The sequence below is a fragment of the Papio anubis genome, chromosome 16 (assembly GCF_008728515.1).
Source record: "Papio anubis isolate 15944 chromosome 16, Panubis1.0, whole genome shotgun sequence".
Classification (NCBI taxonomy): domain Eukaryota; kingdom Metazoa; phylum Chordata; class Mammalia; order Primates; family Cercopithecidae; genus Papio; species Papio anubis.
Genome location: NC_044991.1, coordinates 19390546 through 19634338, shown reverse-complemented (window position 1 = coordinate 19634338; position 243793 = coordinate 19390546). Strand labels below are relative to the sequence as shown.

The 243793-nt window shown below is 48.6% G+C and overlaps 7 protein-coding genes, 1 long non-coding RNA gene, 1 other non-coding gene and 1 pseudogene across 34 annotated transcripts; 5 read left to right on the top strand and 5 right to left on the bottom strand.

The window, feature by feature from the left end:
• Positions 1 to 465: 465 nt before the first annotated feature.
• Positions 466 to 23716, top strand: SMTN (smoothelin). Of its 11 annotated transcripts, none has more exons than XM_003905441.5 (21): positions 467 to 622; positions 2322 to 2452; positions 7102 to 7250; positions 7650 to 7743; positions 7836 to 7914; positions 8009 to 8106; positions 8838 to 9158; positions 9247 to 9319; positions 9946 to 10017; positions 10099 to 10617; positions 10809 to 10981; positions 14453 to 14605; positions 14684 to 14759; positions 15887 to 16051; positions 16148 to 16210; positions 16419 to 16488; positions 17790 to 17963; positions 18161 to 18278; positions 18847 to 18998; positions 19983 to 20147; positions 23411 to 23716. In XM_003905441.5, exons 2-20 carry the CDS (start codon positions 2402 to 2404, stop codon positions 20125 to 20127), a joined length of 2745 nt encoding a protein of 914 aa, XP_003905490.1. In that variant the 5' UTR covers positions 467 to 622; positions 2322 to 2401; the 3' UTR covers positions 20128 to 20147; positions 23411 to 23716. The 11 variants fall into 11 exon arrangements, with proteins under 11 accessions (XP_003905491.1, XP_009215373.1, XP_003905490.1 ...); XM_009217116.4 differs by lacking the exons at positions 467 to 622; positions 19983 to 20147 and adding exons at positions 1124 to 2144; positions 12907 to 12999 and having other exon boundaries at positions 2321 to 2452; XM_003905442.5 differs by lacking the exon at positions 19983 to 20147 and having other exon boundaries at positions 466 to 622.
• A 181-nt stretch (positions 23717 to 23897) lies between these two features.
• On the bottom strand, positions 23898 to 26668 carry SELENOM (selenoprotein M). The gene is made up of 5 exons (XM_003905444.3): positions 26458 to 26668; positions 25000 to 25035; positions 24749 to 24783; positions 24328 to 24406; positions 23898 to 24248 (listed from the first exon to the last, which is right to left on the bottom strand). The coding sequence occupies exons 1-5, from the start codon at positions 26584 to 26586 to the stop codon at positions 24090 to 24092; spliced, it is 438 nt and encodes a 145-aa protein (XP_003905493.2). The 5' UTR covers positions 26587 to 26668; the 3' UTR covers positions 23898 to 24089.
• A 448-nt stretch (positions 26669 to 27116) lies between these two features.
• Positions 27117 to 54175, top strand: INPP5J (inositol polyphosphate-5-phosphatase J). Of its 3 annotated transcripts, XM_009217120.4 has the most exons (18): positions 27117 to 27224; positions 29377 to 29515; positions 31343 to 31498; positions 39066 to 39232; positions 42224 to 42421; positions 44142 to 44203; positions 45115 to 45292; positions 45661 to 45774; positions 45898 to 46006; positions 46205 to 46321; positions 46625 to 46800; positions 47220 to 47331; positions 47572 to 47681; positions 47826 to 48009; positions 52578 to 52715; positions 52886 to 52963; positions 53088 to 53192; positions 53391 to 54175. In XM_009217120.4, the coding sequence occupies exons 7-18, from the start codon at positions 45123 to 45125 to the stop codon at positions 53895 to 53897; spliced, it is 1920 nt and encodes a 639-aa protein (XP_009215384.1). In that variant the 5' UTR covers positions 27117 to 27224; positions 29377 to 29515; positions 31343 to 31498; positions 39066 to 39232; positions 42224 to 42421; positions 44142 to 44203; positions 45115 to 45122; the 3' UTR covers positions 53898 to 54175. The 3 variants fall into 3 exon arrangements, with proteins under 3 accessions (XP_009215384.1, XP_021777160.1, XP_021777161.1); XM_021921468.2 differs by having other exon boundaries at positions 44142 to 45292; XM_021921469.2 differs by lacking the exon at positions 52886 to 52963 and having other exon boundaries at positions 44142 to 45292.
• PLA2G3 (phospholipase A2 group III) lies at positions 52709 to 62628 on the bottom strand. Of its 3 annotated transcripts, none has more exons than XM_031656370.1 (8): positions 59282 to 62628; positions 58119 to 58251; positions 57729 to 57863; positions 57162 to 57445; positions 56365 to 56497; positions 56140 to 56256; positions 55153 to 55387; positions 52709 to 52830 (listed from the first exon to the last, which is right to left on the bottom strand). In XM_031656370.1, the coding sequence occupies exons 1-7, from the start codon at positions 59793 to 59795 to the stop codon at positions 55174 to 55176; spliced, it is 1530 nt and encodes a 509-aa protein (XP_031512230.1). In that variant the 5' UTR covers positions 59796 to 62628; the 3' UTR covers positions 52709 to 52830; positions 55153 to 55173. The 3 variants fall into 3 exon arrangements, with proteins under 3 accessions (XP_031512230.1, XP_009215381.1, XP_017800757.1); XM_009217117.3 differs by having other exon boundaries at positions 52709 to 52827; XM_017945268.3 differs by lacking the exon at positions 52709 to 52830 and having other exon boundaries at positions 54286 to 55387.
• A 10358-nt stretch (positions 62629 to 72986) lies between these two features.
• LOC101015393 lies at positions 72987 to 80007 on the bottom strand (annotated as a pseudogene).
• Positions 79573 to 125736, top strand: RNF185 (ring finger protein 185). Of its 4 annotated transcripts, XM_031656368.1 has the most exons (8): positions 79590 to 79735; positions 80869 to 81010; positions 106489 to 106712; positions 112239 to 112257; positions 114297 to 114409; positions 115747 to 115801; positions 120601 to 120718; positions 123235 to 125736. In XM_031656368.1, exons 3-8 carry the CDS (start codon positions 106537 to 106539, stop codon positions 123330 to 123332), a joined length of 579 nt encoding a protein of 192 aa, XP_031512228.1. In that variant the 5' UTR covers positions 79590 to 79735; positions 80869 to 81010; positions 106489 to 106536; the 3' UTR covers positions 123333 to 125736. The 4 variants fall into 4 exon arrangements, 3 of the variants coding, with proteins under 3 accessions (XP_003905499.1, XP_031512228.1, XP_031512229.1); XM_003905450.5 differs by lacking the exon at positions 80869 to 81010 and having other exon boundaries at positions 79573 to 79735; XM_031656369.1 differs by lacking the exons at positions 79590 to 79735; positions 80869 to 81010 and adding an exon at positions 98403 to 99702.
• A 5473-nt stretch (positions 125737 to 131209) lies between these two features.
• Positions 131210 to 199705, top strand: LIMK2 (LIM domain kinase 2). Of its 7 annotated transcripts, none has more exons than XM_003905448.3 (16): positions 131210 to 131436; positions 145027 to 145126; positions 177902 to 178037; positions 178783 to 178892; positions 179549 to 179737; positions 181770 to 181875; positions 182231 to 182427; positions 185425 to 185611; positions 186458 to 186544; positions 187266 to 187397; positions 187610 to 187666; positions 190583 to 190648; positions 192223 to 192397; positions 193146 to 193201; positions 194859 to 195016; positions 197913 to 199705. In XM_003905448.3, the coding sequence occupies exons 1-16, from the start codon at positions 131421 to 131423 to the stop codon at positions 198055 to 198057; spliced, it is 1917 nt and encodes a 638-aa protein (XP_003905497.1). In that variant the 5' UTR covers positions 131210 to 131420; the 3' UTR covers positions 198058 to 199705. The 7 variants fall into 7 exon arrangements, with proteins under 7 accessions (XP_003905497.1, XP_021777163.1, XP_031512225.1 ...); XM_021921470.2 differs by lacking the exon at positions 131210 to 131436 and adding an exon at positions 165882 to 165996 and having other exon boundaries at positions 145021 to 145126; XM_021921471.2 differs by lacking the exon at positions 179549 to 179737.
• On the bottom strand, positions 142039 to 142147 carry LOC116270952. Its single transcript, XR_004179247.1, has one exon. It is a non-coding gene; the product is annotated as a U6 spliceosomal RNA (small nuclear RNA).
• LOC110740564 lies at positions 152652 to 155605 on the top strand. Its single transcript, XR_002515363.2, has 2 exons — positions 152652 to 154059; positions 154392 to 155605. It is a non-coding gene; the product is annotated as an uncharacterized LOC110740564 (long non-coding RNA).
• Positions 199706 to 201228: 1523 nt separating the features above from the next.
• PIK3IP1 (phosphoinositide-3-kinase interacting protein 1) lies at positions 201229 to 215002 on the bottom strand. Of its 3 annotated transcripts, XR_652772.4 has the most exons (7): positions 214587 to 215002; positions 213459 to 213575; positions 213244 to 213363; positions 211714 to 211914; positions 211534 to 211612; positions 210829 to 211441; positions 202823 to 202938 (listed from the first exon to the last, which is right to left on the bottom strand). XR_652772.4 is itself a non-coding variant. In XM_003905449.4 (6 exons), the coding sequence occupies exons 1-6, from the start codon at positions 214654 to 214656 to the stop codon at positions 202734 to 202736; spliced, it is 792 nt and encodes a 263-aa protein (XP_003905498.1). In that variant the 5' UTR covers positions 214657 to 215002; the 3' UTR covers positions 201229 to 202733. The 3 variants fall into 3 exon arrangements, 2 of the variants coding, with proteins under 2 accessions (XP_003905498.1, XP_009215400.1); XM_003905449.4 differs by lacking the exon at positions 210829 to 211441 and having other exon boundaries at positions 201229 to 202938; XM_009217136.3 differs by lacking the exons at positions 210829 to 211441; positions 211534 to 211612 and having other exon boundaries at positions 201229 to 202938.
• Between the last annotated feature and the right edge of the window lie 28791 nt (positions 215003 to 243793).

Genomic DNA, 243793 nt, shown 5'->3' with positions numbered 1-243793 from the left:
CTCCAACTCCAAAGGGTCAAGGTGCTGCCAGTCACTCAGTCCCTGCTCTAAGGTGGCTCAAACCAGGTGTCCCGAAAGCAGCCTAGGGACGGCGGCCAAGCTTAAACACTGACGCGAGAAAGGGGTGGAGTCGAGGGAGGGGACGTGGTCTCAGGAACAAAGAGGAGGGCGGAGAGGGGCTGCCCTGAAGGCTCTGAGACTCCTACGACCCCAGGAAACTTACCTCGGCTCGGGGCGCCCTCCCCGACTTGGCGCAGAGCCTGCGTCCCCCTGCCGATGCCCACCCGACTCGCTAAAGCCACCGAGGCAGACGACCCCAAGACTACAATCTCCAACCTCCCTGGCCTGCGAGGGGCGTGGCCGTCAAATTGAATTTTCCCAATGGCGCACGAGAGTGGGAGGTACCCGATCGAGAATTGGCTGGCGCGTCGGGGCGGGGCGGGGCCAGCCGGGAGGCTGGCGCGGCTGGACGGGCAGCTCTCCACAGAATCCAGGGGACGGTTGCTGAGCGGGACTGGGACACCGGGTCGCGGCGCCTCCTGCCTGCGCGTGTCTAATCCATCTGTCTGGTCCCGAAAGAGCTAAGCCGAGCCTGCGCCGGACGGGTGGGCTGGACTGAGAGGTGGGTGTGCGGACCGCGGGGGGGATCCTGATGCTGCCCCAACGTGTTCGGGGGTGGAACCCGGATGTCTAGCCAGGAGTTCTGGAACGTCCAGACCTAGGAGCCCCCACCCATACGAGAGCTCTAAGCCATGAGATAAAGTTCTGAGACTGTTGGGGGAAGACGCCCGCGGATTCCTAAGGGACCCCACGCCCCACAGGGGCGCTAGTCTGTGGCGGCAGAAACCCTGGGGAAGCTGCCACAGAACCCTGAGGCCCCTCACAATGTCCGGCGACCCCAGACTGTGTGACAGGGAGCCATGGGATTGGAGAAGGGCAACGGCAGGGATCTTCTTATAGTCCCGTGGGTGTCTAAATTAGGCATTAGGGGGACACCTGCCCCTTAGAAGAAAAGACATGGGGGGAATCAGAATGTCCGCAGAACCTAAGGCTGGTGACCACTGTACAGTCTTGAAAAGGTTTAACGCAGACAGAGTAACTAGGTAAGAGGCAAGAATCCTAACAGGCAGAGATTGGGAGGTTGACACCTCTGAGCCTACCAGGATGGGAGGAGGAGCAAGCAGTGACTTAAACAGGCAGGGACCCACATACCCCAACTGTGTGGAGCTGTAACCCTCACCCCCTACCCGTGCACTGGATGGGGTGACTTCCCAAGTGACTGTTCTGAAGAGAGGGAAGGGATGATTGAAAGATGAATCAACAGGAGACGAGGGGGCAGTCCTGGGGCCATACATTAGTCAGTCACCATACATTAACTAAGCATCCAGTGTGCCAGACCAGGGCCCCTCAAAGTCCAGACATTAGTTGGGGCTACAGGAGGAAGGAGAGATATAGGCTGGGAGGCTGGGCCAGGATTTAGGAGTCCATTTTGATAGGCAGCACTGGGGCGAAATGGGGCTCTTGCCTCTGTCACTGAGAGTGTTCCAGGCCCTTAAGGGCACTTTGGAAGGGAGCTTCGGAAGCCGGAGATGACGAAGATTTTGATTACATCCTTCTCTGCCCTCTAAGTCTTTGGCTTCCTCCTTGCTTAGTGACAAATCCTTGGCCCTCTTCAATCCTCTCAGTTTCCCTGTGCCGAAAGCCCTTCCAGGTGGGGAATTGAATTCTGTGTGAACTGGCAGGAGGTGCTGGGTGCCTGGACACCTGGCTTCAGGAGGTCTGGACAGCAGAGCTGGCTCCAAGAATTGGAAGACAAAGTGTACCTTCCTATACCTGGGGGAATGACAGTGGTGTTGGCAGTGAGAACTATGGGTTCAGCCCACAGCCAGAGGCTGAGCCTGGAGAGTGGGTGGGGGCTGGGTAGGCCCTGGGGATGGGTGGGTGGGGCAGGAAACTGGAGACTGGAGTGCACCCCCTGGTGGTGAGCACAGCTTGGGTGGGCCTTGCCCGGCTCTGGCTTCTCAATCCAGGTCCCTGCCCTGCCTGTTTGAGGTTTAGACAGGATGAGAGTCCATCCCAGGCCACACAGCAGACTGGTGGCCAAGCTGGCAGGGCTGGAACCAAAGACCCCCTACCCTGGGTTTGCTGAGTCTTCCAGCAAACCACCCTAGGGCAGAGGGCAACTTCCAGCCAGGAGCCACATTACAGGATGGGACAGTAATGGACGCTCCTAGGTTAGAGAGGGAAAGTAAGGAACAGAGCCTAAGGGTCTGTGGTTTCTAGAAGCCCCAGCATGCCTGATTCATGTCTGTCCCCTGCAGAATCCTCTGAGCTGGTGACAGGTGCCACAGGCACTGGGGATCTCACCAGAAAGGAACCAACGGAGCTAGGGGCCAGTGAGATGGCAGACGAGGCCTTAGCTGGGCTGGATGAGGGAGCCCTTCGGAAGCTGGTAAGTGGCCCCATCACCCACTGTGGGGACAGGAAAGCCAAGCCAGAGAGGCAGGGTCAATCCAGGATACTTCTCAGCTAACAGGAAGAAGTGATGGGGGAAAGGTCAGGAGGAGGGGGACACGGGAACAGAGGTGGGCCAGTTCCATGTGGCTGATGCAGAGGCCCTTGTGGCATGTGCCTGTCCATGCCAGGTGCTGAAGCCTAGTCCCTCCCAGCCCTCCATGGCCACCACCTGTTTAAACAGTAACTGCTGTGGACTCGCCCATGTGCAGCCACAGGTGTGGTGAGGCTGGATATGCCTCTCCAGAGCAATAGCTGGGGCAGTGCCCACCCCTGGAAGCTGGCCCAGTGATATTGGTAGCAGCAATGATTAACAATGCCAAGGCCTGGCAGGGGGCAGGCTGGGTACTGGGTATATATACCATGTCACAGAATAATTACAGCAGCTCTGAAAGCCTGGGCATTGCAACTCAAGAGAGTTGAAATCACCTGCTCAAGGACACCCATCTAAGAAGGAGCTGTGCCAAAATCCCAACCCCATAGTGGGCCACGGGGGACCAGAGTCCTGGGAAAGTCAAGGCTGGACGAGGCCATAAGAGAGAAACAGGCTTTGTGGGCCCTTATGGATTCTGTGGCTTCTCATCTCATTTTTCTACTCCTGAGTCTCAGTTCCTCTACCTGTAAAATGGAGGGAGGGAAGGAGATGTGTGTGCACACAAGCTCTAGGTCCTAGAGTTGGCATGGGTACAGAATGAGGCATGGACCCAGATCTCAGGTAGAAGAAAGATGAGCCCACTCCATCCCCTTTCTTGTTCCTCTTCCTGAGAGCCCTGTCTATCCCCATGCACAGAGAGGCTGTAGGGCAACCCGGTGGGGCAGGGCTCCTCCCCCAACCCCCAAGACCAGGCAGCCTGACCTGGAGGAGGGGCCAGAGGAGCTCCATCTCCCCAGTCCCTGAACCTTGTCCATGGGGGTAAATTAAAGATTTACCTTACCTAGAAGACAAGTGACCCACCCCCGTCTCATGCCTTCCCCTGCAGGCAGAGGCTGGAACCAGCTAGCGTAGCCCAGCCACTGGGCAGTGCCCAGCTGCTGCCATAACCTCCCCAAGGCACTCCTGCCTGTATGTTCTCAGACCAGTGCATTAGACTCTCTGGGTGTCTGCCTCTCCACTATCACCGCAGGATGTGTGCAGCCTGGAGGGGATGGGGTTGGGTTTCCAAAGGTGCCCACTAGTCAGCTCGACCTCCCCTCAGGAAGTCCAAGTCCCAGTGGGAGTGACAGAGTCTGCGCAGCCCAAAAAGAGGGACTGCTAGGCCAGGTTCCCGCGCATCCTCATCTCAAGGTGTCCACAGTCAGGCTCAGAGTTCTTCAGCCGCCACCTCCGTCTCTCATGCGAGGCTCAGGCGGCGCTGAGAAAAGTTTCGGAGAAGAAGCTGGAGCAGTGGTTGAAGTCAGTCCACTCACGCCCCAATTTCTGGGAAAGAACAGATGAGAACCTGCCCCGGTCTCAGGCTTGGTGCCGCTGGAAGTCTTTCCGACCCCGGGAGCGGCTCCTCCAGCACCCGGCGCCCGCCATTACCGCGCCCCGCGCGCCGGCCCGGCCCCCGCTGGCCTCGTGGCAAGAACGGGGGCGTTCTGAACCGGGCTCCTCCCCGCGGGGCCGGGCCTTATAAGGAAAAGCTGGGCCCGCTCCGCCCGCCCTGCGCCCGGCGTCTGGCCGATCTGGGGATGCGGGCAGTCGCTTCCGGCCCCGGCTCCCGCACATTCTTGAGGATTGGGCGGGGAATGGGCGGAATGGGGGCGCCTGGGGACTTGCACGCCGCGTGCCCCTCCACACCAGCCGGGACGCCCTCCCCTCGGTCCCGAGTTCCAGTTCGACCTCCGTCACTCAGCTGGGTATCCTGGGGACCTTGGTTTCTTCCCTTTAGGTCGGGACACCGAAGCAGGAGGTAGCGGGGGTTTTCATATCTGGCTCCCCCTTCGGCGCCTAGCGCGAGGCGGGGTGGGCCAGGCGAGGGCGGCACCCTGCGAGGGAATGCGGTCGCAGAGCCTGCGGGCTTTCAGCGCCCCCTGGCGAGGCCTCGCTCCACCGCCGGCGGGACCCCCATGGGCAAGTGGGGGAGCTGGGATTGGGAGAAACCCTGGAGAGTCCCCTCCGTTGTGCTGTTGGGGAGACTGAGGCCCAGCGAGACCTCAGAGCCTGCCAGGCTTCCCAGCAGCGAGGGCAGAGAGCACACGGAGAGCCGGCCCCCCAGGGGGAGGAAGCACCCTCTTTCCTCCCGGGAGAATTTCACTGGGCAGTTTCGGAAACCGCCCCATCTCCTTCCCCTTCCCCCTCAGTAGACAATGGCGCTTTGTACTTCCTTCCCTCCCTCCCACAGCTCCCTCCTTACACAGCGGTGGGGCCTGGGAGGGTGGAACAGAGGAGACACTGTGGTCCAACCTTTGCCTCCAGGCCCAAAGGTAAGGGTCGTGCCAGAGGGTGACCAGTGGAATGAGGTTGTCAGTCCCCAGCCTTGCCCACCCACTATGGGGGATCAGAGGGAGGCTCCCATTTTCCAGATGGGGACACTGAAGCTCCAGGGGTTGTGTTGTAGAGGTGGCCAAGTTCCTACATCAGACTTTTGTCAGGGACAAGGACCCCATCTCAGAGCGCAGAGCACTGAGAATGGGGACCTAGGAGACAAAAGGCTAGCCCTTGCCCCTCTGGGCCTCTTTACCCTCTGTACAGAAGGGGCTGGACTCTCTGTCCCCTCCAGCCCCCAGTCTCCAAATGTACCACAGGAGGCTCTAGGCCTGAGACACAGCCAGGACCGGGGGCTGGGGAGTGAGCCTCATTCCCCCTGCCTCTGCTATAAGGTCTCCTTAGGCCTCAGAGCATCTCTAGTCCAGGCTAGAGGGGTCTCCAACACAGTGCCAGGATCCCTGAGGTCCCCACCATGACAAACAGACCCCAATAGCAGAGCTATCCTCAGTCTAGTGCAGGCCCTGGAGTCAGAGAGACCTGGGTTCAAATCCTGGCTCAGGTCGTTTGACCATGAGCAAATCACATCTCCCTGGACCTCAATCTCCTCATCTGTCAAATGGGAATAACACAGTATCTAGGGTTTTTGTGGGTTTAGGACAAGTAGGGGGCTCAGCACAGGGTTCAACTCACAGGCTCTCCATAAATGTTACTGATGCCTCGGGATATGCTGCCCTTCCTTTTTGCCCTCTCGTCTCTCTCCCTTCCCCTGACTGGCTAGAACCAAGTATGGGGGTGATGCTTATTGCAACTCCAGCTATGTACAGGAGAACCCAAGTCACTGTTCCCAACCCCACCCACTGGCAAATGAGAAAACCAAGACGCAGAGAGTTTAAGGTTTATGCTCCTAATCACCCACCCAAGCTGGAACCAACTGGGGGCTCTGGCCTGAGTTTCGGGGGGCCTTCTCATAATTCCTCAGGAACGTGGACCCTGGAGGGCTCTTCCCCCAAGACTCTCCCTGCTCTCTTCAGACTAGGACAAGCTGGCTCATGGCTGAGTTGGGCCAGCCCACACTCCCTGCTGAAAACTATCTCCATTCCATCCCCACCCTTGCCACCTGGCCTTCCCACTAAGCAGAAAGGAATGATGGGAGGGTGCTAAAAAGGGAGATGATAGAGGGTTCTTTGGCCCTACCCCTGAATGATTTGGGGGGTGGGGACAGAGGAAATCACCCTGTCTTTACTGGCTCCCATCTGGTTATCAGACCCACACTGGAGGCTTATCTCTGCCACTATCTTCCAGGGGAACCCTGGGCCAGTCCTCTTGAGGACTGAGGATCTGTAGGGGGTGGCTCTACATGGTGGAGGTGTGGGGGAGGCAACAGGATTGGCTGACTCACTCCAGAGAAGGTGTTCTTTCCTGAACCTGGTTAGACCAGTCACCCCCAATTTCCTGGGAACTGAGGGGCTGAGAACCTGGTAGGAGCACCTGTCACCCAGGGATGCCCTCTCTAAGGCCCTGGGGTGGCCCCTAGTGCCAGCTACCTTATATGTCTGGGGAATTGGTCCTTCCACTCTGCGCCCTGGCTCCTTCGATGGTGGCTAGGGCCAGGCCAGTGCAGTGGGGACAATAGCCCTCAGCCAGGCAGGACTCCTGAGCACCTGCCCTCACTTTCCCCATCTGTGGATGAAGCAGTCAACCCCCAGGTGGGCTGTGGTGTTTGGTCACTAGACCATGGGAGCCTCCCTTGCTCAGAGGGTAGACTTCAGCTCTCACCTTTCCCTTTAGGGACCCTGTTAGTGGCTCATAGGGTGGCCTTCCTCCTCCTCCTCCTGCAGTAGCTCCCTGGCTTTTGGGGATCTGGGCTCTGAGGGGCAGGAATCGAGTTGTAGAAAGGAGTGCCTGGCTTGGCATTTGGCACAGGTGGGCAGTTTCTGACTGTCCACTCAGTCGTGTGCTCTGTGAACCACAATGCAAAGTGGGCTCCCCAAGAGTCCTGAAACAGTGGGCTGGGTCTACCCCCGAGACCCTGTGTGGGCAGGCAGGCACGTGAAGAGCTTGGGACAGAGGGAGTGGACACAGGCCACATATTGTGCCCCAGGCAGAGCCCGTGGGCAGCTAGTGCCAGCCCTCCGCCCCTGGCAGCCAAAATGACTTGCCCCTCGCCCCCGCTGCAGCTGGAGGTCACAGCAGATCTGGCAGAGCGGCGGCGCATCCGCTCAGCCATCCGGGAACTGCAGCGGCAGGAGCTGGAGCGCGAGGAGGAGGCCCTGGCATCCAAGCGTTTCCGTGCCGAGCGGCAGGACAACAAGGAGAACTGGCTGCAGTGAGTAGCGGGGGGTGGAACATGCGGGTGAGAGGGTGAGTGTGCGCCCCAGCTCAACTCATGTGTGCAGGCAGGCGTGAGCACAAGTGTATCTGTGGACTGCATGTGCCAATGGCAGTACGTCCACACACGCTTCTGGAAAAACAGGGATGTTTGTGGGCATGGGGCATGTACTGATTGTGGCGTCGCGGCCGTGCTGGTGTAGACGGCACGTCTGAGTGCGTGGTATTAGTGCCCATGTCCATGGGCATATGTGTATCAGTGTGCAGTCAGAGGGTGTGCACAGCCACATGCCCTTCTGCCAAGGTTCTGGGTACTCTGTTCTGACTCCTACCCTTAGCCCACATCCTCCACAACCTGGCCATGGCAGTGGTGGTTACAGTCATGATGTCTCTGCAGCTCTCAGCAGCGGGAAGCTGAGCAGCGGGCTGCCCTGGCACGGCTGGCAGGGCAGCTGGAGTCCATGAACGATGTAGAGGAATTGACTGCACTGGTGAGGCCCAGGCTGGGGCAGGGGATGGGGGCAGGGCAGGTGAAGACCTGGATTCCACAGCCCAACACCCGCAGCCTGCCTGTCACCCACAGTTGCGAAGCGCTGGTGAGTATGAGGAGCGCAAGCTGATCCGAGCTGCCATCCGCCGCGTACGGGCTCAGGAGATTGAGGGTATGTGGCCTGTCCCGGCCCCACCCCTGCCCTGCTGTCTGCTGTCCACAGCACCTCCCCACTACTCACCTAACACTTGCTCCTTCCCTTCCAGCTGCCACCTTGGCTGGGAGGTTGTGCAGCGCGCGTCCCAACAGTGGCTTAAGAGAGGACAGCAAGGGGCGAGTGGCACACAGGCTGGAACAGTGTGAGGTAAGGAGGGTGGGAGGGTGGCCCAGTGTCCTGTGCCCATGGATGCCAGTAGCATAGAGCACCTGTGTGTCTTTGCTAGGCTGGTATTTGACTGTAAGGGGCCCACCCCTGCCTTCCAGCCTCTATTCAGCGGCCAGAGGGATCTCCCAGAAATGCAAATCTGGCCCTGGCACCTCCCCTGCTTCAACCCATCCCAGGGCTGCCCCTCACCCTCAACACAGCCCACATCTTTACCTTGGCTTATGGGGCCTGCATGTCAGACCCCAGCTGTCTCACAGTTCACTCTCTGTTCTCCAGAGTGTGGGTGAGAGGTCGGGCCATGCAGGTTCCCTAAGTGGCCAGCAGAGGCCACTGGGTCCACAGTCCTGGCAGGACCCCACTCCCACTCCAGATGAACCAGGCTGAGGCCAGGGGTCAGGAACCTCCACTCCAGGGATCTATTAAGGCTCTCGTCCCCAATAGGTCTCCTGCCATACCCACCCTCTGACATCAGGACCGGGTTCTCTCTGAACCCCTTTGGCTAGGTAGTGCCAAGAGATTGGGAAATGGGGATCAGAGACTGCTCTTAGCATATCATTGCCAGTGCTTGCGCAGGTGTGCCTACAGGAAGCCATGCCCCACCACTCTGCTTTGCATGCCCTGCCCTGGGCACTTGCCAGCCTGGCCCTCAGTGGTGGGGTTGGCACTCGAGGCCTAGGGAGCCTTGGTTATATCCTATGGGTCCCTTACAGGTGCCAGAGCGAGAGGAACAGGAACAGCAGACAGAGGTCTCAAAGCCAACTCCCACCCCTGAAGGCACCAGCCAGGATGTGACCACAGTGACACTCCTGCTGCGAGCCCCACCTGGGAGCACATCCAGCTCACCTGCCTCACCCAGCAGTTCACCCACCGCTGCCTCTCCTGAGCCTCCATTGGAGCCTGCCGAGGCCCAGTGCCTTGCAGCCGAGGTTCCAGGCGCCCCAGAGCCACCCCCCAGCCCACCCAAGACCACCAGCCCTGAGCCTCAGGAGTCTCCAACGCTCACCAGCACTGAGGGCCAGGTGGTCAACAAGGTGAGTCTGGGTGAGGGGCAGGGATGCCAGGCAAGTGAGCAGGTCTGGGAGTCAGGCCTTGCTCATGCTGTGTTCTTCTCCCTTGCAGCTTCTGTCTGGCCCCAAAGAGACCCCTGCTGCCCAGAGCCCTACCAGAGGCCCTTCTGACACCAAGAGAGCAGGTGAGGGTCCCAGCAGGGGTAGTCACAGGCATCTGCCTTCTCCTCCCCCAGCCTCCCTTTCCCTGCCTAGAGAATGGGCTCTTATGCCAGGCAGCTCCAACTTCCTCAGGTCGAGGCAGTCCCTGATACTGCACCCCACCCCTGAAGTGTCCCCGCCCCCAGCTAGGCCCACCTCCCCCTCCACCCCCATGGTTAGAGGCCTCCCCTGCAGCCTTGAAAGGCAACAGGCCTCAGGCACATTCTTCTCCCCAATAAGGGAGTCCACCCATCTCCCAGCTGGAGCTGTGGGCAGCACTGGCCAGGGGGGCTGTCCCCCCTCCCCATCTGCAGGAAGGATCTGGGCATCCTTCCTCCAGCCTAAGCCTCGCCCGGCCCCCAGGAGTGTCCCAAGTCATCCTAGGGTCAGTGTGGGAGGGGAAGAGGTGCCTGTAGGAGAGACGCCGCCGAGTGGGGATGCCGGAGTGTGGGAGATCCAGGAGGGGATGGAGAGGTGGAGTGGGGGTTGAGTATAGGAAAGGTGGGAGGCTAGGGAGGTGTAGAGGAGAGGATTATGAGAGTTGGACCGCCACTATCCCCTGTCTTTTCTCTTTCCCCACATGGCCATCACCCCCTCCCCAACCTGCCAGACGTGGCTGGACCCCGACCCTGCCAACGCTCCCTGTCGGTGCTCAGCCCCCACCAGCCAGCCCAGAACCGAGGTACTACTTATTCTCACACTGCCTAGGACCTGGGCAGACCCTGTCCCACCCAGTCGCTGACAGCCCTCCTGTACCTTCTAGAGTCCACCCCCCTTGCCAGCAGACCTTCCTCGTTCCAGCGGGCTGGCTCTGTGCGGGACCGTGTCCACAAGTTCATATCGGATTCTCCTATGGCTGCTAGGCTCCAGGATGGCACACCCCGGGCTGCCCTAAGTCCCCTGACCCCCGCAAGGCTCGTGGGCCCCTCCCTCACCAGTACCACCCCTGCCTCCTCCAGCGGCTCCTCCTCTCGGGGCCGCAGTGATACCTCCTCCCGGTTCAGCAAGGAGCAACAAGGAGTAGCCCAGCCCCTGGCCCAGCTTCGAAGCTGCTCCCAGGAGGAGGGCCCCAGGGGGCGGGGCTTGGCTCCCAGGCCCCTTGAAAACGGAGCAGGGGGGCCTGTGGCACGTTCAGAGGAGCCTGGTGCCCCATTGCCCGTGGCCGTCAGCACTGCCGAGCCAGGGGGCAGTATGAAGACTACATTCACCATCGAGATCAAGGACGGCCGTGGCCAGGCCTCCACAGGCCGGGTGCTGCTGCCCACAGGCAACCAGAGGGCAGGTAGGCCCCCCAACTGCCTCCCCAATGGGGATGAGTGCCTGCAACCGCACTTCTGCATACAGGACAGGTGCTGCGGCCAGAGCTCAGGGTGTCTCCAAAGGGTGTGCTGGGAGCGAGGGCACTATCAACCTTGTCTGGCACTGCCCTCACTCCACCTAATCCTCCTGACAGCTGCCTTTCTCCCCACTCAGAACTGACACTGGGGCTGCGGGCGCCCCCGACCCTACTCAGCACCAGTAGTGGGGGCAAGAGCACCATCACTCGTGTCAACAGCCCTGGGACCCTGGCTCGGCTGGGCAGTGTCACTCATGTCACCAGCTTCAGCCATGCCCCCCCCAGTAGCCGAGGAGGCTGCAGCGTCAAGGTGAGCCCCTCCTCACCCCACCAGTCTCACCATCCGTCAGCCTCACATACACTGCTTCAGGGTGTGGGGTTAGTAGGGTTCCTCTGCTCCTCCCCTACTGAACACACAGAGAAACCGAGGCCCAGAGAGGGAAGGTGGCTGCTCACAGACCACAGCCAGTTGGTGGCAGAGCTAAGGCCAGACCCTAGTGTATCAGCCCCTAAGTGTGTCGGAAGCTTACTCTGTACTGGCGTTAAACTTCTTGGATGCTGATCTCTGATCCTTAGTCCGAAATTGGTTGGTTCATTCCTGGTGAATAGATGGGGAAACTGAGGCTCAGAGGGTGGTGAGGGCTTGCTCCCCTCTTCCTGTGGCAGCCCCAGTGCCCCTGCGCCCACCCACACTGGACGTCAGCCCTGAGGTATAGAGCAGCTCATCTGCTCATCCAAGATCAGCCTGGCCCATTAGGAGATTGGAGATTAGTGATTAACATCTGCGTCAACCCCCCTGTGGGGGTTGGGCAGAAGCTGGGACAGACAGGCAGGGGGGCGCCAATCAGGTGAGGCAGCAGCCTAGCAGGTGCCTTGGGAACTGAATACGCAGCACGCTTCCATTATTAATTCCCAAGCCCAGGATCCACTAGGTGGGAGCTCAGTCGGGGAAGGGATCCCCAAGCGGGCCACCCGGCTGCCCAGGTAATGTCCTCTGTGCTGAACCAGGGACTGAACAGGACTTTGGCTGAGGTGAGATGGCTAGGGCCAGCTTTGGGCCTTCTCATGGGAGACAGGGAGAGAGTGAGGGAAATAAAGCACCCTTCCTTTCCAAAAAAGCAGGATCCAGCTGCCTTCTGACAAGGGATTGTGTAGGGTGGAGTGGGGGGACCAGCTGAGGCCCTTGAGGTGGATGGGAGGTGCTCCAGTGAGACCTGGGTCTGACACTACCAACTTGCCTCAGTTTACTCATCTGGAACCAAAGAGGACAGGTGATGTGCTATAACGTGCTTGCTCAAAGCCTGTGGTTAGATGTGAGCACCATAGGCAGGCCAGAGGGCTTTTATGTCAGACCAAGACACTTTTTGTAGCAGATCACTCAAAGTCCTGCCTCCCTGTGCCTCCATTCCCCCATCTGTTCCAGCTGTCTAAAACAGCTGGAGTTAGGGTAAAGGGTAAAGGAGTGCAGGCTCTGGAATCCAGCAGACTGATTCTCACAGCTAATGTACATGGTGGCTCAGGTCCATTACCTGTTCCCTGCCTCAGTTTCCCCACCTGTGAGGCATGGGGCCCTGATCTCAGTGATCTTCAGAACCCAGGCAGTCTTACTGTGCTGCAGGCCTGTGATTTCTGCAGGGCTAGAGCCAGGCCTGGCGATCTGCCTGCTTGGGCATGCCCCCCTCCCCCACTGCCCCTTCCACGGAGGAGCCCAGAATAGGTTTCTATTTGGGCTGCAGCTCCAGCTGGCTGGTGGCGGGCTGGGAGGCAGGGGCGGGGCAGGCCCGCGCTGCCCTTGCCTTTGCCCTCGGACCAGCTGCAAAGACTCAGACACTGTCAGCCAGAAGCAGCAGCCCCTGCCACTGCCCCACCATTACCCCCCATAGCGTCCCCACCAGCACCATGCCGGGGGTACCAGGGCCTGGGCCTGAACTGGCCTCAGCCCTTGAGGAGCAGTTGGGCCGGGCACTGGAGGAGCTGCGGGCGGTGGCTGAGGCAGGCCGGGCGGCAGTGACCCAGGCAGCCGAGGTAGCTGTAGCCACCGTGGAGCCGGTGGCCCGGGCAGCTGAAGAACTGCGGGCAGAGAGAGCAGCACTGAGCCGGCGGCTGGATGCACTGAGCAGGCAGGTGGAGGTGCTGAGCCTACGGCTAGGGGTCCCACTTGTGTCCAGCCTCGAGCCTGAGCTGGAGCCCAGCGAGCTGCTCCTGGCTGCCGCCGACCCCGAGGCCCTCTTCCAGGCTGCCGAGGATGCTGGGACCCCTGTGGCCCACCCACCTGCCTTCAGCACCCGCCGCCGCTCCTCCACCTGCACCACCCGCAGCACTAGTCTTGTAAGTCCCTCTGGGTTGGTGGGAGGGGGAGGGTTTGAGCCAGGCTCTGCCTCCGCTGTGACTTTAGATATGTCACCACCTTCTCTGAGCCTCAGTTTACCTATCTTGACAGGGGACTGGGGCACTAGTGCTCTAAGACTAGGGCAAGAGGGTGCCAGGCTCCAGCCCTGAGGCACGCATGGCAGCTGCCGTGGCAGCCCCTGGCATGACCCAGGCCCCAGCCCCCAGCTCCCTGCCGCCCTGCACCCTGGCTAGACCAAGCCTCCCTGAAACAGCTGCCACCTCAGCTCTCCTTACCCTTATAGCAGACAGAGAGGCCCTGCCAGGAGAGGAAGGGCCATAATAGTTGGCCTGGGGCCTTGTCTTCAAGGGGCTAGGGAGATGCCCTGGGAGGGCTACAGGGCTGGAGACTCCTTAGAGGATGGTTTCCAGCAGGGGTGAGGCATGGGGAGGTGGTACAGAGGAGAGCTTCATAGAGGTCTTGGCTCAGGGCAGCCCCAGTCAGACACCTGGTCAGGAGCCTACGGGCCCCGGGCCAACCCCCTTGGCAAGGTGGCAGGCAGATGGGGGGCAACATGTGCTGCCTGGGCACTGGCCCAGGAGGACCCAGGCCTCGGGAACTGGCAGCACAGAGCAGAGCCTGCCTGGGAGGGGGCTGGGAACAAAGCAGCAAAATGAACTGAGGTTCAGGAGTTAGGCTACCTTCAGCTCAGATCCCAGGCTGTGTCACACTTAGAGAGAGACTGTGGGCAAGTCAGTTAGCTGCCCTGAGCCTCAGTTTTCCCTTCTGTGTGTGTGTGTGTGTGTGTGTGTGTGTGTGTGTGTTTTGTTTTGTTTTTTCTGGTCTTGTTTTGTTTGCGACAAGGTCTTACTCTGTTGCCCAGGCTGGAGTGCAGCTACGTGATCATAGCTCTCTGCAGCCTCTAACTCCTGGGCTCAAGTGATCCTCCTACCTCAGCTTTCTGAGTAGCTGGGACTATAGGTGCACACCACCATGCGTAGCTAATTTTTTATTTTTGTTTTTGTAGAGATGTGGTCTCGCTATGTTACCCAGGTTGATCTCAAACTGCTGGCAACAAGTGGTCCCTCCCTCCTCGACCTCCCAAACTGTTGAGATTACAGGCATGAGTCACTGCGCCCAGCCTTCCCTTCTGTTAAATAGGGACAGTAAAATCCCTAGTGCTTATACAACGTTACTATGGACTGGAAATCATCATTATTATTACTATCCATTGTATTAATACAATTCTGGGTACATGGGAAGCCCTACAACAAGGCTGTCAGTGTCTCTTCCCTGACTGACACTGACATGGCCATCTTTGGGCAAGCAGGCTGGCAGGCTAGCGGTTATTTCCAAGGCATGCCAGCAACCCTAGGATCTGCTCTCCTATCCATTGGGGGCATGGATGCCCCTGCCCCTGCTTAAAGTCCATGCCCTCTCCCCACCCTGCAGATGGAACCAGAGCCAGCAGAGCCTCCCTCTGCAGCAGTGGAAGCAGCCAATGGGGCCGAGCAGACCCGAGTGAACAAAGCACCAGAGGGGCGGAGCCCTCTGAGCGCTGAGGAGCTGATGACTATTGAGGACGAAGGAGTCTTGGACAAAATGGTATGGCCAGATCTGGTGGGCTGGGGGTTGGCAGAGGCCAGCAGGCACCAGGTAGCCAATGACGGGCTCTATATGCAGCTGGATCAGAGCACGGACTTTGAAGAGCGGAAGCTCATCCGGGCTGCACTTCGTGAGCTCCGACAAAGGAAGAGAGGTAGAGAGCCAGTTGCCCTACCCTAGATCCAGCTGCCCCATTCCCCAGCTGCTCCCCTCATACTCTGGGGTCCATTTGTGGATACCCCAGCTTAATAACTGCCCTACCCAGCTTCTCCTTCTCTAGATCCAGCAGTTCCCTTGGCTATTCCCCGCTGGATCCAGCTGTTCCCTTCCCTAGCTCCTTCTCTCCTGCTGGCGACCCCAGTTATTCTTCCCAACCAGCTTCTCTTCTCCTTCCTAGACCCAGACACTCCCTCCCGCAGCTACTCTCTCCTTGGATCCAGTTGCCTCTCAAAGTACTGTCAACGACTCCTTCCCTGAATCCAGATATTCCTTCTCCCTGCTGCTCCTCTCTCCCTGAAGTCCATTGATGGCCATCTTAGCCTCTGCCCCATCCAGCTTCCCTTTTCCTGGACACAGCTACTTCCTCCCCCAGATAGTTCTTCCCTGGACACATCTGTTCATTCCCTTAGATTCTGGGTTCAATTGCTTCTCCTCTCAAATACTCGCAATTACTCTTTCTCTGAATCTAGCTGCTTCTGCCAGGGCCCACTGATGGCCACCCCAGTCTCTATCTCTACCCACCTACTTCTGTTTTAAGCCCAGTTAACCCCCTTCACTAGCTTCTCTCCCAACTACTCTTCCCCTGGATCAGATTGCTTCTCAGCTCCCATCAATTGCTCCCTTCCTGGATCTAAATATTCCTGCCTCTCCAGCTGCTCTTCTCCAACCAAAGACCCACTGATGGCCCACTCAGCTACTTCCTCATTCAGCTTCTCCTTTCTTAGACTCAGCTACCCCCTCACTAGATCTAGATACCTCTCCTGACTTAGCTACGCATTTCTATAGAAACTCCCTTCTTGGATCCATACCCCTTTGAATTTAGCTATTCCGTATTCTCTAGTTTCTGCCTGAGTCCATCAGCCCCTTCCCACACTCAATTCCCTGTCAAGTTATGGCTGTCCCCTCGCCCCAGCTGTTCCTAGAGAGGCCTTGTTACCTGTGTCATTCATGTTTCTAACAAGCCACCCTCCACCCCATCTTGTGTGCCCCATGCACCTGTGCATCTGTGCTGTGTGGGCGTTGGTGGCCCTTTTGTGCATGCACGGGGCATCCCCTGCCCAGACCAGCGGGACAAGGAGCGGGAACGGCGGCTGCAGGAGGCACGGGGCCGGCCAGGGGAGGGCCGCGGCAACACGGCCACTGAGACCACCACGAGGCACAGCCAGCGGGCAGCTGATGGCTCTGCTGTCAGCACTGTTACCAAGACTGAGCGGCTCGTCCACTCCAGTAAGGGGCCAAATGGGGCCCAGGGCTCAGGGTGGGAACACATCCTCCCCCGGCTCCCTATGCCTTTCACATCCTTCTCATCCCCTGCCCCTGCAGATGATGGCACACGGACGGCCCGCACCACCACAGTGGAGTCAAGTTTCATGAGGCGCTCGGAGAGTAAGACCACCTGGCGTCGCCCTGTGCCTGCCTGCCTGTCCGCCTACCTCCTCCGGCTCTTCCTTGAGCTCTCTCTCCGTGTCTTCAACTGTGCCGTCCCTTTCTTTTCTCTGCCTGCGGCTATCACCATCCCTCCATACAGCCTCTCATCCCATCTCCTGATGTCCAGCCCCAGCCCTCACCCGGTGCCCCTTCCCCTTTTCTGCAGATGGCAGTGGCAGCACCATGATGCAAACCAAGACCTTCTCCTCTTCCTCCTCATCCAAGAAGATGGGCAGGTGAGCACCAGCACCCAATCCCTGACCATAGAGGAGTCAGTGCCACAGGGGACCTAACTGCAAACCCATTTTACAAAGGGGTCGGCCGGGCACAGTGGCTCTTGCCTATAATCCCAGCACTTTGGGAGGCCGAGGCAGGTGGATCACTTGAGGTCAGGAGTTCGAGACCAGCCTGGCCAACATGGTGAAACCCCATCTCTACTAAAAATACAAAAATTAGCCAGGCGTGGTGGCAGGCACCTGTAATCCCAACTACTGGGGAGGCTGAGGCACAAGAATCACTTGAATCCGGGAGGCGGAGGTTGCAGTGAGCTGAGACCACTCCACTGCACTCCAGACTGGGCAACAGAGCGAGACTCAGTCTCAAAAATAAATAAATAGACAAACAAACAAATAAATAAATTAGAGGGGTAGACTGGGATGCTTGGAGGTAACAGGTCTGTAGCCAGGGAGGGACAAAGTGAGAGTTAAGGATCCTGCTCGTTTTGGGATCTCATTTTATTCTCAACCACACCACAGGAGAGGTGGATGTTCAGGGAGGCCAGTGAGTTGCTTAGGGGTTCACATCTCTGAGTGGCCACAATAGCATTGAAGCCTTAGAGAGGCCTACCTACCACACTGAGCTGCCTGGTGGCACTGCCACTTGCCAGTATCTGCAAACCATGTCCCAGGTCACAGAGCACCTTTATACCTTAGCCCCATGAGGAAGGAGGGCACCCGCATGTAACAGAGGCTGTTGGGGCTGGCAGAAAGCAGGAACAGGATCAGAATCCAGGATGGAAATCAAAGGGGTCCAGGGACTCTGAGTCAGAGAGACTTTGTTCAAGTTCTGGTTCTGGCCATCACGTCCTCTGAAACCATAGGCAAGTTACTGCCGGGGGTCTCAGTTTCCTCACCTTTAGTGGAATTGGTAAGGCCCCTCCCTGCTCTTGTGAAGTTTAAAATGGCACACAGGAAAGGATCAACAGAGATGAATTATTATTATGTTAGTCGTCATTTTTATTAGCGGATAGTGCCCAGAAGCTGAACTCACCTGTAACTTGAGGGTACAATGAGCCTTCTCAGAGAACTGCTCATGGGTGGGGGAGGGGGAGGCGGAAACCCATTGAAAACCTTGCTGTCATTTGAGCCTCAGTGAACTCTAAAATGGGTGTGATGAGGACGCCTCCCTCCCTGGCAGGCGTTTGTGGCAGTGGAGATACTAGTGTGCCACAAGACACCCCCTCCTCCTCGCGAGTGGTGGCCCAGGCTGGGGAGCAGCCCTCCTCTCCCTGCCTAACATGCGTCTCCCCAACCCCTAGCATCTTCGACCGCGAGGACCAGACTAGCCCACGGGCCGGCAGCCTGGCAGCGCTCGAGAAACGCCAGGCCGAGAAGAAGAAAGAGCTGATGAAGGCGCAGAGTCTGCCCAAGACCTCAGCCTCCCAGGCGCGCAAGGCCATGATTGAGAAGTTGGAGAAGGAGGGCGCGGCCAGGTGAGCTGCAGAAGTGGGCTGGGCAGTGGGGGGCGGGGCTTCATAGTTGGCCCGGCAGAGGCGGGAAGAACGCGCGGCTAGATCTGTGTTGCAAAGGCCCGAAGGTCACGGAAGGCGGGGCCTGGGATCCACTGGGTGGGCCCACTGAGGCACGCCCCTTATAGTCGTGTGACCTGGTCCTGACACCGCCCCTACAGCAGCCCTGGCGGACCCCGCGCAGCCGTGCAGCGATCCACCAGCTTCGGGGTCCCCAACGCCAACAGCATCAAGCAGATGCTGCTGGACTGGTGCCGAGCCAAGACTCGCGGCTACGAGGTGAGCCCTGGGAGGCCAGGGGGCCTGGAGGCCTCCCCAGACCCCAGCTTAGCAGCCCCCTCTTAGGAGAGCTCCTTTTATTCCCCAGTACACTTCCCGCCACTGTGTGGCCTCACAAGGAACATGGAAAGGCTCTTGGGGTGAGGAAACTGAGGCTCAAAGAGGACACAAGACAAGCCCTAGATTCCAGCATCAGTGATGAAGTAACAGGGCCTCTTGGGTGGTGGGCAGGGTTCAAGGCCGGATCCCACTCTTGGAGTCCCCTCCTTGTTGCTCTGTAGGAAGCCCTGAGTCAATTTCTCTAAACCAGGGAAGGAGTGATGAGGCATGACCATGGCCTTAGCTGCGTGGCGCTGGGCCTCTCAGTAGCTCTGTCCCTTGAAATCGCAAATATGGGAGTTGACAGACTCACTTGGAGGAGGCTCGTGTTCCAACTATTCACTCATTGTGCAAGCTACAGGGCCTCTCTGTGCCCAGTGCCCTAGGTCTGGAATACCAGAATGCTGAGGGGTAGACAGCAGCGGGGAGTTGCCCCCAGGGTCCTGACCCGTCCTCTTACGGCTTATAGCATGTCGACATCCAGAACTTCTCCTCCAGCTGGAGTGATGGGATGGCCTTCTGTGCCCTGGTGCACAACTTCTTCCCTGAGGCCTTCGACTATGGGCAGCTTAGCCCTCAGAACCGACGCCAGAACTTCGAGGTGGCCTTCTCATCTGCGGAGTAAGTGTGGGCCCTGGCCCTGCTAATGTTGCTGCACATCTGGGGCTGGACATCGGGACCAGGCCCAGTTGCCCTGAGAACCCCTGGAGCGGGCCGGCCACTTGGTCAGTCAGCGGCTGAGACCCCCTTCCCCAGAGAGTCCCCGTCCTTCTCCATCCCCGCCCACCCGCTGCTGAGCGTGCCAGGTGCCCGCCGGAACGAAGGAGCCACAGGCCGGCCTACCAGCCCGGGCCAAGGCCCACCAGGTGGCCCTGTCCATATCCCCTCGATCCTCCCTCTGCCCCCTTCTCCCTCTCTCTCCCTTTCTCTGTCCTGCTCTCCTCCCACTATCACCAGAGCTTCCTGCTCCCACGGGATCCCGGCTGGAGATTCCAAAAGGAGGCTCCTGGCCCGGGCACCGTGCCCGCCCAGCCTATATAGTGCTGCCAGAGGCTTATATAGGACCTCAGCAAGCCCTCCACTTTGGAATCGTTGCCCCATCTGCTCACCTCACCCTCAGCACCCTTCTCCATCTGTCTTCCCTTCTCTCCCCTTTTCTTTCTGGTTTCTCTCAAATTTCTTCCTCTTCCTCCTTCTCCTCCTCCTCCTCCCCCCACCTCCTCTCACGCCTCCCTCACCCCCTCTCCCCGGGGCACAGCCCTCCTCTCCAACCTTGGTGCCAACGCCGTTTACCCCACCCCGCGTTCCCGCTTGCCCCTAGAGTTCTCTGCACCTGTGACTGGTTTGGCCCCCACCCCTGTTTGCATTGCACACCATTAGTGATGGGTAGTGAGCGGCACGTCCACAGTGGGGAGGCGGCATGCGGGGGGCTGGCAGACTGCAGCACTGGAATCGTAATTGAACTCATGTCTCTGTGTGTGTGTGTATGTGTGTGTCTCTGTTTCCTCCCCTCTCTCTTCTCTGCCTCTTCCCTCTCTTCCCCACCTGGGGCCCTGGCCTCCTGCCCCCGTCCCCCACCCCTTCCCGGCCCCCTACCCTCCCCAGGACCCATGCGGACTGCCCGCAGCTCCTGGATACAGAGGACATGGTGCGGCTTCGAGAGCCTGACTGGAAGTGCGTGTACACGTACATCCAGGAGTTCTACCGCTGTCTGGTCCAGAAGGGGCTGGTAAAAACCAAAAAGTCCTAACCCCTGCTCGGGGCCCCACGGTGAGAAACGCCGCCTCTCCCATCTGCCCCATTTCACCAGAATCTGCTCAGCAAGGCACAGAGAGGGTCCAGGGAGGCGGGTGGGAGAAGTAAGGGGGGCATTTAGTCAAGCCAGAGGAGCCAGACATAGCCCTGTCTTCTGGCAGTTCAGGGCCCAAGGCGAGACCATTCTGAATGGGCAGTGATGACCCAGGTGAGCAGCACTGTGATGGGGGAAGCCCAGGGGAGGTGCCTGACCCAGGTCTGGGCCCTCCCTCTGAAAAAAGTGCAAACTAAGCTGGGATCTGAACAAGTTCAGGCTAAAGGAGGGAGAGGGAGTTCCAGGCAGAGGGATCAGCCTAGGCTTAGCAGGGCAAGAGAGCTGAAGAGCGCAGCACACCAGGAAGGGAAGAAACTTGAGTCTGGATATGAGGGAGGAGGAGGGGGCCACAGTTAGAAGTTTGACCTTCAGGCCGAGCACGGTGGCTCATGCCTGTAATCCCAGCACTTTGGGAGGCCGAGGCGGGCAGATCACAAGGTCAGGAGTTCGAGAGCAGCCTGGCCAACATGATGAAACCCCATCTCTAGTAAAAATACAAAAATTAGCCAGGCGTAGTGGCACACGCCTGTAATCCCAGCTAATCAGGAAGCTGAGGCAGGAGAATCACTTGAACCCAGAAGGCAGAGGTTGCAATGAGCCGAAATCGTGCCACTGTACTCCAGCCTGGGTAACACGGCGAGACTCTGTCTCAAAAAAAAAAAAAAAAAAAAAATTTGACCTTCCTCCTGAGGACAACAGGAGTCATAAAAGGTTTCCAAACAGAGGAGGGATGGATGTAGTATTCTAGGACCTTCCTTGGATGAGGCTTGGACGAGAGATGGGATGGACTAGATGGCTGGAATAGCTTAAGAGCGAGAGAGACAGGCTTCCCAATAGATCTGGTTTGGAGAGGGAGAGGGAAGGTCAAGAAGTCTGCCAGGCTCCTATGTGGGCACTGGAGAGTTGGTGGTGCCATACTCCAAAGTGGGGAGCTCAGGGGCAGGACCAGTTCAACAGGAAGATGTTTCTGGCTGGGGGTTCTGGATCCTAAGCCAGCTGTGGCATTTCCTTTCTGGTCACCTCACCTCAGTACCAAAGTAGAGAATTCAGATCCTGAACTAACTACCCCATTACAGACAAGGAGCTCAGAGAGAGAGAGGGGCTAAGACTGTCCTGGGGGTGGGAGGGAGAGGGAAGATGGTTAGTTCAGAGGTGGGGCCAGAAACTGAGACTCCCCACTTAGTGGCTGTTTTCCTTGCCCCATCACTGCGTTCCCGCCCATTTTGTAGAGAGGATTGAAAATAGAGGCCCAGAAGGAGCAAGGGGATTGGCTGAAGGAATGTGAGTCAGTGACAGGTAGGGGCACACTCAGATGCCCCTCGGGGCCTATAGCCATTATGGGGGGCAGTCCACACGTGCACACACACACTCAGAGAAGGAGCGCAGATGAGGGGAGGATGGGCTTGGTGCTATCTCCAGATCATATATGGACTTAGGAGCTGCTGCCCAACAAGCCAGCTTGGAGGGAGAGGGGCCCAGCCCAGCCCTGATCCAGTTGGAAAGTGTGACTCAGCCGTGCTGTTGCTCAAGTTGCCTGGTGTTTGGCCTGTCACTGGGGCAGCCTGAGCCCTGAGCCCTGAGCCGTGAGCCCCAGTGTAAACAATGGCTTTATAAGGTCTCCAGGGAAGGGAGTAGGGGCGGGAGGGAGCACCAGGTTGGAGAGGGAGGTCAGGATCCCTGGGATGATAGCCACAGCTGGAAGAAGCTTCAGAGAGAGGCTGCCTCTGCATCATGGTATAGCTCGGGAAACAAGCCCAGTATGGGATAGGGATGACCCCAGGGGCACGTAGCACATCAGCAGCAGACCGAGAACCCTCTCACTCATCCTAAATTCTTGTAAGGTCTCAAATGAGATAGGGAATAACTGTCCTGTTCTAAAGAGGGGGAAACTGAGTCACAGAAAAGGGCCTTATCTAGCACCCACAACTGGTTAGGGATAGAGTCTGGACTAAAACAGAGGTGTTCTGCCTCCCAGGTTTCTTCTTTGAAGGAGTCCAGGTGAGTTGGGAGTAGGCCCAGCCCTACCACAGTTCTGAGTTTGTCCATAAGGGCACAAGATGGGAGGTGGTCTTGGGTTCTCAGGTGTCTTGAGAATAAGGAGGAATTCTTGCCATTATGCCTTCCCTGCCATAGGAAACTCATTCTGCAACATTGAATGCTATGTGCCAGGTGTGGCAGATAGGAGAGAGCAAACAGGGATCAAGACAGAAGAGGTCTTGCTCTGGGGGTTGAGGGACAGGGGAAAGGGAGCCAGAGAGCAGACTCCAGCTTCAGAGCTCTGGGGGCTGTCAGTTGCTTAATAGGCACAACCCACTCACTCCAGAGTGGGGAAAAGGCTTTGCCAACACCCAGAACTGGGGGCCTGGGTCCCATGCGGCCTAACCTGCACTTACTAAACCGTGGGGCTTGAAACAAGTCGCTCCTCTGCTCTGTCACTCAGTTTCCTTATCTGTGAAGGGCAACTAGCATTCTGAAGGATGGCCAGAAGGGTGGTCCCACCCCTGAGCATGGTGTAGATGGTCCATTGGTATTGGCTGGGATCCTCATCTGCCTCCCCTGCTCTACCCAAGGCAGATGATAAGGGTTAGAGAACCCCTCTGCTGCCCACACATTCCCTGGCCTCCATCTCCAGCAGCAGGGTTATCCCTACCCCCTGTCAAAGAACAGGGGTCTGGGCCTCTCAACAGGAAGTACCGGGTCAGGGAGCTAGCAGACAATCATCAGGGGACCACAGGCTAACTAGAGTGAGAAATGTCCATAGAGAAAGATTGGCCAGTGATGAAGCCCATTTGGGTGCAAAGGCCCAGCTGAGAGGCTTCTACCAACTGAAGTGTGCCAGTGAGGGTGAGCAGAAGGCGGTCTCCAGGGAGAGCACGGGCAGGGTTTGGAGCCAGCTCCTCCCCAGAGTTGGAGGAAACAGACCCAGGACCTGCCTGACTGGGATGGGGCTCTCTTCTGCCATCTCCGCCTCCACCTGCCTAGCTCTGCTCCCCCGCCCCGAGGGATACCTCTAGGCTTGGGTAGATGAAGCCAGGGGCTTCCTGCCTTCCTAGAAGGCTTTTCCCTGCCTGGAGTTTATTAAAGACCAGCAGGCAATGCGGCAATAAACAAGACCTTGGGGTAGAGGGGCGCCACGAGAGGCGGGGCCGGTGCTGACATCCACCCCCGTACTCCCTCCCTGCAGGATGCTAGTGGACTGTGTGCCCCTGGTGGAGGTGGAGGACATGATGATCATGGGCAAGAAGCCTGACCCCAAGTGTGTCTTCACCTATGTGCAGTCGCTGTACAACCACCTGCGGCGCCATGAACTGCGCCTGCGCGGCAAGAATGTCTAGCCTCCCTGCTCGCATGGCCAGCCAGTGGCAAGCTGCCGCCCCCACCCTCCGGGCACCGTCCCCTCCCTGTGCGCCCGCCCACCGCTGCCCTGTCTGTCGCGACACCCTCCCCCCACATACACGCAGCGTTTTGATAAATTATTGGTTTTCAACGATTCTGACTCCTCCCTGCGTCTCCTGGGGGTGGGGAGGGGGTTTGAACCGAAGGCGGCTCTGCAAGGTCTCCAACTCCAGCAGCCAGGCACTTGGGAATGCGAGGTCCCGCTGGGGTCCTCAGAGGTTCTTCTTTCGACCTCCCACCCCATCCCCCCGCAGCAAGCAATGAAGGAGTCGAGCCTCAGTTAAGGCAGGAGGGAATTTAGTGGAGCTGGGGAGGGAAGAAAGTGGGGTTGGGAGAACCTTTCATCCCTGCTGGCCCGGGGACGGGGCATTGGCCCTCAGCAAGAGAGGTATTCCCGGGATGCTGAGCGCTTCATTCTGTCTCCAGGACTCAGGCAGGGTGGTCCCAGCTCCGCCGCGCCCCCGGACCTACAGGTCGGCGTGGTCCGAAGTTTCCTCCGGGGGCCTAGCGGGCGCCCACACGTACTCGGGGGGCACCTGCGCGTCGGGCGCCGCCTTGCGGTAGAAGCCGAGCTCCTGCACCAGCGCGTTGATCTCTTCGCGGGTCATTTCACTGAGCGGTATGCGCTGAGGCGGAGGAGGAGCGGGGTCAGCAGACTGGGTCTCACCTCTGGCCTTGCCCCCAGCCCGCCTCCCACGGCCTCACCTCCAGTTCCTCGTAGCGGCGGCCCAGCAGCACGAGCTCAGGGTCGGCCCCAGGGAGGTGTTTCATCACCAGGTTGTGACTGGAGGTGGTGTTAAGGAGGGTGGTGGTGGGCAGAGGGAGGTAGTGGTTCCCGCAGCCTTACTGATGGGAACAGCATTGCCTCCATTGCTGAGCGCTTACTCTGTGCCTGGGTGGGGCCAAGGTCTCCGCTTATACGTGAGAAAATTAGGGTTCATTCTGTGGCAGTCATCACTAGTCAATCTCTCTTGCCCACCCAACATGGAGACCACCTCAGAATCCTCTGGGCGGCCACTACCAATCAATTCCACTTGTCAGTTGAAAACCATCTGCCACCCCTTTCTTAAGTGGAGATTCTCCCAGGTGCCCAACCCATTTCCCCTCCCCCAGAACAGAAGGATACTAGAATGGAATGTCCTGGGTGACGAAAGCCTTCACCTGGGGAGGAACCAGAGCATCAGAGACCATGACCCCAGTCTCCTCGAGGTACAGACGGGGCACTGAAGCCCAGTGAAGTCATAAAGCAAGTCAGGTGCAGGCTCCTGACTCTTAGCCTAGGGATCCTCCCCCCAGCCCCAGTCATTAGGACCATGTTGCCCACTCCCCAAGAGGCTCAGGGGGAACAGAGCTAGGGACCTCTTCCTTCAAACTCACCTCCTTTAGGCGGTTCAGCTGTCATCCCCCACAGGTCTGGAGGGGGATAAAATGGGATAGGTCAGAAGTCCTTCACATTTATACCAGCCACATCCCCAAAGCCATACATCCTTATCCCTGAGTTGGGTCGGTCTGTGAGTTATCCCTGGATCAGCAGTTCCCAAGGTGTGAAGGAAATGCTGGCCCCTTGTGGACAGAAGGGGAAACTGTGTATACAGCTGGGGAGACTCAGGCCTACAGACACCAGGGAAAAAGAGCAAGGCCAGAGACCCGCAGTGTGCCTGCCAGCCTTGGGGCCTGTACATCCTACTGGCTGTTGACTGACTCCCAATGCCCAGGGGAAATGATCACCCTGCTCCTCTTAAGCAGCAGAGACCTGGGCTTGGCCTTTGATCCCTGAAATCTCACAGTGGAGGCAGACCAGAAGGAAACACCTCAGAATGGCCCTGGGGGCCCCCATTAGAGACACCTACCATCTGGTCCCTACTCTACACAGGCAGACCTCACCCTGCCTGCCACCTGCGGCCCAGCCCCACAGACCATCTGCTTGCTTCCCTGACATGGGAGGGTGGGAGGACTCCTCCCTGCCTTCCCTGAGGAGACACCACCATCCAGCAGGAGTGCAGACCCCAGGACCACCCACTCCAGCCCTCCTCCATCCTACCCTCAGCCCTTTCCTTAGAGACAGGGTCTCACTATGTCCGCCAAGCTGGTCTTGAACTCCTGGGCTCAAGCAATCCTCCTGTCTTGGCCTCCCAAAGTGCTGGGATTACAGGGGTGCACTACCAGCACCCAGCCATTCTACACCTTTTTGTCAGAGCTGACAAAAAGCTCAGAGGAGGGCTGTGATGGTCAAAGTCACATAGCAAGACAGGGACTCCGAAAGGGAATTTCCTGGTAGGGGGAGCATGGGAGGCTGCTGCAGAGTAAATGTTGACAAACAAGTTCCCAACTTGGTTCCCCCTCCGAGTTGGCCCCCTTCCCTGGCTCCTGCATATGGAAGGAGGCACCCAGAAACTCTTCTCTCCCCCTAGAAAAAGGAAAAGAGACTTTCTGGAACCTCAAGCCCTGGAACTGGGTGGGGGAGGAATTCCAGGAACATGAAGTGATGGGGGATGGGAAGTTGGGACAGGATTGGGAGTCATAGGCCACGAGAAGAGTTAGGAGACTGCTCTGTCAGTGTGTCTGGGTGTCCGCTGGCGGGCCGGGTAGGGGGAGCTGGGGAAGGGTTCGGAGTTCCAGGCCCCAAAGTCGGTGTCTCAGACTTCCACGGTGGATGCTGGGGTCATCTGGGGCTAGGGAACAAGAGGGACGGTCCCGGCGCAAGGGGGAAAGCAGGGACTCGAGGTTCGAGGTGGTCCTGGGGCCAGGGCAGACGGTGCTCCCATGGGGCCGCAGGGTTGGGGGACGGTAGGGTTGGGGGACGGTAGTGTCGGGGCTGGAGGCCGGCGTACTCACCTCTACCCGGGCGCGGGTCAGGCCGCTCAGACGATTCCAGTCCGGCCGGTAGGCAGTGGCGGCTGTGGCTGGGGCCACAAGCGCCGCGAGAAGCAGCAGCAGCGCCAGCGGAGGCAACAGGAGGCTCATCGGGACCCGGCCGCAGGTGATGCGCAAGCTGGAGGCGAACCCCCGAGTCCCTGCGCCACGTCTGGGCCTGTAGGCTGGCCCCGCCCCCGCCCCCGCCCCCGCCCCCGCCCCCGCCCCCGCTAGAGGCCCAGCCCCGCTGGAGACCACGCCCCCAGCGATCGGTCTCCGCCCCACGGCTCCCCGCCGTTACCTCCCGCTTGCTCAGGGTGAGGTCCCGGCTCCTCCCTGGCCTTTGGGCCTTCACTTTCCCAGGTCCAAGAGTGTCCACGCTCCTTTTGTAGAGCGAGGATGTGGACGCTCCCACAGGATGCGGCCAGGCAGCGCCACCTCACGCCGGCAGAGGGTGCCGGCGAGACGCAGAGGGTGCCGGCGAGACGCTGAGGGACACGGGAGTTTCTGAGCCAAACCAGCCACTTTAAGATAGGGAAACTGATAGGACACCCAAGAAAAAAAAAGGAAGAAAGAAAGAAGAAAAAATAAGATAGGGAAACTGGACTTTCTGAGGACTCCTCGCTTTGGAGCGTGGGAGATGGAGAGTGAGGTTCCGTAGAGAGGGTGCGGCTTCTGGGAGCCACTGAGACCTACCAGCGTGCATTCTACCATCCACAGCTACTGCTGAGCAGACTCTCTGTCCTGGGGTGAGGAAAGGAATTTGTTACTCAAAGGTGGGAAAATGCAAAGAGGGTTACAGCTGTTAGGCCACAACAGGGTCTTAAATCAGCTGGGTTATATTTACGGAATCAGGATTTACTTTTTTTTTTTTTTTTTTTATGTGGCTATCTAATTCAATTAAAAATCTTGTCTTTTTCAGTGCTACTCTGCAGTGTTACCTCTGTTATATATAAATAGGCAACCATGGCCGGGCGTGGTGGCTCACACTTGTAATCTCAGCACTTTGGGAGGCCGAGGCAGGTAGGTCATTTGAGGTCAGGAGTTCAAGGCCAGCCTGGCCAACATGAAACCCCATCTCTACTAAAAATACAAAAATTAGCCAGGCGTGGTGTGGGCGCCTGTAATCCCAGCTACTTGGGAGGCTGAGGCAGGAGAATCACTTCAACCTGGGAGGCAGAGGTTGAAGTGAGCCAACATCCTACCACTGCACTCCAGCCTAGGCAACAGACACTCTGTCTCAAAAATAAATAAATAAATAAGCAACCATATAAATATCTGGGAGTCTACTTATGAATATTGTACCCTATTCTACTCCTCCAGTGCATTTGTCTAACTATGCTGTCTTATTAAGTATAGCTTTATAGTCAGACTTGACATCTGGTTGTCTGTTGGTCCTCTAGCTTTGTTCTTTCTGCTTTTTTTTTTTTTTTTGAGATGGAGTCTCATTCTGTCGCCCAGGCTGGAGTGCAGAGGCCCGATCTCGGCTCACTGCAACCTCCGCCTCCCAGGTTCAAGCGATTGTCCTGGGCGCCACCATGCCCAGCTAATGTTTTTTGTATTTTTAATAGAGATGGTGTTTCACCGTGTTAGCCAGGATGGTCTCGATCTCCTGATCTCATGATCCACCTGCCTCAGCCTCCCAAAGTGCTGGGATAACAGGTGTGAGCCACTGCACCTGGCCCGTTTTTTTTTTTTTTTTTTTTTTTTGAGATGGAGTTTCCCTCTCATTGTCCAGACTGGAGTACAGTGATATGATCTGGACTCACTGCAACCTCTGCCTCCCGGGTTCAAGTGATTCTTTTGCCTCAGCCTCCCAAGTAGCTGGGATTACGGTGCCCGCCATCATGCCCAGCTAATTTTTGTGTTTTTTTTTTTTTTTTTTTGAGACTGCGTCCTGCTCTGTCCCCCCGGGTGGGCAGCGGCCGGATCTCAGCTCACTGCAACCTCCGCCTCCCGGGTTTACGCCATTCTCCAGCCTCAGCCTCCGGAGTAGCTGGGACCACAGGCGCCCGCCACCTTGCCCGGCTAGTTTTTTGTATTTTTTAGTAGAGACGGGGTTTGACCGTGTTAGCCAGGATGGTCTCGATCTCCTGACCGTGTGATCCGCTCGTCTCAGCCTCCCAAAGTGCTGGGATTACAGGCTTGAGCCACCGCGCCCAGCCTAATTTTTGTATTTTTAGTAGACATGGGGTTTCACCATCTGGGCCAGGCTGGTCTCGAACTCCTGACCTCAAGTCATCCACCCGCCTTGGCCTCCCAAAGTCCTGGGATTACAGGTGTGAGCTACTGTGCTGGCTTTTTTTTTTTTTTCTTTTTGGGACAGAGTCTTGCTCTGTCACCCAGGCTGGAGTGCAGTGGCTCAATCACAGCCTGAACCTCCCAGGCTCAAGCAATCCTCCCACCTCAGCCTCCTGAGTAGCTGGGACTACATGCATGCACCACCATGCCCAGCTGATTTTCTTTATTTTTTATTTATTTTTTTTTTTTTTTGAGACGGAGTTTCCCTCTCATTGTCCAGGCTGGAGTACAATGGCATGATCTGGACTCACTGCAACCTCTGCCTCCCGGGTTCAAGCGATTCTTTTGCCTCAGCTTCCCAAGTGGCTGGGATTACAGGTGTCGGCCACCACACCTGGCTAATTTTTTGTCTTTTTAGTAGAGACGGGATTTCACCATGTTGATCAAGCTGGTCGCAAACTCCTGGGCTCAAGTGATCCTCCTGCCTTGGCCTCCCAAAGTACTGGGATTACAAGCATGAGCCATCATGCCTGGCCTATGGCCTACATTTTCCTGTGGTGAGGGCCATGTGTAAGCCCACAGCCTCAGTGAGCCACCGCAGGCAGTCTAGCTTTGTTCTTGAAGGCTGTCTTGACTATACTCGGCCTTTCGCACTTCCAGGTACAATGTAAGGCCAGCTCGTCAACCTCCACAGAAAAACCTTCCACGTTTCTATCAGGATTTCAAATTCCCATTGGGGAAATCAATGTGGGGAGACTCTACAGCTTTACATTATTGTGTTTTTTCTACCACGAACATGGTAAGTCCCTCCATTTCTATAGGTCTTCTTTAATTTCAGTAACATTTTGTGATTTTTAGAATAAATATCTTGCATATCTTTCATTAGATTTATTCCTAGATATTTAATTTTTTATAGCATTACAAACTCTATTGTTTTTACATATTCATTTTCAAGTTGCTTGGCAGTAGCATATAGGAAGACAATTGATTTTTGCATATTAACCTTGCAGCCAGTGGCCTCACTGAATTGCTTACTCTAATAGTTTAACTGGAGATTTTTAAAAATTTTCTACATATGCATATTATATCACCTGGAAATAAAAGTGGTTTTCTTCCTTTCTGATCCTTATACCTTGGTTTTGTTTCATTGCACTGTCTTAATTGTACTGTCTGGGACCTCTGGTACAATGTTGACTAGAACTGGTCATCGTCTTTTTCCAGAGATCATCTTTTTTTTTTTGAGATGGAGTCTCACTCTGTCGCCCAGGCTGGAGTGCAGTGGCGCAATCTCGGCTCACTGCAAGCTCTGCCTCCCGGGTTCACGCCATTCTCCTGCCTCAGCCCCCGAGTAGCTGGGACTACAGGCGCCCGCCACCATGCCCGGCTAATTTTTTAGTAGAGACGGGGTTTCACCGTGTTAGCCAGGATGGTCTCAATCTCCTGACCTTGTGATCCGCCCTCCTTGGCCTCCCAAAGTGCTGGGATTACAGGCGTGAGTCACTACGCCCAGCCCCAGATGTCATCTTTAAACGATCATGTTTGCTGTAGGTTTGTTACTGATGTGTTTTTTCTATTTTTCTTAGAGCTTTTATCTTGAATGAATGTTGAACTTTGTCAAATGTTTTCCTGCATCTATTGAGATGATCATGTGGTTTTTCTCCTTTATTTTATTAAATGTGGTAAAATACATGAACTGATTTTCATATGTTAAACCTTGCATTCCTATAATAAACCAATTTGGTTGCAGAAAAAAAGAGATAGGAAAACTGAACCCTAGGGAATCCTTGTTTGCATTATTTGTTTATTCAGCAGATTACAGGGTCTTGTTGCTGACTAGGCTGGTCTCGAATTCCTGGCGTCAAGTGATCCTCCTGCCTCAGCCTCCCAAAGTGCTACAATTACAGGTGTGAGCCACTGCACCTGGACTTTTTATTTCTTTGGACAAAAATTCCAATCAAGATTTTTATTTCCCAGAGCACACATTGTGGTGATGGAATATTGTGTACCCTGTGGGGGTTGGCAGGATAAAGGGATTAATACATATAAAGCTTATTAGAACAGTACCTAGTACAGGACGGGCGCAGTGGCTCATACCTGTAATCCCAGCACTTTGGGAGGCCAAGGAGGGCGGATCACCTGAGGTCGGGAGTTTGAGACCAGCCTGACCAACGTGGTAAAATCCCCTTGCTACTAAAAACACAAAAATTAGCCGGGCATGGTGTGCATGCCTGTAATCCCAGCTACTCAGTAGGCTGAAGCAGGAGAATCACTTGAACCTGGAGGCGGAGGTTGTGGTGAACCGAGGTGGTGCCACTGCACTCCAGCCTGGGAAACGAGCAAAACTCCGTCTCAAAAACAACAACAAATATATATATATATTAGCTGGGCATAGTGGCAGGCGCCTGTAGTCCCAGTTACTTCAGAGGCTGAGGCAGGAGAATCCCTTGAACCTGGGAGGTGGAGGTTGCAGTGAGCCGAGATCGCGTCACTGCACTCCAGCCAGGCGATGGAGTGAGACTCTGTCTCAAAAAAAAAAAAAAAAAAAAAAAAGTACCTAGTACAGTGTTCGCTTTCATTATCAGTTCCTTCCTTACCTCATAAAGACCCCGTGAACTCCATTTTGCAGGTTAGAAAACAGGCTCACAAAGGTGAAATGAGTGAACTGTGCATTTGGGACTTGAACCCAACATGTCTCTGCACTCATCTGGAGAGTCGGGAGTTTCTTCCTTAGAGTGGGTTCATGGTCTCACTGACTTCAAGAATGAAGCCACGGACTTTCGCGGTGAGTGATACAGCTCTTTTCTCTTTTTCTCTTTTCTTTCTTTTTTTTTTTTTTTTTTTTTTTTTTTTGTTTGGGGGTTTCCCTTTCTGGCGCGCAGTGGTCGGATCTCAGCTCACTGCAAGCTCCGCCTCCCAGGTTAACGCCATTCTCTTGCCTCAGCCTCCCGAGTAGCTGGGACTACAGGCGCCCGCCACCATGCCTGGCTAATTTTTTATATTTTTTAGTAGAGATGCGGTTTCACCATGTTAGCCACGTTGGTCTGGATCTCCTGACCTCACAATCCACCTGTCTTGGCCTTTCAAAGTGCTGGGATTACAGGCTGTTTCAGCTCATAAAGGTGGTGCGGACCCAAAGAGCAAGACTTACTCTGAAGTGCGAAAGGACAAAGCTTCCACAGCATGGAAGGGCACCCAAGCAGGTTGCAGCTGCTGGCTGGGGGTGGGCGTGGGGGGGTGGTGGCCAGTTTTTATTCCCTTATTTGTCCCCGCCCACATCCTGCTGATTGGTCCATTTTACAGCGTGCTGATTGGTGCATTTACAATCCTTTAGCCAGACACATCGCACTGATTGGTGCATTTACAATCTTCTAACTAGACAGAAAAGTTCTCCAAGTCCCCACTCAACCCAGGAAGTCCAGCTGGCTTCACCTCTCAATCTAGGCATAAGCAGATCACTCTTTCTGCCATCTTTATGTGCTGCCATAATGGTGTGCATGAATGTCCTGGCTGATGCTCTCAAGAGCACCAACAATGCCAAAAGAGAGGCAAACACCAGGTACCTATAAGGTCGTGCTCCAGTGTCATCATCTGGTTTCTAACTGTGGTGATGAAGCATGGTTACATTGGCGAAGTTGAAATCATTGATGATCACAGAGCTAGGAAAACTGCTGTGAACCTCACAGGCAGGTTAAACAAGTGTGAAGTAATCAGCCCCAGATGTGATATGCAACTCAAAGATCTAGAAAAATGGCAGAATAATCTGCTCCCATCCTGACAGTTTAGTTTCATTGTACTCACAACCTCAGCTGGCATCATGGACCACAAAGAAGCAAGACAAAAACACACAGGAAGGAAAATCCTGGGATTCTTTTTCTAAGGATGTAATATGCATTTGCAGATAAAATGCCTACAATTAAAAAAAAAAAAAAAAAAAGAACAGATCACCAGATTCAGATGCCAGTTCTCTTCTTCATGCTTTCTTCAGCAAACACAGCAAGTCCGTCACTGTCCTCTTTTCCCTTTGAATCTAGGGACTCCTTCTCAATACTGAGCCAAGGCTGCATTATGACTTTCATGGATGCTAGGGTTTTCTTTTTTCTTTTTTTAATTTTTATTTTTATTTTGAGATGAAGTCTTGCTCTGTCACCCAGGCTGGAGTGCAGTGGCGCAGTCTTGGCTCACTGCAACCTCCACCTCCTAGGTTCAACCGATTCTCGTGTCTCAGCCTCCTGTGTAGCTGGGATTACAGGAGCATGCCACCATGCCCAGATAATATTATTTTTAGTAGAGACAGGATTTCACCATGTTAGTCAGGCTGATCTCAACCTCAAGTGATGCGCCCACCTCGGCCTCCCAAACTGCTGGGGTTACAGGCATGGGCCACGGTGCCCGGCCTCTTTTTTCTTTTTCTTAGAGCCAGGGTCTTGCTGTGTTGCCCCAGCTAGTGTTGAACTCCTGGCCTCAAACAATGCTCCTGCCTTAGCCTCCTGAGTAGCTGGGATATGGACACATGCCTCCATTAAATATACATAATATACATAAATATTATATATACATTTGACTTTCAATTGCTTTGGTAAAAAGATAACTATAATCTAGGCTGGATTCATTATTATTAGTATACGTTTCCTTTTTTTTTTAATAACGTTAACTTCCCAGTGTATCCTTCTCATTTTAAAGGATATTAAAAACATTTACGGCCAGGCGCGGTGGATCATGCCTGTAATCCCAGCACTTTGGGAGACTGAGTCGGGCGGATCACGAGGTCAGGAGATCGAGACCATCCTGGCTAACAAGGTGAAACCCCATCTCAACTAAAAAATACAAAAAATAACTAGCCGGGCGAGGTGGCGGGCGCCTGTAGTCCCAGCTACTCGGGAGGCTGAGGCAGGAGAATGGCGTAAACCCGGGAGGCAGAGCTTGCAGTGAGCTGAGATCCGGCCATTGCATCCCAGCCTGGGTGACAGAGCGAGACTCCCTCTCAAAAAAAAAAAAAACAAAAACAACAACAACAAAAAAAACAAACATTTTCGGCCAGGCGCGGTGGATCATGCCTGTAATCCCAGCACTTTGGGAGACTGAGTCGGGCGGATCATGAGGTCAGGAGATTGGGACATCCTGGCTAACATAGTGAAACCCCTTCTGTACTAAAAATACAAAAAATTAGCCAGGCGTGGTGGCAGGTTTCTGTAGTCCCAGCTACTTGGGAGGCTGAGGCAGGAGAATGGCGTGAACCTGGGAGGCGGAGCTTGCAGTGAGCTGAGTTCACGCCACTGCACTCCATCCAGCCTGGGTGACAGAGTGAGACGCCATCTCAAAAAAAAAAAAAAAAATTTCATGGACCCCCTAAAAGTATGGTGGGCCCTAGACAATGAGCCTACTGTGCCTTCTAGAGAAGTCAAGTCTACACTGAGTCTTTTGTTTGCACCCTGCTAACTTCCCCTTCACTAACTTGATTGTAAAGATATAAAAATAATAGGCTTGGCTGGGCATGGTGGCTCATATCAATAATCCTAGCACTTTGGGAGGCCCAGGCAGGGAGATCACTTGATGTCAGCAATTCGAAGCCACCCTGGCCAACATGGTGAAACCCCTCTCTACTAAAAATACAAAAATTAGCCGGGCATGGTGGTGTGTGCCTATAATCCCAGCTACTCAGGAGGCCGAAGCTGGAGAATCACTTGAACCTGGGAGGCAGAGGCTGCAGTGAGCCAAGATTGTGCCACTGCACTCTAGCCTGGGTGATAGAGCAAGACTTTGTCTCAAAGAAAAAAAAAAGCTTAGAGCTGTTATTTAATGTCTGTTTTCTATAAATATATGAGTATATTGTCAATATGATTGGTCCTGTCCAAACTGTTCACATAGTAAGCTATCTCTAATACTCTGTTTACTGCTGTGGGAATATGAATTCACCCTGGCTTTCTGAAGGGCAAAATCAAAACCCTAAAAACATTTTTTGACCCAGTAATTCCATTTTTCGGAATTAGCCCCAAAGTAATCATCAGAGAAAGGACTGTTAGGTCAAGCTTGTTTATTAGAATACCATTTATTGTGGTGAAGATTTGGGGATACAACCTAAGCATGTCACAGCAGGGGATGAGTTAAATAAATGAGAGTACCTCCATAGGATGGAAAACCATGCAATTGTTAAAAATGATGCAGCAGCCTGGGCATGGTGGCTCACACCTGTAATCCCGGCACTTTGGGAGGCTGAGGTGGGTGGATCACCTGAGGTCAGGAGTTTGAGACCAGCCTGGCCAATATGGTGAAGCCCCGTCTCTACTAAAAATACAAAAATTAGCTGGGCATGGTGGTGGCTGCCTGTAATCCCAGGTACTTGGGAGGCTAAGGCAAGAGAATTTCTTGAACCCAGGAGGCAGAGGTTGCAGTGAGCCGAGATCACACCCCTGCACTCCAGCCTGGGCGAGTGAGATTCTATCTCAAAAAAAAAAAAAAAAAGATGCAGCATAGATTGACAGACATGGAGAATGTTCGTGGTTATGGTATTCAATAGCAAGAAAAAAGCAACAAAAGCAGTAATATAGTAATATCAATTGGGAGTTGTGATGCTGTGGGCTGCAAGTCACAGAAACCCCAATTTAAACTGGCTTAAACAATAAAGGGAGCTGGTTGTGGTGGCTTGTGTCTGTAAACCCAGCTACTCAAGAGGCTGAGGCAGGAGGATAACTTGAGGCCAAGAGTTCCAAACTACCCTGGACAATATAGTGAGAACCCATCTCTAAAAAAACATATTTAAAATCTAGCCAGGTATGGCAGTGCCTGTAGTCCCAGCTACCCCAGAGGCTGAGGTGGGAGGATTGCTTGAGCCCAGGAGTTCGAGACTACAGTGAGCTATGATGATGCCACTGCACTCCAACCTGGGAGACAGAGTGAGACCCCATCTCCTATAAAAAATAAAAAATAATGCAGTGAGCCTAGATCGCATGACTGCACTCTAGCCTGGGCAATGTAAGACCCTGTGTCAAAAAATAATAAAAATAAAGGGGCAGGGCCCGGTGGCTCATGCCTGTAATCTCAGCATTTTGGGAGGCCGAGACAGGTGGATCATTTGAGGTCAGGAGTTGGAGACCAGCCTGGCCATCATGGTGAAACCCCCTCTCTACTAAAAATACAAAAACTAGCTGGGCATGATGGTGCACACCTATAATCCCAACTACTCAGGAGGCTGAGGAAGAGATTGCTTGAGCCCGGGAGGTGGAAGTTTCATTGAGCCAATATTGCGCCATTGCACTCCAGCCTGGGTGCCAGAGCGAGACTCAGTCTCTAAATAAATAAATAAATAAATGGAATCTGTTGGCTCAAATAATTTTAAAAGTCCAGGCCAGGTGCGGTGACTCATGCCTGTAATCCCCGCACTTTGGGAGGCTGAGGCGGGCAGATCACCTAAGGTCAGGAGGTCCAAACCAGCCTGGCCAACATGGCGAAGCCCCGTCTCTACTAAAAATACAAAAATTAGCCAGGCGCAGTGGTGGGTGCCTGTAATCCCAGCTACTCAGGAGGCTGAGGCAGGAGAATTGCTTGAATCCGGGTGGCAGAGGTTGCAGTGAGCCGAGATTGCGCCATTGCACTCCAGCCTGGGCGACAGAGTGCGACTCCGTCTCAAAAAAAAAAAAGAAAAAAAAAAGTCCAATGGCAGGTAGGGCTTCAGGTGAGGTTTGATCCAGTTAATGATCCACTGAAACCTGGTGTCTCTCCATTCTGCTTTCCATAATGTCAGTTTATCAGTAGGCCAATTTTCTCCATGGTGTCAAGATGGCTGCCAGCAGTAACTAGAGCCACTGAGCTCTTCATTTACATCTAATGGAAGGGAGATCATCTTTTTTGGCAACCTCCTCAGGAGAGAAAATAAGCTTCCTTTCCCAAAAGCCCTGAGCAAAAATTTCCTTATATCTCACTAGTCCATTCATGATCTAATCATGTGCCTGGGGAAATGGGAATTGCTCACTGGCTTAACCAACTGGGACCCATTCTTGAAGCTGTGGGTGGGGTCCACCATATTCCAGTTCCTGTTAAGAAGGAGATGGGCTGCAACCTTAACAGGATCCTAACCCTAACCCTAACCCTACTGTGTTGCTGGACATTGTAGTGGCAACACAGTAACCAACCAATTTTATAAAGCATGTATAGGCCCAGTCTTGGTGGCTCACGCCTGTAATCCCAGCACTTGGGAGGCTAAGGCAGGTGGATCACTTGAGGCCAGGAATTCAAGACCAATCTGGCCAACATGGCAAAACGCTGTCTCTGCTAAAAATACAAAAATTAGCTGGGCATGGCGGTGCACGTCTGTAATCCCAGCTATTCGGGAGGCTGAGGCAGGAGAATTGCTTGGACACGGGAGGTGGAGGTTTCAGTGAGCCGAGATCATGCCACTGCACTCCAGCCTGGACGACAGAGTGAAACTCTGTCTCAAAAAATAAATAAGTATATATATAAAATATATAACATGTATATGTAAATATACATATATATAAATATATATGCATATTATATACAACATGTATATATAAATATATATGCCTAGACACCCCCACCAAAAAATGTCTATAAGGAAACAGCCCAAAAATTCAGAACGATTATTTCCTGGTGGATGAAATTATAGGTAAATGTTTTCCTTCTGTGTTTTATATAATAGGCATGAATTACCTAAACACAAACAGTAAACTTTGTTTACAAAAATAATGGAACATATCCCCCTGTTTCCTTCTACTCCAACCCCTACCCCAGTAAGAGCCTCAGAGTAACTGAAGCCAGACGCCCCATGGAGTTGTCGTTTTTTCTGCTGACAGAGCCAAACCCCAGTACCCCATGGGCCCTGGTTGTTTGCTGGACAGATGCCACCAAACCACTCTCACTGCATTAGCCCGGATGCTGTGGCCCCTAAAGGCCACAGCTTGGGCTGCTTAGGATTGACCAACCAGCCAGTGGAACCAGTGATGGAGACTGTGACCATAATAGTACCAGGAACATTGTGGCATCAGCAGCATGGGAAGCCCAAGATCTCCCAAGACAGATCTCTGCCCGTAATCCATGCCTCTTATGTGGCAGCATGTAATTTAGGCCAGTAGTCTTCCTCGGGTGGGCTGAGGTTGGGGATTAGTCTGTGACAGGGTCAGGCTCAGACAGGGTCTAGGTCAGCCCTTAGTTGACTAATCTGTAGCCTAGGGCTAGATTCAGGGCTCAGTCCATGATTGGGCTTAGTCTTCAGTCTGTGACCAGGAGCCAGGCTCAGTCTGTGACCAGGGTCATGGCTCAGTCAATGACTAAGTTCAGGGCTCAGTCTATGACCAGATTCAGGGCACAGTCTTCCGTTAGGGCTCAGTGTGTGACCAGAATTGCATGATCCAAGGTCAGAATTCAGTCTATGGTCAGAGTTCAGTCAATGATTAGACTCAGGACTCAGTCTTTGACCAAGATTAGGCCTCAGTCTTCTACCAGAGTCAGGTTTAAAAGGTTAGTCTGACTCTTCTTCCACAGTCAGTCTAAAAGGTTAGTCTGGGCTGAGGCTATAATTCAGTCTGTGACTAAGACTCAGTCTTAGAGTAGGATAAGGGCTTGATCTGGGCCCAGAACCAAGGTCTTAAGTTGGGATCAACCTAATTCAGGCTTAGATCAGTGGGTGATTAGAGTCGGGGTTCATTCTAAGGTGATGTCAGAGCTCAGTCAAGAGCTGGACTAGTGGCTCAGTCAACAGCAGGAGCAGGGTTCAAGAGGGAGGATCAGGACCATGACCAGGGCTTTATTTGGCTCTATGCTGTGTTCTGAGCTCCAATAAAGAAGTTTTTGGAGGCATGGGAGCCCAGAGCAGGTCAGTCTGCAAGAAATGAGAGCCCCGAGGCAAGCTTAGCAGGGTCTGGTGGCTACAGGAACCTTCCCCTGGCCTGCTGAGGCCGGGTGTCCTAGAGCCTCTAACCTACATGGCTCTGCTGCTTGAGATCCCCTCGCACCAGAATAAAAATAGCCACTCACTTCAGAGCAGCTGACAGCGGGTGCTGGGCTGCCTGGGAGGAGGGGGAGCCAAAGAGAAGGAGGAGGGAGGCCTGAGCTCAGCCCCAGCTGTGTGACCTTGGGAAAGTCACTCCTCCTCCTCTAGCCCATTTCCTGAGTGGCAGAATGGGGAGTGAGGATGACATCTGCCTCAGAGGGTGAGAATGAAGTGCTGGGGACATAACATGTGACACTTGTTACCAACAAGAAACCCTGGAGTGAAGTCTTGGGAGAAAAAAATGCTCTTTTGTGCCCTGTATACTTCCTTCTCAGGGAAGCTCTCCCTGATAACCCCCTCTTTCACCTTCCCACAATATCCTGTATTACCCTCTACACCTTCGCAGATGGTAGCCACAGCACGACCTCCCTCCTGGTGGGCCTGGGTCAGGGTGACCAGGGAGAGAAAGGAAGGAGGACAGACCCTCAGTACCATTGCCATCCTTGGGTGCCCCTGGAAAGTGAACTGAGGAAGAGGAGGAGGAAAAAGACTTCTCTCCCTTCCCTGCTCATGGTATGTTTACTCCAAGCCAAAGGGCCGGAGGGCACATGTCCAAATTTCTCATCCTTTCACAGCCAGAACCTTCCTTCCCCATCCATGCTTTGTACCTGCTGTTCTCTCTTCTTTCCAGCCAGGGCGTTTCTCTTCTTCAATTTGGCAACACGGACTCTCCTTCAAAGAAGGGGTTCAACAGTCAGCTCCTCTGTTGGGGAGAGTTATCCACTGCCTCTCTAGGAGCTCCATGCTCTGTCCTCTCTCTACTCGCTGTGTAATGCCTGGGCCTCGGTTTCTTCCTCTGTCCAATGGGGACCTCACTACCAACCTCACAGGGTTACTATGGAGAGTAACTGGAATACTCTGTCTATCGCTAGCATCCTCCCTTCCTATCCCTGACCCACGCAGCCTGAAGGACAGCACTGAGTTTCCAGGAGTGGGCTGGATGAGCCCTGGCCCCTGCCTCAGTACACCCACCCTCCTCCCCCACCAAGAGTGAGGGCAAGGAGGGAGCCAGAAAGGGCTTCCCGAGACAGCCGTCTCCAGGGGGGCGGTTCTCCCTGACAGCGGCCCCCAGCCTGCTGCCCTGAGCCCCAGAGCCTGTTATCAACCTCCTTAGTCATCACACCAGGAGCTCAAATATAGCTCCAACTCACTCCCTTTTCAGCTGAGGTCCGCCCCCCACCCCCTTCTCCTGACAAGGCCAGGCTTAGGTCTCAGAGCCCCTTCCTTGTCCTCCCAGGAGAGTAACGACTCTCAGCCTCAGTTTCAGCATCCACCACACTGGCAGGCTGAAGTCGATGGTGGTGATGATGATGATGATGATAAATACAGAGCAGCCACCTTTATGGACAGCTTGCTGTGCCAGGCTCTATGCTAAACATTTCATATATATTATCCTGTTGAATCTTCACCAGCACTCCTAGGAGGTGTCTGCTGTTTTAGTCTCCCTTACACAAATTGGGAATCAGAGTGACCTCCTCAAGTAAGTCAGTGGTGGGGCCAGAAACAAAGTGCCCTGCAAGGTCTGAGCTCAGGGAGCGGGTGGTGGGAAACCCTGGGTTGCCCTCCTGAGGCAGAGGAGCCCTCTGCAGACACATTTGCATGACATTTGCCTGGCTTCCAAAGGGCACCGATGCCCCTGTCCCAGCCCTAGATGGCTAAGCCCTAGCACTGGTCCCAGAGGCCTGGATCTGCCCATCATTCCCTCCAGGATTACATCAGAAGCTGGGTAGTCTTGGGGGCTCCCATTTTCTTTTTCTTTTTTCTTTCTTTCTTTTTTTTTTTTTTTTTTTTTTTTTTTTTTTTTTTTGAGACAGGCCTCGCTCTGTCGCCCAGGCTGGAATGCAGTGGTACGATCTCAGCTCATTGCAACCTCCACCTCCCAGGTTCAAATAATTCTCCTGTCTCAGCCTCCCAAGTAGCTGGAACTACAGGCATACACCACCACACCCAGCTCATTTTTGTATTTTTAGTGGAGATGGGGTTTCGCCATGTTGACCAGGCTGGTCTCGAACTCCTGACCTCAGGTAGTCTGCCCACTTCAGCCTCCGAAAGTGCTGGGATTACCGGCATGAGCCACCGGGCCCGGCTCAGGGGCTCCCATTTTCTTATTTGTAAAATAGGAGTCAGAGGATGAGACAGGATGAGTTCAAATCTTCCTTTTTCTGGTAACCTTAGCATCATCACCAGGTCTACTCTCACATCCTCCCTGACTGCCACCTCCAACTCCAACACTATGTCTTTCATTAACACAACACCATTATCAGTATTGGTACCATCATCACCTCTACCTTTGCCATCACCATCACCTCCACCACCTTCACCACCACCACTGCCAGCCCTCTACTTCCATCATCATAATTACATACATCATCACATCCACCACGACAATCGCCTTCCCCGTCACCACTGTCACTATCTCCACTGTCACTGTCCAAAGACCTTTCTTCCCCAACACCCTAATATGGCCTGAGTCTCTGCCCCTGCAAATTCCAGCAGAGATGCTGGCCTGAAAATACAGACTAGACCTACACACAGTCAAGCAGAGGTAGGAAGTGCCTTCAGGAGAGGAAAGAGAGGCATCTGCCTTCGTGTAGGAGACTGCACAGGCCCATGCAGATGCTCCATGTTGGTTAACAAACACTCCCGTGGGCCTGTTGGGGACTATGCCTTGGGCTGGGTCCTGGCTGTAGCAGTTCTCAGGCCTGTTTTTAACTCTCTTGCCAGTCTCTTACCCCACTGCGGGGCCCTTCTCCACCCAAGTTCCCTTCCCCCAGATACCCCAAAGGGCTGGTGCTAGTCTTAGGGTCACTAAGTTTTCTCACTGAAACACAGGAGACCTTCTCAGTTCACAAGTGACCTTGAGCAAGTTCCCCTCCCAAACCACACCCAGTGAATACTGGAGAGAGGAAAACTGACAGAACCCGAGCTGGGTCAGGCCTGGCTGTGGGGACATCTGAGGGCAGCTAGGTGTCTGCAGAAGAGGAGGAGCTGGTGCTGAGGCCTGAGGTGGGAAAGGGCTGCAGTGGCTGGAGCCTGAGTGTCTGGTTCTGGGTTGGGAAGGCTAGAGCCTGGGACTGACAGTAGGAGTGGTGGGGGGTGGTGGCACCAAGACCTGAAAATGGGGCAAGGGTGGGGGCCGGGGCAAGCTCTGAGCTGGCAGGGATTCAGGAAAGTCACAGGATCAGGGCAAGAACTCAATTGTCTCTGAGGCCCTGGAGAGGATGCTGACCTCTGAACCACCTGTCCTACCTTAACGCAGGTGTGTTAATGCCCCTCCCTGGAGCAAAGGGCTGGTGAGGCCTACAGCAGAAAGGTGGGGGTAGACAGACAGCCTCCTTCATGCTACCAGTTGGGACCTGGGCCAGGCAGATGGGTACACTCTCCCCTCCCCACCCCATGGCTGTTCCAGCCTCAGCAACCAGTTTGAAGGATTTCCAGGGGGTAGCCACCTTGCTCTGGCCTCTTCCAGGCTGGAAGTGGGAGCCTGTGCCTTTAAATTCTCAGCAGGTTGAAATGGCTGATGACATCACTGGTTCCCGGGAGCGGTAGAGCTGGAGCCGGAGCCCGAGGGAGCCCAGGCTGCTGGGGGCTGCAGACATGGAGGGCCAGAGCAGCAGGGGCAGCAGGAGGCCAGGGACCCGGGCAGGCCTGGGTCCCCTGCCCATGCCCCAGGGTGTTGCCCAAACTGGGGCACCCTCCAAGGTAAGACCCCTGAGACCCAGTCCCCCCCACTTTCCTGATCCCTGGTTCCACACCCCCCCCAACATACACTGCAGGCACCCTGGTGCTGACTGAGGGGCTGATACTTTCCTGTGCTCGGTGAGCAGGGGCTAGGTAAAGAGAGCACCCTGGGGGCTGAGGGGCAGTGACAGGATGCCCAGAGACAGATGAAGTTAGCCATCACCAGAAGCCCTTGGGAGAGTCCTGGACTGGGTATCAGAGGACCCAGCTGAGCTCCAGCTTTGCTGTGTGACCTTGGGCAAGTTGCTTTTCCTCTCTGAGCCGATGCAAAATGAGGGGGCTTGTCACTGAAGACTGAAACTGTGACATCTGGGATGGCTAAGTTGTTAGTGCTGGAGGCGGTGTGATAGTTGGGGGGAAGCCGGCACACAGTGTGACACTTGGAGCCAAGGAGGGTGCCTAAAATGCAGCCTCAAAGAGCTGAGTTTGAGAAGGGAGGCGGAGATGGAGTTTTAGGTACTCTGAACTGAGGAGGATACGGGACAGAGACAGAACTGCGTCTCCAGAGGCAAGGCTTCCCTGGGCCCTGTTACCCTACCCAGGGCCACCCTGGGGCAAGTATAGACCTTCTTCTGCCCTCCTTGGCAAAGGACACTTTATCCTGTCTTCTGGAGACAGGGGACATAGAGAGAATAGATGGAGAAGGAGGAGAGGTCGCTATGGGACTCCGTGACTCCCCGCCCCTCCCACCTGACGGACATAAAAAGGATACCTGCTTGCCTGTCCTTTCAGGTCAGGGAGAAAGTGGAGGATGTAAGAGGGCACAACCTGGGCACAGAGAGATGTGACACCAGGATCAACTTAGAATCCTGGACTTGCTCTGAATGCTAGATTCACACTTGGTGAAGATGGACTCTTCCACGGGGCTGGATGGAATTCTAGCAAATGTTGGGTTCATAAATGCAGACAATGTGAGACGAAAATTCCCCAGAATATAATGTGACCAGGGTCCCTAAACCCCATCCCTTCATTTTACAACAGAGAAACTGAGGCCCTGGGCAGAGAGGTACTTGCGTAAGGTCACCCAGAGCTGGGCTTTGAATCTACACAGCCAGTCTCAGCTCCCAGCTCTTGCTCCTGAGTGGAGCTCTGGGAATGAGTAAGAGAACAGAGAGGGCTGTAACCAAGGGATTTGGATGTTTAGGGGCTGGTGGAGAACTGAGGGTTTCTGGGCATCATGAAGGAAGGGGGGGTGTATTTAACAGGCTGCACCCATAGGTCTATATCTTGGCAATAGAAAAAGAAAAGAAACAGGCTGCCCCCAGTGTGCCCAGACCTGGAATGTCAGGTCAGTAGCCGTGGCTGGGGGAGCTTCAGGGACTGCAGTGGGAGGGTTGCCCAGGAAAGCTGCCCAGAATGGGCAGGATGTGGGTACCAGCCAGGAAGGCAAGGCAAGTCATCAGGTTCAGGTTCACACTCTGCTTCATTTGAGTCAGGGTCTTAGTTTCCCCGTCTGTGAAAGAGGTTTCAGACTTAAAGGAGGGGTTAGAGTTTTGTGTCCTATCTCCTCCAAGACAGAAGTTGACCTGCAGCAGAATAGATTGAGGTGAGATAGTAGGAAGAACTTCCTTGGAAAGATGTGCCTTTCTTAGTTAGATGAAATCTGCCAGGGTGTATATGGAAGTTGGGGCCCAATGCCCTTGTTAGGGTCACTCTGAATCTTTGACTTGTCCTCCACAAGGTGGACTCAAGTTTTCAGCTCCCAGCAAAGAAGAACGCAGCCCTAGGACCCTCGGAACCAAGGTTGGCTCTGGCACCTGTAGGGCCACGGGCAGCTATGTCAGCTTCCTCAGAAGGACCGGGGCTGGCTCTGGCATCTCCCCGACCAATCCTGGCTCCACTGTGTACCCCTGGAGGGCAGAAAACAGCTCCTGCCCACCCAACATCTGTGGGCCAGCTGGTGATGTCTGCCTCAGCTGGACCAAAGCCTCCCCCAGCGACCACAGGCTCAGTTCTGGCTCCGACGTCCCTGGGGCAGCTGGTGATGTCTCCCTCAGCGGGGCCAAGATCTCCCCCAGCCACCCTGGGGCCCAGTCTGGCCCCAACCTCCAGAGACCAGAAGCAGGAGCCACCTGCCTCCGTGGGACCCAAGCCAACACTGGCAGCCTCTGGCCTGAGCCTGGCCCTGGCTTCTGAGGAGCAGCCCCCAGAACTCCCCTCCACCCCTTCCCCAGTGCCCAGTCCAGTTCTGTCTCCATCTCAGGAACAGGCCCTGGCTCCAGCATCCACGGCATCAGGCCCAGCCTCTGTGGGACAGACACCAGCTAGAAAGAGGGATGCCCCAGCCCCTAGACCTCTCCCTGCTTCTGAGGGGCATCTCCAGCCTCCACCTCAGACATCTGGTCCTACAGGCTCCCCACCCTCCATCCAAACCTCCCCAGACCCTCGGCTCTCCCCCTCCTTCCGAGCCCGGCCTGAGGCCCTCCACAGCAGCCCTGAGGATCCTGTTTTGCCACGGCCACCCCAGACCTTGCCCTTGGATGCGGGCCAGGGTCCTCCAGAGCCTGGCAACCGCTCCCCTGGACTTCTGTCCCCCACCTTCCGGCCTGGGGCCCCCTCAGGCCAGACTGTGCCCCCACCTCTGCCCAAGCCACCCCGATCACCCAGCCGTTCCCCAAGCCGCTCCCCCAACCGCTCTCCCTGTGTTCCCCCAGCCCCTGACATGGCCCTCCCAAGGCTTGGCACCCAGAGTACAGGGCCTGGCAGGTGCCTGAGCCCCAACCTTCAGGCCCAAGAAGCCCCAGTCCCAGTCACCACCTCCTCTTCTACGTCCGCCCTGTCATCCTCCCCTTGGTCAGCTCAGCCCACCTGCAGGAGCGACCCCGGCTTCCGGTGAGAGAGCCCTCTCCCAAGAAAGGTGGCTGGGCTTAGCTCTGAGGTTAGCCATTCTTCCAGGGGGGATGGCCTGCTCTACTTCAGCTTCCCTCTCTGAGGAAGAGTCTTTGGGGAGGGGCTTGCTGGGCTCCCTGTCTCTGAAACTCTCAGAAGACAGCATCCCCTCCTAAGGAACTTGCCACCTCTCAGTTGACCTCCCCAGGGAGAATGTGGCAGGGGGACAAGATGCGGGGTCTCCTGTGGGTTCTTCTTAGGGCTTTGGCCCACACCTGCCTCCATTTAGTTCCCCAGGGAGTCCTGTGAAAGGAAGCTTGAGGGTGAGGGAGTGGTGCCAGGACTATACCCTCATATGCCCCTGCCTGCAGGATCACTGTGGTCACATGGAACGTGGGCACCGCCATGCCCCCAGACGATGTCACATCCCTCCTCCACCTGGGCGGTGGCGACGACAGCGGTGGCGCAGACATGATCGCCATAGGGTGAGGTGGCAGGGCATGCGGACCCCCTCCTGAGCCCCTCGGGCCTTCCAGGCTCTCCACCCATGGCAGGGGCTTCCAGGGCGCCTCTCTAATCCCATGGCCACCTCGCCCCCATCCCTCCAGGTTGCAGGAAGTGAACTCCATGCTCAACAAGCGACTCAAGGACGCCCTCTTCACGGACCAGTGGAGTGAGCTGTTCATGGATGCGCTGGCGCCCTTCAACTTTGTGCTGGTAACGCACCCCTCACCCCCTGGACGGCAGAGACCCTGCTGAATTCCTGGCTCCAGCTGTACCCTGGCTCACTGTGGGGCCCGCTGGGCCTCTGTGGCCGGGTCCGTGACATGGGTGGGTGGAGGAGCAGACCTGAAGGTGGGCGTGAGGGCGGGGGAGTCGTGTTCTGTCCCCCAGCCGCGTGGCCTCCCACTGCAGGTGAGTTCGGTGAGGATGCAGGGTGTCATCCTGCTGCTGTTCGCCAAGTACTACCACCTGCCTTTCCTGCGAGACGTGCAGACCGACTGCACGCGCACTGGCCTGGGCGGCTACTGGGTGAGCCTTCGAGCTGTCCCAGAAGGGGATGGGACATGATGGGGGCCTTAGATTAGTCCCCTGGCCCCATACACCAGAAAGGTCCCCTTCCCATCCTCCACCCTTTACCCTGTGGCCCACCCCTCCCCATGAACCGCCCAATACCTCATCCTATTCCTCTAGTATCCCAGTGTTGTCCCTCATTTCCCTAGGACCCACCCACCTTCCACCCACATCTCCTCTCTTACACCCCCCCCAACCCCCACCCCGCCTCACCTCCTGGCCTAAGCCCCGCCCATGAGCCACCCGACCCTGCCTCCCTAGGGTAACAAGGGTGGCGTGAGCGTGCGCCTGGCAGCCTTCGGGCACATGCTCTGCTTCCTGAACTGCCACTTGCCCGCACATATGGACAAGGCGGAGCAGCGCAAGGACAACTTCCAGACCATCCTCAGCCTCCAGCAGTTCCAAGGGCCGGGCGCACAGGGCATCCTGGATCATGAGTATGGGCTGGGGTGGGGTCAAATGGAGCTTGGGTGGGGCTAGCGATGGGGGTTTTTGTACCAGCTTAGGTGGGGCTTATGGAGAGAGGCGGGGCCTATAGGGGTGAGTGCCCACCCAGACTACTTGTAGGAACATGAAAGCAGAGAACAGTTGGCTGGGGAGGGGCGGAGCCTATGGGGTGGAGCTTTGCTGAGGGGCAGGGCCTTGCTGAAGGTCAGAACCTAATTTCCTGTAGACAGGTTCCCCTGATCTTCCTCTGCTCTTTGGCAGGCTGGAGGCTCTGGCACTAATCACCCACTCACTACATCCCCTCGGGTTGGATGGGGCCTGGAAAGATCTGGGCTGAGCCCTTATCCCCCATGGACCCGTTGACACCCCCCACTGCCCCCCACTTCTCCCCATCCCCCACCCCAAACAGCCTTGTATTCTGGTTCGGGGACCTGAACTTCCGCATTGAGAGCTACGACCTGCACTTTGTCAAGTTTGCCATCGACAGTGACCAGCTCCATCAGCTCTGGGAGAAGGACCAGGTGGGGTCCTTGTCCCCAGAAGCACACAGAGCTAAGCCCCGCCCATGAGCCACCCGACCCTGCCTCCCTAGGGTAACAAGGGTGGCGTGAGCGTGCGCCTGGCAGCCTTCGGGTTGCCAGAGCATGTCCCAGGACATGCCTGTACCTTAGGCTATGGTCCCTGTCCTCACCTACCCCACCCCTCCTCGGCACAGCAGAGCCCAAGCTGTTGTCCAATCTGCTCTCCTGGACCCCCCACAGCTCAACATGGCCAAGAACACCTGGCCCATTCTGAAGGGCTTTCAGGAGGGGCCCCTCAACTTCGCTCCCACCTTCAAGTTTGATGTGGGTACCAACAAATACGACACCAGGTGAGCTCAGTCCGAGGAGGGATGGGGAAGTGAGCTGAGGTCTTTTCAAAAAGGGAGACTTTGGGAAGAGGGGCAGGAGGCAAGGTGGAGGGTTGTGCCTTGATCCCCAGCCCCTGAAACTTGGGGTACCCCTGCTCACTGCAGTGCCAAGAAACGGAAGCCAGCTTGGACAGACCGTATCCTGTGGAAGGTCAAGGCTCCAGGTGGGGGTCCCAGCCCCTCAGGACGGAAGAGCCACCGACTCCAGGTGACGCAGCACAGCTACCGCAGCCACATGGAATACACAGTCAGCGACCATAAGCCTGTAGCTGCCCAGTTCCTCCTGCAGGTGAGTTCTGGCCTCATCTTCCCTGCATAATATCCCCAGACCCAACTTGGCACACCACTGCCCCTCACCATTACCCTTTGTATAACCCCTTGTACCTGCCCTCAGCAGCATCCATTTGTTGTAACAGAGTGGGAATGGGGTTGCGATCTCCATTTTCAGATGAGGAAGCTGAGGCTCAGACACATGGCATCACTTGCCCAGCGTCACACAGCTAGTAAGAGAAACAGTTAGGATTTGAATCCAAGTGAGTTTGGTTTCAGAGTCCACGCCTTTTCTTTTCTTTCTTTCTTTATTTTTTTGAGACAGAGTCTCGCTCTGTCACCCAGGCTGGAGTACAGTGGCACAATCTTGGCTCACTGCAAGCTCCACCTCCCGGGTTCAAGTGATTCTCCTGCCTCAGCCTCCCAAGTAGCTGGGATTACATCACCCGCCACCACGCCCAGCCAATTTTTGTATTTTTAGTAGAGACAGGGTTTCACCATGTTGGCCAGGCTGGTCTTGAACTCCTGATCTCGTGATCCACCCACCTCGGCCTCCCAAAGTGCTGGGATTACAGGCGTGAGCTACCGTGCCCAGCCAACTTTTTTTTTTTTTGAGATGGAGTCTTGCTCAGCCACCCCAGGTTGGAGTGCAGTGGCACAATCTCAGCACACTGCAACCACCATCTCCTGGGTCTAAGCGATTCTCCCGTCTCAGCCTCCCAAGTAGCTGGGATTACAGGCACCTGCCGTCATGCCCAGCTGATGTTTATATTGTAGTAGAGACAAGGGTTCACCAAATTGGCCAGGCTGGTCTTGAACTCCTGACCTCAGGTGATCCACTTCAGCCTCCCAAAGTGTTATAATTACAGACATGAGCCACTGCGCCCGGTGCCCTATTTTTTTTTTTTAAATGGAGTCTCACTCTGTCGCCCAGGCTGGAGTACAGTGGTGTGGTCTTGGCTCACTGCAACCTCTACCTCCTGGGTTCAAGTGATTCTCCTGCCTCAGCCTCCTGAGTAACTGGGATTACAGGTGCCTGCCACCATGCCTGGCTAATTTTTGTATTTAGTAAAGATGGGTTTTTGCCATGTTGGCCAGGCTGGTCTCGAACTCCTGACCTCAGGTGATCCGCCCACCTTGGCTCCCAAAGAGCTGAGATTACAAGGTGTGAGCCACCACACCCAGCCTTAGAGCCCATGCCTTTTCTACTAATCTCTAACTCCTGTCTTCTGAGAAAGGTTTAGAGCAATTTATCTTAAAATTCACTTATAGGCTGGCACAGTGGCTCACACCTGTAATCTCAACACTTTGGGAGGCTGAGGTAGAAGGATCGCTTGAGCTCAGGAGTTCAAGACTGGCCTGGGCAAGACAGTGAGACATCTCTAAAAAAAAAATCAAAAAAAGGCCGGGCATGGTGGCTCACGCCTGTAATCCCAGCACTTTGGAAGGCTGATGTGAGCTGATCACATGAGGCCAGGAGTTTGCGAACAGCCTGGCCAACATGGTGAAACCCATCTCTACTAAAAATACAAAAATTAGCCGGGCGTGGTGGTGCATGCCTGTAATCCCGGTTGCTTGGGAGGCTGAGGCACAAGAATCACCTGAACCTGGGAGGCAGAGGTTGCAGTGAGCCAGTATCGTGCCAGTGCAATCCAACCTGGGTGACATGAGCAAGACTGTGTCTCAGGGAAAAAATAAAAATAAAAATAAAATTTAGCTAGGTGGTGCACACCTGTATTCCCAGCTATTTATGAGGCTGAGGTGGGAAGATCACTGGAGCTTGGAATATCTAGGCTGCTGTGAGCTGTGATCATACCACTACACTTCAACCTAGGCAAAATTAGCCAGGCGCGGTGGCAGGCACCTGTTGTCCCAGCTACTCAGGAGGCTGAGACAGGAGAATGGCGTGAACCCGGGAGGCGGAGCTTGCAGTGAGCTGAGATCTGGCCACTGCACTCCAGCCTGGGCGACAGAGCGAGACTCCGTCTCAAAAGGAAAAAAAGAAAAGAAAAAAAAATCACATATACATCATAGTTTTCACTACTAGTGTCTTAAAAATAACAAATAAGATATTAAAATTCGCATATATAATAAGACCAGCAAAATCAAACTCCATGTAACATTCATTCATATTCATTCATTCATTATTTACTGAGTACTTACTGTCTTACCATATGCCAAGCATTATGAGAGTGTGTAGTGATGGGGAGGGAGAGCAAAGATATAAAAAATACAAAGCTAAACTCTAAGTAGTTACTATAATTTAGTATTGTATTTAGGATTGAGGTTCCTGGTTGCTGACATCAAAAGGGGAAATTCTAGAATCTCAGAACCAGACCTGTGAGACCATGTAGCCCAACTCTCTTTTTTTCTCTGGTGGGATCTGAGGCTCCTCGTGGGGTAGGCACATGCCCCAAACCATATACAGGCTCTGCAGTGGCAGGGCAGGGTAGATCCCATCTTTTCAGCCCTGAAACCCAACTCTAGGCTCTTCGAGTCTCTTGATCTGATAAGAGGGAGCCCGGTAGGCCAGAAAATGTTTTTCCTGGTAACTTTGTCACATGGCCAGTCAGTGGGACATTGGCCGATATCTTTAGCTGGGAATGGAAATATCCCCACGCTTGGCCTGCCATGACCTCTGGCAGAAGGGTCGGGCATGAAGATTTAACCCACAATCAGGGACCTCGCCTGGAAAATCACTTCTTTTGAACCCCACCGTGTCCTTCCCGCCTCCTCCAGGACTGTGTCCCTTTAAAAACATTTCCCAGCCAGGTGCAGTGGCTCACGCCTGTAATCCCAGCACTTTGGGAGGCTAAGGCAGATGGATCACTAGGTCAGGAGTTCCAGACCAGCCTGGCCAACATAGTGAAACCCTGTCTCTACTAAAAATACAAAAAAATTAGCTGGGCATGGTGGCGGACACCTATAGTCCCAGTTACTTGGGAGGCTGAGGCAGGAAAATGGTGAGAACCCGGGAGGCAGAGGTTGCAGTGAGCTGAGACCGTGCCACTGCACTCCAGCCTGGGTGACAAAGCAAGACTCCATCTCAAAAAAAAAAAAAAAAAAAAAAATTACCATTGAGTGAGTACCTACTACATGCCAGGCCCATGTCGTGTACTTTACATATGTCATCCCTTTGAATGCCTCAGTAGGCCCTGAGATGTCCCAGTTCTCCTCTCTGTTTTACTGATGAGGGAAACTGAGGCTCAGAGAACTTAAATCTGTTACCCAAGGCAATGCAGTCAGAATAGGGCTCAGTAGGGGTTTTGACGCTGCAAGTCCTTGGAGGGCTTTTTCAAAGGTCTACCCTTGCCTGCCCCTGCTGTTAGGAACACAGGAACAGGGAAAGAATGTGCCAGTTACTTCTGGAACAGCTTGGCTCGGAAGCTGAGGGAGGGAAACCTGAAACTAGGTAAACAGGGGATCAGGCAAAGATCTGGAATTGGCACCAACTGAGCCCTTCCCTGAGGGACAGAGGTGGGGCCAATATCCTGGCAGCCTGCCACCTCAGCAGCTCCACCCATTCAGGTGGTACCCCTGGTGGGTCTGGGTTGACCTTGGGGAAAGGATATTCATGGTTATAACTTTCCTTCATGGACTGGCGACAAGGTAATAGTAGCCACTTAGTACTTAGACTCAGTTGGAGAAACTGAACCTTGGGATGGTTAGAGCCTGCCCTGAGGTCACATAGCGAGTTAGTGGTAGAGCCTGGAAGTGGACTGAGGTCTCCGTCCTCCCACTCAGAGCTCTTCTTGCCTGCTCAGGAATATTCAGCTTACCCCAAATACCTAGTGCATCATATGATTTTACTGGTCTTCCTTGCTAGCATAGAGATAAATCATTTATTGAACACTTTCTGGTATACTGGGAAATTTATGGGATGCTTTGCAAATGGTATCTCACTGAATCTGCTGAACACTCCAAGAGTAAAATAAGAGTCTCGGAGTTTGGCCGGGCACGGTGGCTCATGCCTATAATCCCAGCACTTTGGGAGGCTGAGGTGGGTGGATCATTTGAGGTCAGGAGTTCAAGAACAGCCTGGCCAACACAGTGAAACCCCACCTCTACTAAAAATACGAAAATTAACCAGGCATGGTGGCGGCGCCTGTAGTCCCAGCTACTAGGGAGGCTGAGACAGGAGAATCACTTGAACCCGGGAGGCGGAGGTTGCAGTGAGCCGAGATCACACCACTGCACTCCAGCCTGGGTGACAGAGCCAGACTCCGTCTCAGAAAAAGAAAAAAAAAAAAAGAGTCTCTGAGTTTACAGATGAGGGCCCTAGCATTTAGAGAGGCTGAGGAACTCACCCAGCCTGTCAACGGCAGAGCCAGAGCCAAATCCAGGATCTACTAGCTTCAAAGCTGTGTTCTCACTCACTCCCTAAGGAGGCTGTGGGCAGAAGGAGCCCTGGGCTGGGAGGCAGCACAGGGCTTGGTATTTATACTAGACCTGTTCTGCCTCAGTTTCCCAGTCTGTAAAGTGGCCCTTTGTCTCAGGCAATTTGTGCTAAGACCCAACAGCCCTAAGTGTGTGGGATACTAGAGGGTCTCCCCTGATGTGGCCCCTGCCCCTGCCTTGCCTGGACAGTTTGCCTTCAGGGACGACATGCCACTGGTGCGGCTGGAGGTGGCAGATGAGTGGGTGCGGCCCGAGCAGGCGGTGGTGAGGTACCGCATGGAAACAGTGTTCGCCCGCAGCTCCTGGGACTGGATCGGCTTGTACCGGGTGAGAGGGGCAGTGGCGATCAGCGACTCAGGGAAGCAAGGGGCCTGGAGGAGCGGCTGAACAGCATGGTGGGGTCACTGGCTTGTCCAAATCTTGATGCCACACTGGGAGACTGCTGGGATCAGACATTATAGGGTCACAACACTGATTCCACAACACTGATCCCCCAGGTGGGTTTCCGCCATTGCAAGGACTATGTGGCTTATGTCTGGGCCAAACATGAAGATGTGGACGGGAATACCTACCAGGTACTTAAAAGGAGCAAGAGTCAGGGGAAGTCCCTGTTGCCTTTGGGACCTCAGGACTCGCCTTGGGATCTCTCAGGTGGCCTCCCTGACCCCCAACTTAGGCTTATACCCCTGGGCCCACCAGGTAACATTCAGTGAGGAATCACTGCCCAAGGGCCACGGAGACTTCATCCTGGGCTACTACAGCCACAACCACAGCATCCTCATCGGCGTCACTGAACCCTTCCAGGTAAGTAGGCCAGACTGCTGGGCTGGGGGTGCCTAAAGACTTTCGTCAAATGCCACAGCCCTTACCTTCTGCTCCTTGAGCTCAGACAAATAAACTGACCTCCCAAGATCTGCCAACGAGAGAGGTAGATCTCGGGAGGTCAGGCCTCAGTGGCTGGGTTGGGGAGCAGGGTGCCCCAGTGACCAGCATTTCCCCCAGATCTCGCTGCCTTCCTCGGAGTTGGCCAGCAGCAGCACAGACAGCTCAAGCACCAGCTCAGAGGGAGAGGATGACAGCACGCTGGAGCTCCTTGCACCCAAATCCCGCAGCCCCAGTCCTGGCAAGTCCAAGCGACACCGCAGCCGCAGCCCGGGACTGACCAGGTTCCCTGGTCTTGCCCTACGGCCCTCATCCCGTGAACGCCGTGGTGCCAGCCGTAGCCCCTCACCCCAGAGCCGCCGCCTGTCCCGGGTGGCTCCTGACAGGAGCAGTCATGGCAGCAGCCGGGGCAGTAGTGAAGAGGGGCCCTCTGGGTTGCCTGGCCCCTGGGCCTTCCCACCAGCTGTGCCTCGAAGCCTGGGCCTGCTGCCCGCTTTGCGCCTAGAGACTGTAGACCCTGGTGGTGGTGGCTCCTGGGGACCTGATCGGGAGGTCCTGGCCCCCAACAGCCTGTCTCCCAGTCCTCAGGGCCATCTGGGGCTGGAGGAAGGGGGCCTGGGGCCCTGAGGGTGGGGCAGGCAGATGGGCCAAGGTGACCACCGTTCTGCCTCAATCTTTTGCAAGCCCACCTGCCTCTCTCCTGCTGCTCCTCTAGCTGTATCTGCACCTGCCTCTCTATCCTGGCCAGGGGTGGACAACTGGGGTCCCCCAAAGCTCAGTCCTGGCACCTCAACTGTGACAATCAGCAAAGCCCCGCCCAGGCCCCCATCTGGGATAATGGGGGAGCTCTGGCAGATTTCCCAATCCTGGAGGTCATCCGTTAGGAATTAAATTCTCCAGCCTCACTCTCGGCTCTTTCCTACTTGTTAGTAGTCTTGGGATGGGGGTAGACAGAGGCAGGGACTAAAGAGGTGAGGGAATGACAGAACCGGTATTTACCAGGCACCAGTTGTATATATTACACATGCCATCTCCTTTAGTTTGCACTGCAACCCTGTGCGATCAGTGCTGTTCTTAGACCTATTTCACAGGTAAGCAAACTGAGGCTTTTAAGAGGTTATATCAACCTCTCAAGATCAGACAACAAACCATAGTTCAGCCAGGTGTCGCGGGGAGGGAATACTTACTAAGTGCTAAGCACTGTATATGTATTGGTTCACTTAGTCCTCAACAACCCTATGAGGTAGATCCTGTTTAGACACCCCCTTTTTTCAGGGGAGGAAACTAAGGCTTAGAGTGCAAGAGGGAGGTCCTTTGCTCAAGGGCATGGAGGAGATTTGAATTTAGGTTTAGGGCTGCGCCAGGAAGGGCGCAGCAGCTGTTAAAAGAAGGGGCCCCCCTGGAAGGAGGGAGCTGAAAGCCCTCTCCAACACCCACCCCGATTCTGGATTCAGACACAGACATTTCTGTGACATCCTAACTTCCCATCTGCTACCCCAGGCCACAGCACCCAGGCACTGGGGCTCCCCTAGGCAGGTTTTTGAGGCATGTATTATTTTTGCAACATGGACATACATGTACCTCCTCCTGGTAGTGCCTGGGTCTGCTGCAATAAGTTACCCTTTCCCCATTCCCATCTGTATGGGAACTTCACATTGCAGCAGTCACCAAAGCCTAGGGCATCAGAATGAGCTTCCTGAACACCACATCCAGGCAGAGAAGAGTTGTGTCATAATGTGCTCCAGCATTTGGGCCTTGAGATCCCCTCGTTCAGCCTCTTGATTGTCCACAACAGCCTCTGCCATGCTTCAGTCTAACCTACGGAGGGAAGGCTGAGATTCCTAGCGCCTGGCAAAGCTACGGGCAAGGTCCAGGCTGGTACCCAGGAAAGCTGAAACTGAGGTCACTGGCTCCAGGATTTCTGCTGCCCGTTGGGTCTCCTGGCTGCCTGGGTTAGCTGCAGGCACTGGTTGTAGAATGACATGGGGCCTCTCAGGGGCTCTGAAGGCCATGCCTGCCTCTCGTCTGTGCCTTTATGCTGGAGCTGGCGTAGCCTCTGCTGAAGCCTCCGCAAGTGCCGGGCTGACACCTTGATGGCCCTAGGGTCTCTGGAACAGCTGTAAGGAGAGAAAAGTGGGGCAGATGATCAGGGCTGACAAGGATCCCACCCTACTCTGCAGACAGGGGGGCTGAGGCCCAGAGAGAGAGAGGGCTGGAGCCAGAGTCACCAGCAAGGCAGAGAGGGGTGGGTTTCATGGAGAAAGGGTATAATAAACCACGCTGGTACCTGGAGGCCTGGGATCTGCCACTAGCTGGCTGTGGAAACCTGAGCCAGAAGCCTCAGTTTCCTCATCTATGAAATAGGAAAGTTAAGAAGGAACTGGCTTTGAGAATCAGAATCCAAATGAAAGCAGGGCACCGTGGCTCACGCCTGTAATCCCAGCACTTCAGGAGGCTGAGGTGGGAGGATCGCTTGAGTCCAGGAGTTCAAGACCAAATGAGATTGTGGATTAGGAGTGAGTTAAGTACACATTTTGCTGTGTGCCAGGCAGGGATTGACCTACGTGCATCCTGCCATTTCTTTAGTTCCTACGACCATTTTACAGACAAAGACGTGAAAACTTGGAAAGGTGAACTAATTGCCAAGGTCACGTGGGAATCAAATGACATAGCCAAGATGCAACCCACAGAGGCCAGCTGCAGCGCTGGACCTGGGGCAGCAGGGGGTAGAGGGATGAGGCTATGGATGGGAGCTCAGAGGTCTCCCGATCCCTTCCCTTACCCCCTTGGCCCAAACACCCAAAGCGGGTACAGGCAACCTATCCCTTGAGAAAAGCCCCCCATCCCTCCTGGCTCTGACATCACTTACTCTTTGCCTTCCACACAGTCCAGTGGAGGGGCCAGCTTGAAGCAGGTTGTGCCCAGCAGCTCCCAAAGCATGTTGGTAACCTCAGATGGGCTGTGGAGCCTCAGGAAGCGTGTCAGACTGAGAACAGAGGCAGGCTCAGGCCGGGGTAGGGCCTTGCCAGCCAGGGGCCCCTTCCCATGCCTGGCAGCAGGCAGCCCACCCCACAGGGGTTCAAAGGGGCCTCACCGGCGCGTGCAGTTGCAGTGGAAGAGGGGCTCTTGGGCGCTGTTGAGCAGCTGGAACTTGATTTCCTGGGGTCCAATCTGGTGCTTACACTGGTCCAGGTGGCGGCGGAAGCTGCGGCAGACCCAGCGGGCACCTGAGGGGTGGGTGTGGTGTTGATGGGAGCCCAGTCCACCAGGGAGGCCCCACCAATGCCTGCGCCATCCAGGAGAAACGCCAGCACATGTGCTCAGTCACACACACAGCCTCCTTCCATTTCATGCCTTCTGAGAGTCTCTGTGCCCTCAGTGTGCTGCCCTTGTGGGAGTGCCTCCCTAACGCCAAGTCCCCAAACAGTAGTACTGCCATGGGGGACGCCCAGAATACTGATGTTAGTCAAGAAAGGCTTCCAGGAGGCAGAGGCTGCTAAACTGAGGCTGGGAGAGAAGAGGAGGAGAGGAGGAACAGCATGTGCAAAGGCCTCGTGGTAGGAGAGCCTGGTGCTTTTGAGGAACCAAGTGAAGTTCGTGAAACTAGAGTTTTGACTGGGGGTAGGGTCTGCGGGGCCAAGGCTTGAGGGCCTCCGGGTGTCGGGATATCATTGGCCGAGATGAGGAGTGGTGGTGGGTGCACAGTGAGGCATGATGTGGTCACATTTGTGGATTATGAAAATCCAGTGCTGCAGTGCGATTTGATGGGAGAGGTTGGGAGATCCCAGGAGGAAACTGGGGCAGGAAAAGAGGCAACACATGGCTACCCCCAAACAGAGGCAGGGATACCCCCTCAAGTCAGGAACCCCCAAGCTTAGGTTCTGAGCTCACCCTGAGGTTTTAGGCCACCCTGTGGGCCCTGGAGGCCTGTAGGGGCCACATCAAGCCTGGGAGAGACCATAGGGTCCTGGAGGACTGTGGTGTTGGCTTTGCTGGGGTGCTTGGACCCTTTCTGCTGTGGTGGCCACTTCCGAAGGTGCTGCTTCTGTCGAGGCTTGGGAGGGGCTAGGCTCTGGAAGCTGGGAGTTGGGGAGGTGGCCCAGGAGCTCCAGGAGGCATTGTAGAAGGTCCTGGGCTGAAGGCGAGCGAGGGACACTGTGCCATATGTCCTACACCTGGGGGGTGGCAGTTGGTGGCAATTGGTGACTAGAAATCCCCCCTCCCAGAAGCCCCCAGGGTCATCTCCACGGAGACCAATCCCCTGCCGGTCCCATCCCCCATCCCACTGGGTTGTGGGGGACACCCAAGAAAGGTCTGCATCCCGGGCCCTCAGGAGAGGACATACAGAATGGGACATCATTCCCTGGAAGACAGACAGACAGATAGGTCTCCCTCACCAGGTTTGGAGCCTGGGATCCCTCTCTGTCTGGAAAGAGACTCAAGGGGGTGGCCACATACCCGCCCCACCAGTACCACGCCACACACGCCTCCTGCTCCTCCAGCACAAAGCAGGGGATCTCCAGCACGTTGAAGAAGGCCACGCCCACGATGTCGGAGATGGAGTCGCGCTGGTTCTGCAGGCATTGCTGGAACCTGCCCAGAGCAGATACTCAGGACCGTGGGGCATGGAGGGCTGTCTGACTCCTCCCCCAGCCCACCCTGCCACTACCAGCTGGGTGGTTTGGGGTCCAAGTGTCCCTTCTCTCTGGCCTCAGCTTTCCTACCTGCACTGTGGGGTCCAAGCTGGCTGACCTTTAAGATCCTCTGCAATCCCAATGTCTAGTTACCCAGGGACTGGGTAACTCTGCCCTGTCCCTGAGCTCTGGGCCCTCGCTGCCTGCCACCAACCTGGTGTCACAGTCACAGTGGGAGATGGTGTGGAATCGGTAGTTTCGGATGCCGTAGTTGTGCTGCAAGGGTGAGATGTTCTGTGGGCAGCGGTCATGTTCCCGGCAACAGAGATCAGGTCCCTGGAAGACCCCTGCAGGGAGGGGAGGGGGCACCAGCTCAGCAGGGTCCTAAGCATCACGCACCAGCTATGCTCCCCTGGTAGCAAGAGGGTAGAGACCTGGTTCTCATCCCAGCCCTGACACAAATGCCATGGGGGTCCTCAGACCAGTCACTCTCCCTTCTGTGGGACTCTCAGAGTTTCAAAGTTGGAAAAGAGAACCCAAGCTGCAGCCCCTGTTGGGCAACTCTAAATGCCAGGCAGGCCACCCATAAATACATGGAAAGGTCTTCCTCAGGGGAACTGGAGTCTGCCTCCAGAGTTCCCAAGCCCGCGCCCCAAATAAAATCCAAAATTATGAATGTGTGTATGACGAAATGGCAAACAGGCAGGGTGCAACCTTTCTCATTGGCACAAGGAGGTGTTGCCAGGATGCCAACCTGCTCTGACTCAGGTGCCACGTCCTCCCCCAACCCTGCACACAAATGCACAGACATCTGTACTGAAAGTGTAAGAAATTCGTCTATGTTTATTACCATCTAAGCAATAGCACTCTTTACTAAGCATTTTCCACATGCCTGGCACTTCCCATATCCAGGCTCACAGCCAGCCCTGAAAGGGAGGTATCACCTTTACAGGTGAGGAAACAGGCTCAGAGAGGGGAAGTGACTTGCTCAGCTTGTATGTGCTGAGTTGGGATTTGAAGCCAGGCCTTTGGTCTCAGCATCCATTCCACTGGGAACCCCGTGCCCACGAAGCCTCCTCCAGGGTAATGGCTTTTTGGCTCAGTTGAGCCTGGATGCTCCCCCAGTCTGCCCAGTCCCTTGGATGGTATTTAATGAGGACTCCCAGGTTTGAATAAGACCTTCCCCAACCATGACCTCATTTAAGCACCCCATGAGGAGATTTGTGATTACCCTCACTTTATAGATAAGGAAATTGGGGTTCACCATGGTCAAGTCACTCTCCCACGGACACACAGTCTAGGAGAGTAAGGGCTGGGGCTAAAGAAACCTTGCTTCCCTGATCAGAACCCCCAGCCCACACACCCCTTATGGCTCACCCAGCTCTGAGGAGTTCCCAGCAGAGTCTCCAACTCCACACCACAGTGTGCCAGGCATGGTCCATCCTCTCTTCTCTCGCTGGTGCCCTCCACCAGGGACTCCACTCTGCCCTGCTGCTCGCTTCTTCCTAGCCCCTGCTGGACTCTCCTCAGGCCCTCGGCATGCCTCCCACTGACTCGGAAGAGTGGCCAGTGCTCTCTGCAGCTCAGGTCCAGGGGCGTGGATGAAGGAGCTCCGGGCAGTGTCATGAGAACAGAGGGCACCGTAGGCTGCAGTGAGCTCCGGCTCATCTTCCCAGCTACATGCCTGCAGCCTCCTATGCGCATCCCAGCGGGCATGGATCAGGGTCAGTCCCTGAGCATCCTTGGCCAGGAAGCTCAGGGACCCCAGTGGGTTGCCAGGGACGGGCTTGGTCAAGTGGCAGGAGGTCCTGTACCAGTGGAGGGCAGGGGAGCCCCCCAGGGCCACCCCCAGGAAGCCCAGCATCCCGAACAGCCCTTCCAGAACCCCCATTCTGCACTGGCCCAGTCCAGTCAGACAAAGCCCCTGGGATGCCTGCCCTTGGTGGCCCCACGAGGCGGCAGCTGAGCAGTGGAACGGAAGCGGAACCCAGCAGGCCCGGTGCTGCGGGACCAATGAATGGAGCTGCTGGAGGAGGAGGAAAGAGGCTGGAGTATGGGGTGATCTTGGGCTTGTAACCGAATCTACCGGCCGGGCAGGATGCTGATTGGCTGAGGAGTGCACTTGCCAGGGCCCACGCCCCCATTCTGCCTGCCCTTCCCAGCGCTATCCAGTCACCTGCTGCCAGCCCTGCCTGGATGGGGACTGTGGGAGCCAAAGCCTTAAGCTGTGGGATGGGGACCAGGTGGGGGCTTTCGCATCTCCTTGAAGGGAAGGAAAAGGGTTCAGGAGCTTGGGGGAGTCCCCTAGAACCCACCCTTGTCACCCTTACCACTGTCGTGGCTGCCACACCCACCTCCATCAGGTTGGCAGGGGGCCATGGGCCTCTGCCAGAGCTGGGTGAAGGAGGTGAGGGCAGGGCTGGGGCTCTGAAGCTACCACTCTGGGAGCTCCCAAGGCTTCTGGGAAAGGGAATGCCACCTGAGGTGCTCCCCTGCCAAGTCCTGGTTCTTAGAAAGGCATACTCAGGGGACAGGGCCCCAGGGCTCCCCACTTCTTAGGACTCCAAGCATGGGCCTAGCCTTGCAGCAACCCTCCTGGTCTGATAACTGGGGGAGACACAGCGGGAACAGGCCTTGAGAGCCGCATAGAGCAGGGCTGATGCTCTGGATTTGAAGGAACTATGGTCCCCAGAGTGGCAGAGAGTGGCCCACGATATATGTCTGTGGCCACCTCCATTGCTGGCCACCTGGGGGACACAGCAGGCATCATGTGTGCCTCATGAGACAGGAGTCTCTCCATCAGGAAGGGGCTATACCCAGGGCTTGTTCCTGGGTCCCAAAGCCCAGCTTCCAACCGTCTAGTAAGGCCAGGGTGTTTACACCCATAGTGCAGATGAAGAAACCGAGTCGCAGTGAGGGTGGGAAAACCTCAGGGGACAGGCTTCAGCTGAGGAGGGCTTAGAGGATGGGAGTGTAGTTCTTGGGGGTCTGGCTGGGAGTCAGGGCTGACCAGGACAGTGACTTGTCTGTCACCTATCTGCCCATTAGCCTGCTGCTTCTCCAACCTCCCCCTGCCCCAGGTTCCATCTGAGTCTCTTCCAGGGGATGAGCCCCAGTGAGGTAAAGCCAGGGACAGAGCTGGGGAAGGGGAGCTCACTGTGTGGCAGAGGTGGAAGGGGGCTGCAGGATTGGCAGGTCCATCTCTGTAGTTTCAGAACCAGCCTGGGCCTGTGGCTCAAAGGGTCTAGTTAGGAACAATGAAGAGAAGGGAAAGAGGGTAGGGGTAGTCCAGGGGCCAAGCCCCTTCTCCCCAGAGGCTGAGAAAGGGGGTGTGGAGCACAGCGACTGGTGGCAGAGAAGGTAGACTTGGGATCCCCAAGGGCAAGGATGTAGCTGAACAAAGGTGAGTCCCTCTGCAAAGAGTTCTGATGTTTGAAAACCCATCATGCTGAGACTTCCTCCCATCATAGGAACTGCCACCCACCTCTGCCTCCTTTTCCACATTGCTGAGCGCTTCCCTGCCCATCACCTGGGGAAGCTGGGAGGTGTGACACCAGGAGCCCAGCTTTCGAGGTCATACAGATCCAGCTTGGGTTTCCGCACTGACCCTAGACTTGGAAATCTTAATTTCTCTGAGTCTTAGTTTCCTCATCTGTATCATGGGCATAATCACAGTAGTCACTTCACAGGATGTTGGGTTAGATTCCCAGCACAGTTCCTGGCACCCAAAACACCATCACTAAAGCCTCAGGATACCCCTGGCCAGGAAGCCATTTACTCAGGAGAAAGCAAGTCCCAAGATTTTGGAGCCACAGCATCTGTGATATCTGACAGCTCGGGCTAGATGGCAACTGTGGGAAGAGTGGCCAGGACTCTACCTGCCTGGGCCACTCCAGGCTTGTCCCTGTCCCTTTCTGGGACTCAGTTTCCCCCTCTGTACAGTGAGAAGTACAGTGGAGTTGACCTTTGAGGTCTTTTCCAGTCTGGGTCCCAAAGAGCAGCAGGCTGGAGCTTGCCCAGGCCTTGAGGGAAGGTGTCACTGAGCTTTCTGTCCAGATTCCACCCAGAGACATGTCAGTCAGCCACAAGACAGGCTCAGAATCCTGCCTGCCACTTGGGTGTCCCTCAGAGGCCCCGGAGCAGAGGGCCCAAACCAGCAAGACAGGAAGGCCTGGGTCCTGCAGATGGAAGGGGGTCTGAGGCTTTTCTCTGGCTCTCCACCTGTCTGGGTAGGGCAGGGTGCAGTAGGAGCCAATGGGGAGTAGGAGTGGGGGTTCATGAGAGAAGGAGGGGTCCTGCCTTCCAGGAAGCCTCCCGGCTTCCTCCCTGTGTGATCGTCTATCCCTGTCTCTCGCCATCCGTCCCCAGCACGCATTGTCTTTTTTTTGGCTTCTCTCCCATCCCTCTGTCTCTTGGTCTCTTTCTCTCTCTGGCTTTGATTCTCATTTTTTTCTACCTCCTCCAAGTCTGTTCTCTCCATGTTTCTGTCTCCCTCTCTAACTCTCCATCTGATTTTCTCTCCATTTTTTTCTGTCTCTCTCTCCTCTGTCTCTCTTTACAGTTTTTCATTGTCCCATTCTGCTTCATTCTCCCTCGCCTCTCTCTCTCTCTGTGCCTTCTTACCTCCCTATTTCTCTTTCTCATGTTTCTGCCCTTCCATCTCTATGAGTATCTCTCTGTGCTTCTCTCTTTTACCTCTTTTTCCCATTGCTTTTTTTTTTTTTCTTCTGAGACACAGTCATGCTCTGTCACCCAGGCTGGGGTGTAAGGGCTCAATCTTGGCTCACTGCAACCTCTGCCTCCTGGGTTCAAGCGATTCTCCTGCCTCAGCCTCCCAAGTAGCTGGGATTACAGGCGCCCACCACCACATCTGGATAATTTTTGTATTTTTAGTAGAGATGGAGTTTCACCATGTTGGCAAGGCTGGTCTTGAACTCCTGACTTTGTGATCCGCCCACCTCGGCCTCCCAAAGTGCTGGGATTACAGGCATGAGCCACCGCACCCAGTCTTTCACATTGCTTTCTTAATTTCTCTCTTTCCCTCCCTCATTTCCTCCCCCGTCTCTCAGTTTTCCTCTTTCTGTTTCATTGTCTTTTGGTTTCTCTCCTTTTTTCCCCTCACCGCCTCCTCTAGCTCTCATTTCCTTCCTCTCTGTCTCTCATTTTTTCTTCTGTCTTTTGTTTCCCTCTCTGTGTGTCCGTGTGTCTGTGTCTGGGTCTCTCTCCCTCTCTCCTTCTGTGTTTCCACCTCTCCCTCTCTCCTAATTCTTCTCTCTTCTTCCTTTCTCTGCTCTGTCCCCTCCACACCATGACCCCAGGCCCAGGAATACAGAGGGCAAACCCCCTAACCCCATGTGCCCTGCCCTTTCCCATTCATGTTTTCCCAGACATGACTTCACCTGAAGCTCACTACCCCTGCCCCTCCCTGGGGAGACAGGCAGGGTGGGGCTTCTCATCCCATAGTTGAGAGGTGTGGAGTAAGGCCCAAGAAGAGGAGTGGCTCACCCAGCAGATCCAGAGAGAAGCCAGCTTCAACTTCCCCTGGCGTGTGGGGAGGGCCTCTCTGGGGCCTGGGAGACTCTTGGCTCTCCCACAGCCTCCCAGCTTCAGGCCTTCCTTCCCCAGTGGCCTGAAGGGTGCCTTCCCTCTGCCCCATAGAGCTGGCACTCCCAGCCTTACCCAGGGGCCTCTCTGTGGCTCTCTATGCCAGGAGAATGGGGCGGGCTGTGCCTAGCTCCAGAGTATTCTGTGTTCATTCAAAAACAAGTAGTTACTGAGTCTACTATGTACCAGGCACAGGTTGAGACTCTGGACACAGCCTGTGAAAGAGAGAGGAAGGGAGAGGGAATAGAGCAGTCAGAAGGGGTGGAGAGGGAATTCATGTCCCCGGGGAACTGGGATCTGGCAGCCACAGAGAGGGGCCAGGGCCTGGGTGTCAGCTGGGTCCTCTAGGAAACTGCTGCCAAGCTAGAGTTAGAGGTGCAAGAGATTTATCAGAGGAAATGTCTATGAAAGATAAAGGGGGAAGAAGCAGGACTGGGCAGGGAAAGCCTTCCGACCATGTTTCAGATCTGACATCTATGGGAAGAGAGGGGAAGGAGGGTTGGTTGAGAAGAGCCTCATGCTGCAGTGCCATTCTGAAAAAGTCTCAGCCAGCCAACAGGGAGCTCTGGTGCAAAGACTGCCTGTAGAAGAGTCACAGTTGGGCAGAAATGGCCAAGCCCTAGTGTCCCAGCTGTGACCAGACTTTGGCTGGGGGGCTTCCCAGGAAGACAGTGGCTTCTGCTCTGCAGATCCTGATGGTGCTGCGACTGGAGGTTGTTAGAAGACTGCTGCCACATCTGGGAAAGTACCCACCCATTTGCTGGGGCAGTCCCCACTGCAGACCAAGAGAGGAAACCCAGTAAGACAGACAGAGTCAGGCCTCTGGGGAGGAAGCCCAGAAGGCAGTCTTCTTCCAGGAGATCCTAGGGTTATGGAGTACAAATCTATGGCTATAGGACCATGCCTGTAAGATTTCCAGGTAGTTCAGCCTCTAGCATACCTGCCATCAACGAAGCCCAGCCCTAAGTTGAGGGAACAAAGAATGAGACGCAACTTGTGTCTAAAACTAAACATCTCAGTAGATGGGAAGAAACACATTATTCAATTCAATAGCACATTAAACTAGAATAAAAGAGAGACAGAGAGAGATGGGGAGTCAGGGACAATACAGAAATCATTCTAGGTCACAGAGCAACATTAGAAGCCGTGGTGGTTTAAAAAGATGTGCAGAAATTCTTTGATACTCCTCCTTTCAAACGGTGGAGCCTAATTCCCCTACCTTGAGTATGAGCTATATTTAGTGACTTGCTTCTAACAAATAAAATGTGGTGGAAGTGAGGTAACTTCTGAGACTAAGTCATAACAGGCATTGTGCCTGACTTCTTGCTCTTCTTCCTGGATGACTCTGTGGAAGCCAGCTGACATGTCACAAAGACATTCAAGCAGGACCAGGTGTGGTGGCTTACACCTGTAATCCCGACACTTTGGGAGGCTGAGGCAGGAGGGTTGCTTGAGACCAGGAGTTTGAAACCAGCCTGACTAACATGGCAAGACCCCGTCTCAAAAAAACAAACAACAACAACAAAAAAAAAAAACAAAAAAACAACGAAAGAAAACAATTAGCTGGGCATAGTGGCACACACCTGTGGTCCAGCTATTTGGGAGGCTGAGATGGGAGGATAGCTTGTGCCCTGGAGGTTAAAGCTCCAGGGAACCATGATTGTACCACTGCACTCCAACTGCAACAGAGTTGCAGGATCTCACTGCCTCAAAAGCAAGGCAAAAGAAAAACAAAACAAAAAACAAAAAGGACATTCAAGCAGCCCTATGAAGATGCCCATGTGGTGAGGGAGGAATTGAAGCTGTTAACATCCTTGTGAGTGAGCTACTTGGAAGCAGACCCTTAAGCCCCAGTCAAGCCTTCAGATAAGTACAGCCCCATCTGACTTTTTTTTGGTAACAGAACTTTTGAGACGCAATTCACATACCATACAATGCATCCATTTAAAGTATACAGTTCAATGTTTTTTAGTATATCCATAGTTGTGCAACCATCACCACTATCTAATTTCAGAACATTTTCATCATCCCAAAAGGAAATCCTGTAAGTCACTCTGCCTTCCTCTCTCCCCCCATCCCCTATAAACCACTAATCTACTTTATGTCTCTATAGAGTTGCATATTCTATACATTTCATATCTAAAGAAGTGTACAATGTGTGGTCTTTTGTGATTGCCACTTTTCATTTAGCATGTTTCCAAGGTTCATCTGTGGTTGTAGCATCTATTTGTACTTCATTCCTTTTTATGACTGGATAATTTTCCATTGTATGGATATACCACATTTTGTTTATCCATTCATCAGCTGGTGGACATTTGGGTTGTTTCCACTCTTTGGCTATTATGAATAATGCTACTATGAACATTCATGTACAAGTTTTTGGACATATGATTTTAATTTTTTTGTTGTTTTTTTGAGATGGAGTCTTGCTCTGTCACCCAGGCTGGAGTGCAGTGGCATGATCTCAGCTCACTGCAACCTCCACCTCCCAAGTTCAAGCAATTCTCCTGTTCAGCCTCCCGAGTAGCTGGGATTACAGGCGTGTGCCACCATACCCGACTAATTTTTGTATTTTTAGTGGAGATGGAGTTTGCTTTGTTGCCTAGGCTGGAGTGCAGTGGCACAATCTCAGCTCACTGCAACCTCCACCTCCTGGGTTTAAGCGATTCTCTTGCCTCAGCCTCCCAAGTAGCTTGGATTACAGGCTCCCGCCACCACGCCCACCTAATTTTTGTATTTTTAGTAGAGATGGGGTTTCACCATGTTGGCCAGGCTGGTCTTGAACTCCTGACCTCAAGTGATCTGCCTGCCTCGGCCTCCCAAAGTGCTGGGATTACAGGCATGAGCCACCGCGCCTAGCTGCAATTATTTTTTTAGTTACCTGAAATTCTAATTTAACTGCACATCCTGTGTTTTTGTTTACTATACCCGGTAACCCTGCCCAGCAGGAGTGAAGTGAAAACACCCAGGAACTCTTCACCTCATTTCACAATGGAGGCCCCAGGAGGAGATCACATTTGCCCAAAGCTCTTGCGACACATCCACTCTTTTGTTCTACGCAAGGCCCCTTGGCTGAGGTTTAAACATGGGCTGTTTGTGTTGGCTCTAACTCAGAGAACTTAGCTTATATCCCTTCCTTCCCTCTTGGGGCTGGCCTGGGCCTTGGGGCCCTGGAGAGTCTCTGGGAGTCTAACTCACAAGATAGAATGAAGAGGGTGGGTGGACAAGGAGCATTAAAGGAGGATCAAGAGGCTCAGCAGGAGATCTAACTATAGAATGTGGATCCTGGTAGACTAATAATGCCACTTCCATTTCTACAGCCAAAGACTCAAGTTCTCAAGCAATTTTTTATCTGTGAATTTGCCCAATGTCAATGGCAGAGGGGAAATGGAGCTAGGGCTAGTCTCTGAGCCTCCTGACACCCAGGGCTCTCCTTGCTGCTCTGGGGTCTGGAGAAGAGGGTTAGGAGAGAGGCCCTCTGATGCCCAGACCAGGGAAATGGAAAGAGGAAGGCTTGTGGAAAAGCAGGGTGGGTACTGCCGGAAGCCCCTGGAGTTTGGACCAGCCTCTGCTGTCACCTAGTGGACACCCTGTGCCCGTGCCTCCTTGAGACTCCTGAACAAGGCTGCCTTTGCCCCTTTCCTGGTCCATTGTGCCTGCCCGCCAAGTCCTTCTTGGCCAGGCCCTACCCCCTCTGATTCGCTCTATGACCCTGAACAAACCCTTTTCTTCTCTGGTTCTCCATTTTATATCTTGGAACAGGGGTTCTCCAAACGGTAGCAGGTCCAATCTTTCTAAAACACAAACATAGCCAGGTCTCTCCACTGTCTATATCTGTCTTCTGACCTCTCTGGCCCTCATGTTGAAGCCTGGTGGGCGCTGCAGGATCTGAGCCCAGCTGACCTCACCTACTCCCCACATCTCTGTTCTAACCACACAGAACTACATTAATATCCTCAATTAACACGCTCTCTAAGAGGCTTTGCACATGCTGTTCCCTTTGCCTAAAACACTTTTCCCCCTCCTTTACCTGGCTTGATCTTACTCATCCTTGAGATGTTGGCTTAGCCATCCTGAAACCACCTTTGCAAAAACTGTAAATGAGGAAATCATGACAGTGAAAGAAATCAGACCTAACTGACTCCATCTTGCTTCTAACCTTTAAGCTGTCCTTGTTCATTCCTGGACACAAGCCAAACTAATTTTGGGAAGGAATTCAGTTAATTGTTTGACTCTGAAACCAAATTGGTAATAGCACTTTTTCAAAAAGACCCCTTTCTTGCCTGGTGGGGACCAGTCTGTTTTTGCAAGACTAACAGATGAACTACAAGATTAGAAATTACAGTTTAGAGTCATGCAGCCTCTGGCTCCAAGAGTCTGAACCTCCCCAAATTGCTCCTGGGGATAACATCACTATTGTAAAACCTAAGAGCAGTGCTTAAGGTATTTTGCAGACCCTGAAGTGGATGGATCAGCTGACACCACCCAGACCAGTAATGTGGCTCACCCAGTTCTGCCATCCCACCCAGGAACAGAAGACAGCAAGAAAAACTCCCTTCGGCCCCCTGTGATTCCATCTCCAACCTGACCAGTCAGCATTCCCCACTTCCCAAGCCTCTACAAATTATCTTCAAAAACTCTGATCCCCAAATGCTCTGGGAGACTGATTTGACTGACAATAAAACTCGGATCTCCCCCACAGCCGGCTCTGTGTGAATCACTCTTTCCCTGTTCCAATTCCCCTGTCTTGATAAATTGGCTCTGTCTAGGCAGCAGGCAAGGTGAATTTGTTGGGGGGTTACAATCTCATCCAGGAAGCCCCCGCCCCCACCCCCACCCCCACCCCTAAGTCCCCACACTAGGATGGGTGAGCATACCTTAGGTCTCCACTGAGGGCTGGTTGTGGTTTCAAGACGGTATATGATTCTGGAAGAGGTCAAATGTCAGCCCAGGGGACTGACGGGGAGCCATGGGCTCAGGGTTCAAAATAACCTGATTTCCCATGCCACTCTGCCACGGTATGACTATTAGCCAATGATTCCACCTCTCCAAGCCTATTTTACAGATGAACAAATCAGACCATGTCTACACCCACACTGGTCAACAGAATTCCAATGCTAGCCACAAATGTAATCTGAAATTTTCTAGCCATCAAGAACATAAAAGAAACAGGTGAAAGTAATTTTAATAAGACATTTTATGAGCTGGGCCTGGTGGCACGCCCCTGGTGGCTGAGGTGGGAGGATCAGTATGAGCCCAGGAGTTCAGGCTGAGGTGAGCTTTGATCCATCCCGCCACTGCACTCCAGTCTGGATGACAGAGTGAGACTTGGTCTCAAAAAAAAGATTAATAATACACTTTATGTGATCCAATGTGTAAAATATTTCAATATGTAATCACTATTTTTAAAAATTATTAACAAGCCATTTTACACCCTTTTTTGGTACCAAGTTTTTGATATCCTGTGTGTATTTTATTTACACTTACTGTGCATTTCAATTTGGATTTCACTTCAAGCACTCAGCCACATGAGGCTAAAGACCACTGTTTTGGATAGCACAGCTCTACATGTAGTACTGGGGAAACAAGAATGATTCCCAGGTTTTTGGCCTGAACATGGATGGACAAAGGATAGGGCAATTTCTTGGTATGGGGGAGGGTGAATAAATGTGGTACAGGGTTGGGGAGAGTCTGAGGGCCATTGTCCCTTTAAGTCTTCATTGCCCTAGGCCCTGGGAAAGTTTCTAGACACCTGTCTGGGAGCTATGTAGACCTTGGTTTGTGTAGACCCTGGTGACCTGGTGCTAGTGCCTGGGCCTCCTCCTCAAGGCCTGAGAAGGGGTCGCGATGTCGCTCTCACGTCTCTCCCAGACCCCACAGTCCTAGGCTCTGCCCTTTTATGCTGTCAAGGTGTAGGCATTCCCTCTACCAAAGATTTAGCAAAAAAGAAAAGTCATCAAGGTAATTCTGAATTTTAGATAAACAACATATAATTTTTTTTTTTTTTTTTTTTTTGAGACAAGATCTTGCTTTGTTGCCCAGACTGGAGCGCAGTGGCACAATCATGGCTCACTGCAGCCTTGAATTCCTGGGCTCAAGTGATCCTCCCACTTCAGCCTCCTGAGTAACTGGGACGATAGGCATGCACCACCATGCCTGGCTAATTTTTAAAACTTTTAGTAGAGATGGGGTCTCACTATGTGGCCCAAGCTAGTTTCAAACTCCTGGCTTCAAGCGATCCTCCTGCCTTGGCTTCCCAAAGTGTTGGGATTACAGGCATGAGCCACCACACCCAGCGTAATAATTTTTAAATGGAAGTATGTCCCGGGTGATATTTGGGACATATTTATATTTTTAAAAATTTGATGTTTATGTGAACTTCAAATTTAATTGGGCAATCCTGTATTTTATCTGGCAACTCTACTTCTAGTTCATCCTTCTGGACTTAGAGGCACTGAATTTGGCTCTGTTTCCTTGTTGTGCGACCTTGGTCACATTTCCTCACCTCTCTGAACTTCAGCTTCCTCCTCTGTAAAGTGGCCACAAATAATTATTTCCTCAATGAACTGTTAAAAAGGACTCACTGAGAAAAGTATGAGAAAAGGACCTCTAGGAGTTTGAGACCAGCCTGACCGACATGGTGAAACCCTGTGTCTACTAAAAATACAAAAGAATTAGCTGGGCGTGGTGTGGCGCGCCTGTAATCCCAGCTGCTCAGTAGGCTGAGACAGGAGAATCACTTGAACTCGGGAGGCAGAGGTTGTAGTGAGCGGAGATTGTACCACTGCACTCCAGCCTGGGCAACAGAGTGAGATTTCATCTCAAAAACAAAGAAAACAAGAAAAGGACCTCCCGGCCAGGCACAGTGGCTCACAGCTATAACCTCAGCACTCTGGGAGGCCAAGGCAGGCAGGTTGCTTGAGCCCAGAAGTTCAAGACCAGCCTGGACAACATGGCAAGATGCTGTCTTTACAAAAAATATAAAAATTAGCTGGGCATGGTGGCACATGCCTGTAGTTCCAACTACCCAGGAGGCTGAGGTTGGAGGAGCACCTGAGCCTAGGGAGGTTGAGACTGCAGTGAGCCGAAATCGCACCACTGCCCTCCTCCAGCCTGGGTGACAGAGTGAGACCCTGTCAAAAAAAAAAAAAAAAAAGGAAGGACCTGCCCATAATACCCGGCACATACTAGGCCCAGAGCAAACATCTGCCCTTCCTTCAGTCTCCCAGATGTGTAAGGCAGCTCCACTGTCCAATGAGTACCCCACCTCCCTCCCTCTCCACACTACCCAGGATCCCATAATTCCATAATTTCTCAGTGCCTTTTCATATTCTCCTTCTCTTCACTAGTATTTCTTTTCCTGGTTTCCAGAGTTTTTGGTGGTGGTGGTGGTTTTATTTTATTTTATTTTCAGAGAAAAGGTCTGACTCTGTCACACAGGCTGAAATGTAACGGCATGATCACAGCTCATTGCAGCCTGAAGCTCGTGGGCTCAAGTCATCTTCCCACCTCAGCCTTCTCAGTAGCTGGGACTACAGGTGAATGCCACCATGCCCAGCTAAAGTTTTATTTGTAGAGACAGGGTCTTGCTACATTGCCTGGCCTGGTTTGAACTCTTAGCCTTAAGTAATTGTCCCTTGTCGGTCTCCCAAAATGTTTATATTACAGATGTGAACTGCTGTTCCTGGCCAGCTTCCCGAACTTTTGGCCATGCCTCGTCTTTGCTAGGAATATCCTAGAATCCTCTGGAAAGAGCCTAATTCCCAAGAATAGAGTCCTGCTGACCTAGGTCTCAGAAGATCCCAGAATACGGCTCAGATACTAGCTGGTGGCCATGTATCTAAACAAAAAATACTATCACTATCAGACCTGAATCTGAAAGGTCAAGCTGGTTCACTCTGCTCCTGAACATCAGGTCCACCGTGAGGGCAGAGCCCTGGGCCAAGCCCCAGTAGGAGACAGAATAAATGGACCCTGAGCTGTCCTGGGGCAGGGAGCTTGACGGCAGGGGTGCAGTGGGCTTCAACGTGACCCTAGCACCCATACACAGAGAATGAGAGGAGCCTGAGGCCCAGGGGTGGGTGGCCTGTCTGAGGGCACACAGCAAAGATCTGCCTATTTGCTCCAGATCTGGGGACTAATGAGGCCATGCTCCTAACCTGGCCACTCCTCTGTGGAAGCACCGGGATTTAGGAGAATCAGGGAGTACTTTCTCTGGCTTATTCTCACTTCTGTCTGCAGACATGGTCTTCCTCTCTCAGCCTCCTGTACCTATGAGGAGAGACTAATGTGGGGTAGGGGCAGTGAACTGGCCAGGTCCAGGGAACCTTCTCCCCCATGTCAGGCGAGGAGACTCGAGGAGAAAATGATGCTACCTCCTCACCACCCACCAGAGCTGGTGCTCCCTGGGATGCTGGAATCCTCTCTCTCTCCTTGCATTGAACAGATGATAAAATTGGTCCCCGAGAAGGGCAGGGACCTGTGAGTCCTAAAAGATCAAATAGGGCTGGCTCATGCCTATAATTCTAGTACTTTGGGAGGCCGAGGCAGGCAGATTGCCTGAGCTCAGGAGTTCGAGACCACCTGGGCAACGTGGTGAAAACCCATCTCTACTAAAAATACAAAAAATTAGCTGGGTGTAGTGGTGAGTGTCTGCCTAATTCCAGCTACTCGGGAGGCCGAGGCACGAGAATCACTTGAACCCAGGAGGCAGAGGTTGCAATGAGCCAAGATCGTGCCACTGTACTCCAGCCTGGGTGACAGAGGCAGACTTTGTTAAAAAAAAAAAAAAAAAAAAAAAAAGATCGCATGGGCCAGAAGGTCTCCCAGACTTCTTGCCTCTCTTCACTTGGCAAGTAAACACCTGTGGCGCTGTCCTTAATCATGCCCTTCTCCCACCTTATAATTTACCCACTCTTTGGTTGTTTTTTTTTTTTTTTTTTGAGACAGAGTCTCACTCTGTCGCCCAGGCTGGAGTGCAGTGGTGCAATCTCCGCTCACTGCAAGCTCCACCTCCCGGGTTCATGCCATTCTCCTGCCTCAGCCTCCCCAGTAGCTGGGACTACAGGCGCCCGCCACCACACCTGGCTAATTTTTTGTATTTTTAGTAGAGACAGGGTTTCACCGTGTTAGCCAGGATGGTCTCGATCTCCTGACCTTGTGATCCGCCCATCTCAGCCTCCCAAAGTGCTGGGATTACAGGCGTGAGCCACCACACCCGGCCCTGGTTGTTTTTGTTTTGTTTTGTTTTGTTTTGTTTTGTTTTGTTTTTTTTCTGAGACAGAGTTTCACTCTTGTCGCCCAGGCTGGAGTGCAATGGCGTGATCTCGGCTCACTGCAACCTCTACCTCCCCAGCTCAAGCGATTGTCTTACCTCAGCCTCCCAAGTAGCTGGGATTACAGGCACCCGCCACCATGCCTGGCTAATTTTTGTACTTTTAGTAGAGACAGGGTTTCACTATGTTAGCCAGGCTGGTCTCGAATTCCTGACCTCAGGTGATTGGCCTGCCTCAGCCTCCCAAAGTGCTAGGATTACAGGCATGAGCCACTGCGCCTGGCCTAATTTACCTACTCTTCAACCTTCCTGGTCCCCCAAACTTGTGGCTCCCCCTGAGGTTCTACAGGGGCCTTCTATTTGGGTTGTGTTCCTAATCTCCACCCCTTCCCTCTGCCCTCTGGAGAGGGTCTAAATGTCTCTGAATGGTCTTCCACTCCCACCAGGCCCACCCACTATCCCAAGCCCTTCCTTCCCTGCCAGCGTATCCCTCCCTCCATCCCTTCACAGACCCTACTCTTTGTGCCAGGGTGGTGAAGCAATATTTCAACAGGAGCAGGTTTTGAGAGCAGATTCCAATTTGGGGCCTGATTCTTACCAGTTGTGTGGCCTTGGGCATGTTGCTTAACTTCTCTGGTCCTCTAGCGTCTCATCTGTAATAAGACTTCCTTCACAATCCTGGGGTGAGGGTTAAATTGCATAAAGCCCTTGGCACAGTATGCAGCACATTATAAACATTCAATAAATATTAGCTACTGTTATTATTAGAGGAGTAAAGGCAAAGAAGGGGAGGAGGCACGGGGACTCATGAGCAAGCAGAGGAAGAAATCAGAAAATGTATATTTTTAAAATCATTCCCCACCAGAATGAATATTTTTTTATTCAGCACAATGTGTTGTGGGTGTCAAATAATATTAAATCTATGCTGGGTTCTGGCAGGATAAATGCCAACATCACCAACAGGGCTTCCAGGGACTATAAGTGCCTTAGTGTGCTAAAGCAGAGAAGATACTACTTGATATATTTTTGAAGCTGAAGTGCTTCCAAGTTTTGTAGTTTCAATTCTGTTACTTCTTGGGAACGTTTTAAATAACAAGAACATGAAGAAATAAACAGTGTTGGTTCCCTAATGTTAAAGTTTCAGGAATGTGGTTATTGCTTTCCAGAAAAGACCATGAGAATGACCTCATTCTGACTAAGGAAAAGTTGAACTCTTTTCCATTTTTTCCACCTTATGAACCCAACAAAAAGAGCAAAGAGGAATATAATCAATGAATTTATCTTAATGAAAGCTGATGGCTTCAATATCTTTTTTCCCACAGTTTAATTGCTTTAGGCATTTATTATTAGCTATGATTAATGCAGAAAAAAGGGACAAAAAGCTCACAAACAGGACACAGTTTCACAAGATGCATTGTAGGGGGAAAAGTGACTGAGATGGACCAGCAGTATCCTAGGGTCTTGGTGGATGCGTTCCTGGTGGAGGGGGTCTCATTCCTGGAGGGGGCATGCCTATTGGCATCCCTCCAGCAAGGGGAGGCCCAATTGGTAGGCCCATGGGTGGTTTCATACCAGGTAGAGGAAACATAATGCCTGGAGGTGGGGCTGCTCTGCCAACAGGTGGGGGTGGAGTCCCCAGTCCTGGTGGGTACTGTGTTGGGGCTCCAGTAATGCTCTTCTCTGTGGAGTCATTACCTGCTGGGATGGTTCCTCAACTTCTGGGACAGGGCCTGCTAATCTAGCAGGAGCCTGGGAAATTGATACACCAGCTGATACTCCTCTACCAGCTGCCCTAACAACGCCAGGGCCTCCTGCAGCTCCAGCAAGTGGTACCCGAGCAATGCCAGTATCTTGGTGGGGTAGCCCGTCCACAGTCACGGACACCAAGTTCTCCCCATGCAGCAACGCCAGACCCCAAAAGTGCTTTTCTTTGAGCTCTGGTTGCTTCACATTCTTTGGCTTGATCTTTCTCAACTCATCACAATCGCAAAGGATCAAATTCACATGCTTGTCAAACGCCTTAAAGGCGCCAAAGAAGATTCTGCCTTCCTGTAGGATGCATTTCATTCTATAGTCAATGTGCTGCTGCAGTCTTGCTACTCATGCCCACAGTCGTGACTGCTGCTCCACCAAATCCCGTGTCCACAGTTAAAACTTCGTGCTTCTTAAGACCTGGGTGAAGGCTACAGATAAAGGTATGGTGCAGGTTCTTCTAGAAACAATGCAAGCTGAGGAGGCAATGTGGTGGCACATGCCTGTAATCCCAACACTTTGGGAGGCTGAGGAGGGCAGATCACCTGAAGTCAGGAGTTCGAGACCAACCTGGCCAACATGGTGAAATCCCATCTCTACTAAAAATACAAAAATTAGCTGGGTGATAGTGGCATGTACCTGTAATCCCAGCTACTCAGGAGGCTGAGCCAGGAGAATCGCTTGAGCTAGGGAGGTGGAGGTTGAGGTGAGGTGAGATGGCATCACTGTACTCCAGTCTGAGTGACAGAGTGAGGTGCTATCTCAAAAAAAAAAAAAGAAAGAAAGAATTTTTTTAAAGTACATTGAAAGCATTGGGTGAGGTGGCTCATGCCTGTAATCCCAACAGTTTGGGAGACCAAACTGGGAGGATCCCTTGAGGTCAGGAGTTCGAGACCAGCCTGGGCAACAGCGAGACCCTGTCTCTACAAAAAATTTAAAAATATTAGCTGGTGTGGAGCGTGCTTGTAGTCACAGTTATTCAGGAGACTGAGGTGGGAGGACCACTTGAGCCCGGGAGTTGAAGGCTGCAGTGAGTCAGGATGGTGTGCCACTGCACTCCAGTCTGGGCCACAGACTGAGAACATGTTTTTTGTTTTGTTTTGTTTTTCGTTTTTTGTTTTTTTTTTGAGACGGAGTCTCGCTCTGTCGCCCAGGCTGGAGTGCAGTGGCGTGATCTCGGCTCACTGCAAGCTCCGCCTCCCGGGTTTACGCCATTCTCCTGCCTCAGCCTCCTGAGTAGCTGGAACTACAGGCGCCCGCCACCTCTCCCGGCTAGTTTTTTCTATTTTTTAGTAGAGACGGGGTTTCACCAGGTTAGCCAGGATGGTCTCGATCTCCTGACCTCGTGATCCGCCGGTCTCGGCCTCCCAAAGTGCTGGGATTACAGGCTTGAGCCACCACGCCCGGCCGAGACCATGTTTTTTTTTTTTAAATAAAAAATAGATAATGGATTGACTGATAGAGAAAGCTCACTCTGTACTGAACTTGTTCCAAGTATCCTCATAACAACCTTTTGAGGTAGGAAGAAATTGGAACACAACTGTGGTTAAACAAATTGAGTTTATCACTTGTTATGGGGTAAGGGTGTGAGGACATGAATCATGAAAAACAATAGGGCGGCTGGGCTTGGTGGCTCACATCTGTAATCCCGGCACTGTAGAAGCCCAATGTCGGAGGATCACTTGAGGTCAGCAGTTCGAGATCAGTCTGGTCAACAAGGTGAAGCCCCGTCCCTACTAAAAATGCAAAAATGATCCGGGTGTGACGGTGGGCACCTGTAATCCCAGCTACGCGGGAAGCTGAGGCAGAAGAATCACTTGAATCCAGGAGGTAGAGGCTGCAGTGAGCCGAGATTGCACCACTGCACTCCAGTCTGAATGACACAGTGATACTCTGTCTCAAAAACAAACAAACAAAACAAGGGGACATCTCAGTAACAAAGTGTTACAAAAGACACATAGGATTTGGGCTTGCATTAGGTGATTTGGAGTAGGGTTTAAGAAAATGAGGTTTTCTGGATTGGATGCTGTCTATCAGCGAATACCCTGACAAACGTTATTTAGAAGGAGGGGGCTGGGTGCAGTGGCTCATGCCTGTAATCCCAGCACTTTGGGAGGCCAAGGCGGGCGGATCACGAGGTTAGGAGATCGAGACCATCCTGGCAAACACAGTGAAACCCCGTCTCTACTAAAAATACAAAATATTAGCCGGGTGTGGTGGCGGGCGCCTGTAGTCCCAGCTGCTCGGGAGGCTGAGGCGGGAGAATGGCATGAGCCCAGGAGGCAGACGTTGCAGTGAGCCGAGATCGCGGTACTGCACTCCAGCCTGGGCAACAGAGCGAGACTCCATCTCAAAAAAAAAAAAAAAAAAAGAAAAGAAATGTTTGGCCATTTTTGTAGTTTGAACAATGCTCATGTTTTGTCTGGGTTCAGACATGATTCGAGTGGTTTTGTTATTGTCCTGATCCATCATGGTCACATAGTGGTCTTGTTTGATGCTGTTCTGTGAAGTTTTTATGTTCAATAAGAGAACACACTAAGGTCTATTTGTGAGTTCCAGACCATCTCCTGAATATCAGGGGCTGTTTTTCTTTTAGAGCCTGGTTTCGAATCCAGGTTTGTGTGACTGGAAACGTCCCCTGTATTACTTCTTGATCACAGGAACTTGAGAAGGGTGGCTGGCAGACTAGGAATTTCATCTATGAGCTTATTTCATCTACTTTTTTGTGTGTGTGACGGAGTTTTGCTCTTGTCACCCAGGCTGGAATACAATGGCGCAATCCTGGCTCACTGCAACCTCTGTCTCCTGGGTTCAAGCAATTATCCAGCCTCAGCTTCCCAAGTAGCTGGGATTACAGGCACCTGCCACCATGTCCAGCTAATTTTTGTATTTTTAGTAAAGACGGGATTTCACCATGTTGGCCAGGCTGGTCTTGAACTCCTGACCTCAGCTGATCTGCCTGCCTCGGCCTCCCAAAGTGCTGGTATTACAGGCGTGAGCCACTGAGCCCGGCCTTTATCTACTATGTTCACCTCCTACTCAAGTCCAATCCCTAACAGTTCCTGGGTAACTGTAGGCATTTCATAATATTTGTTGAATGAATGAAGATGGCTGTCAATAACTCCAATGACTGCTTGAGTGCAAGTCACAAGCTCCATCACCTATCAGTATGTGATTTGATACAATATTAACAGCTAATCCACAATCCATATTCAAATTTCGTTACTTGTCCCAATATTGTCCATTACAACTATTCCACCACCACCACCCCAGTCCAGGGTTCTATTTAGAATCACACACCATGTTTTGTTGTCATGCCTCTTTAGTCTTCTTTAACTTCTTTAAACTGGAACAGTTCCTCGGCTTTTCTGTTTTTCATGACAATGAATTATTTTGTAGAGAGTGTCCTTCATTTGGGGTTCTCTAGCGCTTCCTCATGAGATGTGCACGGTGCACTTCTGACAGAAATACCACAGAAGAGATGTATCCTCAGTGCATTTTATTAGGAGGCCCTTGATCTGACCCACTAACTAGTGGTGTTAACTTTGATCACTTTGATCCATTTGTTCTGCTAGGTTACACCTCTGTAACATCACCGTTTTCCCTTTGTAATCAATAGGTAATTTGTGGGAGACACTTTTACTGTTTTAAACATCCCATTTCTATAGTTCTACCACATATTATTGATTTTCTAATTCCACCATGTTTTGTCATACCCTACCTTGTTTTAACCTGATGGTCTCTCTTAGCTGAGAGAGCCAGACAGACTCCATTTTAGTTCCTTCACTTACAGCCCCTTTACCTCCCTCCCTTAAGAGCATAACCAGAGTAAACTGACTCAAAGCATGTCCAGAAATGCACTTACTGATAAGATACTGAGGCAAGCTGCACCAGCAGCTCCTGGGGATGCGCTCCCTGGATGGCACCCAAAGCCCCTGCATTTCTCTCTTTGTGATAGTTTAAGCCCCTGCACCTGGAACTGTTTATTTTTTTGTAACTGCTTTTGTAACCAATTAATTTTTTAACTTTTTGCCAGTTCTGCTTCTGTAAAATTTTTAGTAGAGACAGGGTAAAAATTGCTTCAGCTAAACTCCCCCCTCCCCTATTTAGACCACGGTATAAAAACAAAACTAGCCCCTTCCTCGGGGCCGAGAGAATTTCGAGCGTTAGCCGTCTCTCGGTCACTGGCTAATAAAGGACTCCTAAATTTAGCTGTCTCTCGGTTGCCGGCTAATAAAGGACTTCTGAATTCGTCTCAAAGTGTGGCATTTCTCTCTAACTCACTCGGTTACAACAGTTTATTAGTTGGCATTCTACTAAAAGGAAGACTTTCCCTTTACCCATTAATATACTCACTTCTTTATGTCTGTAAAGACTCATGGATTACTATTTTATTCAATTAGTTATACTGTATTACTATTACTCCATATTTTGATTCTGAAATTGCCCTGACTTGGCCAGTGGGATCTCTTTAAAGACAGCTCCTGTGTTCTTTGACATATTCCCATGATTCTTATTACCATCATCCTTATATTCTGGTGTAACAAGATGTTCCAAGTTTATCTGGTACTTTCCGGAACGTTTTCTTCCTTTCTCTTTCTTTTTTTCTTTTTGAGACGGAGTCTCGCTCTGTCGCCCAGGCTAGAGTGCAGTGGTGCGATCTCAGCTCACTGCAATCTCCGCCTCCCGGGTTCAAGTGGTTCTCCTGCCTCAGCCTCCCGAGTAGCTGGGATTACAGATGTGCGCCACCACGACCGGCTAATTTTTGTATTTTTAGTACAGAGGGGTTTCACCATGTTGGCCAGGCTGGTCTCGAACTCCTGACCTCATGTGATCCATCCTGCCTCGGCCTCCCAAAGTGCTGGGATTACAGGTGGGAGTCACTGCGCCCGGTCGGAAATCAGTTTTTTTCTTTCAGGAGCCCCGAACCCAAGTTCTTTGAAAGGCTGCCAAAAAGCTCCAGTGTTCCTCCGCTTCCTGCCCGCAGGCGGAACCTTAGAGTTTAGGACATGGAGATTAACCTCTTCCGGTTGGGGCCGGAAGTCCCTCCGAGAGGGGCGGCTTCGCGTCATGTGACTAGAGTCCGCGTAGGAGGGGTCAGAGGTCCTACCCAACAGATTGACGCGGCGATAGTATTGGCCGTGTAGCCGAAAAACTGATTGACTGGGCGGCCCCCCACGGCGTTAACTGCGCAGAGGCAGGTATGTGAGGTGCTGGGGTTGGGGCGGGGACCGCCAAGGTTTAGGGACGGGGGCGGGAGACCCGGGTCCGCCTTCCCGGGACACACGGGCTTCAACATCTGAGCCCAGGGGCCCAGAGACAGCAAGACCGGTGGTGCCTCTGGTCCCCGAAAAGAGGACGGGCTGGCGTTGTGGTTCTGCGTCCCATGATTACAGATTGGGGAAACTGAGGCCTTGAGAAAGAGAAGAGCTCCCACAAGCTCTCCTTTCGAGGCATGGGCACTGATTCCCATTCTGTCCCCCGTGCGAGGCCGCCTGTATCATCTGGGAGTGCATTTCACGAGTTTGCCCTGAGTGGAGAAGCAGAGGCCGGGGAGCGCGGTGAACAGAGTTGGGCTGAGAGTAAGAGACCTGGATTCGAGACTTCACCACCGACAGACAATTTTGCGTTCTGGGCCAAATCTCTTTCCTGTGCTGGGCCTCAGTTTCCTCGTGTCTAAAACGGGGCAGTGTTTCTCAAAATATGGTTCTTATACCATCTGCTTTGAAATTCTCTGAGATGCCGGCTTTACAGTGCGGGACTCAATTCAGACTTCTGGTTTAGAATCTGAACTTATGCCTAGGAGGGTCCTGCATATACTGATGTTTGAATCTCATTGATTTTAAGTGCTTTCCTGCTGTGAGCACTAGATATCCATTCTTCGCTTTGAGGCAGCTGGTGCCAGGTCAGGAACTTTGAAAGAACTGGAATGGTTAGCTCAGTAAAGACAGCACTGGAAGGGAATTAACTTTTTAAAAATTGAAAATAGGCCGGGCGCGGTGGCTCAAGCCTGTAATCCCAGCACTTTGGGAGGCCGAGACGGGCGGATCACGAGGTCAGGAGATCGAGACCATCCTGGCTAACACGGTGAAACCCCGTCTCTACTAAAAAATAGAAAAAACTAGCCGGGCGAGGTGGCGGGCGCCTGTAGTTCCAGCTACTCAGGAGGCTGAGGCAGGAGAATGGCGTGAACCCGGGAGGCGGAGCTTGCAGTGAGCCGAGATCACGCCACTGCACTACAGCCTGGGTGACAGAGTGAAACTCCGTCTCAAAAAAAAAAAAAAAAAATTGAAAATATTGTTAATGGCAAAGGGGACTTCCACTTCATCTTTAGGCTAAAAGAGGCAGAACTAGGACTAACAGATGAATTCTACAAGACAAGATTTTTGCTTAATAGAAGAACTTAAATGGAAGAATCATCAGAGTTGACCAGCGATGGAGTGAATGGATTGCCTCCGTGCCTCCTTTCGAGAGAGGTATATAGGTATTAGATGAAGGTCCTTTCCAATTTGAAAGTCTGTGATTCTAAGGAGTTGTTCTGCATCTATCTGGTGCTGACTCTGCCCTTAGGGCAAATGTGACTTTTTTCTTCTCTCTTTTCTTGACACTTCCATCACTTTAGCCTACATCTCCTGTAAATAAGGCCAATGCCTCTGACCTTACGTAATCCCTTCCTGGTTGTCCTGGGCACCATCCTTCTTTTCAAGGACTTTGGAATGACCCAATATCTGATAGACGCACCTTAAATGTTTGTTGAATGAATAAGTAAACTGGGTCCCACCCCATGGGTTAGTAGCTTTTTTCTAAGAACAACTTGGAAATGCCTCTGAAGATTTTATGTTTGACCAGGAGAAGCCAGTGAACTCTCAGTCACAAAATTGAGGACTCCCAGTTGGGAGGACCCCTTGAGGTTGTTCAGACCAGCCTTCTCCTCCCTGGAACATAATCCCTGCTTGAATCCTCTCTTCAGCAATATGTGTATACATGTGAGAGAGTTTTTGCAGTCTGTTGGCTAGCTTTCCGTGCATCATATAAAAACAGTCCTCTTATAGACTTGACTTGCCAGTTCGCACACACCACCAGTTCCAGCTAATTTTGTGTGTGTGTGTATTTAGTAGAGATGGGGTTTCACCATGTTGACCAGGCTGGTCTCGAACTCCTGACCTCCAGTGATCCGCCTGCCTCAGCCTCCCAAAGTGCTGGGATTACAGGTGTGAGCCACTGTGCCTGGCCTCTAGCATACCTTTAGTTTTCGAATCAAACATTATTATGTCCTTATTTTGTGCATTACAGAGCTCGCCTAAGTCACTTTTTCAACACCTGCTAGAATGCTTAGGAATGTTTATGTTATCTTAGGGAGCAGAGGCTCCATATTATGACCCAGTTCTGCTGACTTGCTCCCCTGCCCCCACAAAAAAAAGGTTAGGGTTGAGCCAAAACTTCCTGCCGGTGTTTATCGACTTGTGTTTCCCAAGATTAAAAAATAAAAAAGTTGTGAAATGCTTATTCAGATCTTATCCAGGTACTGGGTAAAATGATCTTAATTTGTTGGAGTTTTTAGAACTTCTTGATCTAAAAGTTTCCTTTTAAAGAAGCATCTGAATTAACATTCTCATAAGTGTGTTCTTCAGGCCACTGGTCTGAAGAAATGGCTCTGAAAAAAGGATTTGATGCTAATAATAAGTTTGAGAAAGCCACATACCATTATTCTTTCTTGAAGCTTCTCAATATGTAATACCACATTAAAAGCACTGAGAGGTCCTGCAATAAGGAAATGTGCTTTATAAGCCAAGATAATAACTTGTTTCATTTGTTTAATCTACTTGATGTAAAATCTATTTTTTTTTTTAATTGAAGCACACATTAGCAAATTCTGACCTAGAGTGGGGATCCTCTTACTGTATATAGCCTGTGAACCAAACTTGGACCTACTGCTTGTTCATATGGTCTGTGAGCTAAGAATGCTTTTTACATTTTTCTTTTTTTTTTTTGGACGGAGTCTCTCTCTGTTGACCAGGCTGGAGTGCAGTAGTGTCATCTTGGCTCACTGCAAGCTCCGCCTTCCAGGTTCACACCATTCTCCTGCCTCAGCCTCCTGAGTAGCTGGGACTACAGTCGCCCGCCACCACGCCCGGCTAATTTTTTGTATTTTTAGTAGAGACGGGTTTTCACCGTGGTAGCCAGGATGGTATCGATTTCCTGACCTCGTGATCCACCCGCCTCAGCTTCCCAAAGTGCTGGAGTTACAGGCTTGAGCCACCGACATTTTTCTTTTTTGTTTTGAGATGGCGTCTGGCCGTGTTGCCCAGGCTAGAGTGCAGAGGCGTGATCTCAGCTCACTGCAAGCTCCGCCTCCTGGGTTTGCACCGTTCTTCTGCCTCAGCCTCCGGAGTAGCTGGGACTACAGTCGCCTGCCACCATGCCTGGCTATTTTTTTGTATTTTTAGTAGAGATGGGGTTTCACTGCGTTAGCCAGGGTGGTCCATCTCCTGACCTCGTGATCTGCCTGCCTCGGCCTCCCAAAGTGCTGGGATTACAGGCATGAGCCACCATGTCTGGCCAGCTTTTTACATTTTTAAATGATGAGAAATAAAAGAATAATAATATTACATAGGTGACAATTATAGGAAAATAAAATTTCAGTGTTCATTTCAGCCACACCCATTTATTTATATTTATACATATATATTTACATATTGTCTTTGGGTACTTTAATGCTACTCAGTGGAGTTGATTAGTTGCCATAAAAACCATATGGTCGACAGAGTCTGAAGTATTTACTCTGTGGCCCTTTACGGAAAAAAATTGCCAATTCTTGACCTGCATCATGTACTTTTTTTTTTTTTTTTTGAGACAGTGACTCGCTCTCTTGCCCAAGGTGGAGTGCAGTGGCACAAACGTAGCCTACTACAACCTTGACCTCCTGGGCTCAAGCCATCTTCCCACCTCAGCCACCCAAGTAGTTGGGACTACGGGCACATACCACCACACCCAGCTAACTTTCAAATTTTTTGTAGAGACGAGGTCTCACTATGTTGCCCAGGCTGGTCTCAAACCCCTGAGCTCAAACGATTCTCCTGCCTCAGCCTCTCAAAGTGCTAGGATTACAGGTATGAGCCACCACTCCCAGCCATATATTGTTTTTCAACTTTTTATTTTATTTATTTATTTATTTATTTATTTTTTATTTTATTTATTTTTTTTTTTTGAGACGGAGTCTCGCTCTGTCGCCCAGGCTGGAGTGCAGTGGCCGGATCTCAGCTCACTGCAAGCTCCGCCTCCCGGGTTCACGCCATTCTCCGGCCTCAGCCTCCCGAGTAGCTGGGACTACAGGCGCCCGCCACCTCGCCCGGCTAGTTTTTTGTATTTCTTAATAGAGACGGGGTTTCACCCTGTTAGCCAGGATGGTCTCGATCTCCTGACCTCGTGATCCGCCCGTCTCGGCCTCCCAAAGTGCTGGGATTACAGGCTTGAGCCACCGCGCCCGGCCTATTTATTTATTTTTGAAACGGAGTCTTCCTCTGTCGTCCAGGCTTGAATGCAGTGGCGCGATCTCGGCTCACTGTAACCTCCACCTTCCGGGTTCAAGCTATTCTCCTGCCTCAGCCTCCTGAGTAGCTGGAACTACAGGCGCACACCACCTCGCCTGGCTAATTTTTGTATTTTTAGTGGAGACAGGGTTTCCCATGTTGGCCAGGATGGTCTCGATCTCCCGACCTCGTGATCCACCTGCTTCAGCCTCCCAAAGTGCTGGGATTACAGGTTTTAGCCACCGTGCTTGGCCCCTTATTATTATTATTTTTTAGATGGAGTTTCACTCTTGTTGCCCAGGCTGGAGTGCGATGGCACAATCTCCGCTCACTGCAACCTCTGTCTCCCAGGTTCAAGCAATTCTCCTGCCCCAGCCTCTCAAGTAGCTGGGATTACAGGCATGTGCCATCACACCCGGCCAATTTTTATATTTTTAGTAGAGATGGGTTTCACCATGTTGGCCAGGCTGGTCCTGAACTGCTGACCTCAGGAGATCCACCCGCCTTGGCATCCCAAAGTGCTGAGATTACAGCCGTGAGCCACTGCGCCCGGCCCTTTTATTTTGAAATAATTTTAACCTTATACTAAACTTGCAAAAATAATCCACAAACTTTCTGTGTATTTGTCATCTAACTTCACCTAATGTCAAAACTGTACATAATTATATCAAAATTATCCAAACAAGAAATTTAACATTAATACAATATTACTAGCTAATCTAGAGACTTCATTCAAATTTTGCCATTTGTCCTACTATATCCTTTTTCTGTTTCAGGACCCGATCCTGGATCCTACATCACATTTAGTTATCAAGTCTCCCTGGTGTCATCAGATATCTGAGACAGTTCCTCATTGTCTTTTTTTTTTTTTTTTTTTTTTTTTTTTTTTTTTTTTTGAGACGGAGTCTCACTCTGTCACCCAGGCTGGAGTACAGTGGCACGATCTCAGCTCACTACAACCCCCCACTGCCGGGTTCAAGCGATTCTCCTGCCTCAGCCTCTGGAATAGCTGCGATTACAGGCGTGTGCCGCCATGCCCAGCTGTTTTTTGTATTTTTAGTAGAGATGGGGTTTCACCATGTTGGGCAGGCTGGTCTTGAACTCCCAACATCAGGTGATCCACCTGCCTCAGGCCTCCCAGAGTTCTGGGATTGCAGGTATTGCCACCACACCCGGCCTGCATTTGCACTAAAATTTATTTTCTTTAAATTTTTTGTCTGTTTGTTTTTGAGACAGAATTTCACTCTTATTGCCCAGGCTGGAGTGCAGTGGTGCGATCTTGGCTCACTGCAACATCTGCCTCCTGGGTTCAAGCGATTCTGCTGCCTCAACCTCCCGGGTAGCTGGGATTACAGGCATGCACCACCACGCCCGGCTAATTTTGTATTTTTTTTTTTTTTTTTTAGTAGAGACGGGGTTGCTCCATATTGGTCAAGCTGGTCTTGAACTCCCGACCTCAGGTGATCCATCTGCCTCAGTCTCCCAAAGTGCTGAGATTACAGGTGTGAGCCACCGCTCCTGGCCATTTGCACTCAAATTTATGAGGGTTCCAGTTTCTCCGCATCCACAACAACACTTGTTATTGCCCACTAAAAAAATTATATCTCTCCTAGTGGGTGTAAAGTGATATCTCATTGTGGTTTTGATTTGCATTTCCTTAATGGCTGACGATGATGATGATGTTCTTATTGGTCATCTGCATATCTTATTTGGAGAAATGTCTGTTTAGCTCTTTTGCTCATTTTGTAATTGACTTATTTGTTATCATGTACAACTTTGAATGTAGGTATTCAAAGAGTTTGCAGATCCCTTGAAACAACTCAATGATCTGACCTGCAAATTCTGAGGCAATGCCAGTATCTCCCTGATCTGAATGTAGTTGGATCTGGACATACTGAAGCACAAAGTAAATTTCCATTTGAGGCTACTGACCACGCAGAGCTTGACTCAAACCCAGCCACTTCTGGCCATGTGGAGTTGGAGTGGCCATGGTCAAGTGAAAGAAAGGGTACTGTTTGTGTCCAGAAATGAGGTTGTCAACCAAGATATGATAAGACCAGTTGGGGAGCCTTCATTTTGGGTGCTACTCTGGTGTATGTCTGGTTATAGGCAGGGAGTCGAGGAGTCAGTGGTGGTTTGAATGCTCAGGACTAGCTGCTCATAGCTACATAACTACAGTGCACCTAGGCCTATCTTGATCCTACAGCATTCAACTGTAACCAGACCATCTTGGACATGTACCTTGAAACAAGCAAAAACTTCAGTAATGTAAATTGTGAAAGTAACATATGCTTATTTTATTATTATTAATTTTTAGAGATGGAGTCTTGCTCTGTTGCCCAGGCTGGAGTGCAGTGGCACAATGCTGACTCACTGCAGCCTCCATCTCCTAGATTGTAGCAATTCTTGTGCCTCAGTTCCCGAGTAGCTAGAATTACAGGCACGTGCCACCATGCCCGACTAATTTTTGCATTTTTAGTAGAGGGGGGTTTCATGATCTTGGCCAGGCTGGTCTGGAACTCCAGACCTCATGAGAGTGATCCACCTGCCTCAGCCTCCCAAAGTGCTGGGATTACAGGCATGAGCCACCTTGCCCCGCCAATGTGCTCATTTTAGACATTTTGGAAAATGCAGAAAAATCTTCATCTCCCCACCCTAATCATCCCTAGCTCTAGTATCTAGAGAACCTCTGTTACAGTTGCTATATTTCCTTCTTATTTCCTGCCACGGGGCACATTTGTTTTTTTGTTTTTTTTTTTTTTTTTGAGACGGAGTCTCGCTCTGTCGCCCAGGCTGGAGTGCAGTGGCTGGATCTCAGCTCACTGCAAGCTCCACCTCCTGGGTTCACGCCATTCTCCTGCCTCAGCCTCCCGAGTAGCTGGGACTACAGGCGCCTGCCACCACGCCCGGCTAATGTTTTGTATTTTTAGTAGAGATGGGGTTTCACTGTGTTGGCCAGAATGGTCTCGATCTCCTGACCTCGTGATCCGCCAGCGTTGGCCTCCCAAAGTGCTGGGATTACAGGCGTGAGCCACCGTGCCCGGCCCACGGGGCACATTTGTGATAGTTGGAATCACACACTGTACACAGTTCCATATCTTGCTTTTTCTTATTAAAATCTAAAACTGAAGAAAAAACACATTTTAATGTTAATGTCTCCATGTTTTTGCCAGCCATCTCTATAAGCATTACTTCTTTTTTTTTTTTTGGCGGGGAGGACAGAGTCTGGCTCTGTTGCCCAGGCTGGAGTGCAATGGTGCGATCTCGGCTCACTGCAACCTCTGCCTCCCAGGTTCAAATGATTCTCCTGCCTCAGCCTCCCGAGTAGCTGGTATTATAGGCACCTGCCACCACACCCAGCTAATTTTTGTGTTTTTGGTAGAAACGGGATTTCACGATGCTGGCCAGGCTAGTCTCGAACTCCTGATCCCAGGCGATCCACCCACCTCAGTCTCCCAAAGTGTTGGGATTACAGGCGTGAGCCACCGCGCCGAGCCTATAAGCATTACTTCTGATGGCCTGCATAGATTTCCATTTCCTTAACTGTTCATTTATTCAATAAGTCTTACTGTGTAGACATAATGTGTATAATAAGCACTTGGTATGTTCTTAGTGGGATAGAAATGTAGTTTTGATTTTTTTAAATAAGGAACATAGATTTTCTTATAATTTTTTTTATTGTGGTAAGATGTACATAGCATAATATTTACTGTTTTAACTAATTTTATTTATTTAAATTTTTTTGAGATAGGGTTTCACTCTGTGGCCTAGGCTGAAGTGTAGTGGCAGCTCACTGTAGCTTCAACCTTTGGGGCTCACGCAGTCCTCTTGCCTCAGCCTCCTAAAGTGCTGGGATTACAGCAGTGAGCCATTGTGCCTGGCCGTTTTTAACTATTTTTAAATGTACAATTCAGTGGCATTAAGTAAATTCACAATGTCGTATAACCATCACCACTATTTCCAAAACTTTTTCAGCTTACCAAACAGAAACTCTACCCATGAAGCAATAACTCCTTATTCTCTCCTCCCCCTAGCTCCTGGTAACCTCTGATCTACTTTCTATCTCTATGAATTTGCCTATTCTAGATATTTCCAATAAGATTCTAATAAGAAAATCACACAATATATGACCTTTTATGGAAATTAGGGGTTTTTTTTTTTTTCCTTTTTTTTTCTTTTTTTTTTTTTTTTTTTTTGAGACAGAGTCTCACTCCGTTGTCACCCAGGCTGAGTGCAGTGGTATCATCTCAGCTCACTTCAACCTCCGCATCCTGGGTTCAAGCAATTCTTGTGCCTCAGCCTCCCAAATAGCTGGAATTACAGGCGCTTACCACCACACCTGTCTTATTTTTGTGTTTTTAGTAGAGATGGGGTTTTGCCACTTGCCCAGGCTGGTCTCGAACTCCTGACCTCAAGTGATCTGCCCGCCTTGGCCTCCCAAAGTGCTGGGATTACAGGCATGAGCCACTGTACCTGGACCTAGTTTTTTTAATTGTAGTGAAATTCATATAAAATTTACCATCTTAACCATTTTTTAAGTATACAGCTCAGTGGTATTAAGTATGTTCATATTCTGGAAGCATCACCACCATCTACCTCCAGAACTGTTTTCGTCTTGCAGAAGTAAAACTCTGTGTCTGTTAAACAATAACTCCCTATTTCTTTTTCACCCTAGCCACTACCAACCACTATTCCACTATCTATGATTTTAAGTACATCATATAAGTAGAATCATACAAGTAGAATCATACAGTATTTGTCCTTTTTTTTTTTTTTTGAAGATGAGATCTAACCATGTGGCTGGTGTCAGACTCTTGGGTTTAAGCGATCTTTCTGCCTCAGCCTCCCAAGTAGCTGGGGTTACGTGTGGGCACCACCGCACCCAGCTTAGTATTTGTCTTCCTTTGACTGACTTATTTCACTTAACATGATGTTCTTGAGGTTCATTTATGTTGCAGCATATGTCAGAATTTTTCTTCCTTTTGAAGATAAAATGATATTCCATTGTATGTATTTTGCTTATCCATTCATCTGTTGATGCACACTTGGATTGCTTCCATGTTTCAGCTATTGTGAATACTGCTACTCTTTGCGACCTTGCTTTCAATTATTTGGGTACATATCTAGAGGTAGAATTGCTGGATCATATGGTAGTTCAGTTTTTAAGTTTTTTGAGGAACCTCCGTGCTGTTTTCCACAGCAGCTGTACCTTTACATTCCCACCAACAGAGCACAAGGGTTCCATTTCTCTACATCCTTGCCAAAACTTGTTATTTCCCGGTTTTATAAAAATAGTAGTCATTCTAATGGTATCTCATTGTGCTTTTGATTTGCATTTCCCTAATGATTAGTGATGTTGAGCACACTTCTGTGTGCTTTTGGGACATTTGTATATCTTCTTTGAAGAAATGTCTCTATTCAAGTCCTTGGCCCCCTCCACCCTTTTTAAATTTTTTTTTGAGACAGAGTCTGTCTCTCTCTTGCCCAGGCTCGAGTGCAGTGGTGGAATCTGGGCTCACTGCAACCTCTTGCCTCCTGGGTTCAAGCAGTTCTCTTGCCTCAGCCTCCCAAGTAGCTGGAAGTACAGGTGTGTGCCACCACACCTGGCTAATTTTTTTGTATTTTTAGTAGAGACAAAGTTTTGTCGTGCTGCCCAAGCTGGTCTCGAACTTCTGACCTCAAGTGATCCGCCTGCCTCAGCCTCCCAAAGTGCTAGAATTACAGGTCTGAGTCACCATACCTGGCCCCACTTTTGAATTAGGTTGTTTTGTTGTTAAGTTTTAGGAGTTCTTTGTGTATTCTAAATATTAATTCCTTTTCAGATATACGATTTGCAAATATTTTCTCCCATTCTGTGAATTGCCATTTACTCTATTGGTAGTGTCTTTTTATGCACAAAAATTTTAAATTTTTATGAAATCTCTTTTGTCTACTTTTTCTTTTGTTACCTGTGCTTTTGGTGTCATTCCAAGAAATCATTGCCAGAAATACAGTTTTTAAAGTCATGACCAAGTGGCTGCTGGTTTAAAATTCTCAGAGGTGGCCCTAATTGCTGCCTGGTTATCATACCCTACTTCTCTTTTTTTAATTTTTTTTTTTTTTTAAAGACAGGGTCTCTCTGTCGCCCAGGCTGGAGTGCAGTGGCGTAATCTCAGCTCACTGTAACCTCTGCCTCCCGGACTCAAGCAGTCCTCCATCTTTGCCTCTTGAGTAGTTGGGACCACAGGCATGCACCACTGCTCTTGGCTAATTTTTGTATTTTTTGTAGAGATGGGGTTTTGCCATGTTACCCAGACTGGTCTCAAACTTGTGGGCTCAAGTGATCTGTCTGCCTCCACCTTCCAAAGTGCTGGGATTACCAGCTGAGCCACCACGCCCGGCCTTCAAACCCTACTTCTCTACTCTGCTGTAGATGACATGAGTCCATCTCTTCATTTCACTGGTCATTGGGAACAAAGCATCCTGTCTTCCAGCTGGCCTAAGGACATGCAAAGATTAAAAGCAGCAATTCTATGTTCATTGAGCCAGATTGTATCTGCTTCTATGGAAATGGCCTAGGGGACTGACTGGCCATTCTGTCCTGGGTCCAGTTGCCAGGTTAATTCCTATGATAGTTTCTATAGCGCCTGACTCTGATACTCACTCTCCCAGTTGCTCCTCAGAAGTGCCTTGTGATGTAACAATGATGTGGTTTTTTTTTTTTTGAGACAGAGTCTAGCTCAGTTGCCCAGGCTGGAGTGCAGTGGCGCGATCTCGGCTCACTGCAAGCTCCGCCTCCCAAGTAGCTGTTCTCCTGCCTCAGCCTCCCAAGTAGCTGGGACTACAGGCGGCTGCCATCACACCCGGCTAAGTTTTTTTTGTATTTTTAGTAGAGACGAAGTTTCACCATGTTAGCCAGGATGGTCTTGATCTCCTGACCTACTGATCCGCCTGCCTCGGCCTCCCAAAGTGCTGGGATTACAGGCGTGAGCCACCACATCTGGCCAGATGTGGTTTTTATTTTTTATTTATTTAATTTATTTATTGAGACAGAGTCTCACTCTGTCACCCAGGGTGGAGTGCAGTAGCACGATCTTGGCTCACTGCAGCGTCCACCTCCTGGATTCAAGTGATTCCCATGTCTCAGCCTCCCAAGTAGCTGGGATTACAGACATGTGCCACCACGCCCAGCTAATTTGTATTTTTTGGTAGAGACAGGGTTTCACCATGTTGGCTAAGGTGGTCTTGAACTCCTGACCTCAGATGATCCACCCACCTTGTACTCCCAAAGTGCTGGGATCACAGGTGTGAGCTACCACGCTTGGCCAGGTTTTTATTTTTTAATATTTATTTATTTATTTTTGAGACAAGGTCTTTGTATGCTGCCCAGGCTGGTCTGAAACTCTTGGCCTCAAGCAATCCTTCTGCCTCAACCTTCTGAGTAGCTGGCTTGTTCCACTGTGCCTGGCATGGTGGGGGTTGTTAAAGATGATCAGGTCTCTGAATACAGGAGTGGATCCTGGGCAAAGCCCAAGGAAGTTTCTTGTGTTTTTCTTAACACTCTCATCTCTGCCAAGGTACTTCTTAGTGTGATAAGCTTTTTGTTTTTTAATGGTTACATTCTGACTTGGTTATAAACTCCTTGAGCACAGGAACCAGGACCTTCTCTGATTTATTTATTTGTTTGTTTATGAAACGGGGTCTCACTCTGTCGCCCAGGCTGGAGTGTAGTGGCACAATCCTAGCTCACTGCAACCTCCGCTTCCTGGGCTCAAGCGATTCTTCTGCCTCAGCCTCCCTAGTAGCTGGGATTACAGGCGCCCACCACCAAGACCAGCTAATTTTTTTTTTTTGTATTTTTAGTAGAGATGGGGTTTCACTATGTTGGCCAGGCTAGTCTTGAACTCCTGACCTCAGGTGATCTACCTGCCTCGGCCTCCCAAAGTGCTGGGATTACAGTCGTGAGCCACGGCACCTGGCCCTCTGATTTATTTTTATCATGGGCCTAGTAGTTGGCATTCTCTGAGTGTTTGCCAAATAGCACTGGTAACAGATATAATGGAGGTGGCTCAAGGCACAAGACCAATTTGTAAAAGTCAATATTATAGACTTTTCAAAATGGTATCATTTTGGTTTTCTCTTTAATCACAGTTGGTCCTAGTCAGGACCTCCTGTTGAAAGAAGAGAGAGGCTGGGCGCAGTGGCTCATGCCTGTAATCCCGGCACTTTGGGAGGCCGAGGCAGGCGGATCACCTGAGGTCAGGAGTTTGAGACCAGCCTGACCAACATGGAGAAACCCCGTCTCTACTAAAAATACAAAATTAGTCAGGTGTGGTGGTGCATGCCTGTAATCCCAGCTACTCAGGAGGCTGAGGAAGGAGAATCTCTTGAACCTGGGAGGCAGAGGTTGCGGGGAGCCGAGATTGCATCATTGCACTCCAGCCTGGGCAACAAGAACGAAACTCCATCTCAAAAAAAAGAAAGGAGAAGTGAGATCATTGTTTTGTCAAGTATATACAGGGTATTAAAATCTAAAGTTTTCTACTTAATTGGTTGGATCTTGTTAGCCTTATTGTTTTTATACTCTACCTTCAGAATATTTTAGAGGTCTTTAGCTCAACCTCAGGTAAAATATTAATGACATTTTATAGAATCTGAAGTAATGAGGTTTCACTGACAGTGTGAAAATAAAAGTTAAATCTGTCTAGGTGTGGTGGCTAATGCCTGTAATCCCAGCATTTTGGAAGGCTGAGGTGGGCGGATCACTTGAGGTCAGGAGTTCAAGACCAGCCTGGTCAACATGGGGAAACTCTGTCTCTACTAAAAATACAAATAAATTAGCCAGGCGTTGTGGTGCACACCTGCAATCATGAATTCAGAATATTAATCTTACTGCTTCCTCCTTAGTTTCTTTGTCTTATGGGGGTAGGCACTGTTTCATACTTATTTAAAATAATAACAAGGCTGGGCGCGGTGGCTCATGCCTGTAATCCCAGCACTTTGGGAGGCCGAGGCAGGCGAATCACCTGAGGTCAGGAGTTTGAGACCGGCCTGGCCAACAAGGTGAAACCCTGTCTCTACTAAAAATACAAAAATTGGCCGGTTGTGATGGTGCACACCTGTGGTCCCAGCTACTCGGGAGACTGAGGCAGGAGAATCGCTTGAACCCAGGAAGCGGAGGTTGCAGTGAGCCAAGATCGTGCCACTATACTCCAGCCTGAGCAACAGAGTGAGACCCCATCTCAAAAAAAAAAAAAAAAAAGCAAAACCCTTATTTTGTAGATTTTTCTCATGACAAAGGGATGGCAGGAACAATTGTTCCCCATTTGCAGGTAAGGACACTGGCATAGTGAGTGACAGACCTGAGCCTTAGGCTAAGTCCTCTGGCTCCAGATTATTCCTTTCACGGTGTTACACTAGAAATTCACAGCCCTTAATTGTTGTCTGTCCAGTCTGAAGAGCTTTTCTTTAAAACACTGTTTTCCTCAGCTGTATTGGTTTGATTGAAATTAAATCCCCTTCATTCATTCACATACCTTAATCAAACATCTACTTCCTGTCAGGCACTGTGCTGTTGGCCCTAGGAGGTATCTCACTAGAGCGGGTAATAGTTCAGTGGATAACCAAAACTCTGTGTATGTTATCTTTAATGATGGCGGGGGGGTACCAATTTGAGAAAACTTGAAACTTCTAGTTGCAGATCCCTGAATTTTTTTTTCATTTGTGTAAGAGTTTTGGGTAATACTTTAAAAAAAAAAATGACTCTTATGTAACATTTCCAGTTCTGAACAGCGTGTTTTGCTCTTGTAGGATACTGATTTTCCACAACTCTAGTTGGCTATATTGAGTTGTACAGTTCTAATTGCTCCTGGGCATCAGATCTGTCAACTCTCACACAGACACACACACACACACACACACACACACGTGGATATCAGGTGCTCCTGAGGCACCTAGCCTTGTGCTGAGTAAGGAACCTGGAAGCTGGGTATCCGCTTGAGGAGATGCCCAAGAACAGATCATTGAGTTACCATTTGTTAAGGACATTGACTTGGGTTGGGAAGCTTTGCCTCTGACTAAGTCTGTGACCATGGACAAGTGACCTAACTACTCTGAGCCTTTATTTAACATCCCAAGCGATACTAATGATGATACAGTGGTGTTTACCTAAAGGCCATAAAGATTAAATGAGATAATTCATGTAGAGGGCTGAGCAGAGTGTTAGCTGATGTTACTTATAGTGATAAGATATATAACAAGTGTCCCCTAATTTTAACACTTGGGGAAAATCTGATTTTCTCTGGGTCAAATTGTGTCTAATTTTAGATTTCCTCTCAGCTCATAAACATACACAGTTCTGATGTCTCATTTATTCTGCAGTCAAGGAACGATGCTCATTGAGAAAGGAAAGTTGTGACTCATTTACTCAGCAAATTAACCAAGTACCTGCTGGTTGCATGTCTCTATGAGGAATATACAAAAACAGTTTACCTTCAGTGAACTCAGAGAGACCTTAAAAAGGAGGGGGATTAACATTTCATGAGTACTTAACCTATGTGCCAGGCAGTATGCTAGTCCCGTACTGTTTAATCTCTGTTTTTTTTTTTTTTTTTTTAGATGGAGTCTCGCTTTGTCACCCAGGCTGGAGTGCAGTGGTGTGATCTTGGCTCACTGCAAGCTCCGCTTCCCAGGTTCACGCTATTCTCCTGCCTCAGCCTCCCGAGTAGCTGGGACTACAGGCGCCCGCCACCACGCCTGGCTAATTTTTTGTATTTTTAGTAGAGACGGGGTTTCACCGTGTTAGCCAGGATGGTCTTGATCTCCTGACCTCATGATCTGCCCGTCTCGGCCTTCCAAAGTGCTGGGATTATAGGCGTGAGCCACCACGCCCGGCTATCTCTATTTCTTAGAACTGTCTTCTGAGGAACGTATTAGCCTCATTTTAGCAAATGAGAAAGACAAAGGCTCAGAGAGAAAATAACTTGTGTGAAGTCACAGAATAAGTTGCAGAGCTGAGATTTGAACTCAGCCATCACATTCCTCTGTGCTGTGCTAGTTTTTAAGGAAAAAAGTTAAGGAACATTTTATGACAAGGCAGCTTCTTGGATGATACTTAAAAGTTTGTGCCAGTGGTAGTACAAATCCCATTTCACTCTTTAAAAAAAAAAATTTTTTTTAATTTAAGAAACAGTCTCGGCCGGGCGCGGTGGCTCAAGCCTGTAATCCCAGCACTTTGGGAGGCCGAGACGGGCGGATCACGAGGTCAGGAGATCGAGACCATCCTGGCTACTACAGTGAACTCTCAGTTTCACAAAATACAAAATCCTAGGCTGCTTAGGTGGCGGGTGCCTGTAGCCCAGCCACTGGGAGGCTGGAGGCAGGAGAAGCATGTGAACCCGGAGGCAGAGCTGCAGTGAGCTGAGATCCGCCACTCACTCCAGCTCAGGAGGATAGACTCCGCCCAAAAAAAAAAAAAAAAAAAAAAAAAGAAATAGCCCTTCCTGCCTCCCAGGGCTGGAGCACAGGGCATCACTAGCTCTCACTGCAGCCTTGAGCTCCTGGGCTCAAGTGATCATCTTGCCTCAGCCTCCCAAGGAGCTACAACTACAGGCACACACCACCATACCTGGCTAATTTTTAAAATTTTTTGGTGATGGGGTCTCACTATATTGTTCAGGCTAGTTTTGAACTCTTGGCCTTAACTGATCCTCCTGCCTCGGCCTCCCAAAGTGCTAGGATTACAGGAGTGAGCCACCATTCTTGGCCTCCATTTTGTCCTTTTAAAAAATGAAACCTGGTAATTTTTCAAAAATAACTGAAGCTTAAAACCCAACAAATGATCAAAACATTCTCTGTATTTGAAAATAATGGAAGAGGCCGGGCGTGGTGGCTCATGCCTGTAATCCCAGCACTTTGGGAGGCCTAGGTGGGCGGATCACCTGAGGTCAGGAGTTCAAGACCAGCCTGACCAACATGGTGAAACTCTGTCTCTACGAAAAATACCAAAAAAATTAGTTGGATGTGGTGGCGGGTACCTGTAATCCTAGCTACTTGGGGGGCTGAGGCAGGAGGATCGCTTGAACCCAGGAGGCGGAGGTTGCGGTGAGCCGACATCACGCCATTGCACTCCAGCTGGGCAACAGAACGAGACTCTGTCTCAAAAAAAAAAAAAAGTAGTGGACGAAAATGTGAAAAAGTAGGAACAACTGACTCTAGAATCCCCATTCAAATATGTGTTATCGCTGGGCATGGTGGTTAATGCCTGTAATCCCAGCAATTTGGGAGGTCAAGGCTGAGGCAGGTGGATCGCTTGAGCCCAGGAGTTCAAGACCAGCCTGGGCAGCATGGTGAAACCCCATCTCTGCAAACAAACAAAAAAACTAGCTGGGTGTGGTGGCACACACCTGTAATCCCAGCTACTTGGGAAGCTAAGGTGGGAGGATCATTTGAGCTTGGGAGGTGGAGGCTGCAGTGAACTGAGATTACACCATTGCACTCCAGCCTGAGTGCCTGAGCGAGACTCTGTCTCAAAATATATTTATGTGTGTATTTGTGTATGTGTATGTTTAGAAATTGTCCTATCTCTAAGGCCTGGCACAGTGTGTGGAACGTAATGAATCTTACTAGCAAGTTAGTGAATTTAAACTATCTTCCCAGGCTGCCAAGATTATATTTCTCGTTTCACTTAACTTATATTCTCCGGGCCAGGCACAGTGGCTTACACCTGTAATCCCAGCACTTTGGGAGGCTGAGGTGGGTGGATCACCTGAGGTCAGAAGTTCAAGACCAGCCTGGCCAACATCGTGAAACCCCGTCTCTACTAAAAATACAAAAATTAGCCGGGCATGGTGGTGGGTGCGTGTAATCCCAGCTACTCAGGAGGCTGAGACAGGAGAATTGCTTGAACCCGGGAGGTGGAGGTTGCAGTGAGCCAAGATCATGCCATTGCACTCCATCCTGGGCAACAAGAGTGAAGCTCTGTCTCAAAAACAAAACAAAACAAAACAAACATATATTATCTTTTGGAAAACATACATGTCATTGTCAGGGACATAGGGAAACAAATGTCTTACGTATTTCTCATAGGAATATAAATTGGCACATCTTCCCTGGGGGTATTCGGCACTATCTCAAAGTTACAAATATAAATACTTTGACCCTGCAGTTCTACTTCTGGGATTTATACTAATGATATAGTCAAGCAGTCTCGAAGGTAGAGAACAGGTATGTTGGGTTCAGGAATAAGGAGAGACTTTTCAGCCTATATCCTTTTGTTGTACCTGTATACATGTTACTTATTAAAAAAAATAAAATTGTTAAAATTTCTGAGATAATTAATATTCTAAGGACCATTCACACCTCAGTTGTGAATGTACTTAATTCAGATTGCTTTCCTTTTTGTCCTCTACTGAGATCTGAATATATTGGACCTTTCACATCTTTTATTTTGTAATTTGAGATGAGATCTCTCTGTGTTCACCAGGCTGGTCTCGAACTCCTGGCCTCACGCAATCTTCCCATCTTGGCCTCCCAAAATGCTAGGATTACAGGCGTGAGCTACCATGCTTGGCCTATTTTTTCCTGAGTATTAACACAGTACTCACTATAGAAAAGGTGGCAAGTACATGTAAGTATTTTTTAAAGCTTAAGAAATTTGTCCATAAGTCCACTGTCCAGAGACTACTACCGTTAATATTTTTGACCTCTTTTTTTGGTATCTTTTTAACCTGCTGATAACAAATAAATTCAGGTTTTTTAAATTTTTTGAGACGGAATTTCGCTCTGTCCCCCAGGGTGGAGTGCAGTCGCGCAATCTTAGCTCACTGCAATCTCTGACTCCTGGGTTCAAGCTATTCTCCTGCCTCAGCCTCCCAGCTGCTCGAAATCCTGGGTTCAAGCAATCTGCCTGCCTCAGCCTCCCAAAGTGCGGTGAATGTAGGCATGAGCCACCGCACCTGGCCACATATATATTCAATTTTGTATACAATTTTACATCCTGCTTCCTTCTTTTCCCTTCCTTCCTTCCCTCCTTCCTTCCTTCCTTCCTTTTTTTCTTTTCTTTCTCTCTCTCTCTCTCTCTCTTCTTTTCTTTTCTTTCTTTTCTTTCGAGTTGGAGTCTTGCTCTGTCACCCAGGCTGGAGTGCAGTGGCGCGATCTTGGCTCACTGCAAGCTCCGCCTCCTGGGTTCACGCCATTCTCCTGCCTCAGCCTCCCGAGTTGCTGGGACTACAGGTGCCCGCCACTACGCCCGGCTAATTTTTTGTATTTTTTAGTAGAGATGGGGTTTCACCATGTTAGCCAGGATGGTCTCGATCTCCTGACCTCGTGATCTGCCCGCCTCGGCCTCCCAAAGTGCTGGGATTACAGGCGTGAGCCACCGCGCCCGGCCCATCCTGCTTTTTTCACTTAACATTATGTCATATAATTGAAATTCCTATGTAAGCAAAATCTCTGTGGAAGCATTATTTTTAGTGGCTATGTAATCTATTACGTGGATGTACCAGTTTATTTAATGGGAGCTAGATGGGGAGAAAAAGAGACGTTAAAATCATGGAGCCCTTTGGAAGGTTAGGCAGATCTGGGTTAGGTACCAGATAGGGTATGTGGGCCCGGCAGGCCAGGGCTGAAGGGCCCTAAGAATCAAAATCTTTTCTTCTTGCCTTAGTCCCAACCCTTGCTGCCTTACCATCCTTATATATGCCCTGGGCTTCGGGTACACTGAACTCAGCACAATGAATTATGCACTTGTTTCTTGTGCTGTGTCTACATCTTTCCCAGCATTCTCTGTCTTCAGGTACCATGTACACACTGTCAGTTCCCAGTACACTGGGTTGCCTTTGTTGGTTTACTTGTTTGTGTCTCCCCTTAGACTGAAAAAAAATGTTTTATTTCTGTATCTTGAATGCCTGGCAAATAATAGGATCTTCAATGAATCTTTGAAGATTCATTCTTATCTACTAAGTAGATAGGAAGATTAGAGGGAACCAGAGAAAAGGACCAGTGCAGCCCCAGTGAAAAGAAGCCAGTCCTTTCAGCCTTCTCTGTGCTTCTGATCCTATATTTGAGGGCCAGATCTCCGTGGGCTAGCCTCGGGACCTAAACACCACTTAGACTTTAAAATTTCAAAGCTGGTTTCTGTGTGTTCTAAGTTCCAATAAACTTATTCAGAGTTCTTCCCATTCCAGCCTTCTGTGAGTGTGACGTAGACATTCTTGGAATGCAGGTCCCATTTCTGCCTACGTGTGGTCCAGCAGCAGTCTAATGAGCGGTGCAGACAGGCTGAGGCACGCCAGGGTTCCTGGCAGAAAGCTTCCATGTGAATAAGCATGTGTCCACAGAAATGAGACCTCTGCTGGGATTGTGCAAGTTATTTATCACCCAAATTCGTAATCTTCATACTGAAGATTAACGTTTCTAGGTGTCTCGCTATACCCTGGTCTCGAAATTCTTGGAGTTAAAGGGGCAGATAAGGCAGATTATGAATTCCTACAGTTCTCTAGAACTTGATAATTGAATTTAAGAATGCTACAGAGAGATTTCCTCATGAGATCAAGTTCCCTGGTGGTTCCTGCAGGGATATTCAACTCTTGTGTTCTCTTTCTTGCTCAGTTCCTGTGAGGTGAGCCAGGCCAAGTGGACCAAAGGCCAGCTCTGGGAAGGTAATATATTGAAGATACTGGGTCAGTCAACTTCAGCCGCCAGGCTCTGTGTTCCTAGAGGATCATTAAGTACTGCAAATCTGCCTTAGTCCCAGCACCACACGTGTCGCCCTGGACATCTCAAAGTTAGGGCTGTTTTTCAAAACTAGGTGTGAACTTATTTCTTAAAATGATCAGCTGTGTTCCAGTTGGACCAAATGCTGATTGATCTGAATTTAGCAGATTTGTCCCTTACCCCCCAGGTTTATCTGATCTCTCTGTAGTCCCTGTGGCTTGTAGCTGGGTAGGCCCTGAGGTTTCTGTCCCTCTAGAATAGTGTATTTTGTTGGTATTGCTTTGTGCTATTGATAGAGCTGTACCCTCTTCTAGAGCTGGGTTTCCAAAACTCTGTTAATTAGAGAATCGTCTAGGGCAGAAAGTGAGGGCTACATTAAAAACATACAGATTCTTAGGCCTGATCTAGGTCCAGATCCTGTTTAAATCTCTGAAGGGATCTGGGAACCAGATCTTTTGGGGGGAGGGTGAGAGGATGCTTTGTTTAAGAAAAACAGTCAAAAACAACAACAACAAAAGAAAAAATAGGTGAGTTTGATGGAACCTCTTGTTTAGAGTTCTTAAAATTAACCTATGTGCCTTTAGCTCCTGTACTAGACTCCAAGACCTCAACTTGGTCTTGTTCTTCTTTGTAACTCCTCCACAGTTGGTAGCACCAGACCTCAAATGTAGTTGGCATTGGAAAACTGTTGGTTGGTTGAATGAATAAATGGATGAATGATTAATTTACTCTGCACTCATTTCAAAGGGCACAAAAGTTACAACATTGCACAATAAATTTGAGGGAAGACAAAGACCAGGTATTTAATTTTGTAAAGCAGTAATAGAGTAACATAAGAATGAAGAGAGTGCTGATGTTGTGTTAGGAAGTCTGAATTTGGCACTGCATGGTATCCTGGCCTTAGGCAGTCCTCTAATGTCCCTGGCCCAGTCCTCATCTGTAAAATGGCATGAGTATAAAATGCAGTGATAGATGTGAAATGCTTTGAAAACTAGAGAGTGGATTCTGGTCAGGAGAAAAGAATGGTCAGAGTAGGGACAGGGGCATAGAACTAGCCACAGCCAGGTTGCTTTGTGGTCAGGTCAAAGTCTGTAGCTTCTACAGGGACCATGAGAAATTTTAGCAAGACGGCCATATAGGTATGCTCAGGACCTGATTCTTTTTCTGCCTAGTTCCTGAGCCAATCAGGAACCTCTATGTTTTAGATCACTGTCCCAGTCCTGGCAGGCCCATATGGTTCTGTAGGTGCTCAGTAAACAATCCCCAGGAGAACAGCTGTGGGGCCCAAATATGTTACAAAGAAAAGTTGGTGACCAGCCAGCTAGGAGTTGACCAAAGTCAGTCATGTGTGCCCATCCTCACTCAGCAAATATTTGAGTGCCTGCTAGGATGAGGCTCTAGAGCCTGGGTGGGGACCACATGGTGTCTACTAAGAATTACAAGGAGAGTGATACGGCCTGCCTACAGTTGGGACATGCAGGCCTGTCTCAGTGCCTGGCCTGGCACAAGGCTGCCACTCCCTGCAAACTCTGAACTGACCTGTTACTGTCCCTTAACCATTCCCACTCCAACACCTACCTTAATCCTGGTTGTCCCCTTATGCCTGTGTAGGAGTATGGGCCATGCACAGCTTTGTTGGGTCCAGGAAGTGGGTTGGCAGTGGACCAGGTTACATGGTATGAAATGTGTGCCTCCCCAACAGCAACAGCCCTGTCCTGCCTTGGTGGGCCCTCCAGGTCACTGTGTTATTTCATAGGGCCACCTCAGTAGCCCTGTAGGAGGCACGATACTCTCGCTTTTCAGGTGAGAAAAGAGATTCAAATCATCAAGGGATCTACCATGGCCATATGGACAGTCAGTGATGGAACCAGGACTTGAACTCAGAACATTCAGGATTGGGGAAAACTGGAACATGGGGGGGAGGGGGAGAAATTTTATGTATTATTATTCTTTTGACTGATTTCAAAAGTAATACATGTAAAGGCCAGGTACAGTGGCTCACACCTGTAATCCCAACACTTTGGGAGGCTGAGGTGGGTGGATCACCTGAGGTCAGGAGTTCAAGACCAGCCTGGCCAACATGGCGAAACCCTGTCTCTACTAAAAAATACAAAAATTAGCTGGGTGTGGTCATGATCACCCATAAGCCCAGCTACTCAGGAAGCTGAGGCAGGGAGAATTGCTTGAACTTGGGAGGTAGAGGTTGCAGTGAGCCGAGATCACATCACTGCACTCCAGCTTGGGCGACAGAGTGAGACTCGTCTCAAAAAAAGAGAAGCAAAAAAAATAATACATATAAAAATGTCAGTAATACATGTAAAAATAATAATACATGTAAAAAAAAATACATGTAAAAATCACCTCTACATCCTTACTGATATCGAGATAATCGCTATTAACAGTTGAGTATGTTCTTCTACATTGTACATTCATAGCTCTCTGCATCCTCAAACTCCTGGGCATAAGTGATCCTCCTGCCTTGGCCTCCGAAAGTACTAAGGTTATAGGCATGAGCCACCATGCCTGGCCTAAAGCCATTTTCTAATACCTATATTCATTATTGTAACATATGTAATATACTTCACATTTTATGATTTCCTTTTTAAAAATGTTCTTGTGAAAGTAATACTTGTTTGTTGTAAAACATTGAAACAGGGTAAGAATATAATAATTCAATGTTTCCTAGCCCTTATAATCCCAGAAATAACTGTTGATGGTTTAATGTGTATTTTCTAGGCATTTTCTGTGTGTGTGTTTGTGTGTGTGTGTGTGTGTCTGCCTGTCTGTGTATGGATCCACATACATACATACTCATATACATACTTAGTTTTTACCCAAATAAGTTTATATACATACTCTTCTACAGCTTAATCTTTTTAAAAAAGTACCTTTTATTGGAGCTAGCCGCAGTGGCTCATGCTTGTTTTCTCAGCACTTTGGGAGGCTGAGGCAGGAGAATTACTTGAGCCCAGGAGTTTGACTACCCTGGGCAACACAGACCTCGTCTCTACAAAATAATTTAAAAATTAGCTGAGCATGGTGATGTGCACCTGTAGTCCTTGCTACTTAGGAGGCTGAGGCAGGGGATTGCTTGAGCCCAGGAGGTTGAGGCTGCAGTAAGATGTGATTGCACCACTGCACTCCAGCCTGGGCAACAGAGCGAGACCATCTCAAAAAAAGAAAAAAATACCTTTTATTGTAATTTTCAAACACACACACAGACTATTACAGTGAACCTCCATTCATCACCCAGCTTCAACAGCCAACTTCCTTGTTCTTGTTTCATCTTTTCTCTCCATTTTTATTTTCCCCCCCTGGAGTATTTTAAAGCAAATCCCAAATACTTTATTCCTTCAAAAATATGTGTCTCTATCAGGTCAGGATTTGTTTAAAAAAAAAAAAAAGATATCATTATGATACCCAACAAAATTAACAGTAATTCCCTTTTTTATATATATATATATTTTTGAGACAGGGTTTCTCTCACTCTGTCACCCAGGCTGGAGTGCAGCAGCACAGTCACGGCTCACTGCAGCCTCCACCCCCCAGGCCCAAGTGATCCTCCCACCTCAGCCTCTTGACTATCTGGGACTACAGTTGTGTACCACCACACCCAGCTATTTTTTGTTTGTTTGTTTGTTTTTTGTTTTTTGTTTTTGAGACAGTCACTATGTCACTTGGGCTGGAGTGCAGTGGTACAATCTTGGCTCACTACAACTTCCGCCTCGCAAGCTTAAGCAATTCTGCCTCAGCCTCTGGAGTAGCTGGGACCATAGACGTGCATCACCACACCCAGTTAACTTTTTTTTTTTTGTAGAGATAGGGTTTCACCGTGTTGCCCAGGCTGGTCTCAAACTGCTGAGCTCAAGCGATCCACCCACCTTGGCCTCCCAAGGTACTGGAATTATAGAGATGAGCCACCATGCCCAGCCAACAATAATTCCTTCATATCGAGTAATACCTAGGCTAAACAGTTTTTGTCAGTCATGTCACCAGAGTCTTTGTACAGTTGGTTTGCTTGAATCTTGTTCCAGTAAGATCCACATACTACAAGTGGTTAGAATATCTCATATCTCAATCTATAACCCCAATCCCGTCCATGCTATTTATTTTTTGTGGAACTTTATTATTTGTCCTGTAGAAAGTCCCACATTCTGAGTCATTTAATAGTTGCACCTATCCTCCATATTTTCTGAAAATGGGTAATTCATTTTATTTATTTATTATTATTATTATTGAGATGGAGTCTCTCTCTGTCACCCAGGTTGGAGTGCAATGGCACAGTCTCAGTTCACTGCAACCTCTGCCTCCCAGGTTCAAGTGGTTCTCATGCCTCAGCTTCTCAAGTAACTGGGATTACAGGTGTGCGCCACCGTGCCCAGCTAATTTTTGTATTTTTAGTAGGGACAGGGTTTCACCATGTTGGCCAGGCTTGTCTTGAACTCCTGACCTCAGGTGATCCTCCTGCCTCGGCCTCCCAAAGTGCTGGCATTACAGGCGTGAGCCACCATGCCCGGCTGGTAATTCATTTTAGATGCTTGATTAGTGTCTGAGTTTTAAAGCAAACATGCTGCATTGGTGGTGCTGTGTACTTCTGTTGCATCACATCAGGAGGCTGATGTGATTGATCTGACTTTATGGTTGTCTTTCCAAAATCTATATGCATAATTTTTAATGTTTTAAGATTTTTTTTTTTTAAAAGAAACACACATAGGTTGGGTACTTAGGATTGTTGAGCTGGAATAATGAGGAAAGACAATAATGCGGCTCTCAAAACTGGGTTTTATCCTAAGATGAAGAGAGCACATGTAATATGGAGAGGAGGAAGATCAGGGAGAAGGTCTTGGAGCCGAGGCCAGTGCATGGCAGTGGTGCTGCCAGCAGCCAGCTACCCTTCTGGGACATTATGTAAAATGATGTAACTGAGTGAAAAAGTGGTGGTGAGCCGACCTCCTCTCCCTGCTCAAGTCACTGAGCTGGTATTGTGGTAAGGGATGCTCATGAGGCCAGAGCTCTGAGTGTGAAGGAAGGAAGCTTTCTGGGTCTGAGAAGGCTGTAACTTTTTGGTCCTTGTTTTGTCATACTCTGGAAGCTGACCTCAGGGCGACCTTGTGGTGTTCCAGTGGTAAGTCCTAAACTTGTGAAGGGGCCGCTTGTTTTGGAGATAATAGTAGGTTAAGATGACCTGGAGAGGCACAGTCTGAGAGCTGGAGGGGGCCACCTAGGACACCAGGGAGTCCAGTGCCTCATTTTACAGATGAGAAAATTATGATCAGTAGAGGGGAAGGGAGGTTCCCAAAACCACCTAGGAAGCTAGAGGCTGAGCCCAGTATCCAGGCCTCCACTTCTCTGACTGTGGTAGCCAGCCAACATTTCCTACTTGGAATTTCTGAGATGATGAGGGTGGCCAGATAAGGCTCCTGACAGATTCTTAATGTGCATCAACAATTTCTGGGTATTGCTTGGTGTTGGTTTTATCCTCTTTCTTGTTCAACTCCTGGCTGGGTTCTTTGACTTGGAGGTGGTAGTCAACAGTGGTCTGTTTATACCAGCATTTAGTGGCCAGTTTAGTATGTAGTGGTACGGTGCAAACAGGGTGTCCATGAGTCCCAGTCTCAGCCCCATGTTAGTCAGCTAGCTGAGGTAACTGCAGTTTCCTAAAGAAATTGGACCAGATCAAGATTGTCCAAAACATAGTATGAGTGTGCCAGATGATATCAGGTGTATGAGGGTAAACTTTTCATTTGTTACTTTTATATTAACCTTTTTACTTATGGTTAAATATTACTGGTTTTCCATTTATAGCAGTGATATAAACCTCTTCTTCAAATGTACTGAGGCTGAAAAGTTGATGTATTTAGATAAAATAAAGGGAATAGTATTCCAATGTGGCAGGAGGAGGATTGAAAAAGATTGCAATATGGAAGACCTTGGACCAGATGATCTTTCTGGTCCTTTTTAGCTTCCTAACCTTTCATAGTTAACAGGAGTTTCTTAATATTCTGGCATGTGGGCTGGGCGTGGTGGCTCACACCTGTAATCCCAGCACTTTGGGAAGCTGAGGCAGGTGGATCACCTGAGGTCAGGAGTTCAAGACCAGCCTGGCCAACATGGTGAAACCCCATCTCTACTAAAAATACAAAAATTAGCCAGGTGTAGTGGCAGGCGCCTGTAATCCCAGCTACTCGGGAGGCTGAGGCAGGAGAATCACTTGAACCCGGGAGGCAGAGGTTGCAGTGAGCCAAGATTGTGCCACTGCAGTCCAGCCTGGGCAACAGAGTGAAACTCCGTCTCTCAAAAAAAAAAAATTCTGGCATATGCCAATCACAACCTTCCTGGCTTAACAGATTCACCTGCCAATATAGAGGCTGGACAGCCTGAATATTCCATTTAATTTAGCATATATTTGTCACCTGGGTTGATTATCGTGGGAGAATGTAAAGATGAGTGAGACAAGGTCCTGGTTCCTGTGGAGAACTATCTTGAGGCTGCTCTGTATTTGTGGAGTTTGTGTATCTGTGATACATTCTGGACCATGTTCATGAGAAGTTTCTGGGTCACTGTCCTCTGGGTCGTGCCCTACAACTCTTATCTTCTGCAGCGCTTTGGGAAGTCTGCTCAGGGATTCAGTCATAATTAGCTCTGGAGCTGAGAGAAGACAGGAATGTTGGCATGGAATCTGGGGGGAGAGGGCTGCAGAAATGGGCAGTCAAGAGTTCTCTGCCTTTTAGGATTTCCCTGGGGAGAGTCTTCACTCAGAGCTTCGCTGACAGCCAAGGATGGCAAGCAAGGGGCCCTCGGCCTCTGCATCTCCTGAGAACTCCACTGCAGGGGGCCCCAGTGGGAGCAGCAATGGCGCTGGCGAGAGTGGAGGTCAGGACAGCACTTTCGAGTGCAACATCTGCTTGGACACAGCCAAGGATGCCGTCATCAGCCTGTGTGGCCACCTCTTCTGGTCAGTATCCCTGCTCCCCTGCCAGAGAGCAGATTGCCATGTTTGGAAAGCCCGTGACCCTGGACGGTTTGGAGCAGAATGCTTCCTGCTCACGTTGGGAATACACTCAGGCTCAACAGACAGGAGACCTGAGTTCCCATCCCAGCTCTGCTACCAATGAGCTGGGTGACCTTGGGCAAATCCTGTCTCCACTCTGAGCTCCTTCTCCCCATCTGTAAAGTAATAATACTTACCATTTAGTGAGCACTTACTACCTGCTACTTGCTGTGCTGAGCCTAGAGGTAGTATAGCATAATGGTTATAAGCAAGGACTGTGGAACTGGGCTTCCTCTTTCTGAAGCTTGACTCTGCCACCTTCCTGTTTAACCTTGGGCAAGGTGCTTACACACATTCCGCCTCATTTTACAGGGTTCTTTGCAAGTATTAAATGCAAGTATTAATGTAAAAGGCTTAGAAGAGCACATAACTTGCGGTAAATAGTATGTGTTAGCTATGACTGTAATTGTTACTATATTTTATGTTTATGTATAGATATATACACACATCAAAATGAAGTGTCAAGGTCGGTGTCTGTTCCAGCCTTGATGGTTACAGGAGCCCTTTCTGGCTCTGAGAACCTAGGTGAAGGTTGAATTTTGTTTTCTTGGTTTTTTTTTTTTCTTCTTCTTCTTTTTGTCTTGAGATTTTGAGCTGAACCTTGAAAGGTCGATCGAAAAATGCTAGGTAAGGTGAAGGGTGTGTGTGTCCCCCCAAGGCAGGGAGTTTCTAGGGATAGGCGCATGCACTGTTGGACTCATCTGAGACCCTTGAGGCTACTGTATACCTCTCACAGCACTCTGGATGAGGGTCTGGGAGTGTTAGGAAAAATAATGGTTACGGGAGTATTGGGCCAGATTATCAAACCCAGATTCGACTAAAGGGACGTAGAGGTAATGAATATTTTTGAGCAGAGAAATCATGTGAAGAAAAGGCAATTTAAACAATATTTAAGGAATTTTAAGTTGGCAACAGCATAAAACATCCATTTATTGGTGAACAAATAGAATGGAGCAGAGATTTTTGTTCTTGAGGCTCTTGCCCTAATTACTGTTTTGTGTAAAAGCTGTTGTGATCCGCATTCTCCTAGAAATTCAGGATACTTCAGGGTATCATAAAACCAGGACTTGAAATGATTGACAAAAGTAAGAATTAAAAGACAGGATACCCCTGATTTGATTATATGAATGTATCAAATTATCACATATAACACAAAAAATGTGTACAGCTATTATGGCTGGGCTCCGTGGCTCACACCTGTAATCCTAACACTTGAGAGAGAGAGGCCAATGCAGGTGGAGATCACTGAGCCCAGGAGCAAGATGAGTCCGAGCAAATACAGTAAGGCCCCATCTCTACAAAAAAATTTAAAAACTGGTCAGGCATGGTGACAGTGCCTGTAGTCCTAACTACTCGGGAGACTAAGGTGGGAGGAAGGCTTGAGCCTAGAATCTGGATGGCCAAGCAGTGAGCTTGCTATGGTTGTATGACTGCACTCCCAGTCTAGGGTGGGATAGAGAGAGACTCCTGTCTCTAGAAATATATATATATTCTGGGCTGGGTATGGTGGTTTTACGCTTCTAAATCCAGTGCACTTTGGGAGGCTAAGGGCAGATCACGCAGGTCAGGAGATCAAGACTATCCTGGCTAACACCGGGTGAAACCTCATTCTACTAAAAATACAAAAAATTAGCTGGCGTGGGCGATGGGGTGCCTGTAGTCCCAGCTGCTGGGGAGGGGCTGAGGCAGGAGGATGGCTGAACTCCGGAAGTGGAGCATGCAGAGTCAGAGATTGCTTCACTGTATCTACAGCTGCAAGGACAGAGCAAGACTCCATCCCCTAAAAATATATATATATATATATATATATATATATATATATATTCTGGCTAAAAGTAGTGGCTCATGCTTTATAATCCCAGCACTTTGGGATGCTACTGGAGGCTGATCACTCTGAGGTCAACAGCCTGAGACCAGCCTGGCCAACATGGTGAAACCCCTCATCCCACTAAAAACAAGAAAATTAGCTGGGTGGTGGTATGTACTCTATAATCCCAGCTACTCAGGAGGCTGAGGCAGGAGAATATCTTGAACCTAGGAAATGGAGGTTGCAGGGAGCTGAGATCACCCCACTGCACTCCAGACTGGGAGACAGGGTAAGACTCCGTCTAAAAAAAAATGTGTGTGTGTGTATTTATTAAATTTTATAAGTATAAATGTTAAGATTATAAATTTAAATTGTATAATGTATTATATATATTAACTATATATAACTATATTTATATTTAAATGTACAGCTATTGTGTATCTTTATGTGTGTGTGCGTGGAGACAGCCTTGCTCTGTTGCCCAGGCTGGAGTGCAGTGGTGCAGTCTCGGCTCACTTGCAACCTCTGCCTCCCGGGCTCAAGTGGTTCTCCTGCTTCAGCCTCCTGAGAAGCTGGGACTACAGGAGTGCACCACCACTCCCGGCTAATTTTCTTTTTGTATTTTTAGTAGAGATGGAGCTTCGCCATGCTGACCAGGCTGGTCTCAAACTCCTCACCTCAAGTGATCCATCCACATGGACCTCCCAAAGTGCTAGGATTACAGGCGTGAGCCACCATGCCTGGCCCTGTGTCAATTTTTGTTTTGGGAGGCTGCCCACCTCAGCCTCCCAAAGTGCTGGGATTACAGGTGTGAGCCACCACGCCCACTATCTTTTTTTTTTTTTTAAGGCAGAATACCATTGGAAAGAACACAGACTCTAAAATGAACAGATGCTTCCAGTCTGGATGGTGTGTCCCTGAGCAAATCTGCTAGCTTCCCTGTACTTTGGTTTCGTCATCTGTGAGATGGAGATAAATGGCACTGTCTCATTGGTTAATGTGACCATCCAGTGACATTAAGAAATGAAAAGCTATTCAGCCACAGCGTGGCACACAGTACAGTCATGCAGCACATAACGACATTTTGGTCAACGATGGACTATATATACAACAGTGGTCCCACAAGATTTATGATGGACCTGAAAAATTCCTATAATCTAGTGATTTCATAATGTTATAGACTAGTGCATTGCCTTTTCTATGTTAGGTATGTTGGACTTTTTGTTTGTTTGTTGTTTTTTTAAGATGGAGTCTCACTCTGTTGCCCAAGGCTAGAGTGCAGTGGCATGATCTTGGCTCACTGCAACCTCTGCCTCCCAGGTTCAAACGATTCTTCTGCTTCAGCCCCCCGAGAAGCTGGGATTATACGTATGTGCCACCACACCTGACTAATTTTTGTGTTTGTAGTAGAGACAGGGTTTTACCATGTTGGCCAGGCTGGTCTCGAACTCCTGACCTCAGGTGATCCACCCGCCTCAGCCTCCCAAAGTGCTGGGGTTACAGGCGTGAGCCACCATGCCCAGCCTGGTTTTGGGGTTTTTTTGAGATGGAGTCTCACTGCATCACTAATGCTGGAGTGCAGTGGCACTCCAGATTAAGTAGCATGATCTCAGCTCACTGCAACCTCCACCTCTCAGGTTCAAGTTGATTCTCATGCTTCAGCCTCCCATGTACCTGGGATTACAGGCATGTGCCACCACACATGGCTAGTTTTTGTATTTTTAATAGAGATGGGGTTTCACCACGTTGGCCAGGCTGGTCTCGAACTCCTGACTTCAAATAATCTGCCCACCTTAGCTCTCAAAGTGCTGGGATTACAGGCGTGAGCCACCACACCTTGGCTCTATGTTAGGTATGTTTAAATACACAAATATTTACCACTCTGGTACAGTTGCCTATGACATTCACATGCTATTCAGGTTTGTAGCTTATTAGCAATAGGCTATACTATGTAGCCTAGGTGTGTAGTATGCTATTTCATCTAGGTTTGTGTAAGTACACTCTCTGATGCTGCTCACACAATGGTGAAATTGCCTAATGACACATATCTCAGAACTATCCCTGTCTTTCAGTGATACATGACTATCTTTGCTTAATAAATGGGAGGAATGGTTCTTATTATAAAGCCTGAACTCTCCCCTGAGGGTCATTCATTCACCTCCACTTCTCCCCTAGAGCCTTTAAGGGAACTTGCCACTGGAAATCTGCCATGATTTGGAGTGTTCTCCACTCAGTTTAGAATGACATTGCAACATTAATGTTGGAGTTAGATGTTATGTCCAGGAAGATTGTGTATTTGGTTTGCAAAGCTAAACTGTGGTTCAGGAATTGCAAAAGGAACTCTCCGTTGAGTTCAAAGTGTACTCAGCTAAAGATACTTGGTATCTGAGGTACAGAAGCTATGCCTGCATTTTCCACTGTCCTGGCACGTAGTAGGTACACAGTAGATATGTGTTGACTAAATAAATGAGAGAAAGAAATTAAAAATGTGGGCCGGATGCAGTGTCTTACGCCTTTAATCCTAGCACTTTGGGAGGCCAAGGCGGGTGGATCACCTGAGGTCAGGAGTTCGAGACCAGCCTGGCTAACATGGTGAAACCCTGTTTCTACTAAAAATACAAAAAATTAGCTGGGCGTGGTGGCGCATGCCTGTAATCCCAGCTACTCAGGCGGCTGAGACAGGAGAATCCCTTGAACCTGAGAGGCAGAGGTTGCAGTGAGCTGAGTGAACTGCACTCCAGCTTGAGCAACAAGAGCAAAACTCCATCTCAAAAAAAAAAAAAAATGGAGTTGATTACTTTTCTTTCAATTTTGTAAATGTCATTTTTTTGGTATGCGGTGTTAGATTATAGAAAGGGCGATGAACTAGAAGTCAGGAGACTTTTTTTTTTTTTTTAATCCTGATGCAGTTCATTTTATGTTTCTGAGCTTTGGTTTCCTCATTTGAAAATGGAGAGATTGGACAGCAGCTCTCTAAGCTGAAGGTAGCCCTTTCTGTCAATTGCATCCCCATCCTTCCTGTTACTTAAAGATGCTTTTAGAGTAGACCTGACCTTTTAAGCTGCTTCCTGCTAGGAGAGTTCTCAAAGATGAGGATAGCCTGAAGATTTTGTTAAACTGGATCTGGACTACCTGAGAATCCACACATCCCTTGTGAACACGAGGAGACTATGAACCCACTGAAATTGAGTGTAAAATAGTATGTGGTACATGTGTATGTGAATGCTCCTGTCAATTTTTTTGCACAGGGCGTCCCTAGCTTTTTTATTGGATTCCTTCAGATGTTATAACCTCTCACAGGTTGATTTGTAGAGAAGCTGGGTCTATGTGGTCTGAGCCCTGGGGATTTCACATATGCTGAGATCTCAGGGGCAGAGACTGGGGTCTTACCTCCATTGTGTTATTTTTTTTTCTGTGATTTTTAGCCCAGTTTTTTCTAATTTCCAATACCAGTAATCCCTACAGAACCTCGGTGGGCATGCAGTGTTCCATAGTTTACTCCTGTTTTCTCATTCTGCTACTACCACTCCACCCATCAAGTGTTTCTGCTAATGAAAGCATTTTTCTTCCTTTCCCCTTTTCTCCTTCTCCTTGATGACTGATTGCCCTGGGGACTCCGGCAGTTGGCCGTGTTTACATCAGGTAAGATGCATTTCATTTTACTTTGTCTTTCATCAGCTATGGTTGCACAAGACAGCCCTAGTCTCAGGAGACTACTGTCAGAAGCTGCAATCTGCCCTGCTTGTGGGCTCATTTGCTTACTTACCCCCGAAGCTTTCTTTACATACCTGCCCACTGACAGGCACTTGATGAAATCGGGATGGTCCTAATTCTGCCACAGATGGCCTTTGTGGGTCTCAGTTACTCGTTTATAAATTGGATTGGATTGATAGTATGTTAGTTAGGTCCTTTTTATTTTTGAGATTCTGCTTCTATTAAAACAGTACCTCCTATCATATCAACAGTCCCCCAGCCCTTAAAAGTTATGAAAATATTAGGAAGGGGAAAACTTTTTTGGTGTCAACAAAGAGCTTTTGTGAGGAGAGAAAAGTCTATTTTCCCAGCTTTAGCACCTGCTAAAGCCTGGCGTTCACAAGTGGCTGTGAATAATCACAGCCAGCTAAATGTCTCCCTGGTTGTCAGCAGTAGAGTACCACACTTGTAGGTGGCCTAGGAATGTAGGGGAGGACAGAAGTTCCAGACTGCTAAAGCTTCAGAATCTGGATGGGAGAAAGAAGGTGGGAACAGGACTGCATGCACATTCTGTCCCCAGCAGGACCTGGTAGAACATATTGACTGTGAGTTTATGAAGAACACATAACACATTAGTTTTGGAGCTATGAACAGCAAGAGTATGAAATAAAATCATTCAATGCTGCTATCTCCTCAGCCCTGAAGTAATTCAGCTGAGAATGTCTATAAAACACATTTTATGAGGTGGTGGCTCTACACTCCTGTAATCTGTTAATTTAGGAGGCCAAGGCATGGATCTTCACTTGGAGGCAAGGGAGTTTGAGAATGGCCAACATGGCAGCAAAATCCTGCCTCTACAAAAAATACAAAATTAGCTGGCATGGTGGTGTACTATAGTCCCAGCTACTTACAGGGAGGGCTGAGGCATGAGGAATTGCTTCTTTGGATCTGGGAGGCGAGGCCAGCCGAGCTGAGATTGCACTCCATTGCACTCCAGCCTGGGTGAGGAGACTGTTTCAAAAAATAAGCAATTCAAAAACTAAAAAAAAAAAAAACATTTTTATCACTTGTTTTTACAGGGTTTAATTGTTTTTTGTTTTTGTTTCGCTCTTTGAGACGGAGTCTCTGCTCTTGCCCAGGCTGGAGTGCATCACAGGTGAGATCTCATGAACTCCCTCTCTGCCACCTGGGTCTCATGATTCTTGTGCCCTAGCCTCCTGGGTGGCACAGAGGTGACAGCATCACTACACCTTAGCTTAGTTTTTTTGTCTTTTTGACAGGAAAATATATGTGCTGTTCCTACTAGGCTGTAATTTAAAGTTTGCTGTACTTATACCAGCAGCCTAAATTGACACTGGGTATGTCAGACTTGACAGCCCCAGGCTTGACAGCCCCAGGCTTGCAGTTTCCCTCCCCCGTGTTGCTAGGAGGCCCTAGAGAGAAACAAAGTATGAAGAAGCTTTGTGATTTTTTTTTCTTTTTTTTTTTTTTTTTTTGAGACAGAGTCTTGTCACCCAGGCTGGAATGCAGTGGTGCAATCTCGGCTCACTGCAACTTTCACCTCCCAGGTTCAAGTGATTCTCCTGCCTCAGCCTCCCGAGTAGCTGGAACTACAGGCATGCACCACCACGCCTGACTAATTTTTGTATTTTTAGTAGAGATAGGGCTTCACTATGTTGGCCAGGCTGCTCTTGAACTCCTGACCTCAGGTGGTCCACCCACCTCCGCCTCCCAAAGTGCTGGGATTACAGGCATGAGCCACCGCACCCAGCCAGTTATGATGATATTTAAAGGCAATTTTGATTTTATCACTGGTAAGTATTTGTTGAATGCTAGGAGAAGGAACGGGAGTCGGATTCCTTGAGGTGTTCCCTGCTCATGCTGGTGTTTCCCAGTTTGAGGCCTCTGGCCTATGTTGTTATGGCGGCTCTGGCTGATCACTCTGGTGGGTCTTGGGCCATTCATGCATTTTTCTCTCCTATTTGCAGTGGTTGGAGACCCGACCTAACAGACAGGTGTGTCCCGTTTGCAAAGCTGGCATCAGCCGAGACAAAGTCATCCCCCTCTATGGAAGGGGCAGCACTGGGCAACAGGACCCCAGGTGAGGACTTAGGATGCCTCTCCCACCCACTTCTCCCCTTGGACGTGAATTCATTCCCATTCAGCATCCCCTGACCCCACCCTTTACTTAGTACTAGATGATCCCTTGGTTTTGAAGCAGTCTCATCCAGATGAGAGTCAGCTAGGAGGGGAGGGAAGAGAGGGGATCCAAGTTGCCGCTTGCTGGGACCCAGCAGTGGACAGACATCACAATCACAAGTGTACAGAGCACTGTGAAAGAGCACTTCTGCAGCCTGGGAAGCAGGATATGTAGCAGGAGAGGCTCCAGGGAGTAGGGTTGCTGCATCAGAGATGTATGAAGCATCGGGGGAGAGGAAACAGGATCTGGGTGACTTTGTGGAGTTTGGGATTTCTAGAAATGGAGATGTGCATGGGTCCAGCGTTCCACAAACACAACTACGAGAACCTTTCATGGTCTGGCATCCCCAAGCTTTCCCGAAGAATCTCTTACCTTCTCCCGCCTACCCTAGCATATGCTGTGTACCCAACGTGTTAGACTTCTCTTAAAGGGACTTGCTCTTTCACATTTATCAGCCTGTGTATTTGCTCTCTCTTCTGCCTTCTTCCCTCCCCAGTCCTGCTCGAGCTACCCCTCTACCCCCACCTTCTCTTCTAACTTCTATTCATCTCTTATGAGCAGCCCTAAAGTCCCCTCTTCCTTGAAGCGGTCTGTCTTCTCCACATTAGTTGCTCTCACCCAGTTCCCACCGCACTGTCATGTGATTGGCTCTATCCCCGTTGAAACCATGAACACCTCTTACGTCTGTCATCAGTCTCAGTATTATAGCATCCTGCATAATGCTTATTGTGTAACTCAGCCCTCAATTGAGTATTCATGGGTTGAGTGATCAGAGGGGGTGAGGCTCAAAAATAATAGCATCGGGTAATTGCCCAAGAATAGTGTGAGATAGAACTGAAGTTAGTAGGGGAAGGTCAGAGAAACCATGAACCTCAGTCCTTAACTGCTGACGTTCCAGTATGGATTTGGAATTTCTGGTATCTGACAGGCCCAGGGAAGGCATCTGGCCATGATTCCTAACCAGTCTGAGTCAGGATCTCTGTAAGAGAAGGCTGTAGTGCAATCTGGTGAATATCTCGTAACAAGCTGATTTTCTCCCTGGTCCTCTATACAGGTGGGAAGAACAGTTGCAGGTAAAATGAAGAGTTAGTATTTGGAGAATTAATTTGACATAAGTTCATGTCCTGGGCAAGAAAGAGGCTGTGGCCCTGACCCTGTTGGTGAAGAGCTCCAGGTCCTCACGGGGAGCAACTCAAAGCAATTTGTAATAGACTTATTTTACACCATTTCTGTTTCAGAGAGAAGACCCCTCCTCGTCCTCAAGGACAGAGGCCAGAGCCGGAGAATAGAGGGGTGAGGAACATTCTAGGAGAAGCTTCTACAAATGAGCTGATGGCTTTAGAAGTTTCCTTCTTAGCCTTACAATATTTCTCCTTGATTATAAAAGTACAGGAAAACTTGTAAAATACAGAAAGGAAAAGAGGGGGAAAAATCACTTATAACCACACCAATCCAGAGGTAACCACTGGAAACATTTTGGTTCTATTTTCTTTTCCATTTTTCTATAATTATATATACACACAAATTTTATAAATCTATGCGTGTATTTTATAGATGTGTGTATACGTTTTACAATTTTTTTGTTTTTTACAATATGTGGCTCCTGTTTTGTAACCCTCTCTTAAAATTTCATTTGTTCTGCAGATATTTAGTGCCTTCTTTGTGTGAGTGGGAGTCTTAGTATTATCTTGAGATTTTACATTACCAGCAATATTTTACTAACTAGCTGTTTAGCATTTAGTTGTGTGGATTTAACATAATTCAATCCTTTGTTAGACATTTAGCAGCTTTCTTTTTCCAATTTAAAAAATATCCTGATGAACTTACAGATAAATTTGTGAGCGTATTCACTGTTATTTTATTAGAATAAGACAGGGTCTCACTCTGTAGCCCAGGCTGGAGTGCAGTGGCGTGATCACGGTTCACTGTAGCCTCGACATCCTGGGCTCAAACAGTCTACCTCAACCTCCCATGTAGCTGGGACCACAGGTGCACGGCACCATGCCCAGCTAGTTTTTTGTTTGTTTGTTTGTTTGTTTGGTAGAAACAAGGTCTCACTATGTTGCCCAGGCTGGTCTCTAACTCCTGGGCTCAAGCAATCCTCCCACCTCAGCCTCCCAAAGTGTTAGGATTACAGGCGTGAACCACTGTGCCTAGCTTAGGATAAATTCTTAGAAGTAAAATTACTGGCTAAAACAAAATTGCACATTTATCTCTAGTGGTCTAGTGGCTAGGAACAAAAACATTTAAAACTTTTTTGCATATTTACATCAAATGTTACTCTTAAAAAGAATTCTGGGCCAGGCGCAGTGGCTCAAGCCTGTAATCCCAGCACTTTGGGAGGCCGAGACGGGTGGATCACGAGGTCAGGAGATCGAGACCATCCTGGCTAACACGGTGAAACCCCATCTCTACTAAAAAATACAAAAAACTAGCCGGGTAAGGTGGTGGGAGCCTATAGTCCCAGCTACTCGGGAGGCTGAGACAGGAGAATGGCGTGAACCCAGGAGGCAGAGCTTGCAGTGAGCTGAGATCCGGCCACTGCACTCCAACCTGGGCGACAGAGCGAGACTCCGTCTCAAAAAGAAAAAAAAAAAAAAAAATTCTGTTAAAATGTTAAAGAAATTTTAAAAGCAAAATATTTACCCGCATTGCCAAGAGCCCAGAACAAGTATATTCTTATTTCCTCATGTTCTCTTTATCTGTATGCTGTGCATATGTATTTTTATGTAGCCATCACCATTCTGTTTGCTTTAAAATTTAATTTTGGCAGGTTTTCCATGATGCTCTGAAGTGTCCTCTTTATTATTTAGGCTGCCATTTATCCCATTGAGTTTTTTTTTTTTTTTTATTTTTCCATGCTATTACTGGGAACTCATTGAGTTTTGGTTCATTATAATTTGTGTTTTCCTCATCGAAGGACCTTTTAGTTGTTTCCCCATTTTGCTGTTTAAATAATAATGCTACAGTGACTATCTTTGCACACCTTATTTTTTTTTTTTTTTTTTTTGAGATGGAGTTTCACTCTTGTTGCCCAGGCTGGAGTTTCATTGGTGCGATCTCGGCTCACCAAAACCTCTGCCTCCCGGTTCAAACAGTTCTCCTCAGCCTCCAGAGTAGCTGGGATTACAGGCATGTGCCACCACACCTGGCTAATTTTTGTATTTTTAGTAGAAACAGGGTTTCTCTATGTTGGTCAGGCTGGTCTCCCAAGCTCAGATGATCTGCCCTCCTCGGCCTACCAAAGTGCTGGGATTACAAGTGTGAGCCACCGTGCACTGCCACTTTTTTCTTTTTTTCTTTTTTGAGTTTGAATAATGGAATTTTATTAGGATTTCCAGGAGTAGGATTATTGAGTCAGGGATCTTGATAGAAATTAAGGTTCTTGGCTGGGCACGGTGACTTATGCCTGTAATCCCAGCACTTTGGGAGGCCGAGGCAGGTGGATCACCTGAGGTCAGGAGTTCGAGACCAGCTTGACCAATATGGTGAAACCCTGTCTCTACTAAAAACACAAAAATTAGCTGGGCATGGTGGCATGTGCCTGTAGTCCCAGCTACTCGAGAGGCTGAGACAGGAGAATCGCTTGAACTCGGGAGGCAGAGGTTGCAGTGAGCTGAGATTGCACCAATGCAGCGAGACTCCATCTCAAAAAAGAAAAAAAAAAAGAAAGAAATTAAGGTTCTTAAGGTTCTTTTCTCCAGATTACACTTAATAATAATACTAGCAGTGAACACTTGTTGAACTGTTACTATATGGAAATAACTATATGTTAAGAGCTTTATAAATGCATGATCTCATTTAAGCCTCACATCAACTCATTTAATGGAGGAGGAAACTGAGGCCTAAATAGGTAAAGTGATCTGTCCAGGGCCACACATACAGTGCTGAAACCCAGATGTGGCTGGTATTGAAGTCGCTGCTCTTGACCACCAGGTGACACCACTTTAACATTCCCAGGTTTTGGTTTCCTACAGAGCATTAGCAACTAATGCAGGAATCAGAGGCCCCTGGAAGCCAGAGGCCCTGGTCTTAGTGACCGAAGTGCATACCGCTAGCATTTATAAGCACCTGCAGCTGCTAGTGACTTTTTTTTTTTTTTTTTTTTTTTTTTTTTGCATACTCTGGCCTAGGAACATAATCCCACCAAATGTGTGGACTGGTGAGATCATATGGATGTTGCTAGAAGGGAAGCAGAATGGTTAGTCCTCAGGATTGCACTGAATGAATCTGTGGTTCCTGATGAAACAATTTCACCTTCCCAAGTAAGGCAGCCTCAGTCCCAGGAGCCCTTGGATTCAACCTTGAACTGAGTAGGAGGCATTTTGTATTGAGGAAATGGAAACTCTTTGTTTTGTTTCCCTTTAGGTTTGCCCTCTCGTTAAGTCAGCTGTTAGGCTTTATAGGTGATACCATCTGGCAAGAAGCTTGGAACTAGATGCCAGGCTGCTCAGTGTGTGACAGAGAGCAGCTACTTTTGTGACTTGCAAAAGACTCATAAATGAAGGCCATTGAGCTCTTTGTGAAGAGCATTTGGCCCAATAGTCTGTCTTCTTTTTATTATTTTTTAAATCATTTGTTCTAAACTTCTCAGCAGGGATGCAGGGGAAGAGACAAAAATGTTTGAAAGATGCGCACAGTAATTAAGAGCAGGAAGGCCGGGCACAGTGGCTCTGGCCTCTAATCCCAGCACTTTGGGAGGCCGAGGTGGGAGGATCACTTGAGCCCAGGAGTTTGAGACCAGCCTGAGCAACAAAGTGAGACCCTATCTGTACAAAAAGTTTAAAAATTAGCCAGGCATGGAGGGGTACACCTGTGGTCCCAGCTACTCAAGAAACTGAGATGGGAGAATTGCTTGAGCCTGGGAGGTTGAGGCTACAGTGAGCCATGATTGCACCATTGCACTCCTGGGTGACAGAGCGAGACCCTGTCTCAAAAAAAAAAAAAAGAAAAGCATGTGTTTTCAGATCAAACTGACCTAGTTTTAGATCTAAACTGTACTCCTGGTCAAGTTATTTCACCTCTCCAAGCCTCAGTTTGGTCATCTGTGAAATGCAGATGAAGCTAATGTAAAAATTAAACATGGTTTATGTGTCCTAGTGCTTAACAATGGTGTCTACCACAGAGCTCACGCTTTAAAAAAGGGAGTTATTTATTCACAATATTGTTCCTACTGAATCTTTTCATGTGAAAGATGATGTGGTGTAGAACATGCACAGGGAAAAAAAACTGAAGGTGATACACCAAACTGCTGACAGTGGTTATTTCAGAGGTAAAGTGGAGTGGCTGTGAAGTGGGAAGGTGAATAGAAGATCTCTGACTTTCTTTGTCAATTATTTCTGTAATGTGTGAGTTTCTTATAGCAAGCATATATTACTTTTATAATCAGAAAACATTGAAGTGTTTTAAAATGTAAAAATTCTATATAACAATATTAGAAGAAATTTTAATCCATAACTTGTCCATATACCTACATATTATCATGTACTTGTGACCACAGTGTTCAAGCAGTTTTGTCTGAAAACTTGTTCACAAGAGTTTTTCAGTGTTAACCGCTTAAGTCAGGATAATGGTTCTTTGAATGCATGTATCAAGATTTTGATCATGACTTCCATTGTTGGCTAATTAGGTTTCAACATTTTTGCTATTAAAAATAATGTGTAGCTTCTTTGATGTTCCCTTGGGCACAGGGGTGACTGTCAATATTGCTGCTATAAAGCATGTGGAAGATGTTACTGGCTAATGTGGGACTCTGGAAAATATCCTCAAGCCCTCAGAGTGCTGACTTATGTCAGCAGACTGTTCCACACTGGGTCAGAGCCAGTCCTTTTTGGCCCATTCATAGATTCTTAGCTGGAAGCTAAGGCTAAAAGGGTTAAGCTAAAAGCTAAGGCTTGAAAGAGTTCCTCTACTTCAGGGTATATATGGGAGGAAAAGCTGTCCCCCACCTTGGAAACATGTGGCACAAGGTAGGGAGAAGAGGCAGGTGCCACATGCAAGACAACATGAGGTCATGAGGTATGTTGAGTTTTAACAGGCACAGGAGAAACCTGCCCGATTCTCCTGCCCTTAATTGCCTTTCTTCCACACAGGGATTTCAAGGATTTGGATTTGGAGATGGTGGCTTCCAGATGTCTTTTGGAATTGGGGCATTTCCCTTTGGGATATTTGCCACAGCATTTAATATAAACGATGGGCGGCCTCCTCCAGGTAAGAGCCTATTTCCTTGAGAAATTAGGAAGATATCTTAGTAATATTGCTTGAAAGCTCCTTGGAATTCAGCAGTATATAAGTTACAGATAATTGTCACTACATGGATAATCAGCCTTTTCAAAATGTCTTAAGCTGTTTTCAGATCACTTATAGACACGGTAACAATGTTGAGCCCTTACCAACTATTAGGCATATATATAGCACTTTCCATTCCAAGCTCAGGGGATCATCACAACCACCCTATGGAACAAGTGTGTGATTAGCTCTGTTTAACAGGTCAGAAAATGCTCAGTAATGTTACCAAGACATACCCCATGTCTATAAAATGAAAAACTACAAGTGATACTCAGCTAAGGAAAAGCCTAGTTCTGCACATTTACTCCCCACTTTGACCATCTGGGGACATGGAAATGTGCGATGACTCATCAGGAGTGAGGGCATATCCATTCTCTGGCATCTCTGTCCAGCTTCCTTCAGGACACAACATGAGGCTGGTCACAAGCAGCCTCAGCCCTGTGGGAACCATGCCTAGGTCCACCAACTGCTGCTGCATTTCTCCCTCCTACTGCTTGAAAGTGCCATCTGCATTCAGTATAGAGCAAGGCAATGAGGTGGGTGCCCTGAACTCTATCACAGTCTGACACCCGAGCCAAAATCCTTACTGTGGAGCCTGCAGAGATGCCATGATCGGTTGAGCTCTGCCTGCACTCAGAGCTTCATGTACACTGGACACAGCATATGGTACAGAAGTGACCATTGTGTGGTTCATGCCAAGAGCTTATGCCCTAAAGACGGTAATTGGGTCATCCCAGTTACTCTCATCCCCACCCTGGTCCTTGGTACACAGCAGGTGATCTGTAAGTCTTTCTTGACTGTCTGCCTGCCTGTCTTCGTGAATCCATTAGAGCATCCAACTGAGGAATCTCAGCACCAAGATATCTAGGGAATGCCCTTTCTTACCTTATCTGCCTGGAAGGTTTATCCTCTGTTCACATTTTTTTTTCAGAGGAAGGATACCCCAAAAGATAGGGAGTACTCTGCCCTGAAGAAAGGGCATATCCCTGTGAAGCCAACAAGAACCTGCCTGATAGCTTGCATGCTTCTAACCTGGTCCAAGGCTAACCTTGGATTCCCCAGCTAAGTAGAGTTCCACAGCCAGGCTAGACTCTGGATCACTTTTTTCTCCTGCCACAGTCACAGTTTTCCCTTGTCATGCTTGGTACAATTTGACCATCCTGGATACAGATTATTTTATCCTCCTTCCCCCAAAGTCAGGACAGGGAGCTCTAAATGGTAGCTTTTCTCAAAGCAGAGAGGAGTGGAGACTTAGGTTCTCACCCCAGTTCGTCTGCCACTAACTTGAAAGACAAGTCATTTTGCCTGTCTGGATGCTAGTTCTCTTCTGGAAAAGGAAGGCAATCCCTGTGGGGCCCTTGAGAGGCAGTGTGTGGAGAAACTGCAGAGCTCTGCCACTGACTTCTGAGCCTTTCGATGTTGAACAGGTCACCTCAAACCTATGTTTCAGCTGCTTCCTATTCAAAATGGAAATAATAATATCCACCAAATAATAACATGTACAAAACACTTAGCAGATAGAATATACTTAACAAACAGTAGGCTTGCTTTCATTATTTCCTGCAAGAGTTTTCTGTCAATCAGCTGGTTTATTTGCATGTGCAGGCCAAACCTTTTATGATAAATTGAACCATGTCTTGTCCTTATTGTTATTGTTGCACATAGTTTCATTTTGCCTGATATTATTTGGGGTTTAGAAATTTTTTTTGGCTGGGCACAGTGGCTCACACCTGTAATCCCAACACTTTGGGAGGCTGAGGCAGGCGGATCACCTGAGGTCAGGAGTTCAAGACCGGCCTGGCTAACATGGTGAAACCCTGTTTCTACTAAAAATTAAAAAAAAAAAAAATTAGCTGGGTGTGGTGGCATGCACCTGTAATCCCAGCTACTCAGGAGGCTGAGGCAAGAGAATGGCTTGAACCCAGGAGGCAGAGGTTGCAGTGAGCCGAGATTACGCCATTGCACTCCAGCTTGGGCAACAAGAGCAAAACTCCATCTCAAAAAGAAAAAAAAAGGCTGGGCACAATGGCTCATGCCTGTAATCCCAGCACTTTTGGTGGCGGAGGCGGGCGGATCACAAGGTCAAGAGTTCAAGACCAGCCTGACCAACATGGTGAAACCCCGTCTCTATTAAAAATACGAAAATGAGCCAGGCATGGTAGCGCATGCCTGTAATCCGAGCTACTTAGGAGACTGAGGCAGGAAAATTGCTTGAACCTGGGAAGTGGAGGTTGCAGTGAGCTGACATCGTGCCACTGCACTCCAGCCTGGATGACAGATCGAGACTCCGTTTCAAAAAAAAAAAAGAAATCTTTTGTGTGTAGGATTCTGATGTTGTAAAGACATAAAAGATTAATGCTGTCAACTTCTGGCCTGAGTGGGTAGTGTGCATAGCTGCAGTGTTCTGACAGCCTGTTTTCTCCCTCCTGTCTCTCCAGCTGTCCCTGGCACACCCCAGTATGTGGATGAGCAGTTCCTGTCACGCCTCTTCCTATTTGTGGCCCTGGTGATCATGTTCTGGCTCCTGATCGCCTAATTCTGGGCTCCTGCCTACATCCGTGGCAGGGCTCTGGACTGGTGATGTGCCACCCCAACTCCTGCTATTTGGCTTCCTGGCTAATCTTGACTCCTGGAATCAGTGGGATCAGTAACACATCAAGGAGTCTTGTTTCTCCATCAGAGCTTTGGAACTCAAGACCAGTTGGCGATGACCCCTGAGTATTGCCACTGCTGTAAACACCCTATAACCTCAGGCCTTGGCATTGAGTCCTCTCTCATGGGTGACACCATGAAATCTTGTTTCAACCAGTTCAGCAGGTTCCTGACTCTGTAGAGGGAAGAGGCAGAAAGAGAGAAACTGTCAGAGTATAATTTCAACTGAGTTTAATGTTACAGAAACAAAAGGATGCACCAAATGGTATTTCTGGAAATTTTCATCTCTTTAAATACCCCTTGGTAAGTTGCCTCTGAAGCCAGTGGGGGCTCCTCAGATAGAGAGGTTCCCCTTTCAAATTCCAGTGCCGCTCTGTTCTCTTTCCTCCCCTTCCCCCTCCTCTTCCTCTGTAGAGATGCAAGAAATTGCTGTCCCATAAAAATCATAATTGCAGCAGCTAAAGCTGGGGTCACTTCATGAATTCACCAGAGACTCAAATCTTTTATTGGCTCTGGGCTGTGCTCAGCGTCTTTGACCTCAGAGAACAACTTGAATGACTTCTTGGTTTCCTGGCATAAATTATTCCTGGTGGGACATGTGGCTTCACTCAAAGATTTCCCATCAGCTTTCTCCCTAAAACTATGTGCATCTGCCTCTGTCTGCCAGAGAACATACAGCCAAGAATACTGCTGAAGCTGAGACTGACTACTGTGCATTAGGAAAGACCTGGAGTCAGGACTTTGGTGGGATTTGGAGCTCCGATGCAGGAATAACCGAACAAGCAGCCCTGTCCCCTAGGCTGCAGAGGCTTGAATGCATCCTCTCCCAGAACCTGCCACAGAAAACTGGGGGCTTTGTTAGGTCAGCCCAACTGCATGCAGAAGACCACCATTCTTAGAAGCCAAGTTGTCCTTCATGAAGAGGCAAGGGAAGGGGAAACCCACATGTGACCCTGATTTTGGTATGGCTTGATAGAGTTCCCTGAAAACTCCTGTTATGTGTGCTAAGACCAGGGAAGCATGTGACTTCCAAGCAGACAACCGCTGATGATTTGTAAAGCCAGGTGGCAGGGCCTGGGGAGCCCCAGCACAATGATACTGTGTGGTCTTCCCTCCTGTGGAATCGAGGGGAAATTAGTCTTCCCAATACCTTGATTTGATTTTCAGTTTCACAAACTTCTTTCTCTGAATCTTATTGAGGAAGTATAGTACCAAGCAGGTAGGACCGTTCACCTGGTGGAAGTTTTTGCTCTGCCTCCTAGGCTCCACCCCAGAAATCCAGCCTCTTTCTGGAGATCTCAAAGCTGGGGGGAGATGGGCTTCCTCTGGGCCTCTCTCTTACTTTGCCATCCACACTGCTACTGGCTAACCCCAGCAATAACCAACAAATGGTAGGAAGCCCCACCTAGTGCTTTTTCCCAATTACGACTGCATAGTTTGTGGAAACAAAGATCTTGAGGAAGATGAGGGAAGCCCTGCCCTCTTCATAGCCCTCACCCCTTCTCCTTTGTACTTGGCAACACCAGAGTTCAGTGTTTAAACAGACAAAATATAAAGTATTGAGTAGGTGGTTCATTTGCCACATCCACTTGGTAGGAAGAAGCCACCAGCTTTATAGTGTGCCTGATAGATTTTACACATTCCTGGGCACCCACTCAAGAGTGCTCTTTTTATCACCTTCTGGAAATCTCCAAAGTTGAAGGGACCTCTGGAGGCTCTCTGCTCTAGAGAGAATTGGTGGGACCCCCCCTCAGTGCAGTGGCCCCAACTAGTGGAGGGAGAGAGGACTTCAGTCAGATGGACGCAACAAAAACGGGTTTCCAGAAGAAGAATGAAAAGTTGTGGGTAGCAAAATGAATCAGTTGGACTCAATGAAATGGAGTGAGCCCAGGAGAGCTCAACCAACAGAGGCACTCTGGGAACCTGTTAGTAAAGCCAGGTTGGCCAAATGCTGTTTGATTTTGAACCTTGTAGGTCCCCACTCACCGTCTGCCAGGAGCTAAGGCAGGAGAGCTGACGTGGGACTGCTGGCTCGGCCCCAACAGGGAGCCCCCTTCCCACCATCCCTCGACAAGCTCACCACCTCATCCTTCTGCCAAGGCAGCTTTCCTTTCTTTTGTGTGTTTTCTGTGTTCTTAGCCTCCACCCTCCTGCCACCCTTGTGGACTAGGACCAGGTCCTGACCCCAGTCAGAAAATGATATGTACAGTGGCACACTTTAGCCAGTCACTAATTTTCACTGTTGTGAAAGTGATTTGATTTAGAATTAAACAAATGGTTTTACATTACTATGAGCTTGGACTTCTTATCTATGTCATGGAGGGTGAATGGGTGGGGAGTAGTCACACTGGTATGCCCTCATGGAGGCTCCTGTGCATCCTCGGTAATTTCACACTGAGGATGAAAGTCTTCAAAGAAGCTGGGCATGGTTATGCCTGTAGTCCTAGTTACTCTGGAGGCTGAGGCAAGAGGATTGCTTGAGCCCAGAGTTTGAAGTCTGCATTGAGCTATGATCATGCCACTGAACTCCAGCCTGGGCGACAGAGCGAGACTGTCTCTTAAAAAAACAAAAAGGAAAGAAAGTCTTTAAACAGCTATTGATAATTAGAGATGATAAATGTAGGCTGGAGGCCTGGCTTCATACACAGACTTGCCCAAGATAAAACCTGTCTGACAGGCAGCCCCAGTCCTGACAAGTACGTGGCATTCCTGAGCTTGATAAGTGACAAGCTGCCACAGTGGAGCTTAGCTTGTTGCTTATCAGAGCCTTCAGGACAATCATAGGTTACTCACTGTCAGCATCTCTCCATCTGTTTAGTAACAGGGCAGGTGGGCTGTCAGCCAAGTCCTCTCTCAAGAAGGTGTGTCCCTCCCTAAGGTTCCTTAGTAGCAGGGTGTAGTGTGAGATAGATGATGTTGCTGAGGTTACAAGTCTGGCCCAGCCTCAGGCTCCCCAACATGCCAGAGCTACAGGTACTTCCTCTGAAAAGAGCTTTTTTTCTTCCTCTTGAATTTTGATCTCACAGTTATCAAATTGAATAGTACCAAGATACAGTGGGGAATGCAAAGGTAAGGGAACTTCAGGAGCTCATAAGCCCAATGAGAAAAAACGAGGGTTTTTTTTTTTTTCTTTTTTGAAAGATGTTTAGGCCAGGCGTGGTGGCTCACACCTACAAACCCCAGCACTTTGTGAGGCTGAGGTGGGAGGATCGCTTGAGGCCAAGAGTTTGAGACCAGCTTGGGCAACACAGGGAGACTCCGTCTCTACAAAAATAAAAAATATTAGCCAGGCACAGTGGTGCATGCCTGTGGTCTCAGCTATCTGGGAGGGAGGCTGAGGCGAGAGGATTACCTGAGCCTGGGCGATCAAGGCTGCAGTGAGTTGTGATCATGCTAGTGCATTCCAGCCAGGGCAACAGACCCTTTTAGAAACAAGGTCTTACTCGGGTGCCCTGGCAGAGTGCAGTGGTGTGATCACAGCTCACTGCAGCCTGGAACTCCTGGTCTCAATAGGTTCTCCCACCTCAGCCTCCCAAAGTGTTGGAATTACAGGTGTAAGCCACCATGCCCAGCCTTAGGTTTTTGTTTTTGATGGGAAAAAAACACAGTAGTAGAACAGGACAATAAAGCCTCCATGTATCCATCACCCAACTCCAGTAACTATCAACTCAGATCAGTCTTGTTGCATCTATACCTCCTGCACACTGTTCCTCTCCCACTGTCTGAACTATTCTGAAACAAACCCCAGTCATATGTGATCTATTAAGTATTTCAATATGCATCTCAAGTATTTTAAAAACAAGCAAAATAGGCTGGGTGCGATGGCACACATCTGTGATCCTAGCACTTTGGGAGGCTGAGGCAGGCAAATTGCCTGAGCTCAGGAGTTCGAGACCAGCTTGGGCAACATGGTGAAACCCTGTCTCTACTAAAATACAAAAAATTAGCCAGGAATAGTGGCATGCACCTGTAGTCTCAGCTACTGGAGAGACGGAGGCAGGAGAATCGCTTGAACCCGGGAGGCAGAGATTGCAGTGAGCCAAGATTGCACCAGTGCACTCCAGTCTGAGCAACAGAGCAAGACTCCATCTCAAAAAAAAAAAAGCAAAATACCTTTTAAAAATGTCTTAAAATCATCATATATCCAATCACATTGTTCAGATTTCCCTAGTTGTCTCATAACTTGTATTGTTTCAATTGAGATCCAAATCATTTTCATACATTGCTATTATTTGTCTCTGAAATCTTTTTTTTTTTTTTTTTTTTGAGACGGAGTTTCACTTGCCGCCCAGACTGGAGTGCAGTGGTGTGATCCCAGGTCACTACAGCCCCTGTCTCCCAGGTTCAAGCGATTCTCATGCCGCAGCCGCCCTAGTAGCTGGGACTACAGGCGCCTGCCATCATGCCCAGCTAATTTTGTGTGTGTGTGTGTGTGTGTGACAGAGTCTCGCTCTGTCACCCAGGCTGAAGTGCAGTGGCGTGATCTCGGCTCACTGCAAGCTCTGTCTCCTGGGTTTGCGCCATTCTCCTGCCTCAGCCTCCCAAGTAGCTGAGACTACAGGCACCTGCCACCACGCCTGGCTAATTTTTTTTGCATTTTTAGTAGAGACGGGGTTGCACCATGTTAGCCAGAATGGTCTTGATCTCCTGACCTCGTGATCCACCCATCTTGGCCTCCCAAAATGCTGGAATTACAGGCGTAAACCACCTCGCCTGGCCTGTCTATGAAATTTTTTCTACTGTGCAGTTTATCTGTTAAAGAAACTAGGTTATTTGTCCTGTTGCATTTCCCACAGTGTCAGTTTTGCTGTTTGCGTCATGGGAATGTTACTAAGTTCCTCTTCCCCATGTATTTCCTGTAAGTTGGTTGTTAGATCTAGAAGCTTGACCAGATTCAAGCTTATTATTTTTGTTTTGTAAGACTATGTCGACCGGGTGCGGTGGCTCAAGCCTGTAATCCCAGTACTTTGGGAGGCCGAGACGGGCGGATCACGAGGTCAGGAGATCGAGACTGTCCTGGCTAACACAGTGAAACCCCGTCTCTACTAAAAAATACAAAAAACTAGCCGGGCGCGGTGGCGGATGCCTGTAGTCCCAGCTACTCGGGAGGCTGAGGCAGGAGAATGGCCTAAACCCAGGAGGCAGAGCTTGCAGTGAGCTGAGATCCGGCCACTGCACTCCAGCCTGGGCGACAGAGCAAGACTCTGTCTCAAAAAAAAAAAAAAAAGACTATGTCATGGGTGATAGTATATACTTGGTGTGTCTCATCTGGAGGCACCTAATGTCTCATAGTCCTACTTTGTGATGTTATAGAAGCCACTACTGATCATCTAGAGTTGAGAAACAAGACTGCACTCTGGGCAGAGTCGGGCACAAAATTACAGAGAACATGGAGAGCTTGTTGTTGTAGGAATGCCAAGTGGTGCAAGGCAGGATACGCTCAGGAAAAAGCAGAGCCCTGGAGTGAAGGGAATAGAGAGAGACAAGTCCACAGTGGGAGATGTAGTCAGCTCATGAGGGCTGGTTTGGCTTTTATTTTGTAGGCCATGGGATGCTGTTGAAGAGTTTTGAACAGAGAGATGACAGGTCCAGAAACATACTTTTGGAAGATTAACCAGTCCGTTTTGGGTAGGATGATTCAGGGAGGGCCAAGACTGGCTCAGTTGGAAGCAAGTGGAGGTGACACTGGGCAAGTCTGGTTGGGTACCAGTGGACCAGTACCTTCAAGAGGGCAGAACCTTGAGTTGTTTTTCAATATCTAGGTTTTCAGGATCCTAGGCTCAGAGAGTTGACTGTGAGGCGGCTGGCAGGATCTGGCCCTAGGGACTGATCAAGCCATGGCCAGTGAAACAAACTGTGGACAGGTAACTTGGGTGCTATTGAAACTCAATTGGCCTACTCCCTGCCCAGGCTTTCTCTACCCTCCAGAAGTACCCCTTGAGTTCACAGGTGATTTCCAGAATGTTCTTTGGGTCCACATTAACAGTATACCTCTTGGCTATAACATTTCTACAGAAAGCTATTCCCTTCCATTACATTTTCAACTTGCATTTCTCAGAGTCGCCTGAACTTCCCTAGGAGAAACTTGGGGGACTTGGCTAGTCCCCAGTTCCCTGCTGGTGAAGACCATGATGCTGGAGGTAGGAGGAAGTGGAATGTGAGAGGGAATGAGGAGGGAGAAGAGATAGACCTGGGTGCCTTGGTGTGGAGCAGAGGGAGAGGGAAGACACCCAGGAGGTTTTGGTTCCCAGGATGCCAGTGCTTTGTTGCCTGGGAAAATACAGTGTTACATCTTTCTGTAGGAAGGATGGGGAAAGTCCCTGTCCCCTGTTTGCTAGCCATGAGAGTCTAGCAAACATGCAGCTTGTCAGGAGAGTCCCTGGATTCCTGTCACTTTAATTCAGTACACAATCTTGTGTTTACTATACTGATTTCCTTAGAAACTATAAAACTGAGTACTGAAAAGAGTTCCCAGGAATTAACGGAAGTGGAACAGAGCCTCCCCAGCACTTTGTGCACACTCAGGACATCGTGAGCCACCTGCCACACCCAGAGGAGAAAAATCTGGCATCCGGTTTGAATTAGAGCAGGAAGAAAGAGAATTGTGCTAGCCTTTGCCTTTGCCTTTACTTAACCAACTGCTGGGACCAGAGGCAGTTGGGTTGAACTTTGTCTTTGGTTAGGGGTGGGGGGGCGCGGGGGACAGAATCCATTTCCCTGGGCCCCATCCTCTTTCTGGTCATTTGGACACTTTTCCCGTGATCTAAATCTGATCTAAGGAAATGACAATTGTGAAAGACCCAGGGTGAGAGAATCCGATGGGAGGGTGGGTCATCAGGGACCAGCTGACCTGGCTGATGATGTGTTAATACCTTAATCACACAGAGGACCCCAATCTCCTCCCAAACCTAATGAGCGGAAGTGGTTCTCAAAGCTACTCAGCCAGCTAGCAGCTGCCATAACCCAGTCAGCTGTCCTAACTCAGTCCTGTGATCCCTCCTCCTCATAGAAGATTCTAAACTGGCAGCCCACAGGGCAAATCTAGTGGCCAAGTGTGTTTCATTTGGTCTACATGGCATTTTAAAAACTTTTTGATGCTATCAACATTTTTAAAAGTGGCAAATTTCACCTAAACATCTGGATTTTTGGCATGTTTTGAAAAGTTGGAAGACCTGGGAATGGTAGGCCCATGTTCCTGCAGAGGAGTGCTCGTCTTCCAATGGGGCGCACAAGCTCCAGCGTCCTGCGCTTATTTCTGTACCTAATTGGCCTGGCTGAGGATCTGCTCCTCGAAAGCTGGTTGGTCGCCTGCAGCCATCTTTGACTTAGCGATTATTTACTGTCCGCTTACTCATAGTGGCGCAGAGAAGTGGTTTCTCTGAGCTAGAAGTTTCTAAGAAAAGTCCATCCTCAAAGCTGTTTGTGGGATAGACCTGGCTCCTCCATTGTAATATTCCTGATTTCAAACACTACTGGAAAGAGCTCTGGACTGGCAGTCAGTAGGCCTGGGCTCCCATCCCAGCTCTCCTCCTAATGAGCGAAGCCATTTCGAGGTAGTTGAACTTGGCCTCTGATCCTTAACTTTCCCAATCTGTAAAATGAAGGCGACTAGATGGGTGCGGACTAGATCCGTGTTGAGCCTTCTGGCCCACGCAGAATCAACCTTACCAGCCGGAGCACCTCAAGGGTACACCGCTCGCACTAGGGGGCGCCAGGGCCGCTACAGAGCCAGAGCCAGAGCCTGGGGGCGGGGCCTGAGAGCGGCGGGGCGGGGCGTCGGCGGGCAGTCCCCTGTGCCAGGTGTGGTTTGGTCCTCCTGGGGCGCCGTAGGCAGTGCATCCCGTTCGCGCCTGGGGCTGTGGTCCTCCCGCGCCTGAGGCGGCGGCGGCAGGAGCAGAAGGGAGCTGTAGAGAGCTGAGGGGAGTTGCTGTGTCCCCCGCCTTCTCCTCCCCATTTCCGCGCTCCCGGGACCATGTCCGCGGTGGCGGGTAAGGAAGGGCTGCTCCGCCCTGTCCCTCTGTTATCTCCGAAGCCCAGGTCCATGGCGCCTGAGGGAAACTGGCGGTCTCTCGGGTGTTTCGGGCTGGTTGGATCCTCGTGGGTTCCAGCTCCTCAGAAGAGCTGGGAGGCGGGGTGGGCACAGCGCTCCCCAGGCATTTGGAGGGTGGGACTCTGGGAATGGGGAGGCAGGGCGTCCTGGAGACAGAGGGCTCGGAGGGGCAGACGGGTTGGGCGGCTTCCCGCGAGTTGAAGTCCCCGGGAGGAAGAGATTCTGGCTCTGCCAGGAATCCAGCTTTTTGGAGGAACCTGGCGGCCGCAGACTCCCAAATTAAACCCTTTTTAAGGAAGTTGAAAAGCATGGGGTTCACTTAGAGTGGAAGCTCTGTGGAATTTGAGGAGTACAGGATTCTCTAGGGTTCAGGACAATTAGGAGAGTTACCCGGGGTTCTGGGTTTTCTGAGGGAAATGAAGGAGGATGTGACTTCCCTGCCAGGACCCAAGGCTTCTCGCAGGCATCTTGGTGCCTGGGATTTCCCCGGGGCTGGGAGCTCTTTGCAGAATATAGGGGAGTATGGAGCCCCATGAGGTTTAGGATAGGACTAAGGGTAAGTAGAGATCGGGCCATTCTTTTTGGGGCTCAAAGATCTCTGCTACAGGTGAGGAAAGTAGACCGCCTGGGGTTCTGAGTCCTCCCGCGGAAGCTCCCTTGGCCTCTCTAGACTAAAGACTAGAGGGATGCGGCCAAACACCTCCTGGAAGGAAGAGTTGTCTTAAAGGTGAAGGGTAACTTCAGAGTTGGGTTAGCTGCGCCTGCCGTCTCCTCCCCGTCACCTCACACACCACCCTGCAGCTTCCTGCCTTTCCCATCTGTTCCCCCAGCAGCGGGAACCTTCTGTCTCCTATGTTTCCCAGCCACCTGTGTGGGTGGCCCAGCCCCTGGGTCCACCAGGGTCAGCGTCCAGAAGCTTTGGAGAGGCGGCAAGAGGCTATTGAGGTGGAGGGGGGCTGGCTATCTGCCCCCTGCTTCCTGGCTTTCCGTCAGTGGACAGTCACTTCCTTCATCCTGAATACAAGGACTGGGCTACCAGTGGGTCACTTCCTCACCAAGGGAGCATGGGATTTTCTCCTCATTGGTGATAATAGACTTCTGGAGAGGGCTGGGGGTGGAAATGCCTAAAAAAATTTTCCTGTAATCCCAGCACTTTGGGAGGGCAGGGCAGGAGGATCGCTTGAGTCCAGGAGTTCAAGACCGGCTTGGGCAATATAGCGAGACCTCATCTTTTAAAAACAAAGCCTTGTCTCTTAAAAAAGATTTTTTTTTAAGCTTACAAAATTCCTCAACTCAAATGATCTCCAGTAACTTTTTTTTTTTTTTTTTTGAGTCGAAGTCTTGCTCTGTCGCCCAGGCTGGGGTGCAGTGGCACAATCTCGGCTCACTGCAACCTCTGCCTTCCGGGTTCAAGCGATTCTCCTACCTCAGCCTCCCGAGTAGCTGGGACAACAGGGGCCTGCCACCACGCCCGGCTAATTGTTTTCGTATTTTTAGTAGAGATGGGGTTTCACCATATTGACCAGGCCGGTCTTGAACTCCTGATGACCTTGTGATCTGCCCACTTCCGCCTCCCAAAGTGCTGGGATTACAGGTGTGAGCCACCGTGCCCGGCCGATTTCCAGTAACTTTTTCTAACAGCTGTGTAATATAGGTTGTCTGTCTTGAACCCTGTTTCTTAGAAATTTGTGAAAGGTTTCACAGTACAGTAGTCTAGAGGCATAAAGCCTCTAGATGCACTAATTTATGCATTCTTTCATTCAAAGAATATTTGTTGGATTCTTCTTAGCTAAATGCTGAAGAGTACAATGGTGACATAGTTCTTGGCTTTGTGGTGCTTATAATCCTAAAAATGGACAATAAATAATTATAACAATTGCAATAAATGTTAACAATTGCAATAAATAATAGTTGAGGTAAACAACTGAGATAAGTGCTGTAAGAGTGCACCAGGGGTGAGGGGTATTCTCTATTTTTCTGTTTTGGTAGAGACAGGGTCTCACTATGTTGCCCATAGTGGTCTTGAATTCCTAGTTTCAAGCCATCCTCCTGTCTCAGCCTCCCAAAGTGCTGGGATTACAGGCATAAACCACCATGCCCATCTTCTACTTTTTTTTTTTTTTGAAGGGAATACTTTTCTTAAAACTGCAAGTTTATGCTGACCCCTGGAGATAAGTAAAAGTTAGTCTGGCAAAAAAAGCTCACAGAACATTCCAGGCAGAGGAAACAGCATAAAAAGGCCCTAGGGTAGGAAGGCATGTAGTGCCTTTGAGCCTTTGAGCTGGGAGGTCAATATGGTTTTTTGCTTTTTTTGTGGGGGGTGGGGAGGCAGAGTCTCACTCTGTTGCCCATGCTGGAGTACAGTGGCGCGATCCAGACTCACTGTACCCTCCACCTCTCGGCTTTAAGTGATTCTTCTGCCTCAGCCTCCTGAGTATCTGGGACTACAGGGAAGCGCTACCTCGCCCAGCTAATTTTTTGTATTTTTAGTAGAGACTGGTTCTCACCATGTTGCCCAGGCTGGTCTCAAACTCCTGAGCTCAGGCAGTCCACCCACCTTGGCCTCCCAAAGTGCTAGGATTACCGGCGTGAGCCACTGCGCCCAGCCAAGTGTGGCTTTTTATTTATTTATTTATTTATTTATTTTTGAGATGGAGTCTTACTCTGTCACCCAGGCTGGAGTGCAGTAGCGCGATCTCGGCTCACTGCAAGCTCCACCTCCCGGGTTCACGCCATTCTCCTGCCTCAGCCTCCCGAGTAGCTGGGACTACAGGCGCCCGCTACCGCGCCCGGCTAGTTTTTTGTATTTTTAGTAGAGACGGGGTTTCACCGCGTTAGCCAGGATGGTCTCGATCTCCTGACCTTGTGATCCGCCCCTCTCGGCCTCTCAAAGTGCTAGGATTACAGGTGTGAGCCACCGCACCCGGCCAAGTGTGGCTTTTTTATAGATGAGACTAAGGCCCAGAAATGGCAAGGTTCCATAGCTAAATAAGTGGTGATAGTCAGAGTTCATATTTTCCAACTTCAAGTTTAGTGCTTCCTCCTCTCTGTAGCACAAATAGCAGAATGAAATTGACTACGGAGTCTGAGAAGGAAGTGGGACTTAAACTTTCACTTGTTACTCCATCCAAACCATGTTCTGAGACACCTCAGATTCCTTGTGTAACCGGAGAATCAACAACAAAGAAATCAAATATTTACTGAGTGCCTGTGATGTCTGTGGCACTGGGCAGGACCAAGTTTTACCTCTTATAAATTTTAACAGGTGTTAGAGCCAGGAGAGGTTTTGAGATAATGTAGTCTCCTTGTTTTACATATGAAGAAACTGAGGCTCAGGGAAGAAAATGGAGTTGTCCAGGGTCACTCAACTAGTGGTAGAGCCAGAACCAAGGTAGGAGTTCTTCAGTGTTCTTTCCAATTTTTCCAGGCTGCTTAAGACATATGGGGGGCCGGGCGCGGTGGCTCAAGCCTGTAATCCCAGCACTTTGGGAGGCCGAGACGGGCGGATCACGAGGTCAGGAGATCGAGACCATCCTGGCTAACACAGTGAAACCCCGTCTCTACTAAAAATACAAAAACTTAGCCGGGCGAGGTGGCGGGCGCCTGTAGTCCCAGCTACTCGGGAGGCTGAGGCAGGAGAATGGCGTAAACCCGGGAGGCGGAGCTTGCAGTGAGCTGAGATCCGGCCACTGCACTCCAGCCTGGGTGACAGAGCGAGACTCCGTCTCAAAAAAAAAAAAAAAAAAAAAAAGACATATGGGGTCTGGCACATGGTAAAACCTTAATAAGTATTTGTGGAAATGAGTTATATATAGTTTGTGCCTTTGAGAAACTTACTGTCTGGTTAAGGTAATTAAGGCAAAAAACAAAAGTGCCATGCTGATCAGTAGTGGGATTGCACCTGTGAAAAGCCACCACACTCCAGCCTGGGCTACATAGCAAGGTCTCGTCTCTTAAAAAAAAAGAAAAATATTGATACGACAAGCTGTTATAAGGCCCGCATATGATAACATCATAGAATTTCAAAGGTGAGGGAGAATTCTCTTCATATATTTATTCCACAACTGAGTTCTTGCTATGTGCCAAACACTTTTGGCCCCTAGGGATACAGCAAGGAACAAGATAGACCAAATCCCTTCCATCATGTAGTGTATGTTCTGGTGGGAAGAGATAGACAGCAAGTAAATATATGAACATCATATTCAGGGATAAATCCATTGAAGATAAGTGAAGTAGGATAAGGGGATAGGAGAAGTGAGTTATCAGGGAATGCATTTGGCATGTTTAAAGAATAGCAGGGCATCCAGGGTGGCCATCAGTTTTGGTTAGGGAATACTTCTTGAAGTGGTTTAAGATTTTAGAAATCTTAAATAGACTTAAAGAAGGTGGGGAAGATGATATCTTAGTAGGGAAGAAACTTTGGGAGTAGGAGACAAAAGAAGGCAAGTTTCAGGTCTTCATAAAGGGTGGCAAATACATGTGGTAGAGGCAAGGATTGGGAGGTGGAAGATTCATAGGAAATGGAAGGTACAGCTGAGAAGGTGGGTGCAACCAGACTAGAGGGTTTAGTGCCAGGTTGAGGATTTTGGAAGTTTCTAGTCTACAGTAGACACCATAGGTTTAGAGAAAGGAACAGTCATGATGTGGGCACAGGGCCACCAATCTGGAGGTGGGTACAGTGGGCCCTGAGACGAGGTCTTAGGGCAGGAATGAAGAAGGCACCAACCAATAAAAGATGCCTCCTGACATAGGCAGGCCAGGGTGACTTAGATGGGCCTGGATATGTGATAGACCAGGATAGGGTCCAAAATGACTACAAGATTTCAAAACTAAATAAAAATCTATCATGATCAAGGGGCTGTATTAGGTTTTCCACATTCATGGTGGATTTTCTGCATCTTCTGGAGGCTGAGCTGATTCCCAGCACAGGGCTGGCTTCTTGTTACTGTAACCTTGAGTGGGGCTAATAGGGCCCACCGTCACACATCTTATTTCAGTGAGAGGACCTAAAACTGTAGCAGTCTCTTACAAGTCTACCTTCTTTCTCTTCCTTGATCTATCTTTATGTAGTAGAAAGAATTAGACTATTTTACCTATTAGTTTACATTGAATATTAACTAGAACATAAAACCAATGCCTGGTTTCATTAAAGTGTTCATTGAACATTCACCCTGGAATTCTTTTTTATCATGTCTTTCTGCCTGTAATTTGTTTTGTCCAGGAAAGAAAGTCTAAAATGTAGTTAAAGACAGGCTTTGATCCGGATATAGTGGCTCATGCCTGTAATCCCAACACTTTGGGAGGCTGAGGCGGATGGATCACGAGGTCAGGAGTTCAAGAGCAGTCTGGCCAAGATGGTGAAACCCAGTATCTACTAAAAATACAAAAATCAGCCAGGCATGGTGGCAGGTACCTGTAATCCCAGCTACTTGGGAGGCTGAGGCAGAGAATTGCTTGAACCCGGGAGGTGGAGGTTGCAGTGAGCACCACTGCACTCCAGCCTGAGTGACAGCGAGACTCCGTTTCAAAAAAAATGACAGGCTTTGGAGACTAGACCTATGGTCTAATCCCAGCTCAAACACTTACTAGCTGAGTATTTCCTCTTCCGTAAAATGAGAACAGTAATAGTTCTTCAAGACTAGTCCTGGTCTCATGGGATCTTTGTATTCAGTTAGTTCATACTTGCAAAGTGCTTAGGACATTGCCTGGCACAGAGTATTTTTTTCCCCTATCATTGACAACTGGGAGAGAACTGCTATATGAGAATATATCAATTGGTTAACCAGTTCTCTGATAAAGATTTTTTTATAGGCCCTCCGTAGATAAGAAAATGCCTACTCATTCACAGTTAAGTGAACTTCTGGTTGGAAGTTACAGCCTGGGTGGCCTGAAAGCCATAAGAACCATCTGTTTCATTTGTCACTCTGCAGTGTATTCTATTACTGTACTGAGCTTGCCTTGCCTGTAGCACCTGGTTTGTCCCTCTCTGACATGTTATTTCTGTACATATCCATGTCCTTCACACCCCATGAGTACTCACCAAGGGCCCCAGTAATTCCTGTCCTAGTCTGTGCCTTGCACATGGGCACATAGAAAAAAATTAGCTGAGTTTCTTTTGAAAACCTTCCCTTCAGATTTTAGAAGTTTCTATATTCAGCTTAACCTTTTCCCCCGCCAACTTCCTAGATACACATGCAGGAAGGAAGAGAAGTTACTCACAAATCGGTCCAACTAAGTGCCTGGCACCATGGGAGATATTTTCACATCTATTACATTATTTCTATTAATCCACTTAGTAATCCTGTAAAGTAGGTGGTATTATCCTCTTTTTAAAGATTAGGAGACAAGCTCAGAGAGGTCAAATAATTTGCCCAAGGACACCGAGGCAAACAGTGACAGATCCAGGTTTCAAACACACATATATTACCCCTCACAAATTTTTCCAAATAAACTAAAGAAGGGAAGAAGAGAACAACAGCAAGAAGGAAACTTTCTGAGATACCTGTGTCTGTGCCTTAACCTGAAAAAGGAGAGGCCCTTGGTTTGGTGTCAGTCTCTCAGAGCTGGAAGAAATCACTTTATCCCTCCTTTTGTAAAAGAACAATAAGGTTTAGAGAAGCTCACAAGCTCTTTTAAAAATCATCTAATCTTTTTTTTTTCCTGAGACACTCCTTTTGGTAAAATTTGGTAAGCTCGTAAGGAAGAATACCCTTTGGGTTACAGGGAGAGTATCTAGAGGAATGTTAATCATTACTGTTAGTCCTTTTGATAGTCACTGCATTAAAATGTGATCTTTTTCTCTTGGCTATTCCCCAGCAGCTGCTGCCCTGCCCTTCTGCTTTCTGCTTTGTCCCAGAACAAGTGGGATTTATACACCTGACCCGCCAGTTCCCAAGGGGCCCAGTGGTTACCATACTTGTTTTATGCTGCACTGAACTGGCTGAGTTTTGTTCCTGGTTCTCATTGTCTGGTGGAACATGAGAAGCTTCAAAGATTTTTTAAATGAAAGGATAGGATGTTGATTTAAGCTAGGCATCACAGTCTCATGAGCTCTCAGTACTTGAGGATTTCTCACCATTTTAAAGCCTAAAAAGGACTCATTTGCAGAAACCAAGCTTTTAGACCAAGTTTAAGGTGAACATTGTGGGGACTGCATTGGCTCTGTGCGGGGATACCAGGCCAAGCCCTTCCACTGAATAGCTGTGTGTTCTTGAGCAAGTTTCGACTTGTCTGAGGCTGCATAGGGTATTAAAGATATGACTGGCGTGGTAGTCTCTGAGCATGGGTTTGAGTCCCTGCTGGGCCATCTTTCAATAGCTTTGTGATGGTTAGGCAACTCTATTTTTCTTCTTTTTTTTTTGTGCCTGCCCCAGTGGATTCACAGATTGTTTGAGGGCCACATTGCTAATTAAGTTGAGAGAGAGAAGCATACATAAAGTGAATGTAAAGTGAATGTATTTTATACCAAGACTGAAAAGGTCTTAAAGGTGAGAACCTCTATAATGAGCCATTTGTTGCAATGCTCACCTTATGTTGCACAGTTACACTTACTAAAAGCAACAAATTCCAGTAATAACTGAAAACAGTTTTCTGTTTATTAAGCACCTAATAAGGTCCTTTATTGTTTGAGGGTGCTGTGAACATTTACTTAATCAAACTCCTTTTCTGGACTCTTAACAATCAGTAGCCACTGTTGATAAGTCTGCAAATATGAGAGGTAAACACTAGAGGGAGAGAATGAACAGCCTGGTACAATGAGATATTTTCCTAAGGAAGAACTTCCCAAGCTGACTGGACTTTGGATTGGTCCTCCACTAGGCTTCACAGAAATCCCTAAGACTTTGCACTGCAGTATTACATTTCTTTTACATTTCCTAGAATAAAGGTGGTAAGATAATTAGATCAATGAATTTTAAGACTGTAAGAGAGCTAAAGAGTCCAAAAGTGTTCTCTTAAAGAGGGTCTGGGCTTAGGAGGCTGTGTGCTTTGGGTGAATATCTTTGCTCAGGTACTTTCTAACAGAAAAGCAGTGTGAATGCATAATAGGCAAACTGAGGCCAGGTTTATCCACATGAGACTACTCATAGGTAATCTGGGAGCCAGGACAGTTATTCCAGTAGAATCATCTGTGCTGACCTTTGGAGCTTATCTTTGGAAATTGCTTTTATAGCTGGCAGTTGAATCCAAATTTTCAGTTGGGTTCACCACACAAAGGAATGTCTGTTTTGTACCAGGCCCAAGGTTAGGCCCTGGAGATAAGAACATAATAAAGATACAATTCCTGCACCTTAGTTCTCTGAATGGGGTATGGGGGAGGAGAGTGGAGATAGAGGGACTGAAGGAGACAGAAACATATGCGATGAACTGTAATTAAATAACAAATTATGTAAAATAGGTAAAGACAAAATGAAACAAACATGCCTGATTTTAGGGAACTTTAAAGAAAGGATAGAAATTTGATTCAGGGACCGGGAGCGGTGGCTCATGCCTATAATCCCAGCACTTTGGGAGGCCGAGGCGGGCAGACCACCTGAGGTTGAGAGTTTGAGACCAGCCTGACCAACATGGAGAAACTCCATCTCTACTAAAAATACAAAATTAGCTGGGTGTGGTGGTGCATGCCTGTAATCCCAGCTATACTCAGGAGGCTGAGGCAGGAGAATCACTTGAACCCGGGACGCGGAGGTTGTGATGAGCTGAGATCGCACCATGGCACTCCAGCCTGGGCAACAAAAGCAAAACTCCATCTCAAAAAAAAAAAAAAAAAAAAAGAAATTTGATTATGGGAAAAGATAGAGAAGCTGTCTTATACATAAAGAATAACTTGAGGTGTGAATGTCAGGATGCAAGTACATGAATAAAGGTGGCAGGAATAGAAAATAGGTCAACATGTAACTAGAGCCTTCTTTTGTGAGGAATGGTGAGAGAGAAGGGTCCTTTGGGACCACATTGTAAGGACCATTTGCTCTTTCAGTAATTGTTTATTTAAGGATTGTAGCAGACCAGGGGCCAGACATGGTTTGCTAGTCTTTTGGAGGTAGCAATAGCCAACTTTAATGATGTGTGAGAAGTTTTTGTTCCTGCTCCAGGGCATTCACACATGTCCCCCATCTCCAGTGTTATCAACTTCCTTCCCCCTTTTTTGTCTAGTTAATTTGCATTTATCCTTTAGAGCTCAGCTTGGAAATTACTTCCTCAAGGAATACTTTGCCTGCCCTTGTTTTCCTAGTTATGAACTTGATATCTTTGTACCACTTGCCCCAATTATAAATAAATAATAATTATTATTATTAATTTTTTTTGAGACAGCATCTTGCTCTGTCGCCCAGGCTGGAGTGCAGTGGCATGATCTTGGCTCACTGCAACCTCTGCCTCCCGGGTTCAAGCAATTATCTTGCCTCAGCCTTCCGAGTAGCTGGGACTACAGGCGGCCACCACCATGCCTGGCTAATTTTTGTATTTGTAGTAGAGACAGGGTTTCACCATATTGGCCAGGCTGGTCTCGAACTCCTGACCTTGTGATCCACCTGCCTCGGCCTCCCAAAGTGCTAGGATTACAGGCATGAGCTACTGTGCCCGGCCCTCAATAAATAATTATATTATTGTTTAATATTTGCTTTGTGTTAAATCTCCCTCTTGTTTGCTCCTCTTTCCCCAAAACAGTGTCAGATGCATAGTTGGCATGCAATAAATATTTGCTGAAAGAATGACTGAAGCGGGTCCATTGAATTTAGCAATAAGCAGTTACTGTTGCTGTTGACCTCGGTGTGACAGTTTCAGAGAAATGGTGGGGGTGGAAACCAGATTGCAGTGCATTATGCAGAAAGTGGGAAGTGAGGAAATGAGGGCAGTGATGTGTAGACAACTTTTTTCTTTTTTTTTTTTTTTTTTTTGAGTCGGAGTTTTGCTCTTATTGCCCAGGCTGGAGTGCAATAGCGAGATCTCAGCTCACTGCAACCTCTGCCTCCCAGGTTCAAGCCATTCTCCTGCCTCAGCCTCCCCAGTAGCCGGGATTACAGGCATGCACCACCATGCCTGGCTAATTTTGTATTTTTAGTAGAGATGGGGTTTCTCCATGTTGGTCATGGCTGGTCTCAAACTCCCGACCTCAGGTGATCCGCCCACCTTGGCCCCCCAAAGTACTGGGATTACAGGTGTGAGCCACCACGCCCGGCCTCTTTTATTTATTTATTTATTTTTGAGACAGAGTCTTGCTCTGTCGCCCAGGCTGGAGTGCAGTGGCGAGATTACTGCAACCTCCACCTCCTGGGTTCAAGTGATTCTTTCTGCAATCTCAGCTTCCTGAGTAGCTGGGACTACAGGCGCGCACCACCTTACCTGGCTAATTTTTGTAGTTTTAGTAGAGGTGGGGTTTTACCATGTTGGCCAGGCTGGTCTCAAACTCCTGACCTCAAATGATCCACCCACCTCGGCCTCCCAAGACAACTTTTTCATACGTGTGGCTGTGAAGGGGAGAAACAAGTGTGGTAGCTAGAGGAGAAAATGGGATCCAGAGGTTTGGTTTTTTTAAAATTAGATTTAACATGTAGAACACTTCAGGAGTTTGCATGTCATCCTTGCGCAGGGGCCATGCTAACCTTCCCTGTCTCAGTCCAATTTTAATGTATGTGCTGCTGAAGCAAGAGTACCAGAGGTTTTTTTGATGGCAGTGACTTAAACTTACTTAAATGATAATGAGGAACCAGTGAGGGAGAGGGGTGCTGTAAAGATAACTAAAAGTGCACTTCTTCTAAGAAGTAAGATGGAATGGGATCCAGAACAGGCGTGTCATACTGAGTAGCCCAGCCTGTGTTCAGTGGACACTGGGGAGTCTAACCTGGAGCTGAGATAGCTTGCAGTGTGGATGAGCCAGCTACGAGTACAGTAGATAGGGAAAAGAAGCCAAAGATCTGAAGTAGGACTGGGGTGAAGGACAGGGAAGGACTAGAGAGACATTTGGAAAGTGAAACCAGGTGGATATGAGAGGAGTAGAGGGTCTTGATTTTTGGGTCTTTCATGCTTAACCCAGAGCAGGTACTAAAGTAAGTGTTAACTGAATGTCTTTGAGTTTCCCAAGACTGGAGAAAGCAGGGCAAGCTCTGGAGGGTGTGGCAATAACAAGTTATCTTGAATATCCTCATAGTGGAAAGTCCTGATCCTGTTTGAATTTTGGAAATAGAAGTCATTCAGAGCCAAGAGATTGAATTGTTGAGTAAGTGGGTGGTCAGGTTAGAGACTATTGCTTTTGGGTTAAAAAGTAAAAACAAGAAACAAGGTGCGGCTCTAAAATAATGGGATTTGCTGGAGGTGGGGCATGCAGCTCATAAACTGACCCTGAAAGCTCTTACATGTAAGAGTTCCAAAAATATTTCCAAAATTTGGAAGATTCGTTTGGATGTTTGTGTTCATTAAAATCTCTCACTAATTCATTTCTTGCCTGCTGTCTGTAACCCAACCTGGGATTGGTTTGAATGAGTCTCTCAGACTTTCTACCTTGGAGTTTGTGAGAGTGATGGCATACTTTCTGACCACTGCCACCCAAAAACCAAAAAGGCCCCTCTTGACAAGGAGTCTGAGGATTTTAGACCCAGGAAGAATGAGTGATGGGCATATATTTATCCCATTACTGAGGCATGAGAAGAGAGGAATGGGTAGGTTGAGGTGGTATTTTAAGGCCTCTTGCCAGCTTGTTTAACTCTTCTCTGGGGAACAAGGAGGACAACTGTATACATTGGCCGCTCCAGAATGATGTTGAGCGGTCTTGAAGTGCCGGGAGCTGTGCTTTGTCTATTCATGGCCCCTGTGCCTGTGAAACAGGGTTTGGTGACTGTCACTGTGCCTGTGGCAGTCTGGAGTTACCCAGAGAGAACAAAGCTGCATACACAGAGCACACAAGGGAGTCTTGTAACAACCTTGTCCTGCTTTCTAGGGCTGAGTCAGGTACCACAGCTTGATCTCAGCTGTCCTCTTTATTTCAAGAAGTTGTCATCTGAGCCATACCAGGAGTATTGTATTTTGTTTGGGGCCTCTCTTTTTTGAAGGTACATGGACCGACTGTGCTTTTGTCTATGCTGGTCTCTCAACTCGCACAACCCTTCACCCTCCTTTCTCAGCCAGTGGTAGGTAAGTCTTCCCTAGCTTGCAAGGCTCAGCTCAAGTGTCAGCTTCCTCTACAAAGACTTTCCTGGTTCCCCTCATTGGAGTGAACAAGAGTTGACACGGTAGAATGGAAAGAACAGAAGCTTTAGAATGAGCCAGACCTGAGTTTGAATGCTAGATCTTACCACTTAGCCAGTCAACCCTGCCCCCCGCCCCAAGTTTTAATTTTCATATCCATTAAGTGAATATAATAATATCTGTCTCACAGGATTATTTTGAGAATTAAATGAGGTTAGGTCTATGAAAGCACCTAGCAGAGTTCTTGACATATATGAGGCATTCATTAAATGTTCTTTCCCTTTTATACCCATTACTTTTCTTTTTCTGAACTAAAATAGTATTTTGATTCTATCTCTGAAATAACATCCAAGTGAAAAATGAACAGTATGAAAGAGCAGTTCTTTTCCAGTGGATTTCCTTCTTAAGGAGCAGAGATTATGTAATCTAACAGCCTCCAACGTACAAAGAGCTTTGTATCTAAGAGAACAGGGGTCTCCAGCCCCTGGACCGCCAACTGGTACGGGTTTGTGGCCTGTTGGGAACCAGGCTGCACAGCAGGAGGTGAGCGGCGGGCCAGTGAGCATTGCTGCCTGAGCTCCGCCTCCTGTCAGATCAGTGGTGGCATTAGATTCTCAGGAGTGTGAACCCTATTGTGAACTGAACATGCAAGGGATCTGGGTTGCATGCTCTGTATGAGAATCTCACTAATGGCTGATGATCTGAGTTGGAACAATTTGATACCAAAATCATCTCCCGTGTCCCCCAGCCCCCAGCCTCGGGTCCGTGAAAATATTGTCTTCCATGAGACTGGCGCCTGGTGCCAAAAAGGTTGGGGACTGCTGATCTAGAGGACCAATGATGTTGGTTGAATAAATGAGCCCTTGGACTAGGTGATGGAAAAATCTGAAAAAACAGGGCTTTTGAGGTATAGGAAAAGGCAGTAACGTGTTTAACCCAGAGAGGAGAAGTTTCTGGCTGTTGGCTGGGAATAGTCATAGGAAGGGCTGACACTGAAAAGGAGATTGTGTTTGTTTCTTCTCAGAGCTATAAGCAAAGGCTGAAAGTTCTAGAAAAAGGCAAGTTTTGTTTCCGTAGAAAAAAGGATAATCAGAACCATTTTTAGAAAATGGAATGAGACTACTTTTGAGGTCATGAGTTCCTTGTCCCTGGAGAGATGAGCAGAGGTTGGACAAGTACTTACTAGAGATCTTGTGGAGGCAGAAACTGTGCATCTAGCAGAGCATTGGCCTAACCCTTTCAAATTAGATGCTATTAATTCAAATGAGATGCTCTTATTCTACATGGTAGGAACCCTGTCCCTTTGCCTCCTGCTGCTTTGGGCCTCTCAACCTCTTGGTTTTGTGTGCAGGTGAAGATGTCTGGAGGTGTCCAGGCTGTGGGGACCGCATTGCTCCAAGCCAGATATGGTACAGGACTGTCAACGAAACCTGGCACGGCTCTTGCTTCCGGTAGGTGGGCGTATCTTCCTGTCTTTACCAGTGTACTATGGGCCAAGCACTATTTCGTGTTCTGGTGGAAAACAGAGAAACAAGCTTCTGAGTTGAGAATCTCAATCTTAGGGTGGAGAAAGGAATGTACCAAGGAAGAGCTCGTGACCAAACCTCAAGTGTGGCCCCCCTGAACCCAGGTTAAATTGGAAGAGCCACAAATGGGCCAGCTGGAGGCAGGGTGGGGGGATGAGAGCAGCCCTTTCCAGGGTTGTCCCATATCCTTCACTTTATGGGTGAGGAAACTGAGGCCCAGGAAGAGTGACTTTCCTGTGGCTGCACTACAGATTATGCAGGTACTTCAAGAGTTGTTTTTATTCTTATTTTATTTTATTTCATTTTATTTTATTAGAGGGAGTCTCACTGTTGCCCAGGCTGGAGTGCAGTGGTGCGATCTTGGCTCACTGCAGCCTCCGCCTCCTGGGTTCAAGTGATTCTTCTGCCTCAGCTTCCCAAGTAGCTGAGATTACAGGCGCCTGCCACCATGCCCAGCTAATTTTTGTATTTTAGTAGAGATGAGGTTTCAACATGTTGGTCAGCCTGGTCTTGAACTCCTGACCTCAAAATGGTCCACCCACCTCGGCCTCCCAAAGTGCTGGAATTACAGGCGTGAACCACTGCGCCCAGCCAAGAGTTGTTTTTAATGTGGTTGGCCGAGCTAGCTCTTCCTCACCACAGAATGCCTCCCTAGGTTCCTACTTTTTGTTACTAGCTTTATTATAGCTACATTATTGTTATTATTATTACTATTGAGACAGAATCTCGCTCTGTCGCCCAGACTGGAGTGCAGTGGTGCGATCTCGGCTCATTGCAACCTCTGCCTCCTGAGTTCAAGCAATTCTCCTGCCTCAGCCCCCTGTGTGGGTGAGACTACAGGCACCTGCCACCATGCCCAGCAAAGTTTTGTATTTTTAGTAGAGACAGGGTTTCACCTTGTTGGCCCGGCTGGTCTTGAACTCCTGGCCTCAGGTGAACCACCTGCCTCGGCCTCCCAAAGTGCTGGGATTACAGGCATGAGCCACCGTGCCCTGCCTATAGCTACATTATTTTTGTAGGCAGCTCAGTTTCTTTAAAATTATACAGACTTCAAATCAGATTTGTTCCTGCTGTCTGAGGCTCAGTTTCCTCATCTGGAAAATGAATGGTAATAATCTTGTTGAGATTGAATGAAATAATACATGCAGTGTACCCAGTACATGGTAGATACCCAGTGAATGGTTATTCTTTCCTCCCATCAAATTGGAATCCTCAAGAGTGGGAACTTGTCTTTGTATTATTCACAACATAAAATAGTTGCAATTTGTTGGTGGAAAGAAGAGCGGTCCACTCCAGAGGCTGACACTCCAGAGGCTGAATGGGCATGCCTGGCCCCCAAGGTCTGAAGTGGTGGGGCTGTGCTTATATCACATGAGCACAGATATAAGATAGACTTATATCTGAGATATAAGAGCACAGAATGAGATAGACTAGACAGGCACCTTGTGTTGTAGATTCCAACTCCCGCACATAGCTCTTGTTGTAAAGCATCCCTGTGCTTATACCAAGTAATTGAGTTGACCTTTCAACACTTGCCTTTTCCCTGGGAACCATGTACGGGATTGGCCTGGAGACATCTGGCCTCTGGAAGAGTTGGAGAGGAACCAGCATTATTATCCTTTCCTTTCAGCTATGACTCAGAGCTCTCAAGTCTTTTCTGTGGATCGTATTGCCTTGGTTCTTGCCCCTTTTACTCCCAGGGAAGTTGGTTCTGTCTTTTCTGTTCCATTTAGTATGATAGGAGCAGAGAGTGTCAGAGCTGTAAGGGACCTTATAGTTAAAGCCTTTGACTGGCCCTTTCATTTTATAGCTGAGACTAATAAGTAACATCAAAGCCCAATGAATTCACAGATTGGGTCTTGCCTTGGCGTGTAACCCATATGTTCATATATGTTTTTTGCTGTTTTCCTATGTATATGAATATTTTCTGTCCAAAATAAGTAGGACAGGGTAGAGCAAGTTAATCTTTGGAATTTCTGGATTCTTCTAGAGCTAAAAAACTTCAGAACTAGAAGAAACCACCTACTATATGGTATAACCCATTTATATCATAGACGACAGGCCTGAAACCAAAAAGACTTGCTCAGGGTTGCCTAGGCCATGGATGACAAGAGCTGGTCTTAGAACTGAAGTCTTGGGTTATTTGTAGGTCTAGTCAGATGCTAGCTTGTTAGCTCTGTGCATGCGTGTGTGTGTGTGTGTGTGTGTGTGTGTGTGTGTGTGTGTGTGAGAGAGAGAGAGAGAGAGAGAGAGAGACAGAGACAGAAAGAAAGATAAACATGTACACAGACACATAAAGAGGAAGTAAGATATGTTAGCATGGTAAATAAGAGTACAGGCAGGCCAGGGGTGGTGGCTCATGCCTGTAATCCCAGCACTTTGGGAGGCCAAGGCGGGTGGAGCACCTGAGGTCAGGAGTTCGAGACCAGCCTGACCAACATGTGAAACCCCATCTCTACTCAATACAGAAAAAATCAGCTTGGGGCCGGGCGCGGTGGCTCAAGCCTGTAATCCCAGCACTTTGGGAGGCCGAGACGGGCGGATCACGAGGTCAGGAGATCGAGACCATCCTGGCTAACACAGTGAAACCCCGTCTCTACTAAAAAATACAAAAAAAATAGCCGGGCGAGGTGGCGGGCGCCTGTAGTCCCAGCTATAGGGAGGCTGAGGCAGGAGAATGGCGTAAACCTGGAAGGCGGAGCTTGCAGTGAGCTGAGATCCGGCCACTGCACTCCAGCCTGGGCGACAGTGCGAGACTCCCTCTCAAAAAAAAAAAAAAAAATCAGCTTGGCATGGTGGTAATCCCAGCTACTTGGGAAGCTGAGGCAGGAGAATCGCTTGAATTCAGGAAGCGGAGGTTGCGGTGAGCCGAGATTGTGCCATTACACTCTAGCCTGGGCAACAAGAGGGAAACTCCGTCTCAAAAAAAAAAAAAAAAAAAAGCAACCAAGAGTACAGGCTATGGAATGAGACTATGGTTTTAAATCTTGACTTTGCAATTTATTAACTAGCCTTAAGTGACTTCCCTGAGCTTCAGGCACCAATCTGTAAAATGAGGATAAGAATATTACTCATGCCACGTGGTTGTTAGTGAGGATTAAATGTGATAACCTATACAAAGTGACTAGCATAGTATCTGACATATAGAAAACCCTTAATAGGGCCAGACATGGTGGCTTATGCCTGTAATCCTAACACTTTGGGAGGCCAAGGGCAGAAGGATCGCTTAAGCCCAGGAGTTTGAGACCAGCCTGGCCAACATGGCAAAACTCCACCTCTACAAAAAACACAAAAATATTAGCCAGGCGTGATGGCACGTACCTTTAGTCCCAGCTACTTGGGAGGCTGAGGAGGGATGATTACCTGAGCCTAGGATATCAAGGCTGTAATGAGCCGTGATCATGCCACTGTACTCCAGCCTGGGGGACAAAGTGAGACCCCCGTCTCAAAACAAATGGAAAAAAAAAAAAAACCCTTAATAATCATTAACTGTCGCTTTATATTATGCTGTGAGTATGTGTCTATATACACCTACATGTATCCATTTCTCTTATTACACGTTCATTGGTTATCTGATGTGGAGCCCCAGGGATTAAGGGCAACTTTGAACTGCCCTGACACAATCAAGCCAAATATCATTCCCGTGGAGGAAACAGAGTATCTAGGTTCTGTCTCCTAGTTGCAGGTTTACCTTGAGGACAGAGACTCTAATCTAGCTGTACTGAAGGAGCACATCTCCTGACTTCTGAGCTTTCCCCTGGTAAATTCACACTGGATGGCATGGCACCCTCAGATAGAGCCTGGTAATTTGCCCTGAGAAGAGTGACTGTCTTTTGGATCTAATTTGACTTTTGCCCCACTTGGAGGAAAATCTTCAGGGCTAGGAAGGATTGTATTTGTCTGACCCCAGAGATAACCTGGGTTTTGAGGAACAAGGGGCATCAACCTGAATGGTCTTGTAAGATCTCTTCCACACCAGCTTACCAGTGTTTCTCTGATGAATTTAGAGTACCTGAGTAGTGCAGGCCTGCTGGGAGCAGGACTCTCCCTCTGTGCTACTCAGAGAAATTCATTCTTCATGGCCCCCTTCCAGCCTTGCTCTTACCCAGCTGGGCTACAGTTACAATAAAGGAAGTGACTTTTCTTCTCCCCTTCCCCCAATACCTTTGTTTTCCTTGTCACGGGGTGGGGCTGGATATTGAATGGAGAAATTGCTGGGGTCCACCCTAAACTCCTCCCTTCATCTCCCCCTTACATTATCCCATTCTCCTGTCTGCAGCCACATCCGTAATCCTACCTCTGTTAACCTTCTGACAGACCCTCAGGTGCCCAGGACAACAGGAAGCTGCTTAAAGCTGGAACCTGGGATTGTGCAATGGAGGCCAGTGACAAAACTGAAAGTAGCTCTGTCAGTAATTGTGCTGGTGTGATTAGGTGGCTGGCCAGGATCTGTGGATCTCCTGGACGCATGGCTGACCAGTCCTCCCAAGCCTTCCCAACAGGCCTCTTTATTTTTTTCCTTTTTTTCTTTTGTTTCTTTTTTTTTTTTTTTAGGCTAGTGAAGTGAAATTGTGGGAGTGGAAGAGGAACAAAGAAATATGTAACTGGTAGTAATCAATTACTTGTAAACACCATTGTACTCAGACCAACCCAACAGGCCTTTTTTAAAACTCTGAGTACCTCTCTTTCCTTTCCTTGAGCAGTGCCATTAATGCTATATGTGGGGCAATCCTTTCTGACGTTCTCTGGACCTGGTCTCTCTCCTTAGGGGAGGCCAGGAGAGTAGCCAGAGAGCATGTCATTTGTAGCTGAGGTTAAAGTGTGGAGCTGTGAATGGTGACCTAGCCTCTTGGCATGTTAGCAAACCAAAGGACCTTGACAACTTTTCTGATGATTGTCCCTTCACCCTGATCAAAGGTGTTTGGCTTAGGAGGAGGGAAGAAAAGCTACCCCTATTAGTCTTGATGGTCCCAGCCTCGGTCTGTATTGCTTGACCTGGTTCCTAACAGCATTATCAGAAGGAAAATCCACCGCTCTTAAGGCTCCTGGGAACTTTCAGGACCTCCTTTCTCAGGATCGCAAACACAAGACTATTTGAGCTTTCACTTTTGAGAAGTGTTTACTAATACCTGTACCCTGGAAAAGGGCTAATGCAGATAGAAGACTGTGGTCACTGCATCAGGCAACAGACTGTTTCCGCTAAATTTAATGACTCCAGGAAGGCCAGTGAAGAAATAACATACGTAGCAACCAGAGACTATGTTGTAATGTGCTGGCTGACAGCAGGGTACTTTTCTGTGATGCTGAAAGCCACATTCATTTACTCTCCCTCATCCCCATCTAAGCAAGCCTGGTAGAGTCATAATTACAGTAATAGGTACCATTTATTGAGTACTCTGTGCCAGACAAGCAAGCCTGGTAGAGTCATAATTACAGTAATAGGTACCATTTATTGAGTACTCTGTGCCAGACACCCTCCTAAGCATATGACATGCATAGCACATTTAATCCTTACAATGACTCAATAAAATGTACTAGTCTTACCTACTTCAAGAATAGGGAAATGGAGGTTACTTGCTTAAAGTCACAGAGCTAACAGGTAGCATAGCTGGGATTTGAACTCAGGCATTCTTACTCCTTGCCTACAAGAGTCTCTTGGCATTCTTGAATACAAGCATATTTCTTAACCTCACTGAAGCTCAGTTACCTCTTCTATAATATGGGGTAAAAAGCCCTCACCCTGCCTGCCACACACTGGTAGTGTCAGATAACACTGAAGGGTATTAGTTCAAAGGCTTCATAGACTCTAAAATGTCAACAAAAGTGCTATTAACTTTCTTCTGGGTCTCAGGCTCCTGATGTAGAGTCAGTGGAGCAACCCTGCCATCTGCTGTTGTGCTGTTGATGTTGCTGCCACACTTACTAGCCTAAACCTTTGATTCTGGCTGTGGCCTTCTCCGGAAGGTGTTTACTCATTTGTCCAGTTTATGTTTTAGGAAATAGGCAGCCAGTAGATCATTAAGGCTGGCTATTGGACAGGGGGCTGGGGCCTGCCTGACAGAGGAAGGAAGGGCAGACATCTGGGTCTTCCTCTGCCCCCACAAGAGACTCCAGCCTGACCACAGAGTGGTACTCCTAGGATGTAGCAGCAGCATATGACCTTGAATGTGCCTTAATCCTGCTCTTTACTTTGGGAAGAGAGAACTAAGGACTCATAGACACTTCAAGCTGCAATAGAAGGCAGGGGTAGAAAAATGGAGAGAGGTGAGGCCAGAGATAGATAACTGATATTAATTAAACGTTGTATTAAGAACCACACTTAGATTATCTGATTCAGTCCTCACAATAACCCTGCAACCCCCACCTTTTTTTGAGATAGGGTCTTGCTCTGTTGTCTAGGCTACAGTGCACTGGTATAATCATAGTTCACTGCAGCCTCAACCTCCTGAGCTCAAGCAATCCTCCCACCTCAGCCTTGCAAGCAGCTCGGACTACAGGCGTGCTACCACACCTTGCCAATTTTTTTTATTTTAAGTAGAGACAAGGTCTTATTAACACTATGTTGCCTAGGCTGATCTTGAACTCCTGAGCTCAAGTGATCCTCCTGCCTCAGCCTCCCAAAGTGCTGGGATTATGGGAGTAAGCCACTGTGCCTGGCCACTGCAACCCCCATTTTATACTAAAACAGGAAGACCCAGAAAGGTGGATTAACTTGTCCAGGGTCACACAGCTGATACTTGAACTCAGGTCTCCCTGGCTCCCAAGAGAGTCCGCTTTCCACTAGGACTCCCAGGGAAAAAAAAAAACAGTAGACTTGGAGACAGAAAATCTGATTTGAGTCTTAGTTGAGCTAGGCTAACTGTGTAACTGTGGGCAAGTTCCTTAGCCCCCGTGAGCCTCAGTTTCTTTTCTGTAAAATGTCATAAAAGTAATCCATCTCATGGAGTAGTTGTGATGATCAAGGACTCTGAAAACATTAGAATGGTTTAACGTGAAGGATTAGCAGCAGCATATAGCAGCATTGTGCATCTTATATTAACTATCCAAATATATCAAGTGTCATTTGCTATATATAAAAGCCATCAAATAAGGCACTGTGGGGGATGTGGTTGGAATACTAGCCTGGCCTCTTAATTAATTCATTAATTAGCTTATTTATTTATTTATTTTTTGAGACGGAGTCTTGCTCTGTCCCCAGGCTGGAGTGCAGTGGCATGATCTCAGCTCACTGCAAGCTCCGCCTCCCAGGTTCACACCATTTTCCTGCCTCAGCCTCCCGAGTAGCTGGGACTACAGGTGTCCGCCACCACGCTCAGCTAATTTTTTGTATTTTTAGTAGAGACGGGGTTTCACCGTGTTAGCCAGAATGGTCTCAATCTCCTGACCTCGTGATCCACCTGCCTCAGCCTCCCAAAGTGCTGGGATTACAGGCTTGAGCCACCGCGCCCGGCCTAATTAGCTTATTTATTTTTAAGACAGATCTTGCTCTATTGCCCAGGCTGGAATGCAGTGGCGTGATGATAGCTTACTACAGCCTCAATCTCCCAGGCTTAAACAATCCTCTTGAGTAGCAGACTACAGGTACACACTACCATGCCCAGCTAATTTTTTTTTTTGTAGAGACAGGGTCTTGCTCTGTTGCCCAGGCTGGTCTCAAACTCCAAAGTGTTGGGATTATAGGTATGAGCCACGGCGCCTGGCCTGGTCTCTTAACTGGTTCCCTAAGACAGCTGGAAATAGAGAATGTCATGGAGCATTCCTAACCATGGGCTCCAGCCTGGCTTCCATTCTGTTTCTGCCCTGAAACAACATTCCTTTAGTAATGTTCCAAATAACAGCCTCATCAGCCTGTCCACTGACCACTCTTCAGGCTTCATCTTATATGACCTCCCAAACTGCACTAAGGGTTGTATTAGAGAAAAGTGGATCGAGTTTGGAGTCAGGCTGCTTGGGCTTAAATGCCAGCTTCACTTACCAGCCACCTGACCATGAGTCAGCTGCTTAAACCACTCTTTGCCAGAGTTTCCTTGTCTGTGAAAAGGGAAATGGCTCTCACCTCAAAAAGTTGTTAAGCACATTAAATTCAATCATGTATTCAAAGTCCTGAGCATAATGCCTGGCCATGACTGGGACTTAACAGATGTTAGCATTTATTATTAGTATCTGTCAATCTTGAAATGTTCTCTTCCCTTGGCTTTCGTGACATTCTGTACTGTCCTGGTTTTCTCTTACCTCTCTGGTAGTACCTGTTTGCTTATCCTTCTTTGTCCAGCTCTGAGATGATACCATTCCTTCAGGCGTGCTGTTTTCTCCCTAGGCAGTCTTACACACACTCATGGCTTCCATTGTCCTCCACACACTGATGACCCTAAAATCAGTGTCTCCAGCCTAAACCTTTCCACTGAGCTCTAGACCCATATATTGTACTATCAACCTGGCTTGTCCATTTGAATGTCTTCCAGGCACTTCAGACTCTCTTCTCTAGACTTTGCTGGACTTTCACTCTCTCCCCCCTGAAACTGGCTCCTCTTCTATTGAAACATGTATGTCATTGAGAGGCACCACCATCCACCCAGTGCCCAAGCCAGAAACCTAGGAGTCCTTGATACCTCTTCTCTCTCATCCTGCATATCCAAGCCTATCAGTTTTATCTCTGAATTATGTTTTGGTAGGTTTACTTCTTTCCATTTCTCCCACCTCCACCCTGTTCCAAGCTACCATCATCTCACCTGGATGTCTGTAATAGCCTCATCTCCCACAGTCACTCTGCACCCCCCAATCTATTATCTGTAGAACAGTTGGAAGGAGTGATTTTTTTGTTTGTTTTGTTTTAGATAGAGTCTTACTCTGTTCCCCAGGTTGGAGTGCAATGGCACAATTTCGGCTCACTGCAACTTCTGCCTCCCAGGTTCAAGCAATTCTCCTGCCTCAGCCTCCCAAGTAGCTGGGATTACAGGCACCTGCCACCTTAACTGGGCCGGCATGGTAGCTCACACCTATCATCCCAGCACTTTGGGAGACTGAGGCAGGCAGATCATAAGGTCAAGAGATCAAGACCATCCTGGCCAACATGGTAAAACCCCGTCTCTACTAAAAATACAAAAATTAACTGGGCGTGGTGGAGTGTGCCTGTAATCCCAGCTACTTGGGAGGCTGAGGCAGGAGAATCACTTGAACCTGGGAGGCAGAGGTTGCAGTGAGCCTAGATCACACCACTGCACTCCAGCCTTGTGACAGAAGGTTCCATCTCAAAAAAAAAAAAAAAAAGAAAAAAATCCTTAATTTGGCCTACAGTAGAGCCCTCCATAATCTGGCCTCTCTCCACATCTCCACAACCTCCTGCTCCCTGCATTTCAGCCTCTCTTCTCTTCTGACAAGGGCTTTGTTCATTTTTCTCCCTCTGCCTGGAATGCCCCCTTACTCTCTTTTCACTTAACTCTTGCTTATCATTTAGATCTTTACCTGGATGGCTCAGAGAAATACAGAAGTAATTCCTCACCCTGAAAAATAGGTTAGGTACCTGTTTTATGTTTTCATAGACCTTTCCTTTGAGGCTTTTTAAAAAAAATAGTTTTAATCTCACATTTATTCATGTGATCATCTCCTTAATGATCTCTTAAGACCTCTAATAGAACAATTTGATCATGGACTATGGGGTTTTTGCCCCTCATTGTGTCATCACTGAGCATATTGTTGGCATAGAAGGGATATTTGTTGAATGAATTGCTAGAGGTGGCCGAGAGATATGATGTAAGTCAGGCTTTTCCCTGCCTTTCCCCTTCCCCTTCCCCACATCCTTCCTATAGCAGCCACCGTGGCTGTAGTTACTGTAAATGGCAAGGAGGAATCAGTTCCGGACATTGGGTTGTTTTAGAAAATTGCCTGCAAGTGTCAGGGTGATAAGTTAAAGCTTTATCTTTTGCCCTCAGAGGAGCTATCCCATAGTGAGTAGAAGCCAGAGAAGCTGACCCCAGGAGTCCCTCTTTCCTGCAGTAGGTCTTGAGCTGCACTTCTCTGTAGCTACAATCCAGGCAGGAACAAGCCCTAGATACATCCGGAGAGTGGGGCAAGAGAGGAAGAATGAGTTCAGCTACTCTAGCTACGAAACTGATCATGAATTGCCCTGAAATCTGAAAAATTTCAGTTCCAATCATAAGTTTGTTTTGTTTTATTTTGTTTTCTTAAATTTTATATTTGAAAGATGGCATTAACCAAAGATATACATTCAGTATAGAGTGGAAAAAATGGAATACTTGCATAGTATCTTTTACTTATAGGTGATTTGTGATGGGGAATGGGGTGGATAGGTTGGCAGTTTCCTCGAGAACTTGGTAGCTAGAGTAGCTGAACTCAGTCTTCAGCCTGGGAGACAAAGCGAGACTCTGTCTCAATAAATAAATGAACGTAATATAAAATAAAACAAAATAAAAAATTATGGAGGCCGGCAGGCGCAGTGGCTCACGCCTGTAATCCTAGCACTTTGGGAGGCTGAGGCAGGCGGATCATGAGGTCAGGAGATCGACACCATCCTGGCTAACACAGTGAAACCCCGTCTCTACTAAAAATACAAGAAAAATTAGCCGGGCATGGTGGCGGGTGCCTGTAGTCCCAGCTACTAGGGAGGCTGAGGCAGGAGAATGGCGTGAACCCGGGAGGCGGAGCTTGTAGTGAGCTGAGATCGTGCCACTGCACTCCAGCCTGGGAGACAGAGTGAGACTCCATCTCAAAAATATATATATATGGAGGCTGGGTGCGGTGGCTCCCACCAGCACTTTGGGAGGCCGAGGTGGGTGGATCACCTGATGTCAGGAGTTTGAGACCAGCCTGGCCAACATGGTGAAAGCCTGTCTCTACTAAAATTACAAACATTAGCAGGGCGTGGTGGCGCATGTTTGTAATCCCAGCTACTTGGGAGACTAAGGCAGGAGAATAGCTTGAACCTGGGAGGTGGAGGCTGCAGTGTGCTGCGATCGCACCACTGCACTCCAGTAGAGCGAGATTCCGTCTCAAAAAAAAAAGAAAGAAACAAGGAAGGAAAGAGGGAGGGAGGGAGGGGGGGAAGCAAGGAAGGAAGGGAAGGAAGGGAGGATGGAGGAGGAGGAGGGGAGGAAGGAAGGAAGGAAGGAAGGAAGGAAGGAAGGAAGGAAGGAAGGAAGGAAATAAATGGAGATACAAACTTACTACCTACCTCCTTACAACCTACCCTGACAGTATTACTGTGAATAAAAGTGTGTGTAGCACTGGGAACACACTTCACAGAGCACTCATGAATATTTGCTCTTTGTTATTAGTTACTAGAGAGACAAATGTCTGCCAGGGCTGAATAATATGTGAATTGGTGATTGTTGCACATCTCTAAAGAAGGAGTTATTTTTTCAATTAAAACTTAGTTTGAAAACCAATATAAGGCCGAGTGCAGTGGCTCACATCTGTAATCCCAGCACTTTGGGAGGCCAAGGTGGGCAGATCATTTGAGGTCAGGAGTGTGAGACTAGCCTGGCCAACATGGTGAAACCTTGTCTCTACTAAAAAAAAAAAAAAGTACAAAAATTAGCCGGGCGTGGTGGCAGGTGCCTGTAATCCTAGCTACTTGGGAGGCTGAGGCAGGAGAATCGCTTGAACCCAGGAGGCGGAGGTTGTAGTGAACCAAGTTTGCGCCACTGCACTCCAGCCTGGGCAACAGAGTGAGACTCTGTCTCCAAAAAAAAAAAAAAAACACCAATATAATAAATAAGTGGCCAGCAGTGAAATGGAAAGTGAAAACTTAGTCAAGCAAAACTAGTACTGTATTCAGATAAAGATGCTGAATCTAGATTTGGTCACCAGAATAGGGTCCTTTGTGGCAAGCAGGGCTAGTTTGGCTGACTCACCACTGCTGGGATGAAATTTCTCTCAGTGGCTGCTCATTTCCCTTTATTTTAAGTCCATGCTCACCGAATAACCTTCTGATGCCTAATTCAGCTTCCTGGGATTCTTAATAACAGGAAGGGTCTGGAAGTAGTACCTGTATAGCGGATATGGGTGTTCTGATTTTAATAGTCAATTCATAAGTGTACAGAGAGGTTGATAAATGGTTAGGTCAGAACCATCGCAGAATGTCTACACCTCTGGACATTAGGAAGGTCAAAAACCTGAAAGGCCAAAAGCTAGGCCTAGATTAGGGTCATTCACCAAGATAACATCAGCCTTGAAGAGTTCTCTGTGTGGTCAACCAGCCGACACACCCCCTTCCTCATTGCTTCTTTTTTTTTTTTTTTTTTTTTTTTTTTTTTTTGAGACAGAGTCTCTCTGTCACCCAGGCTGGAGTGCAGTGGCCGGATCTCAGCTCACTGCAAGCTCCGCCTCCCGGGTTTACGCCATTCTCCTGCCTCAGCCTCCCAAGTAGCTGGGACTACAGGCGCCCGCCACCTCGCCCGGCTAGTTTTTTTTGTATTTTTTAGTAGAGACGGGGTTTCACCGTGTTGGCCAGGATGGTCTCGATCTCCTGACCTCGTGATCCGCCCATCTCCGCCTCCCAAAGTGCTGGGATTACAGGCTTGAGCCACCCCGCCTGGCCCTCATTGCTTCTTTAAGCATTGACCTATAATGGGTATGGAATTTTTTGCTCACCTACCTCCTTCCTTTTACAGAGGAAGAAATTGAAACCCAGAGAGATTTAATGGCTTGCCTAAGACCACGCAGCAGATTTTCTGTTAACCAGGGCGATTTTTCAGGTCTTCCCTGCCAGACCAGGGCTTTTTTTCCTTGAATTGCCTAGAGATTTGTTGAGATATCCAAAGCATTTTTCCCAGTGCAGCCTGGAGAAGAATGTCCATGTTAACACAGCATTTGATACTCAATGTTGTTAGACATTCAGTTTTCTAATTAGTATCATGGAGCAACAGTGAATGATTATCTATAAGGGGTTGCAATTCTATACTTATCTGCTTACAGCCCATATAGACAAATCTCAGATGTTAAAATGACAACGGCAGTAGAGATGTGGCCCTAGGACAAAGGCATGCTCTGCTGTTAGTGAACACTAGTTGGCCAGCAAATTTCACGTGGGCATATACACGGCCAGCTGTAGACTTTAGGCATTTATACCCATTCAAAGAGCCAAACTGGCAACTAAAGATCAGAGTTCTCTTTGGCGTTTCAGGCTTTGTGTTCTGTTAGGAATCACTGCTTGCTTAAATACCTCTGATAGCTCTTCACTCCCTGTAGGCAACTCTTTAGCCTAGCAGACTTGGTCTTTAGTGCTCTGCCCCTACTCTCTTCCACCATCCCGGCCTCTGCTCTAATTGCTGCCCACAGGTGCCCTGCACAAGAGCTTACAGACCTGCTCAGCAGTATGTGAGCGTACCACACTCTTTATACCTCAGCGCATTTGCACATATTTTTCCTTCAGGCCAGAATGCCTCTTATCTGCCTGGCAATCAGCCTATTAGAGACTGCCACTACCATCCCGTCTTCTGTGGAGGAGTCCCCGCCAAATCCACCCATACCTCTCCCCACCAATCAGAGACTTTTTCTCTCTTTGTTATTCTCTTCATACCTCAGTTATATCCATGTCAATATTTGTTTACACATCTAGCATCACTCTTAGAGTATGAAATTCTCCAAGTGCGGAGCCGTATCTAGTTTGTCTTTGTATCTCAGAGTTTAGCAAAGTGCCTAGAATGTAGTGGGCACTCAGAGTGTTTGCTGGGTGAGTGATGTTATTTGTTGAACGACTCTTTGGACACTTGAATAAAGCCCATCCAGTATGCACCATTACCATCTCTTTGCTCTACAATATTCTTTTAGGCAAGAGCTTATCTTTTGAGGTGATAAGATAAGCTCAAACTTATATAGACTAAGGCCTCAGTCTGTAAATGTCATCCCTAAGTCTTAAACCATCAAAACCAGGGCCTCAAGGAATGGCATGCCTTCTGCAACTGTAGCAACCTGCTGTGCTTATTTTGCCTTGTTTTTCATTTTCCCCCCAAAGGCTAGAGTCCCTTCTCCCATGGGCAGTGCTGGAAGGGTGCTAACAAATTCTTTCTCCATCCTCCTTACAGTTACAAAAAAAACCCTCAGTACCTCATGCCAGACTTGAGTTAAGGTTGTTTTCTTCTGTGTGTCAGCTGTATTCTGGTCATGACTTCCCGATGATGCCCTATAGAGATTTTGCTGAGATCAGAGGGTGCTCCACTCTCATCAGTAGCACTGACTTTTGCAGAAGCACCATTTCTGAAGTTGGCTAATGTCATCCCTCATGTTTGTTTGTTTGTTTGAAATTTGTTTTAGCTCCAGAGATAGCGCTTTCATGGAATGACGCTATCTTCTAGAATCACCTTTTTTTTTTTGAAATGGAGTCTCGCTATGTCGCCAGACTGGAGTGCAGTGACGCAAACTGCAATCTCCACCTCCTGGGTTCAAGTGATTCCCCTGCCTTAGCCTCCCGAGGAGCTGTGACTACAGGCACGCACCCCAACTCCTGGCTAATTTTATGTGTTTTAGTAGAGACAGGGTTTCACCGTGTTGGCCAGGATGGTCTCAATCTCCTGACCTCATGATCTGCCCGCCTCAGCCTCTCAAAGTGCTGGGATTACAGGTGTGAGCCACCGCGCCTGACCTAGAATCACCTTTTTATACCATAACATGAGCACTGCTGCCATGTCACTGAGGAAAGAGAGAGGCAGCTACTGTGGGGTTACAGATGGGTAAGAGTGGCACCAGGAGGGGGAATGTCTCTGCTGAGCCAAGGCTTAACAAAATGTCAATCATCAAACATTTATTTATTTATTTATTTATTTATTATTTTTTTTTGAGACAGAGTCTTGCTCTGTCACCCAGGCTGGGGTGCAGTGGCCGGATCTCAGCTCACTGCAAGCTCTGCCTCCCGGGTTTAGGCCATTCTCCTGCCTCAGCCTCCCAAGTAGCTGGGACTACAGGCGCCGGCCACCTCGCCCGGCTAGTTTTTTGTATTTTTTAGTAGAGATGGGGTTTCACCGTGTTAGCCAGGATGGTCTCGATCTCCTGACCTCGTGATCCGCCCGTCTCGGCCTCCCAAAGTGCTGGGATTACAGGCTTGAGCCACCGTGCCCGGCAAACATTTATTTATTAAGCTACGTTCAGGATAAGAAGATGAACAAGCTATCTGTAAATTCATTTTCTCGTTTGTAACAAGGTAACGATAGTGATCTATCCTGCCTGCCTCTGAGGGTTATTGTGAGAGTAAAATGAAATCAAGTGGAAAAGCACTTAGGAAAAAGAAAAGTATTGGTTTTCAATTGTTAGTGTGGATCAGAACCACTGGGACTTGTTTAAAATGCAGATTCTTAGCCCCAATCTCAGCAATTCTGATTCTGTATACCTGAAGTGGGGCCCAGGAATCTTCATTTTCAACAGACTGACCAGAGGGTCCAATGCTGCTATTCCTTTAGTTACACTTTCAGAAATATTACTGTAAATCACATGGCAACAATAAAATAGTTATTTGAGGCAGTTTTAGTATGTTGGACCTGGAGTCCAAAGACTTGGGTCAAACTCCAGCTTTGTCAGTTCCTAGATCTGTGACCTTAAACAGCAACCTTCCCTGTGAACCTTAGTTCCCTCAGGAACGTCTCTGGTCACCTTCTGCCCTACTCCATTGATGACTCACCACATAAGGCTCCCTGGGGGTTCCCCAAACCTCTGCTCTTTTAACTCCTTCTGTAGCCTCCTACATCTCCTTCAGGTGCTGTCTTCTCCTTTTTCCAGGCCCTGCTCTGACAGAGCATTCATTCTCTTCTGGGAAGGGTTCCTTCAATGTGTCCTCAAGCACATCACACCCAGGAAGGACCCTGTGGCCATATCTGTCTATCACCAGATCAAACTACGTGAAGGCAGGCACTAGGTACTCTCAGTGCCCAGCATAGGCCTGACCCATACCAGGTGTCCACAGATGCCTAGTAAGGTAACCTATAATTCAGGACCCCCATGATGAGCAACTGCAGCACTAGAACAGTGATAATAACTAATGTTCATAAAGCATCTTCAGTTTACAAAGGCCTTTTATACTCATCATCTAGTTTAGTTCCTGCAACAACCTCTTGAGGAATACAGCACAAGCAGGGCAAGAGAAGCCCAGAGATGTTAAATAATTTATCCAAGTTTATGCTGCTGGGGAGGGCAGCACTGAAATTAAAAGAAAATTTTTCTGAGCTCAAATCCCATGCCCTTTCCTTATGAGCTCTAGCAGGGTATTCAGGAATCCTGCCTGTACAGTTCAGAGCCTCAAATTGCTGGGTATGTTGAGTTTTGTATGTGATTTTTCTAGATTTCCTGCCCACATTCTTACTGTCTGGATATCAGGAAAGAGTTTATCAAATGCCTGTGGAAATCCAAGAGAAGGTCTCATGATGAGTAACCCAATGAAAACATGAAGTCAAGTCTAACTAGTCACTACCATTTCACTACTGCTGACTCCTAATGATCAGCTCCTTTTTTAAGTTCTTACTGTCCACTTACTCCATCATCTATCTGCCTAGAATTTTGTGAAGCAATCAAAGCAAAAGGATCATAAAGTTACTTTTTCCAGTATCTTTTTCCTCCTTTTTGAAAGCTGGGCCAGTTAGCTATCTCCGTTTTTATTTCATGAATACATCCCCAGCACCTGGTATATAGTAGATATGGAACATTGTACTTTGGAAATACTGCCCCCATTCTCCATAGTTTCTCCGAAGTTACTAACAATGGTTCCATCACTGTGCCAACATATTTTCTTTTTTCAATATATTGGGAAATAATTCTCCCAGTCTGAAAATCTGAACACATTTCATGTGACTTGGTATCCTCATATGTCTTGGGCTTCCAGTTCTCCGTTCCTGGTTTCAAGTTCATGAACTATAAAACAAGGGATTAGACTAAATCTCTAAAGTTCTATCCAGATGGCAAATTCTTTTCTCTTTCCGTGATACCTAAGATGCCAAATACTGTCTTTTACCTGGTGTTTGTGAACATGACATCACATTACAGGAGTAGCAGATAAAACACTGACTGAGTTCCATGAGCCGGATACTGAAGTGGGCTTGTTCACATATGTTCTCATTTAATGCTCATAACCCTGTGAAGCTGGGAATTGCTGTGACGTTTTATTTATTTATTTATTGAGACAGAGTCTTGCTCTGTCACCTAGGCTGGAGTGCAATGACATGATCTTGGCTCACCGCAGTCTCTGCCTCCTGTGTTCAAGCAATTCTCTTGCCTCAGCCTCCCCAGTAGCTGGCATTGCAGGCACACACCACCACACCCAGCTAATTTTGTGTTTTTAGTAGAGACAGGGTTTCTCCATGTTGGCCAGGTTGGTCACAAACACTTGACCTTAGGTGATCCGCCCGACTCTGCCTCCCAAAGTGCTGGGATTACAAGCATGAGCCACCGCGCTCGCCCGGGACCCTTGTTTTAGAAGGATGACTGCTACTATAATGTAGAAAGTGATTTGGAAGAGGGGAGGAGGGGGGCAGGAAAGATGGTTAGTATATGGGGGTGGTAATGCTTACCTTTCAGGATTTGGAGGTTTCAGAGTCCTCAAAAATTATCTTCCTTGATTGGAGTCCTCCCAGCCAATAGAGGGCTTCACACAAACACAGTTCCTTGGGTTTTGAATTATTTGGCAAGAGTTTTCTTCCGACAAGAGGCTGGGGTGATTCATTCACTTATCACACCTTGCCTGAACATTCACTTGGGGCTGCCGGTTTTGAAGGCTATTGTTCTCCAGCCTGTCACAGACGCCTTGAAGACCTGCGCCTCAGCTGGTGCTAAGGAATCAGTTTGTTCGGCTCCCTGCCAGGTTTCCAACTTATGAAATGTGCTGGAGATTAACACCTCTCCTGCTATTTTATCCCTACTATAACTGCCAGTCAAAGGATTCCTGCAGTTGCCTCTGGCAGCCATAACTGCTGAATCTTCTGCCAGCTGCTCTGAGGACCTAGAAGAGCAGTTTTCTATCCAGGACCAGTTTCCAAGGGTGGGAGGGTAAAATATATCCTCCAATGTGACATTTCATCTCCTAATGCTGGGTGGCTTGGGCCCTTTGAAGTTGGCTCTGAGGAACCACATGCTTGCGTCTGAGCAGCCAGCAGCTTATCACATCTGGTGATCAATCCTTCAAAGGTTCCTCCTGAAGTCTGGATTTATGGAGGTCAAATGGATTCCACCTGGGAGGGGCTTCTGCTTCAACTCAGGACATGGGGAGAAGGCTGTTCCTCTTCCAGGGGAAGGCAGTTTTCATGGCATTGAGATGTCCTCTCCCTTATTCCTCACCCACCCACCAAGTCCTTTGTAAGAGGAGTAGGGGGAGAGGAGAACGCCTGCAGCCTCCTGCTCACATTCCTAGACACCGACTCACTGAGCCCGCCGCCGCCGCTGGAACAGCAGAGCTGTGTGAAATGTCAAGAGGAGTTATGCTCATGGGCTCCCTGGCCTCGGTCTCTTTGTGGCTTGCATATTCTTCCATCAGTGCTGTGTTCATCACATGGAAATCAGAGGGTACAATTAAAAGATAATTTGCTAGTTCCAGACTTAATTTGGGGCCCCCTTCTTGCCTGATTGAATTACAGGGGAACATAATAGAGTTTTGGTGAGAAATAGTTGATTCTGTGGCTGGGAGAAAGATTGCTCCCAGCTCTCCAGCTGGGCAGCCCTTTCAGTATCCTGTATGTTGTTTCCCCACTTCCAGCCCACCTCAACTCCTCTGTGGCTCTTGTGTGGCCCCTAGGCCAGGATCCTGACCTCCTGCTCGAGTTTAAACTCAACTTGAGACCCAAGGAAAACAGAGAGCCCTCTGCAACCTCACAGGGGTGAAAAATGTTGATCCTGGGAGCTATTTAGAGACCTAACCCAGACCCAGACAGAGACAGTGACTTGCTAAAGGCCACATAGCTAGCCCACAGTAGTTGTAACAATAGTCTTAATGATATTAATGGGTAACATTTATCAACCTTTAATGTGTTCCAGACTTTGTGCCAAGGGCTTACATACAGTGCATTGTCGCATTCAAACCCAGACAGTCTGGCTCTGGGCCCAGGCTGAGCTTCGATATAGCATGGTAGAGTGTAGTCTATAATGTCTAGTCTGGGTTCAAATCCTGGCTTCACTTCTCACATTTACAGCTGAGTGACCTCAGGCAAGTGATTTAACCTCCCTGTACCTCAGTTGCTTTATCTGTAAAGAGAGAAATCACAGAACTGTGGAATAGTGTGGGTTAAAATTCATTCATACAAGTAGTGCTGCAAGCAATGCTTAATGCAGGGTGAGCACCTGTTCAGTCCTTACTTCTTCTGGCTGCCTCTGGGGCTAGAGTGTGGTGTCTTTGTGGTGGTAGATAGATATGGCTGAGCTCTGCACAAACACCAAGAGCTGTTCTTCACTATTAGAGGTAGTAAATAGAGTAGTTGAGCTCTGTAGCTCTAGAACAGAGGCCGGCAAGCTATGGCCCATTGCCTATTTTAATACGGCCTGTGATTGATTGTTTTTTTTTTCCTTTTTGAGACGGAGTTTCGCTCTTGTTGCCCACGCTGGAATGCAATGGCACGAACTCAGCTCACCGCAACCTCCGCCTCCTGGGTTCAAGCGATTCTCCTGCCTCAGCCTCTCGAGTAGCTGGGATTACAGGCATGTGCCACCATGCCCAGCTAATTTTTGTATTTTTAGTAGAGACAGGGTTTCTCCATGTTGGTTAGGCTGGTCTCGAACTCCCTACCTCAGGTGATCTACCCGCCTTGGCCTCCCAAATTGCTGGGATTACAGGTGTGAGCCACCATGCCCGGCCTGATTGATTGATTTTTCTGGTAGAGATAGGGTCTTGGTTTGTTACCCAGGCTGGTCTCAAACTTCTGGCTTCAAGCAGTCTGCCCTCCTTGGCCTCTCGACTGCTGGGATTATAGGCATGAGCCACTATGCCTGGCCTATATGACCTGTGATTTTTAATGGTTAGGGGGAAAAAAGCACAAGAATGTTTTGTAACATGTGGAAATTACGTGAAACTCAAATACCAGTGTCCCAGCCTGGGCAACAAAGTGAGACCCTATCTCTACAAAAAAAAAAAATTAGCCAGGGCCAGGCACAGTGGCTCACGCCTATAATCCCAGCACTTTGGGAGGCCAAGGCAGGTGGATCACCTGAGGTCAGGAGTTCAAGACTAGCCTGACCAATATGGTGAAACCCCGTCTCTATTAAAAATACAAAAATTAGCCGAGCATGGTGGCATGTGCCTGTAGTCCCAGCTACTTGGGAGGCTGAGACAAGAGAATTGCTTGAACCTGGGAGGTGGAGGTTGCAGTGAGCCAAGATCGTGACACTGTACTCCAGCCTGGGCAACAGAGCGAGACTCTGTCACCAAAAAAAAAAAAAAATAGCCAGGTATGGTGGCCTGCACCTGTGGTCCCAGATGCATGGGAGGCTTAGGCAGGAGGATCACTTGAGCCCAGGTGGTTGAGGCTACAGTGAACCATGTTTGTACCACTGCACTTTAGCCAGGACAACAGTGTGAGACTGAATCTCAAAAAAAAAAAAAAATCTTTCCATAAGTAAATATCTATTGGAACACAACCATGTCCCTTAGTTTATGTTTTATATATGGCTGCTTTTGCTCTGTAATGACATAACTGAGTAGTCACAACAGAATCTGTATGGCCTGCAGAGCCTAAGATATTTGTTCTCTGGCCCTTTACAGGAAAAGTGCCTTGACCTGTGCTCTAGAGCCATACATATGTACCAGGTTTGAAACCCAGCCTTGCAGCTAGGCGTGATGGCATGCATCTGTCGTCCCAGCTACTCTGGAGGCTGAGGTGAGAGGATCACTTGAGTCCAGAAGGTCAAGGTTGAGATTGTAGTGAGCCATGATGGCACCACTGCACTCCAGCCTGAGTGACAGAGAGAGACCCTGACTCAAAAAAAAAAAACCCACCCTCACCACTTACCAGCTATTTGTCTTGAGGATAGTGACATAACCCCTCAGAACCTATTTCCTAATCTGTTGAATGAGGCTGATGACATTTACCCCATATACTGGCAATTTAAATATGATGGATAATAGATGCTAAGCACTTAACACAAGGCCTAGAACATATTAACTGCTCAATAAATGGTAGCTTATTATCAGTATTCAAACCCATGTGCTCTTATCTCATGCATTGTTGTCCCTGTGCCCCGTTGGTGGAATGGGAAAAGGCTCCTTTGTAACCCCATCTACCATCTTTATCAGACTTTGCTGCCATGGTTCACGTAAGACATAGAAGCTGCAGGGTGACTTCTGGCCCTTTACAATGGTGAGAGGTGTGTGCCTAGTGAGGGAGAGCTGATGTCACTGCCCCAAATCCAATAGTGAGGTCCTAGTATTCTGATTTTCTCCAGCAGCCTTGCTTTTTCCTTTACAATCCTGCAGGCAGGGAGACAAGGGCTTTCTCCATGGTAAGCTCTGGTTTGGTCATCATCACAACTGGGGCTCTTCAGGCGGGCTCCCATTCCAGATACTTAGGCTTATCAATCCCTTTTGGCACCCCAGGCCGCCTTCTCCCTCATGCCCCATTTTTCAGTTTGAAAAGCATAGTTATCATTGGACAAGTAGAAGAAGTTCTACTGTCCACAGAGGCCAGTGGATGGTGTTCTGTGTGTGAACAGCCAGTGAATAGTGAGTGAATGAGAGTAACCTGGGCTCCATCCTATTTGCAGAGGGCTTTGGAAAAGATTTTTCTCCTTGAAGAGCCAGAATGAAGCCTGGTAGTGGGAGAACTCCAGCTCTAGGGGCCTACTCCAACTCACATGGGCCTACATTTAAATCCCAGGCCTGCCACTGACTCCCTTTTTGACCTTGAGTGAGTTACGTAATCTCTCTGTACCTCACTTTCCTTGTCTGTAGAGTGGGAATAATTCCTGTCTCAGAGAAATAAGAGTGCATATAGTGTTTACCACATGGAGACACATCAGGTGTAGGTTAATACTCGTTTCCTTATTTGCAACACAGCCATGCCCTGGAGTGGAAGTGTCACCTCCCATTGGTCAGCTCTTGAGGCTGTCCCCAGGCGAGGCAGAGGGAGGGAATGAATGGGAGCCCTAGTGCCAGGACAGAACAGATGTCAGCTCGGAGCTAGGATGGCTCTCTGGACCTGCCTCTCCTACCAGAGGTCCCTCTGTCTGGTGTAGCTCTTCCTGGACCTGGCATCCTCTGCTTTTTTTTTTTTTTTTTTCACCTCCAAGCAGAATTACTGTCCTGTAGGCAGCTCCTCTGCGGGACATCTGGGGCCAGATATGTTCACCCTGTATCCTGCCTTGCCCTTCCCTGAGCTCAGGATGGACGCTCAGTCGGTCCCAGTTATTGTCTGCAGCGCCTGCCTGCAGCCTCGATCCAGCCCAGCTCCACCCCTTGCCTGCAAGGTCTGTTTCCTAACAGCTGCTCCAACCACACACCTCGGTTCTGCGGGAGCTCCTCCTCTTCCTCCCTCCCTCCCTCATTCAGGGGTGGGACTGAAGAAGAAGGCTAACTTGACAGCAGCGCTTCTTTCTTAGCTAGTCACCGGCCCTTGCTCAAGAATGCCAGTGTGTATGTAGCCTCCTCAAAGAGGTCGTTTTCTCCGAGTCCAGAGGGGCCGCCTGAGCTTCTAAGAACTAGGGAGGAGCCATCCCAGCCATGAGCCCCTGTGGGAATCTGCTGGGGGGCAAGTGGCCTGGAGTCCTCAGGCTCCTCCAGCTGCTCCGGAGGGAGAGGTGAACTCAGGGCAGCCTGCCTGCAGCCAGAGGTGTTGGGAGCCCTGGGCCTGTCATGGTGGCCATCTACAGCCGGCCCGAGGCACTCATAGACGGATTTGCAGCTGAGCCTGTTTATCTGGTGTGGGAAGAAGATGGGGAGTTACTTGTCAGTCCCGGCTTACTTCACCTCCAGAGACCCATTTCGGTGAGTTGGTCTCCGAGTTCCCCTCTCTCTCTCTCCTGGCCCCTGGTCCTGAGAAGAGGGTGGTCTCCCGAAATCTCCTTCTCACTTAGTCCTTTACCATCGGTTCTGCCAGGCAGAAGCCAGGAGAGGTTATACCCAAGCAGAATCGGCCTTGTGGGGTACCCCCATTATGTCCTGGAAGTGGTGAGGGGAGGGATATACCCAGAAGGAACTTCTTAGGGAGCTCCAGCTCCTCTTCCATCCCAGGCAAACCTGAAAGAGCCTCCAAAAGATGCCACTGACCTGCCCCTTCTAGGTGTTACTGCTTCCAGGGGGAATAGCACAGATAGAGTGCTGTTTCTAGCTCTCACATGTCTTACCTGCGGGCCATGCTGCCTGCCCAGAAATTTGTCCCAACAAGCAGGATGGGCAGGTTTTGCCAAACTGTGGAAACTGGCAAGTCCTGGGTGTGGGTAGCCTGGTACACAATAGGTACCTTATAAACATTTGTTCTCTTAATGGCAGGCACATTAGCCTCTGACCTTGAGGGGCTTCTGAGCTCCCAGGTGAATGTAGTTGCTGGGGAAAGACCTGGGCCAGTGCTTCTGAGACTGGAGCAATGGACTTTGGAGTGTTCCTGAGCTGCTGGGCCAGCCCCCACACCTCCTCAGTCCCTAGGCCTGAGTACCTCCACGAGCCTCTCTCTGGGGCTTCTCAAAGGGAGATGTGGAAACTCTACCTCCAACCTGGCTTTCTTTGCTCATTGCCCCACTCCACCTCCCATAGAAACTCCCCAGGGGGGGTTCTGGCCCTCTAGGTCCCTTCTGAATGGAGCCATTCCAGACTAGGGTGGGGCTTGTTTTCATTCTTTGGGAGCAGCCTGTTGTTCCAAAAAGGCTGCCTCCCCCTCACCAGTGGTCCTTGTCGACTTTTCCCTTCTGGCTTCCCTAAACTAGGTCCAGTGCCCAGATCTTGCTGCCGGGATACTAGTCAGGTGGCCAGGCCCTGGGCAGAAAAGCAGTGTACCATGTGGTTTCGTGGAATGACTGGACCCTGGTAGAGTGGTGGGAGGTGTCTGGACTGGGGGGAGGGGGAAGGGAACTGGTCCTCAGTGCTGACTCTACCAAGCGCCCTGCTGGACACTTTATCCTTTAATCTCTCAACAGCCTAAAGAGATTATATATCCCCATTTTACAGATGAGGCAACCAGTTTCAACAAAGTTAACATATGGAGCCTCACTGGGCAGCTTTTTCTGTCTTCCTGACTTTCTCTCATTCTTCGGGGGCTGCGGGTTTGTTTTCTTCTCCTAGTGGAGAGGAAATTATCAGGTTTGTTTTCCTTTCCTAGCAGAGAGTAGAAAAAGGGATAGTTTGCCTGACTTGTTGAAGGTATGGCTGATATTGTTTTCTAAAGAGCCAATGGAAATTGATCTTGACTTTAGGAGAAAGCTTTTACCATGCGGAATTAAGATGCCAAGTGTTGAAGTAGTCACATTTCAGGTCCTCATTAATTTCTCTTACTTTTAATCCTGGGAAGGCCGCTTAGGGGAAGGGTTGTTCCTTTAGGAGCCAGAAACTATACCCCTTTTACCCTTGGAGAGGCAGGGAACCCAGGGAGGACACAACTTCTCAGGAGGTGGAACTAGAGCAGATAATGAACTCTCCACCTGAACCTTTAAGGGCCAGGCCACCAATGCCACCCAAGTCCACCTGCCCTTTGTCTTGTTCTGCCCCAGCCTTTCTGGAGAACCTGATCACCTTGCCCCCCCGCCCCCAAGCTCCGTTTGCCCAGCTAGAGTCTGGGGGGTTCTGACTGACTTTCTGTAGACACTCTCCCCTCCCCCATATAAGAGGCCACTTTCCTGAAGTCACTTCTGAAGAGATAGGTGGCACACAGGGCTCTTTCCCCCCAGGGAGGGACCACCCAGACCCTCTGCTCTCCCAGGTGTCAATCCATTGCCACATCACTACCTGGTGAGAAAACTGTTTCTGCCATTAGCCCCTCCGTCTTTTATTATAGGGTATCTTCAAGGGCTCCTCTTTGGGCCTCAGTTTCGTCCCTGGCAGAAAGTAGAAGCCAGACTTCTTGGGCTCCTGAACAGGGTCCTTGCTGGATTCTGTGAAACAAATTAAGTCCTTGATCCTTGGCCTCTGGGGGAGTACAAAATCTATAGGAGTTGTGGAGCTGTGGTTGCAAGGAAAGTGACACAACCAGATTCCACGGGGACATGATCAGGCGTGACATGTGAAGGAGAAAGAGGGAGCAAGGGAATGAAGAATACAACTTCTGTGTCCCATACACCTCTGCCTGATAGGCCAAACATACTCAGTGGAGAATGCACTGTCGTTCCTACCCACACTAACGTGAGGAGTGAGATGCAATTACCACTGTACTTCCAAGTAAGAAAATACCTCAAATTGGAATTTACAAAAGAGGTAAATTAGGGAGTGGTTTTTGTCGGACATCTTTAAAGCATTTTTCTTTTTATAGAATTGCACTTAATATCCAATACTGATTTAATGAGCTTGGGTTTACACGTTATCTCTTGAAGAAAACAAATTAATCTTTGTGTTCCAAAGCAATCCATGTTTAAAGGGAAATAATTATGCATAGCTCTGCCCAGCTTCACAGTAACATCTGGCAGGTGCCTTAGGTCCTCCGGGACTCTTTTTCTCCTTATCTGAAAAATGAAGGACTTAGATCAGGTGAGTGGTTCCCAACTCTGCAACTTCTATGTGGCTCCTCAAAGGCACACAAGCTCTTTTCCATTATTTGCCAAATAATGGAGGCCCTGTCTTTAACTGCAGTACAACTACACAAATTACTTGAAACTACAGTCTTCCTGGTTTTTGGTTGGAACTGAATCAGTGCACTCTAGCAACACTTATTTCTTGCTATTCATAGGCTTCATTATGTGTTTGGTTAATTTTTTAAAACAATAATAACATACTCCATAATACTTACAGCTTAATTGTCAGACTGTTTCAGTCTACAGGATCTGCAGGAAGGAGGAGTAATAAAGGGATTTTTGACTGAGCTCTTATGGAACAGAGTCTCTCTAGGCCCCTGTCATATCTGCCCTTCTGGGCCCTGGGGAAAAGTTGGCATCCCCAATTGTGATGCTCTCCAGGTGCCCTCAGGCTATGGTGGAGGGAGCTTCCTTTTCTCTCCTTCCAGCCCAGTCAATTCAGAGGCTGGGGGCTGAAAGAAGCTTCTCTACAACTGGCTGCTCACTGGGAGGTTAAGGGATGACCATCCAGCCAGGTCTTCATCAGGACATGGGAGGGCTTATGCTTTAACATGTGTAAATCCACTGCAGTAATGACTGGTTCTCTTACCCCATAAGGTTGAGAATTTACCTGTAAACATTTTTGTCTGAAGAATCTGGATGTGAGTGAGGGCTGGGTCTCTGTCTTATCTCACTTGGCTTCTCTCAGCACAGCACCTTGCCTGCTTGTTCTTACACATCGTAGATGCACAGTAACTATTTCCTAATTGTTAGGAATCTATTAAAACAGTTGATTTCAGCTGGGTGTGGTGGCTCCTTCCTGTAACCCCAGCACTTTGGGAGGCCAAGGCTGGAGGATCACTTGAGTCCAGGAGTTTAAGACCAGCCTGGGCAACATAGGGAGACCCTGTCTCCACAAAAAAATAAAAAATTAGCCAGGCATGGTGGTGTGCACCTGTAGTCCCAGCTACTCAGGAGGCTGAGGCAGGAGGATCTCTTGAGCCTGGGGTGTCAGACTATAGTGAGCAATGATTGTGCCACTGCACTCCAGTCTGGGTGACAGAGTAAGACTCTTGTCTCTTAAAAAAAAAATGTTGATTTCTAATTGAATAGAGAAATAATTCATTTTAGGACCTTACTTTACAGAAATCTGTCTCATTCTGGGCTGAGAAGCAGGTCCATATTGCTAGGCATAGGAGAAAAAGGGGTCTGTCTGCATTTGCCCTTGGCGTTCTCAAATTGGGGAGGGAAATAAATGAATACTTACTGGCTACCTGCTGTGAGCCAGGCATCATGCAGGACATCTGTACATAATTTAATTCTCATAACCCCATAAGATACTATCAGCAGTGTACAAGTGAGGAAACTGAGGCTCAGAGTCATGAAGTAACTGGCCTTAGGTGACACAGATAGTAAATGGCAGAGAAGGAATATGGATCCAGGTCTTGAAAGATAAGATCTCAACTGATTATCTTTTTTAAAAAAACTCATGTGTTCTCTGCTGACTCAAAAGGTCTCTGTGTGGATCTGGGTTGGCCCACTGAACTGACCACCAGGGTTCTGTGCACTTTGTATCTGCCCAAGCCCTTGGAACCCCTCTACTAGTTTTGGAAGATGAGTTTTGGAGGTTGTCCTTAGGCGTACCCTCAGCGTATGTAGGCTTCTAGGTGATCTCCCCTGACCTGAGGATTTCAGCTCAATTCACTCTGGCTCCTCAGGACAGTGGGATGACTGGTTCAGACCTCAGCTTCACCACCTCCCAGCTGGGTACTCTTTTACCTACAGCCAGGGCAGATTTTGACTTTCACTTGAAACTTTCAAAAGCTGAAAGGTAGAAAAACAGCCTTGGCTTTGGGAAGAACGTATGGGGTCCATGGCCTCTAAGAATCTAAGGTGGAACATGTTTGAGTAGCACCTTACAGTTCCAGAGTGTGTTCTGGATTCTTTGCTTAAAAGAACAGAGACTGCTGGGGCATTGAACACTGTGAAGTATATGAAGGAGGAGAATTGTGCCATTTAACATTCAGTACTTGGAGTAAAGGAGAAGCATCATGAAGTGTTAACACTCAAAGGGTCTTGAACTGTCAGGCCTCCAGCCTCCTTATTTTCACAGGTGAGAATCCTGAGGCTCAGCTGTTGAGAGATGTGCTGTCTCAGTCCAGTGACATAGTACAGTGGATGCGGCTTTGTAGCCAAGCACACATAGCTTCACATTCCAGCTCCATCAATTATGTATTGGGCAACTTTGCAGAATTATTTGACTTTAACTCTGCTTTTCAGTCTTCTATAAAATAGGGATAATTCTACTACCTTGTAGGGTTGTCAGGATTAGAGATAATATAAATAAGGTACCTCATATAGGACCTGGATTATGGTTGGCATTCAATAAATAGTAGCTGTTAATTGATAGCTAAGCTAGAACTCTGAAGTCTACCATGGCAACTTCTTAAGTGGTCCAAGAACCCAGTTGTGTTCTGTGGCAAAACACAGCTTAGGGACCCATACCCAGTCCTATCAGCTGTTCACGTTCCAGTTCTTCAGAGACATCTGTGGCAGTTTTGGCCACGTAGCTGGCTGTGCCCTTTAAAGGCATTCCTTGACACAGATGTGTGGACTGGTGATGTTGCTCTCTAGCCAGGTGTTCTTCCCAGCAGGCTGGCCTGGCTGTCTCCTGCATGCCTGCACTTGTTTCTCTCCCTGCTCCCTCTCCTGGGCCTGGCCAGAGCTACTTGCAGCAAACAAAAGCAGGATATTGGCAATGGAAAGGAGGGTGTGTTCTGGTGCTCCCATGCCCTGCGGCGTACATACCATTGCAAGGGCGTAACAAAGCCCAGGCCTGCATTTGGGTGCAAATATGTCTGCACACAGAAGAAAAAAAGGACCTGGTGGCCATGAGCCATGGAACCCTTGTGCTCCCCCACCTGGGCTACTGGTTCTTGCCACTCCTACCATTTTTGGTTTGGAAACATTTGTTAAAGCTTTGCTCTTCCAGGTCCTTTGCTTGGTGCTGAGTCCAACGAGAGTAAGTTGGATGCTGTTTTTATCCTCAGGGAACTAACAGTCTAGTGAAGAAGAAAGCTGGTTGCCCCGGAACTTCTAAGTCAGAAGACGGGAGGCAAGAAGGAAGCCCCTGCTCCTACTGCCAGCCCTCTGTTGGGCACCCCATAGTTCTTCAGAACCACATTTAATCCTCGCTGCAGGCCAGGCACAGTGGCTCACGCCTGTAATCCCAACACTTTGGGAGGCCAAGGCGGGCGGGGGCGGATCACTTGAGGTCAGGAGTTCGAGACCAGCCTCTCCAACACAGGGAAACCCCATCTCTACTAAAAATAGAAAAATTAGCTGGGTGTGGTGGCCTGCGCCAGTAATCCCAGATACTCAGGAGGCTGAGGCAGGAAAATCACTTGAACTCGGGAGGCAGAGGTTGCAGTGAGCCGAGATCGAGCCACTGCACTCCAGCCTGGGTGATAACAGCAAAACTCCATCTCAAAAAAAAAAAGAAAAAATCCTCACTGCTACCTTGAAAGTAGGTGATGACATTGCCATTTCACAAATGAGAAGTGAAGGGGCTAGCCCAAGATCACTTAGGTGGTAAATGGTGGTACTAAGAGTGGAACCTCAGATCATCTAGGGAAAAACACAGATATGCACAGAGTTAAGGGGACCCAGGGTATTATGTGTCCCCTTGTTTCACAGGTGGGGAAACAACCCAGAGAGGGAAAGGGGCTTGTCCAAGGCTATGTTAACACCCAAGAACTTGAACCCATATCTCTCTCCTCCTCATTTAGAGCTCATCCCACATGTATCTTACATTGAGAGGAGTGTGAGCCACATACCAAGAACAGTCTTCCCCTCTGCCTACATCCTCACTGCGCAGTTTTTAGACACTTCACAGCCATACTCTTCATGCCATACCCAGCCCTCTAGACCCTGAAGTTCCCCTTCCATAAGACAAGTAGGAAAAGCTATAGGGTAAAAATAGCCATGAGTGTTTGTTGAGCACCCAGGGGGGAATTGGCCACTCCAGAAAGATAAAGGAATTCTCAGGGTCTTGCTTCTCTAGACTTCCTAGCTCAGCTGCTTCAACTTATTCCTGCCCCTCTTCTCTACCTCCTGCATTGCTCAGAAGTAGTAGAACTCATTGTGTCCTCTCACCTTGCATTGTTGAATTTTATTTAGACTTTCTCTTCCTCAACTCTTCATAAGCTCACGAAAAGTGAAGTAGGGTGCCCTGTGTATTTATCTTTTATATCTGCAGTGCTTAGCAAGTTATAATAATGCACTTGCCTGGCAAAAGACTTTCTCTCATACATTAGCTTATTTCCTCTTCACATTGGCTCTTTGTAATAATGGGATGTTATTAGTTGTTTTCAGTGAGAGAAAGCTACTAAGAGAAGTTGTCCAGCTAGTGACAGGAAGTGGCTGATAATGTGAACTGCCATTACATTGTCATTATCATCTTTAATAAAAGTTAACACATACTGAGTTTCTACTATATTTGGTCTTTTTTTTTTTTTTTTTTTTTTTTTTTGAGACGGAGTCTCGCTTTGTTGTCCAGGCTGGAGTGCAGTGGTGCAGTCTCGGATCACCACAACCTCTGCCTCCCAGGTTCAAGCAATTCTCCTGCCTCAGCCTTCTGAGTAGCTGGGACTACAAGCGCAAGCCACCATGACTGGCTAATTTTTGTATTTTTAGTAGAGATAGGATTTCACTATGTTGGCCAGGCTAGTCTCAAAACTCCTGACCTTGTGATCTGCCTGCCTCAGCCTCCCAAAGTGCTGGGATTACAAGTGTGAGCCACCATGCCCAGCCTATATTAGGTCTTTTATATAAGCTATCTCTGTCTATCTATCCATAATTTTTTTTGAGACGGAGTCTGGCTCTGTCACCCAGGCTGGAGTGCAGTAGCATGATCTTGGCTCACTACAACCTCCACCTCCTGGGTTCCAGCGATTCTCCTGCCTCAGCCTCCCGAGAAGCTGGGATTACAGGTTCGTGCCACCACGCCCGGCTAATTTTTTGTATTTTTAGTAGAGACTGGGTTTCACCATATTGGCCAGGCTGGTCTCGAACTCCTGACTTCAAGTGATCCACCTGCCTCGGCCTCCCAAGGTGCTGGGATTACAAGCATGAGCCACTGTGCCCAGCTGCTCTCTATATTTTTAATACATATTATTTCCTTTAATTTTCACAGCAGTTCATTTTATAGATGAGGAAACTAGGCCAGAGAAGTAAGTAAAATATCTTGCCCAAGATGATGTAACTAGTAAGTGGCAGGATCAAGATTCAACCCAAGCAATGTTGAAACCTCTTGGAAACAACGATATGGCCACTGTGGAAGGTGGAAGGCCTTGACAACGAGAATAGGGAAAAGAAGGAACTAGAAGGAAAGAAATGGCATGGGCTCAGCAGGCCAGTGAGCTCTTAGCTGTGTGTGTTGGGAAGCTCAGAAGGAAGGAGGAGGTTGTGCAGGTAAGTCCTGACAACACACCTGACTTTTGAGAGGTGGGACTTCATAGCCAGGTGATTAAGGGAGAAGGGAGCTATGGATTTTTTTTTTTTTTTTTTTTTTTAAGAGACGGGGTCTTACTATGTTGCTCAGGCTGGTCTCGAACTCCTGGGCTCAAGTGATCCTCCCATCTTAGCTTCCCAAAGTGCTGGGATTACAGGCATCAGCCACCCCGCCCAGCAAGCTGTGGATCTAACATATACATCTTACACGTTGCTAATAGAATGTTGGGTTTCTTCCCCAATATTTTATTTTGAAAAAAATTTCAAATATGTAAAAAAGTTGAAAATGTAGTTCAAATAACACCTACATACCTTTCACATAGATTCATCATTTGTTAATGTTATGCCACTTTGTGTCTCTCTCTCCCTCTGTCTATATACTTTTTTTTTTTTTTTTTTTTTTGAGACGGAGTCTCGCTCTGTAGCCCAGGCTGGAGTGCAGTGGCCGGATCTCAGCTCACTGCAAGCTCCGCCTCCCGGGTTCACGCCATTCTCCGGCCTCAGCCTCCCGAGTAGCTGGGACTACAGGTGCCCGCCATCTCGCCCGGCTATTTTTTGTATTTCTTAGTAGAGACGGGGTTTCACCGTGTTAGCCAGGATGGTCTCGATCTCCTGACCTCGTGATCCGCCCATCTCGGCCTCCCAAAGTGCTGGGATTACAGGCTTGAGCCACCGCGCCCGGCCTATATACTTTCATTTATTTATTTTTGCTGAACTATTTCAGAGTAACTTAAATGCATCTTGACTTTTACCCTTAAATAGTTCAATATGTTTCTCCTAAGAATTCTCCTATATAAGTCAAATATCATCACATCTAAGAAAATTCACAGTAATTTTACAATATAATATTATAGTCCAAATCCAGATTTCCTCAGTTCCAAAAAATGTTCATGGCTGTTGCCTTTTTTAATCTAAATTTGAATCCAAGGTGTAGGCATCATATTTGGTTGTTGTGTCTCTAGGCTTTTTAAAATCTGTGCCTTTTCTTCTCCCCATGACTTTTTAGAAGAGTCAAGACCAGTTATCTTATAGAATAACCCACATTCTAGATTTGCCTGATTAGTTTTTTTATACTTAACATATTTTTGGCAAGAACATTACATTGGTAACGCTGTTGGTGATGGGTCAGTTTTGAAGAGTGGAGATGATCAAACTGCTTTTGTTCATTGAAATATCTGTCAAGACCAGAGGTCCTTAACTGGTGCCATAAATAGGTTTCAGAGAATCCTTTATATACACACACACACCCCCACCTAAATTATATACACATCTTCCTTATATGTGCATTTTTCTAAGGGAGGCTTCTTGGCTTTTATCAAATTCTCAGAGGGCTCCAAGACCCAAAGAGGTTGTGAAACACTAGTCTGTCCACTGAGGCAGGCAACACAGAGCTGGTTTCTGGGGCCTTGTTCACTCTGAACCAGCTTCCCTTGGGGAGATAGCACAAGGCTGTAGCTTTCCCCCATCTTGGCTTTGGATCAAAGAGGACTGTCTATTTTGTTGTCAGACCTAGGAGCCAGGGACAGCCTATGTGGCCTGGTTCCAGGGATCCAGGAGAATTTCAGTTCTTGTCTTGCCTTTCAGGTGTTCAGAATGCCAGGATTCCCTCACCAACTGGTACTACGAGAAAGATGGGAAGCTCTACTGCCCCAAGGACTACTGGGGGAAGTTTGGGGAGTTCTGTCATGGGTGCTCCCTGCTGATGACAGGGCCTTTTATGGTGAGTGAGTCCCTTCATATCTGCCCCTCTTGGTCTTCAGAGTCCATTGACAGTGCTTCCAGTTCAGTCCATTGACACTGCTTCCAGTTCAGTCCATTGACAGTGCTTCTAGTTCCCCGTGGCTGTTCATCTTTTGGTCTTTCCATCAGCCAGGGCATCTCCCTTTATTCATTCATTCATTCAACCAGCAGGTATCAGCTGAGCACCTATTAAGTGAAAGGTAAGATCCTTCCCTCAAAGACTTAATAGTTTAATGTTGGGAGTGGGAGGAGAGGCAGGCAGAGAGGAGACACAGTATAGTTGGATAAGGACCTCAAAGGAGAGTGTTATAGGCTGAAAGGAGGATATACCTAGGTTGTGTTCAGGGAATAAGAAAAGGAGACTCTGGAATGGGCTGGCAGAGAGAGGTGCTACCTCTTATACCCGCTCTGGACACAGGACTTTAAGCATAGTCACAGACTTGCTAACCCTGTATTGGAGGAACTGTGATCTTTTTTAGTGGGGATGATTACTTCTGGGGACTTGTTCTCATAACTGAAACGAAAACAGTTTTGTGCAGTCTCAGAAATGACAGGAGGTACCAATCTGACACTTTCTTTGGAAGCTCTAGGGCAGAGAGTGAAAGAGTGGATTTTGACTGGGGCCTTGATTGGAGGTCATTCACCTACCCCTGTCCTCACTCCAGCAACAGTGATAACTCACTTCCTTCCTCCCTTTGTGCACCCTTCTCCCCACCTGCTCACAGGTGGCTGGGGAGTTCAAGTACCACCCAGAGTGCTTTGCCTGTATGAGCTGCAAGGTGATCATCGAGGATGGGGATGCATATGCACTGGTGCAGCACGCCACCCTCTACTGGTAAGATGGTAGTCCTTTGTCTATCCTCTCCCGTATAAGAGTGGCCTGGGGGAGGGACAGTGGCAGGGTGAGTTGGGCAGAAAGAGTGTTAGTGTAGTCAGAGCATTGGATTCCTATCACAGCAGTGCTCTTAACCAGCTCTTTAACTTGTAAGCAGAATGATTTACACATGTCTCTACCCTTTTTTCTTACCTACCTTGAAAATGTCTTCACTCTGCCCTGCAATCCTCCCAGTGGGAGGCACCTTCAAGGAGGATCCCAGAACATTAAAGTCAAAGACCCCTTAGAGCTCACCCTGTCCAACCACCTTGGTTGATGAAAGAAGTCAGCCTGGGGCTCATGGAATAGTATAGTACAAGGGCAAGGTTCTCATTGTGAGTCAAAGGCAGAGTGAAGAGAACCCAGGCCATCTCACCCCAACCCAGGCCAATGTTCTTCCAAATATACCACTTGCTGCAGATCCAGCTGAGCACCCCCAGTCCCAGCCCACCCTGAGAACCCAGGCTCCTCATTCTGAGCAGCCAGCTAGAATCATGACAAAGAGGGTGGTAGTGAGACTATAGGTACTGTTGCTTAAAGCCACATGGTGCAGTGGTTGCTGGGGGGCTTCTGCATGGGACTCTAGCATCATACTCCCCCCTGTGCCCTCTCCCCAGTGGGAAGTGCCACAACGAGGTGGTGCTGGCACCCATGTTTGAGAGACTCTCCACAGAGTCTGTTCAGGACCAGCTGCCCTACTCTGTCACGCTCATCTCCATGCCAGCCACCACTGAAGGCAGGCGGGGCTTCTCTGTGTCCGTGGAGAGTGCCTGCTCCAACTATGCCACCACTGTGCAAGTGAAAGAGTAAGTATTTTGAGAACCCTTCAGCAGGGGTTCTTGAGCAGAGTCTGTAAATGGGCCTCAGAGGGCTTAGATCTCCAAAGTCTCATGCAGAACTCCCTTTATTCTCATCTCATATCTTTCTCCTGGACCCCACTATGCTGTAACCACACCTGGGCCTTGGCACTTATTGTTCTCTCTGTCCAGGCTACTTCCTACCAGATACTTAAGGCCAGAATCACTCATCTTTCAGGTGTCAGGTTTCAGATCATGTTTGCTCTTTGAAATTATCTGGCTTGATTATGTGTATTAGTTGTTTATCTTCTTTCCCCTCCACTAGAATGTAAATTCCAGAAGGAACTTGCTGTCTTGTTCAGTGCTGCATGCCCAGGGCTTGGAACAGTACCTGGCATATAGTAGGAGTTGGTTGATTATTATTTTGTCAGTTGAGAGAGTGAACGGAGAAAATGTGGTCTATGGCCCAAAAGAAGTTAAGACCCTATCCTAGATTGAGGCCAGAGACCAGATGGAGAAAGAGTCTGTGTCTATCTAATACCAGTAATGTCGTACCTCTGACTGCTTACCATGTAAATGTTGATTTTGCATCTACCATGTGTTGGACACTAGGCTAGTGCTTGCACAGTAGGTGAAAGATACTAGAGTTTGGGAAGGCAGGAGGAGCTAAGGTCTGTTCTACCACCTCATTAGATGAAGAGGAGAGGGAATTGTGTTCAGGGCAGAGGGAGAAACATTCTCCAAAAGTGGGAATCTTAATCATGTCTGATATAGGTTGGGTGTGGCCAAAAAAGGGGCTGTTAAGCATACAGAGGGCCTGGATTATGAAGATCCAGCAGATCCATTGAGTGTTTAAGCAGCAAGCTGTTGTGACCAAGTTAACATTTTAGAAGGATCACTGGTACGGAGGTTGGATTGGAGAGGGGAAAGCCTAGAGGTATAGAGACCAGTTAGGAAGCTGTTGTAGGCTGGGCATGGTGGCTCATGCCTGTAATCTCAGCACTTTGGGAGGCTGAGGTGGGAGGATTGCTTGAGGCCAGGAGTTCAAGACCAACCTGGCCAATATAGCAAGACCCCATCTCTATTTTTTAAAATTAAAAGTCCAGATATAAGGCCGGGTGCGGTGGCTCACGCCTGTAATCCCAGCACTTTGGGAGGCTAAGGCGGGCGGATCACAAGGTCAGGAGATCGAGACCACGGTGAAACCCCGTCTCTACTAAAAGTACAAAAAAAATTAGCCGGGCGCGGTGGCGGGCGCCTGTAGTCCCAGCTACTCAGGAGGCTGAGGCAGGAGAATGGCATGATCCCGGGAGGCGGAGCTTGCAGTGAGCTGAGATCACGTCACTGCACTCCAGCCAGGGGGACAGAGCGAGACTCCGTCTCAAAAAAAAAAAAAAAAAAAAAGTCCAGATATAGTGGCTCACTCCTGTAATCCCAGCACTCTGGGAGGCCAAGGTGGGCAGATTACTTGAGGTCAAGAGTTTGAGATTAGCCTGACCAACATGGCAAAACCCCATCTGTACAAAAAGTACAAAAAATTAGCTAGGCATGGTGGCACACGCCTGTAATCCCAGTTACTCAAGAGGCTGAGGCATGAGAATTGCTTGAGCCTGGGAGGCGGAGGTTGCAGTGAGCCCAGATCATGCCATTGCACTCCTGCCTGGATGACAGAGTAAGACACCATCTCAAAAAAAAATTAAAGTTAAAAAAAAAAAAAAGAAGCTATTACAGTGATCCAGGTAAGAGATGTGAATAACTACAATGATGGAAAGAAGGCAGAGTTCTTAGAGATGGGAGTAGGAGAGGGATGAGGGAACTCCAAATGGGGAAGATGATGTCCAAGTTTCTGGCTTAGGCCACAGGGTGGGTGGCAATTCCCTTCACTGAGATGGGGCATCCTAGAAAAGGTGTTGCCTTTCCATGTGGAGATCCTGGGCCCTTTAGGGGCAACTGGTGGCCTGGGACCTTCCCTGCACAAGCAGAATTGGTCAAGCAGGTTTTTAGGACATCTTTACCCTGCCTCAACTTTTGTCTGGCCCAGGGTCAACCGGATGCACATCAGTCCCAACAATCGCAATGCCATCCACCCTGGGGACCGCATCCTGGAGATCAATGGGACCCCGGTCCGCACACTTCGAGTGGAGGAGGTAGAGTGTGTGTCTAATCTGTCTTGTGAGGGTGGGACATGGAATAGATCCTCTGGGAAATCAGGCTATAGCCTTTACCTTTTCCTACCGCCAGCCCATCTCTTTGTCTTAGCATTGAGCCTGTGACCACTGATGACCTATTACAGCTTAATAGGTTCCCAGGGTAGCAGGGATGGTTGACGGATGGGAGAGCTGACGGGATGCCAGGCAGAGGGCACTGTGAGGCCACTGACAGCTAGAGGTCACCGTTAGCCAAGTTGAGCACTGGCCACACTGTGCCTGAGTCATCTGGGTTGGCCATGGGTGGCCTGGGATGGGGCAGCCTGTGGGAGCTTTATACTGTTCTTGGCCGCAGGTGGAGGATGCAATTAGCCAGACGAGCCAGACACTTCAGCTGTTGATTGAACATGACCCCGTCTCCCAACGCCTGGACCAGCTGCGGCTGGAGGCCCGGCTCGCTCCTCACATGCAGAATGCCGGACACCCCCACACCCTCAGCACCCTGGACACCAAGGAGAATCTGGAGGGGACACTGAGGAGACGTTCCCTGAGGTGCCACCTCCCACCCTGGCTCTGTCCTGTCCCATGTCTGTCTCTCAGATGAAGCTGAGCTGGCTTTCAGAAGCCTGCAGAGTTAGGAGAGGAACCAGCTGGCCAGGGACAGACTATGAGGATTGTGCTGACCCAGCTGCCCCTGTGGGGATCACAGTTTATAGCCAGAGCCTTTGCGGACCAGCTGTCTGCCAGGTTTCCTTAGAAACCGGAGGGTCAGGCTCTGTGCACTGAACTCCTAAGCTGGACAGGAGGTGGTGATGCTATACCCTGAAGAACAGCATGGCCTGTGGAGAAAGCATGGAGCTCAGAGCCTGGAGTAGGGGCACAGATGGGATTGAATAAATTGTGTAGAAAGACTTTGAAAACAATAAAGTAAAAGATGAATGAAAGTTTTTTAGACTTGAGGGACCAACAACCCCCAAACCCCAGATTCTGCCAGGTCCATGGAGAAGGAGCAGTTACCTTGAGTGGAAGCCCCAAGTAGGGAGACTTACAGAAAAGAAGTCAAGAGCACTGGCTCCCAGGCAGAAATACTGATACCCTACTGGGGTTTCAGGCTGAGCTCCTCCCTTCACAAATCACTTCATTTCTCTGAGCCTGTTTCTGCATCTGTGACGTAAGATGGTAAGATAAAGGTGGCTGTCTCACCAATTATGTAAGACTTAAATGTGGAAAAGGACATAAAGTTGTATGGTGCTGCCATAGGGACAGCGTTCAGTAAATGTGACGCATTCTTAGTATCACTAAGAATCAGGTTCTTGGCCAGGCATGGCGGCTCGTGCCTGTAATCCCACCACTCTGGGAGGCCTAGGTAGGAGGATCGCTTCAGCACAGGAGTTTGAGACCAGCCTGGGCAACATAATGAGACACTGTCTCTACCAAAAAAAATTGTTTTTAATTAGATGGGCAGGGCACTGTGGCTCACACCTGTAATCCCAGCACTTTGGGAGGCCAAGGCCAGAGGATTGCTTGAGGCCAGGAGTTCAAACGCAGCCTGGGCAATATTCCTGTCTCTACAAAGAATAAAAAAGTTAACTGGGCATGTTGGCGCATGCCTGTAATCCCAGCTATTCGAGAGGCTTAGGAGGAGGATTGCCTGAGCCCAGGAGTTCAAGGCTGCAGTGAGCCTTGATCACACCACTGCACTACTACAGCTTGGGCAACAGAGTGAGACATTGTCCCCCCAAAAAAAGGTAGTTTTTTGTTTGTTTGTTTTAATCCACTCTCCTCACCAAACAAAGTTAGGGCCCTCTCAGCTGGCATGTGTTGGAAACAGTGCCCTCCCCTCAAATTGCTCCCCTCACTCCCGCTGCCTCTTGGCCTTGATCAGTATGATGAAATTAGTGGGAGGCAGGGCAACATAGGGCAGAGAAGAACTAGAAATTCATGGCCTGGAAAAGGGAAGATTTGGGAGTGGCCAGATACCTGTAGAGCCACCATGCAGAGGAGGGGGGCAGCTAACCTTGTGTGCTCTGGTGGGCAAGGTCAGCAGGAGGCAGAGCAAAAGAACAAGGGTAAGAAAACCTGTAGGGCAGGACAAGCCAAGAGCCATCCAGCGTCAGTCCTCTCTGGGTAGCCCAAGTAAAGCAGGAGCATACCCCGGAGAGAAAGTTCACAGGGCTGTTCCCCTGCAGTGCTATGGACTTCAACCTTCTTGTCCCTCCTTCAGTAAGTGAAACTATAGTCATTGACCATGACTATTATCTACCGCTTTTGAAAATGTAAACATAGTGACTTTATTGCTATAAAAATCATATATGCTTATCATCTTAAAATTCAGGAAACATGGACAGGTACAAAGATGTGCAAAATATCATCCAAAATCCCATTTGCTGGCCAGGCATGGTGGCTCACGCCTGTAATCCCAGCACTTTGGGAGGCCGAGGCGGGTGGATCACAAGGTCAGGAGTTTGAGGCTAGTCTGGCCAATATGGTGAAACCCCATCTCTACTAAAAATACAAAAATTAGAGCCAGGTGCTGTGGCTTACGCCTGTAATCCCAGCACTTAGGGAGGCCAGGACAGGTGGATTGTGAGGTCAGGAGTTCAAGACCAACCTGGCCAACATGGTGAAACCCCATCTCTACTTAAAAAAACACAAAAATTATTTGGGCGTGGTGGCACGTGCCTGTAATCCCAGCTACTTGGGAGGCTGAGGCAGGAGAATCGCCTGAACCCGGGAGGCAGAGGTTGCAGTGAGTGGAGATCCCACCATTGCACTTCAGCCTGGGCGACAGAGTGAGACTCTGTCAAAAAAAAAAATTAGCCAGGCGTGGTGGTGTGCACCTGTAGTCTCAGCTACTTGGGAGGCTGAGGCAGGAGAATTGCTTGAACCTGGGAGATGGAAGTTGCAGTGAGCCGAGATCGTGCCATTGCACTCCAGCCTGGGCGACAGAGCAAGACTCTGTCTCAAAAATAATAGTAATAACTAGCCGGGCCTGGTGGCACATGCCTGTAGTCCCAGTTACTCAGGAGGCTGGGGCACAAGACTCATGTGAACTAGGGAGACAGAGGTTGCAGTGAGCCAAGATCACACCACTGCACTCCAGCCTGGTTGACAGAGTGAGACTCTGTCTCAAAAAAAAAAAAAAAAAAAAATCCCATGTGCTCATTTTTTGGATACTAGTATAACTATCACTCTAAACCAGTTAGTACCTTAAATCAAGCAAATATGGGAGATGGTGAATTACCATCTACAGTCTTGTCATATATGTCATATACTGAGCATTATAAGCTAGTAGAATCTAGTTAATTGTTCTATGTGTGATGTACGTAGAGTTCCCATTTTGAATGTGTTTTTACTATGCTTAAATAAATGACTGATGTCAGCAACCCCAAAATGATACATCTGATGTAAGAGCCCCTGTTCCCCAATAATAACATCTAAACTATAGACACTGGAATGAACAGGTGCCCCTAAGATTCCTTCCTCCAGGGTTTCTTGGCCAGTCTCTGAGGACTACGCATCCCTACCCCCATCTTTCCTCATCTTTAGGCGCAGTAACAGCATCTCCAGGTCCCCTGGCCCCAGCTCCCCAAAGGAGCCCCTGCTGTTCAGCCGTGACATCAGCCGCTCAGAATCCCTTCGTTGTTCCAGCAGCTATTCACAGCAGATCTTCCGGCCCTGTGACCTAATCCACGGGGAGGTCCTGGGGAAGGGCTTCTTTGGGCAGGCTATCAAGGTGAGCGCAGGTAGCAAATACTTTGCTCTTCTGCCCCCAGTCCCTATCTCAATGTCTTTCGGGGATTTCTCATCACTTGGCCCCATCCCACACCCTGCAGGACGCCAGGCCTCCTTCCTGGCTTTGGGTGATGGTGTGAGAGGCTTCACCCCTACCCAGGCCACCTAAGGTCAGTGTTACTGTTACAGTGAGCTTGTGGACCTAGAGATCCAGGTTGGGTTGAGCTGTGCCTGTGGCTCTCCTGCCTCCAGTCAGTGGGTGTTTGTTAGGTGCCTACAGACCTCAGTACCGGGCATGCTACAAGGAGCACACAGGGGAATGGCTCCTGCCTCCCTGGTGAACAGTCTCAGGGACTAACCTCTCTCTTTCTCTCCTCCTCCTCCTCCTCTGCTGAGAACTGGGAGGGGGGGTCAGGTAAGCCATGTGTCTCAGCTTGCAGGGGCAGCAGGGCTGGAGAGCTCACCCCTGACCCACCCAGCTCCCTGGTGCATGTCTTTGGCACTGACCTTCCTGCCCCCAGATTTCTGTTCACTCAAGAGACTCACTCCTATGCCAAATGACCAGAGCCCCTGCTTGGCTTGGCAGCGTCCCCTCCTGCCTCCTTCCCCACTTCCCTTTTCTCTGTTCTTGCCTCTCCTCCGTGCATGCCCACCTCTCCAGAAAAGAGGGTATGGTTCCATCTGAGTCCCACGTTGCTCCACGCTGCATCTTCCACACATGAACTCTGTCAGTCTGACCCGGCTCAGTGTGCCCTCCAAGGGATGGGATGGCCAGCTGCATAGATTTTCTCAAACAGTTCTCCAGAACTTCTGGTCTCAGCACCATTAACAGTCACCCTCCCTGTAGGTGACACACAAAGCCACGGGCAAAGTGATGGTCATGAAAGAGTTAATTCGATGTGATGAGGAGACCCAGAAAACTTTTCTGACTGAGGTAAGAAGATGGAGGGGGCCCGGGAGGTTGGTGTCACCATTGGAAGAGAGAAGACCTTACAAATAATGGCTTCAAGAGGAAATACAGTTTGGAATCACTGTCTTAAAGACTAAGCAGAAAAGAGCCCTAGAGGAATATCCCACTCCCTCTAAATTACAGCATAATTATTTGTTCAATGAACACTTACTAAAAGCAACACAAAGAGGATACAAGGGATGCAGTAACAAAAGATACATGGTTCAGAGAAGCTCTCAGGTTATGAGGATGATGGACATGAAAACACACCAGTTTAGTACAACTCGATGTTATAATCCTTACCTGAATGCCCTGCTAAGGGAACCTGGAGGGGGAGCTCCCTGAGCACTCACACTCGTTGGGCATTTACAGTTTTCACCATCCCTCCCAAGTTACTTCATGGAGCAATGTCAGTCGGGGACACCTGTGGTCCGGGTACTGCCCTCCAAGCTACTTGGCCACTCCCACCCCAGTTCCCCCAGTGCAGTTCCTAGAAAGGCAGGATCCCAAGGGTAAGGTCTGTGAAGCCATCTCCATCTATATGGTGGTGGTCTTCCCTCATCCTGATCTTAGTGCCCTGTCATATCACAAGAGAGGCGGTAGGAGATACAGGTGGTAACACTTGTCAAGCTGATTCCCTGGAGGGAAGGGGTAAGGAAGACATAGAAGTTAACAGCCAGCTTTCCTTGGCTCCCCTGACCCTCAGGTGAAAGTGATGCGCAGCCTGGACCACCCCAATGTGCTCAAGTTCATTGGTGTGCTGTACAAGGATAAGAAGCTGAACCTGCTGACAGAGTACATTGAGGGGGGCACACTGAAGGACTTCCTGCGCAATATGGTGAGTACACCACCCCATAGTCTCCAGGAGCCTTGGTATGTTGTCATGGTCAAAGGCCAGAGGGGCCCTGCTTTGCCCCCAAAGGACCATGCTGGGTGGGACTGAGCATAGACAGGGAGGCTTCACTAGGAGACCACATTGACCCATAGGGCCTGGACCATGAGTGGGATAGGGCTCAACAACCTCTGATAATCATTTCCCCCATTCTGCAGGATCCGTTCCCCTGGCAGCAGAAGGTCAGGTTTGCCAAAGGAATTGCCTCCGGAATGGTGAGTCCCACCAACAAACCTGCCAGCAGGGCGAGAGTAGGGAGAGATGTGAGAATTGTGGGCTTCATTGGAATGTAGAGACCCCTTCCTGTGCCACTTGTGTGGGCTAGGTCAGCAGCTATTCATTGAATTTGTCTCTGCCACTGAAACTGGCCCCAGCTAACTGTTCTCAGCTCACAGCCCTATTCTCAAAGAATTACACATCTCTAAGAGCAAACAGGGCACAGACAAGGCAAACTAGAGAGGCAACTGTAGCCTGAGATGGCCCGGGCTTACCGTCACAGGCGTTCAGGTGCTGAGGGCCCCTTGGACCAAGTAGATCACCTCACTGCCTAGGAAATCAATGAAGGGGAAATGAGTTCTAGCGGAGCCCTGAAGGATCAGAATTGGATAAAGTTCTATTGGTGGAGAGGCTCCAAGATTGAAGTGACAGGAGCAAAGACCTGGGAGGAAAGAGGAGAAAATCATCTATTTTACCTGGAAACAAATGATTCCAAGCATAGAAATATAACAGCTGACAAGTACTGAGTGCCCTCTATATGCTAGGCACTGAACTGAGGGATTAATGTGCATGCGCATGTTTATTCCTCATAACAACCTTGGTTTCCAGATAAGCTGGACTGGAAAGGGACAGAGCTGGGATCCTGGGCTCATCAGTCTGGTTACCAAACCTGAGACTTTAGCCACTGCCCTTCACATGGGGGTCCACAAAGATAGTAGTAGTCTGGAACAGTTTGGGGGTACGTTAGGGTCGCTGTGTTTTAAGCTAAGGAGTTGTGGACTATATTTAGGAGACAGATGTAAAAGAGTTTTTTGGTTGACTGGCTTTTTGGTTTTTTTTGGTTTTTTGTTTTTGTTTTTTTGGTTTTTTTTCCTGTTTCTGGGGCTTGAATCAGGAAGGGTGTTTTTTTGTTGTTGTTTTGAGACAGAATCTTGCTCTGTTGCCCAGGTTGGAGTGCAGTGGCATGATCATGGCTCACTACAACCTCGACCTCCTGGGCTCAAGCAATCCTCCTGCCCTAGCCTCCCAAGTAGCTGGGACTAGAGGTGTGTACCACCACACCTAATTTTTTGAATTTTTTTTTTTTTTTTAGAGATAGGTTCTCACTTTGTCACCCAGGCTAATCTCAAACTCCTGGGCTCAAGCATTCCTCCTGCCTCAGCCTCCCAAAGTGTTGGGATTACAGTTGTGAGCCTCTGTGCCTGGCAGGAAAAGATTTTTAAGCAAGAAAGCTTAAGAGTTGTGGTTTTTCCAAAATGAGTCTGGGCTGGCACAGTGGCTCATGCCTGTAATCCCAGCACTTTTTTGGGAGGCCAAGGTGAGTGGATCACTTGAGGTCAGGAGTTTGAGACCAGCCTGGCCAACATGATGAAACCCTGTTTCTACTAAAGAAAAAAATACAAAAATTAGCTGGACGCGGTGGTGCATGCCTATAGTCCCAGCTACTCAGGAGGCCGAGGCAGGAGAATAGCTTGAACCTGGGAGGCGGAAGTTGCAGTGAGCCAAGATCACACCACTGCATTCCAGCCTGGGTGACAGAGCGAGACTTCATCTCAAAAAAAAAAAAGAGTCTGATGTGGTTAGTAGGTTGAGGTGGAATGCGGAGGGTCCAGAGAATGGAGACCTGCAAAGGGGGCTAATGACACATTTCAGATTTCTGAATTAAGGTAGTGGCTGTGGGGACAGGAGCCTGGGAGGCAGGGTGGAGTCAGAATGGAGAGACTAGTTGGCAGTGAGGGAACAGGAGGAGGAGGAGGAGTTAAGAGTGGCTTGAGGTGTCACTTATCAGACGTTTTGGGGCATGGGGGATGGCACTGATGGTTGAGGAACCGGTTTGGGAAGAGCTACATTGATGCCTACTGTTCTGTGCTAGCAGAACCTATCAGCATCATCTGGGCAGGAAACTGGCTCCATGAGACTAGAGCTTAGGGAGAGGCTGCTAGTCACCTAATCTGCAGAGAAGGAGCAGTTGGAGCTGTGGGACAGAAGAGGCATCCATGTGGCTGGTGGGGGTGTCTTAGCTTGTGAAAAGGAGATGGCTTTGAGCAGGGCTGACATTGAAAAGGCTGGAAGAAAAAAACAGACACACAAGAGTCTCAGGAGCAGGTAGCATAAGAAAGGTGTAGACAGTCTTTGAGGAGCACTTCCTCAGACAGGCAAGCAGGCAGGTCATGAGCTGTAGTGATTCAGGAAGAGCTCCCTGGGTGTGTGAGCAGCTCCAGGAGCCTAAGGGATGAAAGCAGTATTGCATGGGGCTGGAGAGCAGGGAGTGGCTCCTTCTATATTTGCAAGGGAAGGGAAGGAGAAAAGAAGTTGCTCCTGAGAGTGACAAGAACCAGTGGTGGAGGCCTGGAGAGGGGACATAACAAACAAATTTGTTTACAAACATTTTGGTAGGAAGGGGGAGAGCTTAAAGTTTAGACAGTTGGGGAAAGTGGAGTCGTAGGGGAAGTCAATGTCTGAAAGACAGAGCTAGCTGGAGCAAGAAGTCACTTCTCTGTTGCACGCAGGAAGGATTCAAAGTGGCTCAAGCCAGAGATCGGGAGAGTGGGGAGGAGGGAGCAGCCTGGATCTGGGTAAAGTGGGTAGAGGTGGAGGGACTGCTGCAACGTCAAGGGTTCTGTGAAGTTGTGGACAAGGAGAGAGCAGTGAGGGCTTTGGCCAGTCACTGTGCTAGTGATTGGTGAACCAAAGGATGGACAGGAGATGGCAGCAGAGAAGCAGAGGAAGCCCAGGCTTCCTGTTAGTGTTGGAACAAGGGAGTGGCCACAGGAGGCCCTGGCCCTGTTGTCCAGGTTGGGTTCTGAAGCTGGGTGGGCATGGCCTGGTAGGAGAGCATCTGTGGCCCCCAATTCCAGAATCAGGGTCTAGTTGATTTGCCAGTCCTTTAGCCTCAGCTCATGCTTCTGTTCCAGGCCTATTTGCACTCTATGTGTATCATCCACCGGGATCTGAACTCTCACAACTGCCTCATCAAGTTGGTATGTCCCACTGCTCCGGGCCTGGCCTCCAGGGTCCTATCCTTCCTGGCTTCCTTGTCACAAAGGAGGCTGACTTGTCCCCTCTGGCTAGAGGGCAGAGGTGTTGCCTAGGAGCTCCTATCCTGCTTCTTCCAATGCCCTTCTCTGTCTTCTGGGAGCTCCCAGAGACACACAGACATAATTTTACCTTCTCTCATTAGCAACCTTTGAAATCATTCAGAAGTTTGTTGACTATATGTAGAGCCCTGTTGTTTTACCTGCTTTTGCCCCATACTAGTCTTGTAAAGCAGCTTATTGCTGACCCCGTTTTACAGTGGTGGCACTTTAAGCCTCAGCCTGAGGCCACTGAGCTAGTAAATTTTCAGGGACCAGTTTGAGACCAGCATTCCTCCCACTGCGCCTCAGCTGTGGTGGTTACAATGTTATTTGTCTTATTGACTTGCTATCTGACTTCCTGGGTGTCTACCAGCTGGCCCTGGCTCTGCCCTCTAGACCCACACCACGCAATCTTCATTCCTTTCCCACATGACTGCCCTGTAGCCATTCAAAGAGCTTGTCTCCCCCAAGTCTCCCCACCTACTGCCTCCTCCTCGCCTTTTTCTGTCTTATCCTGGTTCTAGCCACTGCCTGAAATCCTTTTAGGAATAAGGCTGGACGGGGAAAAACAAAAGCAACCCCCTGTCCCACCTCTGAGTTCCACTCTCCAAGTCCCTGAACCTCACCTCCAGGGCTCTAGTGGCTCTGCCATGAACCCCACTGTGGGCTAGGAATCTGCTGTGCTCAAATACCAGACCCTCAGAAACAATTGCGTTTTTCTGTTTTGTTTTGTTTTTTAGATGGAGTCTCATTCTGTTTCCCAGGCTGGAGTTCAGTGGCGCGATCTTGGCTTACTGTAACCTCCACCTCCTGGGTTCTAGTGATTCTTCTGCTTCAGCCTCCCAAGCGGCTGGGAACTACAGTACGTCCACCATGCCCAGCTAATTTTTTTTTTTTTTTTTTTTTTTTTGAGATGGAGTCTTGCTCTGTAAGCCCAGGCTGGAGTGCGGTGGCGGGATCTCAGCTCACTGCAAGCCTCCGCCTCCCAGGTTCCATGTTCTCCTGCTCAGCCTCCCGTGTGGCTGGGGTTTCTGAGTGCCACACCTAGCCCAGCCCTAGTTTTTGTGTATTTTTTAGTAGAGCCGAGGTTCCCGTGTTAGCCAGGCTGGTCTGGATCCTGACCTGATCCGCGTCTCACGGCCTCCCCAGTGCTGGGATTACAGGAGAAGCGGAGCCACGGCCTTGACCTTTTTTTTTTTGTATTTTACTGGGGGCAGGGTTTTCCCAGGTTGTGGCTGGTCTTAAACAACTGACCTCAGGTGATTCACCCGCCTTGGCCTCCCAAAGTTCTGGGATTACTGGCGTAAGCCACCGCACCCGGCCTTAGTGTGTCTATTTGATAGAGCTTTCTGCTCTGATTCTCCCTTGCTGTACACCTTTTCTCCCCTTCTCAGTGGCTTCTCTTGCCTATACCTCCTCCCCAGGGCCAGGTTTGAGAACATCCCCACGAAGTCCCCACCTTGCTTTTATTCTACCAGGACAAGACTGTGGTGGTGGCAGACTTTGGGCTGTCACGGCTCATAGTGGAAGAGAGGAAAAGGCCCCCCATGGAAAAGGCCACCACCAAGAAACGCACCTTGCGCAAGAACGACCGCAAGAAGCGCTACACGGTGGTGGGAAACCCCTACTGGATGGCCCCTGAGATGCTGAATGGTGAGTCCTGAAGCCCTGGAGGGGACACCTGCAGAGGGAGGACAGATGCCGCCCTTGCATCAGAGCCTTAGGAACTCCAGGGGAGGCCTGTGAAGTGTAGGACCAGATACCCAGAGCTGAGGATATTTTTCCCTTGCCAGGAGGGGCCTCACGAATTAGCTCCCTGAGCTTAGGGGGCTGGGAACTAATCAGTGTCCCATCCTCAGGGATAAGGTGAGGTCTGACTCTGGCATTTGTGCCTCAGGGATTGCTGAGAGTTCAGGCTATTGTCCCAGCTTTAGCAGTCTCTCTCCGTGGTGAGAACTGAAGAATGGTGCCCTCTGGTGGATAATGCTCAAACCAACCAGAGATGCTGGTTGGCATTCTTGAAATTAGGGTTGTGAGACCTCAGAAATGGTCTGAATATAATCCATTTTGGAGTCTGAGGCCCAGAGAAATTCGGTGAATTGCCTAGGAGCACACAGCTGGCTAATGGCAGAGCCTGGATGAATCCTAGTCTGGTTCTTTTCCACTTTAACATGCAGTTTCATCCTAGGCAGTGTTATGTTATAAGGGCTCTCCAAGGCAGGTCACCTAGGGCTGAGGAAAGACTATTTTCAGGTGATGTCTGTGCAGGACAGCCTGTGGGGTGTCCCTGCAGAACCTGTTCTAGCCCTGGTTCTTAGCTGTGGCTTAGATTGACCCTAGACCCAGTGCAGAGCAGGTAAGGGATGTAAACTTAACAGCGTGCTCTCCTGTGTTCCCCAAGGAAAGAGCTATGATGAGACGGTGGATATCTTCTCCTTTGGGATCGTTCTCTGTGAGGTGAGCTCTGGCACCAAGGCCATGCCTGAGGCAGCAGGCCTAGCAGCTCTGCCTTCCCTCAGAACTGGGGCTTCTCCTTCTAGGGATGACTAGCTTGACTAAAATCAACATGGGTGTAGGGTTTTATGGTTTATAACGCATCTGCACATCTTTGCCACATTCGTGTTTCATTGGTCCTAAGAGGAGGCCTGGCAGGGTTTTTTTGTTTTAGATGGAGTCTCGCTTTGTTGCCCAGGCTGGAGTGCAGTGGCACAATCTGGGCTCACTGCAAACTCCGCCTTCTGGGTTCAAGTGATTCTCCTGCCTCAGCCTCCCAAGTAGCTGGGACTACAGGCACACACCACCATGCCTGGCTAATTTTTGTATTTTTAGTAGAGACAGGGTTTCACCATGTTGGCCAGGCTGGTCTTAACTCCAGACCTCAGGTGATCCACCCGCCTCGGCCTCTCAAAGGGCTGGAATTACAGGCGTGAGCTACTGCGCCCGGCCAGGTGTTTTTTTTTTTTTTTTTTTTTCAGTTGAGGAAACTGAGGCTCAGAAGAGGGCAGTGGCTTACACATGGTCAATAAGGGGTAGGTGAGACTCAGAATTCCAGAAGGAAGGGCAAGAGACTGTTCATGTGGCTGTCTAGCTAACTCTTGGGCCAAATGTAGCCCTTCTCAGTTCCCTTCAAGTAGAAGTAGCCACTCTAGGAAGTGCCAGCCCTGTGCTAGGTACCACGTGGACAGAGTGAGGAATCGTGGAAAGATTCCTACCTTTAGGAGTTTAGTCAGGTGACAGCTTATCTCAGCATATCTCAAAGACTCAAACACACACACATTCAAAGCCTTACTGTAATTCCTAGAAAGTTGTGATGGGTAGAGGAGAGGAGAGACAAGAATGGTTAGGATAATGAAGGAAAATTTCTTTGTTTTTTGTTTTTGAGACGGAATCTCACTCTGTCGCCCAGACTGGAGTGCAGAGGTGCGATCTTGGCTCACTGCAACCTCCGCCTCCCGGGTTCAAGTGATTCTCCTGCCTCAGCCTCCCAAGTAGCTGGGACTACAGATGCGCGCCACCACGCCCGGCTAATTTTTGTATTTTTAGTAGAGACAGGGTTTCGCCATGTTGGCCAGGCTGGTCTCAAACGCCTGACCTTAGGTGATCCACCCACCTCAGCCTCCCAAAGTGCTGGAATTACAGGCGTGAGCCACTGCACCTGGCCGTGAAGGAAGATTTTTTTTTAAAAAATTGTTTTCTTTAATATTAATTGAACACCTGTGTACAGAGCACTAGGTTGGTGCTAAAGGGTTTCAGACATGAATCAGATCCAGCACCTCAGAGAGCCTTCACTCTGGCAGACACACAGCCACAAGGAGACGCAGACAAGGCAGCGTGGGATGAGTGGAAGTTGCTAGCTTCCAGATGCCAATTTGGAACACTTGGCTTCTGCAGTGAAGCACCTTCTCAGTCCTCTTCAGTAACCCAACTCTCAGTGGATCCAGATCTGGATTATAAGATTTGGAGAGATGATTGGGGATTGAGGAGAGTTCTCTAACCTGTTTTACCACCTCCTCTTCTGCCCATCCTTCCTGTCCACATCCCAGCATCCCTTTCCCTTGCCATGTATCTGTGACCTCTGTAGTCCTTCGTAAACAGCTGTCTTCTTACCCTACAGATCATTGGGCAGGTGTATGCAGATCCTGACTGCCTTCCCCGAACACTGGACTTTGGCCTCAACGTGAAGCTTTTCTGGGAGAAGTTTGTTCCCACAGATTGTCCCCCAGCCTTCTTCCCCCTGGCCGCCATCTGCTGCAGACTGGAGCCTGAGAGCAGGTTGGTATCCTGCCTCTTTCTCCCAGATCGCAGGGTCCTGGGATGTTTGCCTCAGTCTAAGACCTGAGTGCTTCGTAAGCACAGGGGTGAGAGAAGCCTTCAGGTCAAGAATGTGCCTGTCAACCCGTTAGCCATCTGACAACTCATATATACAGGTTGGAGAAGAGAGAGGTAAAGTCATAGCAGCAAGTAAGCTGAATAGGACACAGACACACAGCCATTAAAAGAAAGTTTATGGGCTGGGCGCGGTGGCTCAAGCCTGTAATCCCAGCACTTTGGGAGGCCGAGACGGGCGGATCACGAGGTCAGGAGATCGGGACCATCCTGGCTAACATGGTAGAAACCCCATCTCTACTAAAAATACAAAAAATTAGCCAAGCAGTGGGGTGCCTGTACTCCCAGCTACTTGGGAGGCTGAGGCAGGAGAATGCGTGAACCGGGCCGGGGCTTACGTGAGAGCTGAGATCCGGCCACTGCACTCCCAGCCCTAGGCGACAAGAGCAAGACTCCGTCTCAAAAAAGAAAGTTTATGGCGGGTCGCGGTGTGGCTCATGCCTGTAATCCCAGCACTTTGGGAGGCTGAGGCGGAAGGCAGATCATGAGGTCAGGAGATGAGACCATCCCTGGCTAACATGAGTGAAACCCTGCGTCTCTCACTAAAAATACAAAAAAAATTAGCCCGGGCATGGTGGCGGGTGCCCTGAGATCCACTCAAGGCTAAGGCAGGAGAAATGCATGAACCGGAGGTGGAGGTTGCAGTGAACCGAGATCCCGCCACTGCACTCAGCAAGCGACAAACACAAAAAGAAGGCTTGGCTTGTGATGGCTCAAGCCTATAATCCCAGCACTGGGAGGCCGAGGTGGGCGGATCACGAGGTCAGGAGATCGAGACCATCCTGGCTAACACGGTGAAACCCTGTCTCTACTAAAAAAAAAAAAAAAATACAAAAAACTAGCCGGGCGAGGTGGTGGGCGCCTGTAGTCCCAGCCACTCAGGAGGCTGAGGCAGGAGAATGGCGTGAACCCGGGAGGCGGAGCTTGCAGTGAGCCGAGATCCTGCCACTGCCTGGGCAACAGAGCGAGACTCCGTCTCAAAAAAAAAAAAAAAAAAAAAAAAGAAAGAAAAGAAAGTTTAAAAGAAGGAAATTCACCCAAACCCACTGAATACGGTAAGTGTATTCATCTTTCGATATTCCCCTGTCCGTATCTACACATATACTTTTTTCTATAGTAAATAGTTCTGTATTTTGTCCTGCATTTCCCTTGTTACTATGCAGTCTTCCTGTTTATCATTTTCATCGACAACATGAAATTCTAGTGAGAGACTGCCTGAACATATTGTAATGTAGATGTTCAGGTTTTTCCAGTTTCTCTTTACAATAGGTATTAACTACAGTGAGCAGTTTTATGCATTTTGCTAATTTCTCCTTTAAAGAAGTATTTTCAAAATTACCTTTATTCTTCTCAGGTGATCATTTCATTATTACCAAAGTTACCCTAGGTTTTTTCAAGTTTGTGGTTAAAAAACTAGAATCTGGCTGAGAGCAGTGGCTCATGCCTGTAATCCCAGCACTTTGGGAGGCCGAGGCTGATGGATCACCTGAGGTCTGGAGTTTGAGACCAGCCTGGCCAACATGGTGAAACCCCATCTCTACTAGAAATACAAAAATCAGCCGGGCATGGTGGCAGGCACCTGTAATCCCAGCCTGCTGAGGAAGCTGAGGCAGAAGAATTGCTCGAACCCAGGGGTGGAGGTTGCAGTGAGCCAATATCATGCCATAGCATTCCAGCCTGGGCAACAAGAGTGAAACTCTGTCTCAAAAAAAAAAAAAAAAAGAATCTTTTGTGGGGTTTTTTTCCTGCCATCAAAAATCGTGTTTCTTTTAAAAACAAGTTCAAACATTACCGAAGTTTATAGCGTAGGAAATATGTCTTCTATAATCGCCCTTAACCAATATACCTCTCAACATTCTCCTCACCCCCAACTCCACCCTCCCAGGATAACCAGTTGGCACATAATCTTTATTTAAAAATTATTTTCAGCAGTCCACATTAGAGTTGAAATTTTCTGGTGGGAGAATCTATACCTTGTTCTTTTATAGGCCAAGGACCGCAATCCTTCAGTAACACCAGTGTAAGAGCTTGAGGAGAAACTGTGAAGCTACACAGTATTTGTTTTCTAATACCTCTTGTCAGTCATTCTAAATATCTTTAATTTATTTTAAAAATATATATATATAGTATTGAATGCCTACTGTGTGCTAGGGACTGTTCTAAGCACGTGGGTTACAGCAGTGAACAAAATAAAGGTGCCTATCCTCATAGAACATAGATTGTAGCATGGTATCTACTGTATCATACAGTAGATACAATAAACTATATTGAATATTAGAATGTGGCAAATGCTATGGAAAAAGAGTCAAGCCAAGTAAAGAGGATTGTTTAGGGTACAAGTTGCAATTTTAAATATGGTAGTCAGAGCAGGCCTCACTGAGGTGACATGACATTTAAGCATAAACATGGAGGAGGAAGAGTAAGCCTGAGCTGTCTTAGGCTTCCGGGGCAGCCAAGCCATTTCCATGGCACTAGGAGCCTGATGTTTCCAGTTCCACCTTTGATGACTGCATTTTCTCTAAGACATGGGAGGGACCTTTTCTCCTATTGTTTTTAAGTACTAACTCCAGCTAGGCCAGCCTTCTCATAGTGTTATCTAAACTTTATAGCAGATATATGAGGTAGCAGTAACATTATGTCCATTTCTCACAGAGGCACTACTAGATGAAGGAGTTTACCTGAGGTCATACAACCAGGAAGTAGCTGAGCCTAGATTCCTGCCACCCACCCCATGGCCCTGCTCATATTCCACCTGCCTCTAATTTACCTCTTTTCCTTCTAGACCAGCATTCTCAAAACTGGAGGACTCCTTTGAGGCCCTCTCCCTATACCTGGGGGAGCTGGGCATCCCACTGCCTGCAGAGCTGGAGGAGTTGGACCACACTGTGAGCATGCAGTACGGCCTGACCCGGGACTCACCTCCCTAGCCCTGGCCCAGCCCCCTGCAGGGGGGTGTTCTACAGCCAGCATTGCCCCTCTGCGCCCCATCCCTGCTGTGAGCAGGGCCGTCCGGGCTTCCTGTGGATTGGCGGCCTGTTTAGAAGCAGAACAAGCCATTCCTACTACCTCCCCAGGAGGCAAGTGAGCGCAGCACCAGGGAAATGTATCTCCACAGGTTCTGGGGCCTGGTTACTATCTGTAAATCCAATACTTGCCTGAAAGCTGTGAAGAAGAAAAAAAAAAGCCTGGCCTTTGGGCCGGGAGGAATCTGTTACTCAGATCCACCCAGGAACTCCCTGGCAGTGGACTGTGGGAGGCTGTCCCTTACACTAATCAGCGTGACCTGGACCTGCTGGGCAGGATCCCAGGGTGAACCTGCCTGTGAACTCTGAAGTCACTAGTCCAGCTGGGTGCAGGAGGACTTCAAGCGTGTGGACGAAAGAAAGACTGGTGGCCAGAAGGCAGTCAAAGGGTGTGAAAAAGACAGTGATGCGCCCCCTTTCCACTCCAGATCCTGCCCTTCCTGGAGCAAGGTTGAGGGAGTAGGTTTTGAAGAGTCCCTTAATATGTGGTAGAACAGGCCAGGAGTTAGAGAAAGGGCTGACTTCTGTTTACCTGCTCACTGGCTCTAACCAGCCCCGGGCCCACATCAATGTGAGGGGAAGCCTCCACCTCATGTTTTCAACTTACTACTGGAAACTGGCTGAGAACTTAACAGGCAACATCCTTTCTGTCTGCAACAGTCACAAGCACAGGAAGAGGCTAGGGGACTAGAAAGAGGCCCTGCCCTCTAGAAAGCTCAAATCTTGGCTTTTGTTACTCATACTCTGGTGGGCTCCTTAGTCAGATGCCTAAGACATTTTGCCTAAAGCTAGATGGGTTCTGGAGGATAGTGGCTTGTCACAGGCCTAGAGTCTGAGGGAGGGGAGTGGGAGTCTCAGCAATCTCTTGGTCTTGGCCTCATGGCAACCATTGCTCACCCTTAAGCATGCCTGGTTTAGGCAGCAGCTTGGGCTGGGAAGAGGTGGTGGCAGAGTCCCAAAGCTGAGATGCTGAGAGAGACAGCTCCCTGAGCTGGGCCATCTGACTTCTACCTCCCATGTTTGCTCTCCCAGCTCATGAGCTCCTGGGCAGCATCCTCCTGAGCCACATCTGCAGGTACTAGAAAACCTCCATCTTGGCTCCCAGAGCTCTAGGAACTCTTCATCACAACTAGATTTGCCTCTTCTAAGTGTCTGTGAGCTTGCACCATATTTAATAAATTGGGAAAGGGTTTGGTGTATTAATGCAATGTGTGGTGGTTGTATTGGAGCAGGGGGAATTGATAAAGGAGTGGTTGCTGTTAATATTATCTTCTTGTTATATCTATCGGGTGGTATGTGAAATATTGCACATAGACCTGATGAGTTGTGGGACCAGATGTCATCTCTGGTCAGAGTTTACTTGATATATAGACTGTACTTCCGTGTGAAGTTTGCAAGCTTGCTGTAGGGCTGAGCCCTGAACTCCCAGCAGCAGCACAGTTCAGCATTGTGTGGCTGGTTGTTTCCCGGCTGTCCCCAGCAAGTGTAGGAGTGGTGGGCCTGAACGGGACCATTGATCAAACTAAATAAATTAAGCAGTTAAAGCAGTTAACATACCTGGCAATATGGAAAGTGAAAACATGTCTGGCTCAGGGACGTAAATGTAGAGGGTCTGCTAGCCACCTTCTGGCCTAGCCCACACAAACTCCCCATAGAGAGTTTTCATGCACCCAAGTCTAAAACCCTCAAGTAGACACCCATCTGCTCTAGAGAATATGTACATCCCACCTGAGGCAGCCCCTTCCTTGCAGCAAGTGTGACTATGACCTTCTCCTGGCTTGGGTCTCACATGCCAGCTGAGTCATTCCTTAGGGGCCCTACCCTTTCATCCTCTTTATATGAATACTTCTATAGCCTGGGTATCCTGGCTTGCTTTCCTCAGTGCTAGGTGCCACCTTTGTCATGGGAAGAAATGAATGCAAGTCACCCCACCCCTTGTGTTTCCCTACAAGTGCTTGAGAGGAGACCTGTTTCTTGTTGCTTCCGCATATGGGGGATGTTGTGGAGTGACCACTGGGAAGGACAATGCTATCTGGTTAGTGGGGCCTTGGGCACAATATAAATCTGTAAACCCAAAGGTGATTTCTCCCAGGCACTCTCAAAGTTTGAAGAATCCAACTTAAGGACAGAATCTGGTTCCCAAAAAAAAAACTAATGATCTGGAGTACACATTGCTGGCAGAACCACAGAGCAATGGCTGGGCATGGACAGAGTTCATCTGGGTATTCCTGAGGCTGAGAACCTGTGGCTGAAATCCCTTGGTAAAAGTCCAGGAGACACACCTGTTGGTATCTTTCCTTCTGTAGCCATAGTAGTCACCTTGCAGGGAACTTCCTCAGCCCAGGGCTGCTGCAGGCAGCCCAGTGACCCTTCCTCCTCTGCGGTTATTCCCCCTTTGGCTGCTGCAGCACCATCCCCGTCACCCACCCCTCAACCCCTGCTGTGTTCCAGACTTTGGCAAAGGCTGTCTAGATATTCATTTTAGCTACCTCCACCTTGGAAACAATGCTGAAGGGGAGAGGATTTGCAATGACCAGCCACCTTATTGGGAGGCCTGCACACCTGTCCTTCCTGCAGCTTTAACCTGAAAGACTCCTGATGATAATAATCTGGACACAGAAGCTGGGCACGGTGGCTCAAGCCTGTAATCTCAGCACTTTGGGAGGCCTCAGCTGGTGGATCACCTGAGATCAAATGAGAACAGCCTGACCAACATGGTGAAATCCCGTCTCTACTAAAAATACAAAAAGTAGCCGGGTATGGTGGCACATACCTGTAATCCCAGCTACTCCAGAGGCTGAGGCAGGACAGTCGCTTGAACCCAGGAGGCGGAGGTTGCAGTGAGCTGAGATCGCGCCATTGCACTCCAGCCTGAGCAACAAGGGCCAAACTCCATCTCAAAAAAAAAAAAAAAAATTCTGGACACAGGCTGCAGTTGTCACCTTCTAGTAACAGGGCCAGGACGAATGAAGAAAAGGCCCAGAGCTTGCCACACAGGTGTTAACAAGGTAACACAAAGCTTCTCAACTTATAGGGAATGCTCCTATTACCTCTCAAAAATTTGGCAATGTGGAGTCTTTTTTTTTTTGTTTTATTAAGTCAAATGCAGAGCAATTTCCCACACTAAATGCAGGTGTCAGAATGAGGTATATAAAACATGTATATAGAGAAATGCCTTTATAGAAAAGTAGAAACCAGTAATATTCTCTTCTCCAGCATCACTAACACGAAGAGACCCCCTGAGGTCTAGGTCCCCAAAGCAGATGGCTCCATAGAAAGCCCCACTAACCCCTATCTCCACATTGGGCAGTGGAAGGGCTCTGAAAAGGAAGCTCTATGGCCAGGGGCTGCCAGGCCTTCGAGTGTGACATCAGGGCTTAGAGGCCCTGCTGAGCTGCTACCACAGTGCAGTGGAGAAATGTTGCAGTCAGTCAGGAAGCTGGGCTCTCGCCATGCCAGTAGCTTGCTTATGACCTTGGGCAAGTCGCTTTTTCCTCTCTGAGGCCCTGTGTCCAAAAGGTTTAATGAACCCTTTCTAATGATTCTTTGATTGTTTTATAAGTTAGGGGCTGTGACCCTAGCCCCACTGCCCTACAGGAAGGTGCTGGCCTGGAGGCCCACAGGACCACCTGCTAAATCAGGCCCACCTCAGGAGCAAGCCCTAAAGTGCTTTATTATCTTGCCTCTGAGCTTAGTTTCCAGGTTAACCTCTTAGAAGCAGCTCATAAGGCCCCATAGTATAATTCCCATAGGTTAGCTAACCACTCTCTTACCTGTGCAAAATGAAGACAGGTCACTATCCATCCCTGAAGAGGAACAGGCATCCCAGGTCTGCCTCTGCTCCTGTGGCCAAAGCTGCTCCTGTGGCCAAAGGCGGAGCAGATCCTTCCCTATCCTCTTCCTAAGTGGAATGCTCAGTGCAATTCTTCCCTTCCTTTCCTTGTGAAACAGGAAGAGTCCCTGGGCCCAGGCCTGGCCCATAGTTGTCAAGGCACATCATTGCTAGCAAGCTGGAGCATACCAGCAGCCACAACCTAGATCTCACTCTCAACCCAAAATTTCTGACTTCTGTACAGACTCACTTCTGGTTCTCAGAGGTCAGTAGGGAGTTCCATCCCAAATATTTTAAAAACTAAACATATTTTTTCGATCCCATCCCTTGACCTGCTTTACCTTAACCATGAATAACAGTGTATGCCACTCAAGCCCATGATGGAGACTGAGGCCATCTTAGTAAAGCACAGAGGAGCCTGGGGGAGTTCCCCATCTATCCCTGGTTCAGCTCCAGGGGTGCAGGCAATGTTTGGAAGCCCTTAGCAGCAGCATCACTGTGGGCTGCCACTGTCTCCATCCACAGACAAAATCTGCTCCAAGGGATGGAGAAGGAGCACTGTTAGGACCCTGCCCAGCCTTACCCTCAGCCCACAGTGCCATCTGCTTCTGTCACATTAGGATTCACCAAAAAAGGAGGGGGAATGGTAGGGTTTTAACCAGAACACAAAGTGGTAGATCCTCCCAGCTGTAGGAGGGTGGGCTGTCCTGCACCAGTGTCTGCATGGGCTCCTGCCCACTGAGGGGACTCAGGCCCCAGGAGTCCCGGCCTGGCCCATAAGAGGAGTGCTGCCCTCCTGAGGGTCAACTGGAGTCTGGCTGGTGTGGACCACGACAGTCTTCTCATCCACAATCTCACAGGTAGGGTTGGTGAAGGCAGACAAGGGCAGAGTGATTCGCTGCATCTCCCTCTCACACATTTTCTGATCATGCTGTTCTTTCAAATCCTTCCCCCTGGCAGGAAAAAAAAAAAAAAAATTCAGGCTATGCCTCCTGCATAGTTTTGCTCATTAGATGGCATCCCTGAGGTTCAGCAGTAGCAGCAGCTTGCCATCGTCACAACAAATCAGTGGCTGAGCCAGGACTCAAACTCAGGTCCAGGATACTAGGATATCCATTCTGCAAGACTGCGTTTAACTCAGTAAGAAGCTCCTGCACCTCTGGTCTTAGGTTCTCCATCTGTAAAACAGGGTGACAGCAGTATGGACTTCCTACAGCTTCACCAGGGCTCAGTGACAAAGTAGAGGACAGAGACTTTTTTTTTTTTTTTTTTTTTTATTGAGACAGGGTCTCAACATGTTGCACAGGCTGGTCTCAAACTACTGGGGTCAAGCCAGCCTCCTGCCTCCCAAAGTATTGGGATTACAGGCATAAGTCACTGCACCTGGCCAGACAGAGACTCTTAAAGCAAGACACAGTTTTGTTCTTTCAGCCCAGGGCTCCCAGAGACCCTGAGAACTATCTGAACTTTGGACCTAACCTATAAAGTTGTCCAGAAAACTGGCCTGATCATCCTGCTGTGAGACAGCCTTCTTATCCTTAAGTCTCAGAAGGTGTGAGCCCAGGCTGGAAATGGACCATCCCTAACCCATGCAGGGGGCAAAAAGGACTGAGGGCTGCTTGGGTCAATGGGAAACAATGAAACAATGTCATCAGACCTCTCAGAGTTTTCACATACCTCTGAATTTTCATGGTGCTCACTGACCCGGTCAAACCACGGTATAACTCCATTTTACTCATGGAGTGCTCATTCCATGCTAGGGACTTAATACACCTAATCCCACATCATTCTCAGCTCAACCCTAAGAATTAGGGCTTATTCATTTTATAGAGAAAGAAATGGCCTAGAGATGTTAAGAACGCTCTCCAAGGATGTGGTGGGCTCAAATCCATGTCTCTGGCTGATGCTCAGAGAAGTTCTGACCTGACCAAATTCACCCCACAAAAAATGGTGGAGCAGGGACTCAAACCCAGTCTTCTGTCTGCACAGGTAGGGTCCTTCCCACTGGACCAGGCCACCCCTAGTGCTGACTAGAGGGCTTGATGAGTGCCTGACACACTGCACACCAGAATCAGCACTCAGGACCCAAGATAGCATCCTCCAAAGCCAGCAACTAGACATGGGTCCAGCTGTTGGAGGAAAGAGCTTCTTCCCAGGAGCAGTTGATGGATGACTGAAACAACACAGGGGCCTGCTTCAGATCTCAGGGGCATGGCTAAGATCAAATGGATTACACATCCATCAGGATGTTCAATAGAATGACTTCTAGAGACTGGGGAAGAATATTGGGGAAAAGGAGTGGGGGAGGGAAGAGGATAGAGGAGGAAGGTATCTCAGACCTGTTTTTAAACCGTCCAGTTCTCCTTACTTGTATTCTAGTACCAGCTCAGCCTTGGCTGTGTGATACGTGGCAAAACAACCTCTCTGGTTTCTTCATGTGTGAAATGGAGACAATATATGCCTCAAAATATGATAATGAAGGTGAAAGCACTTTGAAAATAGTGAAACTGCTATAAAAATTCATAAAGGGACTAGGCATGGTGGCTCACACCTGCAATCCCAACACTTTGGGAGGCTGAGGAGGGAGGATTGCTTGAGCCCAGGAGTTCTAGACCAACCTGAGCAAAATGGCAAAACTCCAGCTCTACAAAAAATAAAAAATTAACCAGTTGTGGTGGCGCACACCTATAGTCCCAGCTAGTCGGGAGGCTGAGGCAGGAGAATCACCTGAGCCTGGGAAATCGAGGACGCAGTGAGCTGTGATGGCGCCACTGCACTCCAGCCTGAGCATCAAGAGTGAGACCCTGTCTCAAAAAGAAAAAAAAAGAAAAAATCCTAAGAGGTTATTATGATTTGCCCTGAATTATGACGTGACCCATCAAGCAACATTATCTTAATTTGATTTTCCGAGGAAATTCTCTTACTGACCAGCCAAATCAAGTATTGTTTATGTGACACCAGTAATCCCTTCTTCCCTGGGCCTTAATTTCATCATCTGTGAAAAAAGGAGTTGGACTTGATAATCTCCAGGGCCCCTGACACTCTGTAAAATTCTTCACATGAGATATGCTGATTCCCTATTTCTCCCCGTAAGGTCAGAGGAAGCAAATCTGTGAGCTCATCCTCCTGAATCACCCTGGGTGATGGTTTCTGAACATGCAAACCTGAGGCTCCTGCCCTATCCTTCTCATTAGCTTCTGTACTGGACACCATCAATTGCCACAGCAGAAAAACTCCCAGAGCACCCAGAGGGAAAATGAAGGGACAGTGTTCGTGGGTGGGTGGTCTGTATCAAAGCCTCCCTGACTCACATCCTGAGATTCACTAGCCCTGAGCACTGTTCATCAGCACAGCTGCTACCACGTAGAAGGAAACACCTCCATAATAAAAGCCAGTTTCTTCAAGGCTGCTCATGTAGGGAGAAATCTGGAAGGTCTGGGTTTAATTTTATTAAGGGAGTCCCTAAGCCTGTGGAAGACCAAAAGGCAATTTACAAAAAAAATGGAATATACAAGTATCTTTTGCCGAGGTTTGAATTTCAAAATCTAAGGGGCTGGAGTAAGAGGGAAAGGCAGGAATTCACATTTCCTAAGTATGTACTAAGGTGCTAGGAAATGGCCTAATGGCCTTCCCATCATCCAGGATGAAAAGAGCTACCTATGCACATGCTGGATGTCTTTTTTTTTTTTTTTTTTTTTTGTAGATCAGTCCTGCCATGTTGCCAGGACTGATCTCAAACTCCTGGCCTTAAGGGATCCTCCCGCCTCTTGAGGCATGAACCACCATGCCCAGCTATAATCCCCCTTTTTTTTCTTTTTGAGGTACAGTTTCCCTCTTGTTGCCCAGGCTGGAGTGCAATGGCGTGATCTCGGCTCACCGCAACCTCCGCCTCCCGGGTTCAAGCGATTCTCCTGCCTCAGCCTCCCGAGTAGCTGGAAATACAGGCATGCACCACCACGCCCAGCTTATTTTGTATTTTTAGTAGAGATGGGGCTTCTCCATGTTGGTCAGACTGATCTCCAACTCCTGATCTCAGGTGATTCACCCGCCTCCGCCTCCCAAAGTGCTGGGATTATAGGCGTGAGCCACCGCACCCAGCCTAATCCCCCTTTTATAGATGAAGAAACTGAGGCTTTTGAGTTTAACTTTGGCACCCTGCTTTCCTCAGCAACCTCCTTTACCTGTGGCCAGCTGAGCTGCTGATAATGGCCAGGCTGCATCATATACAAGTCTTCAGGGAAAAAAAAATCAATTTGTATTAATGGGGCAGAGCAGGGCTGGAAGAGCAGTCAAGGGTAAAGGAAGCAGATGCTGGGACTAGTCTGGATTAGTCTTACCATTTACAAGCCCGGAAGCACACTCAATCCTATGTGCCTGCTGTTAATGGTACCTGTGAGTCCTGGAGGTGCAGTGACTGCTCCCAGCTCCCTCGGGAGACCTTTGAGAGGCCACTAGGCCCGCTACACTGACCATCAGGCAGCCTAGCCTCTTCTCACTGCTTGGGGTAGGGGCTGGTTAGCCGGGGTGTTGTGTGGCAGCCAAGAAAGAACAAAAGGCTTATTCACTGACTTAGCTCCTCTCCTAAGAGGGTGGAGTGGTGTTGACCTACAGTTTTTCCCTCCCCTTTTTAAATAAGACTTCCCCCTGAAGCTAGTGCAGACACTACACTTAGCTCCTCAGTCACAGACTGGCTGTTTGAACCTCGTGGCCTAGACTACCAGGACAAAGAACTAGCCAGGCTGAGCTCCCACCCACCCCCATTTACAGCCCATCCTCCCCTAAGAGGAAGCCTGGTGCCTGCCCACCCTTCCCAGCCAGGGAAAAGCTCCGTCCCATTAGGCAAGCCTCATGGCCTTTGGCAGAGCTCAAAGCTTAAGAGTACCTACCCTGACTGCTTGCTCCAAGGCCAGGGTGGGACTGGGAGCTCAGCTGGCCAGAGAGAGCAGGTGTAGATGAAGCTGCTGCCTGCCTCCAACTTCCTCTCCCAGAGTATGGAAGCACCACAGACCTCGTTCAGACTACATGGGTCTTCTTCAATTATTACTCTGAGCTGCTATTTTCCCTGTCAGAAGCAGTGCTGTGCCACACTGCTGCTCAGGAAAAGCTCCCAAGGCAGGTACAGGTAATAATCATAAGAGCAGCCAACATTTATTTCCTGCTTTAATAAGTAAGGCCCGGCCGGGCGCAGTGGCTCAAGCCTGTAATCCCAGCACTTTGGGAGGCCGAGATGGGCGGATCACAAGGTCAGGAGATCGAGACCATCCTGGCAAACACGGTGAAACCCCGTCTCTATTAAATACAAAAAAACTAGCCGGGCGAGGTGGCGGGCGCCTGTAGTCCCAGCTACTTGGGAGGCTGAGGCAGGAGAATGGCGTGAACCCGGGAGGCGGAGCTTGCAGTGAGCTGAGATCCGGCCACTGCACTCCAGCCTGGGTGACAGAGCGAGACTCCGTCTCAAAAAATAATAATAATAATAATAAAATAAGTAAGGCCCTACTGTATGCTGCCTCGAACTTCCTCTCCCAGGTTATGGAACACCAATTGTATGCCTAAACTATACTGTCCAATTTCATCCTCACAACCTATGTGGTATCTATTTTGACCTGTTTCATAGATAGGAAGGCAGATGCAGAGAAGTTACACTCTTTAAGCAAATGGCAGAGCTGGAATTTGAACCCAGTCTTACCACCAGCAATACTGTCTTTTTAGGAAACAGAGTTGGGAGGATCATCATATCTAACCCCCTTACAGTACAGATGAAGAAATTGAAGTCCAGAGAAGGTAAATAACTTGTCCAGTGTAACATCCAGAATACGTGAAAGTTCCAGAACTAGATCTTGTTTCTTCTGACTTTAAACCCAGCCTTATTTTTTAAGTTTCTATTTTTCCTACTGTCCTTTGTGATTCAAAGCAAATTTACATGAGGCTACTGGGCCTTGCTGGACTTGTTGGAGATACTGATAATCCTCAGACATACGTTACTAGCTGCGTAGCCTGGCCATTGTACTTAACTCTGTTAGGTCTCAGCTCCTCACTGTAAAATGATGTAACAGTGCTCCTAGTGTGGTTGTGAGGCTTAGTCAAGATAATCAGGAGGCTGGCTGCAGTGGCTCATGCCTATAATCCCAGCACCTTGGGAGGCCGAGGCGAGTGGATTGCCTGAGGTTACAAGTTCGAGACCAGCCTGGCCAACATGGTGAAATCCATCTCCACTACAAATACAAAAATTAGCAGGGCATGGTGGCGGGTGCCTCTAATCCCAGCTAGTCGGTAGGCTGAGCCAGGAAAATCATTTGAACCCAGGAGGCGGAGGTTGCAGTGAGCCGACAGAGCGAGACTCTGTCTCAAAAAAAAAAAAAAAAAAAAAAGAAAGAAAAAAAGATAATCAGGGAAGAAAAAAAGATAATACAGTAGGGCCTTACTTATTAAGAAAGCATGAAATAAATGTTCGCTGCTATTGTGATTATTACCTGATTGGTGTGCTATTGTTTCTGTTTACATTTAATACTTATAATAATCTTAGATGGGTGGGTGTGAAGGGGGGATGTATCCCCATTTAACAGACAAGATATCAAGGCTCAGAGGACACCTGAACCCTACAGCTCTTTTCAGGACACTCTGCTCTCTGACTTTAGGAAGAAATGGAGGCTGCAAGCTTGTTTTTAGCCCACATGTGGTTTCCTGTTGTACAGTCTGTTCTGAGAGCAGTTCTGCTGAGGAAAGGAGTGATCTGGTCGTTAGTGACAGGGAGTCTGGTGACTGGGTGCCCTGCCCTGAGTTTATAGGAAAATAAATTTTAGGCCTTAGGGCAGTCTCATGACAGCCTAGAGGAACAAATCTAGAAGAAAAAGACTTCCACTGGGCACCAGAACTGAGCTCAGAATTAAGAATGTTTAGTCAGTTCAAGCACCTGGAAGGCCTGGAAACTGTCACAGGATTGCAGGACAGCCAAATGCTGTCGAGTGACTGGGGAAAAAGGAAATCTTTCAAGGACTAAACTCAGCCAGTGTGGCTTAGGTCTGCTTATGAATTGTAAGGCTAGGGCCACAACATCACTAACTCTGAAATGAATAAGCAGGTGTCCCTGGACCTGCCATGTCAACCATCCCATTGTGGGAAACAACCTCAGACTGGGAGTCAGGATGTCCTCTCAAGTCAATGCTTTCCCTCTCTGGACCTCTGCTTCCTGCATCACAAGAAATCAGACAGCACTAGTCCATTACCCACTTTTTTTTTTTTTTTTTTTTTTTTGAGACAGGATCTCACTCTGTCACCCAGGCTGGAGTGCAGTGGCACAATCATGGCTCACCCCGCAGCCTTGACCTCCCAGGCTCAGGTGATCCTCCCACCTCAGCCTCCTTAGTAACTAGGACTACAGGCGCCCACCACCATGCCTGGCTAATTTTTGTATTTTTTTGTAAAGACAGGATTTTGCCATGTTGCCCATGCTGTTCTCGAACTCTTGGGCTCAAGCGATCCACCCGCCTCAGCCTCCCAAAGTGCTAGGATTACAGGTGTGAGCCACTGCGCCTGGCCCATTACCCACATTTTTTATTTATTTATTTATTTTGAGATGGAGTCTTGCTCTGTCGCCCAGGCTGGAGTGCAGTGGCACAATCTCAGCTCACTGCAACCTCCGCCTCCCAGGTTCAAGTAATTCTTCTGCCTCAGCCTCCCAAGTAGCTGGGATTACAGGTGCCCGCCACCACGCCTAGCTAGTTTTTTGTATTTTTAGTAGAGACGGGGTTTCACTATGTTGGCCAGGCTGGTCTCGAACTCCTGACCTCATGATCCGCCCGCCTCAGCCTCCCAAAGTGCTGGGATTACAGGCATGAGCCACCACGCCCAGCCACATTTCACAGAAAAGAAAAATAGCTATCATTTACTGACCACTTACTATGTGCCACACCCTGAGCTAAGTAGTCACAAGCCTTAGCTTCACACAATGATGTGGAGTAGGAAATTGAAGCAATTTGCCCAGGGTCACAGAGATAGCTAGTTAGAGGACTTCTCTCCACCAAATGCTAGGTGTGTAACCTCAGGTAAAGTATATAATCCCCTCTTGCCTCAGTTTCCTCATCTGTAAACTGGAGATAATAACATTTACCTCATAAAGGTGATTATGAGAATTGAGTTAAAGCATGTGCTTGAAGCAGTGTCTGGCATATGGTACATGTTTGCTACTGCTGTTATTATTATACCCAAACTTCCCCTTTTTCATCTGTAATGAGGAGGTTGACTACAAGGCCTCTAAAGATGCCCTGCTGGGTGATCCACTGAGGCTGTGGGCTCAGACATGGCCCTCACCACTGGAAAATGCAGGCTGCATGCCAGGTATGGTGGTTCATGCCTATACACTTTGGGAGGCTGAGGTAGGAGGATCACTTGAGCCCAGGAGTTTGAGACTAGCCTGCGCAACATAGTGAGACCCTGTCTCTACAAAAAATTTAAAAATCAGCCAGGCATGGTGGGACATATCTGTAGTCCCAGCTACTCGGTGGGGGTGGGTGGGGTTAATCACTTGAGCCCTGGGAGGTTGAGGCTGCAGTGAGCCGTGATCGCACCACTGCACTCAAGCCTAGGCAATAGGGCAAGACCCTGAAAAAAAAAAAAAAATCAAAGAAAAGAAGGAAAGAAAAGAGACGGACGGACGGAAGGAAGGAAGGAAGGAAATAAATGCAGGCTACTGTGTCACTTTCCTCACAGGAAGATTTCTCAGACCATAGAGGAGAATATTACAGACACCCAAGGCTAGAAGTCAAATCCCCTGATTTTGCCCAAGAATAGCAACTAATTTTCCAGAATCAGCCAGTGATGTAAAGACAAATGCCAGTCTGGCTTACCATCATTCACCAGTCACTGATGGGCATCTCGTGGGACCTTTCAAATAAGCATTCTTCTCCTGCTGCCCCAGCCACAAGTCATGTCCTTGAGTTTCATAGGTCACCTCTTTGGCTTTCTCACATGTGGTGAAGAGTGGCAAACAGACTTTCTGTTCTGCATCTCACTTTTTTCTTCCCTAGCAGAGGAGATCCCACTGCTTATAGCTCAGGAAATGTAAGCCCCAACTGCAAAAACAGTGGCTGGAAACCTTTTCTAGTAGCAGAATTTTATAACTCACAGAAAGAATTCGGTCTTAAGGTCCCTGCAATCAGTGTCCAGCCTGATTTCTGCAGTGCCACTCGCTTCAATGCCAGGCATGTTGGATCAGACAGCAGGGAATTTGCTATCAAAACAGCTGGGTCTGAATCCAGGTTCTGCCACTCCCAGGCAGTGTGACTTTGAGCAAGTCTCTGACAGAGGCTTCTTCGTTTGTAAAATGGGGAACAAGAAGATACCTCACAAGGCTTTTAAGTGACGTGTAAAGGCACCAAAGGAAAGGGTTTGTCCAAGGTCAGCAGATAAAGACTAGGACCAAGTCTCTACATCTTGAGCTGATTTTCAACATCTTGCTTCCTTTTGGGAAAGAAAGCCACAAAGTTTGATTTGACTTTGTGTACCTTCCTCCCCTCCTCCTCTCAAGAGGGCCCAGAAGAGAAGCTACTGACCTCTTGTAGGAGTAGCCCAAGATGATGCCAGCTCCGATGGCAATGATGATCACCATCATGGTAATGCCCAGCACGTAGCCTGCCAAGGACAGGACACAAGGTCCCATTAGCCACACCCCAATCAGCAAATGACATCTCTTGATGAATCCCAACAAGGGCAAGGGTGGGGGACCGTCATACCCAGAGTTCCCAGATCCTTTTTCTCCTTGGAGTTCATCCGCACCCGCTGGCTGATCCCAATCACTGGCTGCACAGCGGCCGCCTCACTCCGGGCGGGCAGGGTGTTGGCAGGAGCGAACACCTGCATCTCATCTACACCTGGCCCTTCAGACGCTTCCTCGATTTCTGTCGTGGAGGTTGGCAGGGCCTGGGAGGTGGTCTCTGGAGATGAGGTGGGAAACAGCTCTCATCAGGGACTGCCCTGAGTGAATTCCACAGCTGAACCTGGTCCCAGTGTTAGGGGACATGTAGGTGGGTCACCTAAGAACGTCCCCCCACACACAACCCAAAGTCAAACTCTTCCCTAGAAGCAAGATCAGGCCTGAGAGGACTGAACCATCTCGGGGACAACGCAAATGAAAGGGGAAGGCCGTAGGGAAGGGCCTCTCTCCTGCATCCCACGTCTCTACCTGTACAAATCCTTGCTATTTCTCAAGGCCCCTCTAGGTTGCCGTCTTCTGCAGGGGATTCCCCCCATCTCCACTCCAGGAAACAACCCATGCTTCCTCTGAGCAGCTCACATCTAAGCGTATGCTCTGTGCCAACCCTTAGGTGAGATGCTTCACTTTGTGCAGGGAGCAGTGGCTCACGCCTGTAATCCCAACACTTTGAGAGGCCAGGCCGGCGGCGGGCGGATCACCTGAGGTCAGGACTTTGAGAGCAGCCAGGCCAACATGGTGAAACCCCGTCTCTACTAAAAATATAAAAATTAGCTGGACGTCGTGGTGCACGCCTGTTATCCCAGCTACTCAGGAGGCTGAGGCAGGAGAATCACTGCAACGCCGGAGGCAGAAGTTGCAGTGAGCCGAAATCGCGCCACTGCACTCCAGCCTGGGTGACAGAACGAGACTCCGACTCAAAAAAAAAAAAAAAAAAAGCTTTACTTTCATTATCCCATTTAATCCTAGAAAACTGTCTTGCTGCTTTGGGAGCAAAAAGCCTGCGCTCTAGAATCTAAGAAATGTGAATTCAAATCTGTCCCCTGCCACTGCCTTCGGTCAATCGCTTAACTTCTCTGAAGCTCAAATCCCCCAGACGGCTTCTTCCCAGACGGCTTCTTCCCAAACGGCTTCTTCCCGCGATGTGTGTCGGGGGAGGTGGGGGAGCGGGGGTTGTGAGCAGTGTGGGTCTAGCGCACTGCAGACCCTCAGCAAACGGTCAACAAACGCTGAAGGTCCAAAAGCCACTCCTCCGGGCGCACGGCGGAAAGACCTAGCCTCTCCCCGCGGAAAGACCTAGCCTCGCCCCGCGCAAAGACCTAGCCTCGCCCCGCGCAGTTGTTTACAAGCGCTCGCCGCGGATGAGCTCATAGGAGTGGCGGCGGTGGCCAATGGGCTTTGAGCCCCGTGGCCTGGAGACAGCCCTGGCCAATCGGACGGCGCGGAGGCGGAGCGGGGCCGGCCGGCATCGCGCGGCTGCACGTGCGCGGCGGTTGTCCGCCGCTCCCAGTCAGCCCCAGGAGCGGGGATTCCCGGGGTCCCGGGTAGGTACCTGGACATCTCAGGTCCTCGCAAGGCCGTTTCTCAGGGACGCCAGCCTCGCCACTGACGTAGCACCAGGGCCCGCGCGGGTCCTCGTCCGGGTTTCGGCAGTAACTGTGATTCCCGGCGCCTAAGAGGGAAGAGAAGGAAATGTGTGCTGGGGCTGGGACCTGGACGGCGGCTGCCGCCCGCCAGCCCCGGCGCCATCCTCCGGAGGACACTTACCGGACACGGGGGCCGAGGCCAGCCCGCTCTGCGCGTCCAGCCAGTTGAGGCAGAGGAGGCCCGGCGCGGGGGAGGTCTGGTCCTCCCTGTACAGGTGGCCGTTGTCCCAGAAACAACCTGTGAGGAAGAGAAGCCCCCGGACACAGAGTAGCGGGCAGCGAAGGGAAGACGCCCAGCGTGGCGGGCAGGGGAGCTGGGACCACCCGGGCCGAGCCCCAGCCTGGCTAGGGGACCCTGGGCCCTGCTGGGCCTCCCTCTCCTCTCCTGGCAACACCCCACGCCCTCCGCCCCCTCCCCACAACCCTACACACACCTCAGAGGGTTGCTGTGCGGCCCGAAAGAGACGGAAAAGAAAGCGCCTGTGAAGCTCCCTAGCCTGTGCCTGGCCCTTAGTCAACGTTCAGAGACTGTTAGGTTTTATTTATTTATTTTTGAAACCCGGAAAGCGCTGCAGAAGTGTAAAGGGTTGTTACTCTTGAACTTGTGACCACTTTGGAGGAGGAGATGGAGAGAAGGAGGCCTGGCTTAGGGTCCCTTTGAGGAGATGGGAGTTTTGGGACGGTGGGCGCCCAGACGTGACATTTATCCCTGTGTTGTAATGGTCAGTTACATAAACTCCGGTGTTTCTTCCTCCACGGATACGGCCACCTACTGCCCGTTTAATAGGCAATACTCTCTCCCAGGAGAATTCTCCAGGAGCCTTGACTCCGTCAGGCAAAAGATTCAAGAGAGCCTCAAACAGAGGAAACCGGCCTCATCGCTGACTGGATGAGACTCCAAGCTCCCACTCCCCTCTGCAGGAGAACCACAGGAGGAGGCTGGGGAAGGAGGACCACACCACGCAAAGGTCTTAGAAAGAACAGGGCTTGGGGAGTAGGGGAGATGAACCCCCAAGCTCCATCCACTCATGAGCAAGGAAAGGCAAAGAGAAAGTGGCTTCTTGCCTTTGTTCTTAATGGCAAAGATGGAGCTGCAAGCCCCTGACAAGGAAAGGAGGGGTGGAAAAGCTTTCACAGGACAACAGAAACCAGCTAAACGCTTCGTTTCCTGTCATCCTGGCCCTGTATGGGGGACTTTACCCCTTCTGTTTCATGAAGTTGCTGCGGAAAGGAAAGATTGTAATCTCACCTCCAGATCCGTAGGCTTCTGCTAGGAGCATGTTGCTGACGAGGAATGCTTGTACCCAGGCCAACAGCATCCTTGCCTCCTTCGTCTTGCAGGTGATTGAACGACCAGTGTTTAACTGGGGCCCCCTTTGCGGCGGCTCTGCCTCCCGGTCCCAGCCTTGCAGTCAGACCTGCCCTTGTTATGCTCTTCTGGTAAACAGCCTCTCTTTAGAACTGGGAGCTTCCCAGCTAGCTTGCTGCAGCGCGAGCTGTTTTTCAGCTGAAAGGCGCCCCCTGGGTCCTAAGCCTCCTAGGTCATGCAAAATCTGACTCTGAGCCAAGAAAGGAACTCAGCCAAGAGATATGCAGGTTGTGCTTAGCAGTTTGAGACCTGCGAGGCTGCATCCCCAGGGTTTTTCATCTCTTCTGTTTCCATTTGTGTGAGTACAGAAAAAATAATTCTATCAAGGGGCATCATGGGATGTGGGAAATTATAAGCAATAAAACACAGAGCACTTTAGGGAGTTGTGCACCCAGGAGGAATTCATGATCTCATAGGGGGCAAAAATAAGAGTATCTGGTGGGGAGTGGAGTAACACTTTTTTTGTTTTTTGTTTTTTTCTTTTTGAGACAGAGTCTTACACTGTCGCCCAGGGTTGGAGTGCAATAGTGCAATCTCGGCTCACTGCAACCTCCAACTGCCGGGTTCTCACAATTCTCCTGCCTCAGCCTCCCGAATAGCTGGGATTACAGGTACACACCACCACACCCAGCTAATTTTTTGTATTTTTAGTAGAGTCGGAGTTTCATTTTGTTGGCCAGACTGGTCTTGAACTCCTGACCTCGTGATCCGCCCGTCTCGGCCTCCCAAAGTGTTGGGATTACAGGCGTGAGCCACCGTGCCCGGCCAAGTAACACTTCATACCCATCCTTGAAAAAGAAAAAGGGCCTTTATGAACACTGACACTAAAAAAAAACAAAAAAACAAAACAAAAACAGTGTAACTTGGCCAGCGTAAAATCTGTCACATTGCTTTACTTACATTTGAGGTTTTTTGGGGTGTTGTATACAGTAGTAATATAGAAGGAGTATCTTTAGTTGAAAACACATGTTATGCAAACATGGAAAAATTTGCTCAGCTACATTGTAATAGTCTGCCCTTTCTGCCAGCCCCGAATTGTATAGAGGAAGTTAAGTAAAATGTTTGCTTTTTTTCCTCCTCACCCTATAGGGAATCCATTTGCTGTAATTTATATCCATCATTAAATCTCAGCATATCCATTTGACTTAGGCCTTTTGGAGTTAGGCGGAAGGACCCTTCTTCCTGTTTGGCTGACAGTTCAAGTTCCCAGGCAGCCTTAAGAAACTGAGAGATAGAGCAGAGTGATTTGCCAAGACTACCTTGTGACTCAGTCAGATCCCAAAATAGAAATGGGAAACTCTGTTTCGATCTTGCAGGCAGTAATATAAGGAGGAAAACAACTTTCCAAATTTTTTTTTTTTTTTTTTTTTTTGAGGCAGAATCTCTGTCTCTCAGGCTGGAGTGCAGTGGCACCATTTCCGCTTACTGCAACCTCCACCTCCCAGGTTCAAGCAATTATCCTGCCTCAGCCTCCCAAGTAGCTGGGATTAAAGGTGTGCGCCACCACACCTGGCTAATTTTTTTTTTTGAATTTTTTTTAGTAGAGATGGGGTTTCACCATGTTGGCCAGGCTGGTCTCAAACTCCTGACGTCAGGTGATCCACCCACCTTGGCTTGTCAAAGTGCTGGGATAACAGTTGTGAGCCACTGTGCCTGGCCACTTTACTAAATAAATTTTAAAAGCTTTATCAGAGAAGAAAGCTAATGTCAATTCAACTAATCTGAGGTGAATTTGAATTCACTACAATCAAAGAAAGGATAGAGAGATAAATTTAATTCACTCTTTAAAATAGTTTGCTGATAATGTTTGATCCCTTTCGTCCATGTAATAAGATGCATTGCTTTGTTTTTGCAATCACTCTCCTATCTCCCCACCCAAGTTTCGGATCCTCTGCCTCTTGACTTGTTCTACACTGTGAATTACACCCTAGAGTCTGTAAATTTATTCACACATATACAAACACAGATATGGCAAAATTTTAAAATTTGGCCAGACATAATGGCTCACACCTGTAAATCCCAGCACTTGGGAGGCCAAGGTGGGAGGATCCCTTGAGCCCAGGAGTTTTTGAGACCAGCCTGGGCAACATAGCGAGACCCTCATCGCTACCAAAAAAAAATAGCCAGGTGTGGTGGCACTCACCTGTAGTCCCACCTACTCAGGAGGCTGAGGTGGGAGGATTATTTGAGCTCAGGAGTTGGAGGCTGCAGTGAGCTGTGATCATGCCGCTGCACTCCAGCTTGGGCAACAAAGAGAGACCCTGTCTTAAATTTTTTTTTAATTTAACAATTCCAATATAATAAGGATTTTTAAATTTTATTAATTTTACAAATATTTTTGAGAATCTGCTACATGCTAAATACAGTTCTAGATACTGGGAATACATCTGTGAACAAAATATTTGAAATTTCTGCCCTCATGAAGCTTATATTCTAATTGGAAGAGACATGATAAATATGTAAAATATCAGGTAATCATAAGCATTATGCAAAAAAAAGTGAAGCAGAGTAAGGGAGAGAGTAACAGGGTGATATTCCACTTGCTAAAGAAAGCATATACTATTTTTAGGGAAGCAGTAGGATATTTCTGTAGCAAAAGGCTGAAGGGGAAGGGCTCTGCACAATTTTTGGTGGGAGGGGTCCTATGTTTACTCTCACACTGCTGCAAGAGATATATGATGTGCATTTTGTTTCATTACATAAAATACAGGCTTGAGGAAATGAGAGTACAGTTTTAAATTTCAGAATAGCAGGAGGTTCTTTGAAGTTGATCACTCAGCACCTAATGTATTGCTTTGTATGCAGCGAGGGTTCGTTTATTGATATCTGATGAAATGCTCCTCCTTAGATTTTGAAGGGCTACTTTTGCTAGATTGTAATACTTTTCCCTCTGTTTATGGTAGACACAGGCTATAACAGGCCAGCACTTGTGCTATTTTCAGATTATCTACCATGCCTACGTAGGGATGCCAGTATTTCTACCTCAGAAGCCCAAGGCTGCTTTACCTGTTGCTGTTGTCATCTAATTTTTCCTATTCAAAAACCTACCGTTTTCCCTAACTTACCTTGATATTCAGCAAAACCATATTTTGTGTCATGTGTCTTATCAGGAACAGCACTGCCCAGAAAAGATACAAAGCCAGAAGGAGATGTTTTTCGGCTTAGTCATCTCTATTTTTTCTCCCCTGTAACTAAGACATTTATCAGCATGATTGATTGGATTTTTTGGGGGGCGGGGGAATGAAGGACTTGATTCTCAGTCCTTCAGAGATGTACTCTAACAGGTTCAGTACCTTCCTTCCTCAAGACAATCAGATTTGGTTTAGAAATGTGCCTGTTGTCTTTTGCTGATGATCCAGATTTGAACTTTGCTCCATTTATTGGGGCAAGATGGCCATATTTTATGGCCCGTAGTTACTCCAGACTTACTCCGGACTTCAGATTTCTTCTGAAAATATCACAGCAATAATAATATGATACAGTACTACTCAAATACTTAAATTTTGAATTGTTTATATCCTTGAAGACAACATTGTGAAACATAATACTCATGTTTTACAGAATATTCCAGGGATGTTTGATTCTCAGTTTCGTACTAATCCAGAGACAAAACTGTGCTATGAAATCAGGAAATATTCTCCAGAGTGTTTCCCAAGAAGGATGGGCAGTTCATTTTGTTAATAGTATATGTTAGTGGGTGAGCTCTAATAAGGAAGTCATAAAGCTGTTAAAAGGCTTAAGAATCCTTTTTGTCAGCAAAAGAGGGCCAAGGTGTTGGTAAAAATCTTTGGAGTAAGATCTAATGAGTTGGCTCCAGCAATTCACTTTATATGATGTGCTATAGAAGTAGCTACTGAGATTGTGCTCAATATTTTGGTGTATAATTACAAACTGAACAGGGATGGTTTTATGCAGCTTGTTAGGGAAATAATATTCTAGTCAAAATATCTAAACACCAAGGCTGTTTCTTTGAAAGTGCCTTCAGTGAGTTAGGTTATATCCATTTTGTGTATGCTTGGTACATAGTTTAGTTTTAATAAATGCTTGAAATGAAAAGCAGAGTACCATGTAAGGAAAAGCAGTCTAATGAGCCGACAGAGAGAACGGATTTTTTTTTTTTAGGGTAAACTACAGAATAGCCAAGAAGGCTTGTCAATCACAGGTTGCTTTCAGAAATAAGACATTCCACACTGGGAACTAAGGATCCGTAAAGGCAGAGAACTTGGGAACATGTCACTGGTGTTGAGAAATAAAAGGAAGAATAAATTCTTGAATGAGAGTGGATTTTGATTTAGCTGAGATAGCATGGTTTTCACATTGATGAAAACACAGTCTTCGGTGTCACAGGAGGAATGCAGAAACTACAAACTTAATTGGTTCGTAAGACTAGACTGTCAATATAAAAGGTGAATTCACCCACTAAGCTACAACTCTGTCTCTCTTGGAAGGGAATCTGATATTCTCCAATTTCAGTAAACTGGATTTGCAGTTTTAAAATGTATTAACACCCAGTATGAGCTTAGTACTGACTTTTAAAGTAGGAGAAGCGGTATACCAAATAATGTATGAGTATAGGCTTTGGGTTTTGTTTTTGTTTTTGTTTTTAAGACAGAGTCTCACTCTGTCACCCAGACTGGAGTGCAGTGGCGTGATCTCGGCTTACTGCAACCTCTGCCTCCCGGGTTCAAGCAAGATTCTTCTGCTTCAGCCTCCCTCTTCTGCCTCAGCCTCCCGAGTAGCTGGGATTACAGGCACCCGCCACCACGCCTAGCTATTTTTTGTATTTTTAGTAGAGATGGGGTTTCACCATGTTGGTCAGGCTGATCTTGAACTCCTGACCTCATGATCCTCCCGCCTCAGGCTCCCAAAGTGCTGGGATTACAGGTGTGAGCCACCATGCCTGGCCGAGCGTAGCCTTTGGAAATACTTGGGTTCTAGTCTTAGCACTGCACTATGATCTTAGTTCCTTGCGTACTATCAAAGGAAAAAAAAAAGACTTTCTAAATGTTTAAAAAGATCTTAGGTAAGTTACTTAGCATCTGTAATTTTAGTTTTCTTAGCCTGTTATCATAGTGGTTAAGAATACAGGCACCAACATCAGGATTCAAATCCCAGCTCTCTTGCTTCCTAGCTATGTCATCTTAGGCAAGCTACTAAACTATGACTCAGTTTCCTCATATGGAGGGAGAGAGAGAGAGAAATATTACCAGAATCATTGGATTGTTGACATTCATTGATGCCTGAATAAATTGTTATCAGGAAGTTTTGTGAGTACCCCCTAACTTGTACTAGGTATAGGCCAGGCATGGTGGGTCTTGCCTATAATTCCAACATTTTGGGAGGCTGAGGCAGGAGTATTGCTTAAGGCCAGAAGTTCAAGACCAGCCTAGGCAACATAATGAGACCCCCTCCCCATCTCTACAAATAAAAATATTAGCTGGGCATGGCAGCACAGACCTGTAGTCCCAGCTACTTGGGAGGCTAAGGTGGGAGGATCTCTTGAGTCCAAGAGTTCGAGGCTGCAGTGAGCTATGATCATGACACTGCACTCCATCCTGGGTGACAGAGTGATACCCCATCTCTAAAGATAGTTTTTTTCTTTTATGAGACAGGATCTTGCTCTGTCACCAGGCTGGAGTGGCATGATCATGGCTTACTGCAGCCTCAACCTCTGGAGCTCAAGCAATCATCCCATCTCAGCTCTCCTGAGTAGCTGGGACCACAGGTACATGCCACCATGCCAGCTAATTTTGCTTATTTTTTATAGAAATGCGGTCTCACTATACGCAGGATGACCTCAAACTCCTGGACTCAAGTGATCCTCCTGCCTCAGCCTCCCAAAATGTGGGGATTATAGGCGTGAGCCACTGCGCCCAGCCTGAGAGTAAATAAATATATAAAAGAAGTACTGGGTATATTTGCTATCTTTCAAGAAACCGACATTCTGGTTTTAAAGATCAGGCTGCCGGGCGCGGTGGCTCACGCCTGTAATCCCAGCACTTTGGGAGGCCGAGGCGGACGGATCACGAGGTCAGGAGATCGAGACCATCCTGGCTAACACGGTGAAACCCCGTCTCTACTAAAAATGCAAAAAATTAGCCGGGCGAGGCGGCGGGCGCCTGTAGTCCCAGCTACTCGGGAGGCTGAGGCAGGAGAATGGCGTGAACCCGGGAGGCGGAGCTTGCAGTGAGCCGAGATCGCGCCACTGCACTCCAGCCTGGGCGACTAAGCGAGACTCTGTCTCAAAAAAAAAATAAAAAAAAATAAAAATAAAAATAAAGATCAGGCTAACACACATGAAAATAAAATCAATATAGGGCATTATATAAGTAAGTGTTAAAGAGTGTGATATAGACAATAAAGTTTTATTCATTAAATGAATATTGTGTACCGTGCACCAGGTAGGCAGCAGTGAGTACTGAGGATACAACAGTGAATCCTACACAGTTCCCATTCTCAGGAAGCTCACAATCTTGTGATAAAGCAGATATTAATATTAGTAGATGGGCAATAACACAGTGAAATAAATGCTACAGTGAGAATTAGAACTGGGGGCTGTGGGAGCTCACAGGAGAGGCATACACCCTAGTCTTAGGAGGTCAGAAAAGGCTCATCAGAAGAAGTCAAATGTGAAGATGGGAAAGAGTGTTCTTGGCACATCAAACAATGCAGAAACCTGGAAGTATAGGCTATCATTGTGCTAGTGGAGCTTTTAGGGTCGTGGTTAAAATGGGGCCAAAACCCAAAAACATGAAGCCAAAGAAGTAAACACTTTCTGGCTAGGTTATGGAGGTCCCTGAATGTCATATTGAATGTAGACTTTATTCTGAAGGTAATAAAGAGCCAGTAAAGAATTTCATGCAAAAGAGTAGCAAGAGTCAGATTTATGTTTTAACAAAGATCGCTGTGGCTACAGGGAAGCCATGATGCAAAGCTGGAAACCAAGGAGGCTGTTGCAGAGATTTCAGTGAGATAGAATAGTGACCTGGACCCAGAATTGAGTCAGGCCACCTGGGTTTGAATCCTGCTCTGCCACTTAGTAGTTATGTGACCTTATGCAAGTTATTTAACCACTCTTTGCCTCTGTTACCTAATCTGAAAATTAGAGATGATAAAATTTACCTTACAGTCTTGTTGCGAGGATTAAATAACTTAGAACACACCTGCCTAGCACATGGTTAAGTGCTTTAAAAATGTAGGCAGTGAAGGCCGGGCATGGTGGCTCACGTCTGTAATCCCAGCACTTTGGGAGGCCAAGGCGGGCGGATCACAAGGTCAGGAGTTTGAGACCAGCCTGGCCAATATGGTGAAACCCTGTCTCTACTAAAAATACAAAAATTAGCCGGGCCTGGTGGCACGCGCCTGTAGTCCCAGCTACTTGGCAGGCTGAAACGGATGAATCACTTGAACCAGGGAGGTGGAGGTTGCCGTGAGCCAAGATCGCACCACTGCACTCCAGTCTGGGCAACAGAGCAAGACTCCATCTCATTTAAAAAAAAGAAAAAGAAAAAAGAAAAATGTAGGCAGTGAAGAGAAGCAAACTAAGAATAAGCAGGATTCAATGATTGAAGGAATGTTAGGAGCAAATAAGAATAAGGAATTTGGTTTCTGCTTTAGGAGCTTGGGGGATAGTGGTATCATTCACTGAGATAAGAAACCTGAGGTGGTCAGGCGCGGTGGCTCACGCCTGTAATCCCAGCACTTTGGGAGGCCGAGGGGGGCGGATTACGAGGTCAGGAGATCGAGACCATCCTGGCGAACACGGTGAAACCCCGTCTCTACTAAAAATACAAAAAAATTAGCCGGGCGTGGTGGCAGGTGCCTGTAGTCCCAGCTACTCGGGAGGCTGAGGCAGGAGAATGGCGTGAACCTGGGAGGCGCAGCTTGCAGTGAGCCGAGATCGCGCCACTGCACTCCAGCCTGGGCGACAGAGCGAGACTCCGTCTCAAAAAAAAAAAAAAAAAAAAGAAACCTGAGGAAAAGCAGGTTTGGGGAAGACTGAGAAGGCATCACCAGAGGTGATTGGATTGCAACCAGAAGAGTATAATGTCAGAGAAGCTGAGGAGAGTGTTTCAGGGAGGAGGGAATGGTCAGCATTGTTAAATGTTACCAAGGATGATCAAGTGAAATAAAAGCTAAAAAGAATTCGTTGGTTTTAGCAAGAAGAAGGCTATTGGTGACCTTGTCAGGAGGAATTTTGATGGTAAGGAAGGAGGGCTAAAAATGTGTGGATTATGGAAGGAATAAATCAATGATGAAGGGAGACTATGAGAATAGACAATTCCTCCAAGTTTAGCTGGGTGGAAGGATTATGGACAGGGCTGACATTGGACTCAGTACACTGATTTGGCCTACCTCCTATGGCATTCTGAGTGGTTGAACATTAATTCTAATTGGTCAGTAACCATACCAGGGAGGTGAGGAAGGAGAGTTGATTTGGGAACACACATTGTGTAGCAGGACGAGCCGCAGACAAAACTCCTCAGACGCCGGATTAAAGAAGGAAGAGGTTTTTTATTCGGCCAGGAGCGTTGGCAGACTTGCATCTTAAGAGCTGAGCTCCCCGAAAAAGAAATACTTGGCCTTTTTAAAGGCTTACAACTTTAAGGGGTCCACGTGAAAGGGTCGTGATAAATTGAGCAAGCGTGGGAAGAAACGGGACTGGGGCCTACATGCATCAGCTAACGGAACAAAAAGTTTTACAATGCTTTTTTTTTTTCATACAGTGTCAGATTTACAGATAACACAAGTAGTTTAGGTCCGGGGTTGATGTTGTTATTATTACTTTTTTTAACTCCTAGGACTGGGTGGTGGTGCCAAGGTTGTCTGGCTATTTATCTTACTTTGTTTCTTTCTCTCTTTCCTCCTGTCTTGTGAACTAGGCAAGGTGTGGGGAGGAGGGCAGCAGGAGTAGTAGTGGTCTCCTTCCTTAATTGGATTTGGTCTTGGTGGTTTTGAATTTGACGTAAGGACAAGCAAGGTATGTATACAGAAATGTCCAGCAAGCAGTTTGATAGGGGACTAGTGATGGGATGACTGGACAAAAAATTAGAGTAAAAACTCAAGTGAGGACAGGCTAGAAGGTACTAAAACAAAGGCAGGCTGGCAGGGAGGCACAAAGAAGCTTTAGGTCTAGCCATAAAATTCATGAATATTTTGAGATTGTGTTAACTTGGGGTGGGAAATGAGTTTCAAAGTTGAAGTAAGAAACCAGACCTCAAATCCGGATTTCATAGCTTATAAAGAACATTTGCAGTGAACAGAGGAGTCCAAGGATGGAGTCCAGTAGCTCTAAGCTGTTAGGGAGAGGAAATAGGAAAGGAAAGTTCCAGGTTTGGAGCCGGAGAAATGAACTTTGGCATGGCATGATAGGCTCTGTGGGTTAACTTTAGGAATGCAGTACTTTAGCCCTAGTTGTTGGTTGCTGTGTCTTCAGCATGTAAAAATACTCATTTGTGTATTTCAAGTACACCAAACCCTGATTGCAATGTTTGGCATTAATTACTTCACTTTTTTTGTTTTCTTTGTTTAGAGACAGGGTCTTGCTATGTTGCCCAAGCTGACTTGAGTTCCTATGCTCAAGCAGTCTTCCCACCTTAGCCTCCTGAATAGCTGGGACTATAGGTATGCACCACTGTGCCTAGCGTATTACTTTAAATGTATCATACATGGTTGTAGTTTGTATGTGTATGTATGTAAACAATACATAAATTAGATGTTAATCTATTAAGTATTCAAAAACCACAATTACTTTTGCACCAATCTAAATATATCCTGGGTGGGGTAACAACAAGGTAGACGGGAAAATATATTTGTTCCCTCTTTATAATCCTGGTATTTCATTCTCTTATTAGTGTGTGTTCTTTCAGTCAGCAAATAGCTGTTGAGCACCTTCTGTGTCAGGGACTGCTTTTCCTTTTATTATCTCACTTTTCTCCTGGCCATCTTTCCCATTCTGCTCTATGGAGTCTTCTTGAAACTTTCTTCACCCATTTTTTTTTCTCACAGTTGGCTCCATCTCATCTCTTCTTAAGAGATGTCCTTTAGATAATTTGTCTATTAGGAAACACAGTCAATGTTACACATTCTTCATATATTTGCCTCATACAGATTGAGAGCTTCTGCTATTATTCCATTACAGTCAGCAAAATGGAGAGAGCAAGGAAAAAGAATCCCAGACAAGATCATAGAGTGATTGTGGCTGGAAGGAAGTCCAAGGACAAGAGAAATCAACATTTTATTACAATGAGGCCCAATTATATGATCTGATTGCTGCCCTTCTCACCCTCTGTGAAGTCCAGTTAACAGAAATGAGCAGTGTTGCGGGAGGTGTCATAAGTGGACTCAAATTGGCCCCAGAATGGCAAACTCTGAGTTCAATAATAGATTAAGTACCAGCTTCAGACACTTAGTGTGTTCTCTGAGTTCCCAAAGATATTTCTACCTGGAGCTTTCTTCTACATTTACCTTAATGGCTCAGTTGGAAGTCAGCCATCACTGCTAAGTGTCCTTAGTTCTATGCAGCATTGGCAGGAGCTTCCCTATTATCCTGACGTTAGAAATAGAAAGTCTTCCCAGTTGCAGCCAGGCTGTTGCCCCTAAAGCAATAGTGGAGCATTTCCACTTTCTAGGATCTTGTCCTTTCCAACACTAAGTGGACTAACCTCTTGTCACTTTTACTAGTCATTGGATTTATGAGAAAATCTCCCCATTCCTAGAGTGGCTCTGCTATCAGGCAGCAATCTCCTTTTTGCTCTGAATTTCTGCTGTCTTGGATACAGTAGGAGAATCTGCTCCGATGAACATTAAATTGTTAATGTATATAAAGCATTTAGAAGAAGCCTCACACATATCAAGAGTTTCTGCAATTATCATTAATACTATTGTTGTTATTGCCACCATCTAGGATCAGAAGCTAGAGCTTAGCTGAACATCTAATTCTTGCTCTTGTTATTCTGGGCAGTTTAGCAAATCCAATTTATCTGGAAATGGGGCGAAAATATTTTGTTTCCGCTCAATTTTGTGGCCATTGCCACCTCAAAGAGTCTTCAAAAGGTCAAAATGTTATCATTTTAGTGTTTTTACTTCTTAGGGCTTTAACATCCCCTCTCTGGATTCCTCAGAGACTCTGGTCCTGAATCAGTGAAATGGATAATCCAGCAATCTCTGCATGAAAGATGTACATTTTATCCAGTCATCCAGTGTTTAACAAACACCAGCTCAATGTGGGACAGTAATAAATGTCATAGCTAACATTTATTGAGCACCTAGTATGTGCCAGATACTGTTCTAAGTGCTTTATATATACTATCTCATTTATTCTTCATAAAACCCTATATATAGGCACTGTTATTATCTTCCTTTTACAAATGAAGAAACAATCATAAAGAGGTTACTTTGCGTAAAGCCACAAAGATAAGTGGAAGAGCTGGGATATGTACCCAGGCAGTGATATCTCATAGCTTATGTTAGTCAATACCTTACTGTAGTGACAGGAGAACCCTGGATTTAAGAGGCAGAAGTCGCCGGGCGCGGTGGCTCAAGCCTGTAATCCCAGCACTTTGGGAGGCCGAGACGGGCGGATCACGGGGTCAGGAGATCGAGACCATCCTGGCTAACACAGTGAAACCCCGTCTCTACTAAAAATACAAAAGCTTGGCAGACGCAGGAGTGGCGGGCATACAGTCCCAGCTACTGGGAGGCTACAGAGGCAGGGAAGATAGTGAACCGGGAGGCGGGCTTGCAGTGAGCTGAGATCCAGCCACTGCACTCAGCCTGGGTGATGGCTGAGAGACTCCGTCTCAAAAAAAAAAAAAAAAGAGGCAGAAGTCCAGCCTGGTAGCGGTGGCTCATGCCTATAAATCCCAGCACTTTGGGGGCTGAGATGAGGCGGGTGTGAGGTCAGGAGATCGAGACCATTGTAGGGTGAAACCCCATCTCTACTAAAAATACAATTAGCCGGGCGTGGTGGTGGGTGCCTGTAGTCCCAGCTACTCCTGAGGCTGAGGCAGGAGAATGGCACGAACCTGGGAGGTGGAGATTGCAGTGAGCCAAGATAGTGCCACTGCACTCCCGCCTGGGCGACAGAGAGAGATGCCTTCTCAAAAAAAAAAAAAAAAAAAGGCCGGGCGCGGTGGCTGACACCTGTAATCCCAGCACTTTGGGAGGCCAAGGCGGGCAGATCACGAGGTCAGGAGATCCAGACCACTGTGAAACCCCCTCTCTACTGCAAATATAAAAAATTAGCCGGGCGTGGTGGCAGGCGCCCCTAGTCCCAGCTACTGGGGAGACTGAGGCAGGAGAATGGCGTGAACCCGGGAGGCGGAGCTTGCAGTGAGCTGAGATCCGGCCACTGCACTCCAGCCTGGGCGATCTCAAAAAAAAGAAAAAGAAAAAAAAAGACAGGGCTGGGCGCGGTGTCTCAGGCCTGTAATCCCAGCACTTTGGGAGGCCGAGGCATGTGGATCACGAGGTCAGGAGATCAAGAGCATCCTGGCTAACGGTGAAACCCGGTCTCTACTAAAAATACAAAAAATTAGCCGGGCATGATGGGGGCGCCTGTAGTCCCAGCTACTGGGGAGGCTGAGGCAGGAGAATGGCATGAACCCGGGAGGCGGAACTTGCAGTGAGTGGAAATCTCGCCACAGCACTCCAGCCTGGGCAACAGAGCCAGACTCCGTCTCCGAAAAAAAAAAGAGGCGGAAGTCCAATCTGGTCTTGACTCCTCCATTCCATCATTTAACAGGTTGAATGACCTTAGGAAAATTGCTCTACCTTTCTTAAAACTCAAGTTTCTTTATCTGTAAAATGGGTAAGGTAATATGTACTTCACAGGATGGTTGTGAAGATTGTTATGTGCCCTGAACTTCTTAGGCATTCAGTAAATGTCAGCTCTTCTCTCACTACCCTCTTCTAAGCACTACACTGGTGCTCAAGATTGACTAAGAAAGTTGTACCTCTGGCCGGGTGCGGTGGCTCACGCCTGTAATCCCAACACTTTGGGAGGCTGAGGCGGGCGGATCATGAGGTCAAGAGATCGAGACCATCCTGGTCAGCACAGTGAAATCCCGTCTCTACTAAAAATACAAAAATTAGCTGGGCATGGTGACGTGCACCTGTAATCCCAGCTACTGGGGAGGCTGAGGTAGGAGAACCACTTGAACCTGAGGGGTGGAAGTTGCAATGAAGCAAGATCACGCCATTGCACTCCAGCCTGGCAACAGAGCGAGACTCTGTCACAAAAAAAAAAAAAATTGTACCTCCCTGGAGTCCCAGTCTGGGATGAAGACGGAAGAAGAGAACAAACATGGGACAAGGTGGTTATGTTATAGTATAAGAAATACCTCTGTAGAGGAATATACAGAGAGAAGAATACAGAAAGTTACATTTTCTGAGATGGGGCAAGGAGGAGTTGAAGTTTCAGGGTACCAGTGACATTTGTGTTGGGCATTGAAAAACAGGCTTGGATGAGATGGACCGAAGGCACAAAAGTTTTTGGGCAGAAGGAACAGCATGTGTGCGGGTGCTAAAGTATGGAAGAGCTCGGTAGTATGCGTTCTAGTACTGGCTAGAGGTTTGGCATGCAGTTGGATATTGGAGGGGAGATGGTAACTGAGTAGTAACAAATGACTTTGCAAAGAGAGAGGCATTCAAGGCTTCAAATGTCAGTTATGTCCCAGCACCATGAAGACATTAAGACATAGACTTTTTTTTTTTTTTTTTTTTTTTTTTGAGACAGAGTCCTGCTCTGTTCTGTTGTCCAGGTTGGAGTGCAGTGGCGTGATCTTGGCTCACTGCAGCCTCCGCCTCTTGGGGTCAAGTGATTCTCCTGCCTCAGCCTCCTGAGTAGCTGGGATTACAGGTGCCCGCCACCACGCCTGGCTAATTTTTGTATTTTTGGTGGAGACAGGGTTTCACTGTGTTGGCCAGGCTGGTCTCAAACTCCTGACCTCAGGTGATCCACCCACCTCAGCCTCCTAAAGTGCTAGGATTACAGGCATGAACCACTGCACCCGGCCCATAGACATCTTTTAAAATAAAATTTACTGAAAGTAAATAAATTTAGCAACAAGAACTTTATAAATGCTCTTTTCTATTGAGATATAATTCACATACCATGAAACTCATCATTTTACAACATACAGTTCAGCAGTTGTTAGTACCTGTGCATCACTTAACAACAAGGGCAGGTTCTGAGAAATGCGTCATGCAAACATCATAGAGTATAATTACGCATACCTGGACGGGACAGCCTACTACATATCTAGGTTATATGGTATAACCTATTGCTCTCAGGCTACCTGTACAACATCTAACTGTACTAAATACTGTAAGCAGCTGTAACACAATGATAAGTATTAGTGTATCTAAACATAGAAAATGTACAGTAAAAATATGGTATTATAATATTATAGCAGGGGTCCCCAACCCCCAGGGCCGTGACCTGTGAGGAACCCAGTAACACAGCAGGAGATGAGCAGCGTATGAGCAAGCATTACCATCTGAGCTCTGCCTTTCGTCAGATCAGTGGTGGCATTAGATTCTAATAGGAGCGTGAACCCTATTGTGAACTGCACATGCAAGGGATCTAGGTTGCGCACTCCTTCCGAGAATCTAACTAATGCCTGATGATCTGAGGTGGAACAGTTTCATCCTGAAACCATCCCCCCTCCCCCCTAGTCCATGGAAAAATTGTCTTCCATGAAACCAGTCCCTGGTGCCAAAAAGGTTGGGGACCACTGTGTTATAGGACCACTGTCATGTATGCAGTCTGTTGTTGACTGAAACATCATTATGTGGCTCATGTCTGTATATTCACAAGGTTGTGTAACCATCACCGCTATCTAATTCCAGAACATTTCGTCACCCCAAAAAGAAACCCTGGTATCTGTCTATAACCATACCACCCTGAACATGTCCAATCTTGTCTGATCTCAGAAGCTAAGCACGGTTGGGTCTGGTTAGTACTTGGATGGGAGAAACCTGGTACCTGTTGGCAGCCACTCATCATTTTCCTTTCTCCTCATCCTCTGGCAACTTCTGATTTCTTTCTTTTTTAAAAATTTTATTTATTATTTTTTATTGTCCCAAGTGTTCCAAGTAAATACTGATCTCTCTATTTCTATGGATTTGCCTATTCTGGACATTTTATGTAATTGGAATCATACTATGTGCAACCTTTTGTGTCTGGCTTCTTCTATTAGGCATGATGTTTTCAAGGTTCATCTAAGTTGTAGCATGTATCAGCATTTCTTTTTATGGCCGAATAATATTCCTGTGTATGGATGTACCATATTTTGTTTATCCAGTCATCAACTGGTGGACATTTGAGTTGTTTCCACCTTTTGGCTATTATGAATAATGCTACTATGAATATTCATGTGCAGGCTTTTGTTTGATACCTATTTTCATTTCTTTTGAGCATATACCTAGGAGTGGTATTGCTGGTTATTCTATGTTCAACTTTTCGAGGAACCATCAAACTATTTTCTTTTCTTTGTTTTGGATGGAGTCTTGCTCTGTCACCCAGGCTGAAGTGCAGTGATGTGATCTTAGTTCACTGCAATCTCCGCTTCCTGGGTTCAGATGACTCTCCTGCCTCAGCCTCCTGAGCAGCTGTGATTACAGGTGTGTGCCACCACACCTGGCTAATTTTTGTATTTTTAGTAGAGACAGGTTTCACTATGTTGGCCAGGCTGGTCTCCATCTCCCAACCTCAGGTCATCCACCCCTCTCAGCTCCCCAAAGTTCTGGGATTACAGGCTTGAGCCACCATGCCCGGCTGATCAAACTATTTTCCATATCAGTTTTTCCACATTAAGATTAGACAAAATTGGACATGTTCAGGGTGGTATGGCTATAGTTAAGTACTAGTGGTTGTACCAGTTTACATCCCACCAGCAATGTATGAGGATTCTAATTTTTCCACATCCTTGCCAACAAGGATGTTGTTGGGTTTTTTTTCCTTTTTTATGATTACCATCTTTATGAGTGTGAAGTAGGATCTCATTGTGGTTTTGATTTCCATTTTCCTAATGACTAATGTGCTTGTTGGCTGTTTGTTTAATTCTTTGAAGAAATGTTTCTTGAAATCCTTTCCCCCATTTTAAAAATCGGGTTGTCTTTTTGTTGTTGAGTTGTAAGGGTTGTTTTTCGTGGTTTTTGTTTTGTTTTGTTTTTGTGTTTTTTTTGACAAGGTCTCACTCTGTTGCCCAGGCTGGAGTGTAGTGGCACAATCTCGGCTCACTGCAACCTCCACCTCCCAAGCTGAAGTGATTCTCCTGTCTCAGCCTCCCAAGTAGCTGGGACTACAGGTGCACACTACAGTGCCCAGCTAATTTTTTGTGTTTTTAGTAGAGATGGGGTTTCACCATGCTGCCCAGGCTGGTCTGGAACTCCTGAGCTCAGGTAATCCACCTGCCTCAGCCTCCCAAAGTGCTGGGATTACAGGCATAAGCCACCGCACCCAACCAAGAGTTTTTTATATACTCTGGATACTAGAACCTTATCAGATATATGACTTGGAAATATTTTCTCCCAATCCATGGGTTATCTTCTCACTTTCTTGATAGTCCTTTGATGCATAAAGTTTTAAATTTTGATGAACTCAATTGTATCTGTTTTTTCCTTTAGTGTTTTATGCTTCTAATATCCTATTTTGCATGTGATATCCAGCACTATTTGTTGATAGATTAACCTTTCTCCATTGAGTAGTCTCTTTTTTTTTTTTTTCTTTTTGAGATGGAGTCGCTCTATCGCCCAGGCTGGAGTGCAGTGGCACGATCTCGGCTCACTGCAAGCTCCGCCTCCCAGGTTCACACCATTCTCCTGCCTCAGCCTCCCCAGTAGCTGGGACTACAGGCGCCTGCCACCACACCCAGCTAATTTTTTGTGTTTTTAGTAGAGATGGGGTTTCACCAGGATGGTCTCGATCTCCTGACCTCGTGATCCTCCCGCCTCGCCCTCCCAAAGTGCTGGGATTACAGGCGTGAGCCACCGTGCCTGGCCCAGCCGGCCAAGTAGTCTTAATACTCTCATGGAAAGTCAGTTGACCACAGATGTGTGAATTTATTTCTGGACTCTCAATTCTGTTCTATATATATATATGTCTACTCCCTACCAGTATCATATATTGTTTTATTTAGCTTTTTGAATGCTCTACTTTTATTACTCCAAATGTGCTTCTGATTTTTAGTACCTTTTAGTATATCGTGATCATTATTTCATACTCTCCTTTTTTTGATGCAAGTACTTCTGTGTGGATCATTTGCATAATCAGCACACTTGTCATTTGAGGTGATTAAGAAGTGTTTGTTTTATTGCCTTACTGTCCTGTGGTTAGATTTTCCCGGCTCTTGTTTTCTGAGTTGTTTTCTACTGTTTTAGAAAGCCTTGTTTGCACTATTTCTTCTGGACCCAGACTCATCCACTACTGAGGCCCACTCCCTTGATGTCAAAGAATACTGGCTGCTGTTTTTAGTTCATCCTCACAGGAACTCAGGCTACACCCATCTGCTTCAGCTCAGTGCTGATACTTCCTGCCAGTTGTGGACTGAACTTCTGATGCAGAAAGCCTGTTAAGAAAACCTCTTCCTTGAACTAGAGCTTTCCAGAGGTCAAGAGTGGCACTGGCCTTATGATCTATGATGTGCTTTGTTGTAAATTACAATTCCTGAGATGTCATACTGATGAGGAGACACATGGGAAAGAACCTGTCTTTTAAACCTCTTTCATGCTGCCAGAACAAGCATTTATAAGCACTATTTCCATATGTACCATACCCTCGTCTTTAGAAAGGAAGAGCCATCAGAAATTATGGGTCTTGTTCAAGGTCATCCAGTGATGTCAGAGTGCTGCTAGGAACAGAATTCATCCCCTACTCCCATGGATTCCTTTCTTGTTATCATTACCAAACACTCCTTCCCTGTTGGTCAACAGAAAACACATCTCAGTATTTTCTCCAAAGGAGGTTTTGAGTTTATTATTCCCTTTTGGGAAATCAAGATGATTTTCCTCTTCCCCAGTTGGATTCTGTACCCATTTCATTAAAGTCCTTGGTAGATTTAATTTTTTTATTTTTTTATTTTTTTTTTTTAATTTATTTATTTTTTTTTGAGACAGGGTCTCACTCTGTCACCAAGGCTGGAGTGCCGTGGCTCAATCTCAGCTCAGTGCAACCTCTGCCTCCTGGGTTCAAGTGATTCTCGTACCTCAGCCTCCCAAGTAGCTGGGATTATAGGTGTGCACCACACACCTGGCTAATTTTTGTATTTTTGGTAGAGACGAGGTTTTGCCATGTTGGCCAGGCTGGTCTTGAACTCCTGACCTCAGGCGATCCACCCACCTCAGCCTACCTAAGTGCTGGGATTACAGGTGTGAGCCAGTGCACCGGGACTGATTTAATGTTTTTTGTTTGTTTGTTTTGTTTGTTTTGTTTTGAGAGGGAGTCTTGCTCTGTAACCCAGGCTGGAGTGCAGTGGCACCATATCGGCTCACTGCAAGCTCCGCCTCCAGGGTTCACTGCCGTTCTCCTACCTCAGCCTCACAAATAGCTGGGACTACAGGCGCCCGCCAACACACCTGGCTAATTTTTTGTATTTTTAATAGAGATGGGGTTTCACCGTGTTAGCCAGGATGGTTTTGATGTCCTGACCTTGTGATCTGCCCGCCTCGACCTCCCAAAGTGTTAGGATTACAGGCGTGAGCTACTGCGCCCGGCTGATTTAATGTTTTTTTTGGTTTGTTTTTGTTTTTGTTTTTGTTTTTTTGAGACGGAGTCTCGCTCTGCCGCCCAGGCTGGAGTGCAGTGGCCGGATCTCAGCTCACTGCAAGCTCCGCCTCCCGGGTTCACGCCATTCTCCTGCCTCAGCCTCCCGAGTAGCTGGGACTACAGGCGCCCGCCACCGCGCCCGGCTAGTTTTTTTTTTTTTTTTTTTGTATTTTTTTAGTAGAGACGGGGTTTCACCGTGTTAGCCAGGATGGTCTCGATCTCCTGACCTCGTGATCCGCCCGTCTCGGCCTCCCAAAGTGCTGGGATTACAGGCTTGAGCCACCGCACCCGGCCGATTTAATGTTTTATAACAAAACTCTCTAGTCTTTGTGCCTACTGAAAATTGTTATGGACTAAATGAGTTGAAATTTTCACAAGGTAGAATTTCGTTTCAGTGATGAAAGTAGATGGTTTCAGGTTGATTTCATTAACCCACTTTTTTCGGGGTTTTTTTTTTTTTTTTGGAGACAGAGTCTCACTCCTCTGTCACCCAGGCTGGAGTGCAGTGGCACACTCAACGGCTCACTGCCGCCTCAACCTCCTGTGCTCAAGCAATCCTCCCACCTCACCCTCCCGAGTAGCTCAGACTACAGGTGAGTGCCACCATGCCCGGGTAAATTTTTTGTAATTTTTGTAGAGACAAGGTTTTGCCATTTTGCCCAGACTGGTCTCAAACTCTAGGCTCAAGCAATCCACTAGCCTTGGCCTCCCAAAGTGCTGGGATTAAAGGCGTGAGTGACCACATCTGGCCATTAACCCACATTTAAGATCCCAATTTCCAACTCTCCATTCCCCATTCCCCCAGCCCCTGGCAACCACCATTGTACTCTCTGACTCTATAGTATGAATTTGATTACTTGAGGTATGGCATATAAGTGGGATCATACAGTATTTGTTTTTTGTGAGTAGTTAATTTTACTTACGATAATGCCCTCAAGGTTTATCCATGTTGTAGCACATGTCAGAATATCCTTCCTTTTTATTTGTATTTATTTTTTTATTTGAGATATGGTCTCGCTCTGTCACCCAGGCTGGAGTGCAGTGGCACAATCTTAGCTCATTGCAACCTCCACCTCAGCAATCCTCCCACCTCAGCCTCCCGAGGAGCTAAGACTACAGATGTGCACCACCATGTCCAGCTATTTTTTCTTTCTTTCTTTTTTTTTTTTTGAGATGGAGTCTCACTCTGTCACCCAGGCTGGAGTGCAATGGTGCGATCTCGGCTCACTGCAACCTCTGCCTTCCGGGTCCAAGCAGTTCTGCCTCAGCCTCCCAAGTAGCTGGGATTATAGGGGTGTGCCACCATACCCGGCTAATTTTTTATATTTTTGGTAGAGATGGGGGTTTCATCTTGTTAGCCAGGCTGGTCTGGAACTCCTGACCTCGTGATCCGCCTGCCTCAGCCCCTCAAAGTGCTGGGATTACAGGCGTGAGCCACTGTGCCCAGCCCACATCCGGCTATTTGTTTGTATTTTTAGTAGAGATGGGGTCTTGCCATGTTGCCCAGGCTGGTCTCGAACTCCTGAGCTCAAGCAATCTGGTCACCTCTGCATCTCAAAGTGCTGGGATTACAGGCTTGAGCCACTGCATTCAGCCTTTCCTTAATTTTTTTTTTTTTTTTTTTTTTTTTGAGACGGAGTCTCGCTCTGTCACCCAGGCTGGAGTGCAGTGGCGCGATCTCAGCTCACTGCAAACTCCGCCTCCCAGGAGCGTTCAAGCGATTCTCATGCCTCAGCCTCCTGAGTTCCAGGGACTACAGGTGCCCGCCACCACGCCTGGCTAATTTTTTTTTTTATTTTTAGTAGAGACGGGGTTTCACTGTGTTAGCCAGGATGGTCTCCATCTCCTGACCTCATGATCCACCTGCCTCGGCCTCCCAAAGTGCTGGGATTACAGGCGTGAGCCACCGCTCCCGGCCCTTTCCTTCCTTTTAAAGCTAATAATATTTCGTTGTATACCACCTTTTGTTTATCCATTCACCCACATTGATGGACACTTGGGTTGTTTTTACCTTTGGCTATTGTGAATAATGTTGCTGTGAATGTGTGTGTACAAATACCTCTTTGAGACCCTGTTTTCAATTCCTTTGGGGGATATACCAGAGGTAGAATGTCTGGAATATATGGTAATTTGAATTTTAATTGTTTTAGAAACCACCATACCATTTTCCAGTGGTGGTACTATTTTACCTTGCCACCAACAGTGCATAAGGGTTCCAATTTCTCCATATCCTCACCAACTCTATGTTTTGATAATAGCCATCCTAATGGGTGTGTAGAAGTGCAGTGAATATATATTTTAAAGAACCTTGGCCGGGCGCGGTGGCTCAAGCCTGTAATCCCAGCACTTTGGGAGGCCGAGATGGGCGGATCACGAGGTCAGGAGATCAAGACCATCCTGGCTAACACGGTGAAACCCCGTCTCTACTAAAAAATACAAAAAAAAAACTAGCCGGGCGAGCTGGCGGGCTCCTGTAGTCCCAGCTACTCGGGATGCTGAGGCAGGAGAATGGCGTGAATCCGGGAGGCAGAGCTTGCAGTGAGCTGAGATCCGGCCACTGCACTCCAGCCTGGGTGACAGAGCGAGACTCCGTCTCAAAAAAAAAAAAAAAAAAGAACCTTGAGTCATAACGTCATAACCCAACTCATATCATATTTTGTACAGATCTTTTAAATAATTATAACATATTTGATGTGCATTCAATAAACTTTTATTGAATCCTGGCTACATTCCAGGATTCAAATATGAAATAGGCACAGTCCCTGCCCTCATGAATAACACAGATAAGGAGCTCCTATAAAATAACTTATAACCATTGTACCCCTATCTGAAGGATCAGAACCATAAGCTCTAGCAACAGATCTGAGAGAAGGGGATGGGAGAGAAAACATCCACAGGTTCAGTATGTTCTGAACTCTTTAGGAATTTTGCATGGGCAGATCTGCTCAGTTTTCTCCCATAACAAATAGGGTGTTCTGTATGAAAGTTCGCTACAGTGGTTATTCACTAAGTTGTTGAGAAAGAGATATATATTAGCTTTCCCTATGGGAATTTAAAAACATTCACAAAAGTAAAGAAAGTAATATAATGAATCACCAAATACCTGTCACCCAGTTTGTGGAATCATCAACACATACCCAGTCTTATTTCATCCCCACCCCCACTCACTGCCTCTTAACCACTAGATGATTTTGAAACAAAGTCAGCATATTATTCAAGTTTTCATTTTCTACTTGTTCTTGATGCTGTTTCCCTTAGATACTGGGGTGTGTGCTCTAATTTTGACTTCTTTTAGCAGTCTTACTGTGTACAATATTCTTTCTCTGAGAGAGAGTTTTGTTTTGTTTTGTATTGATAGAATCACAGTGTTTCCTGGCCTCAAAACTCTCTTGTTTTGTCTCTCCCACTTCAGAGTCCCATGAACCTGGTACACATTTTCTTTTTTTTTTTTTTTTTTTAGACGGAGTCTTGCTCTGTCACCCAGGCTGGAGTGCAGTGGCCGGATCTCAGCTCACTGCAAGCTCCGCCTCCCGGGTTCACGCCATTCTCCTGCCTCAGTTTCCCGAGTAGCTGGGACTGCAGGCGCCCGCCACCTTGCCCGGCTAGTTTTTTGTATTTTTTAGTAGAGACAGGGTTTCACCGTGTTAGCCAAGATGGTCTCGATCTCCTGACCTCATGATCCGCCCGTCTCAGCCTCCCAAAGTGCTGGGATTACAGGCTTGAGCCACCGCGCCTGGCCCACATTTTCACTTTACCCAAGTCAAAGTGACTTGGACCTCCACTCACCAGCTCTCTTAGTTCATCTCTATAATGTATGAAGTTAGGGACTTTGGCAGTCTTCTTAATTATTCTATATACAGTTTCTAGCCTGGTGCATAGTAGGTACTTAATAAATAGTTGTTGATGCCAAGGCAGGTGCATCACGATGTCAGGAGTTCAAGACCAGCCTGGCCAAGATGGTGAAACCCCCTCTCTACTAAAAATACAGAAATTAGCCAGGCATGGTGGTCGGCTCCTGTAATCCCAGCTACTCGGGAGGCTGAGGCAGAGAACTGCTTGAACCTGGGAGGCGGAGGTTGCAGTGAGCCGAGATCGCACCAATGCACTCCAGCCTGGGTGACACAGCAAGACTCTGTCTCACACACACAAAAAAAAGTTGGTGACTGAATGGATAAACTCCATTTGACTTTCCACTCATCTGAACCTCACAGTCAGCAGTTTTTTTTTTTGTTTGTTTGTTTTTGTAGAGGCGGAGTCTACCGGCTCTGTCGCCAGGCTGGAGTGCAGTGGCGGGATCTCAGCTCACTGCCAAGCTCCGCCTCCCGGGTTATGCCATTCTCCTGCCTCAGCCTCCCGGTAGCTGGGACTACAGGCGCCCGCCACCTCGCCAGCTAGTTTTTTGTTTTTACTAGAGCCGGGGGTTCCCGTGTGTAGGATAGTCTCGATCTCCGACCTCATTGATCAGCTGTCGGCCTCCCCAAAGTGCTGGGATTACAGGCTTGAGCCACCGCGCCCGGCCCAGTCAGCAGTTTTAACAACACACTTGGTTCTCTCTAGATAGGTAGGTAGGTAGGTAGATAGATAGATAGATAGATAGATAGATAGATAGATAGATAGATAAAGATACATACATACATACATACATACATACAGATACAGATTTTTTTTGAGACAAGGTCTTGCTCTGTCGCCCAGGCTGGAGTGCAGCAGTGTGACCTTGGCTCACTGCAACCTCCACCTCCAGGGTTCAGGCGGTTCTTATGTCTCAGCCTCTCGAGTAGCTGGGACTACAGGGACATACCACCATGCTCGGCTAATTTTTGTATTTTTTGTAGAGACAGGGTTTCGCTGTGTTGCCCAGGCTGGTCTCAAACTCCTGGCCTCAAGTGATCTGCACACCTTGGCCTCCCAAAGTGCTGAGATTACAAGTGTGAGCTACCACACCCAGCCGGTTCGCTACAACTTAAATGAGGAGAAAATTACCTGGGCTTTGAGAAACAGCTTTTATCCTGGACCTATTTTGTCTTGCTGAAAAATCTAAATTTTTCTGGCTCCCCCTGCTGGTTGCTCCTGGGCAGTTGCGTCCAAGTGCTCGGATAGGATTGGAGCCAGAGCCAAGTTTGGGAAGGGAATACAAAGCATTGTTGGTAGGGTGCCCTGACCAGTCCAGGCAGGTTTGAGGAGGAGGAAAGCAGCTTGTTGAAAACAGTTCTGGGAAGTGCAGCTTTCTGTGTAAAGGGCAAGGAAGGTGGCCCACTGCCAGCCAAAATCAGGAGAGCAGGGATGGGGGCTACAGCTTCCTGGTCTGCAGCACTGTAGCCCATGAGAATCGTTGACCACATGAGCCCATAAGTGAGCTGGTCATTATGTGAGGATCAGACCCTATCTTGAGAATGGAGATGGGTTCCTTTTCTAAGACAAAGCAGGCTGGGGTCAGACATAGTCACCACGCAGGCATAGTACCTACAGTGTTTGTTTTATTTTGGTAAGAATGGTGGTGAATGTAGATGGGATCATCCCCAGAGTTCACAGTCCTGCGTTGGCTACATGACCCTACTATCTCCCAGTTCTTAAGACCATTAACAACTCTGTGGAGCTCTGGGTGGAGCTTCTGCCAGGGCCTTCTTCCTCCACCGTCTGTAAAAACAATAAATTCCCCATACCTCTCATACCAGTCAGAATGGCTATTATTAAAAAGTCAAAAAACAGTAGATGCTGGTGAGATTGTAGACAAAAAAAGACAACTTTTACACTGTTGGTGGGAGTGTAAATTAGTTCAACCATTGTGGAAGACAGTGTGACAATTCCTCAAAGACCTAGAAGCAGAAATACCATTTGACCCAGCAATGGCATTGACTGAGCAATGTCATTACCCAAAAGAATAGAAATCATTCTGTTACAAAGATACATGCATGCATATGTTCATTGCAGCACTACTCGCCGTAGCAAAGACATGGAACCAACCTAAATTCCCATCAATGATAGACTTGATAAAGAAAATGTGGTACATATACATCATGGAATACTATGCAGTCATAAAAAGGAATAAGATCATGTCCTTTGCAGGGTCATTGATGGAGCTGGAAACCATTATCCTCAGCAAATTAATGCAAGAACAGAAAAACAAACACTACATATTCTCACTTATAAGTGGCAGCTGAATGATGAGAACACATGGACACATGGAGGGGAACAACACACTCTGGGGCCTGTTGGACAGTGTGGCGGGGGAGGAAGGATAGTATCAGGAAGAATAGCTAATGGATGCTGGGTTTAATACCTAGGTGATGGGATGATCTATGCAGCAAACCATCATGGCACATGTTTTTCTATGTAACGAACCTGCACATCCTGCACATGTACCCCTGAACTTAAAAGTTGGAAAAAAAGTCCAGGCGCGGTGGCTCACACCTGTAATCCCAGCACTTTGGGAGGCTGAGGTGGGTGGATCATGAGGTCAGGAGATCGAGACCATACTGACTAACATAGTGAAACCCCGTCTCTACTAAAAATACAAAAATAAAATCAGCCTGGCGTGGTGATGGGCACCTGTATTCCCAGCTACTTGGGAGGCTGAGGCAGGGGAATGGCGTGAACCTGGGAGGCAGAGCTTGCAGTGAGCCGAGATCACGCCACTGCACTCCAGACTGGGCAACTGAGCAAGACTCCATCTCAAAAAAAAAAAAGAAAGAAAGAAAAAATAAATTCCTCACACCTACCCACCCTCTAGATCACATTTCTCAGTTGTTTATATTTATTTGTCTTTTCCACAACACAACTTCCCAGATAAAGTAGACTGTGGCCAAATTAATTTTTCCAGACTCCAGCCAGCTGTAGGCGTCAGGAAGAGGGTTAATGATGTCAAGACACTAAGGGCAGATCCCCTCCTCTTTTCTCCAATCCCAAGCCCAGGCACCAGCATAATTCCACTTAAAGTTGAACATGGAAAATAGGCATTTGTTTTACTTCAGGACGAAGGGGTAAGCACGTGACTTTCCCCAATACACAAGGAAGGGAAATGAATCCAGAAGAACCCCAGGGCATGAATATTACCATTAGGCTTAGATAAGTATAGCTGTGAAGTGGTGATTATAAAGACATGTTTGGGCTAGGCACAGCAGCTCATGCCTGTAATCCCAGCACTGTGGGAGGCCAAGGCAGGAGGATTGCTTGAGCCCAGGAGTTCAAGACCAGCCTAGGCAACGTAGTGAGACCTCATCTCTACAAAAGCTTTTTTTTTTTTTAATTAGTCAAGTATGGTGGCACATGCCTATAGTCCCAGCTACTTGGGAGGCTGAGGTGGGAAGATCGCGTGAGCCTGGGAGGTCGAGATGACAGTGAGCCATGATCACACCACTACACTCCAGCCTGGGTAACAGGGCAAGACCCTGTTTCCAAAAAAAAAAAGGTCCAATGCCCACACATGATAAAACTCTCAGTAAACTAGAAATAGAAAGGAACTTCGTCAGCTTGAGAAACCAGAAGCTTTCTCACTAAGATCAGGAACAAGGCAATGGTGTGCCCTTTCATCACTTCTTTTCAACATCATACTGGAAGTCCTAGCTAATGTAATAAGACAAGAAAAGGAAATAAAAGATACACAGATTGGGGAGGAGGAAATCAAGCTGTCTTTGTTCACAGATGACATGACCATCTCTGTAGAAAATCTGAAAGATGAATGACGAAGCCTTGAGAGATGTTAAAAAAGAAAAAAGAAAGAAGGACAGGACAGGAAAGGAAAAAGGAAAGGGAAGGGGGGAGGGGAAGGGGAAGGAAGGGAAAGGAAAGATCTGAAAGAATTGACAGAAAAACTCCTGGAACTAATAAGTGATTACATCAGCGTTGCAGGTTATAAGGTCAATATACAAAACTTAATTGTTTTCCTATATACCAGCAACGGATTAGTGGAATTTGAAATAAAAAACGCATTTATATTACTACTCCCCAAAATTTGTATAAACCTAACAAAATATGTATAAGATCTGTATGAAAAAAACTACAAAACTCTGATGAACAAAATAAAAAAAGAACTAAATGGAGATATATTCCACAGTACATGGATAGGAAGATTCAATATTGTCAAGATGTCCGTTCTTCCCAACTTGATCAATAGATCAAAGCAATCCCAATCAAAATCCCAGAAGTTATTTTGTGGATATCAACAAATTGATTCTGAAGTTTATATAGAGAGGCAAAAGTCCCAGAATAACCAACATAATATTGAAAGAGAAGAATAAAGTTAGAAGACTGAAACTACCTGACTTTGAGACTTATAAAGCTATAGGAATGAAGGCAGTGTGATATTTGTGAAAGGATAGACAAATAGATCAATAGAACAGAATGGAGAGGCCAGAAATAGACCCACATAAATATAGTGGAAGGAATAAATATAGTGGAAGGAAGCAAAGGCAATACAATGGAGCAGAGATAATTTTTTCAACAAATGGTGCTGGAACAACTGGACATCCACATGCAAAAAATTAATCTAGATGCATACCTTACACTCTTCACAAAAACGAACTCAAAATGGATCATAGACCTAAATGTAAAACACAAGATAAATATAAACTCTGAGAGGATAACAGAAGAAAACCTTGGATATGGTTATTACTTTTTCGGTACAGCACTCAAAGGCATGATCCATGAAATAACTGACAATCTAGACTTCATTAAAATTAGAAATTTCTGTTCTGTGAAAGACCATGTCAGAAGAATGAGAAGATAAGCATGAGCATAGACTGGAGAAAATATTTGCAAAAGACACATCTGATAAAGGACTGTTATCCAAAATACGCATAAGAACTCTTAAAACTCAACAATAGGCCAGGCATAGTGGCTCACACCTGTAATCCCAGCACTTTGGGAGGCCGAGGCGGGGGGATCATGAGGTCAAGAGAATGAGACCATCCTGGCCAACATGGTGAAACCCCATCTCTACTAAAAATACAAAAATTAGCACAGGTGGTGCATGCCTGTAGTCCCAGCTACTCAGGAGGCTGAGGCAGGAGAATCACTTGAACCCGGGAGGCAGAGGTTGCAGTGAGCCAAGATCACGCCACTGCACTCCAGCCTGGCGACAGAGTGAGACTCTGTCTCTAAATAAATAAATAGATAAATAAATATACAATAAAATAATGCATTTTTAAAATGGACCAAAGACCTTAACAGACACCTCACCAAAGAAGATATACAGATGGCATATAAGCATATGAAAAGACGCTGCACATCATATGTCATCAGAGAAATGCAAATTTAAACAATGATTAGATACTACTACACATCTGTCAGACTGGCAAAATCCAGACAACAAATGCTGACAAGGAGGTGGAGCAACAGGAACTTTCATTCATTGCTGGTAGGAATGCAAAATTGATGGTACAGCCACTTTGGAGAACAGTTTAGCATTTTCCTGCAAAACTAAACATACTCTTACCATGTGATTCAGCAATCACAGTCCTTGGTATTTTCACAAACGAGTTGAAAACTTAAGTCCACACAACAGCCTGCACACACAGGTTTACAGCAGCTTTATTCATAATTGCCAAAACTTGGAGGCAATCAAGATGTCCTTCAGTAGGTAAATAAATGAATATACTGTGGTACATCCGAACAATGGAATATTATGCACTGCCAAAAGGAAATGAGCTATCAGGCTGGGCGTGGTGGCCCATGCCTATAATCCTAATACTTTGGGAAGCTGAGGTGGGAGGATCTCTTGAGCCTGCAGGAGTTTGAGACCAGCCTGGGCAACATAGTGAGACCTCATCTCTACAAAAAAAATAAAAATACAAATACAAAAAGTAGCCAGGTGTGGTTGTGTGCCTGTGGTTCCAGCTACTTAGGAGGTGGAGACGGGAGGATCGGTTGAGCCTGGGAGGTTAAGGCTGCAGTGAGCTTTGAAGGGAACCTTGAGATTGACAATTTTTTTTTCTTTCTTTTTTTTTTTTTTTTTTTTGACACATAGTATCACTCTGCTGCCCAGGCTGGAGTCCAGTGGTGTGATCTTGGCTAACTGCAACCTCCACCTCCTGGGTTCCAAGCGATTCTCCTGCCTCAGCCTACTGAGTAGCTGGGATTACAGGTGCGTGCTATCACGCCTGGCTAATTTTTTTTTTTTTTTTTTTTTGTATTTTTAGTAGAGATGAGGTTTCACCATGTTGGCCAGGCTGGTCTCAACTCCTGATCTCAAGTGATACACCCGCCTCAGCCTCCCAAAGTGCTGGGGTTACAGGCGTGAGCCACTGTACCTAGCCGAGATGGACATTTTTAACTGAATATTTTTATGTGTAAACATTTTAAATGAATCTTAAATACCAGA

Excerpts from the sequence above, each read along its gene's own strand:
- SMTN (XM_009217116.4), top strand. The coding sequence starts at position 2,064 with ATGAGAGTCCATCCCAGGCCACACAGCAGACTGGTGGCCAAGCTGGCA. Across the intron at positions 10,018-10,098 it reads CCAGCCAGCCCAGAACCGAG|AGTCCACCCCCCTTGCCAGC; the intron begins GTACTACTTATT and ends TGTACCTTCTAG. Across the intron at positions 13,000-14,452 it reads CCACCCGCAGCACTAGTCTT|ATGGAACCAGAGCCAGCAGA; the intron begins GTAAGTCCCTCT and ends CCCACCCTGCAG.
- LIMK2 (XM_003905448.3), top strand. Across the intron at positions 182,428-185,424 it reads CTGAGGAGACGTTCCCTGAG|GCGCAGTAACAGCATCTCCA; the intron begins GTGCCACCTCCC and ends CCTCATCTTTAG. Across the intron at positions 187,667-190,582 it reads AAGGAATTGCCTCCGGAATG|GCCTATTTGCACTCTATGTG; the intron begins GTGAGTCCCACC and ends CTTCTGTTCCAG.
- INPP5J (XM_021921468.2), top strand. The coding sequence starts at position 42,317 with ATGGAGGGCCAGAGCAGCAGGGGCAGCAGGAGGCCAGGGACCCGGGCA. Across the intron at positions 45,775-45,897 it reads GCAGACATGATCGCCATAGG|GTTGCAGGAAGTGAACTCCA; the intron begins GTGAGGTGGCAG and ends CCATCCCTCCAG. Across the intron at positions 52,716-52,885 it reads ACTGGATCGGCTTGTACCGG|GTGGGTTTCCGCCATTGCAA; the intron begins GTGAGAGGGGCA and ends CTGATCCCCCAG.
- PIK3IP1 (XM_003905449.4), bottom strand. The coding sequence starts at position 214,656 with ATGCTGTTGGCCTGGGTACAAGCATTCCTCGTCAGCAACATGCTCCTA. Across the intron at positions 211,915-213,243 it reads CGAGGACCTGAGATGTCCAG|AGACCACCTCCCAGGCCCTG; the intron begins GTACCTACCCGG and ends CCTCATCTCCAG. Across the intron at positions 211,613-211,713 it reads AAAGGATCTGGGAACTCTGG|GCTACGTGCTGGGCATTACC; the intron begins GTATGACGGTCC and ends TGTCCTTGGCAG.
- PLA2G3 (XM_031656370.1), bottom strand. The coding sequence starts at position 59,795 with ATGGGGGTTCTGGAAGGGCTGTTCGGGATGCTGGGCTTCCTGGGGGTG. Across the intron at positions 57,446-57,728 it reads GCGTGGTACTGGTGGGGCGG|GTGTAGGACATATGGCACAG; the intron begins GTATGTGGCCAC and ends GCCACCCCCCAG. Across the intron at positions 56,498-57,161 it reads GGGTGGCCTAAAACCTCAGG|GTGCCCGCTGGGTCTGCCGC; the intron begins GTGAGCTCAGAA and ends CCCACCCCTCAG.
- RNF185 (XM_003905450.5), top strand. The coding sequence starts at position 106,537 with ATGGCAAGCAAGGGGCCCTCGGCCTCTGCATCTCCTGAGAACTCCACT. Across the intron at positions 114,410-115,746 it reads ACTGGGCAACAGGACCCCAG|AGAGAAGACCCCTCCTCGTC; the intron begins GTGAGGACTTAG and ends TTTCTGTTTCAG. Across the intron at positions 120,719-123,234 it reads CGATGGGCGGCCTCCTCCAG|CTGTCCCTGGCACACCCCAG; the intron begins GTAAGAGCCTAT and ends CTGTCTCTCCAG.